The sequence below is a fragment of the Mobula birostris genome, chromosome 3 (assembly GCF_030028105.1).
Source record: "Mobula birostris isolate sMobBir1 chromosome 3, sMobBir1.hap1, whole genome shotgun sequence".
NCBI classification, from domain to species: domain Eukaryota; kingdom Metazoa; phylum Chordata; class Chondrichthyes; order Myliobatiformes; family Myliobatidae; genus Mobula; species Mobula birostris.
This window is the reverse complement of record NC_092372.1, coordinates 41,790,989-42,079,346: the sequence shown is the minus strand read 5'-3', so window position 1 is coordinate 42,079,346 and position 288,358 is coordinate 41,790,989. Positions and strand designations below refer to the sequence as shown.

Here is a 288,358-nt window from a genome sequence, read left to right as displayed (position 1 = left end):
TTCTCATTTCAGTTTCATAGCTTTGTGCAGGACAAGTCATGTCTTATTAACTTGACTGAGTTTTCCAATGGGGTGACAAAGGTGTAGATGATGGTAGAGCTGTGGATGTTGTCTACATGGATTTTAGTAAGACATTTGACATGGGAGGCTCATCCAAAAGATGAAGATGCATGGGACCCACAGTGAAATAGCTGTTTGGAGTCAGAATTAGCTTGCCCGTTGAAGAAAAGAAGGCAGTGGTTAATAGGAGCTATTCTGCCTAGTGGTCTGCCACTAGTGATATTTTGCACGGATCCATACTGGGAGATCTGATGTTTGCCATATACATAAATGATATTGATGAAAATGTACATGGGTGGGTTAGTAAGTTTATAGACAATCCAAAGTTTGGTGGTGGTGTGGATAGCATAGAAGACTGGCAAAGGATACCGTGGTGTATAGATCTGTTGCAGATGCGGGCAGGGAAATGGCAGATGAATTTTAATCCAGTTTAAGTGAAATGTCGCACTTTGGGAGATCAAATAGAGTACACGGTAAATTACAGGATACTTAACAGTGTAGATGTGCGGAGGGATCCAAGTTCCCTGATGGTGGTAAGTCAGGTTGATAGGGTGGTAAGGAAGACACAAGGCATGCTTGCCTTTATTTATCAAGGAGTTGCGTTCAAGAGTCAGTAAGTTTTATTGCAGCTTTATAAAACTCTAGGCCATGTTGGAGTATTGCATTCAGCTCTGGTGCCCCGTTATAGGAAAGATGTGGAGGCTTTGTAGAGGATGCTGAAGAGGCTTACAAGGATATAGCCTGGATTAGAGGGTGTGCGTTATATGGAAAGTTTGGTCAAACTTGGTTTGCTTTCTCAGAAGCTGCAATGACTGAGGGAAGATCTGATAGAAGTTTATAAGATTACGAGAGGCATAGATACAGTAGGCAGCTGGTATCATTTTTCCCCAAAGTTGAAATGTCTGATACCAAAGGGCATGCATTTAAGGTGAGAGGGGCCAAGTTCAAAGGAGATGTGCAGGACAGGATCCCCCCACCCCCCACCCTCCCCCACAGAGGATGCTGGCTGCCTGGAGCATGCTGCCAGGGCAGAGGTGAATACAATAGGGATGTTAAAAAGGCTCTTAGACAGGAACATCAATGTGCAGGAAGTGGAACTAAATGGACATTCTGTAGGCAAAAATTATTAGTTTAGTTGAGCATCTGATTACTAATTTAATTAGTTTAGCACAACATCATGCGCCAAAGGGCCAGCTCCTGTGCTGTTCTATGTGCTATTTTGTTTCTACCTCTTAATTACACCTTCCATCCTCAATTTTGTTAATTCTATGACACAGCATTAAACTCACAGTTTATACTATAAATGGACATCTTTAACAGGCACTGGTCAATAAACTGTTTAGTCAGAAGAATTTTGATCTAATTTTATTTGTGACATTGGTAAAGCTAAATTTAACATACTTCCTGAAAACAGGGAAGTTAATGAAGTCACAGAGTGATAAAGCAACATTGTGTGCTTTTGAACTGATTTCTGTGGCCATCATTCTTTCTACTTTGTTTCATCCTGTTCAATCACCATGAGATAAACCAACAGCAAGTACTGTAAATACTCAGCAAGTCAGGCAGCATCTGAGGTGACAGGGTTAACATTTCAGGCTGATAACCTTTCATCATGGGTATTTCTACATGTGCTTTTTTTTTTGCTTTATTTTACTTATGCAGTTAAAATATATGTGCCAGCATAGCCCTCCAAGTTATTAAAAACTATTTAAAATGTCAACGGAAGTTGTAATTAACCTCAACATTCTCTTTGTTTATTTCCAGTACTGTTGTGTGTATGGGGCATCAGGGAGGGGTAGCACCTCTGGTGGGGTAACATGTCGCGTCCTTTTCAGAGCGGGTTGTCCACCTTTGGTCCCCACCCGGCACTCAGCTCTCACCTGTGGCTCCCCGTAGCTGTTTGCATGCGACAGCGGCCACACTCCAGGCAACGGCTTCGACAAGCCGGCTAAACCAGGTGAGGGTAGCCGACGGGTCTCAAACCTTCGGTGAAATAGGGAGTTGTCTATCCCAGCATGTGAAGACAGACTCCGGCGGATTGAGCGGACGAGACCAATGGAAGGTCCAACGGTCAAGAAGGCGGTCTCTGCAAGCGTCGTGGAACGTGTAGAGCAGGGCAAGACACAGAAGACGTCCTGGTCATCCACTGCGCCTAGTCCCATCTCCAGCAGTCTCGACTCTGTCTTGCCACTGGATCCAGATGGCAATTGGGAAGAGAGAGTGAGGCTGACGCTGCGCAACTCTCCCTCACTTAAATCCAAGTCACGCGCTAGTCTCGACACCATCAATAATGGGGTCGAGGTCCTCATCGACGTACGATGGACGAACAACAACTGTTATAAGATATTTCAGAGCCAATACGAATGTAATTATTGGGTAAAGCTGTCACAGCAAAAGCCTTTTTAAAATGGCTTTGTTTATAAGCTTACATGTAAGCAGGCAGTTTTGACTGAGATGGTTCTAGTCATTTACATTGGCAAATCTGTTTTTTTTAATGACTGAAGCAACATTTTAAGAGGCTCCAGTTTTAGTAATATCAGAGATCAGCTGCAGGATGCCAATCTCCTGGAATCCAAATTAAAACAAACCCAAATTAGGAGCAACCAGTGTGATACTTCAAGGGAAAGCGAATGAACAAAGACAGCTAATATGACATCATGTCAATGACTGCATCTCCTGCTTTTAGTAGATTATTCCCGTGAGGTTCAGTGCCTAGATAGGAAAGTCATATTCTTATTTTCGAAGAAATTGTGAGTTTTCTTAGTCACATTAACATTTCCTTTACTATGTCCATGAATCTATGAATTTATATAATCCTATTGCTCTTGTACATAGTATTTGTGATACTATGATGTCTTTGATGTCTTTATTTAGCTACAATGCAAGATTTAAGTTTTCCCTTGCCCTCCGTGTTTTCAATAGTGCAGTGATATGATTAGCACCACTGTAGAAAGTCCTAATTAGGTTTTTTATTCAAATTAGTAAATAAAAAACAAGCCAGAATTCCTTAATCTGCAGCTTCTATTTGAAAATGAAAGATTGTAGTAATCTTAACATATCAGCTACAATGAAGGTATCCCTTTTCTTTCTCTCTTTACCTCCCCTTGTTATGTTAAATCCTGCAATATTAAATCCTATAGATCAAGGGTTTCTAGCCTTCTTTATACCATGGACCCCAGGTTGGGAACCCCTGCTGTAGATACACCTGACGTTCAGATTGGGTGGACAGGGGTTGCCAAACCAAAAATGATTCAATGGGACAAGGTTCCTCGTGAGTGGCCACTTTATATCCCTAACTACAGTCTCAATAGGCCACCTGCCAATATCTGCTGATGAATAACCAGTTCATCCCTTTCTGACTTGGGAACACTGCCCTGACTGTGACTGCAATAACTCTGTAGCAGAGAGGTCCCACTTTAAGGTAATTTCCCAATGTTACAGCCTTATGAGCAGAATTTCCTTTGAACAGACACCATTTTCATAGTCCCAGTCCTAATGGGGTAAACAAACAACACCTTATAATCATTTTAAATGATATTTAATAATCATGATTTTAAGTGAGGGAATAATAGCTTTTTAAGCTTCGCAGCATCTGATTTTGCTATTGAACCAAGCAATATAGATGCCAAGTGTAAATGAACAATTCTGACATCTTATTAATTCTAAAAGCTTCTTAGGACAAAATTCAGATGTGTGAAACCTCATCTTCACCACAATGTAATGAGTGCAGACACTCTGGATGAACAAGTACCCTAGGTGCTGTTGCCTCCTTACTATCACACAGCTATTCTGTTTCTCACAGACTGCAGCCTGTATCCTGAACGTTTGGTTCTCTCAAGCCAAATGAGAAGCTAACACACACATGAACATTGAAAGCTCCTGATGAAGGGTCTCAGCCTGAAATGTCGACTGTTTATTCCCCTCTAACTGACTTATAGTCATAGTCATAGTCATACTTTATTGATCCCGGGGGAAATTGGTTTTCATTACAGTCGCACCATACATAATTAAATAGTAATAAAACCATAAATAGTTAAATGATAATATGTAAATTATGCCAGGAAATAAGTTCAGGACCAGCCTATTGGCTCAGGGTGTCTGACCCTCCAAGGGAGGAGTTGTAAAGTTTGATGGCCACAGGCAGGAATGACTTCCTATGACGCTCTGTGTTGCATCTCGGTGGAATGAGTCTCTGGCTGAATGTACTCCTGAGTCTAACCAGTACATTATATAGTGGATGGGAGACATTGTCCAAGATGGCATGCAACTTGGACAGCATCCTCTTTGCAGACACCACCGTCAGAGAGTCCAGTTCCATCCCCACAACATCACTGGCCTTACGAATGAGTTTGTTGATACTGTTGGTATCTGCTACCCTCAGCCTGCTGCCCCAGCACACAACAGCAAACATGATCACACTGGCCACCACAGACTCGTAGAACATCCTCAGCATCGTCTGGCAGATGTTAAAGGACCTCAGTCTCTTCAGGAAATAGAGATGGCTCTGACCCTTCTTGTAGACAGCCTCAGTGTTCTTTGACCAGTCCAGTTTATTGTCAATTCGTATCCCCAGGTATTTGTAATCCTCCACCATGTCCACACTGACCCCCTGGATGGAAACAGGGGTCGCCGGTACCTTAGCTCTCCTCAGGTCTACCACCAGCTCCTTAACCTAGGACTTGCAGAATTCCTCTAACATTTTGTGTGAGTTTTGCTCTAGATTTCCAGCATCTGCAGGATTTCTTGTGCTTACAATGGGGAGCTGCACTTTTTGGTCATTTTCTGGATTGGGGTTGTAAAGTGCCTGTATAGGCTTTCAGCTCAGTTAATGTAATGTTAAGCAACCACTCCTCCTGCAGGTGGTACAACATGTATCAAGCACTCTCAAAACTTTCAGAGTTAACTTCATCTTAAATAAAGTGGAAGAGAAATTACAAGGTTTTCATCCTTTAGTGCATTTGCAATTAAATTCCTTACCCGTCTTTTATTGCTGGAGTGCAGATGCATTTGTTCCAGCAGTTCCTTGCCGTCTCACCCCTTCACTCCGGGGGTATTTCACCTGAACCTTGCATCATACTGTGCACACACACGCACACATGCACACACGCACACACACCCTGTAGAAGAATCATAACGGAAATTAATATTTCACAGATTAAAACAAAAAGCCTTTAAATGTTTTCTTATTAGAAGACACTGATGGATCAGAAAACCTTTTTTTCAGTATTGCAAGATTACCTCCTTAGCATTAGAAGTAAACCTGGTAATACCTTCTTGTAAAATGATATTGGAGCAGTAAAACGCATTGAAAATATTTTTGTTCACAGCTTGTAAGACCAACATGCTCAGTAATAAAAAAAGCTGAAGTATAAAGAACAGTTTTCTTGCTGTGAGACCCATTTTCACACCCACAAACTCAGGTAGCAGTTTATCCCCTAAGTAAATGCATTAACTGGTTTCTGAGTGTTAAAACTGCAGGATGATGAGAGGTTACTTTTACAGCATTTTCATCCTTTAGTGCATTTGCAATTAAATTCCTTGCCCATCTTCTACTGCTGGGGTGCAGATGCATTTGTTCCATCAGCTCTTTGCCATTTCACCCTTTCACTCGAGGGCATTCCAGCTCAGCCCTACATCATCTAATCAGAGACAGAGACAATCAATATTTTCACAGAATAAAACAAAAATCTTTCCAGTATTTTCTTATTAGAAGACGCTGATAGACCATGAATGAAAAAGACAACAAAGAGAAACAGAATGCACCTCAGTGCCCTGAGAGCTCAGCACTTCATTTCTGCTGGAAATCAATGAAGCATCATACTTTTGCAAACTCCAGCCTTTGTGGTGTTGTGGGAATTCAGTTTTAAGGTATATTACTTATTTAAGGGAAATTATGCAATCATGTATCCACATAATTTAATACATAAGAAACATGATTATGCATAATTATATAATACATTGTTGTTATGCCTTCGTATGTGTCCTTGCCCTGACTGACAGCCTGTAACTCTGTCAACTAGGTACCCTTGCATGCCCACTTGGAGCAAGATCCCCTGTATCAGGCCCACCAGTCATCCACCAACCCCCAGCCACAGCATCTTCCCCATGAAATGGTAAATCTGACGTTCAGCACGTACTTCCAAACAATGGCAGATCTTCTCCTCATTCCCACTTACCACTTCCCATGTCACGCTCTGTGCTTGCCCCTTCCCCCACCAATCTTCCATCTTAAGTCTGGTAATCTCCTCCTGCCAACCATGTTTATGCATGTCAACCCATGCCCTTCTCCTCACCCCCATCAGTTTCAGATCTTTCCCACTATCCACAATGGTGAAGGTAGCCTTCACTCACATGAAGTGTTCAGGTGAATTCCAGGATCTTTGGTTTGCTCCCTGACTGCTGTCTTAGCTTAAACAAAAAATACAGCACCAGTGATGAGCATGTAGAGTCTCAGAACAAGGTGAAGACCTATTTGGGATGGGAGGGTGGGTGTTGTCGGTGGATAAAGAAGGGAGAGGAAAGAGGGATGAGGACAATTGAGGATGGTGGGGGTAAGAGAATGAGGGAGAGGAAATAAGGATGGAACATGAAGGAGGAGGAGCGAGAGGGAGACAGACAAACATGATAAATAAAAGCTGATTCCATTCAATAAAATCATGACTGACCTTTCATCTTATTGTCATTTTCTTATATTAACCCCATTTCCTTCCTTTGCCTGGATATTTGTATTGATTTGTTATTGCAACATGTAAAGTGAAAAGCTTTTCTTGCATACTGCTTATATAGATCAAATAATTACACAGTGCATTGAACTAGAATGAGGTAAAACAATAATGATGCAGAATGAAGTGTAAAAGTTACCGAAAAAGTGCAGTGCAGATAAATGATCCAGCGCAAGTTCATAATGAGGTAGATTGTGAATTCACCCTTTCATACAAGAGCTCTATTCAATAATCTGATAACAGTGGGATAGGCACTGTTCTTGAGCCTTTTAGTAAGTGCTATCAGGCTTTTAGAAGTTCTGCCCAATGGGAAGGGGGAGCAGAGAGAATATCATGGCTGGGTTGGGTCTTTGATTATGCCGGCTATCTACTGAGGCAGCGAAACGTATTGACAGAGTCCATAGAGGGTAAGTTAGTTTCTGTGATGTACTATGCAGTGTCTATAACTCTCTGCAGTTTCTTGCGGTCAAGTGCAAAGCAGTTGCCAAACCAAACCATTATACATCCAGACAGTAGGCTTTCTATGGTGCATTGATAAAAATTGCTAAGAGTTGATGAGAAAATGCTGAATTTCCCATCGGCCTATTATTTTCTCATGTATGTTTAGAGCCTTTCTTAAACAGTGGAACAACATTGGTTATCCCCCAATCCTTTGATACCTCTTCTGTTGCTAAGGATGATTTAAATACCTCTGCTAAGGCCCTGGCAATTTTTGCACATGCCTCCCTTAGAGTCTGAGGGAATATCTTGTTAGGCCCCGGGAATTTATCCATCCCAATTTGCCTCATGATAGCAAACATCTCCTCCTCTGTGATCTGTACAGGGTCCATGAAGTTGATGCTGTTTTGCCTCACTTCTATAGACTGTGGTCCTTCTGAGTAAACACAGAGGCAAATATTTATTTAAGATCTCCCCCATCTGTTTTGGCTCCACACATAGACTATCAATTTTGTCCCTTGCAATCCTTTTCGCTCTTAAGATATCTGTAGAATCCCTTAGAATTCTTCTTCATCTTGTCTGCTAGAGCAACTTCATGCCTTTTTTTAATGCACTCCTGATTTCTTTCTTGCATTTCTTGTACTCCATGAGCACCTCATTTGTTCCTACCTGCCTAAACCTGCTATGCACCTCCTTTCTTCTCTTAACCAGGGCCGCAATATTTCTTAAAAACCAAGGTTCCCTACAATTGTTATCTTTACCTTTTATTCTGACAGGCATATACAAGCTTTGTACTCTCAAAATTTCACTTTTGAAGGACTCCCACTTTGCAACTACACCTTTACCAGAAAACAGCCTGTCCTAATCTACACTTGCTAGATCATTTCTGCTACCATCAAAATTGGCCTTTCTCCCATTTAGCATCTCAACCCATGGACCAGACATATCCTTTTGCATATTTACTTTGAAACTAATGGCATTGTGGTCACTGGATGTAAGGTGTTGCCCTACTCATATTTCTGTTACCTGCCCTGACTGCTGTGAGTTTGCTCTGCTAGGTCATTCCCCCCAAGAGTATCCAAGGTGATATACCTGTTGTTGAGGGGGATGGCCACAGGAGTTCTATGCACTGGCTCTTTAACCCATTTCCCCTTCCTGACTGTCGCCCAGTTTCCTGTGTCATGCACCTTGGGTGTAAGTACCTCAATATACGTCCTGTCTATCACCCCTTCAACCTCCTGAATGACCTGGAGTTCATCCAGTTCCTGTTCCACCCCTTTACAAGGATTGTTAGAAGTTGCAGCTGGATGCATTTGTAGTCGTCAGAGACTCTGAAGGTCTCCCTGCCTTCACACATCCCACAAGGGGAGAATTCCGCTATCAATATTAATATAGTAGAGACGTAGGGAATTAGGGAAAGAGTGGGGCCCATTAGGGACCTAACGGGGATATCTGTGCATTGAGGTAAATTACATTGGCAAGGTCTTGAATGAATACTTTTCACCTGTATTCATGATGGAGAAGGGCATAGTAGTTAGGAAATTAGGAAGGGGCCATTGGAATTCTAGAACAAATTGTTTTCACAATGGTGCTATTAAATGGCTTCAAATGTGAAGAAGTCCCCAGGGTAAAGAGGTGAATTGCACGTTGTAATAGAAGGAGACTGCTAGGGCTCTTGATATAGATTTTCAAATCTTCACTGACCACAGAAGAAACGGAGAACAGAGAATATGATGTCTTTATTCAAGAAAGGCAGCATGGATTATCTACGTAATTTGGAGGCCAGCGTATAACATCAACGATGGGATAATTATTGGGGAAAAATCGGAGGGACAGTGTTGATTTGTACTTAGAGAGGCGGGGATTGATCAGGATAGTCAGAGTGCTGGATGGTGTGTTCACGGATTTCTTCAACCTCTCGCTCCAGCAGTGTTTGGTACTCTCCTGCTTCAAGCAGGCTTCAATTATACTCATAACCAAGAACAGCGTGGTGATCTGTCTCAAAGACTATCACCCAGTTGCCCTTACACACATAGTGATGAAGTGTTTTGAGAAGGTGGTGATGAAACATATCAGCTCCTGCTTGAGAGGTGACTTGGATCTGCTCCAATTTGCTGACTGGAACAACAGATCCACAGCAGATGCCATCTCATTGGCGCCTCATTCAACACTGTAACATCTGGACAGCAAACATGCATACGTCAGGATGCTCTTTATCAACTACAGCTTAGCATTTAATACCATCACCCCATCAAAATGAAACAATAAGCTCCAAGATCTTGGACTCAATACTTCCTAGTACAATTGGATCCTGGATTTCCTCACTTGTAGAACCCAGTCAGTTCAGATTGGCAACAACATCTCCTCCACAATCTCCATCAGCACAGATGCACCACAGGGCTGTGTACGTACCCCCTGCTCTTCTCACTTTACACCTATGACTGTGTGGCTAAGCATCGCTCCAATGCCATTTAAAAGTTTGCTGATGACACCACTGTTGTAGGCCACATCGAAGGTGGTGATGAATCAGCATACAGGAGGGAGATTGAAAATCTGGCTGAGTGGAGTCATAACAACAACCTCTCATGACAACAAGACTAAAGAACTAATTGTAGACTTCCGGAGAGGAAAACCAGAGGTCCATGAGCCAGGCCTCATTGGAGGATCAGAGGGGGGTGAGTGACTTTACATTCCTGGGTGTTACTGTTTCAGAGGATCTGTCCTGGACGTGGCACTTAAGTGAAAATGCGAAGAAGGCACGGCAGCACCTTTACTTCCTTAAGTCTGCAGAGATTCGGCATGACATCTAAAACATTGACCAACTTCCATGGTTGTGTAGTGGAGAATGTATTGACTGGCTGTATCATGGCCTGGTACGAAAACAACAATGCCTTCGAAGGAAAAAGGTAGTGGATTCGGCCCTGTACATCACAGGTAAAACCCTCCCAACCATTGAGCACATCTACATGAAACACAGTCGGAGGCAAGCAGCATCCACCATCAGAGATCGTCACCACCCAGGCCATGCTATATAAGGTACAAGAGCCTCAGGACTCGCATCACCAGGTTCAAGAACAGTTACTACCCCCCAACCATCAGGCTTTTGAACGAAAGGGGTTAACGGCACTCACTTGCCCATCCATTGAAATGTTCCCACAACTAATGGTCTCACTTTAAGGACTGTTCATGAATATTATCTAATTTCTCATTATTTATTGCTATTTATATTTGCATTTGCAATTTGTTGTCTTCTCAACTATGGTTGATCTTTTATTGATCCTGTTACAGTTAATATTCTATAGATTTGTTGTGTATGCCCACGAGAAAATGAATCTCAGGGTTGTATATGGTGGCATATATGTACTTTGATTTAAAAAATTTACATTGAACTTTGAACTATAACTTTAGAATACTCACCTCATCTTGGTTAAGCAGAGCTTCTATCTGATTAATTTGATTGAAAGTTTCTGAAGAGCGAGTCAATGAGTATGGCATGGTTGATCTATTCTAGATGGTCTTCAGTAAGACAAGCTCCCACTACCTATTAAGTACTCCCAATAGCAGCGCTTCAAATAGCCTCTGACAACCAAGTCTAGCTCCTGGCCTTCATGTCTGGCTTAGCTACTAAGCCTGGCAGAACAGTTTCTACTGACCACAGAAGGGACAAAGGTGGGTTACTGGCACCTTAAAACCAGTCGTTTTGGGCAGATGGGGCTCATTAGCTGTGGTTGGCAGCTCATCTAGGAGAAAGAAAACTTTGATCTCAAACCTTTGCTGCCTTGTGGCTATACCCACTCATGGGGAAGGCTTTGGGATTAAACCCCAAGGGAAAAATCTGGAGCTGTCCCTAAGGCAGTCCTACATTGAATTCAATGTGGAGTGACAACTACTGCAACGCTTCTGGTACCAAACTGTATTGGTCTGTGCCGTTCCTTTGGGTCACCAGATGTGCGGAGAGGGGGAGCTCACTCTCCATATCATACTGCCCAGGCTTGCACATCTAGACAACTAGGGACGCAACATTCATGGTTAACCCTGACAAACGGAGGCCCTCACTCTTCGCTAATACTTTTGATAGGGCTCCAAGTCTAAGAGCCCATTAGATCGATGATGATTTGGTAAAGAGGATCCAAAATTGATTGTGAATAGAAGGCAGAGGAAGATGGTTGAAGGTTACATAAGTGATTAAAAGTGTGTGGCCAATCTTTGAGAGTTCCCAGGGCAGCCCAACGTAGCAAAATCTTTAGCAGCACTTGATTTCAAAAGTTGTTTATGAACATATGGAGGTGGTGCATATTTTACCAAGGCCGAGTAAGTCAGAATTACATTCAGGAAATCTGGGAATGACTGCCTTTGTTGTTGTGAGGTATCATATATGATATGAACTATTGTACGTGAGGGGCAACACGTGGGGTTCAATTCCCGCTGTAAGGAGTTTGTTCTCCTTATGACTGCATGGGTTTCCTCCAGGTGATCCAGTTTCCTCCCACGTTCTGAAGACGTAGGGTTAGGGTTTCTGAGTTGAAGGCACGCAGTGTTGGCAACAGAAGTATGGCAAAGCTTGTGGATGCCCATTACAATCCTTGCAGATTTGATTTGACACAAACAATGCACTTTCCTGTATGTTTTGATGTTTCAATGTACGTGTAACAAATAAATCTGACTTCTGATCTCTCTCTTTAACAAAATATCTCAATTAACTGCAATTAAAATCACAGAGAAAGATATAGAACATAGAACCAGGCCCTTCAGCTCACCGAGTCCTGTGGACAATTATCATCCTTTCACATTAATCCTGGAAAATTCCCATTTTTATAACTTCTCTACATTCTCGTCAACTCATCCCTATGTCCAACCCTGCACTGCACAATTGAGACATTTCACAGTGGCCCGTTAACATAACAGTGTGTATATGTTTGGGATGTGTGAAGAAACTGGAACACCAGAGGAAACTCATGTGGGGAGAGGGAGAGTGACACGGCCGAAAGTCAGGCTTAAACCCATGTCTACTGTACTGTGAGGCAGTTTCTATATTATAACAAGCAATGACCAAACCAAACTTAGATATTATAAAATCATTACTGGAAAACTCTCCAAAGTAAGAGATTAATCTAAATTTATTTGACCATAACAGTATTTTTTTTCAACCAAGTACATTTATTATCAAATAACGCATAAATTATACAACCTTGGGATGTGTTTGCTCACAGGTAGCCACAAAGCAAGAAACCCAAAAGAACACAATAAGGAAAAATAAGAATAAAAATTTTAAATATCGAAGACCAAAACCCAACATGCAAGAGAAAGAAAAAAAAAACACAAATCATGCAAACAATTGAAGCGAACAACAACATTCCAAACCAAAACTGAGTCCTCGGAAATGAACCCCAGAGCAGCCCAGAGTAGGCCCAACGCCTCACTTATCAGTTCATCATGTTAGCGGGCACAGAGCGCAACAGCTCGGGCAGTCTTCATAGACTGAGCACCAAAGCGAGAGGAGTCACTATTGGCTCTCACCCCAGATCCCAACACCCTGACTTTTCAGTCTATCTGGGCCGGCATTTAAATTGAGCAAACTGTGGTACAGCGAGAGACTCTGGTGCCATGGAGAGAGGAGTGAAGGGTGTCGGAGCCTCTTGCAGTATTCAGATGATATTGCCAAAAAAGGCAAATATTTAGCAACAAGTCAAAACAATAACTAATTCCAAAGATAGGAAGTGACATCTTTTCATTACTTTTCCAAGTGTCTTTAAAATAGAAATTTGCAGAAGAGATCAACAGTGAGACACTTCTGACAAAAGAAGGGAGGTTATGAAGACAAGGGTGTTCCGAGGCCGTGAAAGTAACACCCCAATTGGTACAATGTTCGCTAACTTCCTTCTGCCTCCACACTGGGTGAGTCTGTGAGCCAAAGTTTGCACATGATGAAAAGAACAAGAAATACAACTTGAGTTCACAAGGGAGTGGATAGCTATGCCGGTGTTGTATAGATAATCCTAACTAATCGATCTTCTTTTCTCAGTATTGGTACATCATGCCTTCATGCTCAGGACAAACTGCTGAAATCTCTCCATTCTACCTGACTTGTCCTTCATCACATTCAGTTTTCAGACACTGCAGTCATGCAGAACCCTAGGTCAAGATATCTCCAAGTCTCAATAGATCAATCTATTGCTGATGAAAATATACAAAAATAACTGCAGATACTGGAAATCAGAAATAAAATGAGAAAACGCTGGAAACACTCAGCGGTCCAGGATACATCTGCAGAGTGAGAATCAGAACTAACATTTCAAACTGAAGGAGTCTAGATGCCATCAGAAGACCAGCATTTATTGCTGATGCCCAGAAGGGGTAGTCCTCACCAGATTACTAAAGCAGTGGCCAGGAAGTGAGATGTTGCTCACTGTCTCATCTGCGTTCTGCTCTCCTTTAGAGAGTTTCCAAAGAAATGTGCAGCGCCGTGGCAAATCTAATGTAAATCAAAGGGTCTTCTTGCTTATACTTTTGATTCTAGCTTGTAATTTTGGTTAAAGCCTTGAATCTGGTCCATGCAAACTGTTATGCTCATGGATTTGAAGACATCTGGCGAATTCAGAATTGCAAAAGTGTGTCCTGGATAACTAAACAGAAACTTTTGAGACTAGAAATGTATTATAGAGTTGCTTCTAATTGATGGTATGACTGTTTCATTTCTTGCAAATTCAGTGGCAATGCAAGCCTAAAGTGGTAAAGCAAAGTGTAGGATGGTGGAGAGGAGGATTGGGCTGATTGGAGAGTCGAAGGTCAGGGCAAGGATTGGATACTGCTGAGTTGCAAGAATCCAACTACTTGGCAGTATCCAAACAAATGCAAGCAGCAGTCCAGGATGGGGAAAGGACCTGCAACTGGTGGTCAGGGTTTGGTGGTCAACAGGTTGGGATGGGTCCTGCTCAGGGAAATTCCTTCAGGTTGTGCAACTGCAGTATAAGAGAAACCATTAATCCAATTGGCTTGTTAGTGCCCAATAATAGGTGACTTTGGAACACTGCAACCTGTTGTTTTCCTGATAGTGCTCTAAACTAGCATTATATGAGATTTGTGTTTTATGGTCTCCCTCTAGGACATTGCTGATTAGTGAGGAAGATGCCTGGGTAAAATTCTGGAATGGCCTAAGTTGACCAGGATGTAATATAACCATATTGCACCGTAGTAATTGTCAGATTCCATGCATGTGACACTAACTAAGGCAATCCTATGTAGTTAAATTTCTAGATTTTATTTTTACCTCATTACCTCTGGTGTGCTATAAAAAGCCGATGACACATCCAAGCTTCAGAATCAGGTTTAATATCACCAGCACAAATGAAGACACGAATACCAATAAAGATCTGTGGAAGTGTAAAACCTAATAAATTTGGTTTATTTTGCTGAGTTCCTTTAGCTCATTAAAAAGGGAAATTAGTTTAAAGTAATACTTTACAGTATATAACATGAGTTAAAAATACAGAAGTTGTGAAACTCTTGGACGACTGGTGCATTGATTCAGACAGAATTCTCATTGAAATTCATCACATGTTTCAAGGAACATCATCTGTCACTAGATCCTTTGCTGCCCCCTAGTGCTGACATTTATCACACAATCAGACCTTGTCCATAAGTACAGGACAGCTGATGCTGGCAGTGCAAGCTAGACACAGTGGATCTACAGGGATAGTGAAAGTGTATGGATTCTGCAACAAGCTCTGGGTCATGGGAACCACCTGAATTTTGTCTGATTTTCCATTCTTCCTCCTTTCTCTCTACTATTTTCCTGGAAACACCTCTGCTCTTATAAATTTTAATTATACCTTTTAATTTTAATAAGCTGATTGTGGACTTCAGAAAGGGTAAGACGAGGGAATAGACACCAGTCCTCATAGAAGAATCAGAAGTGGAGAGAGTGAGCAATTTCAAGTTCCTGGGTGTTAATATTTCTGAGGACCTAACCTGGTGCAAACATATCAATGCAGTTATAAAGAAGCACGACCGCAGCTATATTTCATTAGGAGCTTGAGACTTAGTATGTCACCTAAAACACTCGCAAATTTCTACAGATCTAACTGGCTGCTTCACAGTCTAGTTTGGAGAGGCTACTGCACAAGATCAAAGTAAGCCGCAGACAATTGTAAAATTAGTCAGCCCCATCATGGGCACTAGCCTTCATACTATCCAGGACATCTTCAGGGAGCAGTGCCTCAAAAAGTGGCTCCAACATTAACGATCCACACCACCCAGGGCATTGTTGTCATCAGGAGGGAGGTACAGAAGCCTGATGGCACACATTCAATGATTCAGGAGCAGCTTCTTCCCCTCTGCCATCTGATTCTCCGAATAGACATTAAACCCATGAACAGTACTTAACTACTTTTTTATTTTTGTTTTTGCACCACTTATTTAACTAATTTATATATATAATAGAGGCTGACACTGGGAACTGTCTGGGCTCTGCGGCATGGGGGCCCACGGTTCAGGTCCCGGTGGTGGCATCCCGGTAGGGATCTTGGGCTGGACCCATTATGCTTACACAACAACTGCCCACAAAAACCTCCGGAAGAGGGTGACAAGAACAAGAAGAGTCATGCCGGCTTGGATGTCTCCCGGATTAACAATATCCATGGCAATGGTTGGGGAACCATAAGACCATAAGATAGAGGAGCAGAAGTAGGCCATTCAGCCCATCGAATCTGCTCTGCCATTTAATCATGGGCTGATCCAATTCTTCCAGTCATCCCCAATCCCCTGCTTTCACCCCATACCTTTTGATGCCCTGGCTAATCAAGAATCTATCTATCTCTGCCTTAAATACACCCAGTGACTTGGCCTCCACAGCCACTCATGGCAACAAATTCCACAGATTTACCATCCTCTGACTAAAGTAATTTCTCTGCATCTCAGTTCTAAAAGGACGTCCTTCAATCCTGAGGTCGTGCCCACCTGTTCTAGAATCCCCTACCATGGGAAATAACTTTGCCATATCTAATCTGTTCAGGCCTTTTAACATTCGGAATATTTCTATGAGATCCCCCTCTCATTCTCCTGAACTCCAGGGAATACAGCTCAAGAGCTGCCAGACATTCTTCATATGGTAACCCTGTCATTCTTGGAATCATTCTCGTGAGTCTTCTCTGAATCCTCTCCAATGTCAGTATATCCTTTCTAAAATAAGGAGCCCAAATCTGCACACAATACTCCAAGTGTGGTCTCACAAGTGCCTTATAAAACCTCAACATCACATCCCTGCTCTTATATTCTATACCCCGAGAAATGAATGCCAACATTGCATTCTCCTTCTTCTCAATCAACTCAACCTGGAGGTTAACTTTTAGGGTATCTTGCACAAGGACTCCTAAATCCTTTTGCATCTCTGCATTTTGAATTCTTTCCTCATCTAAATAACAGTCTGCCTGTTTATTTCTTCCACCGAAGTGCATGACCATACACTTTCCAACATTGTATTTCATTTGCCACTTCCTTGCCCATTCCCCTAAACTATCTGGGTCTCTCTGCAGGCTCTCTGTTTCCTCAACACTACCCGCTCCTCCACCTATCTTTGTATCATCGGCAAATTTAGCCACAAATACATTAACATCATAGTCCAAATCATTGACATACATCGTAAAAAGCAGTGGTCCCAACACCGACCCCTGTGGAACTTCACCGGTAACCAGCAGCCAGCCAGAATAGGATTCATTTATTCCCACTTCCTGTTTTCTGCCGACCAGTCAATGCTCCACCCACGCTAGTAACTTCCTTGTAATTCCATGGGCTCTTATCAAAGGCCTTCTGAAAATCCAAGTACATCATGTCTACTGCATCTCCTTTGTCTACCCTGCTTGTAATTTCCTCAAAAAATTGCAGTAGGTTAGTCAGGCAGGATTTTCTTTTCAGGAAACCATGCTGGCTTTGGTCTATCCTCTCATGTGCCTCCAGGTATTCTGTAATCTCATCCCCAACAATCAATTCCAACAACTTCCCAACCACTGATGTCAAGCTAACAGGTCTATAGTTTCCTTTCTCTTGCCTCCCACCCTTCTTAAATAGTGGAGTAACATTTGCAATTTTCCAGTCATCTGGTACAATGCCAGAATCTATCGATTCTTGAAAGATCATCGTTAACGCCTCCACAATCTCTCCCGCTACTTCCTTCAGAACCCAAGGGTGCATTCCATCAGGTCCAGGAGATTTATCCACCCTCAGACCATTAAGCTTCCTGAGCACCTTCTCAGTCGTAATTTTCACTGCACAAACTTCACTTCCCTGACACTCTTGGATGTCCGGTATACTGCAGACATCTTCCACTGTGAAGACTGATGCAAATTACGCATTCAGTTCCTCTGCCATCCCTGCATCTCTCATTACAATATCTCCAGCATCATTTTGTATTGGTCCTATATCTACCCTCGACTCTCTTTTACCCTTTATATACTTAAAAAAGCTTTTAGTATCTTCTTTGATATTATTCGCCAGCTTCCTTTCATAATTCACCTTTTCCTTCCGAATGACCTTCTTAGTTTCCTTCTGCAAGTTTTTAAAAGCTTCCCAATCCTCTATCTTCCCACTAGCTCTGGCTTCCTTGTATGCCCTCTCTTTTGTTTTTACTTGCAGAACCATCTCATGATAAATTCATTACCTGAACAAACCATAAATGGATGAGACTGGACAATGTGGATGCTACTTTAACAGGAGCCCACGTGAAAGAGGATACAACAAGCACATGTTTGGACTCTGGTAACAATGAAAGTCTTCATTCGCATTCACGGAAAAACAGCTGGTAACCTAGCGATCAACCATTGTCAACAGAGGATCTTGAATTGGAAGACATACGAACATGTAATAGATGTGGCAATCTCGAATGACAGTAACATCAGGAAGAACGAATATGAGAATCTGGAGAAGTACCAGGGTTTGAAAGAGCAGATAAAAACGATGTGGAAGGTTAAAGCCAGAGTAATTTTGGTGGTGATAGGAGCACTTGGAGCTGTGATATCTGGCCTGGGAGAGTAGCTCAACAAATCCAGTGAACAACATCTGAGATCTCGGTCTAGAAGAGCGCCCTACCAGGAACAGGAAGGATACTGCACCAAACCCTCAAGCTCCCAGACCTCCGGTAGAGGACCTGTGATTGAAGGAAAAATACACATACAGACCACCCATAATGGGCGATAAAAAAATTCTTATTGTAATTCACAGTTCCTTTTTGATGTTATCATGTATTGCATTGAACTGCTCAAGCAAAATTAACAATTTTCACGACATATGCCAGTGATATTAAACCTGATTCTGATTTGCAACAGCACTATTTCTATTACTTCTATTACTTAAGTTCCTCCAGCACTTTACATGTGTTGTGCTTATGATTTCTATTACTTAACTTTTTCCTGGAAAGTGGAAGTACAATAGAGGTATTGGGGAAATGAAGAGACACAATAAAAGCCCTTTTCCTTCTCATGCTAACATTTACAATTGAGGATGGATTACCTCTATTCTGGGTTTGGGGGTTCTGAAGTGGTTAATGAAGCCAGCATTATACTTCCATGGATAGGCTAGCTGGTGGATGACAGGGCAAGGGGGATAATTAGTTGCTGCTTTTCACCACGTAAGCAGAACTTCTGTATATTCCCAGTGCATTGCTCTGAGGTTCTCAATTTCATCCAAAATCCTCTTTCTCTTCTCTCAGTGATCATGGGCTAGAGGATCCTCGGAGTCAGAGGGTCTGCTGCATTTCTTCAAGGCACTCTGAGCACATTTTTGAGTATTTTTCCATGATAGAGCTTGGAATAGAGCATCTGTTTTGGATGTCCGGTGTCAACCATGTCAATGATGTGAGCTGTCCAACGTTTCTAACTAGCTACAGTTAAAGCCTCAGTATTGATATTGGCCTGGAAGAGGACACTGAAGGATGATGGGTGATGCCAACAGGCTCAATAAACTGATTAGAAAGGCTGGCTCTGATATAGGAGTCAAACTGGACACACGGGAGGCTGTGGTAGAACAAAGGACCCTACGGAAAATTTCTGGTAATGCTGGACAATGTTTCTCACCCTCTGCATGCCTCCTTGGCTGAACAGAGGAGCACTTTTAGTAATAGACTAAGACAACTGTGCCTAAACAGTTGTCATTTCAGGCCAAGACCCTTCATCCTGTTGAGTTCCTCCAGCACTTGTTGTGTGTATTACTTTGATTTCCTGCAACTGCAGATTTTCTCTTGGCTGTTAATTACTAATTTGGCAGTGAAGGTAGAAGGTAAAAGTAAGTGGATCCACATCAATCACTGCAAGCAAGCCAAAAGTGGTAACCGACAAGAACCACAAGCACTAAGACAGTGCTTGTGACAGTAACATCTGACTCAGTGCCTAGGTTGCTGGGCTACAGTGAACAATCACTAACCATCCAGAGGTCTTCAGAGTTGACAGCTACTGGACATTACGGAGTTTATTCTAATGTCATTTATTGTTATATTTTTGCCAATTTTCCCTACTCAAATTGTGCCAATTGAAATGACTCATAATATATACTTGCAATTATTGGATGAATTTACTAAAGGCTGTTAACACTTTTAGCTGTTGGGTATGCCAATATATACCATACACTTCAAAATATTTACCAATGCTAGGCGTTCCTGCAGATCCAGAATGAACATGCATCCTCTTTCTTAAGCAAAGATTATTATCACAATCCAGCAGTGATGAAATTGGCATTATGCCTATGATTCATTCTCAAGGGAGACAATATACAATGATAATGCCCCTCATATCCCATCTTGAACTAGATTATTTATGTAAATATAATCAGCATGATTTGGGGAATCATATGATATTTGACCCTACTCACGTCTTATCCTGGGATACCTCTATATCTGCATCTAATGTTCATGACAAAAATATTCAATCTTTTCATGTGTTCACTATAAAAGCTACCTTCTGCTTGAGTTCAGAAGGTACCATTCCAGTCAGGCATGTTTTATGCAATTATGGCTCTGGGATTTTACTTGACGATATCCATCAGAAAAATATTGCAGTTCCACAGGGTTCTTGTCAAGTAGTAAGGAATGATCTAAGTTTATGAAACAATATTTACTTGACATGCAAAAATGGGGCTTACACCTCTATTCCGCATAATTGGTTACGATCATAAATAAGAGAAATTTTGCTGATGCAGGAGATCCAAGCAACATACACAAAATGCTGGAGGATCTCAGCAGGCTAGGAAGCATCTGTGGAAAAGAGTAAACAGTTGATATTTTGGGCTGAGACCATCAGGTCCTGATGAAGGGTCTTGGCCTGAAACATTGACTGTTTACACACTTCCATAGATGCTGCCTGGCTGCTGAGTTCTTCCTGCATTTTGTGTGTGTTAATTGGTTATTATCTTGCTATTTGGGTTATGTCTTTCCTGCTGTGAAACATACACAGACTTAACCTCCCAAATCTAGGAGTAATCAAGATCTTTTCTGAAGGAGCTCATTTTGCATCAATTTTATGGTGTTGCAAGGAGTGTAAGGGAGGTTAAAATGTTGCTGCAGCTTTAGAAAAGGTAAGCAATGACACTGCTGATGCCTTGGGAAAAGCAACAACAGAAATAGTCACCACACGTAAGATGGTTCTTCAAAATCATATGGCAATAGATCATCTCAGCAGTTAAGGAGGAAGATGTACAGTTACAGGCAAGGGGTATTGTACTTACATACCTAACGAGGCTGAAGACATAACTAATTTGGCTGATCATATTCCATAAGAAGCAGCTAAAATACATCAATCTGATAGATGGAATTTCTTCATTATTTAATATGTCTAGGAAGCTGGGGTACTCAATATTTATTCATAATATTTATTAATATGGTTTATCATAATTTACATCTTCTTACTTGCATAGCAGTGATCATTAATAGAGTAGTTCAAACTCATGTAGGTGTGCCTACTAATCTACCTAACAATAACATAATCCTATGAATACCTTTTGATATTTCCATAAATCAGGAAGTTTTTGATTATTTTATACTTACCGTAGATACAAGTTTTTCTACCTCAAAATTTTCAGATGTAATGATTCTAAACGTGTGATTTAGAATCAAAGGAGGGAATGTTGGATTAGACTGTGTAATTGTTCTTTTCTTTGCTGTTTAACAATTTCTACCTTCTTGTATTTTATATATCTACCATATACATGTAATTGCCCAGTTTGTTTCCTATTGGTCACAGTATGTATATGCAATTGTTCACTATATCCCTAATAGTTACTGTTCTTTTTCTTTCTGGAAGCTTCCATGCTATCACATTATTTGGATAGGTGTCATCTTATTGATTAACTCTTATCTACAAATTTGAATGAACTGTCTCTTATCTATGGTATCGGAAGGGCAGAGCACTTTGGCCTGCCAACTTCTCTTCTTCTTTTCCTTCCCCTACCAGCCTCATGCTACTCTCCGCTTCCAATTCTCTGTACTATTAGTGCTTAATAAGATGATCGTGCAGCAACAAATTTTATGTCCCTTTCTAGACTTTTGAAAAAAGACTGGGGATCAAAAACATCAGAATCCAACAGTTGTCAAGGTTGGAGCTGTAAGGAAGGGTTGGATAGATTGTGATTGTTTTCTTTGGAAGAGTGGAGGCCTTGGGGAATTATCTGGATGTGTAATTGAAGTACCATTATCTACAACGTTTAAGACCAAGAGCTGGAAAATGGGATTAGACTGAATAGCTCTTTCAGTGTCTTGACTCTGGATGACCTTCTTGTGTGTTGATTCTGTGGTAACATCCATCCTATTTTAATCTCCATGAATACCGTACAATTTTAAGAACCTTGTCAAAGTTCTGTAAACAGGATTAGTCATTCAAGGCTCTTTAGATTCAGCCAGCAATAAATTATACTCAATTTAAATTTAAATTGATATTAATGTAAATGTATATATTAATTATATATTAATAGAAATTGTAATTAATATAAATGTATTTTATAGCTCTAATTTCAGCTAGGCTCATTTTCATGTGTACAAAAATCATCCATCAGGCAGTAGAATCCAACAGAATTGCCAACAGTTTATTTTAAAAGCACTCTTTCATATCTATCTGAGAACAATAACATGGATTTATAAAAATAGATTTAAAATATTATCATAACAAGAAGCATCTTTACTAAGAATATCTTGGCCCCGACCTTTAATGAAAATTAGATTACATGATTATGCAGAACCGCCTTCAGACTTTGTTGGTATACAGGCATTTAGGAAAAAAAAGTATTTCAAAGTTTTCAAAAACAACTTAATTTTAAGAACCTTATATCCTGTTCTATAAACAGGATTAGTCACTGGTGGCTCTTCAAGGTGTTCAATTTAATCTGGGCATATGGCCAGTTGTGTGGATGCTTTTAACTTCCTTCCAAAGTTTTTACAACTAGCACAGAAGATCAGCACAAATCTAATTTGTATGGACATAATTAGAGCTTCAATTTCTGCAAACTCTGTTGCTGACTTGACTGTTCAGAAATAGAGAAGGTGAGAAAAGTTCAGTGACACGGTTGCCATGCAATTGGGTTACATGCTCAAGAATGGCAGCTTTCTTGAGTAATTCTACCACTGTATCTTACCAGGCAAGTGGTGAGCATTCCAGCCTGGCCATGAGCTTTGTTAATGTCATCTCAAATCAGCTTTTTATTAGAGAAGATTCAACAGCTTTCCTGCATCAGGGTCACGATGTCGATATGGTGCTGTCATGCTCACAGAAGAAAGTACCTCAATTGCAGAAAATCTGTGACAATTTTCCTGGAATTAGATACAGTAAATGTAAGTGCATTCAAAGGTAAATATTTGCTTAGCCCTCAACACTTGAATATGACTACCTACTACCTGATTGACCCAATTTAGAAGGATAGGATACTTTATCAGCATAATTGAATCAGAATCAGGTTTATTATCACCGGCATGTGACGTTAAATTTGTTAATTTAGCAGCAGCAGTTCATTGCGATACATAACAAAGAAGAGAAAAAAATAATAAATCAATGACAGTATACATATATTGAATAGATTTTATAAGGTACAAAAAACAGAAATACTGTATATTAAAAAGAAGTGTGGTAGTGTCCAAGGGTTCAATGTCCCTTTAGGAATTGGATGGCAGAGGGGAAGAAGCTGTTCCTGAATCACTGTGTGTGTGTCTTCAGGCTTCTGTACCTTCTACCTGATGGTAATTAAATGAGGGAATTAAATGCAGCATCTCCAAGTTTGCGGATGACACGAAGCTGGGTGGCAGTGTTAGCTGTGAGGAGGATGCTAAGAGGATGCAGGGTGACTTGGATAGGTTGGGTGAGTGGGCAAATTCATGGCAGGTGCAATTTAATGTGGATAAATGTGAAGTTATCCACTTTGGTGGCAAAAATAGGAAAACAGCTTATTATCTGAATGGTGGCCGATTAGGAAAAGGGGAGGTGCAACGAGACCTGGGTGTCATTATACACCAGTCACTGAAAGTGGGCATGCAGGTACAGCAGGCGGTGAAAAAGGCGAATGGTATGCTGGCATTTATAGCGAGAGGATTCGAGTACAGGAGCAGGGAGGTACTATTGCAGTTGTACAAGGCCTTGGTGAGACCACACCTGGAGTATTGTGTGCAGTTTTGGTCCCCTAATCTGAGGAAAGACATCCTTGCCATAGAGGGAGTACAAAGAAGGTTCACCAGATTGATTCCTGGGATGGCAGGACTTTCATATGATGAAAGACTGGATGAACTGGGCTTGTACTCATTGGAATTTAGAAGATTGAGGGGGGATCTGATTGAAACGTATAAGATCCTAAAGGGATTGGACAGGCTAGATGCAGGAAGATTGTTTCCGTTGTTGGGGAAGTCCAGAACGAGGGGCCACAGTTTGAGGATAGAGGGGAAGCCTTTTAGGACCGAGATTAGGAAAAACTACTTCACACAGAGAGTGGTGAATCTGTGGAATTCTCTGCCACAGGAAACAGTTGATGCCAGTTCATTGGCTATATTTAAGAGGGAGTTAGATATGGCCCTTGTGGCTATGGGGGTCAGGGGGTATGGAGGGAAGGCTGGGGCGGGGTTCTGAGTTGGATGATCAGCCATGATCATAATAAATGGCGGTGCAGGCCCGAAGGGCCGAATGGCCTACTCCTGCACCTATTTTCTATGTTTCTATGTTTCTATGTAACAGTGAGAAAAGGGCATGCCCTGGGTGCTGGAGGTCCTTAATAATGGACCTGCCTTTCTCAGACACCACTCCCTGAACGCAGTAGGCTAGTACCCAAGGTGGAGCTGACTAGGTTTACAACCCTCTGCAGCTTCTTTCGGTCCTGTGCAGTAGCCCAGACAGTGATACAGCGTCGGAATGCTCTACACGGTATATCTATAGAAGTTTTTAAGTGTAATTGTTGACATGCCAAATCTCTTCAAATTCCTAATGAAGTATAGCCACTGTCTTGCCTTCTTTATAACTACATCAATGTGTTGGGACTAGGTTAGATACTCAGAGATCTTGACACCCAGGAACTTGAAACTGCTCACTCTCTCCACTTCTGATTCCTCTATGAGGATTGGTATGTGTTCCATCATCTTTATCCTTCCTGAAATCCACAATCAGCTTTTTCGTCTTACTGACGTTGAGTGCCAGGTTGTTGCTGTGGCACCATTTCACTAGTTGGCATATCTCACTCCTATATGCTCTCTTGTCACCACCTGAGATTCTACCAACAATGGTTGTATCGTCAGCAAGTTTATAGATGGTATTTGAGCTATGCCTAGCCACACAGTCATAAGAAATAGGGAGTAGAGCAGCGGGCTATGCACACACCCCTGAGGTGCACCAGTGTTGATCGTCAGCAAGGAGGAGATGTTATCAACAACCCACACAGATTGTGGTCTTCCAGTTAGAAAGTGGAGGATCCAATTGTAGAAGGAGGTACAGAGGCCCAGGTTCTGCAACTTCTCAATCAGGATTGTGGGAATGATGGTATTAAATGCTGAGTTATAGTCGATGAACAGCATCCTGACGTAGGTGTTTGTGTTGTTCAGATGGTCTGAAGCCATGTGGAGAGCCATTGAGATTGTGTCTGCCGTTGACCTATTGTGGCGATAGGCAAATTGCAGTGAGTCCAGGTCCTTGCTAAGGCAGGAGTTCAGTCTAGTCATGACCAACGTCTCAAAGCATTTCATCACTGATGATGTGAGTGCTACTGGGCAATAGTCATTAAGGCAGATCACATTATTCTTCTTAGGCACTGGTATAATTGTTGCCTTTTTGAAGCAAGTGGGAACTTCCGCCCATAGCAGTGAGAGGTTGAAAATGTCCTTGAATACTCCCGCTAGTTGGTTGGCACAGATTTTCAGAGCCTTACCAGGTACTCCATCGAGACCTTTTGCCTTGCGAGGGTTCACTCTCTTTAAAAACAGCCTAACATCAGCCTCTGAGACAGAGGTCACACCTGATAACAGCAGGGATCTTCACAGCTGTAGTTGTATTGTCCCTTTCAAATCAGGCATAGAAGGCGTTGAGTTAATCTGGTAGTGAAGCATCACTGCCATTCATGCTATTGGTTTTGCTTTGTAAGAAGTAATGTCTTGCAAACCCTGCCAGAGTTGCCATGCATCCGATGTCGCCTCCAAACTTGTTCGACATTGTCTCTTCACCCTTGAAATAGCCCTCCGCAAATCATACCTGGTTTTCTGGTACAGGTCTGGATCGCCAGACTTGCATGCCGCAGATCTATCTTTCAACAGACAACGTAACTCCTGGTTCATCCATGGCTTCAGTAACACTTTGTAGGCACAAACTCATTCAAGCAGGTGAATAGCTGTTCATTTGTTCTTTTGTCCTGAACTGTATTTAGTTCAATCCTCAGTACAGCCAAAATTGCTTTGGTGAGCAAAAAGGTATATATCAGCTAAATCATGGACCAAATTTCAGAAAGCTCATGCACTTGAGCACCTGTTACGCCATTCATGTCTAATTTTGGTGTATTATTAAGACCCAGTGTTCACTGGATTCTGTAATAGATTGTGTTAGTTTAGCATCCCTTTGATTTTTTTATGTTAGGTTTCATGCTTTGTGCATTGATACTAATGCTGGAAATATCACCCCATCTTTCTGCTTAACTATAAAGAGCTCAAAAAATCAGTTTAGAATTTAAACAACTAAATGTCAAAATATTAGGTCAAGATTTTGATTTCATTTCCCAGTTCCCTATAATAAGACCATAAGACATAGGAGAACAATTAACCCATATGGCCTATTGAGTCTCCTTTGCCATTCAATCGTGGCTGATTTACTATCCCTCGCAAAGTTTAAAATAAATTTATTATCAAAGTACATACATGTCAGGTTCCTTAATATTATTATAGTGCAGTCGTGCAGATAAGCTCCCGTGCCCTTTTTAAATGCCCCAATAGTGTGCATCTCAAATAGCCTCTGACAACCAAGTCCAGCTCCTGGCCTTCATGTGTGGCTTAACAGCAGAACTGTTTCCACTGACAGGAAAACAGGTAAATATGGGTACTGGCACCTTAAAATAGTCACTTCAGACAGAGTGGGGTTTTTCAGCCGTAGTTTTCAGCTCATCTAGAAGAAGGAAAACTATCATCTCAAACCTCCATTACTTTGCAGCTATACCCACTCACGGAAAAGGCTTCTAGACTAAACACCAAGGAAAAATCCACAGCTAAACAGTCTCGAAGACAATCCTACATTGAGTTCAATGCCGACTGGCAACTTCTGCAATGCCGCTGGTGCCAAACTTGAATCCAAAGCCACAGACTCTGCAAACAACAGGAATTCTGTAGATGCTGGAAATTCAAGCAACACACATAAAAGTTGCTGGTGAACGCAGCAGGCCAGGCAGCATCTCTAGGAAGAGGTGCAGTCACTCTGCCGTTGCTTTGAATTCATCAGTTACGTGGAGAGGAGGAGTCTGATACATGGACAATAGCCTGCTCTCCGTACTGTACTGCTCTGGCTTGTGTATCGTGTAGACAGCTGGGATACAACATCCATGGCTGACCACAACCGAGGGCCTCACATATACATGTCACCATATACGATCTTGAGATTCATCTTCTTGTGGGCATTCACAATGAATACAAGGAAGCACGATAGAATCAATGAAAAGCTGTACACAACAAAGATGGGCAAACAACCAATGTGCAAAAGACACCAGACTGTGCATATACGAAAAGGGGAAAATAATAATATAAAAGCAATTAATATTGAGAACATGAGCTGTAGATTCCTTGAAAGTGACCCCATTCCTTATCATAATAGAAAGAAATAGGAAGATTATATAGAAGATCAGTTTTTTCTTTCTACTTAGAAAGAAAAATCTTTTTAATAGAAGGAAACATCTGGTCATTGAAAGGCAGAAGCAAAGATACCAATATAAACCAAATGGTATGAAACCCTGCACCTGCAGAATTTCTCTTGTTTGTGGTATGATTTCCCTAACATCTGAACATGTACAGAAGCCAAACTATATTGAAATAATGTATAGTGGTGTTTTAACAACAAATGGTGATGCTAATGGTAAAGCGGTGGAAATCAGACAGTGGTGTAATTTTCCTTCAGAGGGCAAGTGAAGGCTCTATCATCCTTGATAAGAATAAGGAGGAGTTGCTTACAAAAGCCAGTTGAAGAGTGGACAGAAAGAGGGGATCACCTGAATATGTGGACCAGGCCATGTTGTTTATTTGCACAAGGGATTATTATTGAGGCCAGTCCCAAAAAAATCTAGCAAGTTTGCACTGGGTTTGCCAGGATGCTAAAGCCTGTACAATCAGCTTAAAGCTCTAATATCAGAGTTCAGAATAAAATCAGGTTCATTGCTGCTTTCAGGTGAAAACTTCTCTGCAGCATTTCCAAAGTCCATATATTAATGTAACCCAAAAGCAGCGTGGATGTCAAAAAATGTACAACTATAACTTTAGGCCTCTTTTAATGAGACCTGCAAGAACAAGTGGGCAATATTTAATGCTGTCATTATTATCTTTAAAACAGCAAGATGTTTACCTCACCTCCATCAAAAAAATGTAGTGAGGTTCCCAAGGTGTTCCACAAGAGAATTAACAAACTAAATTTGCATAAAGGGTCCAACAAATACATGTTAGAGAGCATACTAAAACCAGTAAGGGAGAAATATTGTTTATCGAAGGAGATGAAGAAGATGCTGGAGCTGCGCCTTGGAATGAAATCCCGATTCTCTGCAAATAAACAGCATCTCTCTCCTAATCAAAAGATCAGCTTCCTGACTCCCTGTTCTTCCTTGAATGCCGTTCTCATGTAATGTGGCAGTTCCTTGAAGTGTTGATTTACGGAACAAATATTTAAAATGCCTTTTCCAACGGTGCACTCGAGTTATTAGTAATATTGCCGCACACGTGTCATAAAATTCTCCAAAAGTGAGAATCTTAATCTGCGCCAGAGAGAAAGCAGCTGCCCAGCTGTACTACACAATTCCCGAGAATGTACAATTTACTTGCTGTTGTTCTTCGCGACCTTGAACAGTTGACAAGTACGTGAGCCAGGCAGTCTTAAAGTCTCTACAAAACAACTAAACATAACATCTTACGTCAATACATCTGTTCAATTCCTGGATGGCAACCTCGTGCGACATGCTTAATTCCATCGACTTCCAGCCCGGATTTAGAAACCTACAACACAAGCTGGCCAGAAGACAACAACACCGGATTTAGGAAACTGACCCGGTGAAAAACATGTGGGCACATTACTGATAAAAGGCCTCCTGTCGCTCCGCAGTTCAGGGTCAGACAGGGTCCAGGTGTAGGGTGGGAACACTGCAAACATGTCTAGTGCTAGCGCTCGCTTGCTGCTTGTGGTTTTGGTTGGCACTGTGGAAGGATTCACGCTGAAATATGCGGTTGACTGCTCTTACTCTTGTGAGCGGACCACCGCCTGCCCGGTGACGGCGGGCTGCAAAAGGACTGTGCTGGATGACTGCGGCTGCTGCAAGGTTTGTGCAGCCGGCAGAGGAGAGGTGTGTTACCGCACCGTAGCCGGGATGGACGGGGTTAAATGCGGGCCTGGACTACGGTGCAACTTCAACAGCGACGAGGACGACTTTGGAGATGAATATGGCATTTGCAGAGGTAGGTACACTGAGAGAAACAATCGTTAAATTAAAATGAGCTACAAACAAGTTGCATGTTGCTCCAGATTCCAGTATCTGCATTCCCTTTTGAGTCCGTTAGGTTAAATGATGCAGTCGCACGATTGGTCCTGATCTTGGGTATTTTTGTTAGTAATTCAGACTGTGTGCTCACTATAATACAGCACAGATGGTATCTAAATTCCCAGTGACTTGGTGTTTTTGTGAAAAAGGTTCAGGCTGGTGCACTTCATACTTTCCATCTATCCAACATCACCGGTGCGTTGGACGATTGCTTGCCCGGCTGCACGGCGCTCCCCTAATCGCAGTGGGAAGGCTGTACACACTAAAAGAGACGCTGTCAATCTACACGAGACCTCTCTCTCTGTCTCTCTCTCTCTCACACACACACACACATCAAAGATGCGGATGAAATCTAAAAACAAAAAAAAAGTTCCCTGCATAGCGCTAGAGACAGATACATTTTGTATTAGTGGGTTGCTGACCGAAAGATAATGCAAAGCAGAATTCCACATTTCCCGTAATTTAGAACATTTTATTGTAGCATCGATGCAGTCTTTAAAAAAATAAGAACACGACATTTTACAATCTACTGTAGCATCTGAACTCCTATTTACAGTGTATTGCGATCTCAGATATACTGATCGCCAGGCACACACATGGTCATTTGGTGCACTGTACACACTGGAGGCAGAGACCATCCTGGTGGAATTGTCATCTTTGCAAACGGCAAGATTATCACTCTCACAGACCGCACGTACATCTCACAGCTTTACCTCAGGTGGTTATTGGTTACGATGCCAGTGCACTGAAAACGACGCGGATCTGTCACCTTCACAATAACCTTGATCGCAAGAAAATGCTGTGGAATACATCGGTGAACTATCAAGAATAGGCCAGTTGGTCAGTGTAGTGGTTCTGGCTTTATCTAGCATTTTGTTCTTCCAGATGTGATTTGCCTGCGCGCTCAGTTACATCTCAGAATTAAAGTTTAAATACCTGTGCAAATTCTAAACCAGCGCCAAATACCGAAAACCGGATCGGCTCAGCAGTCTTATTAACATAAGGGACACAATTAGCGAAGTTTATGCATCATTAAAACAGGCTCTATATACATATGTATAAGCAGATTGAGTTTAGAAAAGGGATATTATAACTCGAGACGATGCTGGAATTTATACATACCGTCATCCTTAATATTTCTTATCGCTTCCACTAATGTTACTGCTGATTAATCATATTTCTGTTATTCGGGTGTTATTCTTTCAGATTGCCCCTTTGGAACCTACGGATTAGAATGCAGGAAGGTTTGTAAATGTCAGTTCGGGATCTGTAACAGAGTGACCGGGCAGTGCATAAAGTTTCCGTTTTTCCAAATTCATGAAACGAAAACTGGAAACCACAGGAAAACTGCGCCTCCGTCAGGTAATGCGCGGCACAAAACATTTTGCTTTACTTTTAGTCATTCCGATTTTTCTAGCATCTATTGAATGTTAAAAAAATTTTAAATTTAGTTAAACATAACTAGTGTCATTGAAAACAATAACAAACCACAAAGCACTTTGCTCATCACTACAGAAACATTCGTACTGGTGTTTGGAATTTTAAAATAATGCTTAATGCAAAATGAGGTGAAGCAATACTGAATTCGATGAAGGTTTTAAGTGCATTTAAAAACTCTGAGTAAATATACTACTCCTTTTAAACAGGAAATGAGCAAGGATCGGGCTATAGCACTGAAGACTTGAAGACGAATATGCTCAGAGATAAAATGAACAGTTCATTTGGAGAAAAGCAACAACCTCCTCGCTGACCTTCGTTAGGATTTCTGGTCGGAAAGAATGAAACTTACCATTCAAACCCATGGTGGCAACTTCTTTCATAAACCAACCAATCTGTATTGTATTTAATTATATCTTTGTGGACATTGAAAGTGTTGTTTGTATAGAAGTATTATTTTTTGTATAAATGACATTCTTGATTTATTACATTTTGTAAAAAAAAGAGTGCCTTATCAAATATTTTGAAATCTTCATTTTCTGTGGTAGGTTTTGGAAAGGCCCATGTAAACACTGTAACCTCACAACAGGGGAGATTTGATAATGAATTAGCTAATACCATGCTATACCCCAATGACCTGTATTTGCCCCTCTGCCCTGTACGTCAAAAATTGCTTCCTGTTCCTTTTGTAGTGCCAAATACAACAAACCTTAAATAATCCATGAAATCCAGGTTTGCAAGAAGACATCTCCAACAATCTTCCCAATTCCTGAATAGAGGGAAAACTAAGCACTTACTAGATATTCTTGTACCTCATCACTTGAACTTCTCCTTTCACCTCTTAGTACTTACTATTTCATGCATATTATAATGCTCAAATCTCCTTCAAACTTTCCTTTCTTAAAAAAAAAACATAACAAATAGGAATTGGTTTATTCAGCTTTCTCCAGTATTCATTAAGCTGATCTGATTTTGGCTTCAATACTTCCCTGCTTTTTCTAACTTCTGGTTTGGGTGTTGTTTAGGTTTTAAATATGATTTACCACAGCCATGTCTCTCTTCTTAATATCTCAACTAAATCAAATAAAAGTATATTTTTAAAAATTCCAGTCCTTCACCTAACGTTTTTTTAGGTCCTGACAGAACATGTTCCACAGCCTCCTTATTCCCCCTCCAATTCTGTTTTACATAACAGAAGGGAATGCAAGAAATTGTCATATATGTTCGCTCAAAGTTGGTCCAGTAGGATCCTGAAATATAAGTTTACTTCCTACCCAGCAGTAGTTTTTCATGACTTTTTGAAGTTTTGAAGTTGCAAGCCTGTGAAAATAACTTACCAACATTAATCCTTGTCATAATTTTGTATGTTTTAGTGAGATACTTTCACATTTTTTTCAGAACTCCAGAAGGCATAGGCTGACTCTTTTTAAATCTTTCTTTGGTTCTTCCATCTTGATAATCAGTTACAGTTTCTACACTGCATTGACTCCAGGGCAAGTACTTTCTCAATGGCTGTGAAAGCCAAAACTGCACACAGCATTCCAAATCTGTTCTTAACAATGATATACACATTTTAGTAACTTAAGCTCAACATAATTTTTATCTCATTAAGCACTTACTATAATTGGATATTAACATCCTACATCTCAATAAAACTCACCAAATCAACATTTATCAGTTGCTCATCATTTTCTTCATTTCAAAGTGTAACTTTATTATACTCTGTTACCTTCCTACCTCTTTGCACTCATTCTTATCATTATACAAATTCTTTGTATTCTTCTCATATCTCTGAAGTCTCATCATTGGAAATTTTTCACTCTCTAGGCCACAGCATTGGCCTATTAGTTTAAAAAATAGTACATTGCATGCAAATTGGTAAGGGTAGTGATCAGCATAATACTGCTTGGCCTCAATAAAATGGTCAACAAAATTGTATGTTAAGTTGATGACAGCATTGAACTTTATATTATATTGCCATTTTTTTGATCATATGTCAAATTTAGCTGTTGTTGGTCAGGTATTATGTGCAGATTTAAAACAGTTTATCTTGTTAACAAATACTATAGGAGAATTTTACATATGTTAAAACATTGCAAAACAAATCTGTCCTTAACGTTCATCATCTTAGTACAGAAATGCTTATATTTCTCCTACAGTAGGTATTTTCCATGCAGACAACAGAGAAAATTGCTTAGTTTTCAATGAGCTTCACTATATGTATAATATATAGTGAAAAGGAAAAATGTGATTATGTTTATGAAAAAAATGGATGAAGATGAAATCAAACAGCCTTTCAGTTGGTATATGAAAAAGCAAGATTGAAGGATGATTCAGATGGGAATCCAGAGCAAAATGTTAACTGATTGAATATCCAAAGAAAAAGTGATGTCTTTGCAACTTCATTTGATTTTTCTTTGCAAAGTTATTTTTAAAAATGGATGCATCTATCAAATGAAACTGGTCTGATGTTGCATGAACTTTGGAAACAAAGCATAAGAATAAATTCAAATCTATACTGAGAAGCTATGGAATTTAGAAATAAACTTTAAACTACTTTAAGACAGCAATTACTTTTGCCTCATGATTTTGCAATCCCTTGTCTTCTCTGGAGCGGCAGAGGCTGATGGGAGATCTGATAGTGGTTTTAAGATTATGAGGCGAGGCACAGAGTGAACAGACAGTATCTTTATCCCAGGGTTGAAATGTCTAATACCAGAGGGTATGTACTTATGATGGTTGGGGGTAATTTCAAAGGAGATGTAGGGCAAGTATTTTACACAGAGAATGTTGAATGCCTGAGATGTGCTGCTCGGGGTGGTGGTAAAGGCACATGCATTAGGGACTTTTAAGATACATTTATATTAGCACATGAATGTGAGGAAAATGGAGGGTTATGGACATTGTGTAGGCGGAAGAGATTAATTTAGTTGGCCAATCATTGTTAACTTAATTGGTCTGGCACAGCATTGTGAGCTGAAGGACCTGCTCTTGTGAAGTACTGTTCTATGTTCTATGTTCTATGTTCCTTTTTGGTTTGATACTCCGTCTAGGAGAAGGTGAAGGTGAAAATTTGAAGTCTGTGCCAGACTAATTCAACTATAGATACAAGACTTTCTGCAGATGCTAGAAATCTTGTGCAATGGACTAAGATGCTGGAACTAACAGTGGAGGGAAATAAACAGATTGACTGTTTATTTCAGATAGATGTTACTTGATCTGCTGAGTTCCTCCAGCACTTTGTGTGTGTAAATCAACTATATTTCACAATCATCTTGATTTCCTAACGTTTTTCAAGTAATAACTTAAACAAGGTTACCAGCAACCAATGCCAGTAACTAGGAAGCCATCCTTTATTTTCTGATTTAGAAGATTAGGGTTGTAGGATATGGGTGGGTTACTGAATTAGTTACTTACTGAATATAGAAGTCACATGTAAGTTCAAACCTATTACTAAAATTCAACCCTCTCCTATAATTATTTGACTTAATGTTCTATGGTTATGTCAGAGTTGTACAGCATAGAAACAGGCCCTTCAGCCATTGCCTCTATGCCAAAAATCATGCCTATCTATGCTGATCCCATTTGACTGTATTTATTCCTTATCCCTCTGTGTCTTGCTCACTCTTGCATCTAACCTGAAGCCTCAAGTGTTGTTACTGTTCAGAATCAGGTTTAATATCATTGGCATAGGTTGCGAAATTTGCCATCTTTGCAGTAGCAGTACAATGCAATACATAATGACAGAAAAGACTGTGAAATACAGCAAGTGTGTGTATGTATATACACACACACACATTAAATAGTTAAATGAGTAGTGCAAAAAGAAACAAAAATGCGCTGCGGTGGTGTTCATGGGTTCAATGTTCAATCAGAAATCAGCAGAGAGGAAGAAACTATTCTTGCACCATTGAGTGTGTGCCTTAAGGCTTCTGTGCCACCAGCCTGATGGTAGCAATGAGAGACAAGTGTGAGCTGGATGATGGCAGGCCTTAATGATGGACTCCGTTTTTTTGAGGCATCGCTCCTTGAAGATGTCCTGGCTAGTGCCCATGACAGAGCATGTGATACATGTGATAAATTAATCTGAATCTCAATTACATTAAGTTAATGTAAAATTCAATGGTGTACTAAGCCATATTTACTGCTGGCAAGCTATTTTTTTCTAAACTACTAATAAGAGACATCTAAATACTTTCGAAAAGGCTTTGCTTGCTCAGATTCTACTCTAAGTATGCATGTATTCCACACCAGAGGTAATTTTTTAAAAAGCTAAGCAACATGTTTTTTAGCTTTCTACCTGAGCAATTTTTTAATGTGCCTATTTGCTCAGCCAACTTGACAATGTCGCAAGTGCTTGATGTTTCAGCCCAAGACCTGATAAATGGTCTTGTCCCAAAATATTGACTGTTAATTTCTCTTCATAGATGCTGAGTTCCTCCTGCATTTTGTGCGTGTTGCTCAGGAATTTCTGCATCTACAGAATCTCTCATGTTCACAATAGTTGATCGTTTTATTTCAGATCTTTATTGCAGGGGTTTTTGTTTGCTGTTGTCAACACCAGGGCTGACTTCCTCTTCTCAAGGATATAAATAGAAACCAGATGCTATCTACAAATGATAGGATAAAATACCAATAGGAGAGTGTCTATAACTACATAAATCACACTGGGAACCAATGCAAGGACTTAGAAGCTGCCAATCAACCACAGCATGGTCCTGGTCCACTTATACGGATAGGTGCTGAAAGGATTACCGGTGGTGAGGGTTGTCTATGATTGCAATTGCTGGAGAATCAACCGAGACAGTAAATCTATGGAATTATACTAATTTCTATGGAAATCCTGCTAAATTGAGGGGAGGCTAATCTGAAAAATAGATCATTGGGCACTCATAATCATTTGCCCGTCTATAGGCAAAAAAAAGTGTTGTCAGCAGTATCAATGAATCCAGTATTATTCTGGAAGATCTTGAGTTAAGATCTGCCTTGGGCCAGAACAGTAGAGACAGATTGAACCACTTGTCATTAATTCTTTAACAATTCATCAATATTGATTCCTAACATATTCATTCAATTTTCAAAGTGTTGCTGAGTTGCAGAACCAAATGTGACAAAAGCCTTACTTTCAAATCAAAACCTGTACATGCAGATCAATACAGTGGGGAATGATGAGATCTATTTGTCGGTTATTTGTCGCTCCAAAGAAAGCGTGGTGTGATGCATCTGCAATCATTTATTTAAATACCTCTCGAACTGTCTCTCAAACATAGTAATCGTATCTGATTCCACCACCTTGTCAGTTAGCACATTCCAGTTACTAACCACTCACTTAACCACTTCCAACAAGTGAACAGCTGCAGGACTGGACGGCATCCCAGGGCAGGTACTCAGAGTGTGTGTAGCACAACTGACTGGTGTGTTTGCAGACATTTTTAATCTCGCCCTTTCCCAGTGTAGAGTGCCCTCCTGCTTCAAAACATCCACCATTGTTCCGGTACCTAAAAAGACCAAGGTAACATGTCTGAACGACTGGCATCCTGTCGCACTCACCTCAAAAATAAGCAAATGCTTTGAGAGGCTGATCAAGGACTACATCTGCAGCAAGTTATCACCCACAGTGGACCCCCTACAATTCACCTACTGACACAACCGATCAACAGGTAACGCAATAGCCACAGCTCTACACACCATCCTTACACACCTGGAGAGGAGGGATGCTTATGTGAGAATGCTGTTCCTGGACTACAGTTCAGATTCAACACTGTAATTCCCTCCAGGCCTGGCAAGAAGCTCAGAGACCTCAGCCTTCACCCTGCCTTGTGCATCTGGATCCTGGACTTCCTGTCAGGTCACCAGCAGGTGGTAAGAGTGGGCTCCCTCACCTCTGCCCCTCTGACCCTCAACACAGGTGCCTCTCCAGGACTGTGTCCCAAGCCCCCTCCTTTACCCCTTGTACACCCATGACTGTGCTGCCACCCACAGCTCCAATCTGCTAATTAAATTTTCAGATGATACTACATTGATTGGCCTAATCTCAAACAATAATGAGGCAGCCTACAGAGAAGAAGTCATCACCCTGACACAGTGGTGTGAAGAAAACAACCTCTCCCTCAACATCACAAAAGCAAAGGAACTGGTTGTGAACTACAGGAGGAATGGAGACAGGCTAACCCCTATTGATATCAATGGATCTGGGGTTGAGAGGGTGAACAGCTTTAAGTCCCTTGGCATAAGCATCACCGAGGAACTCACTTGGTCTGTACATACTGGCTGTGCGGTGAAAAAAGCACAACAGTGCCTCTTTCACTTCAGATGGTTGAAGAAGTTTAGCATGAGTCCCCAAATGCTAAGGACTTTCTACAGGGGTACAATTGAGAGCACCCTGACTGGCTGCATCACTGCCTGGTACAGGAACTGTACTTTCCTCAATTGCAGGAGTCTGCAGAGAGTGGTGTGGACAGCCCAGCCCATCTGTGGATGTGAACTTCCCACTATTCAAGACGTTTACAGTGACAGGTGTGTAAAAAGGGCCTGAATGATCATTGGGGACCAGAGTAACCCCAATCACAAATTGTTCCAGCTGCTGCCATCCGGGAAATGGTGCCGCAGCATTAAAGCCAGAACCATCAGGCTCGGGGACAGTTTCTTCCACCAGATCATCAGACTGATTAATTCACGCTGACACAGTTGTATTTCTAAACTATATTGACTGTTCTGTTGTATATCTTACTGTACATAATATTTATTACAAATTACTACAATTAGCACATTGCACATTTAGACAGAGACATAACGTAAAGATTTTTACTCCTCATGTATGTGAAGAATGTAAGAAATAAAGTCAATTCAACACACACAAGATGTTGGAGGAACTCAGCAGGTCAGGCTGCTTCTTCCGGTAAGATGGTGGTGTGTGCAAACACAGCCGCTGCTCGAGGGCCAACCAAAAGTGATGTCTTCATTGTAAAGTTTGTTTTTTTATGATCCAAAGACAATTCTGCTCCAAGAACATTGGGTACTGCAGGGCTACTCCATCGGTGAACTGCTCGTTGATTGGAGCAGCCGAGCCAGCCGAGGTGTTGAACAGGATGGCCGAGGCATCAAAGGAGCTGGTCAGGATATTGGAGGATCCTGCCGATGTGTCAGAGGAGCGGGTTTGGGTTCAGAGGAGTTGATCTGGCTGCAGACTGCGTCGCTGCCTGCTACTCCGAAGCATCGGAATTGGTGCAGTTTAACTGAGGGAAATTATCTCGAACATTTTACTTGCGATTGCAAGACTCTGTTGGATAGTGATAATGTAAGTTGCCACAGGCCTGCTACCCTTGTGCGACAGACGACATGTGAGCCGTGTAGCCTCAGTTGCAGTGAGAACTAGGCCTCAAGCCTCGGGCTTGCCTGCTACTGCAGACCAGGTGAGAGCCGCGGAAGCGCTACATCATGGTTGAGCTTGGTTGGGCCTGGCCCTGCCCGTCAGTGTTGCCCTCCCGTGTTTGAGCGGTGGAATGACAGGAGAGCGTACCATCAATTGCTGGATATCGTCGCTCAAGTTCTTGGACTATATATGTTGTTTTTGAGTGAATATGCTTTGTTGCTTGATATTTTGAAGTATATTACTCACTCTTTTTGAATGCTTGCTTGCTACTTTGAATGTTTTACACTATGGCCTCTGAGGAATGCTGTCTCATTCAGCTGTATCTATATATGGTTTGAATGATAATTAAACTTGATTTGATTTGTGCATCTATGGAAAAGAGTAAACAGTCAATGAAGGGTCTCGGCCCAAAACATGAACTGTTTACTCTTTTCCATAGATACTGTCTGGCCTGCTGAGTTCCTCCAGCATTCTGTGTCTGTTGCATTTCTCATTGTATGTTTCAATGTTTTGACATATATGTGACAAATAAAGCTAATCTTTCACTTTTGCTTTTTTTCTTACAACCACTCCAATAAGAGCATAGATGACCTTGTGCTCTATTTTCCTGTGCCAATACTGCATCCATTGATTGCCTGGATATCTGAAAAGTTATAGACCTCTGCCTTGAGTACACCCAACAACAGAACCTCTATAGCCATCTTCGGTAATGAATCCCAAAGATTTATCACCCACTGGCTGAAGAACTTCGTATTTACTTGCTTACATGTTGATTAATTCTGCAGTATTAATATTGAAAAAGTCATACAATTAATTGCTCTCAAACTACAATATTGGTGATACTTATAATGAATAACAGATGGTTAGTTGACAATATTGTATTCTAAATACAAGTAGATCCTTGCAGATACAGAGATCCCTATCAATTTTGCAATAGGAAGGAAGAGAACCAAGCAGCAAGGCAAAATTAGTACTCAGGCAACACACATCAATGTTGCTGGTGAACGCAGCAGGCCAGGCAGCATCTCTAGGAAGAGGTACAGTCGAAGTTTCAGGCCGAGACCCTTCATTAGTACTCGTAGAGTTTGCAGGTGCATGTACACTGGGATTGTGAAACGGGCCCAGCAGAGATTGCACTTTCTGAGGAAGCTTAAACAAGCACCACTCCCCACTAACATCTTAACTACATTCTACAGAGACGTGGTTGAGAGCGTGCTGACCTTTTGCATCACAACCTGGTACACCAGCTGCAGTGCTGTCGACAAAAAAGCCTTGCAGAGGGCGGTTAGGGGAGCAGAGAAGGTTATTGGGGTCTCCCTACCTTCTGTCCAAGACCTCTTTCAGATTTGATGCCTCCAGAAGACACAGTACATCATTAAAGACCCCTCACACCCTCTCCATGAACTGTTCATTCTTCTGCCATCAGGAAAACGTTACAGGAGCATCAAAACTAAAACCACAAGGCTACTAAACAGCTTCCTCCCACAGGCAGTCAGACTGCTAAATAGCTGCTCCACCTGACTCTGCTTTGGACACTTTTAACTTGCATTGGACACTTATAACTGATTTTAACTGACATGTGGCTGTTGTGTTTTACTATTTATTGTATGTTTATTATTTAGTGTTGCGTTTGTTATGTTATGATCGCACTGCCCCTGAGAAACGCTGTCTCATTCTGCCCTGCAGAGCTGATGTATGGTTAGAATGACAATAAAGTTTTTTGAATCTTGATTCTCTGAATCTTTGTTTTAATATTTAATCCTGATATTACTAATTTAAATCCACAGATTCTCATTTAAATGTTGTCCACTGCTGTTATTCAAACAATACATGCTATTGATGACTACTCTTCAAAGTTCAGTGGCAGCACAGTTCCAACTTTGTTTCTCATTGTCGATCCATCCTACCAATTATTACATTCTTGCCTGAAAAAGAGTGGGAAGAGACAGAGCAAGTGTAAGACAAGAGGTACCTGCTGCATCATGAGAGAATGAAGGGTAAAACTTGGGGTCCAAGCTCTTTTTGTTTGGAACTATATCCTGGATGTTTTCTATGTCAGGTTCAATGACAGCAGTAAAGATATGCTGCATGGTATTTCTTTGAGAAAATGAATCTGTAGGTGACTTCAGTATTCAGTTTCAAAGTAGAACCTTACTGCACATGAATGTCCACAATTACTCAGGATATTTCCATATAATTAAGAGACAGAACTCCCAAGTGACTTATTGATAGCCAGACTGTTGTAGGTTGACTGACAGTGGTTCTGAATTAAAGTAGTATGTCATGTGATCAAGAGCAAATGAAGAAGAGTCAAGTGCTGGTGCACCCACTGAACACTCACTCTGTGTTTCCTTTAGCTGCTGTGGGTTCTGGACTCACTTCACATTCGGCCTGCAGCTTTATGCTGGCTTACAATCAGTTATTCCATTCTTTTCAAAGGTGTCACTAACCCTCTGAAAATCTATTTAAGCAGTTTATGTGTGTGCCTACTACCTTCTTGAGATGCTCTGAAGATAGCCTCATCCTCAGCCTGTTTTTTCCCCTTAACTATGCATCAATCATATCCTTTACTCACATGAAAATGTGAGCCGTATAAGATTGTATTAAACTCTGATGGCGGGATTCTAATTTACACGTTAAGGAATTCATTGTGAATGTATATAACTTCACACCAGCATCAAGCTTTTACCAAATTCTGTAATTCTGGAAAGACTGGCTAGGTCAAACTTTCAATAAACTTGACAATGTGACAATCTGTTCTCAGATCTGTGATTGTGTTGGTGTTTTGTTTGGTCCCACTGGATCAATTCTAGAAAAGGTATTACAGGAAGAATGGAAGTAAACACTAACTATTGATGCCAAGTCACCAGACTTGTTTATACATAAATCTAAGGAATGAATACTTCACAGCTCTTAAGATTTAAAAATACCTTGGAAATGTTTCAAAGCAAATAATGAGGTAATGGCCTGTGTTAAGCAAAATATTTTCCTGATTTGTTAACATTCCTTAGTTAAGTTTCTCAAATAAAGTCAGGTGTAAGTGTAAAAAAAAAACTGAATATAACTTCAAGGTATGTGCCTGAAGATTTGAATGTATGTTGGACAACTTCACCAATTTTCATCCTCCTGTGTTTCTCTACTTAGTCTTTAAAACATTTCTAGCCTAGAACAAAATAAAATGAAATTTGGAATATGGAAAAGTAATTTATAACATCTTATTATAATATATTTAAAAAGCACAGTGAAGTCTACAAGTAGTTTACAAACCCTGCTTTTGTCTAGAGCAATACAGCTCAAAAAGAATTTATAACGATCAGCCATCATAAAGAATGGCAGGGCAGGCTTCCGGGTCCAGGTAAACTAATCTTGCTTCTATTTTTTTGAATGAATTTGAAAATCAATATATTCTTTGTTCTCACCACTCTGCTACTGATTGTAACTTCAAACATGTTCATTCATATAAACATCTGAGCTTGGAACTGGGATAGGTCACTTGACCTCCTCCACCCCCCACCCCCCGGCCCTGTTCAACTATTCAATAAGATGAAGGCTGATAGGATTGTACCTCAGCTCCATATTTGAGCTTACCCCCCACCCCACCCCACCCCAATAATATTTCACCCCCTTGTTTATCAGGAATCTATCTATTTTCAGCTTCTTCTGTTTCCTTTCATGTTGGTGGGTGGCAAAAGAGTCAAGGAGAGTTGATGATGAAATAAATGGGGGAAGGGCGTTGATGGAAATACACTAATAGACAACATAGAGTCAATAGGTGGAAAAGCTGCATTTTCTGTCGCAGGCAAAGGATGAAAATATTTCCATCTTAAAGGTAATTAACATCTTCATTACATCAGCTACAGTTTTAAAAAGTTCTAGAATGCTCAATTTCTAACTTTTCTTAGATCTGACTAAAATTTATTAAGCTGACATATTTCCTTTTGTTTCTCTTTCTATAGATGCTGGCTCACTTGCTATTTTTTGATCATTTTCAGTATTTATTCCCAGGTGAATTATTTATACATAAATTAAAAATTCAGTACAATTTGCTAAACTCAACGTCAGACAGAATTTCATGAAGATCTTCAAATGCAGGATAAAATCATCAACAGCATAGCCCTAAAGAAGCTCTCATGGTACACGTCAAGAAATCCATAACTTTCAATGTAATCACAAGAACACGTCAAACAGTTTATAGGATCTATGTATACGTATTTGAAAAGGTTGCTTTTGGTTGAAAACCACAAGAAAGAAAAGACAAAAAACAAAATTGATATTGTCCAAATGATTTATCTGACATAAGATGTTACATTTCTTAAAGCTTTGAATGGTAAAATAGCAAAGGACCTTGTTGCAAAAATTGAAAGGAAAACCAATTTCTGTTAGCCTTGTGTTCAAACATATGAAATAGTCTTTTATTTTGAGATGAGAAATGATGCAGTGGGATCAACCAATCCAAACCCATTTTTTTTTCTTATTAGCTCTAACAAAAGAACAGGACAAAACTTAACTGCTCCATCTGTGCCCGACTTTCTTTCCTGTTTCATATTTTTAACTTCCTATTCTGGGCTTCCTATTTTGGAATTTGCCAGGCTTCCTTTTTTGTTTCCATGTCAGCTTTTCACCTCCTTGTAGAATATTTATTATCTCCAAAGTGATATATGTCTGTCAGAAGAAGTAAAATGCTGGATTCCACTCAGTAAACTCACGCAAGCAATCAACTCCTGTAAAATAGTTTTACAATCTGAATTGTAAATATCCTCTTCAGAGTTAAATAATCAAAAGTACAATTGATGCTTTTAAGTAAAAATCTCAACACATCTACAATAAGATCCATTAGTCTCCCTTTGGATTCCTTTTATTTCAATTATAATAGAAAACAAAAAATACCAAAAATACCAAATAGAGTATTTGGGTTGGATTGGAAAATATTTACCTACATGTAATGAAAGCGGTTCTTTATCTAATGAAAACAGACAACTAACACAGGATGAGCACTGAGTAAATTCAAAATCCCCAAGAACAGCTTCATGCTCGTTTTACTCAGCCACTGACACTCTAACAGGTAAGATTTTGAGTGGAATTTGTTTGAAGTTTTAGACACTGTTTTATCATTGGACTTACTTCAGCAGGATGAAATTAGTTGTATAAATGCAATCAGAAGCTGGGTTACTGAAAGAGTTAAAGGAACACAATTGATGGTTTATAAATGTGTCTCTGCAATCAGAACAAATTGTGGATAATTTTCCTTTGCTAGTTTTTGTAGCTCTATTGTCCAAATCGGCCTTTAATTAATGAAATATTTATCTCAGCGAAGGCTCTGAAGGTGCAAATATAATCATGTTGCAACAGTCGGGAGCAGGGATGAAGGCAAAAGATTCTTGGCCTGTCATTCTGGAAGTAAGATGTGTTAGCCCTGGAGAGGGTCCAGAGGAGGTTCACAAGCACAATCAAAGGAATGAAGCACTGAACCTATCAGGAGAGTTCAATGTCTCTGGGCCTCCTCTGGACTTAATGGAATTCAGAGGAAGTGGGGAGATGTTATTGAAATCTACCAGATACTGAAACAGCTGGATAGAGTGGGCATAGGGAGCATATTTCCATTAGTTAGAGAGGCTCAGCTCCATAAGCACAGTGTTAGCAACATACACCTTTCTCCACCTTTGTCCATCTCCCTCCCCCTTTCTCCATCTCCGCATTTCTCCAGTATTCCTTCCCCCTACTACAGGAACTTAGCAGGTCAGGCAGCATCCATGGAAATGGACAAACAGTCAACATTTTGGACCGAGACCATTCTTCAGGACTAGCCTTAGCTTAATGATGTGATGCATATAATTACAGAGAAGAACTATGAGGTCTTTGGACCATTCCACCTATGTCAGTGTCAAGAATCTACACTAGGGTTAGACCTTTAGCATGCTGCCTTTTCAAGATTATCCCTCTTCTTTCAATTACCTATTACATTTATTGTTAAATGTTAATATGGACTCTGCAGCACCTTCCACAGACATATTATAGTTTCTCCTTCTCACTGTTGTATATTTTTGCAGTATATCTGTTACCTACTGAACTACTGAACACATTTTACATAATGCCTCTATAGTTCTTTCAATTCAGTTCATGAAACAGCTGTTATAAATTTAAGCAAAAACTTTTCAACTTTTTTGTATTTATACCTGCTCTACCAAGCAGCAACCTGCATTGTGTTAGGACCATACTGTTATAATTAGTACCCCAAATTACGTGCTGCATTACAGTTGCAGACTTTTCACTAAAGTATTACATCAGTTTACTATTTACTTTAGGGTGGCAGGGTAGAGATACGTCTCTACCAAAGGAGGTGTAAGGTGCTCCTTCCCTCTGCTAGCCTGCAGGTCACTCTTGGGCAAGGTGTAGCACCTGCTTAGCCACCGGTCAAGGTCACCTGAAGCCATGGGGGCAGGTGGTGGATGGTCTTATGAGCAGCTGGTGCATATCACAAGTCCTGGTTATGCGACCACAGACACCAGGCAGACAATCTCTGAATAGTACTGATAATGGCTGGGGTCATCTGTCTTGTAAAGACAGTGCCCAGAAGAAGGCAATGGCAAACCACTTCTGTCAAAAGATTTCCCAGGAATGATCATGGCCATTGAAAGACCATGACTGCCCACATCATATGACATAGCGCAAAACAAACAGACTACTTACTTTATTTACACTTTCCATACTAACAAATATTTTTAATGATCTCCCTACTTAAAATGCTACTTTTAATGTGTCTGAAACATGAATGCATAAATATTAACTTCAAATATCAGGATAAAAAGGCAGAGATGGTTGCTATCAGGGAATATCTGACCATCATGATCCATTTTTGGTAGTTTTGAAAAAACAGCATATTTAAAAAGTCTTCTGTGAACTGTTGCAGTTGTTGAAGTGCAAGAATTATTTTTTCTCTTATATCAAAGTTAGTTTATTGAAGTGGGCAAATGTGTGAAAGCTTTTCCCCTTACTCATTTAGTACCTGTTTCAGATTTAAAGAGCAACTCAATGATCATCAATTTACTCCAGCAAGTGTCTGACAATATTTGCTGAAATAGAGAAAGAAATTTAAACATTTTAACATGGGATCTTATATTACAGAAAGAAGCTATTTTCCCCTCATTATATAAAACGGGAAAAAAAAGTTTAATTAGCATAGTTTTGTACCCCAAATCTTCTAAAATGCAGTCTTTCATATTCATTAAGGCTAACACTACCAATGTCAATGTGGTTAGGATTTGAGGAATGGTTCTTAAGTAAATTATGGAAGTGTATTCTCGTTCAGAAGTTTACGTTGTAGGCTTAATTGCTAGATTATGAGAAAGATACCCCACATGTGTGGGCTATATTACTTTGTTGTTGACATTTCTCTGGAGAACCTAGATGTCAGGAGTTTTTTTATCTAAACAATAGCAAATCAAAAACAGGAAGCTGTTGGTGAGAAATACCCTTTATCTTCCTGCAAACCCGCGTCACCATCGTCCTCGGAGACTAAGATGTGGGAACACCAGGGTAGATAATCAGGATTTCATAGGAGAACATGCAGTAATGTTTACAGCAACACAAGAAAAAGGAATTGTTAACTTCACACATCCACATAACAGGAAATTAGGTTATGTCTGGCTCTTTCGCAGAAAACAAATGTTTAGCTCTAAACAAAGTCACACTTGTAAGCAACTATTTACAGTTCACAAAAGGATATTGAAAAAAAAGCAGTTGTTTTTCTAACTTCTGAAGAATAAGCCTTTTTACATACAAAATAAAAATCTAAAAATAATGAAATGTAATTGATCCACATACACATCAGATCAAATCTATGACACCTTAATGCGGAACCAACAACTATGTTGGTCATTGTCATCCTAACAAAAATATGAATATTATGCCATTTGAACACTGCATAACCATTTAAAAAAATATATTCTGATTTATATGTGTTCTTTCATTGTAATCCCATGGTGCCTGCACTGCGCTCTTCTTCCAAATCTTTGATAGTGATTCTGACAAAGATGTAAATTGCAGCAGTTCTAGCCCCAATCTTCTAATACAACCAAGGAAGAACACTGATACTTGTACTAGATAACAATATTTCAGGCCTGTTGTTCTATTGTTGACAGGGATTGTCACAGTAAACAGTGCATGAGTTCCAATTTTCCAGGGCAGTCACTAGGTTTTTATTTTGCTAAATTCACCTTTCTACACAGCAGTTGTGAGCTTCTAGAATAAAAGTGTTGTTTATGAGTAAGTTAAACTTCCAACCAATATTCTTTGTTCAGCTTCTTGTCATAAAGGGGAGCTAGTCTTCAGTTCCTAATGCAAGCAGCAAGCAGTAATTAGTCTGAAGTTTGCACACAAACAGCACTGTCTATATAACACAGGATACTGGCCCTTGGCATGAGATTAACTACTCCAGAGATGCAGTGTAAGAAAATGGGGCTATGCTAATCAGCTTGTGTCAAACAAGACAGCACAATTATTTAGTTCAAGGAAACTTGCAGGTCAGAATGATACTATTGATTAGCACATCAAATAGCTGATCTATTAATAATTTGTAGATTTGTGTTCAAAGGTTCAAAGGTCCATTTATTATCAAAGTATGCAGGCAGTACAGAACTCTGAGATCCTTCCCCAGATAGCCGTGAAACCAAGAAAAATAAAGAACAGCAACACCATCACCAACCCCCAACACCCCCAGCACAAAATGCAACAAGAACATCACCATCCAAATACCCCTCTCCCCACACAAAAGAAGAACAAAACCACAGCAAGATAATTGACCCCCAAACCTCCTCCTCCCACCGCATGAAATGCAAAAAAAAATTGGCCTCCAAATCCCTGTCTCCCCATACAAAGAAACCAACAAAAAAACAGGAGCAACTACACCCAGAATCCCCTCCCCCCACACAAAACACCACAAGAGCATCAATCCCCAAATCCCCATCTGTGCTTTGGGAGTCAGCATTTATAGCATTAATTTTGTGTATCTAGGAACTCTGACATAGAAGCTTTTAGACCACCTGTGTGAAAAGGTTTCTGAAAAAATATAATATGTGTGTGGTTTCTATTGGTCCGTGTGCAGGTCAGTGGGACTAGGCAGAAAATGGTTCGGCACAGCCAAGAAGGGCCAAAGGGCCTATTTCTGTGCTGTAGTTTTTTATGGTTTCTAAGTTACACAAGTGGCAAAAACAAACAGTATAAATATAAGCGGAGTAGTCAGGTTTTTTAGAAATGATTAAGGAACATAAACAGGAATGACACAAAGACAGGGTGAATGAGAATTTACTCCTCAGCCTTTGATTTATGTCACAGACAATCCATTCATCTACACCTCATTGGGATGTACTGTATTTTTAGCTTATACCTGTGTTTTGGAATTCCTTTGTGTTTTAGAAATTGTTTGCAATTTGGAAATTTTTTATAAGACAGAAATCCTCTGTGAGTTTTAAATGTGTTTTAGGAAATATGTATCACTAAAAATAAATGTGTTTGAACTACTCTGTTAGCTGGAAGAATCTCCTACTTGGTAGGGTTTGGGGGGGTGTGGCACCGCTCATATGGTGGGTATTGGCAGCTACCCTCACCATGAAGGATAAATAGGGAAGTAAAGTAGTCTTTGAAGAGTAGTTGGCTACAGTATAACATCCCATAGCTACCTCTATCGGATAGTCATAAGATCTTTGTTTGAGTTTAGAACCAAGCAATCAGCACACCAATAGCATCACAGAATGGGACTGTGTGAGTAGATGGTCTGTTGGTATGCTGAATGATTAATGTGTGGAGTGGAGTAAAAATGCAGAATGACCTGCTGAATATTTTCAGCTTTCCTTCTTTTCATTTCAGATCTCTAGCATCATGTTTCACTTTTCAATTTCCAATATTATTTTACCCTTATTTTTTTCTTTCTTCTCTCTTGGTTTTCTCAGTCATCTCTGTCTTTTACATTAAAACACTTGAACTTAATAAATCCTCCTTCAACAGTTCCATCACCATTTGTGTCATTCAGTTCCTATTGATCGCCACACTGTCACAGATTTTCTTTTTATTGTTTCTACTGTCCCAACTTCTCTGCAACCTTAAACATTTGATTTGTAAGTTTTTTAATGCCCTGGTTCACATGGTTCATATTTTTTCCCTGTTATGGCCATCAGTCTGAAACATTAATTCTGTTCCTCTTTCCTTGTCAGCTGCCTGATATGCCGAGAATTCCTAGCACTTCCTGATTTATTATGCAGTGTCAAGTCTATGGGTTCCATTTCAAGACTTATTTGTAACAAAGTTTTGCCATCCATTTTGCCTTGCAATTCTTTTCATGTGAACAATCTATGTGTACAAAGACACCAAGTTGCCCTCTGAATAATAACGTTTCCCAAGTCTAGCAAAAATATTCTATTTTTCCCCATCGGCTGAAAACAATCACATTTCTCTACATGATATTCCATCTTTCACATTTTGTTCATTCATTTAATTAAATCCTTTTACAGCAGGGGTTTCCAACCGGGGGTCCATGTAACCCTTGCTTCATGGTATTGGTCCATGGCATAAAACGGTTAGGACCTCCTGTTTTACAGATGCTTCACAAGCTGCCCTTAGTTTACTTTCCTACTTAGTCTTGTAGCATCATGATGCTCAGTTATCTTCCTAATCACTGACACAAACAGTAAATAGAGAGGTATTGCATGGAAACATGCCCTTTATCTCACTGAGACTACGCTGATCATCATTTACATTAACCCAACATTAATCCTATTTTCATTTTCCCACACATTCGTCAGCTCTCCCCAGACTCTACCACATACTTTGCACAATTTACGGGAGGCAAGTAACTGCCAACACACATCTTTGGTACATGGGATGAAACTGGAGCATCCAGACGAAGTCCATGCAGACACGGAGAATATGTAAACTCTATTCAGACAGCACCCAAGGTTGAGATTGGCAGTGTGAAGCAGCAGCTCTACATAGCTGCGCCAGGCCGCTGTCCAAATATCTGAAGTGCCGGAACAGATGTTCATGGGATCCTATTAATCATAGTTAGCAACCTGAAAATGGCCCATTTCTGTCCAGAATGAATTCTCATTATACATTAGTATATTAATTTTTCAAAATATTGCAAAATATTTTCTTTAGTGGCGTTATGTGGAGAATACTTTTTGTACCATTGTAAGGTGTGCAGTGCGAGTTATTTCACTTGGGCATTTTTATTCTGATCGTAAGACCCTGTTGGACATTGGTAATGTAGAATATTGCAAGTTTGATTCACTGGTTCACTGGCGAGAACGACAGTGGGAGAATGCATTACCTCGGTTGTGGAAAGGAGTAGGCTGAGGCCACAGGGTCACCGGTTGCAGCCGGCCAGGGGAAGAGCCCCTGCTGAGCTCACCGGTACCCATACTTGGGTAGGGCTGGCTCCTCCCGTCACTGCTGCCCTCCGGTGTTCACTTGATGGTAGAACAAGCTGAGCCAGGACAACTTATCATCAGTTCTACAGTCCTGCCACTCAGAGACTTGGGCTAATTTTTTTTTCTTTGTGACAGCATGTTATTTTCTGAAATTCATAACCATATTTGTTATTTGCATTATGTGCTGTGTGCTGTTGGTAATGTGTTTTGCACCTTGGCCCTGAAGGAACACTGTTTCATTTGGTTATATTCATGTATGATAGTTAATCTTGAACATGAACTTGAAAACCCAGATATACTATAATCACTGGTTCCTTTAACTACCTTGCTGGTTATAAAAATCAAAAAATACTCCTTCGGGAACAAAAACACACAATTTCTCTTTCAGAACTCTATGTTGGCTCTGTCCATTCTACTCCATTGATTTTTAATAAGAACTTGCTTTATCTCTGAAATTATTTCAGTGAACCATTCTAAATTTTCTCTTACTATATTTACAGTATAATAATAGATACTTGCATTTTCTCTATCACAGCTGTTATTAATTGCCCTATGGCTTCCTGCATTATGTCTATTGCCTTCTTTCAACAGCAGTTTAGTGCGAATAGTTTTTATCCAAGATGTATCGATGTTCAGGACTTCTTTTATAAAAAATAAATCATTTATTTTCTTGCCGTGAATCAATAATTGCTTTACTGAAAAAACACTTATAGGCTGCCACAACAATTGAACAAATTGCACAGACCCTTTTACATTAATACCTGCCCTGAAAATATTTAATGACTCCATACAATCCATGTACACAATTGAAAATGGAGAAAGACAATTCTTCTGAGAGAATGTTTGAGTTGATAACAACATATTCTGTTTCCCTCTGCTGGTGAGAACTCAATGCTATGCTGTCACTTCAGAACATACTACAACATCTTATAAAGAGGAAAGAACGTACAAAGCTACAATCAATTCCGGATAAGCTTTGTGGAAATATAGACAAATCAAAAGTTTTCAACTGCAGAAATGTTGCATAGCTATTGCATTAAAATATGATTTAGCAATGAAGAATTTTACAGTGATGAGTAAGATATTATTTTAAGATTAAAATCAAACACTTAATAAAATACGTAAAATATTATAAACGTACAAAGAGACAATGTTCTGACGTTACTGAAAAAGACAATATCATTTTTTTGTAATTTCAAAAAATATCATTAAAACAATAAAGTGATATTTATGCACCTTGTTTCAAAGCTTCCTTTCTTCTTTGCAAAAACAAGAAAGTAATACTGACTGAAATAACCTTCCAACAGAGCAGGACATCACCAATATTGATGACAATTAAACTGAAGTAAAAGAAGTAACAATTTCACATGCTGTATATGTGAACTTAACTTCATTATTTTAAATGTTTCATATTGTGGAATAGAGAATGTTCTGTCTGTAGGCTCCTATGTTACTGCTTGCTAATACAAATAACACATGAAGATATACTTACGGAACACATTTTTATAAATGCAGTGTCTGATCCAACATCAAATCAAGCATCAAAAATAGGAGACCAAGGAGACAATATGATGGTAGGCCGACAAGGAGGAATGCCATACTCGAACTAGTATAAGGTAACGAACCGGGTCAGGTCACAGATCTCTCAGTGGGTGCGCATCTGGGGGACAGTGACCACCGCTCCCTGGCCTTTAGCATTATCATGGAAAAGGATAGAATCAGAGAGGACAGGAAAATTTTTAATAGAGGAAGGGCAAATTATGAGGCTATAAGGTGTGAATTGGGATGATGTTTTTGCAGGGATATGTACTATGGCCATGTGGTCAATGTTTAGGGATCTCTTGCTGGATGTTAGGGATAAATTTATTCCGGTGAGGAAGATAAAGAATGGTAGGGTGAAGGAACCATGGGTGACAAGTGAGGTGGAAAATCTAGTCAGGTGGAAGAAGGCAGCATACATGAGGTTTACGAAGCAAGGATCAGATGGGTCTATTGAGGAATATAGGGTAGCAAGAAAGGAGCTTAAGAAGGGGCTGAGGAGAGCAATAAGGGGGCATGAGAAGGCCTTGGTGAGTAGGGTAAAGGAAAACCCCAAGATGTGCCTGGAGGCTGTAGAAGTGAGCAAGGTCCTCAATGAATACTTCCCTTCGGTATTCACCAATAAGCGGGAATTTGATGATGGTGAGGATAATATGAGTGAGGTTGATGTTCTGGAGCATGTTGATATTAAGGGAGAGGAAGTGTTGGAGTTGTTAAAGTACATCAGGACGGATAAGTCCCCGGGGCCTGACGGAATATTCCCCAGGCTGCTCCAGGAAGCGAGGGAAGGGATTGCTGAGCCTCTGGCTAGGATCTTCATGTCCTCGTTGTTCACGGGAATGGTACCAGAGGATTGGAGGGAGGTGAATGTTGTCCCCTTGTTCAAAAAAAGTAGTAGGGATAGTCCGGGTAATTATAGACCAGTGAGCCTTACGTCTGTGGTGGGAAAGCGGTGGGAAAGCTGTGGGAAAAGATTCTTAGAGACAGGATATACGGGCATTTAGAGAATCATGGTTTGATCAGGGACAGTCAGCATGGCTTTGTGAAGAGCAGATCATGTCTAACAAGCCTGATAGAGTTCTTTGAGGAGGTGACCAGGCATATAGATGAGGGTAGTGTAGTGGATGTGATCTACATAGATTTTAGTAAGGCCTTTGACAAAGTTCCACATGGTAGGCTTATTCAGAAAGTCAGAAGCATGAAATCCAGGGAAGTTTGGTCAGGTGGATTCAGAATTGGCTTGCCTGCAGAAGGCAGAGGGTCGTGGTGGAGGGAGTACATTCGGACTGGAGGGTTGTGACTAGTGGTGTCCCACAAAAATCAGTTCTGGGACCTCTGCTTTTCATGATTTTTATTAACAACCTGGATATCGGGGTAGAAGGGTGGGTTGGCAATTTTGCAGATGACACAAAGGTTGGTGGTGTTGTGAATAGTGTAGAGGATTGTTGAAGATTGCAGAGAGACATTGATAGGATGCAGAGGTGGACTGAGAAGTGGCAGATGGAGCTCAATCCGGAGAAGTGTGAGGGACACTTTGGAAGGACAAACTCCAAGGCAGAGTACAAAGTAAATGGCAGGATACTTGGTAGTGTGGAGAAGCAGAGGGATCTGGATCCACAGATCCCTGAAAGTTGCCTCACAGCTAGATAGGGTAGTTAAGTCAAGGGACAGAGTTTAAGAGTTGTGAGGTAATGATGCAACTCTATAAAACTCTGGTTAGGCCACACTTGGAGTACTGTGTCTAGTTCTGGTCACCTCACTATAGGAAGGATGTGGAAGCATTGGAAAAGGTGCAGAGGAGATTTACCAGGATGCTGCCTGGTTTAGAGAGTATGCATTATGATCAGAGATTAAGGGAGCTAGGGATTTACTTTTTGGAGAGAAGGAGGATGAGAGGAGACATGATAGAGGTATACAAGATATTAAGAGGAATAGATAGAGTGGACAGCCAGTGCCTCTTCCCCAGGGCACTACTGCTCAGTACAAGAGGATATGGCTTTAAGGTAAGGGGTGGGAAGTTCAAGGGGGATATTAGAGGAAAGTTTTTCTACTCAGAGAGTGGTTGGTGTATGGAATGCACTGCCTGAGTCAGTGGTGGAGGCAGATACACTAGTGAAATTTGAGAGATTGCTAGAGAGATATCTGGAGGAATTTAAGGTGGGGGGTTATATGGAAGGTAGGGTTTAAGGGTCGGCATAACATTGTGGGCCGAAGGGCCTGTACTGTACTGTACTGTTCTATGTCCTACGTTCTAAGGGGTGACCTTAGAGAGGTGTATACAGTTAGGAGGAAACACAGAAACATAGAAAACCTACAGCACAATACAGGCCCTTCGGCCCACAAAGCTGTGCTGAACATGTCCTTACCTTAGAACTACCTAGGCTTACCCATAGCCCTCTGTTTTTCTAAGCTCCATGTATCCATCCAGGAGTCTCTTAAAAGACCCTATCGTTTCTGCCTCCACCACTGTCGCCAGCAGCCCATTCCACACACTCACCACTCTCTGCGTAAAATCCTTACCCCTGACATCTCCTTTGTACCTACTTCCAAGCACCTTAAAACTATGCCCTCTCGTGCTAGCCATTTCAGCCCTGGGAAAAAATCTCTGACTATCCACACGATCAATGCCTCTCATTATCTTGTACACCTCTATCAGGTCACCTCTCATCTTCCGTTGCTCCAAGGAGAAAAAGCCGAATTCACTCAACCTATTCTCATAAGGCATGCTCCCCGATCCAGGCAACATCCTTGGCGGGAGGAGAAGATAGCAGCGCGACGCGCGCATGCGCAGCTCTCCGGTGAAAATGATATCGTATCCGTTAAATAGGGGCCATGGATAATTCTGATTTAATGGAGAATGGACGTGAAAGCAAAGAGGAACATCTGGAGAAATTTCTGAAATGCAGGTTTGCTGCTGTTGTACTGCGCAATCGAGAATCTTCCGAAGGGAAGGCCCAAAATCCCCAGCTTTGCTTGCTGCTGGCAACTGAGACTGAGGCCGAATCGTTCGGATAGAGGTGGTGCTCGGTACTCGGTGTCGGAGGGCTGATCAAAGGCTCGAAGTTTTCAGACGACTCAGAGTTGGACTGTGGTCGGGCATGGCAGGGAGAGTTTTCTTCCTTCTCCCGTCTGCGTGAGATGTGGGACATTCGAGAGACTTTGAACTTTTTTACTGTGCTTTGGCCTGTTCTTCATCAAGTTATGGTATTGTTGCACTGTTGTAACTATATGTTATAATTATGTGGTTTTGTTAAGTTTTTTCAGTCTTGGTCTGTCCTGTGTTTTGTGATATCACACCGGAGGAATATTGTATTATTTCTTAATGCATGCATTACTAAATGACAATAAAAGAGGAGTACGTGTCCTCATAATCTAATCTAATCTCATCTCCTCTGCACCCTTTCTATGGTTTCCACATCCTTCCTGTAGTGAAGCGACCAGAGTTGAGCACAGTGCTCCAAATGGGGTCTGACCAGGGTCCTATGTAACTGCAACATTACCTCTCAGCTCTTAAACTCCATCCCACGATTGATGAAAGCCAATACACCGTATGCCTTCTTAACTACAGAGTCAACCTGCATAGTAGCATTGAGCATTCTAGGGACTCGGACTCCAAGATCCCTCTGATCCTCCACACTGCCAAGAGTCTTGCCATTATGGATGAGCATAGATTAGAGGAATGCACACAATATTTTTAGGTTTAAGGTGAGAGACAATTTCTGCAGACAGAGGATGGTGCACATTTGGAACGAGTTGGAAGAAGAAGTGGCGGAGGCAGGTTCGATAACAATATTTAAAAGACAGTTGGACAGGAATGTTACTGATCAATGGTCTTGGCCCAGAACAGTGACTGGTTATTCCTCTCCATAGTTGCTGCCTGAGCTGCTCAGTCCCTCCAGCACTTCGTGTGTTTTCCTGTTAATAGGAAAGGTTTGGAGGGATATGGGCCAAACACAGTCAAAATGGTCCAGCTTGGATGGCCATCTTGATCAGCGTGGATGAGTTGAGCCAATGGGTATTTCTGTGTTCTATGTCTCTCACTCACACCAATCAGTTCCTAAATATACATTTGCTTTATTGCAGATAAATATAACATTATACAATCAGTTAACTATTTACGTACAACATGTTGTTAAGTTTGTTGGTTACTATATCGGTAACTATCAGTGTAGGTTAATGGCAAAAGATTTAAAAGAAAGTTAATGGGCATATGAGAATGGTTATGTTACAGGCAGTAGAGGGAATGGGACTAATAGGATTGCTGTTGTGTAAGTGTGTGGGTGGGAGTATTAGCTCACAGGGTGTGTGTGAAGCATCTAGTGCAGTAGTGTAGTAGTGCTTGTAGTTAGTACATGCTACATGCTGTATGCCACATAGTGCTCTCTGCTTTCTGCTCTCTGCTTACAGCTATTGCCGCTGGCTAGCCTTCTTAATAGAGGGTGAAAAGAGGAGCCCAGTGTGTAAGCCTCCTCCTGCCAGTACAGAGCCTCTCCACTGCCAAGACTCTTGCAGTGCCTCTTCGGGGCCACACACGGAAACTGGGTATCTTACGGTCCCAGGCTAAACTACAGGGGATCTTGGAGCAGCAGTGGGCCCCAGAGACGTGGCGTGCAGGCCCACCACTGCATGGACATGCCCTGGCGCCCGTCAACCACTGTCCCAGCTATGGGCAAATAGCCCCACTGCCTTGTGGTAACTCTGTTGAGATAAGGCTAAGAGAGCAGACCCTGACAGAAAAGCAATGTGCTGGTGACGCACAATAGGCAGGCCTTAACAGACAAAGGACCCAGCAGCCTCCTGCAACCAAGATGTGGGACCGGTTGTCCTGGGATCACCCTTGCCACCGGGATTTACCTCATCATGGTGAAGATAATGCTACTGGGGATGGCGCACCCCCTGTGGCACTTTAAAATCTTCCTTGCGCAGGTTTCCACCGCTGACCATGGTGAACAATACCTGGACCTTACGTATGGTTGAAGTCTGACAGTGATGGGGCATCTGGCAACGGAAGCAGATACGAATGGACTGGGAGCTCCTAGTCAGAACCCTGCACAGCAGCGGCACAGGGTATTTGGACGCTAGCAGCTGGGACTGAGTGGCAGCTGTTTTCGGTAGACCCCTGTGTGACGGAGCAGCCCTATTTAGGGACCGCACTGCTCACCCCAATTGGGGAAGGGCCAAAAAAAGGTGGCCTAAAAATTGCCCATTCAGTCGCTCACTTGGATAGGTTACCACACTTATTGGATTATTCCACTACTGCGGCCGAAATAAGAAACAATACAACCTAAAATTGGCAACCTGGAATGTAAGGATTCTCCTGGACTTGTATGGCATCTCTAACAGACCTCACCGGAGAACAGCCTTAACCGCTGCTGAGCTGAGGCACTACAACATCGATATTGCTGCCCTGAGTGAGACCAGGCTCCTGGATGAAGGCTCTTTAACAGACGAAGGGATGGGTTACACCTTCTTCTGGAAAGTTTTCCCCCCAAGTGGACAACACCTCCACGGTGTAGGCATTGCCATCAAGAACACTTTTCTACCAAGTCTAACAGAAACACCTGTTGGCATTAGTGAAAGACTAATGACCGCCCCCCCACCCGTATCCCCCTGACAAAGAAATGTTAGATTAGATTAGATTAGATTATGAGGACACGCAGTCCTCTTTTATTGTCATTTAGTAATGCATGCATTAAGAAATGATACAATATTTTTCCATAATGATATCACAGAAACACATGACAAACCGACTTAAAAACTGACAAAAACCACATAATTATAACATATAGTTACAACAGTGCAAAGTAATACCGTAATTTGATAAGAACAGACCATGGGCACGGTAAAAGTCTCAAAGTCTCTCGAAAGTCCCATCATCTCATGCAGACGGTGAACCTCCAGCGCCGCCAACTTGCCGATGCAGCATCCTGGAAGCATTCGACCACAGTCCGACTCCGAGTCCATCTGAAAACTCCGAGCCTTCGACCAGCTCCCCGACACCGAGCACCATCTCTGCTGAGCGCTTCGACCCCGGCCCCAGCAACAGGCAATGGGCAAAGCCGAGGATTTGGGGCCTTCCCCTCCGGAGATTCTCCATTGCACAGTAGCAGCGGCAGCAAAGCGGGCATTTCAGAAGTTTCTCCAGATGTTCCTCTGTGCTTCCACGGCTGTCTCCGTCAAATCAGGATTATGCACGGCCCCTTAGTTAACACATAATCGATATAATTTGGAACGGCCGCGCGCGCAGCGTTGTGCCGCCATATTCTCCTCCCCCAACGCTTCTCAGTGCCTATGCATCAACTTTGCCATCTGAGAATGAGGCCAAGGAAGGCTTTTATCAGACATTGGATGAAGTTTTTTGCCGGATCCCTAAGGATGATAAGATCCTTTTGCTTGGGGACTTCAACGCTAGAATGGGACAGAACAACAGGATATGGAGTGGAGCGCTAGGTAGGCATGGTATTGGTAAGATGAATGCAAATGGTATGAGGCTACTTACTCTTTGATCTGAGCATAACCTTACCATAACCAACACCATCTTCCAGCAGAAGGCAAAACATAAGACCTCATGGAAGAACCCTCGCTCTAAACATTGGCACATGATTGACTTCATCATTGTGAGACGTAGTGACATCAAGGATGTTCTTATCACCCGTGCCATGAGAAGTTCTGAGTGCTGGACTGACCACTGGATGATTGTGGCTAAGCTCCATATGAAAGTGTGTCCCCCCCTTGTGGCTGCAAAAACCCAATAAAAAGCAGCTAAATTGCAACCGCCTGAGAAACACAGAAGCAAGAAGTGAGCTTTGATGCATCCTAGCTGAGAAAATAAGGGAGTTGGAACCTTGTCTGAGCTCAGAAAATACTATGGAACAACAGTGGACCTGCTCTATGAGGCAACAGTCCAATCCATTGGCCATAACAGCAGGAACCACCAAGACTGGTTTGACACTATCTCAGACACCATCCACAACTTGCTTAAGGACATGCATAAGGCACACCGGGCAACTTTAGACAACCCATCATCCACCAACATCAGGTAGCGTTGGCAGACAGCTCGGAGGAAATTGCAAAAGGCAATACAGGCCATACAAAATGAGTGGTGGACTGAAAAGGCACATGAAATCCAGTCCTTTGCCGATAATAATGGCATGCATAATTTTTACAATGCTGTCAAAACCATCTACGGCCCAATAACTCGATGCGTTACTCCCCTGAAAACAGCAGATGGTCTAACACTTCTGAAGAACCAGAACACCATTCTGCTGAGGTGGGCTGAGCATTTTAACACCCTGCTTAATCAGGACTCTGACGCAGACCTCACCATCCTGGACAAACTGCCTGAACTTCCTTTTATCCACAACCTCAGTCTACCACCAACCTTCCAGGAGGTTCTATCAGCTGTCCATTCCCTTAAGAACAACAAGTCCCCTGGCACTGACAATATCCCTGCTGAGTTGCTGAAGAACGGAGGGTACATGTGTATGCGCACCCTTTACCAGTACATCACCAAGGCCTGGACCGATGAGAACATCCCACAGCAATGGAGAAATGCAAACATCGTTGTCAGTTATAAGAACAAGGGTGACAAGGCCATCTGCGGCAATAGTAGGGGCATATCACTCCTTTCTGTTGCTGGAAGGGTCCTGGCTAAGGTGATGCTTCAGAGACTCATCAGCAACATCACCGAGTCAATGCTGCCTGAAATGCAGTGTGGATTTAGGAAGAATAGGAGCATGATCGACATGATCTTTACAGCCCGGCAGCTTCAGGAAAAGTGCTGGGAGCAACATCAGGAGCTGTTTATGGCCTTTGTCGACCTCTCCAAAGCATTTGACACTGTGCAAAGAGAGCTCTTATGGAATGTCCTCCTCAGGTTTGGCTGTCCCAATAGATTTGTTAACATCCTCCACCAGTTCCACGATGGGATGACTGCTCGGGTGACCATAGGAGGACAAGAGTCTGAGCCCTTCCTTGTACTCACAGGAGTGAGGCAGGGGTGTGTACTAGCGCCAGTGCTCTTTAACATCTTCCTCTTGTGTGTTACCAAGCTTCTCCACAACAAGATTGAAAACAGCAGCGGTGTGGCAGTGGATGTCAGATTAGATGGCAACCTCCACGCAACCACCAAACTCCGTAGACAGCAGGTCCTGGAGCTGCAGTATGCAGATGACTGTGCTCTTGTGACCCATACTCCAGAAGATCTTCAGACTGTCCTTGCTGTGGCGGTGAGAGCGTACAGCAGGATGGGGCTGACCGTCAATACCACCAAGACAGAAGTGGTTTGCCAATGGAGTACCAGTGTCCCACCCAATCTACCTGCCTTCACTGTTGGTGATGAAAAGCTGTCAGTAGTGCCATCTTTCAAATATCTGGGGAGCATTCTGTCTGAGGATAACGGCATTGACAATGACATCCAGAGCCACATTAAACAGGCATCAGCCGCCTTTGGGAGACTTCAGCGTAGAGTCTTTCAGAACAGGAGCCTTCGTCCCTCCACAAAGGTCGCTGTATACCAAGCAGTCTGTGTCACCACCCTCCTTTATAGCTGTGAAGCTTGGGTAACCTACAGCCGTCACATCAAGTCCTTGGAGTGCTTCCATATAAGCTGCCTCCGGCGCATCCTGGGAATTACCTGACATGAGTGGGTGCCTCACACTGAAATATTTGTAAAGACCAACTGCAGGAGTATTGAGGCCATGATCACCCAGCATCAGCTGTAGTGGCTGGGGCACGTGATAAGGATGTCCCCATGTCGGCTACCCTGCAGAGTGTTATATGGCCAGCTACATCATGGTCGACGCTCAGCTGGAGGGCCAAAGAAGCGCTGTAAGGATCAGATGAAGAATGTTTTAAGGAAGTGCAAGATCAGACATGAGGACCTGGAGGATGTTGCTGCTGACCATACCACTTGGCAACAGCTGTGTAGGGACGGGGTTCATATTCTGGAGATGGAAAGAACAACCAGAAGACAGCAGAAGAGAATCAGGAGAAATGCAGCCATGGTTGCCACCACTACCACATATACATGTCCCACCTGCAACAGAGCTTGTGGGTCCAGGATAGGACTGTATAGTCATCAAAGATCTTATTGTTAAAGGAGTGGACGTCGTCATCGGATTTTGATGGACAACCGAAGAAGAAGAAGAAGCGTGCATGACATGGTAAGGAGAGGGAATGGAACTAGTGGGATTGCTCTCATGTAAGCATGCATGGAGACAATGGGCTGAATGATCTTTGACTGTATTACTGTAAATATGAGACATAAAAATAAAAAAATTATACATGTATCTAATTATTTACAGATACCAAGAAGGCAGTGTCCATCGTTAAAGCCCCTCGCCACCCAGGACATGCCTTCTTTTCATCACCATCAGAGAGGAGAGACAGGAGCCTGAGAATATCCTTTAACATTTTAGGGTCAGCTTCTTTCCCTTCGCCATCAGATTTATGAATGGGCCAAGAACCATGAAAAATACCTTACTTTTTTGCTCTCTTTTTGCACTATTTTTGATATAGTAACATTGTAAATTTTATGTATTCACTGTACTGCTACAACAACACATTTCATGTTATGCAGTACTGTACAAAAGTCATAGGCACATATACAGTATATATATATATAGCTAGAATGCCCAAGGATTTTGTACAGTACTCTATTTGTCAATGTGGAACTTAGAATGAGTTTGTAAATCTGGTGGGAGCAAAGGATGTTGGGAATGGTGAGGGTAGAGCACCATGGGAGGGGTGTGGGACAGGTGGCAGAGACGGAGTGCCAGAGAGGCATAGTTGCCCTGAGATACCAGGCAAGGTAGATGATCATTATAGAATGTCTCTCTGGTGCTTCCCGCTCCCTCCCCTCTCCCTTCCACTTTTCCCAACCATGATTCCCCCCCTCCCTTCCCCTTCCCACTCTCAGTCCAGAATTGAGACCCATATCAGAATCATTTACCATCAAATGTCATGAAATTTGCTTTTTGAAGCGTCAGTACAGTACTGTGCAAAAGTCTTATGCACCCTAGCTATATATATGTTCCTACGACTTTACTGTAAGTTGTACTTAATATTTTTGAAGACTCTGTGCTTCTACAATAGATACAGTATTTTTTATGGTTCAGTAAGGTTTTCCTCAAATTGGTTGCGACTGAATAATTTTTGCCTTTTCATAGAAAGCTTATCTGAAACTTATTACATGTCATTGCATTGAACTATCACCAGCAGAGGGAAGCATAATATTCTAATCCAACACTGCTCAGAAATGCTTCACACATATGTAGTCTCGCCATTCAGTCTCTCATCCTTTTCTGTGATTGTTGCTTTCAACTTGAGGTTCCGTATGACTGTGCATACATTGCATTGCATATTCTTAAACACCAAATAGTTTCCATCAAAATTAACATTGAGACAAATAATCCTGTCCAACAGCAATAATGAACTCGGTGCTCTACAGAATAGCATGAACTCAGTCATAACACCTCACATTTTGTTTGCTTCCTAAGGTTTTGTGTCTTCGCTTTCACATACATCTTGTATCCTGACTTAATTCTACATCACTTATACAATGGCCTTTTTGAAGTCACAAAGTCCTTGTCGCCCTGGACTTTCCTTTCTGATTTCTCCAAGGTTTGAAAATCTGCCAAAAATGATTTCAGTCTGTCTTGCTGCAAACAGACCAAATTGTACAGATCTGACATTATTAAGTCCATACCCGGTTCTGTTTTCTGTTTAATTTTTATTTTGTTTGTTTACTTTTCAGGATCAAGGTATTGCTTGCAAAGCCAATAGCTATTGGTCCTGGGAAGGAGGTGGTGAGGCACTTTCTTGAACAACTGTAAAAAACATAGACATAGACTAGTACAGCACAGTACAGGGCCTTTGACCCACAATGTTGTGCCGACCCTCAAACCCTGCTTCCCATATAAGCCCCCACCTCAAGTTCCTCCATACACCTGTCTAGTAGTCTCTTAAACTTCACTAGTGTATCTGCCTCCACCACTGACTCAGGCAGTGAATTCCACGCACCAACCACTCGCTGAGTAAAAAACCTTCCTCTAATATCCCCCTTGAACTTCCCACTCCTTACCTTAGAGCCATGTCCTCTTGTATTGAACAGTGGTGCCCTGGGGAAGAGGCGCTGGCTATCCACTCTATCTATTCCTCTTATTATCTAAACCAGGCAGCATCCTAGTAAATCTCCTCTGTACCCTTTCCAATGCTTCCACATCCTTCCTATAGTGAGGCGACCAGAACTGGACACAGTAAATTGTCTAGTTAAGCCTCTCCCATGCTTCTGTTAGGGAGCAAGTTCCAGGATTTATACCCAGTGATAATGAAAGTGTATCTATACATCTCCAGATCAGAATAGTGTCACCTAGAACCGAACCTGTAGTCAGTGGTATTCCCATTCACCAATTAACCTTCTCTTTCTTGATGGTAGAAATCGTGGGTTTGTGAGGCACTGTATTAGTAGTCTAGAATTTAGGATACAGTACATTCTGCAGTCACTGTGCACCAATAGTAGAGGAAACTAATGTTCTTACAAAGTGCTAGACATGTGGGTTACTTCATCCTTAATGGTTCTGAGCTCCTTCAAGTTATTGGAGCTGTATTCATCCAGACAAATGAAAGCAATTCTGTCATATTCCTGACTGATACCATATAGATGGTGGAAAATTTTTGGAGTGTCAGAAGGTGAATCACGCCACCACAGGATTCCTAACTTGTGACCTGCACCCTTGTAGACACACTGTTCATGTGGTTGGTCCAGAGAATGGTGCAGGTGGAATTTTACTGTTGAATTTCAAGGGTAGCTTCTTTAGACTCCCTTATTAACGATGGTCATTGCTTTCCGGTTTTGTGACATAAATGTTGCCTGCCATTCATCAGCCCATATCTGCATGTTAACATAAAACATATAACAGAAACGTATCCTTCAGTCCACAATGTCAGTGCCAACCATGATACCAAATTAAACTAAACCTATCTGCATCCACGGTAAACATACCCCTTCATTTGCTGCATGTTCCTGTGCCTGTTTACATGCGTCTTATACCCATTATCCCACCTGCTTCCACCACCACCGTTGGCAGCATTCCCCAGGCACCTACACTCTCTGTGTAAGAACCTACCACCCTTCTTTAAATTTTCCCCCTTTCATCTTAGTATTTGACATTTCTACCCTGAGAAAAAGACTCTGATTACTGTGTCTACCATATCTATGCCACTCATAGATATGAACTTCTATCAGGTCTCTCCTCAAAGATAAAACATTCCAAGTTTGACTAACTCTCTTGACAGCCAGTACTTCTTAATCCAGGCAGTATCCCGGTGAACTTCTTCTGCACCCAGTCTAAAGCCTCCATACATGCTTCCTGTTATGGATGACAAGAAACTCTAAAAGTATCCTAACCAAAGCTTTATACAGCTGTAACATGACTTCCTGACACTTATCCCCAGTTCTCATGTCAATGAAGGCAAGCATGACATTTACCTTTTTTACCTAGCGTTGCCATTTCCACAGTGCTGTGAACTTGGATGCCAAGATCTCTCTGTACATCAATGCTCTTAAGGGTATTGCCTGTAAAAGAATACTGTATATTTTTCCCTTACATTTGACCTCCTAAAGTCTGACATTTCACACTTACCCAAATTAACATTCTCCACCCATTTCTGCAACTGACATATATGTTTGTATATTTTCAAAATATCCTTCACTATCTGTAGCCCCACCAAGTATTGCTGCAAGCAGGCACAGGTTGTTTCATAGGATGAAGAGCTGAGAATAGAATTGAACATTGTGCAGCCATCACTGTACAGCCCGACTGACCTTATGAATGTTGTTGTAGTTCATTGTGCCACTTCATTAGCCACCTGAGACATTTGATTTCTCTAAACCAGGGGACCTTGAGAGCTGACTTGGATGCTTTGAGAGATTCAGGGTTGCAAGCAATCTCACTCACTGAAGAGCATCTTGATACACTGAAATACACTGCATGGGTGACAAGCAGATGAGATCATGGGTGGATTATGCTGAGAAAAAGGAGTACCAAACAGTGCAAGACAAATTCGAAGACTATTTCACAAGAAAGCAAAATGTGATATACAGTATTAGAGGGCAAAGTTCAACTCCCAAAAACAGGAGCCAGATGTAAGTGTAAATGACTTCATCACAGCATTGTATGCCCAGTCAGACAACTGTGCATAAGGAAATCTGTGAGATGAGTTCATTAGAGACAGGAGATCAAAGAAGACAATGACTCAGATAAAGAGAGAGCCTTTCTTGGGACTGTAGATTCAAAGACAACACTGGTGTTCAGTTGTAAAATAGGGCAGTGATGTTCAAAATGGACACTGGGGCAGATGTCACAGCCAATCCCGAATGTCTCTTCACAAAACTGGTGAAGAAAACAGGCATTACGCAAAACCCAACAAAGGAAGTGCTCAGGGGGCCAGGGAAACATAAGCTCAGAGTGAAAGGAATGTTTACTACTTCCATCCACAGAAGTGAGAAACGGTTAAAAGAGAATGTCTCTGTTGTTCACAATCTCTTTTCGCCACTACTGGGATGACATGTCATTGAAAAGTTAAACCTCATTGTAAGGTTGGATTCACTAAACAATGATCAGTGGTAGAAGTACATGGAGTTGTTCACAGGCCTAAGGTTACTGAAAGAAGAGTACCTTATCCAACTGAGGCCAGGAATGACACCCTGCTCTCTGGCTACAGTGAGGCATATCATCATCATCAGGTGCCATGCTCAGTTTGAGCTTTGACTGCCATGGCCCACACACTCCTGTTTCAGGTCAAGTGGATCAATTCATTGGCATTCATTTCCAGTTCTCTGGCTGCCATCTCCATCATCATTTGTCTTTGCCTTCCTCTTGCTTTCTTCCCTTCAATCTTTCCCATAATTACCATGCATTCTAACTCCTCTTTCCTAATCACATGTCCAATGAAGTCACGTTCCCTTTTCATGATCTCATACATTATTTCTCTTTTTGTGCTTGCTCTGTTCATGACATCCTTGTTAGATATTCGTTTCGTCCACGATATTCTTTGCATCCTCCTCAAAAACCACATCTCAGCTGCTTCAATTCGTTTCCTCATGTTACTAGTTATTGTCCAACATTCTGAGCCATATAACATAACTGGATAAACGTAACATTTCAGTGCTCTGAGGCGGGTTGTCATGCCTAGTTTAGTGTTGGTAAGTATACTCTTCATTCTCATAAAGGTGTCTTTTGCCATCCCTATTCTTCCTTTGATGTCCATGTCGCATCTGCCATCTGATGTCACCAAGCTTCCTAGCAAAAGTTCTGTACTTGTTTTATGTCTTCCCCATTTTCAGTCTGCAGATAGGATTCTCCTTCTTTTTGGATACACCATACATTGTCATTTTGCAATTGATAGATAGACCCATTTTTGCACTTCCTTCAACAACTATATCAATTAAGTTTTGTAGTTCTTCCTCTGTACTTGCAATTAACACAGTGCCATCTGCATATCTAAAATTATTGATGTTTTCACTGCCAACTTTGTTACCCAAGATGCCTCTTATTTTTTGTAATATTGTTTCACTGTACACATTAAACAAATCAGGGGAGAAATCACACGCTTGTCTAACGCCTCTCTTGATTTTCGTAAACTGACTCACTTTTCCATCTATTCTTACAGCGGCAGTTTGTTCCCAGTACAGATTTCTGATCAGGCGGAGGTCTTTCGAATGTAGATCTAGAGTTTCCTGTAATATTTCAAATAACTTATTGTGTTTCACTTTATCAAATGCTTTTGTGTAGTTGATAAAACAAACAAACAAACAAACCTTTTTGCACTTGAATAGCTCATTCTGATAGTATCCTTAACATCAATATCGTGTATAGTGAGGCATATACCAGTCCCATTGATGAACAAAGTCAAAGCTGATCCTGAGAGAATGGAGGCACTTGATATCATAGCTAGACTGAATGGACTTATTGCGGCCATTGCTCCTATTCCCAAGCCAGAGAGCAGAGTGAGGATCTGTATAGATCTAACAAAACTGAATAATGCAGTGATGAGAGAGAGGTTTATTTTGCCCTCTGTTGAACACATCTTGGGAAAGCTCACTTGAAAAAGAAACAAGTCTGCCACAAGGTCATGCAATACTGTGAGCATAGATGGCCAGTTGTCCAAAAGGAGCTCACGAATTCAGACCTTACTGAAACTGACACTCACCACTCTTGATGGTTTGCTGCTAAAGGGCTCCAGACCCATCATCCTTGCTTCTATGCATGCCAAAATCATCAGTCAAATCCATCAAGGACGCAAGACAATCCCTGTGGTCTGAGCACATAATTGGGAGATTATGTAAAGCAATATGAAGAATGCAGAAAACAGGACAAAAATCATGCTGAACCTCTCTGTCCCACAGAATTTCCAGGCTATCCATGGCAAATTGTAGGCACAGACATTTTCGAGCTGAAACGAGACAAATTTATTCTCACCATGGATTATTACTTAGGGAATGTTGAGTGTCCAAGCTGTCCTCTACATCCTCAGCAGCAATTATACAGCACCTGAAAGTTGGATTTGCTCACCATGGAATACCAGAGACACCTGTGTCAGACAACGGTCCACAATTCAGCTGCTCAGAATTCAAAGCCTTTGCTACAGACTATGAGTTCAAACACCAAACGAGCAATCCACATTGCCTACAGGGAAATGGAAAAGCAGAACGAGCAGTGCAAACCATTAAGAGTCTCCTATTGAAGGCAAAAGACCCTACCAAGCACGCTGGCTTATCGCTCCACACCTCTTGTGAATAGCTACAGTCCATCAGAGGTGTCAATGGAACAAATCTGCCCATTCTAAATTCTCTTCTCCAACCTCGCTCACCGGACTTCGACAAAGTGAGAAATTTTGAAACAACAGTGTGAGAAAACGAAGAGCATGCATGATCTCAGACACAGAGCAAAATCTTTGTCATCACTCAGGAGTGGTGAAGCTGGTTGGGGTTCAGACCAATTCACCAAAGGAACAAAAGTCTGGCAGCATGCACCACGATCATTTATGTTCAGAACATCACAAGGTGAAATCAGACAGAAGAGGCGTGCGCTCATGCACCTTCAAAGTCCACAAAAGTTAGAGAAAGATATAGAGTGTCCTGATCCTTATGATGAGGACCACTTACTTGGGGTAGACACACCTGTTCAAGAATCTCAATCTGCTCCAGCATTTCCAGGAACCCATAGCAGATCCGGTTGTTTATCTGTCCCACCACAGAGGTATACTCCACAGCCTAATAGCTTAGGGCAAGTGACAAAAGAGGTAGAATAATCCTCTCACTTAGCTGCAGTGTTCAGGTAGTTTACCCTGACTTCCATTAAATTTAGTATTTTGTGAAAAAGAAGTTCTAATGTTGAAAACATTTCACAAAATAAATAGACGGTTAAAAACAAAGAGAAATACAATTCTAATGTTAGCAATTTTTAATGCTTATGTAAGGAGCGTAAGTAAAATGAACTGAATCACTCAATTTCAGTTCAATGGTTCAACTTAATACAAGAGAATATACACAGTATACAACCTGAAATCCTTTCGCTTCACAGACATCCATGAAACAGAGGAAAAAAAACAAAGAATGAATGACAGAAAATCATTAGAAAGCCAAAGCCTCCTCCCCCTCCCATGCACAAGCAGCAGCAAATGAATGAACCCTCCCTCTCCCCCTCACCCCACTTCCTCCAGCAAAAGCATCAGCCCCCTCCACCACCCACCATGCAAGCAATAGCAAGCCCCCAGAGACCACGACCTAGAGTTCATCAAAAACTACAGTTCATCCCTACACTTGGACATCTCACTAGGCTCTCTTTCTCTCTTGCTACAGAGAGACAGGAAACATAGAAACATATAGAAACATAGAAAACATACAGCACAATACAGGCCCTTCGGCCCACAAAGCTGTGCCAAACATGTCCCTATCTTAGAACTACCTAGGCTTTACCCGTAGCGCTCTATTTTTCTAAGCTCCATGTACCCATCCAGGAGTCTCTTAAAAGACCCTATCATTTCCGCCTTCACCACTGTCGCCAGCAGCCCATTCCACGCACTCACCACTCTCTGCATAAAACACTTACCCCTGATATCTCCTCTGTACCTAATTGCAAGCATCTTAAAACTATGCCCTCTCGTGCTAGCCATTTCAGTTCTGGGAAAAAGCCTCTGACTATCCACATGATCAATGCCTCTCATTATCTTGTACACCTCTATCAGGTCACATCTCATCCTCTGTCGCTCCAAGGAGAAAAGGCCAAGTTCACTCAACGTATTTTCATAAGGCAAGCTCCCCAATCCAGGCAACATCCTTGTAAATCTCCTCTGCACCCTTTCTATGGTTTCCATGTCCTTCCTATAGAGAGGCGACCAGAATTGAGCACAGTACTCCAAGTGGGGTCTGACCAGGGTCCTGCATAGCTGCAACATTACCTCTCGGCTCTTAAAACACAATCCCACGATTGATGAAGGCCAAAGCACCGTATGCCTTCTTAACCACAGAGTCAACCTGTGTAGCAGTTTTGAGTGTCCTATGGACTCAGACCCCAAGATCCCTCTGATCCTCCACACTGCCAAGAGTCTTACCATTAATGCTATATTCTGCCATCATATTTGACCTACCAAAATGAACCACCTCACACTTACCTGGGTTGAACTCCATTTGCCTCTTCTCAGCCCAGTTTTGCATCCTATCAATGTCCCACTGTAACCTCAGACACCGCTCCACACTATCCACAACACCCCCAACCTTTGTGTCATCATCAAATTTACTAACCCATCCTTCCACTTCCTCATCCAGGTTATTTATAAAAATCACAAAGAGTAGGGGTTACAGAACAGATCCCTGAAGCACTCCACTGGTCACCGACCTCCATGCAGAATATGACCCATCTACAACCACTCTTTGCCTTCTGCTGTGAGCAAGCCAGTTCTGGATCCAAAAAGCAATGTCCCCTTGGATCCCATGCCTCCTTACTTTCTCAATAAGCCTTGTATGGGGTACCTTATCAAATGCCTTGCTAAAATCCATGTACACTACATCTACAGCTCTACCTTCATCAATGTGCTTAGTCACATCCTCAAAAAATTCAATCAGGACTGTAAGGCACGACCTGCCTTTGACAAAGCCGCACTGACTATTCCTAATCATATTATACCTCTCCAAATGTTCATAAATCCTGCCTTTCAGGATCTTGTCTATCAACTTACCAACCACTGAAGTAAGACTCACTGGTCTATAATTTCCTGGGCTATCCCTACTCCTTTTCTTGAATAAGGGAACAACATTCGCAACTCTCCAATCCTCTGGAACCTCTCCCGTCCTCATTGGTGATGCAAACATCATTGCCAGAGGTTCAGCAATCTCCTCCCTCGCCTCTCACAGTAGCCTGGGGTACATCTCATCCGGTCCCAGTGACTTATCCAACTTGATGCTTTCCAAAAGCTCCAGCACATCCTCTTTCTTAATATCTACATTCTCAAGCTTTTTAGTCCACTGTCCACAGGAGGCCAACAGCTCACTGTTTCGATGATACAATCTGCAGTGTCACATATTTGAGCTCCCCCAGCTCGAGGATAAGCAGTGACTATAATATCAGTGCAGTTCTACAGACAAGAAGTACATAAGAACATAAGAAATAGGAGCAGGGGTAGGCCATCTGGCCGGTCAAGCCTGTTCCACCATTCAATAAGGTCATGGCTGAGCTGGCCACTTATCTCCACCTACCTGCCTTGTCCCCAGAATGCTTAATTCCCCTACAAAGCAATAATCTCTCCAACTTTGACTTAAATATATTTACTGAGGTAGCCTCCGCTGCTTCATTGGTCAAAGAATTGCGCAGATTCACCACTCTCTGGGAAAAGCAGTTCCTCCTCATTTCCATCCTAAATTTACTCCCCCAAATCTTGAGGCTATGTCCCTTAGTTCTAGTACATATCTAGCTTTTCTTTTTTTTCCAAGAGGGGGAGATATTGTGATAGTTAATAGTGGTATTCTTATGCCACTCAGTTAGCCGCTCCCACATGGGAGGAGTTCACATCGTACAAGTCTTCTGTCTCTTTCACCAATCAACTTCCTAGCTCTTTGCTTCATTCTTCCCCCTCCAAGTTTCACCTTATCATCTGGCGTTTCTCTCTCCCCTCCCCCCACCTTTCAAATCTACTCCTCGGCTTTTCTCTCCAGTCCTGCTGAAGGGTTTCGGCCCGAAATGTCAACAGTACTTTTTTCCATAGAGCTTGAAACTTTAACTTTGTTTATCTGTTTATCTGTTCACCTCTGTTGCTGAGTAGTTTTACCATTTTGGCTTTCATTTCAGATTTCCATTATCCATAGTATTTAGGGCCGTGGTGTTTTGGTATTTCTTCATGACTACATCTTAATCCTTTCAACAACATTAACAAGGTGTATTTTGTTCTCACACAATTGAGAGTTCAATCTTTTTACTAGTTTATATATACTTCATCTGAGAATAGTTCTTGTATTTGCTTCTGTTATGAGAAAGGGACTATAATCAATACCTTGAATACTGTATATACATATGATAATAGTGATCCATAAATACAAATAGTTAATTGTCTGCTCTCTTATTAAAAGCCATTTTCTCAATAATTTCATGCTATTTCACTTGGATAATGCATTTTTTAAAGAATAGCCACAGTTGTCACTAGACTATTATTATTAAGAACTGCTTGAACATTTATGCACACAGAAAATTAAGAATGGTGCAATTTCTTGAGAAATCTTTTCATTTCTTACATCATTTTCTGTTGTGTCGAATGAAGTGGGCGATCATGATCTTATGACCATGATTGTCCTTGGCAAATTTTTCTACAGAAGTCATTTGTCATTGTCACCTTCTGGGCAGTGTCTTTACAAGACAGGTGACCGTAGCCAATATCAATACTCTTCAAAGGTTTCTGTCTGGAGTCAGGGGTCAGTGGTCACATAACCAGGACTTGTGATATTCAGAAACTGCTCAAGTGACCATCCAACACCTGCTCCCATGGCTTCACGTGACACTGATTGGGGGCGGGGCAGTGCTAAGCAGGTGCTACACCTGCTCAAAGATGATCTGCAGGCTAGCAGAGGGAAAAAGTGCCTTGCACCTCGTTTGGTAGAGAATTATCTCCACCCTGCCGCCTATTATCTTATAGTATTTCTTTGAATTAAAGGATTAACATCAACATATGCATTGCATACTTTATTGGATCAAAGTACTTTTGGCATATGGACAGCTGGAGTTCTTAATCTAGGATAGGTACCAAAAATAAAGCAGCTGGATGCAGCAAAGAAATCTGATTTAATACTTTAAAGGGCAAAAGGAATAATAATATGTTTCTCTTTAGACAATTGATGTGGAGCAAAAGAATCCCTCATACAGGCCTGTTCTCAGTTCAAGTTAAGGCACGTTTATTCACCAGTCACAAACAAGAGAAAATCTTCAGATGCTGGAATTCAAAGCAATACATGCAAAATGCTGGAGGAACTCAGCAGGCGAGGCAGAATCGATGGAAAAGAGTAAACAGTCAAGTTCCCGATAAAGGGTCTTGGCCTGAAGCATCGACTGTCTACTCTTTTACATAGATGTTGCCTGGCCTGCTGAGTTCCTTCAGCATTTTGTGTGTCTTGCTTATTGACCAGTCTCTCCTTTTTTAGGAAGAATTGAGTCCAAATCAAATTGTGGGTTGACTTGTAAAATTGTGCAAAGCATGACATATGGGAGATGAAGTACAACATTCGACCATCATACACAAGTTTCATTATCATTTGTTGACAAACCAAAAGCAAGAAAATGCATGATCAGCTGCTTCTGACATTGTTTTCCAGTCCAATCATCTTACAACAATTCTACAAAATAGCGCTGGTGAACCATGGTGATGTTCGGTGGGTTGCAGACAATACTTTTAAATATACCCCTTTCAAATCATTCTCAGTGTAACATGCAGAATGCAATTTCTCGCTAACCAATGCACTTCTAGATCAACTTAATGACCTGCAGATTTCATGATCATCTCAAGGTCTCGACGGACCTTTAAGCGGACGAAGCTTCATCGCCGTGGCTGGAAGTGAGGCAGGAGGGGGAGACTCCAAGCCAGGCTGAAACCCATAGAGATGAGGCTCCCTCTACCCAGCGTCATAGTAATGGCACAGTCGCTGGAGAATAAAATTGAGGACCTGACGACAAGATTGCTGTATCGGAGGGAAACGAGGGACTGTGAGCGAGATTTGGCTGTCTCTCAACATGCCAGATACAGTGGTAAAATCAGAAGGCTTCTCGATTTTTCTGTATGGACCAAATTGCTGACGTGGAAAAGGCGAAAGGTGAAGGTGTGTGTTTCATAATAAACTCTCAGTGGTGAGACTCTCTGTCTCCCACACAGAGTACAAAACACTGCCCCTGGGGCCATTCTCAATAATCTACTGTGCCCTAGATGAGGAATGAACAAATAAGTGGAGGGGGGGGGGAAGAGAACGAGAGAGTGAGAGAGAGAGAGAGAGACACAGAGAGAGAGAGAAACTTATAATTTACCTCACCCAAACCTGATGAGCCAAAGCTACTCTAAACACTGACACACTCAAAATGAATGGCCACTCTGTTTGTATTTGAATTATTTTCATTGGCCCTTTCTAATGAATCCTCTTGCTGATTGGTCGCTCCTCTTCTCAGAGAAAATGCCACGAAATTCTGCCTTTAAAATCTCGGTCACCATCCTGATTAAAAAGTAGCTCTTTTTATGCACCCCTGATGCGGATTGTCCAACTCAGAGAAAACTAGCTTGAAGCTCTGCTTTTTAAAATCTTGAATATGGGCCTGACTGAAAGGTAGCTCTTTTTACACACTGCCTCTTGTTCATTGGTTGCTCCTCAACTCAGAGAAACAGCCACAAAAATCTGCCTTTAAAATCTCAATTGCTGTCCCGATTAAAAAGTAGTTCTTTTTATGCCAAAGTAATGCAGGAACATTTAGATTCAAAACCATTGTTGAGTGCAGAATATATGCATTGCATACTTTATTGGATCAAAGTACTTTTGGCATATGGACAGCTGGAGTTCATAATCTAGGTTTCATAAGTGGAATAAAAAGGAAGGGGAATCCATTTCAGCGTACGTGGCTGAATTGAAGCGATTGTCTAAGCATTGTCAGTTCAGTGATGGGCATAATGATGCACTGAGGGATTGTTTAGCTTGCGGAATCTTACAAGAAAGCATTCAAAAATGGCTCCTAACTGGAGCACACCTTACATTTTTGAAGGGAGGTTGGAATCACTGTATCAGTGGAAAGCTGTATCAGTATCAGCAGACAGAGACACAATTGCATTGCAGTCAGGAATGAAAGTGAGCATGAACAAAATGGCAACATCTAAACAGAAGCCAGCCCGGTGTGGCAGGAGCTCACATACACTAAGCCAATGCAGATTTAAAGGCAAAACCTGTAGAAAATGCAACAAAGTAGAACATATACAAAGAACACTTTGGGCAGACAAAATTAAATGGTCTGCAAGAGAAAAGGCTGGAGTCAAGTTGCAGTTTCAAAAAGAGTACTAAACTGCATGTTGTTGATAAAAAATATGATAATGATGAGAGTGACATAAAACTGTGTCATCATCATCATTGCGAGCGATCATGGTGTTCCACCTCTCTCTAATCTGATAAGTTCTACTAAGTTCTTCAATACGTTTGCCCGTCCATCCCTTGATGTTACACATGAATGTCATGAGCTGTCGACAGAGACTTTTTCTTCTATCAGTTTTTCTCGTCATTTCAGAGTGTTTGTTCTTCTCTTTCCTCAGTACGATCTTCTCTTTCCTCAGAATTCTAGCTAACGTTTCCTTATTGATAATATCATCTCTCTTCTTATTCCAGTTTTTTACACTTTCTCATTTGCTTCTCTGTCCTTCCATGATACTTTCATCATTCCTCTCAAAAACCACATTTCTCCAGCTTCAAGTCTTCCCTCATTTTGCTTTGATACTGTCCAACATTCGCTTCCATGTGTTAGTGGAAAATGAATGTAGCACATCAACACTCTATGAGTTTTGCACCCATAGAAATTATGTTATCTAGTACCTTCCTTAAGTGCTTGAACGTACATTTAGCAATCCCAAACCTTCTTCTAATTTCAACATCAGCCCTATCATCAGATGTTATTGTGCTCCCTAAGTAATTGAACTTCCACGTTTGTTTAATTATTTTGTAAGAAGACCGAATGTATGGTTGCCACAAAGAAGAAAGAAATACAGAAATGCAAACTGAATGTGGGCAACAAAACAATTAAACAAACGTGGAAGTTCATTCACTATGTGGCCTTGAGATTCACAATGTGAAAACTAGCAATTGACAAGCAATATGGCTTACACTAGAAGTGAACTGCAAAATAATTAAAATGGAATTAGACATGGTTTGGCTGTTTCAGTCATCCCACAACATGAACTTGAGAGGCATTTCGAAGATACAGAACTGAAGCTTGCAGCTATCCAAACTAAGAATTTATATGGAGAAAAGATAACTCTGTGGGAATGACATTTGTATCAGTGAAGTACAACAACTAACAAGCCACATTGGGCTCAACAGGAGGGCCAGCATTTTGGGGATGTGAGTGGCTCAGACAACTACAATTTGATTGGAAATCCATCCACCAGTTCCATGACACAACCCCTGCAATGAAGCCAACTGAAAGCAAATTAAGGAAGGTACTGGATGATGCCACAACTGTCTCCATGCTGTACACCATGAGTCGTTGCTCAACAGAGGACAAACAGGTATTGGTACCAACCTCTGTGCCTCCAGTTAGAAAGCATATCCAACCAAGGAAGCTGCTGCTCAGAGGAATCGAGAAAGTGACAAAAGCAGTGGTCCAACTACAACAGTTTTTGTAGGTAATATATCTGAGAAAGCTTCTGATATGTTAATCAGGCAGTTACTTGTGAAATGTGACTTGGTTTTCAGCTGGAACAGAATTCAAGGAACTTCAGGAAAGTTGCAAGCATTCAGCTTTTGCGAGTATAAAGAACCAAAAACTACTCCGCGTGCATTAACGTTACTGCATGATCTTCAGGTGGGAGACAGAAAGCTGTCTGCAATAGTAGGTGAAAAGACCAAAGCCCATCTGGATCAATGGTAGGCCAAAAAGAAAGGAGTCTGTGCAAAAATGCCATTCCCTATTCCCAGTTCCTCCGTCTCCACCGCATCTGCACCGAAGATGAGGTTTTCTGTTCCAGGACAAATGTCCTCTTTCTTTAAGGATCGTGGTTTCCCTTCTGCTGTCATCAATGATGCCCTCACCCGCATCTCCTCCATTTCCTACACTTCGGCTTTCACCCCATCCTCCCGCCACCACAACAGGGACAGAGTTCCCCTTGTCCTCACCTACCACCCCACCAGCCTCTGGATCCAGCACATTATCCTCCGCAACTTACGCCACCTTCAACAGGACCCCACCACTAAGCACATCTTTCCCTCTCCACCCCTCTCCGCTTTCCACAGGGATCGGTCCCTCCCCACGGATCTTCCACCTGGCACTTATCCCTGTAAGCGCAAGTGCTACACCTGTCCCTACACCTCCTCTCTTGCCACCATTCAGGGCCCCAAACAGTCCTTCCAAGTGAGGCAACACTTCACTTGTGAGTCTGTTGGGGTCATCTATTGCACCCAGTGCTCCCAGTGCGGCCTCATATACATCGGTGAAACCTGATGCAGATTGGGGGACCGCTTCGTCGAGCACCTCCGCTCCGTCCGCCAAAATAGACAGGATCTCCCAGTAGCCACCCACTTCAACTCTGCTTCCCACTCCCATTCAGATATGTCCATACATGGCCTCCTTTACTGACATGATGAGGCTAAACTCAGGTTGGAGGAGCAACACCTCACATACCGTCTAGGTAGTCTCCAGCCCCTTGGTATGAACATAGAATTCTCCAACTTCTGGTAATTCCCTCCCCCTCCCTTCCCCTATCCCTATGTCACTCTGCCCCCTCCCCCAGCTGCCCATCACCTCCCTCATGGTTCCGCCTCCTTCTACTACCCATTGTGTTTTCCCCTATTCTTCCTTCACCTTTCCTGCCTATCACCTCCCTGCTTCCCCTCCCACCCCTTTATTTTTCCCCTTACTGGTTTTTCACCTGGAACCTACCAGTCTTCTCCTTCCCACCCTCCCCCCACCTTCTTTATAGGGCCTCTGCCCCTTCCCTCTACAGTCCTGATGAAGGGTTCCGGCCCGAAACGTCGACCGATCTTTTCCACGGATGCTGCCCGACCTGCTGAGTTCCTCCAGTGTGTTGTGAGTGTTGCTTTGACCCCAGCATCTGCAGATTATTTTGTGTTTACTCATCATCATATGGGAGCCCAAGCACGGGAGGATGAACCTTGGGCACCCTCCTAAGACTATGGTCAACACGCTCCTAGAAGACAGTGGCGTGACTAATGTAGATTAACTGAACACACTGATGAGGGAGAGGGAGAAGTGGAGAGTCCGTCATCGTGCCCAACGCCGTCCCCTAGGCCTGAGTCGATGTAGTAGTAGTAGTAGTAGTTTAACCAATGCCCTCTTGTTTTCAACACTTCTGCCATGGGAAAAATATTCTGACTACCTTCCCTATCTTTGCTGCTCATAATTATTTTATACCTCTATAAGGTCATCCCTAAGCCTTCACCACTCCAGGGAAAACAAGACTCGCTTGTCCAATGACTTTCCATAACTGAGTACTCCACTCCAGGCAACATCCTGGTGAACCTGCTCTGCATTCTCTCCAGTGCAATCACATTCTATTTAAAGTGGATGTGATTAGACAGCACACAATACTCTAAGTGCACAGAATACTTTAATTATTGAAGTATTATAATTAGTGTTATATAAAGGTTCATCATAGCATTCTCGCTCTTGTACATGTCTCTTTTTATAAAGACCAAGATCTCATTTGCATTTTAATCACTTTGACAAACTATATTCAAACTTTTAGTGTACAATGGATATATTTCCCTAGACCCATGTACCCTTTAGTTCATGTTACTGCTTCTCAATCTCAAAGATTCAAAGGCTCATTTATTATCAAAGTATACAACTTTGAAAATCTTCTTCTCCAGATAGTCATGAAACCAAGAAAGAAAATAATGGCAGCACAATCATCAACCCCCAAATCCCCCCTCCCACATCAGAAAACGAACAAAAATGGAACAGGCACATTGACCCCCAAATCTCCCTCCCTTGCATACAAAAATAAATGAGAAACAGCAGGTGAAAAACACAGAATATAAATAACTATAAGAATGGAAAAAACTGCATAGTCCAAGTCCAGCAGAGCAATCCCATTTGCGATCAAAAGGCAATCTCCCTCTCTGAAGCAAAATGATCGCACTAGTGATCAAAAGGCAGTATCCTCTCTCCTGTAGCAGAGCAATCCCACCAGTGACCTAAAGGCATCCTCTCCTCTCTGGCAGCAGAGTGATCCCACCAGCAATCAAAAGGCAAGTAGCCGGCGCTCACCTTCCGCATTTGCCATGACGTTTCAATCACCCTTGTCACTTTAATCAGCAGACATGGAAACTTTAATCGGCGAAATGGAGTCGAACATCAGCTCGTGCCCTGTCCTGCAGCCTTCCCCCCATTAAGGTTCGTGCACACTGCTCTGCTTCCCAAAATCTTCTCAGAGAATGCAAAGTGTTGAAAAACCCAAACGATTTCCAAACTGGGAGTCATAGGCTCCAACAGTTCCAGAATCACATTCAAGACGAAAAACAAACACAAAAGACATAAAGGAAGTGAAATATATGGTTTCATGGTCTACCCAGAAGATGTTGGCTGAGGGAGTGTTGTATGCAGGCACCATCTTGACCGGAAGTCTTCTTAAGGAAGTGCAACAGAACATTTCTCAGAATTAATTTTGTCTACTCTCCATCAGTACATTGTACTAGTCGCTCTATATCTCCTTTAATATTATCCTCACAGTGAACTCTACCTCAAAACTTAAGTCTTCAGCAGATTTGCGAAGTGTGTCCAAATCAAAATCAGTAATTACATAATAAGGAAAGTAGGGTTCCAAGTACAGACCTTTGAGGAGCTCTGTCCCTGTCCAGAAAAACAACCATTCACTATTGTTGTTTCTCACTACTTAACAAATTTAGCCACTTAAACAATACTTTCTCACCAATCACTGAATCATCAATGTCTAGTTAGGTTTTGCCTGGACCGTTCAGAACAAGCCCTCTGCACATGGGACAAAGAGCTGAATTCTAGAAGTGAAGAATAATTGCCTTTGATATCAAAGCAGCATTTGACCAAGTCTGGCATTAAGAAGCCCAGAAAAAAATCTGAAGTCAATAGGTATCAAGAAGAAACCCTCCAGTTTTGGAGACAAACCTTGCATAAAAAGTAAGCAGTGGCTGCCAGAAATCAATCTCCCAGCCCCAAGGCATCACTTCTAAGTTCATCTGCTTGATCAATGAATCTCCTTCCACTATAAGGTCGGAAGTGGGATGTTTGCTGATGATTGCACAATTCTCAATTCCATTTTCAAATGACAGAATCCATGACTGTGTGGAGCATGACCTAGACAATTCAAACATGGGCTGGTAAGAGACAAATAATATCTGCACCACAGAAGTGCTAGGTAATGATCACTTCTGACAAGAGAATGAATTGAAGAGTCTATCCTTGAGATTCCTTTGTATCACCTCCAATGACTTCCCAATGACCAACAACCTGGGAATCACCATTGACCCAGAAACTTCACTGGACCAGCCATTTAAATATTATGGTTACCAGAGCAGATCAGAAGCTTGATATCTTGTGCCAGTTGATTCATCTCCTGATATCCCATTTGATACTACAAGGCACACATTAGGAGTGTGATAGAATACTAACCATGTGCACTGGAACAATGTCTGGACACCAGTCAGCACAAATCTTGCTATTTAATTGTCACTCCACTGAGCGCCATGAATATTCATTTCCTTAACCTCCACTGGACTGTGGTTGTAGAGAGTATGGACAAAATACACTGTAATTCTCACATTCACTACTCTGGCAATAACTCCCAAATCTATGACATCCGCCACCATGAAGGAAAAGAGTAGCAACAACATATGAATGCCACCACCACCAGATTCTCCTCCAATCTGCACACCATCCTGATTTAGAAATATATCACTGGTAGTCATCACTAGGTTTAAATCTTGGAACTTATTATTCAACAGTACTGTTGGAGTAAATTCTCCAGAAGGACTGTGCAGTTCAAGAAGGTAGCTCACAATCACCTTCTCAAGGAGCAATAAACTCTGCCAATGAACAAGATTTTTTTAAAATTCAAAAACACTGAATGTTCATTCTGGGGAAGGATATTGACTGCTGATAGTTCACCATGAACTTCTATATTTGTCAACCTTAGAGGAAAGAATCCACACCTTACAGATTTAAAAGGAATAGATCACACAGAAGAGCACACCCTCTTAATTATAGTTATTGAGGTATTACTGTCAAAAGGCTGTTGAATTGCTGTAGTCTGAACTACAATAGCTTAAAAAGGTCTATGACAGAAGAGAGACTGTCTATATTGTAGCCTGTGTTTAGAATAAAATTTGTTAGTTTTAGTTTTTAAATAGCAAGGGAGTGTTGGAAATATAGATTCACAATTTATCAAATTTTACTTTTTTATAATGTATTTTAAATATAAGTGCAGTGGATTCATTAATTGGGACACATCGGGACCAGTCCAATTAAGCAACTGCCCCAAACAGCTGAAGATCATGGAAATAGTTAAAGGGGTATAGAAGAAACAAACCACTGTTTAACTGAGTAGCAAATTATGTTTCTAAATGAAGTACAGAACAAATTAGAACACTACCAATATTACTACAGTATTAAAAACTATGTAATTAAAAACAGTGTATTAGTTCCTAATAGTTATCAATGGAGGAATTCATCCAGAGTACACTGTAGTGTTCTTTTGATTCATTGTAAATGACCAAAAATCAGTATTACGTAATTAGATTTAATTTGGTCCAGCAGGGTATATTTTTTGGCTAGTGTCAAATCTTTTCATGGCATCTTGGCAAAGGTCTGAAAATTTGCTAAGTCAAAATAAGAAAACAAAATGATCAAAAATCATGGCTTTTTGAATCAGAGTCTGTTGGGCCAAATAGGTAACATAACACAAGCACCCGCACCTGACACTATTTCAAAACTGTATGCTCCAAGCACAGTGTAGTGTCAATTGGCCACACAAGTGCACACAACTGACACTAGTTTGAAACTGTTCGGTGACAGTCCCCTGTCCCAATTAAGTGGCATAGTGTCCCAAGTAAGTGAAGGGAATCCCAACTATTTTCTTGTCTAGTTTTTGTTCATTAAGAGTTTCCCTAAATAAGTGGCTTCACTGCCTAACTGATGGCCCCAAAATAAAGTAGCAGCAGGATACATGGAAGTGAAACTGCACCTTGTTTCAGGAAAATTCATTTCATCTCTCTTTTGTACTGCATCATTTCATAGTTGCAATATTACAGTGTATTTGATGGTTTACCAAGGCTCTTTGTTACAACGCTGTTTTGCATTATTATACATATTATATAACATGACATATATTAGAGAATTAGCAAAAAGTTTGCACAAGTTTATAGAGCATCTTAATGTCTATTTACTGAATACCATTGAAATTAAAAAACCAGGATGACATAAAAAAATCAAGAACATTTTGGCATGTTTTAATGTCATCTAATTCTCACTTTGACTCAAGCAAAATTATGTTTGGAAAGGAGGTGGGACATACGTTTATGTAGCAACCTTCAAAAAACCAATTATTCTGAAGCACCATCAGCCCAATGATGAATCCTGTAGTATCTCTGAAAAATAGAAATAAGAGGTCACAGATGGCCTTAGCATTTGATTTTGTTGGGTTTGCTGAGGATAAGTATTGGGATGATCAGTGAATTTGGGGATGATACAAAATAAGGAGGTTTGTTGACAATGAATAAGGTTGTTGATCTTGATCAATTGGGGAATGGCAAATGCACTTCAATACAGATAACTATAAGGTGATGCATTTTACTAAGTCAAATCAATGTATAACATTTACTACTTTTTATGTTTTATTACATTACATGGTATCTATTGGACAGTAAGCAGAATAGCAAAAACAAATTCCATGAACGGTAGGAGCGTAATGGAACAGATGGACGTAGGAGTGCAAGTGCATTGTTGATTGAAAGCAGTGCCATAGATAGATAGAGTGCTGAAAAACGCATTTAGCATGTGGTTGCAACAGGTACAATAATATCATTTAAGAGGCACTTGGATAGGTGCATGGAAAGGTGGGGGTTGAAGGGATATGCGTCAAACACAGGATATTTGAACTAGCTGGTTGGGTACTATGGTTGGCATGGCCTCGTTGGGCAGAACAGCCTGTATGTATCCTGTGTTGCTCTATGACTCTAAGGCACATTAGAGGTGGCAGTAAGGACCTCAAGTCCATTCATCAGCAGCACACAGCTGCCCAGTAAAATGGGAAAAGGAGCCCAACTCTACCCAAAGCTATCCACCTAATCCAGGGCCGGACTTTAGGCAGGGCTAGGCTGGGCTACAGCCCAGGGGCCAGAGCTAGGTAGCTACCATCATGGCGGACAAAAAAAAATACGACAGTGAAGCACAGAAAAGAAAAAGAAACAAGAAAAAGAGGACCGTGAGAAAGAAGCATTAAAAAAGACATTGAAATTGACAGAATTTTTTAAACCTGTTCTCGATGATGCTGCAGTACCATCGCTGTTGTCACAGTCTGAGACCGGTGGACAGATGGAGACCTGTTCAACAGCTAGCGCTAGCACCAGCGTTAGCACAGGACCACCATCCTTGACACAGTCAGCAGCTAACGTTGAAGAGGCAAAGAGCATGACTTTGGGATTCCCAACCACAGAGGCCTCCGAACAACCAAGTCGGGCCGCTATTAATGTTAATGTTACCGCTACTGAGGATCCTCACAGCACTGATCCCGCTCACTGGGGAAGGGAAACGTTAGAAGATTCAGTCCAAGCGTACTGGGCTAAGAAAGGGCCGGAGTCCTGCCAGAATAAGGATGTGAATATCAAAGCTGCGGAACGAGTATACAAACAGCAGAGATGTTTTTTCTCCAAATTTCCCTTCAAACGCAAGCTGGTAAATGGGCAATAGCTCTTACATTCCCCTTCCACTGGCTGTGTGTTTTGTTTTGCATGCCACATCCTCAGTGATGGTAACTGTCAGTCCATCTTCGAAACTGGCTTTAGCGACTGGAAACATGCCGCTGAGCGCATAGGAGAACATGAAAATAGCAAACACCACAGGAAAACGATACTGACCTACGTTACACTACCATCTGACAGTGGAAGAATAGATACAGAACTGCAAAAACAGTTTGAGTGACAGTGTGTCTACTGGACCAATGTACTGAGAAGAGTGGTGGCAGTTGTGAAGTTTTTGGTCGAGAGGGGACTGGCTATCCAAGGCTCCAGTGACATATTTGGCAGGCCTGATAACAGCCACTACATGGGCATTCTAGAGGTAATAAGTGACTTTGACCCACTTTTGAAGGCGCACATACAAAAATTTCGAAATGCAGGATCAGGCACTCCTTCATATCTTTCGCCTAAAACATGTCAGGAGTTTATTGAGCTCATGAGTGATCGAGTTCTGTCAGTGAAGTCAAAATGGGCAAATACCTTTCTATTAGCATCAATTCAAGCACAGAAGTTGCACATGTAGATCAGCTCACATTCATTTTACGTTATGTGTCAACTGGTGAAAACGTTCAGGAGCGATTCTTACAATTTCTACCCATTGAGAGACACACAGGGAAGGCTTTATGTGAGTCTGTGCTCAAAGTTTTAGGAGAGATAAATACTGACATAAGCAACAACAGGGGATAGTGCTATGACAATGCTGCAAATACGTCTGGTGCATACAAAGGCTTACAATCCCGCATCAAGGAAATCAGTCCACTTGCTGAGTGGGTTCCATGTGCAGCACACACATTGAATCTTGTTGGAATCAACAGTGTCAACTGTTGTGTTGAAACAGTTGATTTTTTCAGTTTCGTGCAGAATGTGTTCAATTTCTGCTTCAAGTCAACTTCTAGGTGGAAGGTGACCACAGGACTTCAGCCTAATGCGAACAACCGCATTGAAACTCTGAAGTCTCTCTCTGACACTAGATGGGCTGCACAATCCTGAGGCCACACAGGCATTATGCGGAAATTATGCCGATATTTAAGATTTGTTAAAGAGCTTTGCAGATGACATCAATCAGAATGTGGCAACCAGAAATATGGCAAGGTCACTATACAAAAAAATTGACAAGCTTGAGATAGCTTTTCTGAGCAAATTGTGGCATTGCATTCTTCAGCACTTTGAAAGTGCAAGTGTTGCATTAAAAGCTGTAAATCTAGACCTGCGTAATACTGTGGATTTGGTGAGATCACTACGGGGATACATCGCAAGCCTGCGTGATCAATTTGATATTTTTGAGACCCAAGCTAAAACTATGTCTCCAACAGTCTCACAAGTGTACAAAGAAGACACCCAACGACAAAGAAAACATAAAGCCTTTCTGGGTGAATCCACAACAGCTGGTGTTGGCTTGTCAGCCAGAGAAAAATTCTCAGCTATTGTTTTTTTGGTCGTGATGGATAGATTACATGCAGAAATTGATTGCAGATTTGAATCATATAATGACCTTAATGACACATTTGGCATCCTAAACAATATCCCTTCTCTCTCTGTACAAGATCTGTGCAAGACAGCATCTGATCTCTAAAGCAGATATTCAGCTGACCTGGAGTTAGACTTTGTGGAGGAGATTGTCCATTTCAGAGAATTTGTAAGTGGCAAAGATATTTCATCCACAACAGAACTTTTATGCTTCCTCAGAGAAAAAAACTTGCAGGTCATCTTCCCAAATGTAAGCATTGCTTTGAGGCTTTACCTGACTCTCCCTGTCACAAATGCAAGTGGTGAGCGATCTTTCTCCAAGCTCAAGCTAGTGAAGAATAGGCTCAGATCCACAATCCACAATGGGCCAGGACAGGCTGAATCATCTTACTCTGATGTCACCTGAAAGTGATCTTGTTTGGAAACTAGATTTTAGTGATCTGATCAAGGACTTTGCTGCAAAGAAATCCAGAAAAACTAGGCTTTAATTTTGTAACTACCTAGGCTTGTGTGTCAGTGCTGTTCCTGTTTTTGTGGCAATAGGCTAATAGTTGACTGTTTAAAATCCTAGTGAGTAATAAGTGGTCTTTACTCTGCAAGCCACACAGCACAGCAATAGGTTAGTATGTGCTAGATCTCATTTTTCAAAAAGATTGTTGTAGAGTATTGTCAAGTTTACTAGTTTGCATAGTGCCATCTCTCTTGGCCTTTTTGTCTCTCATTTCCATTTTACTTTCTCAGAACACACAGTTGAGAAAAATACCTAGATAAAAATGCTTTGGCATTGTTTGAGAAATAAGGCCTATGGTATGTGCAGCAATAGCTAAATAAAGATTTAAGATTGGGTACATCATACTTCGTCTCCCTCATAGCTTTACTAAGCCAACCAAGCCTAGGTCAATTTTTGAGTGCTTTAGATGCTGTCCTTCAAACTAAGAATCTGCATTACTTTCTGTCCTCCCTCTTAACGCCTGTAAAAATATAGCCTACGTATTGTACTAAACCAATGTCTTGGTTCATAACTTTGATATTTAGACCAGTACGACCTTTACTCTTGTTCTTGCCTTTTTTTTTGCTTGGTACAGCAGCATTTTACAGTGTCGGCAGGGGCCCCGGGCTCACTCAATCCGGCCCTGACCTAATCTATCAAACACCTCTTTCCCCACCAATGGCAAGTCCACATCTCTGATGTCCTCGTCAGCCACAGTTAGTAAGTCCCTCAAGGGACACCGAAGAAGAAATATTTTAAAGTATTCCTCTGGACTTTCTTCAGTACAACTGTTTTGTTTTATGGATTTTCAGCTATGACTTTCAAGCCGTTTCTATGGTATATTAGCATCAATTTGCAAAGTATGCCTCGAAAATGAGACCAACCCACTCATTTGTCATCTTGATTACACAGTGCTTGTTAAAACGTCATATGCTCTCTCCTCCCCTGTGTCATTACTAGATTACAGAAACCTCGAATGTTTAAAAGACGGCTTTTACCGACTGTACACAGCATGACACCCCCTGCTCCCTCAGATTGAGTTGAACGCTGAGCCCGTAGCACAGACTGACGGGCGCAGCTGAGAAGGCGGGACTGCTGTAGCAGATACGTGAGACGTGCCTCAGCGCCGTGCGTCCGTGGCGACTCGGCAGGTACGGCGCGGCGAGCTCAGAGCCAGGGCTTTGATTGACACTTACCGGGATCAAAAATGTAACAAAGCGAGTGTGAAGGGAGTTTGCTATCAAGTATGGACTTTTCAGGGAAGCCGGGGAGATCCCTTTTATTGTTCGGGACGTTTCTGTCTGCGGTCGGGATTGCTCGTGGGGGTAAGTGTTTGCAGCTCTGAAGTCATATTCGAACTACTTTTCCCTGAGGAGCAATGCAGGCTCTTTTCCATCAATCTTTGATTTCCTCCTCTCAGCGACTTGTCATCAGTGGGTACATTTTTTTTCTCACAGAATATATTTTAGGACTTGTGTTGTTGTAGTTTGTGCTTTTTGCAAGTCCCCTTGCCCTGAGAGTTAAAAAGTTAGCTTGGCATTTATTATTTTAGTTATCTATAGCTTCAAAAGGGGCTAGATTATATGAGGTTAAAATATTGTAGCATTTAAATGTTTTAAAAACGGCAGAAAACCTTGAAAATATATTTATTTATTCTCATTCTCTTGCATTTTTTAAAAGTACAGTAGGAACCAAGTTCATGAAAAAAGAGAAAATTATGCTTCTTTGTAATTGTTGTAGTTTTACAAATATGCATTTAAACGTTAAGTCACTGAAAACATAAGTGCCACTTCAATATATAAGCCATTCAAAGCCTCTTCAAGATCTTGACAGCACCTCCTGGCAGTTAACGTCATTATCTTTCAGTATGGTGTAGGCTTTTGTTTTTTGATGGTTGCTGTTTCTGGATTGTATTTAAAATTTTGTGGAGTAATGAAGGAACACTTTTAAAAAATTATTTACTTCTTAAAGCTACATTTATTTGCTGGTCTTGCCCTGTGCATATACAAGTACAACCAAGATTCTTGATGTGGAGTTTGACATTTGGAGCAATTTACTTGTCATTTCATTTTATCCACAGCTGACTGGAGGTTAACTAAGCACGTTTTATTATGGGGCATGTCGTCCACACATAGCAGATGATGAGTAAGATCAGAATTCTTGACAAGTGAAGATTAGCATTTGGAGTAATTTGCTGTCATTCCTGTGTTTCACAGCTGACTGTAGGATTGGATTCTCACTGACCTTGTCAACCTTTCAGTTGTTATCAGTAGTCAAATCTGTTTCAAGTTGCTGATATTTTAAAAATTATTTTAGTTAGCCCATTGAAATAGACAGATTTTGAAGTATTATAAAACAATTTTGCAAATGTCATGTTCCTTTTCATTTACATATTCTAGCCATAGATTTGTGCTTTACTGAGGAATTGACAGTCATTCATTACCTTTCTGCCACCTTTCAAAACACTAAAGCTATTCTGAAAACAGAAAATGCTGGAAATACTCAGCAGGTTAGGCGGCATCTGTGGAAAGAGAGAGGTAACCTTTCACATTGGACACTCATTGTCAAAACCAAGAGAGAAGAAAAAGGTAACTTTAATTTTCAGAAAGGTCAGAGGGGATATCTCGGATGAGGTGAGACCGGGCCAAATGGCTTAATGTGGCAGTTTGACAGTCATTATGCTTTTATTTGTTACATGTTCTTAATAGCAGCGGGTATTGATTAGGCTATGCTAAGGGGGAGAGAGAGAGAGAGAGGGTCTGAATCAAATTCATAGATAATAAACAAAAGAGATTTTACAGATGCTGGCAATCCAAAGTAACAGCGGTGAAGGGTCTCAGCCCGTAACTGCCTGACCTGCTGAGTTCCTCCAGCATTTTGTGTGTTACTCAAAATCAGAGATATATGACTTGTAGCAGAAATGGCCAGATCTGATACAGACAGAGAAAAGACAGTTATCTAAATTTAGAAAAATGAACATTGAGTTCCATGGACTGCAGTTTGCCAGAAGGAAGGTTAATTGATTATCTTGCACCTCATTGCAGCAGTTCAGGAGGGCATAGAGAGGACACTCTGTTAAAGATGGAGAATTAAAGTGCCAGACAGCACGAAGGACATAGGCTGGGAGAATAGGCCAAGTGGCAGATGGAATATAGTGTCGAAAAGTGTTTGGTCAATCATTTTGGTAGGAGGAATAAAAGCATAGAAAATTCAAAAGTCAGCAAACTCATTGAACTGAATGGCCTAATTCTGCTTCTGCATTATGGTATCTAAAGCAGGACATTCAACCTCGCTAGAAGGCAGGAGAATGGTATTGAGAAGGAAAATAAATCGGGCATGATCGGATATGACTACATATTGGTACCAATGACATAAGTATGAAAAGGGAGAAGATCCTGAAGAGCAAATATAAGGAGTTGGGTTGAAAGATGGAAAGCAGGACCAGAGTGGTAATCTCTAGTTCGCTGCCTGTGCCACATGCTATTGAGGGTAAGAATAGGGTGAATACATGGCTGAGGAATTGGTGCAGCCGGCGGGATTTCAGATTGCTTGATCATTGGGATCTTTTTGGGGAAGGTATGTCCAGTACAAAAAGGACGGGTTACACCTGAACCTGAGGGGGGCCAAAATCCTTGCAGGCAGGTTTGCTGGGGCTTTTGAGGAGTGCTTCAACTAATTTGGCAGAAAAATGGGAACCGGAGTGATAGGGCTGAGGATGGGGCAGTTGGTATACAAGTAAATGCAGTGTTTAAGTGAGACTGTGAGGAAGGACTGAGTGCAAAAGCGTAGTCAGTGAGTTGAGTTCAAGTGTAACATGGGGGCAAAATTGAAAAGAGTGAATACAAGACTGAAGGAATTATATCTGAATACACACAGTATATGGAATATGGTAGATAATCTTGCAGCACAGTTAGAATGGCAGGTCTGACACTGAGTTGTAGCTGGAAGGAAAACATAGTTGGGAGCTTTACAACCAAGGATACGGACTGTATTGAAAGGACAGACAGGTAAGCAGTGAGGGTGGGGTGTCTTTGGCAAAAATTGTAACTAAACCTTTAGTAAGAGGTGACATAGGATTGGAAGATGTTGAATGCTTATGGGTGGAGTTGAGAAACTACAAAGGTAGAAATACCTGATGGTAGTTATATACAGGCCTCTGAACAGTAGCCAGGATGGGGGATACAAATTATAATGGGAGATCAAAAAGGCATGTAAAAAGGGCAATGCTCCGATAGCCATGGTAGACTTCAATATACAGGTAGATTATGAAAATCAGGTTGTTGCTGGATCCCAAGAGATGGACTTTGTAAAATACTGCTAAAATATTGTTTGTAAAAAAGCATAAAAGGAAAAGAGAAGGCATATAATGTAGCAAAAATCTGTGGGAAGTTAGAGGATTGGGAAGCTTTTAAAAACTAACAGAAGGCAACTAAATAGCTGTAAGGAGGAAAAAAAGGTGAACTATGTAGGTAAGATGGCCAATAATATGAAAGAGAATACCTGATTTTTTTTCAGATATACAAAGAGGTGAGAATGGATATCGGACTGCTGGAAAATAATGTTGGAGAGGTAGTAATAGGGGTCAGAGAAATGATGGATGAACCTAAAAAGTAGTTTGTCAGTCTTCACGGTGGAAGATATTAGCAGTATGCTGGAAATTAGAGCATGTCAGGGTGTAGGAATGAGTGTAGTACTGAGGAGGAGGTGCTTGGGAAGCTGAAAGGTCTGAAGGTAGTTAAGTCATCTGGTCCAGATGGACTAGACCTCAGTGTTTCTCAGAGAGGATCCCATGCCTCCTTACTTTCTCAATAAGCCTTGCATGGGGTACCTGATTAAATGCCTTGCTGAAATCCATATACACTACATCTACTGCTCCTCCTTCATTAATGTGTTTAGTCACGTCCTCAAAAAATTCAATCAGGTTCATAAGGCATGACCTGCCCTTGTCAAAGCCATGCTGACTATTCCTAATCATATTATACCTCTCCAAGTGTGCATAAATCCTGCCTCTCAGGATCTTCTCCATCAACTTACCAACCACTGAAGTAAGACTCACTGGTCTATAATTTCTTGGGCTATCTCTACTCCCTTTCTTGAATAAAGGAACAACATCCACAACCCTCCAGTCCTCTGGAACCTCTCCCATCCCCATTGGTGATTCAAAGATCATTGCCAGAGGCGAGATGTACCCCAGGCTCCTCCCACAGTAGCCTGGGGTACATCCCGTCCGGTCCCGGTGATTTATCCAACTTGATGCTTTCCAAAAGCTCCAGCACATCCTCTTTCTTAATATCTACATGCTCAAGTGTTTCAGTCTGCTGCAAGTCAGCACTATAATCACCAAGATCCTTTTTCATAGTGAATACTGAAGTAAAGTATTCATTAAGTACCTCTGCTATTTCCTCCGGTTCCATACACACTTTCCCACTGTCACACTTGATAGGTCCTATTCTTTCACATCTTATCCTCTTGCTGTTCACCTACTTGTAGAATGCTTTGGGGTTTTCCTTAATCCTGCCCGCCAAGGCCTTCTCATGGCCCCTTCTGGCTCTCCTAATTTCCGTTTTAAACTCCTTCCTGTTAGCCTTATAATCTTCGAGATCTCTAACATTACCTAGCTCTCTGATTTCGAAGACTGAATTGATGGCTTTGTGGCCAGGTTTGTGAATAATACAAAGATAGGTGGAAGGGCAGTTAGTGTTGATGAAATGGATGCTGCTGTTCTTGGATTGGGAAAATGGGCAAAGAAGAGGCGAATGGGGAATGTGGTGTATATTTATGCATTTTGAGAGAAGGAATAAATGTGTAGACTATTTTCTGAATAAGGAGGAAAATCAAAAATCAGGGGTGCAAAGAGACTTGAGAGTCATTGTGCAGGATTCCCTAAAGCTTAAACTGCAGGTTGAGTTGGTGGTAAGGGAGGAAAATGCAGTGTTAGCATTTATTTTGAGAGGACTAGAATATAAGCAAGGATGTAATCCTGAGGATTTATAAGGCTTTGGTCAGACCACACGGAGTATTGTGAGTAGCTTTGGGCCCTTATCTAATGAAGGATGTGCTGGCATTGGAGAGGGTCCACAGGAGGTTCACGTGACTGATTCTGGGAATGAAAGGGTTAACACATGAGCGTTTGATGGCTCTGGGCCTGTACTCTCTGGAGTTTAGAAGAGTGAGGGAAGATCTCATTGAAACCTATCGAATATCGAAAGGTCTTGATAGAGTGGATGTTTTCTGTACTGGGTGAGTCTAGGACCAGAAGACAGCCTCAAAATACAGGGACGTCCATTTAGAACAGAGAAGAGGAATTTATTTAGCCAGAGGGTAGTGCATCTGTGGAATTCATTGCCACAAGTGGCTATAGAGGTCAAGTTATTGAGTGTATTTATAGTGGTGGTTAATAGGTTCTTATTAGAAAGTGTGTCAAAGATTATAGGGAGAAGGTAGCAGAATGGGTTTGAGAGGGATGGTAAATCAGCTACGATGAAATGGCAGATCAGACTCGATGGGCCAAATGGCCTATATCAACCTGTGCTTTAAATATTCCCATTGACTTGGCCCCAACAGCTGTGTGTGGCAGTGAATTCCACAGATTCACCATACTCCGGCTAAAAAAACATTCCTCGTCATCTCTGTTCTTTTCTGAGGCTGTGCACTCTGGCCCTACACACTTGCACTATTGGAAATAACTGCTTCACATCCATTCTATGCAGGCCTTTCAGTATTCGCTACATTCTGATATTCGTATATTTTCACAAATTATTTCGACGATAAACAGTTAAAACACAACAAAATTTATTGATGTAACAAAAAGCAATGGGGAGAAAAATGCTTAAAACACCATTGAGTGTGGCTTTGAAATTGATTGCATAGAGGCTAATCAATAAGTAGCCTTTCCAGCTAATTAATATGTTGGAAGGTCCCTGGTTCTCAGCAATTAGCAGGGGTCATTCAGTAGAAGCAGCTTTTCAGAAGGTTTAAGAAAAAAACGTGGGTTCAAAACTGAAAACTCTGAAAATAAGACAGAGCAACCTTGGACCCTGTGGCGTTACACTCAACTGAAGGGTTTTTGCATAACTATTTGGCTGGCTTCATCAGTATCATCTCGCCAGTGTGTCTCATGGTATCTTGCCAATTGTTTTCTCAATGTCTATGAAATAACTGGATTTACACAAAGTGTGCTAAATATACCAAACATTCAAATTTTATCATTATTATCTCCCTCCTTTTACGTTGTTTTGTAATTAGATGAATACAGAGTCAGTAATACAGCTATAACTGAGTGACTGACTATGGTCAGATCAAAGTCTGCAACAGTGAACAGTGATCAGTCAGGAAACCAAATACTGCTTTTCAATGCCTATTTTAACCTAAGATGTCATATTCTTTTGTGCCCTATTTTTGACCTAAGAAAAGATTCATTGTTCTATTTAAATATTAAATTTTAAATAGTTAATTTTTCACATTTCTATTAGTGCTCTGATATCTTGCAAGTAGATCTTTAGGGAAGACTGAAATTCAGAATAATAGGGAAGAAAGTTGTAATTAAAAGGTTATGATGAAAACAGAATGATTCTTTTTAAATAGCATGAATTATTAAATCTAACAATAAGTAGATTCTGAAGGAATGAAAATCGACAGACATATATAAAAGATGATTTTATGTCAGAGAGGTTGCTTGGCAGTAAAATTTATCACATTGCATTTGGGCGCAAATGAATTATTAACAATTGCCAAACCTTGTCATTTGCTGTGTGATAACTTTATGCCGTTTATGTATTTGCTTGTTTAATAAATTGAAATGATTCTCAGACCCCAGCAAAACTTGTAAACTCTTGAAAATGTCCCCCACCAGCTTGGGTTCTGGTGGAGCAGGGGGGGCTTGAACAGCAATTTTTTGTTGTCCTGCCTCTGTTTTTCCTACAGAATATATGGGCCATAACATTGCTGTTACTTTGAAATGCACAATCTCTGTTTTAATGAAATAGTTGGTGTGCATTTGTAAATCTCATTTCCAGGCTTTAATGACAAGGAAATCTGGATTTATCTTAATGGAGCGTTGTTTTGCTACGAGAGCATTTCATGCTTTGTGGTTTATTCTTGGTGGCGGGAAGAGGGGTTGTGGTTAGGGTGAGAGATGTGGAGGTAGCGGAGGGGGAGGAGGTGGGGTGAACCTGTTTTTATTTCAAAGAGATTTGGGATGCAAATAGCTCTACTGGTTTGTTACCTTGCAGTGATGCGTTAAATGAAAAGCCTTTATCTTTGAAAGTACTCAAATATTGATAACATGCTTTCTGTGGAGCCAGAATGATATGAGTTCAGACTTCAAACATGAGTAGAACAAAAGTATCTAAGTATGTGAACGAACACTTCAGCACCAATAGACTGCTGCAATTTTGTCGTGCTATTTCTTGGGTGAGATATTATATTGAGATCTCATACTTCGACAGCTAATTATTTAAAAAACACAAGCAGACTCTGTCTGGCACAATCTTCTTTGCTCTAAAAATCTCACTAATAAACAGATTAGTTATTCATCATTATTGTTATTCATTCATCATGGTCATTGACACTGGGTTCTTGTGTCTGAATTGTCTGTTATGTTTGCTGATATAAAGGCTGTACTTTATGAGTTATGTGATTAATGTATCTGTTCAAATAAGATTTTGGAACATTTCATTTTGAATTCAGACAATAAGGCTTGCAGCTGGGGTACCTTCTATGATGGGCAACAGGGTCTGCTTTCTGTCATTCTATAGTTTCCACAAATGCATTTTACTTCCAAAAAGACTTTTGCAGTATGATGGAAAAAGGGTGTAAGATTATTTCAAGTTTAAATGCTTATTAATGAAATATAATTACTTCCATTTATATATTAAAGGACTTGCATAAGTACTTCATTTCAAATTTTCTGATGAGTGTAAGATTTCCAAGCTTATCAGTAGGTTATGTGGTCATTCTGAAACAAACACCTCAATGTTGCTGCCATAATGTATATGTGAGGAAGAGTGCTTTTTGTTGCTGTCAACCTTGCCATCAAGATTAACATCTATAGTAATATGGCAGTATTTCAATAAACGTTGCCCTCATCCACATGTCCTCCATTTCTTACACAATGTGGCCTCGCCCATCCTCCACTCCCCTGACTTAACAGGGGTGGAGCTCCCCTTGTCATCTACTACCACTGCACAAGCCATCCATTCTCCATAACTTCCACATTTCCAATGGGATCCCACCACCAGAGAGCTATATGTTGTAAACAAATTAGGTTTCCAGGAAAAGAGGCAGTTTCCTAGGACTTCTCCAGTTTGGTCTAACACATTCCATGCTTGCGATGTGTTCTCCTTTACGTTGCAGAAATCAAATACAGGTTGGGAGAGAACTTTGAAAAATACTTCCATTCAGTTTGTACAGCTGGTCCTGTGCTTCCAGTTGTTGGACACTTTAATTCTTCGATTCACTTCCACTCAGACCTCTGCCTTTGATCCCTGGCACTGTTTGAAAGTAGCTCACATAAGCTTAAGGCACAGTATTTCATTGTGTACTTATGCCAGCACAGTGGGACAGCAGGTAGTGCTGCTGCATTCTGGCTCTCTCAGCACTGCCTCCTTGTGGCCATGCAGGTTTCCTCCCTGGACTTGAATTTAGCCTCACATTCCAAAGGTTTATTGTTTGGCAGGCAGGCACTGTGACTACTGCAGATTACCCCTAGTGCAGATGGTAATGTTAGAATTGGTTGTGATGGGCACATGACAGAGAAGTAACTAGGGAGATTAATGGGACTACACTGGGAGGCAGAACAGACTGTGAGCAGAATAATCTCCTCTGATTTTAAAAAGAAATGTGTTAAGATATAAAATATGAGATTACAGTATTGGAATTCAACTGTAAATGCACTAATTTCAGATAATTAGCTTTGTCTATATAAGGACTGGCTAGGTCTTTTGATGGAAGTTTACCTGAAACATTAGCTTTTTTTCCCTCAATCTGCAAATGCTGATTTACAGCATTTTTCTGTTCTTATTTAAGATGTTGATATACACTCTTGTCCCTCTTTTTGTGCTCAAGATGTGTTCCCAGGAACGAGAGTGGTAATGGATCAGTGCTAAATGGGGTCTGAATCAGAATCGAAATCGGGTTTACTATCACTGACGTATGCTTTGAAATGTGTTGCTTTGTGGTAGCAGCACAGTGCAAAATATAAAAAGTTACTATAAGTTACCGAACAAATAATGCAAAATGAATAACAAGATAGTGTTGATGGATGGTTCAGAAATCTGGTGGCAGAGGGGAAGAAGCTGTTGTTAAAGCATCGAGTGTGGGTCTTCAGACTCCTGTACGTCCTCCCAGATGGTAGTAATGTGAGGGAGCACATCCCTCTTGATAGTCGTTATATACTTCCATCATAAAGATGTGTGGCTGCAAGCATTGGCATTCTAGGAACTTGATGCTGAATCCCTGCACTTCGCTAGTGCTGTTATATTTATGAAGTGTCCACAGCGCATGGTTTGGTGTGGTATGACTTTGTGATGGTTGGTATTTAACAGCTGGAACATGAGATGCATCCACTTGGCCCATTGAGCTGTGGCAATTGGGGTTGCTCTGTGGCTGGAACGGTGAATGCAGGCCACTGTTCATTACTAGCAGTGGCACTTGACAGTGTTGACTATCTGGATATAACAGTCTCTTATCGCCTTTGGTACGTTGAGCTTGTACCATAGCAAAACTCTTGGGGTGGGAGAGCTGTGCAATCAAAGAGGATCAAACAGCAGCTTCTATCATCTCTGACAGGCTGCAGTACTTCTGGGCTTCCAAACGCCAGCACTGGCAGGCACCACACTAGGCTGTTGTTGATTTGTTGTCATAAGAACAACTGAGGGCAGGGATCTGTGCCATCTTGCCAGTACATTAGATAACAGAGGTTAGCATTTTTTGCTTTAAAGTGCGGCTGGATTTGGGGAACAAACAAGTGGGTATCCAGCCTGAACTAACAGGATGACGGACAGTGGGGTCTTGGGGTGCGAGTCCATAGCTCTCTGAAAGTGGCAACACGTGTAGATAGCTTAGTGAAGAAGGCATATCATATACTTGCCTTTATCGGTTGGTGCACGGGATATAAAAGTTGGGAAGTTATTGTAGCAGCATTAAAATTTTTGGCTAGGCTACATTTGAAGCATCATGTGCATTTCTGTTTGCTGTAGTAGAGGAAGGATATGGAGAGTGTGCAAAATTGGTTCACTAGGACGAGTCTGGATTAGAGATGGTTAGCTATAAGAAGAGTTTGGACAGGCTTGTATTTTCTCCAGACTGTTAGAGGCTTGATAGATTTCTATAAACTTGACAGGTTTATAAAGAGATGCAAGTCTATACAGAGGCATGATGGGGTAGATGGTCCGAGTCTGTTTACCAGAGTATAAGTGTCAAATACTAGAGGCCATAGGCTTAAGTTAAGAGGGGAATGTTTAAAGGAAATTTGCTAGATGAGTACCTTTTAAATGCTACTAAGAAAGGTGGTGAAAGCAATTATGATAACAATGTTTAAGAGGCATCTATAGTGGATCATGAGCAGGCATGGAATAGAAGGATAGATCAACGATTTAATTTAATGAGTTCAGTTTAAATTATCGGAGGAGGAGGAGAAGATGGCAGCATGCGCGGCCACTTCGGTGGTGATGTCTGTTATCTGTTAGGTAGGGGACCGTGCACAATTCTGATTTGATGGAGACAGACGTGAGAGCACGGAGGAACATCTGGAAAACTTCTGAAATACCCGCTTCGCTGCCACTGCTACTGTGTGGTAACCGGAATCTCCGGAGCTGAAGGCCCCGAAATCTTTGGCTTTGCGTGTTTCAGCTGCCGGGGCGCGATTGAAGGTGCTCAGCAGAGGATGGCGCTCAGGAGGCTGTATCAGAGAGGCTGGTCGGAAGCTCGAAGTTTTCGGACGGATGGATTCAGTGTTGGCTGTGGTCGGCTGCTTCCAAGGCATCGGCAACTTGACAGTAACACACATCAAAGTTGCTGATGAACGCAGCAGGCCAGGCAGCATCTCTAGGAAGAGGTGCAGTCGACGTTTCAGGCCGAGGGTCTCAGCCTGAAACGTCGACTGCACCTCTTCCTAGAGATGCTGCCTGGCCTGCTGCGTTCACCAGCAACTTTGATGTGTGTTGCTTGAATTTCCAGCAACTGCAGAATTCCTGTTGTTGGCAACTTGACAATGCCTGGAGGTTTATGGCAGGGAGTTTCTCCCTTTTGCCGCCTGCTATTGGGGACTCGGGAGTCGATCGACTCAGGTTTTTTTTAACCATGCCCATGGTCTGTTCTTCATCAAATTATGGTATTGCTTTGCACTGCTGTAACTATATGTTATAATTATGTGGTCCTGTCAGTGTTAGTCTTTGGTTTGTCCTGTTTTCTGTGATACCACTACAGAGAAACATTGTATCATTTCTTAATGCATGTATGCATTTCTGAGGACTGAGTGTTCTCATAATCTAATCTAATGAGTTTAGTTTAATTTGTCATCATGGACAACACAAGCCAAAGAATGTTTCTGTTCTGTTTTGTTCTACAATCAGCTTTCTACAGGATAGCGCTAAGAAAAGGTTATTGGGATTATTAAATTACTGTAACTTGCTCTTGATTCGTGGCTGCAGAATAGAAATAGTGAAGCCAAATTTGTCTCAAAAACTGCTGTTGATAAAAAGTAATATTTGATAAATTCAACAGAAATGTTCATCATGTTGTATTGAATTATGCATTTTATTATGTTTTGACAATATTAAATTGTACAGAACATCTGCATTAACAGCAGTATGCCCATCTAAAGGGCTGCTGCAAGTTAATCATAAGTCTGAAATACAAACAGCACTTTACGACTCCTTACTTCATAACTAGCAAGCATTCTTTTTGCCTGAACATGTTATAGATTGTTTACATTCCAAGAAGGAAGATGTATTTTTTTTTGGTCATGGGTAGTTTTCTTCTTTGCTTTTCAGTCAAGTTTATTTCAATGTAATCTAAAATATTGTGTCTAGGCCTCACCTTGAATTCTGTACCATGACGAATCTGGAGGCTCAGCACTTAATATTTCAAGACAGTGGTGATGAGATGTTTAGATTTAACAAGAATCAAAGGATGGAAAATAGTAAGAGATCAGCCTCAATCTTGTGGAATGCTGAACAGGTATGGAGGATAGGGGCCTACTCGGTGTTTGTTTCTAATGTTCTTCTTTGAGATTATTATCTGTAACCAAATGGTTGGTAAGTAGGTGGGGGTTGCTGTTTCCGAAGTGAAAAGAAGCAAACAACTTTAGAAAGGAGTAAGGAGCCTCAGTGGCTGGAATCATGTCTCTGCTCATTGATATGATTATGAGGAATCAACTGCATGAGGTCAATGACATTTTAAAGCCCCTTGGGATGTATAGACGAAAAGGGAACAAACTACGGCAGGAGCTGTACAATTCTGCAAAGAATGATTGCAGTTTAAGTACAAATTAATAGACTTGAGCTTCTCTCTTCAGTCTCCCTCCTTCCCTTTCCCCACCCTCTCTTTTTCCTTGCCTAGATATTGTTCTTTGGGAAAGACAGTCTGACGGGTTATGAGTGGTAGGCCAATGCTTGCTTTATGCAAAATCTATTAGCAGGCACATAGATCCCTGGCAGTGGACAGAGTCTTCTGTGGGTTGGCAGATGCAATTAAAGCTCAGTCTGAAATTGGTGGGGAACTCCGGAGAGTCAGGTGGGACATTTGGGATTCTGTACATACATGATTAGTAGCTGGAGCCAGATAAGTGAAGAGGTGTTTGGGTCACAAGTAAGTAGAAAGTTTGAGGTCTTGATTGGATTTTGGGTGGGATAATCCATAGTTAATCAGGATCATAGTCTGTGAATTAGACCTTCAATAAGAGGTAAAATCAAAAATATATAACACCAACCTGTAGTTGTTTCCAATCCTTAGATGATACTTGCTGAAGCAAGAGTCACTTTCCTGGAAAATCTTCTGCATGAATGACCTGGGATGTCCTCTAATCTTATGTGACAGAGTCCATATGTGCATTGTATACCATTCAATATTAATGAATGTATTGGGATCCCTCCCTGGACAGTAAGCATTCTGTCTGGATGCATAATGGCTTGGTATGGTAACTGCTCTGCATGTAATCTCAGGAAACTGCAGCTCAGCACATCACAGGAACCAGTCTCCCCTCTTTGGACTCCAACTACACTTCTTGCTGCCTCAGTAAAGCAATCAGCATAAAGACCCCACCCACCCCAAACATCCTGACTTCTCCCCTCTCCCATCAGCAGGAGATGCAAAAGCCTGTAAACACATATCACCAGGCTCAAAGACAGCCTGTATCCCACTGTTATCAGACTCTTGAATGGCCCTCTTGTACGATAAGATGGAGCCTTGGCCACACATTCTACCTCGTTGTGATCTTGCACTTCATCATTTACCTGTACGGTACTGCACATTTTTGGTAACCTGTAGAATTCTGTATTTTATTGTCCTACTTTTATTCCAACTCAATGCACTGTGCTATGATTTGATCTGTATGAACAGTATTCAAGACAAACTTTTTATTGTATTGTTTTAATTGTTCATGGCAATAATAAATTAACACTAATCTTAAGAACTAACCTAAATGAAATGCACAGTACTATACAATTATGATTTTCTGCTATCTGACTGTTCAGAAATCCCAGTTGTTCAGCATTTGATTCATGAGCCCTGGTTCCCCTGCTCCCTTTAAGCCTCTGAAGCTCCAGTTTCTATGCTCCTTTTAAACTTGATGGGCTTACAAGAAAACTTATTATGCTTCTTTGCAACATGTTTTCTTAAAAATAATGTAAAGCTATATGGAATTATGTCTGGAAGATCTGCTAGTTGGGTACCAGCAAGGACCCCCAGCATGCTGCAGTAACAGTTTTACTGTAATAACAGCAGGAAGGGATATTCCAATCAAATTCTATAACATATAATGTTGAACAGAAGATTTGCCACTGCAAGCATTCAGTGAGAGATAGCCATGATAAATGATGGAGTTATTGGAAGTAATAGTTGTGATGGAATTGGTGAAAATTGTGATTCATTTTCATCTGGAATTGTTTGAAAGTACAGTGCCAGTGGAAAGACTGAGAGAATTAATGGCAAATGTGGCCTAACCATTGTTTGGTAAAGTTGTAATGTAACTTTCCAACTTCATTTTCTATGAAGTGAACATGCCCTTTACCTTCATCACCCTATTTTTCCTTGTTTCTGCTCTTAGGGAACTATGGACTTGAACCCCAAGTCCTTCAGTTCATCAACTTTGCTTGGGACTCAGTCATTTACTGTATATGTCATAGCCTTATTTGTCTTCACAAAATGTATTAGCTCTTATTTATCAGGATTAAATTCTATCTGCCAATGCTTCACTCCAACTTTCCTTCTGATCCATATGCTGCCATGCCCTCAGACAACCTTCCTTACTATCGACAACACCACCAGTTTTCCACTCTCTCCGTGGCTATATTGACTCCCTGCTGCATGCCATTTCAGGTTCCCTTCCCTTCGCCACTGTCAAGGTGAGGCCAAATGCAAACTAGAGGAATGGTACCTCAAATTCTGCCTGGGCAGTCCAAAACCCAATGATATGAACATTGAACCTTCCAATTTTAAGTAGCTTCACCACCCCCCACCCCCACCACCACCTTGTTTTCCTCTGTCAGCCAGTTTCATTCCCCTCCAATGCCTGATTCCATCTTCCCATCATCCCTCCCTTATCTGGGTTCCACTTATCACCTTCCAACTTCTTTCTACCCTCACCTTCCCCTCCCTGCCCTTGTTCCACCTGCCTATCTTCATCCTCTTCATCTAGTTCCATTTGTCACCTTTCAGACTCTTCCTCATCCCACCCTCCCACCTTTTCATACTGGCTGTCATCCCTCTCAGTTCTCATCCTGATGCAGGTTTTAAATCTGAAGCACCAACAATCCTCGTATCTCCACAAGTGCTGCCTGACCTGATGGGTTTCTCCAACAGTTTGTTGTTTTTTCTTGCTTTAGATTACAGCAACTTCAGTCTCTTGTCTCTCTGACTAATCTATTGTTCCTCCTACATTAACGTTCATGTTGTTAATATATATCACAAAAAATGTCCCAGCACCGATCCCCTGAACTAAATCGGTGCTTAACTACCGCTTGCCATCTTTAAAACTGATCATTGTGGCATACAATTATTTTATGTTTGTTTGATGATTTAAACGCTCTCAGTATTTTCCAGAAGACTTCAATTATCCCCCTGTAATCCTGTGTTATTAAAAGTCATTTCGTGAGTGGATTGTCAGTGGAAACAGGAATTAGAAATGTTTGCTGGTTTTATATTGAGATTGCAGAAGCTTGAGACTTGTGTGAGACACCATACATTTGTAGGTAATATTAACTTAACTGATATAGCACATCACGATGATGATAATGATTGGATGAGGCCTTATAATTAGATGGGATTACACAAAATTTTCAAAATGTTTATTCCAAAATGTATCAGTTAATATCATTTTCATGAGGGAACTTTAAGTTGTTTTTTACTGAAATTGGGCTTCTGCAGATAAATTTTCATATGTGTCAGATCTGTGGTTTTCATAGCTTTAGGTTTGGGCAAGGAAGAATTTGTTAACAGATGTGTGGATGTTGAAGATATGTGAGAAGTCATATAAGAGGTCTGTTACGGCACAGGAAAAATAAAAGATCGTAAAATACTTGGTGAAAATGCATGTTAACAGGGTTCCTAAATAAAAAAAGTTGTTCTGGAGGAATGTAAATAAGACCACTGTAGAATTATTCTACCTTTAAAATAATTATTTCAATGAATGGAAGAAGGCAACTGAATGCTGGAAATATGAAATACAAAAACTGGGAGTAGACCATAAGATGTGGGACCAGAATTGTGCCATTTGGCCAATTGAGTCTGCTCTGTCATTCAGTCATGGCTGATCTTTTAAAAAAAAAAAAAATCCCATTCACCTGATTTCTCCGTAGAACCCTTGCCCCTTTACCAATCCCTGTCCTAAATATACCCAATGACCTACCTGCACATCCCTCTGTAGCAAAGAATTCTATGGATTCATCACCCTCTTGCTGAATAAATTCCTCCTCATCTTGGCTTTAAAAGGATATTTCTTTGTTCTGAATCTGGGCCCTTGTATCCTAGTCTGTGCTAGTAATGGAATTATCCTCTTCACATCCACACTATCCAGGCCTTTCAGTATCATAATGATAATCATGTGTAACTGTTGAGCTCAGTTTTATGATTTTAAAGCTGATATGTTGCCAGTCAGCCTCATGCTGTTTTACCAAGTTATTTTGAGTGTTGTTGAAGTTGTATAGGTCAGTGGTCCCCAACCACTGGGCTTTGGACCAGTACTGGGCCGCAAAGCATGTGCTACTGGGCCACAAGGAAACGATATGATTTGGCGATATGAAACGATATGAGTCAGCTGCACCTTTCCTCATTCCCTGTCATGCCCACTGTTAAACTTTAACGCACGCAAGGTCATCAGTGACCCAAGATGCTAATGGCCTAAGACGTGCAAAGGAATGGGTCTGTGACCCATTTGTGAATGTCCCCGGTGAATCATCCATGTCAGCATGGGAAAAAGATTCAACTCCTCGAGCTTGCAAATGACGGTGAGCTGAAAAGTATGTTTGACATAACATCTCTGCCAGCATTCTGGATCAAAGTCAAAGTCAATATCCTGAGAAAGCCACGAAAGCACTGAAAACGTTGCTTCCATTTCCAACATCACACCTCTGTGAAGCAGAGTTTTCCGCAATGAATGCAACGAAAATCGCGGAATAGACTGGACATAAGGAACCCCCTTCGAGTATCGCTGTCTCCCATCACCCCTCGATGGGACCATCTTGTTGCAGGAAAACAAGCCCAGGGCTCCCAGTGATTCAGCGATATTGGTGCGTTGCAATGATTTTATGTTCATACGGGGGAAATATGCGCTGTGTGTTTAATGTTAAATTCGTTAGATAAATCCCTTTAGAAACGAAATTGAGTTTATTAGCCACTTTTAAGTGACTTATAGTTGACTTATCACCTTATATTCCAGTCATGATTAACACCCCACCGCCCCCCACCGACCCGCCTCGGTCGGCCGGTCCGCAAGAATATTGTCAATATTAAACCGGTCCACGGTGCAGGAAAGGTTGGGAACCCCTGGTATAGGGCACTGGAGACGAGCTTCTGGAAGCTTGTTTTTATTTTTAGACTAAATGGAAGTGTTCTTCAAGGCTCTCACCCAAACTGATTCGATAAGGAGAATAGATTGTGTGCAGCGTTAAATCTGGAAGTAGTAGAAGTAAGTGATTGCTTCGCCTAAGGTGTATGTTTAAGGCTCAGGCTTATGCTCCGTACATCCAGTGGTTTCATAGTAAGGTGATGTGAAGGGTGGGGTGGGGGGAATGGGTGTGGTAGATATTGATGGAGTGAGATAGAGGCATTTGGTATATGTTTTGTCTCAAGATAGCTCCCACATGTATCATTAAAACATACTGTAGGAGTAACTTACCTTTTTGATCTATAGTTTCTCAATATTCTTGCTGTTGCAACAAAAATGAAATCCTGTTGTGACAGTCTCCAGTCGATTATCAGAGCTTTTAATTTGCTGTCTGTTTCTTATATCAAACAAAATTTATTTTAATTTCCTTATTCTTTCATCAAGTAAGAATACTGTAATTATAACTCACCATGCAGTATTTTTAGTTGAAAAACTGTACTTAGGGGAAGATATTTTTCAAACTTTGGCTAGTAAATAATAAGCACATCGATGCAGTTATGAAGAAGGCATGGCAATGACTTTACTTCACTAGGGTTGTGAGGAACTTTTCCACTGCTAATCCCTTGATGAGGATGGGTGTGTATTACCCCAACTTCCCCTTCCTGAAGTCCACAATCAATTCCTTGGTCCTACTGATACTGAGTGCAAGGTTGTTGCTGGCACACCACTCAACTAGCAGATCAATGTCGCTCCTGTACACCTCCTCATCACCATCTTCTGAAATTCTGCCAATAGTATTTGTGTCATTGGCAAATTTATAGATGGCGTTTGGAGCTGTGCCTGGCCACACAATCATGAGTGTAGAGCAGTGGACTAAGCAGGCATCCTTCAGGTGTGCCAGTGTAGATTGTCTGCGAGGAGGAGGCGTTAATTTCAATTGAGACAGACCTTGGTTTCCTGGTGAGGAAGTTAAAGATACAGTTTCAGAGGGACATACAGAGGCCTAGGTTTTGGAGCTTCTTGATCAGAACTGCAGCCTGATGTAGGTGTTACTATTGTCTAAGTTATCCATGTATGAGTAGAGAGTCAGTTGGATTGCTTCTGCTGTAGACCTATTATAGTGATAGGCAAATTGCAGTGGGTCCAGGTCCTTACGTAGGCACGAGTTGATTCTGGCCACGACCGACCTCTCAAAGCACTTCATCATAGTAGATGTGGATTTCTCGTGTTTGGGATGTGAGTACCACTGGACAATAGTTGTTGAGACAACTCATCCTGCTGCTCTTAGGCACTGGTATGATTGCTTCCCTTTTAAAGCAAGTGGGAACATCCATCTGCAGTAGTGAGAGATTGAAGATGTCCTTGAACACTCCTACCAGTTGGTTGGCGCAGGTTTTCTGTGCCCTACCAGGTATACTATCAGGGCCTGACAGCTTGTGAAGGTTCACCTCCTTGAAAGACACTGAGGCTGTCTACAAGAAGGGTCAGAGCTGTCTCTATTTCCTGAGGAGGCTGAGGTCCTTTAACATCTGCCGGACAATGCTGCGGATGTTCTACAAGTCTGTGGTGGGCAGTGCTATCATGTTTGCTGTTGTTGGCTGGGGCAGCAGGCTGAGGGTAGCAGACACCAACAGAATCAACAAACTTATTCGTAAGGCCAGTGATATTGTGGGGATGGAACTGGACTCTCTGACGGCAGTGTCTGAAGAGAGAATGCTGTCTAAGTTGCATGCCATCTTGGTCAATGTTTCCCATCCACTACATAATGTACTGGGTGGGCACAGGAGTACATTCAGCCAGAGACTCATTCCACCGAGATGCAACACAGAGCGTCATAGGAAGTCATTCCTGCCTGTGGCCATCAAACCGTACAACTCCTCCCTTGGAGGGTCAGACACCCTGAGCCGATAGGCTGGTCCTGGACTTATTTCATAATTTACTGGCAAAATTTACATATTACCATTTAACTATTTATGGTTCTGTTACTATTTATTATTTATGGTGCAGCTGTAATGAAAACCAATTTCCCCTGGGATCAATAAAGTATGACTATGAAAGCTGTTCTGATGGCAGCCTCTGAGACAGAGATCATAGAGTCACCAGGTGTGTAGGGATTTGCACTAGTGTAGTTTTATTCTCCATTTCAAAGTGTACATAAAAGGCACTGAAATCACCTGGGAGTGAAGCATCGCAGCCATTCATAACCTTAGGTTTCGCTTTGTGGGAAGTAATGTCCTGCAAGCCCTGCCAGAGTTGACGTGTGTCCAATTCCATCTCTAATCTTAATTGGAATTTTTTTTTTTTTTGCTTTTAAAATAGTCTTCCTTAGGTCATACCTGGACGACTAGTATAGTTCCACTTCACTTGTCTTAAATGCCACAGATCTAGTCCTCAACAGACTACAAATCTTGTAGATCATCCACAGCTCTTGGTTTGGATATGTCTAGTCTTGAAGGCATACATTCATCCACCCGGGTCTTGATGAAGTGGGTGACAATTGTGGCGTATTGATTCAGACTGGAAGATTAATCTCTGAATATTGTCCAGTCCACTGACTCAAAGCAGTCTTGTAAACACTCCTCTGCCCCTCTTGACCATAGCTTCTTGGCCCTCACCATTGGTGCTGCGGTCTTTAGTCGCTGCTGATACCCTGGGAGAGGACGTACAGCTAAGTGATCGGACTTCCCAAAGTGTGGGTTTGGGATGGCACGATAAGTGTTCTTGATATTGGTATAACAGTGGTCAAGTGTGTTGGCTCCTTTGGTTCCACTGGTGATATGTTGGTGGGTTGTTGTTCAGAGACTTCAAGATGGGCTGGTTGAAATCTCCTGCAATGATAGGGAAGGCATTAGTGAGCGCACTTTCATACCTGTTAATTACAAAGCTCAGCCCCTCCAGTGCCTGCCGGCCTGATGTTGGTCTGAAGTGGAATGTACACTGCTACCAGGATGATGGCAGAAAACTCCCTTAGCAGACAAAATGGACAGCATTTGACCAACACCTCCAATATGAAAGCCTTAACCACCGTTCCTGACCAATCAGTGACACTAACGTTGAATCTCCCAGCATCAATGTTTTTAGAGTCGCTATTGAGGAGAAACCCAATTGAGCCTGCACATAAAAGGAGCAGGTCATGGTAGGACCCTCTGCAGTGTTTCATGGCTCCCAAAGCCTCTCCCCAGCTACTTGCCTAGATGTAAAGCTGCAGCAAAGCACAGTGAAGTTTCCTGAACACCAGGTGAAACAATCCACTTGAACAGCATCCAGTGCCTCCAGAGCTTGTACTGTGGATAGAATCTGTATCACTTCTGCATTTCCCATGGTCTATTATGCAGAAAGACAAGATCTTGAGACTATGGGGGAAAAATGCAATCCCGATGTACAGTTATTTCCATATAGCATTCCCTTCATTGCTGGGCCAAGACCTTAAAGCTTCTTCCTTATTAGATGGTGTATTTTGCTATGAGTATCAATTTTAAAAATATAATACAACGTCTTGAAAAAGTATTCAACCCCGACAACCATTTTCACATTTTAGTCTCATTGTCTAAATTTGAAATACATTGAAGTAGAATTTTTTTTGAGTTGATCTACGAAACATTGTGCATCATGTCAAATCCAACGAAAAATTCTAAAACCTGTCAACAATTTACTGGAAATTAGAAACCAAACAAGTGAGGCTGAAAAAGTATTCATCTCCTTTGTAATTACTATGTTAACTTTCCTCAGGTGCAATATCTTACCAACTCACCCAATTTGTTGATGTAAAAATTGGAGGATCACCTGTTTTCAATGAATTCATAAGAATAAGTACTCCCTCTTTCTGTAAGGTCCAATAATATAGTAGATTTTCAACAGACCAAACCAAAACAAAGACAAAAGAACATTCAAAACATGTCTGGGAAATGATAATAGAGAAACACAAATCTATGGAAGGCTACAAGAGCATCTTAAAGACACTGCAGATACCGAAGAGCTCAGTACAGTCCATCATGAAAAAATGGGAAAAAAATGAAACAACAGCCACACTGCCTAGGTCAGACTGCCCCTCTAAACTTAGTCACGTCACCAGAGAAGAATGACACTTGTAAAAGAGGCTACTGTGACACTAACAATCACTCTGGGTAAGCTGCAGATGTCAGTGGCTGCAGTTGGAAAAGAAATTCATGGTTCCACAATCTCCAAGGCCTTGCACAAAAAGGGTATTTATGGATGGCACAGAAGAAGCCCTGGGGGAAAAAAGCATATCTTTCCCCATCAAGACTTAGCAAAGCTTCACTTAGAAGGTCATTGCGAAGATGTGGAAGAAGGCCTTGTGATTGGATGAGACTAAAGTGGAATTTTTTTGCCTTCAACACTAAGTAGTATGTGTTGTGTAATTCTAATACTGCGCATCAGCCATCCCTACTGTAAAGTATGGTGGAGATAGCATCATGCTATCAGGATGCTTTTCAGCAACAGGTACTGGAAATCTGCTCAGGATTAGTGGGAAGATGAATGCTGCTAAACACAGAATCAGGTTTAATATCACCGGCGCCTGTCTGTCTAGGTACCATATCCGATGTAGACGTTGATGACCATGGTTTTCCATATAGACCTATCCCTCGTACTTTGGATGACTTCCATTTCCTCTGTGTAGCCACCCGGCTAGGCTTTTGATGTACATAAGCCAAGGTCTTCCTCTAGGTTTGCTCCCCTCGATCTTTCCAGGGATTGAGTTTTTCTAGTTCATCTTTCCACATGATGTGTCCTAGGAATCTGAGTTGTCTTTCTCTTATTGTTGGTATGAATGATCTAACTGCTTGGGCTCTTCTGAGAACTTCTTCATTTGATATATGTGTGTGTGTGTGTGTGTGTGTGTGTGTGTGTGTGCGCGTGTGTGTGCGCGTGTGTATGTATGTCGTGAAACTTGTTAACTTCACGGCAGCAGTACAATGAAATACATGATAATTTTTTTTTAAAAGACTGAATTACTGTCTGTGTGTGTGATGTGGATATAGATATATAAATTTAAAATTAGGTAATTCAAAAACAGAAATAACAGAAAAATTAGTGAGGTAGTGTTCATGGGTTCAGTGTCCATTCAGAAATCAGATGGCAGAGGGGAAGAAGCTGTTCCTGAATCATTGAGTGTGTGTGCCTTCAGGCTCCTGTACCTCCTACCTGATGATAGAAATGAGAATAGGGCATGTCCTGGGTGGTGGGGGTCTTTACTATTGGACGTCACCTTTTTGAGGCATTGCTTCTTGAAGAGGAGGTTAGTGCCCATGATGGACCTGACTAATTTTATACTCTCTGCAACTTACTTTGATCCTGTACAGTAGTCTTTGCTAGTGTTTTAGATGACATACCAAATCTCCTCAAACTCCTTATGAAATATAGCTACTGTCTTGCCTTTCTTGTATCTGCACCAATATGTTGGGACCAGGTTAAGTCCTCTGAAATAGTAACAGCCAGGAACTTGAAATTGCTCACTCTCTCCACTTCTGATCCCTCTGAAGACTGGTGTTTGTTCCCTCATTTTGCCCTTTCTGAAGTCCACAATCCATTCTTTGGTCTTACTGAAGTTGAGTGCAATGTTGTTGCTGCTACACCATTTGACTAGCTGGTATATCTTGCTCCTGTATGCCCTCTCAAAGCCATCTGAGATTCTGCCAACAATGGTTGTATCATCAGCAAATTTATAGATGGCATATGAGTTGTGTCTAGCCACATAGTCATTGGTGTAGAGAGAGTAGAGCAGTGGGCTAAGCACATGTCTCTCAGCTAGGTGGATATGTTATTTCCTGTCTGCATAGATTATGGTCTTCTGGTTAGGCAGTTGAGGATCCAGTTGCAGAGGGAGGTACAGAGGCCCAGGTTCTGTAGCTTTTCGATCATGACTGTAGGATTGGGTATTAAATGCTGAGCTCTAGTTAATAAACAGCAACTTGACATATGTATATGATACAAGGCCGCGTGGAGAGTCAATGAGATCGCATCTACCGTAGATCTATTGTGGTGATAGGCAAGTTGCAGTGGGTGCAGGTACTTGTTGAGGCAGGAGTTGATTCTAGCCCTGACCAATCTCTCAAAGCACTTAATCACCGTAGATGTGAGTGCTAATGGACATTAGTAATTAAGGCAGCTCGTACTCTTCTTCTTGGGCACTGGTATAATTGTTGCCCTTTTGAAGCAGGTGGGAACCTCTGACTGTAGTAATGAGAGATTGAAAATGTCTTTGAACACCCCTGCCAGTTGGTTGGCACAGGTTTTCAGAGCCTTACCAGGTACTCCATTGGGGCTTGCCACCTTGCAAAGGTTCACCCTCCTGAAAGGCAGCCTGATGTTGGCTTCCAAGACAGAGATCACAGGGTGACCGGGTGCTGCAGGGATCCTCATAGCTGTAGTATTATTCTCCCTTTCAAGGTGAGCATAAGAGGCAATGAGCTCATCTGGGAGTGAAGCTTCCCTGCCATTTGTGCTATTGCGTTTTGCTTTGTAGGAAGTAATGTCTTGCCAACCCTGCTGGAGTTGATGTGCATAAAGTGTCGCCTCCAACCTTTGTTCAGAGTTGTTCCGTAACTCTTGAACTAGCCCTGTGTGGCGTGTGGCCAAGTGGTTAAGGCGTTGGTCTAGTGATCTGAAGGTTGCTAGTTCGAGCCTCAGCTGAGGCAGCGTGTTGTGTCCTTGAGCAAGGCACTTAACCCCACATTGCTCTGCAACGACACTGGTGCCAAGCTGTATGGGTCCTAATGCCCTTCCCTTGGATAACATCAGTGGCGTGGAGAGGAGAGACTTGCAGCATGGGCAACTGCCGGTCTTCCATACAACCTTGCCCAGGCCTGCGCCCTGGAAACTTTCCAAGGCGCAAATCCATGGTCTCGTGAGACTAACGGATGCCTATAATGTGTTATAATGTGTGTAGCCCTCTGCATGTCATACCTGGTTCTCTTGTAAGGACCTGGGTTGCCAATGCCACAAATCTAGCCCTCAGCAGACTACAGATCTCCTGGTTCATCTACGGCTTTTGATTCGGGATTTGTGTAGGCACGCACTCATTTGCACAGGTTTTAATGAATTCTGTGTCAACTGTGGTGTACTCATTCAAATTTGAAGAAGAATCCCGGAATACTGTCCAGTCCACTGATTCAAAGCAACTCTGTAAGTACTCCTGCACTTCCCTTGTCCATAATTTCTTGGTCCTCACTACTGATGCTGCAGTCTTCAGTCTCTGCCTATACTCAGGGAGTAGAAGTACAGCCAGGTGATCAGACTTTCCAAAGTGTGGGTGTAGGACAGTATAGTGAGCACTCTGGGTGGTTTAACAGTGGTCCAGTGTGTTGGTTCCTTTGGTACTACAAATGATTTGTTTGTAATGATTAATAGAGACTCTTGAAGCTGGCCTGGTTAAAATGATGAAAAGTTAAATTTCTGTGTAGTTTTTCTTAAATGTCTGGCAAATATTTGTTAACATTTTTTAAAATTGCTGTAAGTATTTATTTAGTATGTGCACACTTGATCATTGCTTAACTGGTAAAATGGATCAAATCTATCTCATTGGATCTCAGCCCTGTAACTGGAATGTGGAAAGGGTTAAACAAAAATATGAGAATATGTATTTCTCTAATGTATCGAGTGGGAAAGTTAATTACTTCTTTAGAATTAATTGGCCACAATTAATGTAGATTTTATTCATGTGATGACTGCAGATTTCTTCTGAATGTCATTTTGGAGCAATTGCTTATGACTTGCCAGTTTCAGCAGTGCTTGAAAGGTCAGCGTTTATTCCCCTTGAGGGAGGTTTGGTGAGAAGCTGGCTGTTGTTAGATGGGAAGCTATCAACTTTGAGATAATAACAGTTACTGTCTTAAGTCCATAGAGCATTTCCTTGCACCTCAAATATGCCCTCTAGTTAAGAAGTGGCAAAGCCCATTAATGACCTGAATAGGTGATGCTGAGCATTGCAGTAGTAGGGAGTGACAGCCTGCCAAGCACTGCCACCAAAGTTGGGGCCTCTCCTATGCAAATTGCAACATTTTTTTTAGTAAAACCGATTTTTATTATGGTGAGTTGTACTGCTGGTGCTCAAAATTTTACCTCAAATAAACCCTTTCACACTTAATGATTCACAGGATGTTTTTCTTTCATTTTAGCATCTTTTTTTGGAGAGAGCTATGTGCATCTCAAAATAGCAGAGGCTTCTAGCAAGTCATCATTAAGTTTACGATTTCAAACCTCAAGATCAAGTGGACTACTTGTCCTGGTGGCAGGAGAAACAGATTACTGGTTGGTGGAACTCCAAGCTGGTTGTGTACAGGTAAGCTGGTGGGGGAGAAAATGGGGTCGTGTTTGCTATAATACTGTTTCTGCTGTGATTAGCAGAATTTGGAGCTTGGTTCTGGTGAAAAGGTTCTCTTCCCTCTTTTGCTCTAATACTGTTTTTGCTGTTCTTAGGTGAAATTGGAGCTTGGTTCTGGTGAAAATATTCTTTACTCTGAAAGAGGAGTGGAGCTGAATGATTTGGCACTGCACACGTTGGAGCTACACCACAAAGCAGATGAAGTGACCCTGACAGTTGACAACCACTACAGAACCAGTGTAACTGTGCCAGGTCAACTTCGTGAACTTAACATTCAACATGGCATTTTTGTAGGAGGTACCGGTGAATTTGACAAACCTTACATGAAAGGAGTTGCAAATAACTTCCGGGGATGTATTGATGAGGTGATCTTCAACCAACAGGATATCTTGTCTTCTTTGAGAACGTATTCTGGATTTAAGACTGTTCATGAAGTTTCAGCAGGCTGCAGTGATGAATTCTTTGCTGAAGATAGTGATCCTATCAGTTTATTTAGTTCAAAATCTTTTCTTGTATTTACTACATGGGATACACAAGAAGAAACAGTGTTTGAATGCACTATAGGCACTACTGAGCCGTTAGGTTTGCTGCTATATCATGCTGGTCAACAAGGTGATTTTATTGCAATGGAAATTGCAGAAGGATTGATTCAAGTGGTTGTTGGGAAATCTGGAAAGACGACACATCTCACTTCCCTAAGTCAAGTTAATGACAATATTTGGCATTATATTAAGCTGCAAGTTACATCTAAGCGTCTTCATCTCACTGTGGATGATGAAACTGTAAAGGCTACTCTGAGTTCTCGTAGCAAAAATATTAAGTTGAGGGGTCCAATGTTTATTGGTGGCACAGATGAAAGTAACCGTGCTGAGGTCTTGAAGATTGGTCTTCATTCCCTTGCAGGAAGAAAAGCAAGAGGAGGATCCTTCAGGGGTTGTCTAAAAGATGTCAAAACTAACTCAGAAATAAAAAGCTTAAAAAATGTGCTTGCCACAAAAGATATTTCAGCTGGGTGTGCAACAGCTCAAATTGCAGCTCCCCCAACAGCTTCCACTCTGCAGAAGACACTTAAATCCACAGCTAAGGCACGAGCTAAAAAATTCCTGATTCTCAATAATCTAGTAGTTTCAGAAGGAGGGCAGAAAGCACTAGAGCCTAAGCACATAGAGTTGAACCTTGAGCTTAAGGAACTGGGGCTAAAGCAGTCACAAGTAGTATTTAAGATAGCAAAGCAGCCAAAACATGGAAATCTGAAATTGGACTCTGATTCAGAGCCTGAACAGAATTCTTTCACGTTGTCCAACCTCTGGAATGAAAAAGTATTTTATGTTCATGATGGATCTGAACATTCCCATGATCAGTTCTCATTTTCTATTCTTGCAAACAGTAAGGAGGCCCCACAATACTTGAAAGGAGATGAGCAGTATCTTTTTAACATTACTATTACTCCAACTAATGATGCTCCTGAGATTGTTCTTCCAGAAGGTAATTTATTCACTTTGCTAGAGAATTCCAAGAAATGTCTTACCGAGAATGTGATTAAGGCCATTGATGTTGACACAAATTCAACAGAACTTCAGTTCTTTGTTTTAGGTAATCTTAATGAAAATGCTGGATTTTTGGAAAATGCCCTGAATCGCGGTACTCCAGTAAGCACATTCTCCAACACTGATCTGGAAGAAGGAAACATTTATTACGTTCACCGAGGTGTTCGCACCTCAAGGATTGTGTTGCGTGTCAGTGATGGTGATAGAGTGAGCAATACTGTTGTTTTACGTATAATGGCAGTGCCTGCGGTTTATAAAGTAGCCAATAATACAGGTCTGATAGTGGATCAGAGTGATGCTGCTTTAATCACCAACTACAATTTGTCAGTTGAAACCAATGCTGTTAATCAGGAAGTAGAAATACGTTATAACATTGCTAAATCTCCAACGTACGGGGAAATTCAACGGCAGCATTCTAGTGGAGCATGGAAACAAATCAGTTCTTTTTCTCAGCGATCGGTGGACCGGGGCCGGATACGATACTTTGGCACTTTCCATAAACTTCAGACCAGCAATGTTACTGACATGTTCAAATTTAAAGTTAATGTCGGGAGCAAAACTAATGAAGAGCTGGTTTTTCCTATTATGGTGAACTGGGTCCATTTCAAGCTCCTAAAAAATATTCCATTAGAGATCAATAAAGGAAAGAAACAAGCTCTCACCTCTGAGAACCTCTATGCTGTTGTAAAAGGACCAAGAATCCCTGAAAGTGAGTTATACTACAAGTTAGTGACTGTACCTGTAAGAGGACAACTTCTGATGAATAACAAAATCTTAACACAGAATTCTTCTTTCAGTCAGAAAGATATTAATGCTCAGATGGTAGAATATGAACCAGTTGGAAAGCTGCATGAAGACAAAGAAGACTTCTTCAGCTTTCAGCTTTATTCCAAGCAAGTAGTATCTGAGAAGCATAATTTCCAGTTAGTTATTAAGGCTGATGTTAATTCCATTAATTTAATAAATAATGGGCTCACATTAGTGGAGGGAGAAGGAGAGCTAATAACAAAGGCAGAATTATTTGCAGAAACTTTGGACACCAAAAAGTTCTTGTATGTTGTTGTACAGAGTCCCAGATATGGCAAATTGAAGCGTATCAATCGCTCTGATTCAACTGATAGTAATGACAACATAACAACATTTACTAATGAAGATATTATTGGGCATCGGCTCATGTATGTGCATGACAATTCTGAGACTACACGTGATGAGTTTGTATTTGTAGCCAGTGCTGGAGAGGTTGCAGACATTTCAGAATCTGACCCAAATTCTGTGTCCGTTGTAGGGACGTTCACCATAACCATTCAGCTAAAAAATGATGAAAAGCCCATTCGTCTTGTAGACAGAGTGTTTCATGTGGTTAGGAATGGTCAACGGCTGATAACCTCTGAAGACCTTCGCTACCATGATCCTGATTCGGACTTCAATGATGCACAGCTATTGTACACCCGGCGTGGTATTCCAAATGGTGACATAGTTTCAGTGAATGACTCCTCCAAAAAACTTTTCCAGTTTTCCCAAGAAGACCTTGATAAGAAACGTGTTCTGTTTGTGCATCGAGGTACTGACAGTAGCAGATTTGTCTTGTTTGTTACTGATGGAAAACACTACACATCTTCATTACTGGAAGTCAGAGCCTCTGATCCTTACATTCAAATAGCCAACAATACGGGACTTATGGTGCAGAAGGGGCAAGGAGTGTCTGTAACAACAGCTAATTTCAGTGTTAGAACAAATCTTTACATCACAGATGAAAGTGAAATTAATTATAGTGTGTTTCTGTCACCAAAGCATGGAACACTGTATTTGAATGGTGTACGTACAGAATCTTTCACACAGAGTGATTTGAAGATGGGTCATGTGGTATATCAACATGACAACAGCAACAACCTTGTAGATGGGTTCAATTTCACAATAAAAGCCAAAAATGTACTGCTCGATGGAGGTATTAATGTTCGAATATATCTGGAGAGCCATCAGCATGCTCCAAAAATTGTGCACAACAACAGTTTGTTGGTTGAGGAGGGGAAACCTGTGAAGATTAGCAAAACAAATCTTCAGGTAAGATGGAGGAGGGATGTTTTTGTTTTTATCTTCGTTGTTAATATTTATCATCTCTCCTGCATTTCATTTTTCAAAGTATCTCTGAAAAAGGACTACTGTAGGCAACTGAACTGTTGGAGTCTGATATTTTGATCCAAGGGTCTTTCAGGTGTCAACAAAGAGACATAAAACTTGTTGCTTCGCGTTTGTTTAACTAAGTGCTAAGAGAATTGGAAACATAGAGTAGCAAAAGTCTAGATCAAAGAACAGAAAAAGAATAAAGATGACAGGTCAACGTGTTCATACCCTTCTTACCATAGCTAAGAACCAATCTTTTTCTAATTTGTTTATAAGAGTTAACCAGTCAGATGGCCCCTATTCAAATAATGGGATACCAAAAGCTTCCAGAAATATACAAAGAACTGTAATCACTTGGGACACACTGAACAATTGCATATTTATACTGTGACCACCAGCAAACACACTGAACAGTTATATGTACAGTATATAGGTAGTTATATCAAATACCAGCAGACATAAATTATTAAACTGCAAAGAAAATAATTATGCAGTCTAATCCAACTGAGCCAAACTCAATCTTATTTAATGGATATCATTTTGTTTGCGCACTGAAATAGCCATTGAATAATTACCTCTGAGTTTTCACAGTCATGCAAGTCCTGGGCGGACACTCAGGAATACCGTCACATTCAGATGGAGAAGGGTTCATCATTGCTGTTTCCGTAACAACCAGTCAGGGTTATAAGCCCTGAGCTGAACCCCCGAACCTGAAGGACTGGTGGACCATTCTTAGTCTGCCCTCTTACATTTGATCTGTATGGAATGAGTGATCCTACAAGAGCCAAAGCATAAAGCCTTGACTCCAGCCAACGTATCTCTCTGGGCCATTGAAGCATGCAAGCCTCCAAACCATGACAAGGTTGTGGTCCGCTTGGAGAATTGAGTAAACAGGATGCTATTTTCCAACCCCCAATGCAATGGTTCATTCTGGTTTGACATGCAGTGATGCTATGTTGTAGAAAACTTGCTCCTTGCTAAACCAGTTAAGATTCACCAGGATGCTGTCTGGATTAGAGAGGATGTCTTAAGAGGGTAGGTTGAGCGAGCTAGGGCTTTTCTCTTTGGAGCAAAGGAGGTTGAGAGGTGACTTGATAGAGCTGTACAAGATAATAAGAGTCCTTGATCAAGTGGATAGCCAGAGACTTATCCCCCAGGCAGATATGCATAATTTTCAAGTGATTGGAGAAAAGTGTTGGGGGTGGGGGTGGGAATGTTAGAGATAATTTTATTTTGCGCAGAGAGTAGCGAGTGCATAGAACACCTTGCCAGGGCTGGTGCTAGAGGAAGATACATTAGGGGCATTTAAGAAACACTTAGACGGGCAAATGGATGTTAGAGAAATGGAGGGCTATGTAGGGGGGAAGGCTTAGATTGATCTTAACGTAGGTTAAAAGGCTGGCACAACAATGTGGGTGAAGTGCTTGTGCTGCAATGTAGGGTTCTATGTTCTGTAGATATTCCCTGGTCCTTCATGTTATATGGAATACAAGTTGAAATCCTTCAATATTGGTCTGACATTTATTTCCATGTGGTAGTCATTATTAAATGATGCTGTAAGTTGTGCAGCACAACTATGTAGAAGCACAGGAATTCAACCTAATTCAAAACTAAAGTGTAGGTGTGTATATTAAAAATGTATGTGCAGTAATCAACATTAAAGTTGTAATTTTAATATCCATTTTAATACACCAATTTTTTTTTACCAATTAATATGTCAGTCATAGGAATCCATGTGGCTTCTGTGAGCAGAGTAAAGAATAACCATTTGCTTCCTAACAGCAATCTGAGGACTGAGCAAGTTTCTTGTCAAGCTCTGTTGCAGATGAGTCCAATTTTTCAATTGTTCTCTTTGAATGAACATTAAGAAATTTGTTATTTTTTTCTGCAGGGTCTAGTATAATTTTGTCCACTAGGTGTCACTGAACCTTTATATGAATGTAACACACATAAAAGTTGCTGGTGAACGCAGCAGGCCAGGCAGCATCTCATAACGAAGGAGTTAGTCCTGATGAAGGGTCTCGGCCTGAAACGTCGACTGCACCTCTTCCTAGAGATGCTGCCTGGCCTGCTGCGTTCACCAGCAACTTTTATGTGTGTTGCTTGAATTTCCAGCATCTGCAGAATTCCTGTTGTTTGCCTTTATATGAGTATGTTTCGTTTTAAGTTGGTGACTCTAGTTGTTTTGATATATTTACATTATGGTATATTGTGGGTTCTAATAGAATTTTAAATTTTAAAAAATTATCTTAAGCTTATGACATGCATCTTAAATTTATGTATTTTAGGTTTATATGGCTGTTAGTGTAGCTTTAATGGAGTAGCTAATAAATTATTCTCCACCATAATCCATATTGAAGCCAACTACTCCTCCGTATGGTATGTTCTGAGCCACCAAAGTTACTGGTTTAGAAATCCTTTGCTAATTATTCAACAGTGAAAATGCTGAATAAATTGAAAAAATGGCCATTAATTTCCATTTTCTGGTGTCTTGGTGTATTTTTTAGCAGGAGGTCGACAGATTATCTGTGAAAATAGCAGCTCACTTATTTCAAGATATTTAAGAATTTTGTAGAATTTTTTTTAGCACAAAGCAGATAACGGTGGATCTGACAAATTTATAGTGGTGTCTGACAATATGCCATCAAACTGAGATTCATAGAGTAGAAATAATTGGGTGTTTTTGAGGGTGGGAGAAAGATGACTGTAGGAATTAGTGGGACCCTTAGCTTTTCATAGAATCCTTATTTTGTCAGCTACACTCTGATGTTCATCATTCCTGGTGACATCTGCAGGAAGGGTTTTCCGAGTCAGTAGCATTGTAAGAATAGCCTTTGATTGTGGTGATTTTATTCCCCCCCTCCTTTTCTTGCAATATTTTTCCTCCTGTATAGCCATGTGTTTGGTTATCATTGGCCAGTGAATAAAGCAGATTTTGATCATTTTGCCTTTCACTTTAAATGGGGGTTTGTATAGAACAAAGGCCAACACATATCTGGTGGTACAAGGGCAATGTCAGCAATGTGCTGGACCTCCAAGGCTCCAAATGCCTGGTTTGTATATAGTCAATACATGTGAATATGCAGTTGGGAGTCCACTTGGAAGGATTTACAACCTGCTGTAAGGCTGCAAGCATCTTCTGCCACCCAGGAGCTTGGTTGGTGCCCATATTTCCGACTGGCGAGCTAGAAATAGGGCTTGGTAGAATGGAGCTCTGCCATACCTGGGGAGAACCTGTAAATAGCAGACCAACCCTGCAGTTTCACGAGCACAATGCTCTTATGGTCTTGTTGCAGCAGCTGTTTTGTGAATGTAAAATTTCACAGCTTACTGAATTGTAGCAAAATTGTAAGCTAAGATATAAACCATTAATATCCAAATAGCATGTGCTTGGTGTTAAAACTAATCGGTATTATTACTACTGGCATAATTCATGAAATTGTTTTAAAGCAGCAGTACAGTGCAAGACACAAAATAAATTGCTATAAGTTTCATTCAAAGATGAATAGTGCAAAATAGGGAGATAGTGTTCATAGCCTTGGAACCATAGAAATTTACACCACATGAGAGCACCACAAGCTGTTTCATTGTATTCATAGAAGAATCCCACACCCATGACCTAAAGGGAATTGGGAATCCTAGTGCAAGATCCCGAAAAGGTTGACCTGCAGGTTGAATTAGTAGTAAGAAAGATGCATACAATTAAGGCATTCATTTTTGACTAGAATATAAAGGCAAGGATGTAATGCTGAGCCTTTTGTAAGGCATTGGTTAGACGTTTGAGTATTGTGAACACCTTTGGGCCCTGTATTAAAGAAAGCATGCGCTGGCATTGGAGAGGGCCCAGAGGAGGTTCATGAGAATGATCCCGGGAATGAAAGGATTAATGCAAGAGGAGTGTTTGATGGTTCTGGGACTCTGCTTGCTGGGGTTTAGAAGAATGAGGGGGATCTTACTGAAACCTACCAATTATCGCAGGGCCTAGATAGAGTGGACATGATGTTTCCAATCGTGGGAGAGCATAGGATCAGAGGGCACAGCCTCAGAATAGAAGGACGCCCTTTAGAACAGATAAGGAGGAATTTCTTTAGCCAGAGTGTGGTATAAAATTCATTGCCACAGATGGCTGTGGAGGCCAAATTATTGAGTATATTTCAAGTAGAAGTTCATCAGTTCTTGAATGTTTTTTAAGGACATCAAAAGTTACAAGGGGAAGGCAGGAGAATGTGGTTGAAAAGGAAAATAAATCTGCTATGATGGAATGGTGAGAAGATTCAATGGGCCGAATGGCCTAATTCTGCTCCCATGTCTTATGGTCTCAACAGTAATTTATATTGATGTGGCATCTTCGCTCTAGTGAGCATTCAGGGAGAGGTGCAGGAAGAGCAGATATTACAGGCTGAAATGGAATAAAAATCTCTGATGGAATAAGATAAGAATGGAACAGGTTGACCTCTGTCACCTGGATGACACTTCAGATGCCCCAGAGATTTGTATCCTATTCTGCTTTGAACACTTAACCTCAATTTTCCCATAAACCAGCAATGCAGCCCCCCCTCCCCCCCAGCCACATTAGCGTAGTGGTTAACATGACAGTCTCATAGCTGGGGTCAGATTTTGGGGGAACTTCATGAATGAGATGTATAACTAAATAAAGATGTAAGTAAGCTGTTGATTGAATAATCTCACGTCTATTAACCTTTCAGGTAGTTCATGAAGATAATCTGCCATCTGAAATAGCTTACAAAGTGAAAATTGCACCGGCTCATGGCTACATTCGAAGCTTTACAGAAACAGAAGGGTATTATGTTGGGACTGAACATAAGCCTATCCAGTATTTTACACAACAAGATGTAAATGATGGCAGTATCCAATATGTACAAGTGAAAGAAAATCAGACAAAGGACAGTTTCACCGTTGATATTTCGAATGGAATAGTGGAATTGGCAGGACTTCCAGTCCTGATTGATATTATTCCGAGGCTGATTCCTGTGGAAGTGCATAACTTCACAATCAAGGAAGGTGCATCTAAGGCACTGACTGAAGATTTTATAAAAATTGCAAGCCCTCATTTTGCTGAGCTTAATTTTGAATATATAATAATAAAAGTGCCAAACCATGGTCATATAGAAAATTCTCATTTTCCTGGACATCCTCTCTTGTCGTTTACGAGACATCAGGTAATGTGATAAGACGGAAATATTTTTGTACTAATAATTGTCAATGAAAAGTTTTCTATGTTAATGATATAAGGATAATAAAACTTTAAGATATTTTATGTTAACCAAATGTAAACACAATGGCCACATTATTAGGTACACCAGTACACCCTGTTATGCAAATATCTAATCAGCCAAATGTAGCAGCAATTCAATGCACCAGCTGGGAATCCATAGGGATACAAATATGCAAACTGAATGGAGGCGGATTGGCCACACCTTGAGGAAGCCAACCAACAACATCAGCAGGCAGGCATTAAAATGGAATCCCCCAAGGAAAGAGGAAAATGGGACTTCCAAAGAACAATAGAGGAGGGGTGCTGAGGCCGAAATTAGATGATGGGGATCTGCCCCTTCCCCCTACTGTCCTGATGAAGGGTTCCGGCCCGAAACGTCGACCGATCTTTTCCACGGATGCTGCCCGACCTGCTGAGTTCCTCCAGCGTGTTGTGAGTATTGCTTTGACCCCAGCATCTGCAGATTATTTTGTGTGTAGATGATGGGGATACTCTTGGTTCATCCTCGAGAAACTGGCTCTGAAGAGAGGACAATGGAGGCAGGAGGTTATCGATGGCCTATGCTCCACTGGGAGCTAAGGGCCCAAGAAGAAGAATTCAATGTATAAAAACAGGTAGACATGGTCAAGAGGTTCAGTTGTGGGTGAAAATACCTTGTTAATGAGAGAGGTCAGATGAGAATGGCCAGACTGGTTCAAACTGACAAGAAAGGGACAGTAGTTCAAATAACCACATGTTACAACAGTGATGTGCAGAAGAACATCTCCTGAATGCACAGCATGCTGAACCTTGATGTGGATGGGCTACAACAGCAGAAGATCATACTGGGTTCCACTCCTGTACCTAATAATTGGCCGTTGAATGTATAAGAAGACTCTGGGTTCATATCCAGCTAGAGCAATTAAGTTTTTATTGATTATTCAAACTCATATTATATGTAATATACTTAAAACAAATTGATAGTAAAACTGATTTCTATACCTTCTAGATTGAGGAAGAATTTATTTACTATGTTCATGATGACAGCGAGAGTCTTCAGGATAACTTCTCCATAATGGTTAATGATACTCAACTGAGAAAACAGAGTTTGCTTTGGACAGTTTTTATTAATATTACATCTGTGAATGATGAGCCCCCCATCATCCTTACTAAAAAAGAATTGAAAGTAAGTTAACTGCTGTTTGATATGTTAACCAAATGTGAACATGGACGAAACACTAATGAAGATCTTCCTTGACCAAGGAGGCCATATTTGTCTGATTTGGACCACAGTGACTGCAGTGATAATCAGCGATGACTCGGGCACTTCATTGGTTCAAAAAGCACGGTGGTATTAAATCATATGGGGGTGATTGTGGAAGTAATCTTGTTGAGCACAGTTTGCAAAAAAGACGATATAGACAAATAGTTTTCCCTTGAGGCTGAGAGGGGTCCTAATAGAAGTTTATAATATTATGAGAAGCATAGATAGTGTTCAACTGGTATCTTTTTCCTGGGGTCTAAATATCTACAAGTAGAGTGCATACACTTAATGTGAGTTGGGGAAAGTTCAAGGGAGATGTGTGGGGCAAGTTTTTCACTCAGACAATTCAGGTGCCTGAAATGCACAGCCGGGGTAGTGGTGAAGACAGATTCAATACAGATGTTTAAAATGCTCTTAGATAGGCTCATGAATATACAGAGAATGGAGGCATATGGGTCATATTCAACCAGAAGGGGTTTGGAGTCACTAGCTTAATTAGTTTGCCACAGATTCGTGGGCTGAAGGGCCTGTTTCTATGCTGTACTGTTATATATCCTAAAAATGGAAACAGAGACAGGTCTGTCAGTTGCTGAAAAAAGAGCTTGGAGTGATAGAACATAAGAAAAGCTGTTGATAATTTTATTGGAAGTAAGCACAGAAAATACTGAAAATTATAGGTTACTCTTTTTTTTCCCTTTTCTTTCTTTCTCCCTTTTCCTGACTTTGGAAAGATATGGAACATGTTTATTTCCTAACTTTCAGTCTGATAGAAATTCATTGGCCCAGAAATTCAGTTGTATTGCACTGCTTATATATCCCTATCCAATTGAAAATGTTCCTTTCCCAGAGTGAAATTAGATGATCATTATTTTCCAAAGGTTTAGTATTATTACCAAAATTCAGTTGGATATTTCACAGCATGTTTGCTTGCATGCTGACACACTCATTAGGACTCCACTGAAGTAAATACTTTACTTGTTTCCATGATTTGAAATATTTCATCAATCTCAACACTATCACTCTCACCCCCTGACCATTTCCTACCCTGGTCACTGTCCCATTCCAACCTCTGATCCACTCACTTGGCCTAAGCCATGATGCTGTTGATTTCCCAGATCATGGCCACACCACCAGTGGCCCTCTCTTCCTCCCCCTTCTAATATGTACACCCAAGAGGATGATAATCTGATGACAGATCTCTCATTTTTTAGGGCATGATTAGGCCTTTAATTTTGAAAAAGTAGAATAGAAGTAAATTATTTTTGAAAGGATAATGGAACTTAGAAAAAGTATTATCTATAAGTGTGAGCACTGGTAACCTTGCATTTATTTTAATTTCATATTCTGGGCATATTACAAGCTGCAGACTGCTCTTATGATAGTACTGCTCTACTTGGGCAGTGCAGTGCAACTGCAGTTGTAAATTGATGCAGTGAACTTGGGGTGGAATCTATGGGTTTCTCACACTGAAGAAGGATGCTATCATGAAGTCAAGGCAATAAGTTATTTTACTCTTTGTTCTTGACTAATTAATTAGTGTGGGGTGGGGTTAAACTAGATTGGCAGGGGTCTGGGATGAGAGAGTGAAGTTAGTGAGAGGACAAGGGTACATACAGCAGCTAAAGAGTGTAGGCCTAGCAATCAGGATAGCTTTGTTTATAGTAAAAGGGCAGATAGTACCACTGCTTTGAACCACATCTATTTCGATGTATGTAGCTTAACGGGATGAACTGAGGGCATGGATTGCCTCTAGGGACTGGGATATTGTGGCCATAACAGAAATGCTGTTGAGAGAGGGGCAGGCCTGGCAGCTCAATGTTACAATATCAATGCTTTAGGCATGACAAGAGCAGGTAAGAATGGATGCCTTTTTGATAAAGGAGGACATAATAGTAGTTCTTGGAGGGGAAATCCTTGTGGAGTCATCTAATGAGGCTATTTAGGTAGAACTTAGAAATAAGAAGATGGTGGTTACCCTAGCAGGGCCATATTATAGACCCCCAGTAGTCAGCAGGAACTTGAAAGAGCAGATGTGTTGAGAATAGCAGTTAGTGCCAGCAGGAGATTTCAGTTTCCCAGGTTTCAACTGGGTCACGCAGAGTGCAAAGTGACTGGATGAGATAGAATTCGTGCAACGTGGTCAAGACTGTTTCTTCACACAATGTATAGAGGAACTTAATTGGGAAGGATCAGTACTGGACCTTCTCTTCAGGAATAAAATAGGCCAAGAAACTGAAGGGGCACTGGCAGATAACTTTGGGTCCAGAGACCACAATTCTATTAGTTTTCAATAGTTATGGAAAAAGATAGAATAGGTCCAGAAGTTGAAGTACTGAACTGGAATAGGGCCAACTTTGAGGGCATTAGGCAGCATCTAGCTGGGGGTGAATGAATTGCTCAATTTAAAGGCAAGGGAACATTTGGCAAGTGGGAGACTTTTAAAGAGGTCATTTCAGGAGTCCGGGCGAAACGTGTTCATGTTAGGGTGAAAGGTAGATATACCAAGCTGAACAACCGTGGCTTATAAGAGATATCAAAGCTCTGGTAAGGAGAAAGAAGGAAGTGTACATAGTAACACACATCAATGTTGCTGGTGAACGCAGCAGGCCAGGCAGCATCTGTAGGAAGAGGTACAGTCGACGTTTCAGGCCGAGACCCTTCGTCAGGACTAACTGAAGAAAGAGTGAGTAAGGGATTTGAAAGTTGGAGGGGGAAGGGGAGATCCAAAATGATAGGAGAAGACAGGAGGGGGAGGGATAGAGCCAAGAGCTGGACAGGTGATAGGCAAAAGGGGATACGAGAGGATCATGGGACAGGAGGTCCGGGAAGAAAGACAAGTGGGGGGGGGGGACCCAGAGGATGGGCAAGAGGTATATTCAGAGGGACAGAGGGAGAAAAAGGAGAGTGAGAGAAAGAATGTGTGCATAAAAATAAGTAACAGATGGGGTATGAGGGGGAGGTGGGGCCTAGCGGAAGTTAGGTGAGGACCAGGGGAACCCTATTCCTTGGGGGGCTTCCCTTCCTCCACTATCAACTCTGCTCTTAAACGCATCTCCCCCATTTCACGTATATCTGCTCTCACTCCATCCTCCCGCCACCCCACTAGGAATAGGGTTCCCCTGGTCCTCACCTACCACCCCACCAGCCTCCGGGTCCAACATATTATTCTCCGTAACTTCCGCCACCTCCAACGGGATCCCACCACTAAGCACGTTTTTCCCTCCCCTCCCTCTGCATTCCGCAGGGATCGCTCCCTATGCAACTCCCTTGTCCATTCGTCCCCCCCATCCCTCCCCACTGATCTCCCTCCTGGCACTTATCCGTGTAAGCGGAACAAGTGCTACACATGCCCTTACACTTCCTCCCTTACCACCATTCAGGGCCCCAAACAGTCCTTCCAGGTGAGGCAACACTTCACCTGTGAGTCGACTGGGGTGATATACTGCGTCCGGTGCTCCCGATGTGGCCTTTTATATATTGGCGAGACCCGACGCAGACTGGGAGACCGCTTTGCTGAACATCTACGCTCTGTCCGCCAGAGAAAGCAGGATCTCCCAGTGGCCACACATTTTAATTCCACATTCCATTCCCATTCTGACATGTCTATCCACGGCCTCCTCTACTGTAAAGACGAAGCCACGCTCAGGTTGGAGGAACAACACCTTATATTCCATCTGGGTAGCCTCCAACCTGATGGCACGAACATCAACTTCTCTAACTTCCGCTAGGCCCCACCTCCCCCTCGTACCCCATCTGTTACTTATTTTTATGCACACATTCTTTCTCTCACTCTCCTTTTTCTCCCTCTGTCCCTCTGAATATACCTCTTGCTCATCCTCTGGGTTCCCCCCCCTTGTCTTTCTTCCCGGACCTCCTGTCCCATGATCCTCTCGTATCCCCTTTTGCCAATCACCTGTCCAGCTCTTGGCTCCATCCCTCCCCCTCCTGTCTTCTCCTATCGTTTTGGATCTCCCCCTCCCCCTCCAACTTTCAAATCCCTTACTCACTCTTCCTTCAGTTAGTCCTGACGAAGGGTCTCGGCCTGAAACGTCGACTGCACCTCTTCCTAGAGATGCTGCCTGGCCTGCTGCGTTCACCAGCAACTTTGATGTGTGTTGCTTGAATTTCCAGCATCTGCAGATTTCCTGTTGTTTAAGTGTACATAGTATTTTGTGTAGTTGGGTACAAATGAAAATCTTGATGAATATAAGAAGTTTAATACCAGGCTTAAGATGGAAATCAGGAGGATAAAAAGAGCCTATGAGGTGGATTTGGCAGGCAGAGTTAAAAATAATTTCAGTTGATTTTTCAGTTATATTATTTCTGTTTATTATTTTTTGCACTTTTTAATTAAACTGTTTAATATACATATATACTTTAATTGATTTACTTTTTTAAGTATTATAACGTATTGCATTGTACTACTGCCCTATGCCAGTGATATTGCATTGTGCTACTACCACATATGCTAGTGATATTAAATCTGATTCTGATTATATTGATTGTTAATGAGTGACTAGGGAGAAAATAGGTCATCTTGATGGCTGACATTTTTAATGTCTATTTCTCCTCTGTTTTGTCTAAGGAGAATAGCAAGAAATGAGGGTAATAAGTAATGAGGTATTGGACTACATGCACATTATGAGGAAGAAGGTATTTGTAGCTTTGCACATTATGGTGGATAAATCTCTAGGACCTGACCAAGTGTGCCCCTGGACTTTGAGTGGGCAGGGAAGAAATCACAGAGGCCTGTGTAGAGATATTTTCTTCATTGTTAACCACTGATGAAGTTCCAGAAGACTGGAAGATGACTAATGTTGTTCCATCATTCAAGAAGAGTAGCGAGGATAGGCCAGGGAACAACAGGCCAGTGGGCCTGTTGGGAGTTCTGAGGGACAACATCTACCACCACTTGGGCAGTTAAAACCTGATCAGGAATAGTCCACATGATTTTGTGCGTGGGAAGTCATGTTTGATGGATCTTTTTGGAGTTTTTCTTGAAGAAGTAACTAGATGGATAGATAAAGGTAGAGCACTGGATGTTGCCTATTTGGACTTCAGTAAGGCCTTTGCAGGTTGGCTCTCAAGGGATTCACAGGGAAGCTAATGAGGTATATTCAGAATTGGTTCAATGTTAGGAAGCAGAGGGTGATGGTTGAAGGGCAATTCACCAACTAGAAGCTTGTGATTTGTGAGGTGTTCCAACGATCAGTGTTGGCACCATGTTATTCATTATTTATGTAAAAGATTTGGATATGAAGGTACATGGCATGATTAGCAAGTTTGCCAAAGATACTAATTACCAAATCTTGTTGATAGTGAAGAAGGTTACAGTGACTTGAAAAGAGATCTTGATCATTTAGGAAATGGGCTGAGGAATGGCAAATGGATTTCAAATTAGCTAAGTGTGAGGTGATACATTTTATCAAACTAGTGTAGGATCAATACAGTGAATGAAGGTTACTGATGAGTGCTCTGAAGAAGAGGGACCTGGGAGTACAAGGGCACTGAAAGTAGCTGGGCAAAGTAGACAGGATGGTGAAGGAAGTGTTTAGCATACTGACCTTTATCAGTCAGGGCACCGAGTTTAGGAGTAGGGATACTGTTGAAGTTATATAGATCACTCTCTTTAGTTTTTGCCTTAATAGTATTTTATAACCATATATGGTTTTGTAAATAAACCAATAAAAGTCCAGAAGAAATTTAGCAAAATAAAAAAGCATTTGTGTGTAGTTCACAAGAAGCAGAAATAAGTTTTAATGGATTCTGCAACAAGGACTCTGGACTGTAGTTTTGGTGGACTTGGAATCAAGAACTCCTTGGGGCTCTACTGTTGCTTGCAGGGTGGGAAGAGGAGTGTCGGTGCTTCTGCTAGCATGGGGGGGGGGTCGATAGTTTTGCTGCTGCTTGTGTGAAGGGAGAGAGGAGGGGGGCTTTGGGCCTTTGATGTTTCTATCATTCATTCTATGGGGTTTCTTGTCTTGTGGATGTCTGTGAAGAGTATGAATTTCAGATTGTATGGGGGGTGAAGTGTAGAAGGAATCAATTTTAGAAAACCTAGCACATTTATTTTTCAACATAGTCTCTTCCTACATTTACACACTTAGTCCAGCGATCATGGAGCATACGGATCCCTTCTTTGTAGAAGTCGCCGTCTTGGACCTCCAGAAAGTGGTCCACAGCAGGGGTGATTGATAAATTTGTGGCCTAAGGTAGAAGGCGATCAGTTACACAGCTCTCGTTACATGCATGTGCAGTTCAACTCTTTGAGTGATTATGCAGAAAGTTTGAAGTTAATAACTCATACTATTGCTTTGTTTTTATTCAGGTATGGGTTGGCTCAGTTACAGAGATAACAAAAACTGATCTGAGTGCAGAAGATAAAGACTCATCCCCAGAAGAATTAGTTTATTCTGTAACACCCCCTAGCAATGGCTATCTTGCTCTAAAGATGTCACCAAATAAGCACATCCTCAACTTTACTCAGTTTCATATAAATAATGGCCAACTTGTCTTTGTTCATAATGGTAAGCTTTGTGATTTTTTTTAAACTTGCAAATTTAGACAGTAGACAATAGGTGCAGAAGTAGACCATTCGGCCTTTCGAGACTGCACCGCCATTCTGAGATCATGGCTGATCATCTACTATCAATACCCGGTTCCTGCCTTGTCCCCATAACCCTTGATTCCCCTATCCATAACATACCTATCTAGCGCCTTTGTTTGGGAAATATTAAAGCAATATAAAACACAACATTGTTCTAGAGCTAGATAAGGAAGTTGGGTACTATTTTAGCAGTTCTATTAATACAGAATTAAATGCTGATCCACAGGACAGAGTGGTAATAATTTTGATAAACTAATGTATAAAAGTGGAACATAGGGATCTATTGGACTTTTATAGGAATGGAATACAATCAAGTTTCATCTGAACATTGCAAAAGCCATAAAGACTGCATCGCTGATTTAGATATTGTGGCTCATGAAATTGATGCCTGGAGCAGAACAATCGTGATCATGTTGAATGAAGGAGCATTCATGATGGATTGAGTGGTTAAATCTTTCTATTTTCTTTGTGATTTTGTTCAGCAAGCATTTGATAAGTTAAGGAATATTGGATTAGTAACCAGTGGGATTCAAAGGTACGACTAGGGTAACAGACAATAATTGTCTATACTTATCACTGAATTACTCTTTGGGTTACTGTATTACATAATCTTTCAGAATTTGCTAACAAAAATTAAGTTTTCCAGCCAGGTGTCAGTAAATGAAATACTTCAACTACGAATGTATTAAGAGCGACATATTTATAACACAGTATGATTAGTGCAAGTAGAGAGAAACAAAGTATTTTATGAGTGAAGGAAAAAATAGAATACATGGAATGTTCTCATTTTTACTGAAATTCTAGAAACATCAGCAAAGAAGGTTGTTAACTGGCCTCGTGTAGTGACAATCTTGAAAAATATGCTATAACTTCAGGGTTATAATATGTGAAATACAGTAAGATCCACAGTGGATTAAATTTTACATCAGTGCACGGGAGCACTAATATAACATTTAGGATAGACCAGATTGTGTTTTACATTATTTTGCATTTTATGTTCCTGGCGTTAGTTTATGAACTTGTGCAACAGCAGAAATATGAACCAGGAAAGAGTGAATATTGAAGTTGAGAGTTTCTGTGTAATTGGTAATCCTGGGGAAAATGCAGTATCTTCTGAGTTTTTTGTCAGTTTTCCAATTAAATCTTAATATATATCTTATATGGATTTGCACAGTGGGGCTGCATATTTGAACAAATTCTTCCATAGAATGTTTATTTTCCTTCAAAATAAAATTGCTTGTAATGATATTCTGGTACACGAATAGAAATGAAAATCGGTCCAAGATAATAAAAAGGCTAAAATATTTCTCTAACTGTATTTTAAATAATTGAAAATGACTTTTTAAAAACAAATTTAGATAAAACTACTTACCAGTTTCATTAATCTACCCAAGCCAGGTTCTCGTAATACTATGTCAATTGGAGCTAAAAAAAATCTTGACGAGCTTGCATGAAATGGATGCAATTAGCAAAAACTCCCCATTAATTTGAAATAGAATCCAGTTTTATCATCAGGGTTTGGACTCCAGATTGTCTTGTAGTTTACCTAGGCAGTTAAACATGTGACCTATTTTGTAGCATACTAATGACCGTAGGAGTTGCAGGTCTACTCAGTTAACTTCGGTTACTGGAAGATACATTAGATCAGTACCAAGAAGAGGGCTGGTGGTCAGAAGGCTAGCGTGAGTCTGTGAGCATGGGGAGGATTGGATCACTGTATGGGTTGGCGCCTGCATCCACTGATGCTAGAGGAAGTGAATGGTAATGGTGCTGGTAATAAAACTTGAGTTCAATTATGCTTGCTAAAAGCCCAGAAGCAAACATTGAATAATTTTGAGTATTCCCTAATTTTGTAGCTGACACTGCTACAATTGAGATTCACAGAGTTCCCAGGTTTCAAAGTACATTTATTATCAAAGTATGTGTGCTATATACAACCTTGAGATAAGTCTCCTTAGAGGCAGCCACAAAACAAGGAAACCCAACAGAACCCAATGTGCAGAAAAAAAATCACGCAAACAATAAAAGAAGGCAAATAATGTTCAGAACTGTAGTTCATGAAATTGAGCCCACAGCCACAAAACCAGTCACTTAATGCAGACAAGTGTGAGGTGTTGCACTTCGGTAGGGCCAACCTGGATAGGTCTTAGACAGTGAATGGTAAGGCACTGAGGAGTGCCTTAGAACAAAGGGATTTGGGAATACAGATCCTGAATTCATTGAAAATGCCATCACAGGTTGGTAACATCATAAAGCTTTTAGCACATTGGCCTTCATAAATCAAAGTATTGAGTAGAATGATAGATAGGTACGTTATTGATCCCATGGAAAATTACAGTGTCACAGTAGCATTACACGTGCGCAGATATACAAATATTAGAAGAAAAGTAAGAAAGAATACAAATAAATTGCCTTAAAAATAAGATGTAGAAGATTTACAAGTCAAAAATTACAAGATCACTTCCCAAGCTATAGGTTGACTCATTATTAAGCCTGATGGTTGAGGGTGAGAATGACCTCACATAGCACTCTTCGGAGCAGTGCAGTTGTTTTAGTCTATTACTGAAAGTGCTCCTCTATTCAGCCAAGGTGGTATGCAGGGGGTGAGAGACATTGTCCAGAACTCCTAAGATTTTCTGGAAGGTCCTTTGTTCTACCACAATCTGCATTATGCCCACTTTGACTTCTGTAACAAATCCAGCCTTTCTAATCAGTTTATTGTACTGGTGACAACAGACTGGTAGATCATGTGAAGGAGAGGCCTGCATACTCCAAAGGGACCTCAGTCTCCTCAGGACATAGAGGTGACTCTGGCCCTTCTTGTGTACAGCCTCTGTGTTGGTGCTCTACTCAAGTCTGTCACCCAGGTGCACCGCCCGGTACTTGTAGGTCCTCACCACCAATAGTAATGGAACAGTGCAGGCTTCGTCTTCCTAAAGCCCATCACCATCTCTTTTGTCTTACTAATGTTGAGCTGCAGGTGCATCCTCCCATCCTCCCATTATACAACCAACTATTGCTGAGTCATCAGAGAATTTCTGCAGATGACATGACTCAGTGTTGTGTCTAACGTTCGAGGTATACAGGGTAAACAGAAAGGGAACCAATACAGTCCCCTGTGGGCCCCAAATGCTGCTTATAACCATGTCTGACACACAGCTCTGAAGTTGCACAAACTGTAGTCTGCCAGTCAGGTAGTCCATTGTCCAAGATAACAATGGAAGTGCCAATCTGCACTGAATGGAGCAATGAGGGCTGTATGGTATTGAAGGCACTAGAAAAATCAAAAACATGATTCTCACAGTACTGCCCTGCTTATCCAAATGGGAGTTGGCTCTCTTCAGCAGGTAAATGACAGCATTGTCGACTCCAATGCGCTCCTGGAAGGCAAACTGAAGGGGATTGAGGGCTAATCTGACCAGGGTTGGAGGTGATCCAGGATCAGCTAGCTCTGTAGGGTCTTCATGATGTGTGAGTACAGAAGATGGGATGCTATGTTGAGGTTGTGTCGGACATTGGTAAGGCCTAATTTGGAGAAATGTATGCAGTTTTGGTCACCTACGTAGAGGAAGGATGTCAATAAGGTCAAAAGAGTGCAGATAAAATTTACAAGGATGTTGCTGGGTCTGGAGGACCTGGGTTATAAAGAAAGATTGAATAGGTTAGGACTTTATTCTTTAGAACGTAGAAGATTGAGAAGAGATATGATAGAGGTATACAGAATTACAAGGGGTATAGACATGGTAAATGCAAGCAGGCTTTTTCCACTATGTTTGGATGGGACCACAACTAGAGGTCATGGGTTAAGGGTGAAAGGTGAAAAGTTTAAGGGAAGCATGATGAGAAACGTCTTCACTCAAAGGGTTGTGAGAGTGTGGAATGAGCTGCCAGTGCAAGTAGTGCATGCGAGCTTGATTTCAATGCTTAAGAGAAGTTTGAATAGGTATATGGATGGTAGGGGTATGGAGGGCTATGATCTCGGTGCAGGTAAATGGGAGTAGACAGTTTAGATGGCTTGGTACTGACTAGATGGGCTGAAGGGCCAATTTCTGCTGTACTTTTCTATGACTCTGTGACTGTGTGATTCATCACCACTGCCAATTCATGAACCCATTTGTTGCCGGCCACAGCCTCAGTTCAGCACAGAGATGAGTAAACCTTGCAGAACTGGGACCTGAACCGGCCAATCAATCCACCTCTGGCCCTGACACCCTGACCATTGCAATCAGGCCTGACACTAAAATTGTCTAAATCTCGCTCTGGGCCCCGGGCCCTGCTTCTTCTGTACACTCTGGATCCCGGGCCCTGCTTCTTCTGTACACTCTGGGTCCTGGGCCCTGCTTCTTCTGTACACCCTGGGTCCCGGGTCCTGCTTGTTCTGTATGCTCTGGGCCCCAGGCCCTGCTTCTGTATGCTCTGGGTCCCGGATCCTGCTTCTTCTGTATGCCCTGGGCCCCGGGTCCTGCTTCTGTACGCTCTGGGTCCCGGGCCCTGCTTCTGTACACTCTGGGTCCCGGGCCCTGCTTCTTCTGTACACTCTGGGTCCCAGGCCCTGCTTCTGTACGCTCTGGGTCCCAGGCCCTGCTTCTGTACGCTCTGGGTCCCAGGCCCTGCTTCTGTATGCTCTGAGTCCCTGGCCTTGCTTCTTCTGTACGCTCTGGGTCCTGGGCCTTGCTTCTTCTGTACACTCTGGGTCCTGGGCCTTGCTTCTTCTGTACGCTCTGGGCCCCGGGCCCTGCTTCTGTACGCTCTGGGTCCTGGGCCTTATCGCCTCCACTTGCCTTGTCTCGGTTCTGCTACATTGAATCGCCTCCCAGTCCACTCCAGCAATGGCCAAACATTGACTCATTCCCCGCTCTCGTGCCTGGGCCAAGCCCCCTCGATTCGGTCTGTACACATTACGCCACAGTGTTCCTGCACCTCGTGACTTCAATCCAGACTGCAAACCTCCAGGTCATACAGGCGGTTCAACAGCTCAACTCCGAAAGGGAAGTTGCAGGCTATTGATTGCAGTGATCATATCTGAGGAAAAAGTGTGAGTAATACAGTAATTTATAGTTTTGTTTGTTACCTGCGAGGCATCGCTGTGCCATCTGAAACCAGATTCACTTTAATTATTGGTTCTCATCAGTGTGTAAGTGCATCCAGATTGGCATCTGGTTTTCTGGAAAACATCCTCAGTGGTTGGGGCAGTCCTAAGATCGAAGCCTAGGCCCATATATTGTGGGCATCACAAAAAAAAAATTCTGAAGATTGAATCAGAGCAATACACACAAAATGCTGGAGGAACTTAGCAGGCCAGCAGCATCTATGGAAAAGTGTACGGTCGACAGCTAGGTTTAGACATCAGAGTTTATGGGAATTGTGGGAGAGCATAGGTCTTTGATGTAGAGAATGAAGTTGGCATGTAAAAGTAAAGAGAATCTACCATGGTCATGTTTCCCAGCACTCAGCAGGGATATGATCCAAGAAGCCACCTCTGCACAACACTATAATTGTGGTCCCAGTGAACAATACTGGGATGTGTGATTTGTCCATTGTGATGCAGAAATAGGCCATTCAGCTCATTGGATCTAATCAGGCAGCCAGCAGAACAGTCCAGTCTCCATCCTTTGTGTCACCTTGTGACTGATATTTTCATTGCACATCTCTTAGCTCCCCACTGTTTATTTTGCTGCTCGCTTATGCCAGTAGGTAATTTCAGTAACGTGCCCTTGGGACGCAAGAGGAACCAGTGAACATGTTCTTTGGGAGGACTTGCAAACTCTACACTAGCTGTACCCAAGGCCATGATAAAACCCAAGTCCCTGGAGTCATGAGACATCAGCATTAGATGCTGCACCATGGTGCTGACTAAAAATTTCCAGAACAGTATAACTGGGCATAGAAATGTTTGCAATATAACTCCACTCCAGTTGTAGTTTTCTAGTGGAGTGAAAAATCAATCAAATCAATATGTGCAAGATAGAACTTCCATACGAAATTCCTCAGTTTTTTATGGTTGGAAACACTTGGACAAAATTGTGCTGCAATTGACCACCATCAAGTTTATTTCATCCTTATTATTTCAAGTTTATTTAGACCACACAGATAGATTTCTCCTCTGCCAAACTTATAATATGGGAACTCATTTAAAATAAAGCATTACCTTAATTCTACTGTAAAAATAATTTAGTGAACTAATAGAGCATGTTTGATATTGGCTCATTCTTAATATGAATTAAGAGGCTTTAAACTAATTTGCAAGGGGGATGGGACCCGGCACGATAGAGCAGTGAAAGAAGTGCATGGAGTCAAGCCAGATCTAACATATAGAGAGGCTTTGAGGAAAGAGAAACAGAATAAAGGGTGTAAATGTAGTAAGGTAGAAGGGCTAAAGTGCATGTTCTTCAATGCAAGAAGCATCAGGAACAAAGTTGATTAACTGAGAGCTTGGATACATACATGGAATTATGATGTATTGGCCATTACAGAGACTTGGCTGGCACCAGGGCAGGACTGGATTCTCAATATTCCTGGATTTCAGTGCTTTAAAAGGGATAGAAGGGGGGGAGGAGGGGGTAACATTACTGGTCAGGGATACTATTACAGCTACAGAAAGGGTGGGTAATGTAGCAGGATCCTCTTTTGAGTCAGTATGGGTGGAAGTCAGGAACAGAAAGGGAGCAGTTACTCTATTGGGAGTATTCTACAGGCCCCCTGGGAGCAGCAGAGATACAGAGGAGCAGATTGGGAGGCAGATTTTGGAAAGGTGCAAAATAACAAGGTTGTTTTCATGGGTGACTTTAACTTCCCTAATATTGATTGGCACCTGATTAGTTCCAAGGGTTTAGATGGGGCAGAGTTTGTTAAGTGTGTCCAGGACGGATTCCTGTCACAGTATGTTGACAGGACGACTAGGGGGAATGCCATACTAGATCTAGTATTAGGTAACGAACTGGGACAGGTCACAGATCTCTCAGTGGGTGAGCATCTGGGGGACAGTGACCACTACTCCCTGGCCTTTAGCATTATCATGGAAAAGGATAGAATCAGAGAGGATAGGAAAATTTTTAATTGGGGAAGGGCAAATTATGAGGCTATAAGGCTAGAACTTGCAGGTGTGAATTGGGATGATGTTTTTGCGGGGAAATGTACTATGGACATGTGGTCGATGTTTAGAGATCTCTTGCAGGATGTTAGGGATAAATTTGTCCCGGTGAGGAAGATAAAGAATGGTAGGGTGAAGGAACCATGGGTGACAAGTGAGGTGGAAAATCTAGTCAGGTGGAAGAAGGCAGCATACATGAGATTTAGGAAGCAAGGATCAGATGGGTCTATTGAGGAATATAGGGTGGCAAGAAAGGAGCTTAAGAAGGGGCTGAGAAGAGCAAGAAGGGGGCATGAGAAGGCCTTGGTGAGTAGGGTAAAGGAAAACCCCAAGGCATTCTTCAGTTATGTGAAGAACAAAGGATGAAGTGAGCGAGGTCCTCAATGAATACTTCTCTTCGATATTCACCAATGAGAGGGAATTTGATGATGATGAGGACAATATGAGTGAGGTTGATGTTCTGGAGCATGTTGATATTACGGGAGAGGAGGTGTTGGAGATATTAAAATACATTAGGACAGGTAAGTCCCCGGGGCCTGACAGAATATTTCCCAGGCTGCTCCACGAGGGGAAGGAAGAGATTACTAAGCCTCTGGCTAGGATCTTTATGTCCTTGTTGTCTACTGGAAAGGTACCGGAGGATTGGAAGGAGGCGAATATTGTTCTCTTGTTCAAAAAAGGTAGTAGGGATAGTCCGGGTAACTATAGACCAGTGAGCCTTACGTCTGTGGTGGGAAAGCTGTTGGAAAAGATTCTTAGAGATAGGATCTCTGGGCATTTAGAGAATCATGGTCTGATCAAGGACAGTCAGCATGGCTTTGTGAAGGGCAGATCGTGTTTAACAAGTCTGATAGAGTTCTTTGAGGAGGTGACGAGGCATATAGATGAGGGTAGTGTAGTGGATGTGAACTACATGGATTTTAGTAAGGCATTTGACAAGGTTCCACACAGTAGGCTTATTCAGAAAGTCAGAAGGCATGGGATCCAGGGAAGTTTGGCCAGGTGGATTCAGAATTGGCTTGCCTGCAGAAGGCACAGGGTGGTGGTGGAGGGAGTACATTCGGATTGGAGGATTGTGACTAGTGGTGTCCCGCAAGGATCTGTTCTGGGACCTCTACTTTTCGTGATTTTTATTAATGACCTGGATATGGGGGGTGGAAGGGTGGGTTGGCAAGTTTGCAGACGACACAAAGGTTGGTGGTGTTGTAGATAGTGTAGAGGATTGTAGAAGATTGCAGAGAGACATTGATAGGTTGCAGAAGTGGGCTGAGAGGTGGCAGATGGTGTTCAACCCAGAGAAGTGTGAGGTGGTACGCTTTGGAAGGATAAACTCCAAGGCAGAGTACAAAGTAAATGGCAAGATACTTGGTATTGTGGAGGATCAGGGGGATCTGGGTGTACATGTCCACAGATCCCTGAAAGTTGCCTCACAGATAGATAGGGTAGTTAAGAAAGCTTATGGGGTGTTAGCTTTCAGAAGTCGAGGGATAGAGTTTAAGAGTGGCGATGTAATGATGCAGCTCTATAAAACTCTGGTTAGGCCACACTTGGAGTATTGTGTCCAGTTCTGGTCGCCTCACTACGGGAAGGATGTGGAAGCATTGGAAAGGGTACAGAGGAGATTTACCAGGATGCTGCTTGGTTTAGAGAGTATGCAGTATGATCAGAGATTAAGGGAGCTAGGACTTTACTCTTTGGAGAGAAGCAGGATGAGAGGAGACATGATAGAGATATACAAGATATTAAAAACAATAGATAAAGTGGATAGCCAGCATCTCTTCCCCAGGGCACCACTGCTCAATACAAGAGGACATGGCTTTAAGGTAAGGGGTGGGAAGTTCAAGGGGGATATTAGAGGAAGGTTTTTTTACTCAGAGAGTGGTTGGTGCGTGGAATACACTGCCTGAGTCAGTGGTGGAGGCAGATACACCAGTGAAATTTAAGAGACTGCTGGACAAGTATATGGAACAATTTAATGTGGGGAGTTATATGGGAGGCAGGGTTTGAGGGTCGGCACAACAATATGGGCCGAAGGGCCTGTACTGTACTGTTCTATGTGTTCTATGAAATCTCAGTGATAAAACGCAACAGAATTTGGCATGAGAGACAATTACATCCTTTGGCAACTCCGATATACTTGATGAAAACAAGCCGCTATGCTACTGAGCACTACGGTATGGTAGTGGTTAGCGCGATGCCATTACAGCTCGAGGCGTTCCGGAGTTCCATACCGGTGCCGTTCTGTAAGGAGTCTTTGTATGTCCACCCCATAGAATGTGTGTGTGTTTCCCCATATGCTTTGGTTTCTTCCCACAGTCCAAAGAAGTACCAGCTGGATTAATCGGTCATTGTAAATTGCCCTGTGATTATGTTAGGGTTAATTAGGGTTGTGGGGTTGCTGGGACATTATTTCTTTGAAGGGCTGGAAGGGTTACTCCATGCTGCAAATAAGTAAGTAAAACAGTGATTTTGTCAGTAAATTATTTAATCTGGAGTTGCACACAATCTGCTGGAGGAAGTCCAGTGGGTCGGGCAGCACCAATGTTGAATGGTTGACGTCCTGCACTAGGACTGTACTTACTTGCTTGTACCACCAGATGGAAGTATTTTTGCACTGAATGACCGATTGGTATAGTTGAAGTGAAGGCAAGGAAAGTGATAATGGATCTGGATGTAAATAGTACAGCAAATTAGGAAAAGGCTATCCTTGTTCCACGCTTGTTCCTATGCCCGTAATGGTGCCGAAAAAAGTAAAACATTGTTCGGTAGAGAATTTTTATTTGGCATTGGGTAGTATCCCATTAATCAGATCTTCTGCTCATCTGGGTGGGTGTTGATGAAAAGAGAATGGTTTTATCACTTGTTTCACACTATTACATACCTGTTGATGGCTATGAAGTTTAGAGTCTTAATTTCATTTAAAAGGACACACACTATAAATAACTCGGTTGTCAGGATGTTTTGCTCCCTCTAATTGTCCTCAGTGATGGAAATCAGCTGTAGATGTTTGTGACTTTACTTGTGTTGTTGTAAGATATTGCATAAGCTAATTAATCAATTAACAGTCCCAAGGAGCAGATCAACAAACACTAAGGCCTCCCATGATACAAAGCCTGCAAATTCACCAGTCCTGCTTTTAGAGAGGATATTATGTATATAATGACCAGTAATTTGCTAAAAAGAAAAGTAGGATGTTTATTATTAATGAAGGATTCATTAACCAATTCAAAGACCTAAAATACAGTAAAGGGTGCAAATTGATAAGAGGGTTACCTCGAAAATATGTGATTGCAAATAAAGAGGGCAGAATGTCAAAACCAGCGGAGATGTTTGCAAAGTGACATTATGTGTCATTTCAACAAAGGTCATATTTTGGACTTGTGTGGGTGTAACAGGGTTGAGGGGTTGGAATGGTCAGATGGAGGTTTGGATGAGCACCAAACATGTTGGCTGCTGATTTTGACAATAACTGGCTGCCCATAATAAATGGCAAAAAAACAAATCGGGTTTGAAGAGGAGGAGGTCTCATGGAGCTTGTAAGAAGCTGGAGAGAATTTGTGACTCAGAGAACACAAAGACTGCTGCCTCCCTTTAGCAAGGCCCTTTGATCGGGCATGCCTAGAAAAATTAGATTTTAATAATGCTTCACCAGGCTGAGAGCCTATTTAACTCAATCCTTTGCTGACCTTCTATCCAGAATCCAACCACTTCTACCCATTGAGCTCATCCTTTTGCTCTTCCCCACCTCGAGGAACATGGTGGTGTGAACTGCAAGTAGTAGAGGCGGATGTAGATACAATATTTAAAGGCCTTCAGCAATTACTCCAGTGGGGAAGACCTAAAGGGGTATGAGCCTAATAAAGGCAAATGGGATTAGCACAGATCAGCACCACGCTCGGCATAGTCAAGATGGCCTCGTGGAGCCTGTTTCTATATAGTACATTGGCTAATCCATTCTTATCCCTAATTCCACACCTTAATCTCTGAACACCAGCATCAAAGTATCAATGATGGCATCTGCTTCCCGGCCATGGGTCGCCAATTTAAGGCCCAGCAAAAGCTCCCACTTCCATGTCCTGATCAAGCCCTTGTTACAAAACCAAATTCCCTCCTCAGCATTGATTGAGCTCTGAATGACTCAACTCCCTGTCCTTCAAACCAGGACAGGCCCCACCTGACCTAAGCAACAGTCCTCTCTTTCTCCACCCTGACGTGGATGTGCTTTGGGTTGTGGGATCCATATTTTCATTGTACACCAAATGTAGTGCTCCAACCTTTGGACTAAGATGGTAGCCCCCCCCCCCTCATTTGCTGCAGAGAATTGGACTTTTGAAATTTAGAGTTTCTTTGACTCAAGATGTTTATCTAACTTGACTCTGGATTGTTGCAAATATACTTAGTTTGTCAACTCTATTTTCAGGTGCCATGTCAGGTGGATTTAATTTTCAGGTTACGGATGGAGTGAACTTTGCTCCTCGACAAATCTTTACCATTATGGCAGCGGCATTGGTGATGAACATGGAGACAAATAATCGTTTACAAGTCTTTCCAGGTAAGCTGTTAGTTCCTGGATTCTGTGTTTTTTTTATTACTTTATACATTTTAAGGTACTTCAAGAAATGAAATTGCCTGTCATCAACAAAGACGGTTTGTTTTCAAGTGTTTTTAAATGAAAAGCTAGACTATTATTTATGAATTGCATCTCCATACCGTTGTTAGCCCAGGTACATTCATCTGTACTTTTGTGGCACTTTTCTTCAAAGAACAAATAAAAACAATAACTTATAACTATTGTACTTCAAATAAAAAAATGCATGATAGCCATACAGCAAGCAAAATCTGTCTCTCTGGAAAGGAAAGAATTATTATTTACACTGCTTTCTTGAGGACAGCAGATGGGAGAATGATAGAGGTGGGTGGGATGGGCAGATGTTCGCATGAAAATAAAAGTAAAACTTAAGGTAGGTCAACATTTCGCACTCAGGCAGCATCCCAATTAAGACAGGCTGTCTAACTTTTATTGTTTGTCTCAGGTGCTTTCACCTGTATTTCAAGGCCTGTGCCTTTTGTGAACTCAACGTGTGCAATTAAAATGCCTGTATCTGATATCAGTTATCTCTGTACGCCAAATGGCATTGCTTCACATGTCCATTCGTCTCCCTATGTCTGGGATCAGGCTTTGTTTTTTATTTAAAAAAACTCCTGTGTAGTGCCTTAAGCATTTAAAGATGATCCCTAATGCTATATCTCAAACTTAGTATCAAATTCGCTGGATCTGGTCTCTGCCCAGTCAAGAGTAGTATAATAAATTCAGCATTTTTCAGTATTTCAGAATCAAAGTCCTGGCTTACTCCTGATATGTTAGTTCACTTCGAAACCCCTGACAAGTTAACATTGGAACTAGAAAGAAGATCTATTCTAACGACTGATGTTGTGGGTGGTGGGTAAAAGTCTAAGGGCAACTTTTACAGATAAATTTTCCACCTGGAAGGATTGTCTTTATCATCAGTGAATGCAAAGACTCAATTAATCTTATAATGTCTATCTAGTTCATGTTTTTTTGATATTACACAATCTTTTGCTTATTCTGTCACACTTTGCTACCTTAACCCTCTGTATTTCAGATGATACCAATAGTATTAGATTCTTAAATATAAAACTGAGGAAGTACAATAAGGAACTCACCATGTGCCTGCCTCACAATGTAATCAATTCATAGCTGATCTTTTACCTCATTTCCTCTTTCTTGCACCATCCGCATATCCCTTACTTAATATTTAAAATTCGATCTCTAGTTTGAATATACGCCCAGAGTTGATTGAAAGCTTCCAGCTCCAACATGCAAGTATCATCAGCAAATTTGACTGGTTTCACCACTTGGATGCAATGGCCAAGAAAACACACCAATGCCTGGACTTCCTCAGAAGGCGAAGGAAATTTGGAATGTGTCTGATGATTCTTACCTCTATAGAAAGTACCCAAATTGAATGCATCACAGTGTGGCAGCTGCTGTGCCCAAGACGGCAAAAAATTGCCATTCTCCCTTCTGTTGCACTGTCTAACGGAAGCAACGAACATAACAAAGGGTTCTGTCCACCCTAGGCATTTGCTTTTCTCCCCTTTCCCATTGGATAGATATCAAAGCTCAAGCAAGTACTACCAGACCCTGTTATTAGACACTTGAACAGACCGTTTGTATGTTAAAAGATGAAGTCTTGAACTCTCGGTCTTCCAATTTACCTCGTTATAGTGTCACTCTCTTTGTCTACCCTTCTTCTGTAACTGTAACACTATATGTTCTGCATTCTGTTTTCATTTTACTGCCTTGATGCACTTGTAGCATGATCTGTCCAGATGTCTCACAAAATAAAAACATTTCACTGTAGCTTGGTATATGTGACAATGATAAATCGGAACAGCCAGTACTGTACTTACTGAATGAACCTTCCCAGACCTCTTTGGTATAGAATTCCATTGATTTATGACCCTCTTGCTTCCTGTCTCTATCCTGAATAGCCATCCTTCACTCTGAAACTGTGAATCCCTAGCTCAAGATAGTCCATCCTGAGAAATGTATTATAAACCCACTGACTCTCACAGCTACCTGGTCTATACCTCCTCCCACCCTGTCACTTGTAAAAATGCCATCCCCTTCTCTCAATTCCTCCATCTCCGCCACATCTGCTCTCAGGATGAGACTTTTCATTCCAGAATGAAGGAGATATCCTCCTTCTTCAAGGAAAGGGGCATTGCTTCCTCCACCATCAATGCTGCCCTCAACCGCATCTCTTCCATTTCACACATATCTGCTCTCAGCCCATTCTCCCGCCACCCCACCAGGGATAGGGTTCCTCTTGTCCTCTCCTCACCTACCACACTACCGGCCGCCGGCTCCAACATATAATTCTCTGTAACTTCCACCACCTCCAACGGGATCCCACCACCAAGCACTTCTTTCCCTCCCCCTCCCCCCACTTTCTGCTTTCTGCAGGAATTGTGCCCTATGCGATTCATTCCTCCCCACTGATCTCCTGTCACTTACCCTTGCAAGTGGAACAAGTGCTACACCTTCCCCTACACCTCCTCCCTCACTACCATTCAGAGCCCCAAAAATTCCTTCCAGGTGAGGCGACACTCCACCTGTGAGTTTGTTGGGGTCACATACTGTGTCCAGTGCTCTTGGTGTGGCCTCTTATATATCAGTGAGACCCAGCGTAGATTAGGACACTACTTCGCCAAGCACCTAGAATCCATCCACCAGAAAAAGTGAGAACTCCCAGTGGCCATCCATTTTAATTCCACTTCCCGTTCCCATTCCATCATGTCAGTCTGTGGCTTCCTCTACTGTCGTCATGAGGCCTCACTCAGGTTGTAGGAGCAGCACCTTATATTTCATCTGGGTAGCCTCCAATCTGATGGCATGAACATCGATTTCTTGAACTTCCAGTTATGCCCACTCCCCTCCTTCACCATTCCTCATTTGCTTTTCCCTCTCTCACCTTATCTCCTTGCCTGCCCATCACCTCCCTCTGGTGCTCCTCCCCCCCCCTTTCTTTTTTCCATGGTCTTCTGTCCTCTCCTGTCAGATTTCCCCCTTCTCATAATACGTTGGACCCTATTATTCTCCGTAACTTCCACCACCTCCAACGGGATCCCACCACTAAGCACATTTTTCCCTCCCCCCCCCCCCCACTTTCCACAGGGATCGCTCCCTACGTGACTCGCTTGTCCTTTCGTCCCCCCTATCCCTCCCCACTGATCTCCCTCCTGGCACTTATCCTTGTAAGCGGAACAAGTACTATAAATGCCCTTACACTTCCTCCCTTACCACCATTCAGGGCCCCAGACAGTCCTTCCAGGTGAGGCGACACTTCACCTGTGAGTCGGCTGGGGTGATATACTGCGTCCGGTGCTCCCGATGTGGCCTTCTATATATTGGCGAGACCCGACGCAGACTGGGAGACTATTTTGCTGAACACCTACGCTCTGTCCACCAGAGAAAGCAGGATCTCCCAGTGGCCATACATTTTAATTCCACATCTTATTCCCATTCTGATATGTCTATCCACGGCCTCCTCTACTGTAAAGATGAAGCCACACTCAGGTTGGAGGAACAACACCTTATATTCCGTCTGGGTAGCCTCCAACCTGATGGTATGAACATCGACTTCTCTAACTTCCGCTAATGCCCCACCTCCCCCTCGTACCCCATCCGTTATTTATTTATATACACACATTCTTTCTCTCTCCTTTTTTTCCCTCTGTCCCTCTGACTATACCCCTTGCCCATCCTCTGAGTTTCCCCCCCTCCCCTCCTTCTCCCTGGGCCTCCTGTCCCATGATTCTATCATATCCCTTTCGCCAATCACCTATCCAGCTCTTAGCTCCATCCCTCCCCCTCCTGTCTTCTCCTGTCATTTTGGATCTCCCTCTCCCCCTCCCACTTTCAAATCCCTTACTAGCTCTTCCTTCACTTAGTCCTGACGAAGGGTCTCGGCCTGAAGCGTCGACTGCATCTCTTCCTAGAGATGCTGCCTGGCCTGCTGCGTTCACCAGCAACTTTGAAAGAAGTAGAGGTGCTGCCATGTTTTCTTTATAATTGCACTTGCGTGCTGGGCCAGGACAGATCCTCTGAAATGATAACACTGAGGAATTTTAAGTTGCCAACTCTCTCCATCTCTGATCTTCCGATGAGGATTGGCTCACGTACCTCTGGTTTCCTCCTCCTGATGTCAATAATCAGCTCCTTGGTCTTGATGACATTCAGTAAGAGGCTGTCGTTATGGCACCAGTCAGGCCAGATTTTCAATCTCCCTCCTAGATGCTGATTCAAGGCCACCTTTGATTTGGCCAATGACAGTGGTGTCATCTGCAAATTTAAATGTGGCGTTGAAGCTGTGCTTAGTCTCACAGTCATAAGTAAAGGGAGTAGAGTAGGAAGCTAAGCACATAGCCATGTGGTACACCTGTGCTGATGGAGATTGTGGAGGAGATGTTGTTGCCAATCCAAATTTACTGGGGTCTGCAAGTGAGGAAATCAAGGATCCAATTTCTCAAGGAGGTGTTGACAACAAGCTTATTAATTAGTTAGTTTTGAGGGGATGATAATGTTGAATGTTGTGCTGTAGTCGATAAGGAGCATCCTGCGGTATGCATCTTGCTAACTAGATATTCCAGGGTTGAGTGAAGACCCAATGAAATAACATGTGCTGTGAACCTGGTAAGCAAATTGGAGTGATTCCAAGTTGCTTCTCAGGCAGGAGTTGATATGTTTCATCACCAACTTCTCAAAGTACTTCATCACAGTGAATTTAAGAGCTACTAGATGATACTCATTGCTGGGCGCCTGTGTTTCATGATTGCTGATGGTAATTGGGTAGAGATGTCTTCAAACAAGCCTGATTGAAGCCCCCAACCATGATTTGAAATGAATTGGTGTGGGTTGCTTCTTCTTTGCTTATGGAAGTATTCAATATCTCGAGTGCCTGGTTACCATTGGCTTTTAGTGGTATGTAAGCTGCATTCTTGGTAAGTAGAATTATCGGCACTTTATCATTAGATGTTCCTGGTCAGAAGAACAAGAATGAGAAAAATCAGACGCATTTGCGTACCACAGAGAACCTGTCTTTTGCCTTCTCTGAATCAGCAATTTGGTCCATCCTGTGTGTTAGAGAAGCCTCTGGGTTTGATCACTGAATCCAGCATGTTCAGAGTGAGCCATGTCTCTGTGAAACAGGGAACACATCAATTCGTCATTTCCCTCTAGTACAGCAATGTTGCCTTTGGGTCCTCAGTCATGTTTTCCAGTGACTGTACATTTGCTAACATCATGCTGGGTAGAGGGGTCTCATTCCTCTGTGTTTCATCCTGGCTTGAAGACCTCCCCACTTCCCTCTCTTCCAGCTATCACAATGTATCCTTATCCACTTAAAGGTGCCATACCTGCATGCTTGAGGGTTAAATCTGCTGAGTTCTTTTGAAGATCTTGAAATCACTAGTTCATTAAGACAGTTGAAAGTACGCTGCTTAAAGGGAAATTACACGCTGCAGATTGCAGTGAGAGTAATTAAAGAAGTATATTTAGAAGTTTTATAAGCAGCCTGAAGCACATCGCCGTAGTTCACCAGTGCTATCTCTGATTATGCTGGCTGCCTTAATGAAGCAGCGGGTAGTCCAGACAGAATTCACAGAGGGCAGGCTGGTTTCTGTGATATGCTAAGCTGTGTCCCTGACTCTCTGTAGGTTGTCACTCAGATTTAAAGTACTTACTAACTGATAATTGGATTGTAGACTCAGTGGCCACTTTATTATGTACCTCCTGCACCTAATAAAGTAGCCATTGAGTGTCCTTTATTGCTGTAACCCATCCACTTCAAAGTGCGACATGTTGCTCAGAGATGTTGTTCTGTATACCACTGTTATAATGCATGGTTATTTGAGTTACTCTTGCCTTCTTGTCATCTTGAAACTGTCCGGCCATTCTTCTCTGACCTCTTTCATTAGCAAGGTGTTTTCACCCACGGAGCTGCTGATCACTGGATGTCTTTGTTTTTCACACCATTCTCTGGAAATGCTAGTGACTGTTGTGTGAAAATTCCAGGAGGTCAGCCATTTCTGAGATACTCAAACCACCCCATCTGACACCAACAATCATTCCACGACCGAAGTCATTTAGATCACATTTGTGCCCGTTTTGGTGTTTGAACTGAACAGCAGCTGAACCTCTTGACCATGTCTGCATGCTTTTACGCATTGAGTTACTACCACATGATTGACTGATTAGATACTTGCATTAGGTATACAGCTGTACCTAATAAAAACCATAAGATCATAAGACAAAGGAGCAGAAGTAGGCCATTTGGCCCATCGAGTCTGCTCCGCCATTTTATCATGAGCTGATCCATTTTCTACTATTTAGTCCCACTCCCCCCCCCCCCTCTCACCATAACCTTTGATGCCCTGGCTACTCAGATACCTATCAATCTCTGCCTTAAATACACCCAATGACTTGGCCTCCACTGCTGCCCGTGGCAACAAATTCCATAGATTCACCACCCTCTGACTAAAAAAATTCCTTCGCATTTCTGTTCTGAATGGGCGCCCTTCAATCCTTAAGTCATACCCTCTCGTACTAGACTCCCCCAACATGGGAAACAACTTTGCCACATCCACTCTGTCCATGCCTTTTAACATTCGAAATGTTTCTATGAGGTCTCCCCTCATTCTTTTAAACTCCAAGGAATACAGTCCAAGAGCGGACAAACGTTCCTCATATGTTAACCCTCTCATTCCCGGAATCATTCTAGTGAATCTTCTCTGTACCCTCTCCAATGTCAGCACATCCTTTCTTAAATAAGGAGATCAAAACTGCCCACAGTACTCCAAGTGAGGTCTCACCAGCGCCTTATAGAGCCTCAACATCACATCCCTGCTCCTATACTCTATTCCTCTTGAAATGAATGCCAACATTGCATTTGCCTTCTTCACTACTGACTCAACTTGGAGGTTAACTTTAAGGGTATCCTGTACAAGGACTCCCAAGTCCCGTTGCATCTCAGAACTTTGAATTCTTTCCCCATTTAAATAATAGTCTGCCCGTTTATTTTTCTGCCAAAGTGCATAACCATACACTTTCCAACATTGTACTTCATTTGCCACTTCTCTGCCCATTCTTCCAATCTATCCAAGTCTCTCTGCAGACTCTCCGTTTCCTCAGCACTACCGGCCCCTCCATCTATCTTCGTATCGTCAGCAAACTTAGCCACAAAGCCATCTATTCCATAATCCAAATCGTTGATGTACAATGTAAAAAGAAGCGGCCCCAACGTTGATCCCCGTGGAACACCACTGGTAACCGGCAGCCAACCAGAATAGGATCCCTTTATTCCCATTCTCTGTTTCCTGCCAATCAGCCAATGCTCTATCCACGTATGTAACTTTCCTGTAATTCCATGGGCTCTTATCTTGTTAAGTAGCCTCATGCGTGGCACCTTGTCAAAGGTCTTCTGAAAATCCAAATATACAACATCCACTGCATCTCCCTTGTCTTGCCTACTGGTAATTTCCTCAAAAAATTGTAATAGGTTTGTCAGGCAAGATTTTCCTTTAAGGAATCCATGCTGAGTTCTGCCTATCTTGTCATATGCCTCCAGGTACTCTGTAACCTCATCCTTGACAATCGACTCCAACAACTTCCCAACCACCGATGTCAAGCTAACAGGTCTATAATTTTCCTTTTGATTCCTTGCCCCCTTCTTAAATAGCAGAGTGACATTTGCAATCTTCCAGTCTTCCGGAACCATGCCAGAATCTATCAACTTTTGAAAGATCATCGCTAATGCCTCCGCAATCTCCACAGCTACTTCCTTCAGAACACGAGGGTGCATTCCATCTGGTCCAGGAGATTTATCTACCTTTAGCCTATTCAGCTTCCTGAGTACTTTCTCTGTCGTAATTGTGACTGCGCACACTTTTCTTCTCTGCCACCCTTGAGTGTCCTGTATACTGCTGATGTCTTCCTCAGTGAAGACTGATGCAAAATACTCGTTCAGTTCCTCTGCCATCTCCTTATCTCCCGTTACAATTTCTCCAGCATCATTTTCTATCAGTCCTATATCTACTCTCACCTGTCGTTTACTCTTTATATACTTGAAAAAGCTTTTAGTATCCTCTTTGATATTACTTGCTAGCTTCCTTTCATAGTTAATCTTTTCTCTCTTAATGACCTTCTTGGTTTCCTTTTGTAAGGTTTTAAAAACTTCCCAATCCTCTGTCTTCCCACTAATTTTTGCTTCCTTGTATGCCCTCTCCTTTGCTTTAACTTTGGCTTTGGCTTTGACTTCTCTTGTCAACCACGGTTGCATCCTTTTTCCACTCGAAAATTTCTTCTTTTTTGGAATATACCTGTCTTGCACCTTCCTCACTTCTCGCATAAACTCCAGCCACTGCTTGCTCTGCTGTCTTTCCCGCCAGTGTCCCTTTCCAGTCAACTTTGGCCAGTTCCTCTCTCATGCCACTGTAATTTCCTTTACTCCACTGAAATACCGACACATCAGATTTCGGCTTCTCTTTTTCTAATTTCACAGTGAACTCAATCATGTTATGATCACTGTCTCCTAAGGGTTCCTTCACCTCAATCTCTCTAATCACCTCTGGTTCATTACACAATACCCAATCCAGTACAGCCGATCCCCTAGTAGGCTCAACAACAAGCTGTTCTAAAAAGCCATCTCGCAGACATTCTACAAATTCTCTCTCTTGAGATCCAGTGCTGACCTGATTTTCCCAATCCACTCGCATGTTAAAATCCCCCACAATTACCATAACACTGCCCTTCTGACAAGCCTTTTCTATTTCCAGTTGTAATTTGTAGTCCACATCCCTGCAGCTGTTTGGAGGCCTATAAATAACTGCCATCAGGGTCATTTTTCCCCTGCTATTTCTTAGCTCAGCTCATAAAGGTTCTGCACCTTCCGATCCTATATCACCTCTTTCTAATGATTTAATATCATTTCTTACCAATAAAACCGCACCTCCCCCTCTGCCTACCTTCCTATCCTTCCGATACACCGTGTATCCTTGGACGTTCAGCTCCCAGAGACATGCATCCTTTAGCCAGGTCTCAGTGATGGCCACAATATCATACCTGCCAATCTGTAGCTGTACAACAAGATCATCCACCTTATTCCTTATGCTGCGTGCATTTAAGTATAACACCTTAAGACCAGTATTTGATTCTTTTTGCTTTGATTTCACTGCAACTTTATTGCACTGCAACTCATCCCAATGGCTACAAATTTGCCCCATCACCTGCCTGTCTTTCCTGACATCTTTACTGCTCACTATCTTAGATTTATTTCTATTTTCCCCTTCCTCCGCTCTATCATTCCGGTTCCCATCCCCCTGCCAAATTAGTTTAAACCCTCCCTAACAGCTCTATTAAACTTTCCCGCCAGGATATTGGTCCCCTTTGGGTTCAAGTGTAACCTGTCCTTTTTGAACAGGTCATACTTCCCCCAGAAGAGATCCCAATTATCCAAGAATCTGAAGCCCTTCCCCCTACACCAGTCTCTCAGCCACGCATTCATCTGCCTGATCCTACTATTCTTGCCCTCGCTAGCACGTGGCACAGGTAGCAATCCCGAGATTACTACCCTGGAGGTCCTGCTTCTCAGCTTGCTTCCTAACTCCTGGAAATCTCTCTTCAGGACCTCCTCCTTTGTCCTATCTATGTCATTGGTACCAACATGTACCAGGACAACTGGCTGCTCACCCTCCCCCTTTAGGATATTCAGGACCCGATCCGAGACATCCCGTACCCTGGCACATGGGAGGCACACACCATGCGGGTATCTCTGTCAGGCTCACAGAATCTCCTGTCTGTTCCTCTGACTATGGAATCCCCTACGACTACCGCATTTCTCTTCCCCCTCCTTCTCTCCTGCACAACAGCGCCAGGCTCAGTGCCAGAGACCCGGTCACCGTGGGTGCCCCCTGTCAGATCATCCCCCTCAACAGCATCCAGAACAAGATATTTATTGCTGAGGCGGACAGCCACAGGGGTGCTCTCCACTATCCGGCATTTCCCTTCCCTCTCTTGACAGTGACCCAGTTTTCTGACCCCTGTAGCCTAGGGATGACTACCTCCCTGTAGCTCCTGTCTATCACCTCTTCACTTTCCCTGATAAGCAGTAGGTCATCAAGCTGCAGTTCCAGATCCCTAACACGGTCTCTGAGGAGCTGCAACTCGGTGCACCTGGCGCAGATATGGCCATCAGGGAGGCTGGAGGTCTCCCAGGATTCCCACATCTGACACCCCGAACAAAGCACTAACCCTGCAGGCATGCTACCTAATTCTACAGGAATGAAACAGGAAAAATAAGTCTACTCACCCACTTACCTCGCCAAACAGACGAACTTTTTAAACCGTTAGCTCGTACCGTTAGCTGTGAGAGCCCTGCTGTTCCTGTCTGTCCGGGCTGATTCGCGAAGGGCGGGGAGAGAAAAAAGAGTTGGTGCTTCGCTCTCGCCTCTTCCCGTTTACCGCCGAAGCCTGTTGAAGCCAAAGCCCTACACTCTGTTCCCACTCACTCCGCTGCCCACTATATAGGGTGGTCTCCTTTTTAAACTCTCCATGCGGTCCTGTTGACGTCACGCGCCTGCGCAGTCTCGCCCTTCTTGCACTCGTAGAAGTTTTTTAAAAAAAAAAAAAAAAACTGCCTTCCTTCAGAATTCAGCTCCCACGACGCTCTGTAGTCCCGATCCAAAGGAGAGCCGTTGGTGGCCACTGTGTGTATTTTAACATGGTATCAAAGGCTCACCTGTGCTTTTTCATAATTACCAGCCCTACAAGTCATCAAACTGTTGACCCAAGTTAGGGAAATTGAAGTTGGGCACTATTTTGAATGAAAGTAGCATCGTTATAATTAACTTTTAATGGTGGCTGTGAAGGTTCTACCAAAGTCATGTAAATATCCTTGGAAAATGTGCATGGTGCAAATTGTTTACATTGTAATGTTCTGTAGTTTAATACTGAATGAAATAGTAGTGTTTTGGCACAAGCTTCAGTAAGTTCTGGGACAATATATGTCTTCTGATTCCCAATTTCATAAACTGCATCCTGTGTATGTTGCTACCTCCCGGATCCCAAGCAATAAACGGATTACATGCTGGCAATAATATACATTTGTTATGCTGTAGGTTCAGAAATACCGGAAGCCTTTTTTATAAACCCAGTAACTCAGTCATGTAGGAAAAGCAAATTGCTTATTTAAACATCATCCAGTCAGTGCTGGAATTGTTCCTGATATGAATAGTTCTGGAAAACGACATGTCTGATTGTAATGAAGATGTTCGCTGTTGTCATTGCTCCAGCAATATACACCAAAGGCTGTAAATACAATGCCAAGAGTATAATAGCACATTCACAGTTGTTAACGAATCGGAATAAGATGTGCAGTAAAGTTGTATGCTATAAAGATTGAGGGTAGGAAATTCAAATGCACAATAGTTCTTCAGCATTATACAATAGATTTATTTTCCCAGAGGTGCATTGTGATAATGACCATTTTCTAATCATTTTGCATCACTCTACAAATTAGACTGAGCAGCTCCAGTGATGCTTGGCACTTGCACTGGAGTTGAGGCATCAAATGGGCGCCTAATGTCATTGTACATCATTGTTTTCCAACTGCTGTGTCTATCTTTGTCAATTGCAAACTAAACCAGGTTTCTATAACACGGTTTGCTGTGAAGCTCCACAGTTTGAAGAAGCACTCGCGCTCTAGCTTGCAACTTCAGCAGACTGGACACTGACTGTTCATTATAAAACAGGTTCCCAATAAAGAATAACACACAAAATGCTGGAAGAACTCGGCATGTTAGGAAACATCTATGAAGGGAAATGAACAGTCCTTCAGCAGGCCTGAAACGTTAACTGTTCATTCTCCTCCATAAGAAGAGTCATAAAGTCAGAGAGCACGACAGCACAGAAACAGGCCCTTTAGCTTATATAGTCTGTGTCTGGCATACTGACCTCTACCTTGCCGAGGCACAGCGACAACTCGCGGATACCTCCTCTTATATACCCCTCGATCGTGACCCCACTAAGGAGCACCAGGCCATTGTCTCCCACACCATCACCGACTTTATCCGCTCAGGGGATCTCCCATCCACTGCTACCAACCTTATAGTTCCCACACCTCGCACTTCCCATTTCTACCTCCTACCCAAGATCCACAAACCTGCCTGTCCTGGCCGACCTATTGTCTCAGCTTGCTCCTGCCCCACCGAACTCGTTTCTGCATACCTCGACACGGTTTTATCACCCCTTGTTCAATCCCTTCCAACTTATGTTCGTGACACTTCTCACGCTCTTAAACTTTTCGATGATTTTAAGTTCCCTGGCCCCCACCGCTTTATTTTCACCATCGATGTCCAGTCCTTATATACTTCCATCCCCCATCAGGATGGTCTCAAAGCTCTACGCTTCTTCTTGGATTCCAGACCTAATCAGTTCCCCTCTACCACCACTCTGCTCCATCTAGCGGAGTTAGTCCTTACTCTTAATAATTTCTCCTTTGGCTCCTCCCACTTCCTCCAAACTAAAGGTCTACGTAGCTATGGGCACTCGTATGGGTCCTAGCTATGCCTGCCTTTTTGTTGGGTTTGTGGAACGATCTATGTTCCGTGCCTATTCTGGTATCTGTCCCCCACTTATCCTTTGCTACATCGACGACTGCATTGGCGCTGCTTCCTGCACGCATGCAGAACTCGTTGACTTTATTAACTTTGCCTCCAACTTTCACCCTGCCCTCAAGTTTACCTGGTCCATTTCCGACACCTCCCTCCCCTTTGTAGATCTTTCTGTCCCTGTCTCTGGAGACAGCTTATCCACTGATGTCTACTATAAGCCTACTGACTCTCACAGCTATCTGGACTATTCCTCTTCTCACCCTGTCTCTTGCAAAAACGCCATCCCCTTCTCGCAATTCCTCCGTCTCTGCCGCATCTGCTCTCAGGATGAGGCTTTTCACTCTAGGATGAGGGAGATGTCTTCCTTTTTTAAAGAAAGGGGCTTCCCTTCCTCCACTATCAACTCTGCTCTTAAACGCATCTCCCCCATTTCACGTACATCTGCTCTCACTCCATCCTCCCGCCACCCCACTAGGAATAGGGTTCCCCTGGTCCTCACCTACCACCCCACCGGCTTCCGGGTCCAACATATTATTCTCCGTAACTTCCGCCACCTCCAACGGGATCCCACCACTAAGCATATCTTTCCCTCCCCCCCCCCCCCGCATTCCGCAGGGATTGCTCCCTACGCAACTCCCTTGTCCATTCGTCCCCCCCATCCCTCCCCACTGATCTCCCTCCTGGCACTTATCCGTGTAACCGGAACAAGTGCTACACATGCCCTTACACTTCCTCCCTTACCACCATTCAGGGCCCCAAACAGTCCTTCCAGGTGAGGCAACACTTCACCTGTGAATCGACTGGGGTGATATACTGCGTCCGGTGCTCCCGATGTGGCCTTTTATATATTGGCGAGACCCGACGCAGACTGGGGGACCGCTTTGCTGAACATCTGCGCTCTGTCCGCCAGAGAAAGCAGGATCTCCCAGTGGCCACACATTTTAATTCCACATCCCATTCCCATTCTGACAGGTCCATCCACGGCCTCCTCTACTGTAAAGATGAAGCCACACTCAGGTTGGAGGAACAACACCTTATATTCCGTCTGGGTAGCCTCCAACCTGATGGCATGAACATCGACTTCTCTAACTTCCGCTAAGGCCCCACCTCCCCCTCGTACCCCATCTGTTACTTATTTTTATGCACACATTCTTTCTCTCACTCTCCTTTTTCTCCCTCTGTCCCTCTGAATATACCTCTTGCCCATCCTCTGGGTCCCCCCCCCCCTTGTCTTTCTTCCCGGACCTCCTGTCCCATGATCCTCTCGTATCCCCTTTTGCCTATCACCTGTCCAGCTCTTGGCTCTATCCCTCCCCCTCCTGTCTTCTCCTATCATTTTGGATCTCCCCTTCCTCCTCCAACTTTCAAATCCCTTACTCACTCTTCCTTCAGTTAGTCCTGACGAAGGGTCTCGGCCTGAAATGTCGACTGCACCTCTTCCTACAGATGCTGCCTGGCCTGCTGCGTTCACCAGCAACTTTGATGTGTGTTGATAGTCTGTGTTTATCTGCCTCGCCTATCTACCTGCACCTGACCACCCCCTTCATACTTGGATGGAATGAGTACTTATTCAAGCTTGTCTTCAGTGGTCCAACTGCATCCACCACTTCTGCCGGCAGTTCGTTCCACACTCGTGCCACCCTCTGAGTGACAAAGTTCTCCCTGCAGTTCCCTTTAAATATTTCACTTCAAAATGGCTGCTTGATCTGCTGAGTTTCCTCAGCAGTTTGTATATGTTGCTTAAGATTTTTAGCCTCTGCAGAATTTCTTGTGTCTCCGATTGAGGCCCAGTGTGGTCAAGGATGGCCGGAAAGAAGGAAGGAAATGTATCTTTTGAGGCATTCCCACAGAAGGACATGCTTCCACTCTAGTTCTGAGGTGGCTAACAACAGCAATGTATGTTTTTCCTCACAGATGGAAGATTGAGTGGGCGATTAGCCAATTTGTGAGGTACTACTTTTGTTGCTCATGCTCAGCTTCTAGGTGCCAAACCTTTGTAGAACTCAGTAAGTTATGTTGATATAACATTGCTTCAGAGAGTATTACAAAGCAACAGGCAGCATTCTTGATTTTGGGTAGTAATGGCTCTATTGGTATAAACATCTGACACAGCTTCCTTTGGCCTCAGCAGCTCAGACTAGTTGAAAGAAAACCTAAATCACTGATTACTCAGAGAAATATGGTATTTGAAGTTCTGATACAAATCTGATTCCCTGCCAGGCAGCAGAGATCTCTGCCCTCTTGTGTTCTACCAAAACAGGAATTTTCTATGGAAGGTACCTCAAGGCACTGGCAAACAACATCATTAGTGGCAAATATGTAGCTTTTCAACACAGAAAAATATCCCAAAGCTCTTCATAGTAGCTTTAATCTAACAAAGTTTGACAACTATATTTTGACTTCAGTTTGTCCATTCTCTGTACAAGGTTCTCAATCTAATAGAGTTAAATCATTGTAGATTTTGGGAGTTCACAGTTAAAATGGCACATTAGATTAGTAGGCCCCAAACAAATATGCTCTACAAACATAGCAAGTATGTTGCCTTTTTAGAGGTCTCTTCATCCTTGTCCTCGGTAAGATCAGTTAGAAAACACATAAAATTAAAGAAATTGATTAAAAAAATACGCTATTGCTCCTAGCAAGGAGCTTTATAAACAGAGAGTTGAACTTCAAATGGAACATAGTTTATTATTAACATCTTCAATCGAAAATCAATTAGTGAGAACTGAAGGTGAGTTTTATATTCATAGTGATAAATCGGATAAATTATTAGCTAATCAATTGAAATTTACTTCGGTTAAACGTCAAATTACTAAGATTCGTAAATACGATGATACTTTGACAGTTGATCATGATGAGATAAACAAAACCTTTCAAGAATTTTATACCTCTTTATACCATTCTGACTTTCCTCATGATTTTAACATCATGCATGATTTTTTAAGAAAATTGAATTTTCCGAAATTATCACCAGAAGGCTGCTTATCATTAGAAACTCCTATTACAGAGGAAGAAGTAACAGCTGTAATCTCATCAATGAATTCTGGTAAAGCACCTGGTCTGGATGGTTTTACAGTGGAATTTTTTAAAGTCTTTTTCCTCTATTCTCTCTCCTTGGTTGTCTAGAATATTCAAAGAAGCAATCAGTTTAGGTGAGTTACCACAATTGTTTTATGAAGCTCCTATTTCCTTAATTCTTAAAAAGAATAAAGATCCTACTGATTGTGATATAGACCGATATCTCTTTTGAATGTAGATTCAAAAGTTTTTTCAAAAATTTTAGCAACTAGGTTAGAGAAAGTATTACCTCAAATCATATCTGTGGACCAAACAGGATTTATTAAAAACCCTTATTCATCTTTTAATATTAGGAGGCTAATGAATATTGTTTATACCCCCTCATTTAACACTCCGGGATGTATTATTTCATTAGATGCTGAGAAAGCCTTTGATAGAGTTGAATAACCTTATTTATTCAGTGTGTTCGAGAAATTTAATTTTAGTCCGATATTTATATCCTGGATTAAATTGTTATATCATACCCCTGTAGCTTCGGTTTGTACTAATAATCAAAGATCTCCCTTTTTTTGTTTATCTTGCGGTACTAGGCAAGGATGCTCTCTTAGTCCTTTATTATTTAACATTGCCCTTGAACCTTTAGCAATTGCTATCCGTGACATGCGCAACATTTTTGGTATTACCCGCGGAAATGAAATATATAAATTATCACTATATGCAGATGATTTGTTATTATATATCTCTAATCCAGAGAAATCAATTCCTGTTATTTTAGCTTTGTTGGCTCAATTTAGTAATTTTTCTGGTTACAAATTAAACCTTAATAAGAGTGAATTATTTCCCCTAAATAAGCAGGTTCCTATTTATGGATGTTTACCATTTAAATTGGTTACTGACTCTTTTATATATCTAGGGATTATAATCACGAAAAAGTATTAAGATTTATTTAAAGCTAATTTTTTACCTTTAATTGATCAGATTAAACTTTTGTTTACTAAATGGTCACCAATGTCTTTGTCTCTGATCGATCGGATCAATGCTATTAAGGTGATTATTTTGCCTAAATTTCTATATGTATTTCAATTGGTTCCAATTTTTATTCCAAAATCTTTTTTGATAACGTTGACTCTAAAATTTTTTCATATATATGGCAGAACAAAAACCCTAGGCTAGGTAAAAGGCATTTACAGAAATCTAAAAAAGAGAGGGTGTTAGCGCTCCCGAATTTTAGATTTTATTATTCGGCAATTAATATTCGATACTTAAAATTTTGGTTACGAGACTTGGATGCAATTTCAACGTCCACATTGGGTAAATCTTGAATGTAATTCATTACAAGGGTTTTCTTTGGGTTCGGTTTTAGGGACTTTGCTTCCTTTCATTCTTTCTAAATGAATAATCCAATAGTTAAGCACACTTTACGTATATGGTTTCAATTTCGAAAATTTTTTGTGTTGAACCAATTTATTTTAGCAAGTCCTATTATATCTAATCTCTTTTTTTCCACCTTCCACTATGGATCAAGCTTATTTAGATTGGAGAATCAAAGGTATAGTAGGATTTCGTGATTTATTTTTGGATAATTGTTTTATGTCCTTCGATCAACTATCTAATAAATATAATTTACCTAGATCTCACTTCTTTAGATATCTACAGGTTAGAAACTTTTTAATTACTGTTTCTCCTAATTTTCCACGCATAAATCCAAGGGATATTTTGGAAAAAATTTAGATTTAAATCTTTCTCAGAAAGGTGTTGTAGCAATTATTTATGATGTACTTATGAAGTTATGTCCTGATGTATCGAATAAAATTAAAACTGATTGGGAAAAGGAACTTAAGGTTACTGTACCGATTGGAAAAATGGGAAAAGATTCTTCAATTAGTTAATTCATCCTCTATATGTGCTAAACATGCGTTGATACAGTTTAAAGTAGTGCACAGGGCTCATATGTCCAAAGATAAATTATCTTGTTATTATTCTTATATAAATCCTATATGTGATAGATGTCACTCCGAGATAGCTTCTTTAACTCACATGTTTTGGTCATGTCCTTCGTTGGAAAAATATTGGAAAGGTATTTTTGATGTTATTTCAACGGTTTTGTATATAGGCTTACAACCTCACCCAATTACTGCTATTTTTGGGTTACCAATGATAGAATCAAATCATTTAACCTCTTCAGCTCGTCGGATGATTACATTTCTTACTTTAATGGCTAGAAGGTCCATTTTGCTGAATTGGAAAGAGATTAATCCTCCTACCATATTTCATTGGTTTTCACAAACTATGTTGTGTTTAAATTTGGAAAAAATTAGAAGTGTTGTTTATGACCCATTAAATTCGAAAAGTCTTGGAGGCCATTTATTCAGCATTTTCACATGATGTAATTTGACCATTTCCAAACTTATTTTACTTCTCTGTAGTGTTGGTTGAGAGGAACGGAGTCGTCGACACTAAGGTTTTCTTTTCTCTCATTTTTTATGATGTTAAAACAGCCTAGGTCTTTTTTTTTAGTTTAGTTGATTAATTCTGTTTAGATTAGTTTCTTTGGGGGGGGGGGTGTTATTAGTTTTTTTTTTCCTTTTTCATGATTTTTGTTTAGATATTTTTCCTTGTTTTATATTATTCATTGGTATCCTATATGATTGGGAGTTTTATCATTTAAGTATTATTTCGCCTTATAATCACTCATGTTAATTATAACAATGTATTCCCAATAACTTTGTACTATTACCATGTCATGTTTATATCTTTATGAAACTAATAAAAAGATTGAAAAAGAAAGAAAACGCATAATGCATGTTCTGATATCTTCTGTCCAGAAGTAGCAATTGGTGTTCTTTAAACAGTATCCATTGCCTGAACCAGCAAGGTATTTCAGACATATACCAAGAGGATATTTGTAGAGGCAAGACTGTCACCATTTTGAACCAGTTAATGTATGCAATCCCAATATTGGGAAGTTAAATTCTCTCCCCACATACACTGCCCTTCCCCCTTCAAAAGCTGTCAGTAAGTTCGAATAGTTAAGAATAAGATTATTTCATCATTTAAATATGACATATGGTATTAAGAAACTGTAGAGGTTTAAGTTCATAGTAGACTTCATTGTCACTGTGGGAATTTTATTGTCCATGCAAACAGCACTGTATTGTGATAGTGTATTCCTGATCAGTAAGATTCCAAACTTTGTTTTGCCATTTTTGTTCATATTTAATTATTTTGGAAACCACCCAGAGATGCTGAAGAGTATAGCTGCTCCAATCTTCTCCCCTTCTATCCTAAAAGGTACTAACCTGGCAGTTCAGCAGACTACCAACAAGTTACTACGGTTCACCGTGTGCAAGCCCAGAAAATGAATGACATTAAGCTATTCTACTATGGGAGAGTACATCATGAGAGTCCGATCCTCCTCCTACCCACTACTGTGTACTTTCCATTAGGATGACTGGATAGCAAACAGTTTTGTAGAGAAGCACTGATTTCTGTCAAGTCTGGGCTGCTGAGGTCAAAGGAAAGAAGCTGTGTCAGACTTTTAGACCAATAGAGACACTGCTACCTAAAATCAATGAATGCTGACTGTTGCTATGTGATTTTTTTTTTAAGAAGCAATGTTGTGTCCATACCAAATGACTGAATTCCCAGCAGCTTATGGAAAGTTTATTGATGCTCCCATGCAGGCATCACTTAAAATTCTCTAAGTGCCTGTGGTTTGTTTCATTTTGGTAAATTGAGGGATTTTTGGCATTCTAATGTTTTTATTATAATAGATCAGAAAAAATAGGAATTTGACAAACAATAAAGATTGAGGTCTGAAATTTGTCCAATAATACTAATAATGACTCAGTAGCCAGTTTTACATCTCTCCCAATAGTTGCTTCAATGGACTTTTAAATGTTAAAAACTAAAATTTGCCATTATCTGATTTGTACAATCACAAAGTTATAACTACCTTGCTATATTGAACATTGTATGCGAACCCATTACAAAGCTGTTTTTTGTTTTCTGTTCCTGATGGAATTTTCAAATTTTTCAAATCTGTCAGTGAATGTTGCTGTACCATTTCCAATCAAACTCCTTTCCAAAAGCTTTGAATGTGCTGCTATCTTCTAAAGCCAAAGCCTGACTCTCCCAGAATTTCTGGTTTGATTCTCTCCAGTTTGGTTTTTAAGTCTAAACTCAATGGGGCTGCCATCCTTCTCAACCCATGATATAGTTGTCCATCCCACACTCCTCCTGTGTGTTACCTCTGCCATCTGGTTACGTGAGACTGCACTGGCTTGGTTTTATTCTTTTATATCCAGTTGTAGCCAGAGAATTAGGTACAGAGGTTTTGTGTTCCACCCCCGCATGCTAGCCTTCATTGTCTTCCCAGCTAACATAATGCAAAACACAACATTCATTTCCATGTGGAAGCATCCAGTTCTACTACAGCAGCACAATCATCAACCCTTCCACCACTGCTAAACAGGTATATTCATTGCTGGGCATCTATTGCTGGATGAACAAAAGTCCAACTAATTGCTAGGAAGCCATTGCTTTACTTCTCTGCTGAAAGTTCGCTTCCCAAATAAATTCCATCTTTTTCTCTGCAAATTACGAAAATCAACCAAGTAATTCAGGGAGGGTTGAAGGGTCTTGGCCCGAAACGCCAACTTTACTCTTTTCCACAGATGCTGCCTGGCCTGCTGAGTTCCTCTAGCATTTTGTGTGTGTTGCTTGGATTTCCAGCATCTGCAAATTTTCTCTTGCAAGTAATTCAGAATGTGTTTGATCCCAAAAATGAGCTTCTTTCCATATCTGTGCTGTGACCAAGGCTGAACTACTTTCATCTCTATACTGTGCCCTTGCCACAGCTGCATGTTTTGTTACCTCTAGACATTTGTTATCTCCTGGCCTAGTCCAAAGCACTTTGACATGGCTCTTCTTCCTCACCTTCCACTAAACATCAGCTGATCCAAGCTGGTCCTTTATGTTGTGCATTAGTTTGCAGCCTGTCCCATTCATCCATCATGCTTTTATTTATGACCTGCTTACTCCTGGTCTGCCAATACTTCAATTTTAACATGGTCATGCTTACTTCCTCACCCCTCCCAATGGCAACTTTCTGCACCCCTGAACACTCTATAAAGTCTCTTCTGATAGCCCTTGTTTGCTTGTGAATACCCATGTTTATTATTTGCCCCATGAATGGCCGCTGACGATCACTCTGTAAACTACCTTGCCTCTCCGCTCTGTAATCTTCAAAACTAAAACTTTAAAACCTTTATTTTTTTATCCATGTTTTTGTTAATCTGCTCTTATGTGTGGCTCAGTGTCAAGTTCTGTTTGATAACACTCCTTTTGAAGCAAATTTTGTTATGTTTAAGTTGTATTGGGATGTGGGAACTGTGCAACTTTGCTAGGGTTGTTAATTTCTAATGTATTTTTAAGGTTTATTATATTTTCTTAAACCCTCTTTAAAATACAAGGAGCTGTATTTATCTTTTTCAGTGAAATTGAATTTTAATGTACTTCTGTTTTCAAATCTCCATGCATAGATCAGGAGATTTCAAATACTAAGATTGCTGGGACATAATTGTTTAAATCGTCTCTGAGTTAATACATGATGTTATAGACTAATAAAGGTGTAGAGGTAGGCGAGTGGCTCGGATCATCTACAGCAAACATTCCTGGCTGCATATTCATTCTGTAGTTTTGATATTCCTCTCATCTTCTTGCTTAAGTAGCTCCAGAGTTAAGCGGACTGAAATTGTGATGCTGCAGATTCATTGAGGACAATGGTAATTATTTAAAATGTCAGAAACTGAATCTGCTGGTACTCATTTCTTGTATACAAGTCTCCCAGCTCTGGGGACCTGGGCTTGATCCAGAGCTCGGGTACTCCCTGCATGGAGTTTGCACATCCATTGCATGACTGCAGGGATTTCCATTTTTCAGTTCCTTCCCACATCCCAAAGGCATGCTGGTAGGTTAATTGGCAATTGTAAAATATGTCTTACTGTAGGTAATTGCAAGAAAAAAGCATAGAAGATTGACCTGTGGCACTATTTGCAGGACTGCTGGGTTACAGAAGGGGAATGGGACTCTGCGCCAACATGAAGCACCCATTTATACTAATTCACAAATTTTCTTGTTCTCCCAATATTCCTACCAGCTCCCCCCTCATTACCACTCAACCACATACTAAGGACAGTTTACAAATTCTTACTCCCCTGTATGTTGTGGGGATGTAGAAGAAAAAAACAGACCACCGGGGGAAACTGATACGGTCACAGGAGAATATGCAACCCCCCCCAGGACCAGATTGGAGGTCAGGATCAAACCCAGATCACAGGAGCTGAAAGGCAGAAGTTCCACTAGCTGCTCCACTGTGCTACCCCATTCTGATAATGGTGCCAGGTTTAAAAGAATATTTAAAATATGATGGCAAGTTGCTACATGCATTTTGCGTTTAACACACCATGAGAAAGAGAATTCCAGTTTCTCAGCATACATGCAGGAAACTGATCAGGATGACTAATATTACTGGAATGGCAACAAAACAATGAATGTGTCTAATAAGCCAATAAGGAACATCTGATGCAAAAGCAGTAAAAAAAATCAGTAAAACATTTTGCTATCTTATGCAAAGATATACAATTGATAACACATTTTGTGTAACATGCAATCCAATTATAGAGAACAGGAAAACAATCAAAGACATCTTTCAGTCTTGTGTACATAAAATTGTGTTCATTAGTGAGCCCTTGCTGGTTCTGCTTTCTGAACTAGACTCCCACATCACTGACTATGATCATTCCAATGTTGTTGGGTGTGCCTGTTCTATTTAGGCTTTAAGATCTTGGCTGTTCAGGCCTCTCTACTTTGCTTTTAAACAAAAATGCTTTAAAACTTAACCATTTAGCTAAGTCTTTTAAACATCTTTTATGGTTCGAAGTTTTTTTTGATAAAGCTTGTAGGAAGCGCTCTTGTTTCATTTTACTAAACAGTAAACTGCAGTACATTAAATGCAAGGGTACATTTTATTGCCTCTTGAATACCCACTCTTCACACAGTTTGCACTCTTTCCATCAACAAAGCAATCTCTTCAAAATGTACAAGCAAAATACAGTAGAGCGATCTTGTATTTAGTGTCATCAGGTCTGTTTACAGCGTGTTTTATGTTACTACAATGCTTTTCTTTCACCTCCACCATAGGTGTTAGTTCAATGGAAGTTTTGCTAAACATATCCCAAAATTTTTCAACCTTTGCCTTAGCCCCCACTGACTTATATTCCTGATCTCTTAGTATCCTGAATTTAAAACTCGTGTCATATTGAAACCCCTGTGAGGTCTTGCCCCTCCTTATTTGTATTACCATCCCAGCTCTACAATCCCCAACCCAAATTCTCTACTACAATTCTGTGTATTACAGAGGCTAACAACGTATTATACATTCAGGCCATCTCTGAATTGCTCTTCATAGAGTCACAGAGGAATATAGCGTGGAAACAGGCCTTTTGTCCCAACTGGTCCACACTTTACAAAGCATCCTCACTGCCAGTCCCAGTTGGCCACGTTTGGCCCATAACCTTCCAAGATCTTCCCCTCCATATACCTATCCAAAAGCCTTTTTAAGTGTTGCAGTTATACCCACCTCGACTTTTTCCTCTAGCAGCTTATTCTAGGTACTCATTACCCTCTGTGTAAAGAAGATCTCTTGGGTCTCTTTTAAATCTCTCCCCTCTTGTATCTGTGCCCTCTAGTGTTGGACTTCCCAAATTTGGGGAAAAGGCTATGATTGTACACATTATTCATCCCCCTCATGGTGCTTTTCATGATTTCAGATACCTCAAAGCACTTCACAGCCAAGAATTTCATTTGAATTGTGCAGCAGGAATTTTCACAGGACAGTCGGTGTGAGTAATGTGACTGCAGGGTTAGATGTTAGCTGGGAATTAGATTCATTATTTTTCTGTGTGGCAGGTTTGAAACTGTGATTGTCTGAACTGATGCGTGAGTGCTATCACTGGACCAAGGGGGATCAGTATGCATTAAATACAGTGCAGGAAAGTCCAAAGTAAATCTTAACTGTTGAACTTAACTACAGAAAGAAAGATATGCAGACTTGCATTTTTGTAGTATCTTTTGCATTCTTTTCAGGACATCCATACTAATGTGCAGCTAATGAAATGTAGTCACTGCAATGACTGGAAATTATAAAATAAAAGTTAGAGTGTGTATAGTGAGGGTGCTTCCTATTGTAGGGGAATCTAGGACCAGAAGAAGTAGGAGTAGGCCATCTGGCCCGTTGAGCCTGCTCCGCCATTCAATAAGATCATGGCTGATCTGGCCATAGACTCATCTCTACCTTACCTGCCATTTCCCCATAACCCTTAATTCCCCTACGATGCAAAAATCTATCCAACCTTGTCTTAAGTATATTTACTGAGGTAGCCTTCACTGCTTCATTGGGCAGAGAATTCCACAGATTCACCGCTGTCTGGGAAAAACAATTCCTTCTCATCTCCACCCTAAATCTACTCCCCCGAATCTTGAGGCTATGTCCTCTAATTCTAGTCTCAAATGCTAGTGGAAACAGCTTTTCTGCCTCAATCTTATCTGTCCCTTTCATAATTTTATATGTTTCTATAAGATTTCCTCTCATTCTTCTTGAACTCGAGTGAGTATAGTCCCAGGTGACTCAATCTCTCCTCATAGTCTAAACCTCTCATCTCTGGAATCAACCTGGTGAACCTCCTCTGCACTGCCTCCAAAGCCAGTATATCCTTCCTCAAGTAAGGAGACTAGTACTGCAGGCAGTACTCCAGGTGCTGCCTCACCGGTACCCTGTACTACCCAGTTGCAGCATAACCTCTCTTGCTCTTAAATTCAATCCCTGTAGCAATAAAGGCCAACATTCTATTAGCCTTCTTGATAGCCTGCTGCACCTGCAAACCAACCTTTTGTGATTCATGCACAAGTACTCCCAAGTCCCTCTGCATAGCACCATGCTGACATTTTTTTAACCATCTAAATAATAATCTGATTTTTCCATTTTTCATTCCAAAGTGAATGACCTCACATTTACCAACATCATACTCCATCTGCCAGACCATTGCCACTCACTTAACTTATCTATATCTCTCTGCAGACTCTCCGTATCTCCTGCACAATTTGCTTTTCCACGCAATCTAGTGTCATCAGCAAACTTAGATACCCTACATTCGGTCTCCTCTTCCAGATTGTTAATGTGAACATGAACAGTTACGGGCCCAGCACCATCCCCCACGGCACACCACTCACCACTGTTTGCCAACCAGAGTAACACCCATGTATCTCAACTCTCTGCTTTCTATTAGTTAACCAATCCTCTATCCATGCTAAAATATCACCCCAACTCTATGCATTCTTATATTATGGGTAAGTCTTTTATGCGGCACCTTATCAAATGCTTCCTGGAAATCCAAGTAAATAACATCCATCTGTTCCCCCCCTATCCATTGTGTTCATTAGATCCTCAAAGAACTCCAGTAAGTTTGTCAAATGGGACCTGCCTTTGCCCGAATCCATGCTGTGGCTGCCTGATGGATCCATTTCTTTCCAGATGCCTCGCTTTTTCTTCTTTAATGATAGCTTCCCAACTACAGATGTTAAACTAACTGCCTTTTACCTACATCGGTTTTGGAACAGTGTTGTGACATTCGCCATCTTTCAATCTACCGGGACCTACCCAGAGTCCAGAGAATTTTGGTAAACTATCACCAAAGCCTCTACTATAACTTCTGCCATTTCTTTCAGTACCCTGGGATGAATTCCATCAGGACCAGGGGCCTTGTCTATCTTCAGACCCACAAGTTAGCTCAGCACTGCCTCTTTAGTGATAGCTATTGCATCGAGGTCCTGACTTACCATCGCATCCATTAACATCTCTCTTTGGCATGTTAGATGTGTCCTCCATCGTGAAGACTGACCAAAATATTTCAAAGCCTTGGCCATTTCCTCATTACCCAATATCAATTCCCCTTTCTTGTCCTCCAAGGGACCTACATTCACTTTAGCCACCCTTTTCTGCTTTGTAAAAGTTTTTATAATCTGTTTTTATATTTTATGCTAGTTTATTTTCGTAATCTATCTTTATTATCATAGTCTACCTTTCTTTATTGATGGCTTCATGGTTCACTGTTGCTTTTTAAAATTTTCCCAATCTTCCAGTTTCCCACTACTCTAGGCAACTTTGTACGCACAAGCTTTTAGTTTGATGCCTTCTTTTATTTCCTTAGTTATCCAAGGCTGGCTCTCCCCACCCTTACTGTCCTTGCTTTTAACTGGAATATACTTTTGTGAGCACCATGAAAAATCTTCCACTGTTCCTCAACTGTCCTACCATATAGCCTATGTTCCCTGTCTACACCAGCCAAATCCTCCCTCATCCCATTGTAGTCTCCATTGTTTAGGCATAATACACTGGCTTAGGCACTGCCTCTGAATACAAGGATGTTCCTTTAGAATGGAGATGAGGGGGTATTTCTTTAGCCAGGGAGTGGTGAATCTGTGGAATTCAGTGCCATAGATTGCTATGAAGGCAAAGTCATTGGATATATTTAAGGCGGAGGTTAGTTGGTTCTTTGTTAGTAAGGACTTCAAAGATTATAGAGAGAGGGCAGGAGGATGGGGTTAAGAGGGATAATAAATCAGCCATGATGGAATGTTAAAGCATGCTCAGTGGGCCAAATGACTGAATTCTGCTCCAATGTCTTATAATTTTGTGCGTAAATCTTATTCTAGTTCACCTTTGGCACAATGCTACTTGATCCTCACAATTATTCCACACGCAAAAAAAAAATCTTTTATTTACTTTGCTAGTGGTGAGTGTAATAAGACATAGGAGCAGAATTAGGCCATTTGGCCTTTTGAGTCTGCTGCACCTCTCAACCCCATTCTTCTGCCTTCTCCCCATATCCTTATACACCCTGACTAATCAAGAATCTATCAACCTCTGCTGTAAATGCATCCTGTGACTTGGCCTCCACAGCTTCCTGTGGCAATGAATTTCACAGCTTCACCATATTCTGGGTGAAGAAATTCCTCTTCGTATCTGTTCTAAAACGACATCCCTCTAATTTGAGGCTATACCCTCTGGTCCTAGACTTTCCACCAAAGGAAATATCCTCTTCACATGCACTCTATTTAGGCCTTTCAACATTTGATATGTTTCAATGAGATCTCCCCTCATTCTTCTACAAACTAAATTCCAGTGATACAGGCCTAGAGCCTTCAACCACTGCTCATATGATAACCCTTTCATTCCCAGAATGATTTTTGTGAATCTCCTCTGAACCCTCTCCAGTTTCAGCACAAAATGAGGGGCCCAAAACTGCTGACAATACTCCAAGTGAGGTCTCACCTGTGCCTTATACAGCCTCAGTATTACACCTTGCTTTTATATTTGTAGTCCTCTTGAAATAAATGCTAACATTGTATTTGCATTTGTATTTCCTAGGATTCACCACCAGTTCAACCTGCAAATTAACCTTGAGGGAATCCTGCACGAGGACTCCCAAGTCCCTTGGCATCTCAGATTTTTGGATTTTCTCCCCATTTAGAAAACAGTCTATGTTTTTATTCCTTCTACCAAAGTGCAACACAGTATTCCATCTGCCCCCTCTTTCCCCGTTCTCCTAATCTGTCCAAGCCCTTCTGCAGCCTCTCTGCTTCCTCAACACTACCTGCCTCTCCATCTATCTTCGTATCATCTGCAAACTTGGTCGCAAAGCCATCAATTTCATCATCCAAATTATTGACATACAACATAAAAGGAAGCGGCCCCAACACGGATTCCTGTGGAAGACCACTAATCACTGGCAGCCAATCCAAATATGATCCCTTTATTCCCTCTCTTTGCCTCCTGCTAATCAGGCAATGCGCTATTCATGCTAGTATCTTTCCTGTACTACCTTGAGCTCTTATAATCTTAGCTTATTCCTCATCTTGCTCATATAAAGTGTACAATCAGAGTTACATGTAATATGTTCTATTTCCTAGGATCCCACAAAGTTTCACAATAAATATAACTCCTTTCATATACAAATTTAACAGTTAACAAAGTGGCTGGATGATATTCATGCTTTTCATTGTGAAACCTTCTGAGCTCAAGTTCGAGAATGCCAATGCATGAATGCTTAGCAGTTTCACATAACTACTTGCAAATGCATAACTCAGTGATTTTTACTTTAGTTTCAGAAGGATTTGAACATAGTGGGGAGGAGTGAGTATCTCTGGTGTAGAGAGGGAAGTGGTGGGAGCTACATACTTTGTATAAAGTGTTTTGCTTGACTGGTAGAAATCCAAGTTTGTCAGAGACACAAAGGCTAGTTTTGTTATAAGCAGCATATGTGATAGTGTTAAATTATAAAGGACATAGAACAGTACAGTATGACCTTATAATTTCCTTTTAAGATCAATCTAACTCTTCCCTCCCCCATAACCCTCCATATTTCTTTCATCCATGTGTCTATCTAAGCGTTTGTTAAATGTCCCTAATCTATCTGCCTCTATCTCCACCGAGCAGCACATTCCCAGCAGCTACCATTGTTTCTGTTTTTAAAACAAACAAACAAACAAACAAACAAGCCTATCCCTGGCATCCTTCCCCTATACTTTCCACTAATCACCCTAAATTATGTCCTCTCATTAGTCATTTCTGCCATAAGAAAGAATCTCTGGCTACCCATTCTATTTATGTCTCTTTTCATCTTGTACATCTCCATCAAGCACCTCTCATCCTCCCTCACTTCAAAGAGAATAGCCTGAGCTCACTCAGCCTATCCACTCAAGTTCTCTGATCCAGATGGCATCCTGGTAAACCTACTCTGCACTCTGTCTAAATCTTACAAAGAGATGTTAACAATATAGTTAAACTACGTGATAATGTAGGTGCCAAATATCTGTTTCCATCATTTTATTTTCTCCAAGCAGCAGGTCAGGCAGCTTCTATGGAGAGCTTAACAGAGTTTCTCATGACCTGATATGTTAACTTCTTTCCCCTTTCCACCCATGCTACCTGAATAATTCTACAGTTCTCTGTTCTTCTTTCAGATTTCTAATATTTTGCTTCAGTAGGTGTGTGGAATTAGGTTACCGATTGGGCATGGTCTTAATTGTATAGCAGATAAGACCAGGCAAGCAATATTCTACATCTGTCCTATGTCTTTACCTATTTGCCACTCTTTGATCATCTATCTTGACTAACTGCAGTTAGGAGAATATCCCTGGAAGATGTATAGAGGATAGGATATGCCAAGGATGTATGGTTTGGTAGTCATTAGGCCACTGTACATTGCCCTGCTGATTAAGCAAGAGGTGGAATCTGGGGAGAATAAAAATGGGGATTAATGTAGAATAGGTGGTTGATGCTTCGTGTGGACACGGTGGATTCAAGGGTCTGTTTCCACATTGTATCACTCCTTCTAAATGACTTCAATGCATTGTGCAGTTTCTATTTAAGGTGTCTTCACCTTCTATATTTCTGACGAGGGTATCTTCCCATAGTGAAATATCAAATTGGTATATAGATGTCTGTGATTTCCACAGGATCTGAGGTATTTGGACAGACCGTGGCAGAAGTTGCTGAATTGTTAAAGAAAGAATTCTGAATAATTTGGTGTTAAGTGAAAATGGTAACTATTATATCTAGCACCTTGCTTCTGTGGACAGTGTGCAGTGTTGCACTTGTAAACACAAAATAATCTGCAGATGCTGTAAAAGATCAAAGCAACGCTTTCAGTACGCTGGATGAACTCAGCAGGTCGGGCAGCATCAGTCAGAAATGATGAGTGGACGTTTCGGGCCGGAACCCTTCGTCAGGACTGAAGAATGAAAGATGGGGAAGGATTTGAAGAATGCTTGTAGCGTCAGTTGAAAGACCAGTAATTTGAAAGACAAAGGGGTGGGGGAGGGGAAGCATTGACGTCATAGCCCTGAAAACAATGGGTGGTAGAAGAAGGAGGTGGAACCATGAGGGAGCTGGGGGAGGGAGTAGAGTTAAATAGGGATAGAGGAAGGGAGGGGGTGGGAATTACCAGAAGTTGGAGAATTCTATGTTCATACCAAGGGGTTGGAGACTACCTAGACGGTATATGAAGTGTTGCTCCTCCAACCTGAGTTTAGCCTCATCATGGCAGTAAAGGAGGCCATGTATGGACATATCTGAATGGGAATGGGAAGCAGAGTTGAAGTGTCTTGCAACTGGGAGATCCTGTCTGTTGTGGCAGACAGAGTGGAGATGCTCGACGAAGCGCTCCCTCAATCTGCGTCGGGTCTCACCGCTGTAGAGGAGGCCGCACCGGGAGCACCGGACGCAGTAGATGACCCCAACAGACTCACAAGTGAAGTGTTGTCTCACCTGGAAGGACTGTTTGGGGCCCTAAATGGTTGCAAGAGATCTTATCCACACGTCCATCCCCACTGATCTCCCACCTGGCACTTATCTCTGTAAGCGTAAGTGCTACACCTGTCCCTCTACCTCATCTCTTGCAATAGTGCAGATAAGTGGAACTTGTGTTTTTTTTTTAAAGTTTTATTGAGCCAGTGCAAGAAACTAAATGAGATTCTTCAATTTCTTCAAGATAAAACTACAAAGTAGTTTTATTATCAAAGTAAATATGTCATCATATACAACCCTGAGATTCATTTTCTTGCGGGCATATCCAATAACCATAATAGAATTAATGACAGTCCACACCCATTAGGGTGGACAACCAATGTGCAAAAGGCAACAAACTGTGCAAATACAAAAAAAAAAGTTTATATAAAAAAATAAGCAATAAATACCAAGAACATGAGATGAAGAGTTCTTGAGAGTGAGTCCATAGGTTGTGGGAACAGTTCAGTGATGGGGCAAGTGAAGTTATCCTCTCTGGTTCAAGGGCCTGATAGTTGAGGGGTAATAACTGTTCCTAAACCTGATTTTGTGGGTCCCGAGGCTCCCATACTACCTTCTGATGGTAGCAGTAAGACAAAAGCATGTCCTGTCCCTGCTTTCCTGTAGCACTGCTCCACGTAGATGTGCTCAATAGTGGGATAGACTTTATCCATGATGGACTGAGCTGTATCCACTATTTTTTGTAGGCTTTTCAGCCAGATAATATGCTCTTCATCACACACCTATAAAAGTTTGTCAAAGTTTTAGGTGTCATGATGATCTTTGCAAGTTCTCAGGAAGAAGAGGGGCTGCTGTGCTTTCTTCATAATGTATGTGCTGGGCCCAGGAAAGGTCCTCTGAAATGATAACACTGAGGAATTTAAAGTTGCTGACACTCTCCTCCTCTGATCTTCCAATGAGGACTAGCTCATGGACCTCTGGTTTCCTCCTCCTGTAGTCAATAACCAGCTCCTTGGTCTTGCTGGCACTGAGTAAAAGGTTGTTGTTGTGGCATTAGTCAGTCTCTGTTCTGTATGCTGATTCACCACTATGTTTGATTCTGCCTACAACAGTGGTGTTATCAGCAAACTAAAATGTGGCACTGGAGCTGTGCAAAGCCTCACAGTCATACAGCAAGTTCACCAGGAGGCTAAGCACACGGCCTGTGGTGCATGGGTGCTGATGGAGATTGTGGGGGAGATGTTGCCAATCCAAACTGTCTGAGGTCTGTAAGTGAGGAAATCGAGGATCCAACTAAATAAGGAGATATTGAAGCTTGTAGATTAGTTTTGAGGGTATGATAGTATTGAATGCCAAGCTGCTGTCGACAAAGAGCATCCTGATATATCCATCTTTGCTGTCTTGATGTTCCAGGGTTGGGTGAAAAGCCAATGAAATGGCCTCTGCTGTGGTTCCCTGTTGTGCCAGTAGGCAAATTGGAGCGGATCCAAGTCACTTCTCAGGCAGGAGTTGATATGCTTCATCACCAGCCTCTCAAAACACTTCATCACAGTGAATGTAATTACTACTAGACAATAGTCATTGAGGCAGGTTATTATGTTCTTATTACCGGTATTATTGAAGTCTGCTGTGGGCCAGATGTTTTCAGTGGGTTCAACCTCCTGAAGGATGCTCTCACATTGGCCTCAGAGACTGAAATCACAGGGTCATTAGGAGCTGTAGGAGTTCATGATGACGTCTCTGTCGTGATAGTCAGCACGAACATTGAGGGCATTGAGCTGTGCTTTGAGACCGACTTACGAGCAGCCTTCAGGGATGAACCCACAAAAAGCATCCTTCCTAAATAGGGTACCTGACCGAGTACTGAAGACCTGCACTGATCAACTAGCTGAAGTGTTCACTGAGATCTTTAATCTCACACTTCGACAGTCCGAGGTACCCACCTGCTTCAAGCAGACATCACTCATACCAGTGCATAACAAGAACGAAGTAACTTGCCTCATTGACTATCATTGAGTAGCACTGACATCCACAGTGATAAAGTGTTTTGAGGGAAACAGATTAACACCTGCCTGAGAAGCGACTTGGATCCGTTTCCGTTTACCTACCATCACAACAGATCCACAGCAGATACCATCTCATTGGCCCTTCACTCAACCCTGGAACATCTGCCAGCAGGTCTGTTACCCCTTGTCTGGGTCAGGGACAGTTGTAAGGTTGCCAACTTTCTCACTCCCAAATAAGGGACAAAAGTAGCAGTCAAATACGGGGCTCTTGTGTTTACCCCGAGAAAGACTACCATGACCATGAAGCCTTGCGCGGGCCGATTATTTTTTCTACAAATCGGTTTTGGCTTAATCTTCCTGATTCTGTTTTTACTATATGTTAGTGTTATTTTAGGTTTTATGTGTTATTTGGTATGATTTGATAGGTTATTTTTTGGATATCGAAATGCTCAAAAACTTTTCCCATATAAATTAATGGTAATTGGTTCTTCGCTTTGTGCCATTTTGGCTTACGAACGGTTTCATAGGAATGCTTTACCTTAGCGGTGGAAATACAGGACAAGGGCGGTCCCGTATGGGACAAACCAATTTAGCCCAATATACGGGATGTCCCGGCTAATACAGGACAGTTGGCAACCCTAGACAGTTGGCATGGGAGCTGTGTAGCCTCAGTTGTAGCGAGGACTAGGCCTCAAGCCTTGGGCTTCCCTGTCGCTGCAGATCAGGTGAGAGACAAGGAAGCGCTACAGTGTGGTTCTTGGTTGAGCTCTGCTGGGCCTGGCCTCGCCCATCAGTGCTGCCCTCCCGTGTTTGAGCAGTGGAATGGCAGGCTGGATTGCATGCGTCTGTACGCTGCCAGGAGACAGTACCATCAATTGCTGGACATTGTCACTCAGAGTCTTGGACAATATATGTTTATTTTTTGAGTAAGTATGCTTCTTTGCTCAATATTTTGAATTATGGCACTTACTATTTTTGAATGTTTGCTTGCTACTTTGAATGTTTTACACGTTGGCCCCAGAGGAACGCTGTCTCCTTCAGCTGTATATATGTATGGTTTGAATGATAATTAAACTTGATTTAATTTAATTTGATTTGGACAGCAAAGATCCATACATCAGGATTGTCTTTATCGACTACAGCTTGGCATTCAATACCATCATCCCCTCAAGACTAATCAATAAGCTTAATGACCTTGGTCTCAATTCATCCTTGTGCAGTTGGATCTTCTATTTCCTCAATTTCAGACCCCAGTCAGTTCGGATTGGCAATAACATCTCCTCCACAATCAAAGCTGCGTGCTCAGCTCCCTGCTCAACTCGATTTGCACTTATGACAACGTGCTCCAATGCCATATTCAAGTTTGCAGATGACACTACTGTCATTGGCCAAACCAAAGGTAGTGACAAATTAGCATATAAGAGGGAGTTTGGCAATCTGGCTGACTAGTGCCATAACGACAACCTCTTACTCGATGTCAGCAAGACCAAGGAGCTGATTATTGACTTCAGGAGGAGGAAACCAGAGGTCCGTGAGCCAGTCCTCATCAGAGGATCAGGGTGGAGAGGGTCAGCAACATTATATTCCTTGGTGTTAACATTTCAGAGACCTGTCCTGGGTCCAGCATGAAAGTGCAATTACAAAGAACGAATGGCAGCACCTCTACTTCCTTAGGAGTTTGTGACGATTTGGCATGATATCTAAAACTCTGATACATAGTGGAGAATATATTGACTGGCTGTATCACAGCCAGGTATGGAAACATCAATGCCCTTGAATGAAAAATACTACAAAAAGTAGTGGATATGGCCCAGTCCATCACAGGTAAAGTCCTCCCCACTATTGAGCATATCTCCATGAAGCATTGTCACAGGAAAGCAGCATCCATTACCAAGGACCCCGACTACCTAGACCAGGGGTAGGCAACCTTAAGCACAAATGATTTTTTAGCATGCGTTATTCATTAATTTGAGGCAAAACATAACTGTATGTATTTAAATAGATATTTCCCATATTTCAAGTTTCTTACGGCATTTATCTGGCCCACCGTCCGCTCATTAATAGACGACCCAGCCTACAGAGGCAAAAAGGTTGCCGACCCCGACCTAGACCATGCTCTCTTCCTGTGCTGCCATTGGGAACGTACAGGAGTCAGGACTCACACCACCAGGCTCAGGAAAGTTATTTCCCCTCAACTATCAGGCTCTTGAACCAAAGGGGATAACTTCACTCAACTTCACTTGCCCCATCGTTGAAATGTTCCCACAAACTATGGACTCATGTTCTTGATATTTATTGCTTATTAATTATTATTATTGTTATTGATTTCTTGTTGCACTTGCACAGTTTGTTGTCTTTTGCACACTGGTTGTTTGTCCGTCCTGTTGAGTGTAGTCTTTCACTGATTCCATTGTGTTGTTGTATTTGATGTGAATGCACGCAAGAAAAATGGATCTCAGGGCTGGTTACGGTGACATATACGTACTTTGATAATAAATTTACCTTGTACTTTGAAGAAAAGCAAGTGAAATTATTGATATTTGTGGATCATTCTTTGCACCGTTAACCTCATGCCTGGCTCAAATGTATTCTGGCATGTCCTGATATTGTGAAAGCCACTGTACAAATTCTGCTTTGCTCCTTTCACCCAGTGTGTCTAGGAATATGAAGAATCAAGCCTAGGATTTGTTTCCTACTGAGCCTATTCAATTTTGGCATAAAAACATGCTTTTTTTAAAGCATTTATAATGGATGATGTCAATACTACACATGACCTAGCTGCAATGTTCAACTTGACTTAAATTATTATAAATGAAAAGTACGTATTCATTAATGAACGGCCTTGCAAAAATTATGACTCTAACGAAGTCCACATGGGCCCGTTTAATGATGAACCATTTTAGGAGAAATGTTCTCTTTTTTTTTTGTGATCCAATATATTGTAAGTTAAATATATGAATGATTTGTAGTATTCTGGACTTCAACCTATAAGTAGTTTATAATTCTGTCCATGCTGCTCTGCCTCTTAGATCTTCCTTCCATTCGCTGAGAGCAATGAATGCTCTCAGATCTAGATTTAGTTTTGGCTTGGATTGTGCTGCTCCCAAGCCAGCAGCTCCATGGAGAACCTCTGGCTACCTGCAATGTGCAACACAGTTCCCGTCTGACTTCCCCACACTCACATTGAAACGGAGCTCAGGAAGTGTTGGAGTTCAGAAAGGAAAAGATAAACAGACAAATAGGAGCAAGAGGAGACTGCAGTCTTTTCATACAATCATGACCAGTCTTTGATCTCAATACCCGTGTTGCCACGCCCTGCTCCACCCCTTGATGCCAGTATTCCTTCTGGACTCAAGCCGAGTTTCGATGGAGTGAGCCGAGAGCCCAGGTGCAATTCACAACCGACTTTCCAGCTGTACCTAATGAGTGAGGTCAACGACCTGTTTTAGTTCATCTTTGACAGTTTAAATTTCTATTATGTAAATATATTTTGAGGTAACTATTATTTTCTGATGTTTTAATTTTTTTTAATTATTTAAATCAATCTAATTTTTTAAAATGTCTTTTAATATCAGAGACAGCTAACAACAGTTTTAAAAAAATACCTTTTGACAGTGTCAGGTCAACAAATAGGCATTCATCCAGGCAAGCCAAGGCAGGGTTTCAAGATTCATCACTGAGGCCTAGTTGCCTCTTGCAAAACACTCCACTTCATGTAACAGCCATAACAGTGAGGCCTGGAGAATGTTTTCCTTCATGAAGCCTTAGAGTAGTTCAGATGGTGAGTTCAGCACATGGACTATATAAAGTATGACACGTTTCTGATTTTAGTACAAATGAAATGAAGGAAGTCTGTCCAGACAGGTGGCTTTTCTCAGTAATAGTGAAGGAGCTACAGATTAGCCCTTGGTTTCACTGTGTGGTCTAAATTCATCTAATTACAGAGACCATAAAATATAGGAGCTGAATTAGGATGTTCAACCCATTGAGTCTGATTTACATTCATTTATGACTGATTTTTATTTTCAAAATCATTGTCTCACCTGGTCCCTGTGAACATTAAACCCTTTACAATCTTTACTTTTACTCGCTCAATTTTGCTCTTCTAGGGACGCTTACATATATCAACTCTGAACATTTAAAAGCTGTAACTAATGATGAAAACATTGAAAATCATGCCATAATATACACGCTGGTTGACTTTCCAAAGCTTGGTAGAGTGGTAAAAGTTGAGCTCGACAACATAACACAAGTGCCTAACTTCACCCAAAGCATGGTAAGTGTAATGTTCATTGAACTTTTTGGTCTGTTTCTTAAGTTCAATAATAAAATCAGTTTATTTTAAAAAATGTTAAAATGTATAAGTTTACAATTTCCGAATTATTTAAGATTGAATCATTCGAAAGATCATGGTGGGGCGAAGGCCCTGTTTCTGTGCTGTACAACTCCGACTCTGAATCTATGGAATTCGCATTTACTTTGTATCTGTTATTATGACCTAATGTAATACAGCTAGCAGTTTTGCTTTGGAAGTTTAGTTCAAGCCACAGAGGAACATCCCTATTCAGTTTCAAATAGTGCAACAAGATCTTTTATATCAACCTACAAAAGAAATTAACTTCATTTAATCTGAAAGGCAATACTTAATGAAACTCAGCAACTTCTAAGGAGTGCATTGAAGTCCTCTTAGATTACGGGAAGAGTGTTACATTCGGAACCACTGGACCCATTGCCTGACAGTTGATACATAAATCCCAGAACACAATAGTGTTTTGGTTCAGAACTTGGGGAAAGCAGTTTGCATAGTTCCTCATTTCACTATGCAGGATCATTAAAGGGGGTGGGGGGATCCCTGAGCTGGCCCCTGCCTTGTGCTGGAAACCTTTCCTCAGGTAGCTCTCCTTTACTAGGTGATCAAATAAACCCCTTCAGTCCCCAATGCCTACAAGTCATAGCTCCTACTGAGCCTACCCTACCCATCTATCTTTCACACCAATGCCAAGCCCTGATCATTCAATCTCCCCAAACTCCAGGCGAAGAAATCACTCGATGACGCATTCACCACCTCTCCACATCTATACATTGACCTGCTGCATCCCCAGACCTTGTTCTTTTTTTGCATTACCTGCTGCATGCTTTTCAGAGGCACATGTGCAAACTAAAGTTCTTGAGGGCCTTCCGTAGCTCTCTAAGTCTTGGGCCTTAGGGAGTATTGAATTTTTAATCAGTTGGCCTAAGACCAGAATGGACAATTATACAATGTAATAACCAGAAATGTCATCTATTTGCATTGTCCCATCAGGATGTTTGATAATCCACGTCTGTGCTGATTTAACTGTTGATCCATGATACAGTATTCAGTCAAGTAAATAGACAAAAATATGTTCATGTAGGAATTGTTTTATTTATCTAAACAAAGGATATATTATTAGTGGAATAAAACAAGATTAGATAGAATAATCAGAAAAAGAAAAATTGTGTTTGAGTTAAGTATTGTAAAAGCATCTTTAATAATTCATATAGACAGTATCAAGAGCTGCATGAATTATTCAGTCATTAGTTCTAGGCTTAGTGTCTATATATCCAGAAGCATAGTGAGGGATCAGATGCAAAACTGGGTAGTTTACTTGCACAACCTGGTCATATGCACTTTTGTTTGTTTGGTTCTTGGTAATGCATTAAAATTTAGAGCACTTGCTTGCTGGAAAGAGCTGAAGTTGGAGTGAATGTATAGTTATTATTCACGTTCCTGTGTCCAAGATGCGCGTTTGATTTGGGGTCTGGAGTTTTTGAAAGTGCGATGCAGATTTTCAACAGTCTTCCGACCGCTAAGAATAGTCAAGCAGAGGAATTATCTGGGATCAGGTTACGTGTAACTGTTGCTCCACTCTTTACAAAGTGCTAAAGCTCACATTTTTTTGAATTACCTCTTTTGTAATGCTGGACATTGGAATTCTGAATACCTTCCAGCAGAGGCTTGATGTGACCTGTTGTTAGAAGACATGCTTTAGAGAATTTCTTTGATCATCAACACCTTAAAAAAAGTTTGTTTTTCAGATATTTTTATTTCAACGTATAAGGAAGTGACAGTCAAATTTATGCTGCTGCAGGAAGCATGGATAACTTTGTATGTTGTTAATTTCAGAATCGGGTTTAATATCACTGGCATATGTCATGAGATTTGTTAACTTTGTGGTAGTTGTACAATGCAATACATGATAAATATAGAAAAAAAGAAGTTACAGTAATTATATGTGTGTGTATGTGTATATATAAGTAGTGCAAAAAGCAGAAATAAATTTTTAAAAAACTAGTGAAGTAGTGTTAATGGGTTCAGTGTCCATGTAGAAATCGGATGGCAGGGGAAGTAGTTGTTCCTAAATTACTGAGTGCGTCCCTTCAGGCTCCTGTACCTCCTTTGATGGTAACAATGGGAAGAGAGTTATGTCCTGGGTGGTGGGGTCCTCAGTGATCAATGTCACCTTCCTGAGGCACTGCTCCTTGAAGATGTCTTGAATACTGTGGAGGCTAGTACCCATGATGGAGCTGACTAATTTTACAACTTTATACTTCATTGCTTGGGGAATAAATAGAATCCCTATCATATTAGATAGATAATGATAAGCTCTTATGGATTAATATATTATAAAAATTGTGCAGATGATAATGAACCAGTAGAAATTTTCAAGTGCCATTACCAGATTTAAGATACGTGATATTGATCATGGATATTCTCTTGGGAGTTATTTTTGTCCCAACCCAGCATCAACATTTTCAAAAGCTGCTTGGTACTTGTAGATGATTGTAAAGTGCTGAAATAACCAGGATATCTGGAAGCAGTAGTACAATGTTTACATAAGAATAGCTTGCCCACTCTGCACGATGCCTCCCCAACTCTAACACAATGCGAGATCTGCCCCCTAAGCTCGTACAGATGCTGAGCCTCAGGTGTTCATTGATGTAAGAAACACTGTGCAACTACCTCCTGCGCAGTTATTTCAAAAGCTCCGCCAGAAATTGATAGCAGCTCTATTAAAAAGTGTAAAATGGAATTGGGTGTATACTGTCCATTTTACCCACTGTTTAGAAGCTTTTCAGAACAACCGATAATGGGAAAATTATCTGCCTATAATGTGGCAAACTTTTATATAATGTCCCTGTATCTTGCGCTGTGATGCATCTAACCAGACCATAAACTTACTTTAAGGACTTCTTTTAAGTTAAGTAAATAAAATAAATTTTTTATGAAGATTTTTCTTAAGTTTTTCTAATTTGTTTGAAATACTATATTGTCAGTTTCTTCTCTTCAACCCACGGTACAGAGATTAAATAAACGCAAAACTACTTACACAACAGAAAAGACCGGAGAGTTTGGATTAAATACAAACACTTTTTCATTTAAAAGGAGGTACATTTAGATATCCTTAAATCAAATTTGCAGAGTTACTTAAATAGGCAAAAATTCATCCTTGGCTGCAAATGTGAAATGGACAATATGTTCCATCTCTGATACTCTGATCAGAGCCAATGGAACCAAATTTCAGAAGTGGAGTTCAATACTATGTGCACATTTAACACAAGGGTTAGTGGATGAATCTACACTGCTATTTAATTTAACTAGAAAAATATGGGACACAGAAAACTAGCTCGAGGGGAAAAACTGTACAATAAAAATTATTTTAAGTAAAGCCACTTGTTAGCCCAAAAAAGGTACATGGCAGAACACATTACAATTTTGCATATATTACATTTACAGGTAAACAACTAGTTTTTTTTTTTGGCTGCACACCATGACAATGTTTTATACAGCCAGAGTGGAGAGGTTGAGTTGATTTCACATGTCAGTAAGTGTTGGTGGTTACACCACTGTAAGTGATTGTGATTGATTGAATATAGAGTACATACATCACATATAAAAAATCCTCCTGTTTGTGAAGATTTCTGAAAAAAAATAGCTTCTCTATTACAGAGAAGTTGCTGCAGTTTCTGTTTACTCTGCACTGTAATCACACTCAGGTTTCTGAGTAACTTGACCTTGTCTGCTGGATGGTGAACTTAGTGCAACATTGCAAAAGTGAAACATCCCACCATACCTCCTGCTGATTAGCTGAGGTAGAGTTGTTAAGTTGATTTCAAGTTTGAGGGTCTTCCCAAAGGTAAGTCTTGCAGGGCAAGATCAAACTTGAGACGACAGGTAAATAAGGTGGCAGACTGCTGCTGGAGGGTGGGAGGGCAGGTCCAGGACACCAGATGACTTAAATCGTAGAGGCGAGGATTCCATTAGAGAGGTCTGACTGCTGCTAACGGGCCTGTGTTTCACTAAATATGTTCCAATAATAACCGGCTGAGCAGATGGATGATGGCTAGAAAAAGTATGTTTATTGAGTCTTGTAAGGTCCTGCAGGAAATGCAGCTGATCCTCCTTGTCCCACAAGCAGTGCTGTAAAGGTTTTAGCCCTTGTTTTGTGTTTTTGGCAATGATGTACTGAGTTCTGGGAAACTTGTCTGGCTATTGTACAAAGATAAGCTCTCCATTAAAAACAAGGATGAACAAACAGTACAATATTTTAATGACAGTCCACTTCCCTCAAGCAGATTGTCTGCCAGCACCTTGTCACACTTCCACTAAAATGCAAGTCTAAGGTGAGACATTTCCTGTAACAAATTTATTTTCAATTTTAATTTCTGACATGATTCGATTCTAGCTGGTTTCCGGTCAGGATGGCACCAGCGAACAACGATTTCTCAGGTGACATTTTCTAGATAGCAAATCTCTTCATTTATATCACTTTTTCTATGCTTTCTGCTTGTTCTTTTTGTTGCTGTTGTGTTACAAAAACTGTTGGAGCCTGTGATGTACAGTTGGAATTCAGTTGAATGATCTAGCACTCCGCTGTGTCTGGAGAACTGCCTCATGGACAAGACTTAGACCAGAGACCGGGTCCCGAAGAGGACCAAGAACATAGAACATAGAAATCTACAGCACATTACAGACCCTTCGGCCCACAATGTTGTTCTGACCATGTAACTACTCTAGAGACTGCCTAGAATTTCCTTAGCACATAGCCCTCTATTTTTCTAAGCTCCATGTACCTATCTAACAGGCTCTTAAAGACCCTATTGTATCTGTATTCCACACACCCACCACTCTCTGTGTGGAAAAAACTTGCCCTTGACTTCCCCTCGGTACCTATTTCCAAGTACCTTAAAACTATGCCCCCTCATGTTAGCCATTTCAGCCCTGGGAAAAAGCCTCTGGCTATCAAACACAATCAATGCCTCTCATCATCTTATACTCCTCTATCAGGTCACCTCTCATCCTCCGTCGCTCCAAGGAGAAAGGCCAAGTTCACTCAACCTATTCTCATAAGGTATGCCCTCCAATCCAGGCAACATCCTTGTAAATCTCCTCTGCACTCTCTCTATAGTATCCACATCCTTCCTGTAGTGAGGTGACCAGAATTGAACACAGTACTCCAAGTATGGTCTGACCAAGGTCTTATGTAGAACATGAGCTGATTCGTGGAAAAGACCAAAGACAGGGCATGGGGTCATGAAATATTCGGGAAAGATTGAAGCATTGAGGCAAATGTGGAGGGCGTCAGTGATTGCTCCCGACAGAGGCCACCGGGGTGACGACAGTCAGCAGCTAGGTTGCCAGTGTTAGGAGCTGGCGTGGCGGTCTTTCTTGATGGAAGGACTGAGTTCATACAGCTGCTCTCCTGGAATGCTGACAGGAAGATGTTTTCAATATTCTGAGATCTATGTGATTATTGGACTGTATATTGGCATCCTTCAGATTTTCAGTGCTTTCTTTCTTGTGGCTACTTGGTGGGCGGGTGATCTGTTTTGTGTGTGTGTGGGGGGTTTGAGTTTTGATACCATTATCGCTGTCCTTTTCTGCGAGTGAGGGGGTCAAGGATTTGATGTTATTGTCACTGTTTTTTCTGTGAGGAAGGGGGTGGGGGGTTTTGGGGTTTGCGAGCTTTGTTTTTTCTTTTTCAAGCCGGGGGTGGGGGAGGGGAAGTTGATATATTTTCTTTCAACAGCCCCCATGGTATTTCTGTATTTCATGATAAGTTTACAATATGATGTTCAAAATCAGTTATGCCTTTATATGGTGCTATGCTAGGAACTTTTTGAATCAAAGGTTCATCCACAGACATGTGAACTCATCACACCATACTGCATTTTACCTGCATTGTACTCCATTTCCAGAATTTGAAATAAAAGTTACTGACTTAATTATGCAGCTAATTCAGTTTTATGTGTTTATTACATGCAACCCAGGACAAGTTTCTAATCATAATAATAATGTAAGAATTTTCTTCACATACTCTCACTCACTCAGTAAGCTAGTTACTTCCTCCAAAATCCTAGTTAAGCTTACTGAAGTATTAATAAGGTTTACATTATCCTGAAAAGAACAACATACTCAAATATGCCTATTATGCAACAGACTAATCTACGTGAAGCTTTAATCTGAAGTACTGAACAGATAAAAACGAGTGGTTAAAGGTGCCCCTAGTTACGTGTAAATGTTTTCAGATTTTAGTATTTTACTCTTTTCAGTGTTGAACTTGTGCTTTTGATGAAGTATATTGCTTCTGACAGGTGGACGAGAGCACGATTGCCTATGAGCACACACACTCCAAGGATGTAGCCTGGAGTACCGAAGACTCATTTCAATTTGTAGTGCATTCCTCACCAGCCTCATTGGAACCTCAGCACTTTCACATCACCATCACGTATGATGTTGCTGGACGATCCAGTTGTCTTCTTGCAAATACAGGTGAGGCATTCATAGTACAACTTCAAAGTAAGACTTGTCTTAGTTAGATTACACCACATGTGAAAACTGGCAACAGTGAAAGCAATGGATGCAGGAACAGGTCTTAACCTGTAAGCCGAGGCCTGATTTCTTGTTATTAAAAGGGATGATTATCTCACCGACAACCATTCCCCCAACATTTATCCATTTCAGCCTTGCCCATCTCCTGATCAAGCCTTCCCTCTGAATGTTTCCCTTGTCAACTAGTACCTTCAATCAACTCTCTGAATCCCTCCAATTTTCCCCTTAACCTCTGTTCTGTACATTTATTTACCCCACCTCAGAGTGATTTTCAATCTCCACTGAATCATCTCTCACATTGATGGGAAGAGATGGCCTTGTGGCACAGAAAGTTTCCAAACTTTAATTGCTTCGGGTTGTGGAAGGGCCTTTGTAAATATAAGATAATCTTAACTTTGCAAGACACACAAAATGCTGAAGGAACTCCACGGGTCAGGCAGCACGAATAAACAGTTAATGTTTTGGGCCGAGACCATTCTTCAGAACTGATGAAGGACCTGGGCCCGAAACGTCAACTGTTTATTCATGTCCATAGATATTGCCTGACCTGCTGATTTCCTCCAGCAATTTAAGACCATAAGGTACAGGAGCAGAAGTAGGCCATTCGGCCCATCGAGTTTGCTCCACCATTCAATCATGGCTGATCCAATTCGTCCAGTCATCCTCACTCCCCTGCCTTCACCCCATACTCTTTGATGCTCTGGCTAATCAAGACCCTATCTATCTCTGCCTTAAATACACCCAATGACTTGTCCTCCAGAGCCTCTCGTGGCAACAGATTCCACAGATTTACCACCCTCCGACTGAAGTAATTTCTCCACTTCTCTGTTCTAAATGGACGTCCTTTAATCCTGAAGTCATGCCCTCTTGTCCTAGACTCTCCTACCATGGGAAATAACTTTGCCGTATCCCTATCTTGTGTGTGTTGCTCTGGATTTCTAGCATCTGCAGAATCTCTTGTGTTTTTAACTTTGCAAGTTAGTTTTACTTAGGGCAGCTCTATCTTTTTCTCCAGGTGCTGTTGTAACAGAAGGTGAAAAAGTATTAATTGACAAATTCAAGCTGGATGCTTCAAACCTGATGGTCAAACTTCCCGAGTCTAAGCATTCACTGTATGAAGTATGGTATCAAGTGATAACTCTGCCTGCCCATGGTGTGATTATTGTTGGTGAGCGTAACATTACCCAGCAGAAACCCTATTTTTCTCAGTTTATTGTGAATAAATATGGAATAACCTATCTACATGATGATTCAGAAAGCCTTAAGGACAATTTTGTCTTTGCTGCATGGTTGAATTTAAAGAGCAAAGTTGCATCAAGGCCCTTGAATGAGAGTGAAGTGGTGGAAGAGATGTTCAATATTACCATTACTCCGATTAATGATCAACAACCAGAGCTGAAAACCAAAGTCCCTGGGCTAAAGGTCATGCAGGGTTACAATGCTGCAATTAATTCAAACCATATAAATGTTGTAGATCTGGATAATAGTCCAGAAGAAATCAAATACACCATTATCAGTGGACCCAGTAATGGCTATGTGGCAACAGGAAAGGATTTGAATATGTCAATCACACACTTCACTCAGGCTGATATCAACGATGGTAACATTTGGTTTGTTCAAGATGGCAGCTCGTCATCAGGAGTTTTTTACTTCAGTGTCACTGATGGTAAACATCGACCTTTATACAAATTATTTAATCTTGAGATTATACCTATCATCATCACGCTTATAAATAACACTCAATTAGAAATTCAGCAGGGGCAATTTATTTCTACCATCACCAATGAACATTTGGCTGCAAAGACTAATGGGAAAGTTACGGTGATACTTTATGAAATTACTAGACCTCCACAGTTTGGACATATTTTGCTTCGAAACAGAAGTGTGACCTTATTTGAACAGGATGATCTTGTAAAACGGCATTTGGTTTATCATATGACCAATCTCTCTGCATCACAAGATAATTTTGAGTTTACAGTAATGACTTCTGAAGGGAATGCGACTGAGCAACTAGTTAACATTATAGTACGGCCTTTACTGAAAATGGCAGAAGACCTTAAGATACCATCTGGAACTACTTGTCAAGTTGGAACAAATGTGCTTGATGCACGCAGATTGGGCAACCAGACTGGAAGTGTTCCTAGGTTTGAAATAAAACATTTACCTACCTATGGTAGGCTTGTAAGACCAAGCCATATGGTAAGAGGTCACAGAGAAGTTGCAAATATATTTACTCAGAATGACATCGAACTAGGTCTTGTTCTACTTGAGGTCGAAGCAAATATGACAGGAATTGACTGTTTGAATGATTCATTTGCATTTGTTTTGACAGCAAAAAATGTCCAACCAGCTGAGGGAGTCTTTCTGTACAGCATTATTCCTTTTAATGGCTCTTTAATGCTAAACAACACATTAAATGAAAACCCATTCGTTCTCCGTTTGTTTGCACAAGATGCAGCAACTTCAGGAAGTTTATCACTTTCAACTCATACAGATGTGCCCACTCCAAAACCTACTACAGCTGTGCTGTGGTGGCAAAAGAAATCACAATGGGGGAATCGCAAAAGTAATACCTCTGCCTCTGTCCTGGATGTGACAATGGGAGGCTTTGTCCAACAGGCCACAATAGAACCAGTTGCTGGAAAACCGGTTGCTCGACTCATTCAATACATCAGCTCTCTGCATATAATTCTGCCCCTCACTTCCCTAGTCCTTTTGATCATAAGTATATTTGTCATAATTTTGATAAAAAAGAAAAAAACAAAGCGCAAACCTTTAATAATTAACTGTCCCAATAATGGTGGAACAAATACTAAAGATTTACATGCGGTTGAGAGGAGCCTAACAGTTCCAGTTGTTACTGTCACCCACCTTAATACAGGTAATCCTTTGCTAGCAGAAAGACAGAACCAAGCTTTTTCAGGCGCCACCAAGTCAAACAAAGCCTCAACTCTGCTTTATAACTGTAAACAAATTGATCCAGAAATGATACAACATTGTCGTACAACCAATCCAACTTTAAGGCACAATCAGTACTGGGTTTGATAAAGCAATCAATTTAAACTTTTTTTGTTGGAACCTAAATTCAGTATTCATTTTTGCAAAAATGTGCTCAGAACCTAAAAGGGACAACACGGCATCTTCGCAATGTACAATATGTAGTAAAGTGAGGTTCGAAAAATATCTTTTAAAACCAGCTGGATGTGATTGCCCAGAAAGTTGGGTCAATTTATGCAAATCATGCCAAAATGCATTATGTGTTCTGAAATGTTTGTGCCTCTTTCTTGTTGAATTTTGTCCATCCAGAAATTGAACAAAGCTTGTTCTGGTGCTGTTCACCCTAATACAAGTATTGCTTCACTATCATATTTTGCATAAATAAGGTCATCAATGCCCATTCAGTAGAGATCAGATTAAAAGGTTTTGACCAATCACTTTGGTTATTAGCTCTGGATAAAAATAGAATGCTGAAAATCATACATGGTCTAAAGTACAAGTCTATCTTCAGGTTACATTTATCATGACCTGTGGTGGCAAACTGCTGCTATCGGCTTGGGTGCAGTTAGTGTACTGCACATGTTGCCGGGGGTGGGGCGGGGATTCACTTGGAGACTTTTGAGACTTAGCACAATCCTCCATCTCCATAACAGCCTTTGGCAACTGGGTTGAATTCATATATTTGGCCAATGCTTCTCAAAGTCAATATTTTTACCAGCTTTTAAGGAAATACAAAAATCATATAACTTACTGTCTGTGTAGTAACTGTGTTTTCAAGCAAAAGACATTGACATATTTTCAATATGAATACAAATAGAACATTTCTGAATGTTTTATCAGTCCATCAGTGTTGAGTACTACAGTATTGAGTTATCAGATCAGTCAGATGCACAGCAAAATGGATTAATTTTTCCAGCAGTATGAAATTTCACTTTCAAATTAAGTGCACAAGAAGCACATTGTAAATATATTTTTACACTGTTAAAATGTGTTGAACATTTTAGAAGTAAGTTAAGTTTTGTTTTAAGACTAAAATTACTCTTTCAACCATAGATATGAACTTTCTGTTCTCAGAAATTTTATTGGACAAGCATGGTGTCTAAACTATTGTATTCACATTTTTTTGCTATAATTAGTAAAAACAGAAGTTTTTCCTCAGCATTTTTTTGAGCAATAGATTTTCTTCTTCTAACAAAAGCACATCTGGATGTATTTTTGAAAAGCAGAATATATATATAATTATTAACTTTATTAATCATGACCCTACAGCTAACTTCACATGATTCACATAACTTACCATGATTTTTTTTATTTAGACTGGTTGAGAGTAGCCTTATTAGAGAAGAAAAAAATGTTAAAGCTAAATCCAAACTTGTACATCAGTTTTACTCCCCAGAAACGCAGAATAGGATTTCAAACACTAACTAAAAGCTGAACTAAAACTCAGGTTTTGCGCTGCAAAAAGAGATGTCCCAGAATCTGGTAACAATTAATCAACATTTGCCATCCAATATAATTATGACTCATTGGAAAAAATAGTCAAACATACTCATCTATCACTTAAAATACGAGTGACCTTCAGGATATTTGGAGAAATAGTGAGCATTTTGTAATCTGGTCACAGAGAGGGATGGCCCCTGCCAATGTTTGAGACCACTCTGACCATGCACCGGATAAAAGCACACAAATTAAACAGTGAACTAACTAATATTGAATACCTCTACTTCATATTGTCAAAGAAAATTGATCTTCATTTGTTTTCCAATTTAATTGGTGGAGTAATTTATTGTACTAGAGGGAGGGGTTTATGTAATTTGTTCTTTGGATATGCACAAGAAAGACAGAACTACTATTTAACTGTCCATTCCTTTTGAACTGCCACAGTACTTTTAACAAGGATGCATCGTCAGTATTTTTAGATATGAGCTTACAGGATCTTGGTCCCAGGGCAGAGGATTAATGGGATCCGCTTGGGATCAGATATGATGAGAGAGGAGCTTGGAAGTGATGTTGTTTTTCTGGTGCTAATGTTCATTTCACTCTGGGTGGTAGAAGGCAAGAGGTTAGGAGAGCTGATAGCTGCCTGTAAGTCCATGGTTAGCACAGTATCATGGAAAACTAGGTAATGCAGCACCAAAACAGGTCTTTCAGCTAAATTCATGCATGCCAAATAAGATGCTCATCTGTGCTAGTCCTACTCCTGTAATTTGCCCGTATCCCGCTAAACCAGGGTTCCCCAATTAGTTTTCCACAAGGGCCAAATCATGTCAAGCATGCCAAGCCAAGGGCCAAAACATCCAGGGTTTTTTATTTCATTGCACCAGTGAGTTGTTTTATGGGCAGATGTTGTTGTTGCTGCTACTACCATTATTATTATTATCATTATTATTATTATTATTATTAGTAGTAGTAGTAGTACTAATAATTTAGGCCTGGGATTCTCAAAGCCTGTGTTGTGGGTCACACAATAAAAAAAAAATGCACTCTTGAAACAAAAGTCCAAAACCAACCATTTAATTATGACTGTAGCTATCACAACTGTCAGCTGTCATATTGAAAACTCATCTGGGACTTAAAATACGTGCGCGTGTGTGTGCGCGCACACACACACGACAAATGGACAAAAATTAATTGATTCACTCACCATTGTCGCCGACAATGGCGCCGTCTTTAATAGCTTCACAACCGTTTTCTTGGTTTTCTCTTCATGACTTAAAATTTCGCCAACCATATCAATTGCACACGTTTTAATGAACTCGGCATCAGCGAATGGCTTCTTAGCGTTGGCAAGATTCCATGATACAGGCAGTGATGCAGCTGTTGTGCTCTCTTGTGCAGATGTTGACCTACAGATAGTAGAAACGGAGTGTTTGTATGATGTTATCATATTTGCAATTTTTTGTTTGCATTGATCTGATTTTGCAGGGTGGCTAGCATTAAAACTGGCAGCATGCACAGTGTTGAAGTGCCACTTTAGATTTTCTGATTTGCAAACAGCTACGGACTGCATGCATATTAAGCATGTTGGTTTAGCATTGGCATGGTCCGGTAAAATAAAACAAAACTGATCAGACCAGTCAGATTTGAACTGACAGTTTTCCTGGTCGACTTTGCGCTTTTTTGCGCAGGCCATGTTGCTCTTGGTTTGGGGTCCGTGACTTACTGCTAGTAACAATTCGTTTAGATGACAGATTCACTTTTAGATGACAGATTCGCTTCAGAGGGAAGAGGGACGAAAAGTGTGTTGGCTGGGTGGGTGGTGTCCTTGATTATCCTGGCAGCACTGCTCCGACAGCGTGCAGTGTAAAGTGAGTCCACAGATGGAAGATTGGTTTGTGTAATGTGCTGCGCCGTGTTCACGATCTTCTGCAGCTTCTTTCGGTCTTGGACAGGACAACTTCCATACCAGGTTGTGATGCACCCTAGAAGAATGCTTTCTACGGTGCATCTATAAAAATTAGTGAGGGTTTTAGGGGACAGGCCAAATTTCTTCAGTTTTCTCAGGAAGTAAAGGCACTGGTGGGCTTTCTTGGCAGTGGACTCTGCTTGGTTGGACCAAGCCAGGTCATTTGTGATATTGACCCCGAGGAACTTAAAGTTTTTGACCTGTTCCACTTGTGCACCACCGATGTAAGTTGGGTCGTGCGGTCCGCTACTCCTTCTGAAGTCAACAAATAAGTTCAGATTTTTTTTGAGAATTCTCAATATTCTGCCGTTCTAGGGTATACTTAATTTTTCCCTGTGCTCACTCCACTTAACGAAAATTGGTTAAGGTGCATATTTAGCAATTTTGTGTTTTAATATGCAAATGTATAGTGAAAAGTAGATAGCCTACGGGGTAGAGAATCTGTTGCTATCATTGGAGTGTGAGTGAGTGAGGCCTCTGTCAGTCAGGGTCAACCATGGATGTTGTGTCCTAGCTGTCTAGATACGCAGGCCTGGGCAGCACGAAATGGAGAGCAAGCTGTTGCCCGTGTAGCAAGCTCCACCTCTCCACGCATCTTATGAAACCAAAGGAACTGCAGAGACCAATACGATTTGGTACCAGCAGCATCGCAGGAGTTGCCAGTCAATGTAGAACTGCTGTACGGAATCCAGCTGTGGATTTTTCCCTCAAGGTTTACTCCTGAAGCTTCCCTACGAGTGTGTGTAGCCACAAGGCAGTGGACATTTGAGATCAGAGTTTTCCTTCTAGATGAGCTGCCAACCACGGTTGACGAACCCCATCTGCCCAAGGCGACTGGTTTTAAGGCACCAGTAACCTGCCTTTTCCCCTTCCCCTGTCCACCGGGCACTGTTGCTAAGCCATATGTGAAGGTCAGGAGCTGGACTAGGTTGGCAGAGGCTGTTTGAGGTGCATGCCATTGGGAGCATTTAATAGATAGTGGAAGTTATAATGACCTTAATGAACAACCGAGGAGTGTAATCGTTATTTATAGTTAGGGAAATGCGCATATCCCTGTAGCACTTTACAGTGCTAGCAACCCGTTTCATTTCCCTCCACTGCCTGTAAGGAGTTTGTACGTTCTTCCCGAGACTCCATTTCCTGTGGGTGCTCTGATTTCCTCCCACAGTTTAAAGACGTACTGGTTGATAGGTTAACAGGTCATTGTAAATTGTCCTATGATTAGGCTGGGATTAAATTGGGGGTTGCTGGGTGGTGTGGCTCGAAGGACCGGGGGCCTCCTCTGTGCTGCATCTCAATAAAAAAAATAATAAAATCTCAGGGTTACTGCAGCTAACAGCTTTGTAACTTGATACAGTTAAATTTTGTGCCATGTATCTTAATCCAATCTTTCATTCTCTGACGACGTGAGACCACTGATGACTGCAATCATCTTTCTTTGTGCAAGGTACAGCTCCAGTGACTGGAGTGGTTTCCCTTTTGATATCTTTTGAATTCAGTTTTACCTCTATACCAGAGTCACTCATGTGTTGCCTTGGTGCCACAGGAAATGTGTTGTAACTCAGCAGGAATGCTATTACTAAATGAAATACGCAACTGTGTGAAAGAATGTCTAATGAAATTGACCAGCCACATACTGTATACTGAACTTAGGGATAATAGCTTTAGATCTTGCTTTAATCATCCACTAAATACTGCTTCAGGTATGAGAACACCTGCAGGTAAAGTGACGAATATGGTCAGCAGAGATATTAAAACTGCCTCCAAGACTTTCCATCACACAGTGAAGTTGACCCATGGAGATAGCCCTTTATAGTCTCAACAGGTTCACCCTCCACCTGTACTTGAACAGATAATTATTAGGAATTTGAGTGAGGAGTTGCCATCTGACTTGTACATCCTTTCTTTCAGTTCTGCTCACATTATCACTTCCCCTTTACCCATGGCAAAGGCTTTATGCAGTTTGAATTATCTTGCAAGGCTTTGTTAAATTAATTCTGCTTCATTTCATTCTTGAAAAAGGTATCTAAGTTTCACTTATTTGCAGTCTTATTCCTACCACTAATGTACTTAATATCTGGGCCAAGAATAGGAAGCAGTAAAATAAAGCACACTTCACTAAAGTGATCTTTTCTAATCTTCCAAGAGTAAACAGTACTTGAATTGTACTGGAAAATCTAGTTTTGTGCCAGAAGGTCTATGAAAAAACACCCATGTACTATTTTTGACTGGTCTGAATTTACATAGAAATGTAGAAAACCTACAGCACAATACAGGCCCTTCGGCCCACAAAGCTGTGCTGAATGTGTACTTACTTTAGAAATTACCTAGGCTTACCCATAGCCCTCTATTTTTCGAAGCCCCGTGTACCTATCCAGGAGCCTTTTAAAAGACCCTATTGTATCCGCCTCCACCACTGTCACTGGCAGCCCATTCCACGCACTCACCACTCTCTGCATATAAAAAAAACTTACCCCTGACGTCCCTTCTGTACCGACTTCCAAGCACCTTAAAACTGTGCCCTCACGTGTTAGCCGTTTCAGCCCTTGGGAAAAGCCTCTGACTATCCACACGATCAATGCCTCTCATCATCTTATACACCTCTATCAGGTCACCTCTCATCCTCCGTCACTCCAAGGAGAAAAGGCCAAGTTCACTCAACCTCTTCTTGTAAGGCATGCTCCCCAATCCAGACAACATCCTTGTAAATCTCCACTGCACCCTTTCAATAGTTTCCATATCCTTGGTGACCAGAACTGAGTACAGTACTCGAAATGGGGACTGGCCAGGGTTCTATACAACTGTAACATTACCTCCCGGCTCTTGAACTCAATCCCACAGTTGATGAAGGCCAATACACAGTATTCCTTCTTAACCGCACAGTCAACCTGCACAGCAGCTTTGAGTGTCCTAAGGACACGAAACCCAAGTTCCCTCTGATCCTCCACACTGCCAAGAGTCTTACCATTAGTACTATATTCTGCTATCATATTTGACCTACCAAAATGAACCACCTCACACTTATCTGGGTTGAACTCCATCTGCCACTTCTCTGCCCAGTTTTAAGACCATAAGATATAGGAACAGAAGTAGGCCATTTGGCCTATTGGGTCTGCTCCACCACTTGATCATGAGCTGATCCAATTCTTCCAGTCATCCCCACTCCCCTGCCTTCACCCCACACCCTTTGATGCCCTGTCTAATCAGGAACATATCTATCTCTGCCTGAAGTACACCCAATGACTTGGCCTCTACAGCCGCTCGTGGCAACAAGTTCCACAGATTTACCACCCTCTGACTAAATTCAGCTGGTGGCACAGTGAGATCAGCGCCAGGCTTGAGAACGGAGGTTGCAGAGTTCGATCCAGTGACAGACCGCCCCCGTGCACGCTCTCCATCCGCGCCAGGTTGATGTTGAGCTCACAACTCGGCCTCGTAAAATAATACTGCGAAATGTCTGTGCGAGGAGTGGCGCCCCACACAGCCTTTCGAATTGCCCTTGTAAGGCATGGAAATGCCCGACACTGGCCTCTCAGGTCTGAGTCGACGTCGTCATCATCATCATAGATAGATAGATAGATATACTTTATTGATCCCAAGGGAAACTGGGTTTCATTACAGCCGCACGAACCAAGAATAGAGCATAACTATAGCAATACAAAAACCACAAACAATCAAACAACAAAATGCAAACTATGCCAGATGGAAATAAGTCCAGGACCAGCCTATTGGCTCAGGGTGTCTGACCCCCCCACGGGAGGAGCTGCAAAGTTCGATGGCTACAGGCAGGAACAACCTCCCATGATGCCCAGCGTTGTATCTCGGTGGAATATGGCCGGAGTCCAACAGCAAAAAAGTTCAATATCTGGTCTACAAACACGTTCCTCGATCGTAATATGACCCGCATTGCACCATCCGTTGTTAACCAGAACAGTAAGCACCCTACTCCTTTACGCTTACTGCTGTCAGTGCACTTCTGGTCAGCCCGAACAGTCTGGAAGCCGTCCAGGGAAAAGATTTGATTGGGTATGTCCTCGTACAGCTCCTTTCCAGTAAAACACATAACACTGCACTCCCGAAACGTGCTCTGATGCCTGCATCATCATGACTAAAGTAATTTTTCCACACCTCAGTTCTAAAAGGACGTCCTTCAATCCTGAAGTCATGCCCTCTTGTTCTAGAATCCCCTACCATGGGAAATAACTTTGCCATATCTAATCTGTTCAGGCCTTTTAACATTTGGGATGTTTCTATGAGATCCCCCCTCATTCTCCTGAACTCCAGGGAATACAGCCCAAGAGCTGCCAGACATTCCTCATACAGTAACCCTTTCATTCCTGGAATCATTCTCGCGGCTCTTCTCTGAACCCTCTCCAATATCAGTATTGCTTTCTAAAATAAGGAGCCCAAAACTGCACACAGAACCCCAAGTGTGGTCTCACAGGTACCTTATAAGGCCTCAGCATCACATCCCTGCTCTTATATTCTATACCTCTAGAAATGAATGCCAACATTGCATTCGCCTTCTTCACAACTGACTCAACCTGGATGTTAACCTTTAGGGTATCTTGCGCAAGGACTCCCAAGTCCCTTTGCATCTCTGCATTTTGAATTCTCTCCCCATCTAAATAATAGTCTGCCCGTTTATTTTTTCCACCAAGGTGCGTGACCATACACTTTCCAACATCGTATTTCATTTGCCACTTTTTTGCCCATTCCCTGAACTATCTAAGGCTCTCTGTTTCCTCCACACTACCCACTCCTCCACCTATCTTTGTATCACCAGCAAATTTAGCCAGAAGTTCATTAATACTGTAGTCTAAATCATTGACATACATTGTAAAAAGCAGTGGTCCTAACACCAACCCCTGTGGAACTCCACTGGTAACCAGCAGCCAGCCAGAATAGCATCCCACTCTCTGTTTTCTGCCGACCAGCCAATGCTCCACCCATGCTAGTAACTTCTCTGTAATTCCATGGGCTCTTATCTTGCTAAGCAGCCTCATGTGCAGCACCTTGTCAAAGGCCTTCTGAAAATCCAAGTACACCATGTCTACTGCATCTCCTTTGTCTACCGTACTTGTAATTTCCTCAAAGAATTGCAGTAGGTTTATCAGGCAGGATTTTCCTTTCAGGAGTCCATGCTGGCTTTGACCTATCTTGTCATGTGCCTCCAGGTACTCTGTAATCTCATCCCCAACGATCAATTCCAACAACTTCCCAACCACATCTATCAACGTCCCAGTTTCCTCTGACAGCCCTCCACACTATCCACAACACCCCAACCTTTGTTTCATCAGCAAATTTACTAACCCATCCAGGTCATTTATAAAAATCACGAACAGAAGAGGTCCCAAAACAGATCCCTGAGGCACCAACCTCCATGCAGAATATGACCCGTCTACAACCTCTCTGCCTTCTGTGGGCAAGCCAATTTTGAATCCACAAAGCAAGATCCCCTTGGATCCCATGCCTCCTTACTTTCTCAATAAGTCTTGCATGGGGTACCTTATCAAATGCCTTGTTGAAATCCATATACACTACATCTACTGCTCTACCTTCATCAATGTCTCTAGTCACATCCTCAAAAAATTCGATCAGGTTCGTAAGGCACAACCTGCCTTTGACAAAGCCATGCTGACTATTCCTTATCATATTATGCCTCTCCAAATGTTCATAAATCCTGCCTCTCAGGATCTTCTCCATCAACTTACCAACTACTGAAGTAAGACTCACTGGTCTATATTTTTTTTGGGCTATCTCTACTCCCTTTCTTGAATAAGGGAACAACATCTGCAACCCCCCGCAATCTTCCAGAACCTCTCCTGTCCCCATTCATGATGCAAAGATCATTGCCAGAGGCTCAGCAACCTGTTCCCTTGCCTTCCACAGTAGCCTGGGGTATATCTCGCCCAGTCCCACTGACCTGTCCAACTTGATGCTTTCCAAAGGCTCCAGCACATCCTCTTTCTTAATGTCTATATGCTCAAGCTTTTCAGTCCACTGCAAGTCATTCCTATAATCACTGATGTCCTTTTCTGAAGTGAATACTGAAGCAAAGTATTCATTAAGTACCTCTGTTATCCCCCCTGGTTCCATACACACTTCCCATGATCACACTTGATTGGTCCTATTTTCTCACGTCCTATCCTCTTGCTCTTCACATACTGGTAGAATGCCTTGGGGTTTTTCTTAATCCTGCCCGCCAAGGCTTTCTCATGGCTCCTTCTGGCTCTCTTAATTTCATTCTTAAACTCCTTCCTGTTAGCCTTATAATCTTCTAGATCTCATTCATTACCTAGTTTTTTTAACCTTTCATAAGCTTTGCTTTTCTTTGTGACTAGATTTTCAACAGTCTTTGTACACCATGGTTTCTGTACCCTACCATCCTTTCCCTGTCTCAGTGGAACATACCTATGCAGAACACCATGCAAATATCCCCTGAACATTTGCCACATTTCTGCTGTACATTTCCCTGAGAACATCTGTTTCCAATTTATGCTTCCAAGTTCCTGCCTGATAGCCTCATATTTCCCCTTACTCCAATTAATGGTAATAAAATATTGAATTACAAATTATTACATAAAAACTCTCATTAATAATTCACTAACAAACTCACGGCAGTAAAACTACTTTAAAACGTGCCATGAATACTATAAGACCATAAGGTATAAGAGCAGAATTAGGCCATTTGGCTCATCAAATCTGGTCTGCCATTAATTATGGTTGATTTATTATCCCTTTCGACCCCATTCTCCTGCCTTCTCCCTGTAACCTTTGACAGACTGTCTAATCAAGAAACTATCAACTGCTACTTTAAGTATATTCAGTGTCTTGGCCTTCACAGCCATCCGTGGCGATGAATTCCACAGATTCACTGTTCTCTGGCTAAAAAATTCCTCCTCATCTCTGTTCTAAATGGACTTCCTCGTATTCTGAGTCTGTGCCCTCTGACACCTGACCAGGTTAATTTCCCAATACCAGATAGAAACATAGAAAACCTACAGCATAATACAGGCCCTTCGGCCCACAAAGCTGTGCCACACATGTCCTTACCTTAGAACTATCTAGGCTTACTCATAGCCCTCTGTTTTTCTAAGCTCCATGTATCCATCCAGGAGTCTGTTAAAAGACCCTATCGTTTCCGCCTCCACCACTGCCACCAGCAGCCCATTCCACACACTCATCACTCTCTGCGTTTTTTAAAAAAAACTTACCCCTGACATCTCCTCTGTACCTACTTCCAAGCACCTTAAAATTATGCCCTCTTGTGCTAGCCATTTCAGCCCTGGGGAAAAGCCTCTGGCTATCCACACGATCAATGCCTCTCATCATCTTATACACCCTCTCAAGTACAGCCTCTCCTCTTGTAGGCTTATCTACATATTGTGTCAGGAAATCTTCTTGAACACGCCTAACAAACTCCACCCCATCTAAACCCCTCGCTCTAGGGACATGCCAATTGATATTTGGGAAATTAAAATCTCCCACCACAACAACCCTGTTATTATTGCATCTTTCCAGAATTTGTCTCCTCGATGTCCCTGTTATTATTGGGTGGTCTATAAAAAACACCCAGTAGAGTTATTGACCCCTTCCTGTTGCTAACTTCCATCCACAGAGACTCAGTAGACAATCCTTCCATGACTTCCTCCTTTCTGCAGCCGTAACACTATCTCTGATCAGCAGTGCCACGCCCCCACCCCTTTTGCCTCCCTCCCTGTCCTTTCTGACACATCTAAAGCCTGGCACTCTAAGTAGCCATTCCTGCCCCTGAGCCATCCAAGTCTCTGTAATGATCACATCATAGCTCCAAGTATTGATCCACGCTCTAAGTTCATCCCCTCTGTTCATGATACTTCTTGCATTAAAATTGACACATCTCAAACCATCAGTCTGAGCACATCCCTTCTCTGTCACCTGCCTATCCTCCCTCTCACACTGTCTACAAGTTTTCTGGATTTGTGAGCCAACCACCCCTTCCTCTGTTTCTTCAGTTTGGTTCCCAACCCCCAGCAATTCTAGTTTAAACTCTTCCCCAATAGCCTTAACAAACCTCCCTGCCAGGGTATTGGTCCCTCTCGGATTCATGTGCAACCCGTCCTTTTTGTCCGGGTCACTCCTGCCCCAATAGAGGTCCCAGTGATCCAGAAATCTGAATCCCTGCCCCCTGCTCCAATCCTTCAGCCATGCATTTATCCTCCACCTCACTCTATTCCTATACTCACTGTCATGTGGCACAGGGAGTAATCCCGAGATTACTACCTTTGAGGTCTTGCTTCTTTTCTACCTATGTTGTTGGTACCAATATGTACCACGACCTCTGGCTGTTCCATCTTAATGTACCACGGCTTTTGGTTGTTTAGTCCATAATATTAAGAGAACTTTTTATTTATTGGGCAGAGGGAGAGAATTTTGGTTCTGCTGCATGCCAGCACACAAGTGGATCACTTTCATGTCCTGAGTTATTCATCTATTCATAGATTAAGAAGCTGCAAATTGTGGGACTGTAAATGTCAAAAGTGTAAATTGCAGAGGACTGGGATCAGGTTTGATTAACAGTAGGATGCAGCCTTTGATCAGTAAAGGGTTAAAGATAGTTTTGTTTATCTTCCAATGTAAGTAGCATATTGAATCTATTGTATTTCCCATCTCTGTAAATATCACAAAGTATAGTATATATTTTTAAATAATTTAAAAAATATATTTATCACTGAAATTCCTATAGTTTATATTAATGAATAACACTACTTTACTCAACTCATGCTTTCAACAATGTTGCTCAAGGAAACTAATTAAAAAGACACCTGAATATTTTTGATTTTGGGCATTTAAGGCAATATATTCTTATTGCTTGATAATTAATTGTAAGAAGTAGATCATTTGAGAAATCACTGCATAATACCCTTCTTTCTTTCATTTTAAGCATCAAACCAGGCCTTGGATAAAGATCACAATTCTTTATCTTTTTATTGCTGTGTCTAGTAGATAAAATGATTTCTGTTTACTTTCCACATTAAAAAAGTAATTTGCTGTTTAAAATGTGTTCTTCTATTCAACTTAAAATGGAAACGTGTTCTTGTCATTTCTTTCTAAAAATGCAAACGTACTGTATTTTTGTTTTTAAATAAATGAATTGCATTAATCATTTCAGTGACTTAATATTAAAATAATTTGACATCACACATATAAATGATTTATTTTTCCAGTGCCAGCTGTAAGAGCGATCTTTGTTTCATTCTCACTACTGCTTCTTTAGGTTTGCTGCTTGAATTGGCACAGACTAGAAGGCAGTTTGCTGTCAGAGCAGATCCCTGTCAGCTGTGCAGGAAATGATGTCTGTGCTGTGAACCAGTTCTTGCAGTTTCTTTGTTCATTTCGAGCTTGGACTGTGTGCTGAACCACAAGCTCAGCTCAGCCAAGGTATATCTGAGCAAAACTGAGACGCAGTAGAACCTTACAAGCAACGAATAGGAATACTAGAATGATAAGATTCCAGTCATATTGTTTATTTAGCTTTCCTATCCCTAGTCACAAAAAGATAATCCATTCTAGTCATACAAAAAAAAAGCACCAAAATACTGCAGTCATCTACTCTCCTGACCTTGTAATAAATTCCAGATTTCTCTTTTCCCCTCTGACTAAAACTGAAGCTGGTTTGACATTCCTGAACAAAGAGAACCAAGGGCCAATAGGTTTATGCATTGTTTATGACTTCAAAGCAAAGTGGAATAAAAATCAAACCTGGAATGTGACAGTAGGTGATCGCTCTATAATGGAAGAAAATAAAAACAAAATTCTAGAACGAACTAGCAGTCCAGCAGCATCTACAGAGAGCTTGTTTCAGATGTCTAGCGTCTGCCAATTTTTTTTTTGCTTTTCAATAACGGGGAGGGATACTGGTGTTAGAAGCCATTTTGCAGACAAGTTCGTTATTGAATTAATCCAGATTAAATAGTCCAATCACAACCAAGGGAAAATCTGCAGATGCTGGAAATCCTAGCAACACACACAAAATGCTGGAGGAACTCAGCAGGCCAGGCAGCATCTAGGGAAAAGCGTATCGTCGACATTTCGGGCCAAGACCCTTCATCAGGACAAGAGGTGAAAAAAGATGGCAGGGGAGGGGAGGAAGAAACACAAGGTGAGAGGTAAATAGTAATTTGATAATCAATCATTATCCCATCTCTAGCATACAAACTCCTGAACAAATACTCTGATCCCTAGTATTAACATTACTGGGGTAAATGTCCCTTGCTTTTCTTTGTATAATTCCTTGCATCGTTGCTATTGAATTATAAATTTATAATACTACAGATCTTCCTCATCATTCTTTCTCAAAACACTGAAATAGAAAACAACTATTCCTCTTCATATGGTCAAATCCGTCACGAGAACCACAACCTTGTAATGGCTTGCATGCCTCCGTGATATGGAGAGCCATGTTGGATGGAGTCAGGATCTTGTGCTTTGGCTCTTGGTAGGGTAACCCATGCCAAACAGGTCAAAGGGTAGAGGTGAGACTAAGAGTGATTCACCAGTCCTCCAGGTTTGGGGGTTTAACTCAGAGCTAACAACTGACTGGTAACACAAAATTTTTTACAGCAATAAAGAATCTTTCTACATCTGAATGTAACAGTATTCCTGGGTCTCCACCTGGGACTTGCCTGAATGTGAAAACTGAGAGAAAGCTACTGCCATGATGAAGGAAGCCCTGAACGGCCCCGGAGATGGAGGACCTTCATTACTGCCCTAAACGCCAGCAGTATAACAGGCAGTCAGTAAGCAATAAGGTCACGTTCCTTAGAAAGCCTTTCAAACTATGATATCTTTTGGTAGGAGTTGATAGACGTTGCAACTATTACAGAACAAAAGCTGGCAGATATCTGAGCATTTCAGCATTGCAACAACATACACTGACACTGTCCATGCTTTTCGAACACAGAACAGTTCAGCACGGGAATGGGCACTTCAGAGTGCTGTGCCAAACTAATTACATTAGTAAGTAAATACCGAACTAAACGAATCCTTTCTGTCTGCACAATATCCAAGTTGCTCCATCCTCTGTGCATTCAGGTGCATTAAATGCTTCAATTGTATTTGCCTCCAGTGTCATCCCTGGTAGTGCATTTCAGGCACCCACAACCCTGTGTAAAAATATTTCCCCAGACTTGTGCCCTCTCATCTGAAATTTCAACGCTGATAAAATAGATACCAGCTGTCTATATATGCCTCTCAATCTCTTATACTTAGAGAGTCATAGAAAAGTACAGCACAGAAATAATCCTTTCAGCCCATCTAGTCCATGCTGAAACCATTTAAACTGCCTACTCCCATCAATCTGCACCAGGACCAAAGCACTCCATGACCCCTACCATCCAAACTTTTCTTAAACATTGAAATAGACCTCACTGACGGCAGCTCATTCCTCACACTCACGACCCTCTGAGTGAAGAAATTTCTCCTCATGTTCCCCTTAAACTATTCACCTTTCACCCTTAATCCATGGCTTCTGGTTGTATTCCCACCCAGCCTCAGTGGAAAAAGCCTACTTGCATTTACCCTATCTATACCCTCATAATTTTGTATACATCTATCAAATCTCCTACCAATCTTCTACATTCTAAGGAATAAAGTCCTAACCTATTCAATCTTTCTTTGTAACGTGGGTCCTCCAGAACCAGCAACATCCTTGTAAATTTTGTCTGTGCTCTTTCAACCTTATTGACATTTTTCCAGTAGGTAGGTGACCAAAACTGCACACAGTGCTCCAAATTAGGCCTCACCAATGTCTTGTACAACTTCAACATAACAACTCATCTCCTGTAATCAATACGTTGATTTACAAAGGCCAATGTGCTAAAAGCTTTCTTTATGACCCTATCTACCTGTGACACCACTTTCAATGAATTATGGACCTGTATTCCCAGATCTTTTTGTTCTACCACACTCCTCACTGCCCTACTGTTCACTGCGTAAGACCTACCCTGGTTGGTCTTACCAAAGTGCAATACCTCACACTTGACCGCATTAGATTCTATCTGCCATTCTTCAGCCCATTTTTCCAGCTGATGCAGATCCCTCTACAAGCCATGATAGTCTTTCTCATTGTCCAATACACCCTCAATCTTGGTGTCATCTGCAAATTTGCTGATCCAGTTAACCACATTATCCAGATCGTTGAGATACAAGAGATGACAAACAACGTATCCAGCACCGATTCCTGCAGCACTCCACTAGTCACAGGCCCCCAGTCAGAGGGGCAAACACCTAATACCACTCTCCCACAAGAAGCCAATGTCCAATCCAATTTACTACCTCATCTTGAATGCCGAGCAACTGAACCTTCTTGATGAACCTCACACGCACGAAATTGTCAAATGCTTGCTAAAGTCCATGTAAATAACACCCAATGCCTGGCCTTCATCAACTGTCCTGGTAACTTCCTCAAAAAACTCTAAGATTGGTTAGACACAACCTACCATGAATGAAGCCATGCTGACTTTCCCCAATCAGTCCAGGTCTATCCAGATAACACCCTGTCCCTCAGAGTGCTTCACAACATCTTTCCTATTACAGTTGTCAGGTTTACTAGCCTAAAATTTTCTGGTTTATGTTTAGAACCTTTCTTTAAAAAGTGGAACAACTATCCTCCAATCCTCTGGTACCTCACCGGTCACTAAGGATGATTTAAATATCTCTGCTAGGGTCCCTGAAATTTCTGCACTTGCCTCCCACAGGGTCTGAGAGAACACATTGTCAGGCCCTGGGGATTTATCCACCCTAATTTACCTCAAGACATCAAACACCTCCTCCTTTGCCATCTGTATAGAGCCCATGACCTTGCCGCTTCTTTGATTCACATCAATAGACTCTGTGTCCCTCTCCTGAGTAAATATAGATGCAAAAAAAAATCCGTTAAAGATCTCTCTCATCTCCTTTGGCTCCATGCATGGATTACCATTCTGATCTTCCAGAGGATCAATTTTGTCCCTTGCATTCCTGTTGCTCTCATCATCCCTTGGGATTCTCCTTCACCTTGTCTGCTAGAACAACCCCTTGCCTTCTCTTAACCCTCCTGATCTCTTTCCTATGTGTTGTTTTGTATTTCTTATACTCCATAAGCACCTCCTACCTGCTATGCATCTCCATTTTTTACTTAACTAGGGCCTCAGTATCTCTTGTAAACCAAGGTTCCCTAAACCTGTTTCCTTTACCTTTTATTCTGACAGGCACATACTAGCTTTGTACTCTCAAAATTTCACTTTCGAAGGCCTCCCACTTACCAAGTGCACCTTTGCCATAAAACAGCCTGTCCCAATCCACACCTGCCAGATCCTTTCTGATACCATCAAAATTGGCCTTTCTCCAGTTTAGAATCTCAACCTGCAGACCAGACCAATCATTCTGCATATTTACTTTATGATCAGTTTGAAACGTATGGCATTATGATCACCAGATGCAAAGTGTTCCCTTACACAAACTTTTGTCACCTGCCCTGTCTCATTCCCTAATAGTAGTTTTAGTATCGTACACTCCCTAGTTGGAAATTCTATGTACTGATTAAGGAAACCTTCCTGAACACAGTGACAAACTCTATCCCATCTAGTCCATTTACAGTATGGGAGTCCTAATCAATATGTGGAAAGTTAAAATCACCTACTGTAACAGCCTTATGTTGCCTGCAGCAGTTGGCGATCTTCTACAAATTTGCTTCCCTACATCCCGTGGCCTGTAATATAGCCCCATTGACCATTAACGTGGTCATGCCTTTCTTATTACTCAGTTCCACCCAAAAGCCTTACTAGACGAGTTCCCTGGTCTGTCCTGACTGAACACTGCCCTGACATTTTCTCAGACTATTAACGCCACCTCTCCTCTGTTAATCCCTCTCGCACTGTTGCGTCTAAAACAACGGAACCCCAGAATATTGAGCTGCCAGTTTTGCCCCTCCTGCAACCAAGTTTCACTAATGTCTACAATATCATAATTCCATGTGTTGATCTATATTCTGAACTCAATTGCCTTTCCTACGATACTTGCATTGAAATATACGTAGCTGAGGACATTAGTCGCACCACGCTCAACCTTTTGAATTGACCTTATTACTTACATCCTTCATATATACATGAGGAGTAAAAATCTTTACATCACACCTCTGTCTAAATGTGCAATGTGCAATTATAGTAATTTATAATAAATATTATGTACAACAGGATAGTCAATATAACATAGAAATACAGTTGTGTCAGCACGAATTAAGCAGTCTGATGGCCTGGTGGAAGAAGCTGTCCCAGAGCCCGTTGTTCCTGGCTTTTATGCTGCGGTACCATTTCCCAGATGGTAGCAGCTAGAATAGATTGTGGTTGGGGTGACTATCTCAGTCCCCAATGATCCTATGGGCCCTTTTTACACACCTGTCCTTGTAAATGTCCCGAATCATGGGAAGTTCACAATTACAGATACACTGGGCTGTCTACACCACTCTCTGCAGAGTCCTGCGATTAAGAGAGGTATAATTTCCATATCAGGCAGTGATACAGCCAGTCAGGATGCTCTCAATTGTTCCCCTGTAGAAAGTTCTTAGTATTTGGGGGCCCATATCAAACTTCCTTAACCGTCTGAGGTGAAAGAGGCACTGTTGTACCTTTTTCACTACACAGCTGGTGTGTACAGACGACATGAGGTCTTCGGTGATGTTTATGCCAAGGAATTTAAAGCTGTTTACCCTCTCAACCCCAGATCCATTGATGCCAACAGGGGTTAGCCTGTCTCCATTCCTCCTGTAGTCCACAACCAGCTCCTTTGTTTTTGCGACGTTGAGGGAGAGGTTGTTTTCTGGACACCACTGTGTCAGGGTGATGACTTCTTCTCTGTAGACTGCCTCATTATTGTTTGAGATTAGGCCAATCAGTGTAGTATTGTCAGCAAATTTAATTAGATTGGCGCTGTGGGTGGCGACACAGTCATGGGTATACAGAGAGTAAAGGAAGGGGCTTAGTACACATCCCTGAGGGGCTCCTGTGTTGAGGGGCAGAGGTGAGGGAGCCCACTCTTACCACCTGCCGGTGATCTGACGGGAAGTCCAAGATCTAGCTACACAAGGCAGGGTGAAGGTCGAGATTTCTGAGCTTCCTGTCAAGCCTAGAGGGAATTATGGTGTTGAATGCTGAACTGTAGTCCAAGAACAGCATTCTTACAGAAGCATCCCTCTTCTCCAGATGTGTAAGGATGGTGTGTAGAGCTGTGGACATTGCGTTATCTGTCGATCGGTTGTGTCAGTAGGTGAATTGTAGGGGTCCACTGTGGGTGGCAGCATGCTGCAGATGTAGTCCTTGACCAGCCTCTCAAAGCATGTTACCTTGGTCTTTTTAGGTACAGGATCAATGGTGGATGTTTTGAAGCAGGAGAGCACTCTACACTGGGAAAGGGAGAGATTAAAAATGTCTGTAAGCACAGCAGCCAGTTGTGCTGTGCGCATCCTGAGTACTCCCCCTGGGATGCCGTTTCCTGACTTTTGATTCCTGACTTTATCTGAAGTCTTAACAGCGTCTCTCTCCACTATCTGTTCTGGCACTCGGGTTCCCATCCTCCTGTTACTCTAGTTTAAATCCCTTCCCTTGCAACATTATCAAATCTTCCTACTAAAATATTAGCCCCCCTCCATTTAAGGTGCAAACTGTCTCTTCTGTACAGGTAATGGGAAGAGGAAGTAATGGAAGCAATAGGAGGTAAGTTTACAGATGACACTAAAGTTACTGCGATAGTGAACAAAGAAGGTTATTTGAGTGTGTAGAAGAAGGGCAAGTGGAGTTTAACTGTATCATAGGAAAGTTAGGTGTCACCTCCTTTAAATGGCATCAATTCTCTTAGGTACACTGTCATGCAGTTTTATAAGAAAATTGGCTGATAGGTTGTTCCAATCATCTTGGAGACCTTGCCACAGTTGTTCTGATGATTTTTTTTGTCTCTGTCTCTCTAAGTAATCCCAGATAGCCTCAATGATGTTGAGATCAGGTCTCTGTGGAGGCCATACCATCTGAAACCATATAACAATTGTAGGTAGCTAAACCTTTTGCACTGTATTCGGGTCATCATCCTCGAGGTCGAGGATGATGGTCTTCGTTCTGTTGATCTACTTATGGGCTCGCAAGTGGCTTATGAGTCCAATCTTGGCTTTGAAAGTTCTTCCACATTCAGGACAGGTAGTTCCAGATGGCAGATCGAGCTTTGGTTGTTTCTGCCTCTCTTTCCATTTTCTTCTCTTTTCTTCTAATTCTGCACATCTGTTGGCTTTGAAAGTTGCTGTTCCTTCTCGGATGATGGATTGCCAGAGTTTCCTGTCCTTGGCATTGGTTTCCCAATTGTTGATGTCGATTTCTTCATGTTGGCTTTTAAGAGGTCTTCTGTTGTCTGCCTCTTTTACATTTGCCTTCTTTAGGCTGGGAGTAGAAGATTTGTTTCGGCAGACATTTGTCTTTCATCCGAACAACATGACCGCTCCATCTTAGTTGGTTCTTGATGGCGTAGGCTTCAATGCTTGTTTAAGTATATTGTCAAGACTGGAGTTGTGAGGAGAGACTGGATAGGCTGGGACTGCTTTCCCTGAAGCAAAGGATGCCAAGCGGTGACCTTATAGAAGTTTATAAAAATCATGAGAAACATAGATAATCTGGATGGTCACGGTCTTTTTCCTGGGATAGGAGAGCTTGAAGTTAGAGAGCACAAGTTTAAGGCAAGAGGGGAACGTTTTCACAGATAGAGTGGTGAGTATATGGAACGGGTTGCCAGAGGTAGTAATAGTGACAGGTACAATTATAATGTTTTAAAAGACATTTGGACATGTACATGGATAGGAAAGGTTTAGAGGGATTTGCAATACATGAAACAAGATTTGGCATGAATGAGTTAGGCCGAAGAGCCTGTTTCCCTGCTGTGTAACTCTGACTCTTTCAGTCAGTTGAAGGGATGGGAACATCAACTGGGCAATTATGAATTTCCAGGCTAATTTTCTACTTACTGGTTGAAACAATAGAATTATGATGGAGTGAGAAACAAACATTTTTGGAATTTTCTTCCAGAAGTCATTGAGAAATATCAGCTTCCTTCACTGTTATTGAAAGCAACAATATAAGATTCCTTCGCTGTACAAAGGAGATAAAGGGGAATTTTTACTGAGGTCGTTAATTGAATAAATGGAAAACGATATATGCTAAACATGACACATCTTATCATTGTGAGACATGGATTACGTGAGTTCCTGCTGATAAACTGATTCCCCAAAATGGGCAGATGTGGAAGTGCAGTCCAGGTGGTAGTTCACAGACAGAGCTCAAGTTCAGCTCACTAACATAGGAGGTGAGGTGTGGGGAGGGAAAAAAAAAAGGCCTGGTCAATCTATGACTAAACTTCCCTCATTGGATCCATCCTCCTGATGCATAAAGGTATCTTTTCTGTTGGAAATTTGACATGAATTCTTCACTGAAGGCCAAACTAAAGTTGCATCATCTATTAATGCCATTAGATCTCAGCCTGCATGTTTAAAAAAACTGCCCACTAGCCTCAGCCAGGTGTTTGTTGCTTGATCCAAAATTAATGTAGGAGATTGAGGGGGAAGGGAGAAGTTGGTGGGTGAATCAGTTTATAAATCATGAAGGGAATTTTATTCCAGAAGCTGATTAAAATCTCAAGTTAAACTTAGCATGGCTAGCAGAGCAGCCATTTCTTTTAGTTAGGAACAGATTTCCTTCTCAACAGTGAACCAGTTGGGTTTGTGTACTTATCCAATAATCTCATGTTCACTTTTACTAAAGCTGGCTTTTTATTGTTATGTCTTAGAAGCTGAACTCTTAATCTACTGTTTTATTAATCCAGGCAGCAAGATTACCGACCAGGGATATAATCACTGCCCTGCCATACCCAATACCCCTATTAAAATTGCATGTTGCCTATTAATTATACATCCACCTTTAGTAAGTGGGAACATTTTAGAATTAAAGCACACAACCTGAAAACAGTCCAGGAAACAGGCAACTCCTATTTGATTGCATTTTAAACCTATTTTAGCCTTGTATTTATACTCCTGGTTATTAAAATTTCATTCATATCTCACCATTTCATCTTCCAAGTTGTGATTACATATTTTCCAGAATATCTTCAGACATAAAATGATTTTTTTAATTATATCGGTTTCATGATATTTTTGTTATAGTTTAGTCAAACAAGTCAAAATTTCAGCAGTGACAGATGAGGGTTAAGTTTCCTGGGATCTGTAGCCACTGCTCATTTGCTCTCGGGGTTCAGGTTCCATTCTGAGTGTTTATTTCTTTTCCTTCCTCCTGGAAAGCCTATTTGGAGCACTTTCTAGGGGCCGGATTCGTTATGATTGCTTCAGCAAGACGCCAGTTTCAACAAACCTTTGGTACTGCATATGAATCATTAATATGAATCATCTGTGGGATTAACTCTTAGCTGCTCTCTGAAATCATCCTGTAAATCACCCCACAAATGGGACAATTAGGAATAGACAATAGATGCTGACTTTGACAGCAATAGACACATCCCACAAAGGAATTACAATGAAAGGTTAACCAGACTGGCAGGCATTAATCCAAAAGATGTATTAATAGAAGTGCTGACGGTGGTGTCAGGGAGAAAAAGAACAAAGATGTATAGTGTGAACACTCTCAAAATGACAAAGTCTCCGTCAGGGCAGACAGAGATCCAGTCAACTTTGTAGATAAATGTGCACTCAACAATCCATTACCTTGGAAACATGCAGAGGATGTTTTTTTCCCAAAGAAATGTGGACCACATTAAATTCCATAAGGGCCCACAGTCAATTACCTCATACTTTTCTACAACAGTTCTGTCTATCAGTGAGAGTATCTTTCTATATTTGGATGCAAGTGCTAATTCTATGGCATTAATTTAAAAAAGTATTTTTCAAGAGATTTTGGAAGTGCCAGTCATGTCCCTGTGAAAGGTTTTACAGTTCAAAGAAAACTGGCTAATCAAAAAATACACCCAGTGATCTGTTACATTTGAAGCATAAATGTCAGATAATGGGAAATATTATGAAGTTGTAAACTCTGTGGACACTTTATTAGGTACCTCCTGACCCAATAAAGTGGCCGCTGGGTGTGTGCTTGTGGTCTTCTGTTGCTGTAACCCATCAGTTTCAAGGTTGGATTGTGTAGTACATTCAGAGATGCTCTTCGCATACCGCGGTTGTAATGTGTGGTTATTTGAGTGACTGTTGCCTTCCTGTTAGCTTGAACCAGCCTGGCCATTCTCCTCTGACTGCTCATTAACAAGGTGATTTCTCCCACTGAACTGCCACTGCCTGGATGTTTTTTTGTTTTTCACTCCATTCCCTGTAAACTCTAGAGTCTGCTGTGTATGAAAATCACACGATTGACTGATTAGATATTTACATTAACAAGCAGGTGTACAAGTGTGCCCAATAAAGTGGCCATTGAATCTGTACCCAGCAGTTATGTTGAGGATGATTCTTCACTGAGCACCCGTCAGTTGAAGTACCTTTAACAAGAATGAAAATCCCTATTTTGTATTACTGGGCCTATCCACTGTTTTCCATTGTAAAGTTACACGTTAGGTAACCATTCATCACAGTTATCTTCTTTTGGAATAATCATCTTCAGCTAATGTAATTAGAGATAAAATAACCATTATAAGTAGACAATTACGGGGATTATAAGCAGAAAAACTATAGAGAATAAAATTTATTGATTTGATCAGAAAACAATGCCATTTACTTGTTCTAAAATAGTCACATAATTGTGGGAATGATTTGCATTTTTGATTAAAAGCAATTCTTGTGCTCTTCTCTTGTTCTCTTGTGCTGTTAGTTCAATAGTAATAAACATCACAGTGATAATATATTCACCATGTGTTGAACTTGATTTTACACGAGTCTTCCAAGCCTAGCATGGGAAATTGATAACTTTATGTAGGAACCAAGAACATTTCAATTATTTGATACGATTGCTGGTCTAGACATGCGTGTATGAGAATCTCAGTGAATTTACAATATAAGACAATATAAACTGACGTTTACAAAGGTGGGAATCAAATTAAGGAGGCTAGGCGTGAGGAGGTTAGTTCACAACAGGGGGATGGGAACCAGTGCAGAGAGACAGAGGGGTGTAAAGTGAGGGTAGAAGCAACAAGTACTAAGGAGAAAAGTAAAAGTGGCAGGCCGACAAATCCAGGGCAAGCATTAAAAAGGGCCACTTTTCAGCATAATTGTATAAGGGCTAAGAGAGTTGTAAAAGAGCGCCTGAAGGCTTTGTGTGTCAATGCAAGGAGCATTCGTAATAAGGTGGATGAATTGAAAGGGCAGATTGTTATTAATGATTATGATATAGTTGGGATCACAGAGACATGGCTCCAGGGTGACCAGGGATGGGAGCTCAACGTTCAGGGATATTCAATATTCAGGAAGGAAGGGGAGGTGGGGTGGCGTTGCTGGTTAAAGAAGAGATTAACGCAATAGAAAGGAAGGACATAAGCCGGGAAGATGTGGAATCGATATGGGTAGAGCTGCGTAACACTAAGGGGCAGAAGATGCTGGTGGGAGTTGTGTACAGGCCACCTAACAGTAGTAGTGAGGTCGGAGATGGTATTAAACAGGAAATTAGAAATGTGTGCAATAAAGGAACAGCAGTTATAATGGGTGACTTCAATCTACATGTAGATTGGGTGAACCAAATTGGTAAAGGTGCTGAGGAAGAGGATTTCTTGGAATGTATGCGGGATGGTTTTTTGAACCAACATGTCGAGGAACCAACTAGAGAGCAGGCTATTCTGGACTGGGTTTTGAGCAATGAGGAAGGGTTAATTAGCAATCTTGTCGTGAGAGGCCCCTTGGGTAAGAGTGACCATAATATGGTGGAATTCTTCATTAAGATGGAGAGTGACATAGTTAATTCAGAAACAAAGGTTCTGAATTAAAGAGGGGTAACTTTGAAGGTATGAGACGTGAATTAGCTAAGATAGACTGGCAAATGACACTTAAAGGATTGAGGGTGGATATGCAATGGCAAGCATTTAAAGGTTGCATGGATGAACTACAACAATTGTTCATCCCAGTTTGGCAAAAGAATAAATCAAGGAAGGTAGTGCACCCGTGGCTGACAAGAGAAATTAGGGATAGTATCAATTCCAAAGAAGAAGCATACAAATTAGCCAGAGAAAGTGGCTCACCTGAGGACTGGGAGAAATTCAGAGTTCAGCAGAGGAGGACAAAGGGCTTAATTAGGAAGGGGAAAAAAGATTATGAGAGAAAACTGTCAGGGAACATAAAAACGGACTGTAAAAGCTTTTATAGATATGTGAAAAGGAAAAGACTGGTAAAGACAAATGTAGGTCCCCTGCAGACAGAAACAGGTGAATTGATTATGGGGAGCAAGGACATGGCAGACCAAATGAATAATTACTTTGGTTCTGTCTTCACTAAGGAGGACATAAATAATCTTCCAGAAATAGTAGGGGACAGAGGGTCCAGTGAGATGGAGGAGCTGAGCGAAATACATGTTAGTAGGGAAGTGGTGTTAGGTAAATTGAAGGGATTGAAGGCAGATAAATCCCCAGGGCCAGATGGTCTGCATCCTAGAGTGCTTAAGGAAGTAGCCCAAGAAATAGTGGATGCATTAGTGATAATTTTTCAAAACTCGATAGATTCTGGACTAGTTCCTGAGGATTGGAGGGTGGCTAATGTAACTCCACTTTTTAAAAAAGGAGGGAGAGAGAAACCGGGGAATTATAGACAGGTTAGCCTAACGTCGGTGGTGGGGAAACTGCTGGAGTCAGTTATCAAGGATGTGATAACAGCACATTTGGAAAGCGGTGAAATGATCGGACAAAGTCAGCATGGATTTGTGAAAGGAAAATCATGTCTGACGAATCTCATAGAATTTTTTGAGGATGTAACTAGTAGAGTGGATAGGGGAGAACCAGTGGATGTGGTATATTTGGATTTTCAAAAGGCTTTTGACAAGGTCCCACACAGGAGATTAGTGTGCAAACTTAAAGCACACGGTATTGGGGGTAAGGTATTGGTGTGGGTGGAGAGTTGGTTAGCAGACAGGAAGCAAAGAGTGGGAATAAACGGGACCTTTTCAGAATGGCAGGCGGTGACTAGTGGGGTACCGCAAGGCTCAGTGCTGGGACCCCAGTTGTTTACAATATATATTAATGACTTGGATGAGGGAATTAAATGCAGCATCTCCAAGTTTGCGGATGACACGAAGCTGCGGGGCAGTGTTAGCTGTGAGGAGGATGCTAAGAGGATGCAGGGTGACTTGGATAGGTTGGGTGAGTGGGCAAATTCATGGCAGATACAATTTAATGTGGATAAATGTGAAGTTGTCCACTTTGGTGACAAAAATAGGAAAACAGATTATTATCTGAATGGTGGCCGATTAGGAAAAGGGGAGGTGCAACGAGACCTGGGTGCCATTATACACTGGTCATTGAAAGTGGGCATGCAGGTACAGCAGGCGGTGAAAAAGGCGAATGGTATGCTGGCATTTATAGCGAGAGGATTCGAGTACAGGAGCAGGGAGGTACTACTGCAGTTGTACAAGGCCTTGGTGAGACCACACCTGGAGTATTGTGTGTAGTTTTGGTCCCCTAATCTGAGGAAAGACACCCTTGCCATAGAGGGAGTACAAAGAAGGTTCACCAGATTGATTCCTGGGATGGCAGGACTTTCATATGAAGAAAGACTGGACGAACTGGGCTTGTACTCGTTGGAATTTAGAAGATTGAGGGGGGATCTGATTGAAATGTATAAGATCCTAAAGGGATTGGACAGGCTAGATGCAGGAAGATTGTTCCCAATGTTGGAGAAGTCCAGAACGAGGGGTCACAGTTTGAGGATAGAGGGGAAGCCTTTTAGGACCGAGATTAGGAAAAACTTCTTCACACAGAGAGTGGTGAATCTGTGGAATTCTCTGCCACAGGAAACAGTTGAGGCCAGTTCATTGGCTATATTTAAGAGGGAGTTAGATATGGCCCTTGTGGCTATGGGGGTCGGGGGTATGGAGGGAAGGCTGGGGCGGGGTTCTGAGTTGGATGATCAGCCATGATCATAATAAATGGCAGTGCAGGCTCGAAGGGCCGAATGGCCTACTCCTGCACCTATTTTCTATGTTTCTATGTTAACACAATGAACAGTTGTTTAACCCACTATGGTGGTAGTAATGTTATCCTTTGGACTACAAATATTGTATCACAATCAAGAGAAGATCTGCTGATGTTGGAAATCCAAGCAACACACCCTGCACCAGGGTCTCTGCCCGAAACATCAACTGTACTCTTTTCTGTAGATGCTGCCTGGCCTGCTGAGTTCCTCCAGCATTCTGTGTGTGTTACAACTATCGTACAACTGCATACTACGTGTAATGGGCTGGGTTGATCAGACCCAAAAGACCCAACCAATTTGAGTGTCCAGGTGATGTAGTAATAAGCGTACAAGCACAACAAAGGAACTTAAGCCATTTATTACAATAAAATAGAAAGCACAAATCAACTACACAAAATACTACGTAGTGAGTTACAAAGATTTCCACAAAGAATTCAGGGCTCACGATTTGTAGTCTCCACTTCATTGTTGCTGTTGTCGGAGGAACTCTGAATTCCAACTCGTGAAATCACCCCGGGTCCGTCCCAGACACCGATCACGATCCCTCGGTCTAGGCCAAATGCCAAGAACTGAGTGAAAGGTGCCACAATAAATAGGGCTTCAATCCCTAAGCAGAGCAAGACACACAGAGGCAGACAAACTTTTTGAATTTTTTTTCTCATGCCACTAACTCACCATGGTTTCTGTCATTCAAACAACTCATGTTCATCAACAGACACCCTGATGCCACTGTGCCTGAGGCCTTGTGCACAGTGCGTTGTAATCTCTTACCATAAATATATATATAATTTTCTTTTCCTGCCAAAGCGGATTATTTCACATTTTTATATTATATTCCACAGATCTTTGCCCCCTCATATAACATATCCCTTTGTAACTCTTCAGCATCATCAGCAACTTTAGCAGACATTCCATTGCTACATTCATCCAATTCAATCACCAATCCCTTATTATACCAAGCTAGCCAAAAACAGAACCATTTATGCTTCACGTCTGTTTCCTGTAATGCTGCCAATTTTCTAAATATACGAATGTATCTTTTTCTGCAGAGTGAGTTTCAATTTAAGAACGTAAGAAATAGGAGCAGGAGTAGACCAACTGGCCCATTGAGCCTGCTCTGCCATTCAGTACATTCATGGCTGATCTGGCCACAGACTCATCTCTACCTACCTGCCTTTTCCCCATAACCCTTAATTCCCCTGCTATACAAAAGTCTATCCAACCTTGACAAGTAGTTCTGAAAATCTAAGTTCTTTACAATTACACTCAGTAGTCACTTTATTAGGTACACCTATACACCTGACTATTAATAGAAATACCCATTCACCCTATCCTGTGGCAGCAACACAATGCATAAAAGCATGCAGACATGGTCAAGAGGTTCAGTTGTTGTTCAGACCAATCATCAGAATGGGGAAGAAATGTGATCTAAGTGACCTTGTCAGTGGAATCATTGTTGGTGCCACATGGGGTAATTTGAATATCTCAGAGACTGATGATTTCCTAGGATTTTCACACACAACAGCCTCTAGAGTTTACAGAGAATGGTGTAAAAAGAACTTAAAAAAGAGTGAGCAGCAGTTCTGTGGGTGAAAATACCTAGTTAATGAGAGAGGTCAAAGGGGAATAGTTAGGCTGTTTCAAGCTGACAGGAAAATGACAGTAATTCCAGTAACCATGTGTTACAACAGTGTTGTGTAGAAGAGCATCTCTAAACACACAACATGTAAAACCTTGAAGTGGTTGGGTTACCGCAGCAGAAAAGCACAAACATACACTCAGTGGCCACTAGCTCGGTACACTAATAATAGCTCCGACATTTAGCATTGAATTAAGTTAACTGCCTTGTAGCTTTCTGCCTTACTTCTTGATTGAATAAAATAATTACTGGAATAAAGGATTCAAGACTCTTGCCTAAATCTATCAGGACCTGTCTTGGGCCCAACGTGTAAGTGCAATTGTGCAGAAAGTACATCAGTGCCTGGACCCTCTCCTGGAGGGTCCTGAGGATGATTCCAGGTATGAAGGGGTTAACATATGAGGAGCATTTGGCAGCTTTGGGCCTGTACTCACTGGAATTTAGAAAAATGTGGGGGAATCTAACTGAAACCTAACGAATATTGAAAGGTCTAGATAGGGTGGATGTGGAGAAGATGATTCCTCTGGTGGGGGTATCCAGAACTGGAGGGTACATCCCTAAAATTGAGAGGTGACCCTCTAGAACAGAGGTAAGTAGGATTTTTTTTCAGCCAGAGAGTAGTGAATGTGGTATGCTCTGCCACAGACTGATGGAGGCCAAGCCCATGGGTATATTTAAAGGGAAGTTGATTGTTTCCTGATGGATCAGGGCATCAAAGGATATAGAGAGAAGGCAGGTGTATGGGGTTGAGTGGGATCCAGGATCAGCCATGATGGAATGGCAGAGCAGATTCGATGGGCTGAATGGCCTATTTCTGCTCCTATGTCTTAGGGTTTATGGTCTACGTCCTTAGAAGTTTGCAAAGGTTTAGCATGACATCTAATACTTAAACAAACTCCTATTCATGTGTGGTGCAGAGTATATTGTCTAGTTGCATCACAGTCTCATGGGAAACACTAAAGTTTTTGAATGAAAAATCCTGCAAAAAATAGTGGATACAGCACAGACCATTGCAGGTAAAGCCCTCCCCATCATTGAGCACATCTACATGTAGTGCTGTTGCAGGAAAGCAACATCCATCATCAGGGACTGCCATCACCTAAGTTGTACTCTCTTCTCACTGCTGCCATCAGGAAGAAGGTACAGAAGCCTCAGAATTCACACTACCAGGTTCAGGAACAGTTATTACCCCTCAACCATCAGGCTCCTGCATCAGTGGGGATAACTTCATTCAACTTCACTTGCCCCATCTTTTAACTGTTCCCACGACCTACGGACTCACTTTCAATGACTCGTCATCTTGTGTTCACAATATTTACTGCTTATTTATGTTTTATTATTATTATAAACATTTTAAAATATTTTTTCTCAGCTCGAGCTGGTAAGACCTGAGGTACGGGCACAGTCAAGCTCACTTACTTCTCAATTGCTAGGAACTTTCAGACTATTCTAGTGGTGTTTAGTGTTGTGGCTTTCTGATGATTTATATAGATATTGCTGTGTAGCCCTAATTGTTTAACACTATTCTGTAGTGTCTTTGGGATGGTACCAGTTGTAGATATTACTATTGGGACAATGTATACCTGTTCATGTTCTGAAGTCTTTCATTTTCCTCTTTTAATTCAGAATATTTTTGGTGTTTTTCACTTATTGATTTCTGTAAGTTATGTGTGTTTGGAATGGATGTATCTATTAGGTAAGTTGTTCTTGCTCGTTTATCCTGTAATAATATATTTAGACGGTTATTATGGATTGTCCTGTCTATAATAACAGATCAGTTATGATATTATTTGTGGTCTTCTGACTCTAAAATTGGTTTAGTCTTTTCTTTATAGTAAGGTATGATTTATTTTATGAATTTGTACTTTAAGCAAGATTTGATGAATGATGTTTGCCACTTGATTGTGCCTGTAAGTAATCAGATTGAATTAAACTGCTAAAGGATCATGTAATGTGTTGGTTTATATCTGTTTTTTCTTGGCATTTTCTATATCTATCATCTTGAATTTGTTGGTCTTTTATTATGTAATTTTAGTAATTTTTGTGTTAACCACTTGATCCTGTATTGCCACAGGGAACCCTTCTGTTTCTGGGAAGACGTCTCCAACTGTGAGCCAGGCATTCTACGCTTCCTTGTTGACATCTTGTCTGTTCAAATCATGGGGATGTCTTACATGGAGGGTCACATCCTTCCATTGGTTAACTTTTTCTTCAATAGTGATAATTTCTCGAATTTTTTCATTTAAGTTCAGTGGTGTATACTTCTTTATCAGAATTGCATATGCTTGCATGGAGTACTGAATCCTGTTTTCATTGATGAAAATATATCCTTAGAAGCTTTTTATCTGACTGTTGTGTAGATTTTTACTGTTTATTATTCCTCTTCCTGCTTTTGTCCGAGCTGGTGTTAATCTAAGCACATTTGAGTATACATAAATTTTTCTGAACTTTGTCATTTCAGTTCTTATTTTCTTTGTAAATTTTCCAGATCAGTTTCAGACCAAGATATTATTTCAAAAGAATACATTAATATAGGTCTCGCAAAAGTTTTTATTGCCTTTGTTATATTTTTATTGTTCAGCTCTGCTTGGCAGATTTTCTTAAGCCTTGAAGTAAATTCTGCCGTAAGTTTTTCATTTCTCGCATTATGATCTGTTTTCTTTGGTTGTTGATATTCCAGATACTTACATGTTTCATATTCGTCCATCTGTTGTATTGTATCCCGCTGCTCTGTTTTGTATTCCATCAGCTCTATTGCACCTTTCTTTATGTTTAATGTTCTGCATGTATTTAGATTAGATTAGATTAGATTCAATTTTATTGTCATTGTGCCGAGTACAGTATACAAAGCCAATGAAATGCAATTAGCATCTAACCAGAAGTGCAAAAGAATAGTATTATTTACAAATTCCTTGGTGACCCCATTTCCAAGGATCTCACCTTGTCCCTGAACTCCTCCACCCTGATCAAAAAGTCACAACAGCGCCTTTATTTCCTGCCGAGCGTCAAGAAAGCTCACCTCTGTCCCAGGATACTGACGGGACTATTACCACTGTACCATTGAGAGCATACTCACCAACTGCATCTCAGTGTGGTATGGCAATTGTCCCATATTGGACTGCAAAGCACTCCAGCGTGTGGTGAAAACTGCCCAGCGGATTATCGGCACCCAATTGCCCACCATTGAGAACATCTACCATAAACGCTGCCTGGGCAGGGTGAAAAGCATTATCAAAGATGCATCTCACCCTAACCATGGACTTTTTACTCTCCTCCCATCCGGTAGGCGCTACAGGAGCCTCCGCTCCCGCACCAGCAGGCACAGGAAGAGCTTCTTCCCCGAGGCTGTGACCCTGCTGAACCTCACACCACACTAAGCAGTATTGTACCTATATTGTACTGTCTCAGTACTTTTATATTTGTATGCTGCAGCACTTACTTTTTACTCGCAGTAATTTTGTAAATAACGTTATTCTTTGCATTTCTGGTTAGATGCTAACTGCATTTCATTGGCTTTGTATCTGTACTCGGCACAATGAAAATAAAGTTGAATCTAATCTAATCTAATCATGTATTTGCATTTCATATTATTATTATTATTGTTGTTTTTGTTATTGTTTTCTCTTTTGTAGTTGCACAGTTTGATGTCTTTTGTACACTGATTGTTTGTCTGCCCTGCTGGGCGCAATCTTTCATTGATTCTATTGTGGCTCTTGAATTTACTGAGTATGCCCGCAAGAAAACAAACCTCATGGATGTACAGTATATGGTGACAATTACAGCATGTTGTTTGATAATAAATTTACTTCGAACTTTGAATCTAGGGAAGTTTGGAAATGTAAAATCAAAGCACCACCTTTCTCACCGGCTTCTTTATTCTTAATTCCTCAGACTCACGTTAACAAATTATTCATTTTTTTAATTCTTTTTCAGATAAATGTAGAAAATTACACAATCCAACTTTACATTTCTGGCTAGTTTTATCTCGTACACTAACTTCTCACCATATAAAGCCCTCAGCCATTCTATACTGCTCTTTATACTCTGCCCAATCTTCTGGCCTGTCATCATCTTATTCTTCCATTGATATTTCAATGTCTAAATCCCTTTTCCAACATTTTTCCAAATATTTCATTATTTCAAAAGCTTTCTTGAGATTTCTGTTTTATCTTCACTGTCTGAAAAAAAATCATAAAATCTTTGAAGTAATATGTGCAAAATAACAAGCTTCTCAGTAGAGTGGAAGAAGTGAGAAATGCAGGTTTTTTTTTTCATTTATAGCGTAGGCATTTATTTTTGGTCACTAATTTCCTGAGAAATGAGGAGGCAGTTGAGAGTTAACCCTATTATGGGTCTCATCCTACACATAGCCAGGATCAGATGGGCATGGCACATTTTCTACTCTGATGATATGAGAGAACTAAATGGTTAGCTGCATGGTTATCATTATTAAGGCTAGCATTTTTTAAAAATAAATTCAGCTTTATTTAATTGCTTGAATTTAATTTCCCCAGCTGCCAAGGTGTAATCCAAAGTCCATTCTCTGGATCAATGATTAAGAACTTTGTGCTGTATATTAATCACCATGTTACTGATGCCTCGAATAATACATTGCAAAATTTTATAAGTGGAGTCACAAATCGTTAAGTATCATGAGAAAAGAAAATGGGCTTCAGTGATTTCATATAGTGCAAGAGAGTAGTGTTCAATTTGTTTAAGGTTGTCATTTCCAGGCACCCAAATGCAAAAAAATGAATCAAAACTACAGAAAATATATAGTGAACATTTGCCAGATGGATGTAACAAATGAAGATATAGCATCAAAGATATTTTAATACTTTATGAATTCATATTTCTCTGTATAATTGCCTAAAAAGTACATTACCATTCCCAGATTCTGATTATACCCTACCATCACCCGTAGACTTCTTTATATCTTAATTTATCTCATAACTTATGTCTTAAGCTAAGTTTAGCATTGTGCTTACTACACTAATTCCAAAATCAATTTTATAAACAAAGCTATGGACAATAGGCAGGGAAGAAAAGACAGTGGGCGGGTGAGATAAGGCCTACTTTCTTGAACCATTTACTGATTTAAATATTAAAGAGCCACATATAAATGTAAGGATCTGTCACAAGTGTAAAACGATAAACAAAGTGTCTATTTAAGAATTCAGTTGAACATTAGCTTACATACACATATAAACCTTCTCCAGTCATCAAGAGATAAAAATTGTCCATCAGCCAACTATTCAACAGAAAGCAATATAAGTGCCTTCCACGTGACAAGCTGGTATTTATAATTCAGAAGCTAAAATGTTTTTGAGACTACTAGGATGTGTTCAGAAATTCATAAGGTAGAGGTATTTGATGAGGTTTGTAAACCGTTTGGTAAATACTAAATACAATGACTAAAGTTAAAGTTTGTTGAGAGCAAAATGATTGGCCACTTTATTAGGTACACTTGCTGGTGTATATCTAATCAGCCAATCAGCTGGCAGCAATTCAGTGCATTAAAACAGGCAGATAAGATCAAGAGGATCTGTTGTTGTTCAGACCAAACATCAAAATGGGGAAGGAATGTGATTTAGGTAACTTTGACCATGGAATGATTGTTGGTGACAGATGAGATGGTTTGAGTATCTCATAAATTGCTGATCTCTTGGGTTCTTCATGCACAACAGTCTCTTACAGAGAACGGCACGAACAACAGAATCACCCAGTGAGTGGCAGTTCTGTGAGCCAAAGAGCCTTATTAATAAGAGAAGTCAGAGGGTCAAGGTGACATGAAGGCGACAGTAATTCAAATAAGCACGCGTTACAGCAGTGCATGCAGAAGGACATCTTTGAACGTACAATATGTCAAACCTTGAAGTGAATGGGCTGCAGCAGCCAAGGCCTCATCGACCTAGTATTGTACCTAATAAAGTGGCCACTGAGCGTGTAACTGAAACATAAGTGTTGAAAAATACAGTGCAGTCAATCTCATCACATGAATCATCAGTGGAAAAATTATATGTCGTTTATGGTTAGGTGATGAATAACATGCCTTTGAAGATGTATTTTATTTGCAGTGGTATTTCTTACCACAATTGAACATGGATGGAAAGTTCCAGCAAGAGTGGTTGCTTTACATTCAAGTTGAAAGGAGGGTAGTTGCTTCAGTCACTGTTGTTGTTACAGGTGGTCAAATATAATTTTGTAAAGAGTAGGTTTGTTCAGTTCATCAGTTTCATGTGTGATATCTAATATGAATACAGAACAGAAACTGAAGAATCCCAATATAAAATTATATCAAGAACCAAATTTTATATTATTTCATTCTGCCACGGGTCTTTGCATTTATTGTTACACCTCTACAAACGCTACTTTACAAGACAGTGGTCACACGCACAAACACAAAATTTTTGGAACAACTCAGAAAATGCACCAGCCCACCAGCCTCCGGATCCAGCACATTATCCTCCACAACTTCTGCCACCTTCAACAGGACCCCACCACTAAGCACATCTTTCCCTCTCTACCTCTCTCTGCTTTCCGCAGGGATCGTTCCCTCCACGACTCCCTGGTCCACACGTCCCTCCCCACAGATCTCCCACCTAGCATTTATCCCTGCAGGCGTAAGTGCTACACCTGTCCCTACACCTCCTCTCTTGCCACCATTCAGGGCCCCAAACAGTCCTTCCAGGTGAGGCAACACTTCACTTGTGAGTCTGTTGGGGTCATCTATTGCATCCGGTGTTCCCGGTGTGACCTCCTCTATGTCGGTGAAACCTGACACAGATTGGGGGACCGCTTTGTTGAGCACCTCCTCTCTGTCCTCCACAACAGACAGGATCTCCCGGTAGCCACCCACTTCAACTCTGCTTCACAGTCCCATTCAGATATGTCCATACATGGCCTCCTCTACTGCCATGATGAGGCTAAATTCAGGTTGGAGGAGCAACACCTCATACACCATCTGGGTAGTCTCCAGTCCCTTGGCATGAACACTGAATTTTCCAACTTCCGGTAATTCCCTCCCCCTCCCTTCCCCCATCCCAGTTTCACTCTGCCCCCTCCCCCAGCTGCCTACCACCTCCCTCATGGTCCCACCTCCTTCTACTACCCATTGTGCTTTCCCCTATTCCTTCTTCACCTTTCCTGCCTATCACCTCCCTGCCTCACCTCCCCCACCCCTTTATCTTTCCCCTTACTGGTTTTTCACCTGGCACCTACCAGCCTTCTCCTTCCCACCTTCCCCCCCACCCCGCCTTCTTTATAGGGCCCCTGCCCCTTCCCTCTTCAGTCCTGCCGAAGGGTCTCGGCCCGAAACATTGACTGATTGTTTCCACAGATGCTGCCCGACCTGCTAAGTTTCTCCAGTGTGTTGTGTGTGTTGCTTTGACCCCAGCATCTGCAGAGTATTTTGTGTTTACAACTCAGAAAGTGTATAGCTCAGGTGGTTGATGGTTGATTTGAGTTGTTCCCCGAACTTGGTAAACCATTTGCAAACATTTCTGTCATAGTCCGGTCCGTGAGGTCAATGTTCCGGTTCACAGTCCGATCCATGGTTCCTTGTTCCGGGGTTTCTGGTTTTCCCAAGTTTCTGTTGTGGGCACATGTTTCTTGTTATGGGGCTAAGACATAAATACCTCTGCAAACCAGGGATTCTCTGCTGGACTGTCCTGTTACCCTTCCTGTCTTTTCCCCTCTTGCCTAACTCTCTGCCTGCTTGCCTAGCCTGGATACCTCGCCTGACTCTCCAGCTGCTCGCCTAGCCTGGATACCCTGCCTGTATACCCCGCCTGTATCGCTGAAGTCTTACTGCCGGAGCAAGACCGGAGCCTTGTTAGGTCAAGATAAGGAACTGTCTTTCGTTGTGTGGAATTGTTTCTCTGTGTCCACGCCTTCACTAGGAGGGTTCGGCCATTTGCCGCCACCTGGTATTGAGATCTGTCTCTGTGTCCTTGCCTGTGCTAGATGGGTCCGGCTGTTTGCCGCCTCCTTGTGTTGGGATCTGTCTCTTCGTGTTCAGTGTTCTGTGTATGAGTCCCAGCCCTACGTCCTGTTCCCAAGGAGGGGTCCTGGCTCTGTGTTATGTGTGTGAGTCCCAGCCCTACGTCCTGTTCCCATGGAGGGGTCCCGGCTCTGTGTTCCGTGTTTCTGTCTCTTCTAGTCCAAGGCTCCATGCTCCTGAAAGCCCTCGTCCAGTCCTTGCCTAGTCCAGTCCTATCTGAGTCCTGGCCATGTGTCCATGCTGTCCAAGTTGCATGCCATCTTGGACAATGTCTCCCATCCACTACATAATGTACTGGTTGGGCACAGGAGTACATTCAGTCAGAGACTCATTCCACCGAGATGCAACACAGAGCATCATTGGAAATCATTCCTGCCTGTGGCCATCAAACTTTACAACTCCTCCCTTGGAGGGTCAAACACCCTGAGCCAATAGGCTGGTCCTGGACTTATTTCCTGGCATAATTTACATATTACTATTTAACTATTTATGGTTTTATTACTATTTAATTATTTATGGTGCAACTGTAACAAAAACCAATTTCCCCCGGGATCAATAAAGTATGGCTATGACTTTGACTATTACCTGTCCTTGTGTCTCGCCCTACACAGGAGTTCCTCACCCAAGCCATGTCCAGTCCTGCAGCCTCGTCTTGTCCTCACCTAGTTCTGGAGTCTGAGCCCAAGTCAAGTCCCATGTTCTGGGTCCTTGCCCAGTCTCTGGCTCGGAGTCCATACCTAAGCCCCTGCATTTCAAGACCAAGACCCCAGCCTGTCTCCAAGCTCAAGCTTCAAGACCAAGACCCCAGCCTGTCTCCAAGCTCAAGCTTCAAGACCAAGACCCCAGCCTGTCTCCAAGCTCAAGCCTCAAGGCCAAGACCCCAGCCTGTCTCCAAGCTCAAGCCTCGACCAAGACCCCAGCCTGTCTCCAAGCTCAAGCTTCAAGACCAAGACCCCAGCCTGTCTCCAAGCTCAAGCTTCAAGACCAAGACCCCAGCCTGTCTCCAAGCTCAAGCCTCAAGACCAAGACCTCAGCCTGTCTCCAAGCTCAAGCTTCAAGACCAAGACCCCAGCTTGTCTCCAAGCTCAAGCTTCAAGACCAAGACCCCAGCCTGTCTCCAAGCTCAAGCTTCAAGACCAAGACACCAGCCTGTCTCCAATCTCAAGCCTCAAGACCAAGACCCCAGCCTGTCTCCAAGCTCAAGCCTCAAGACCAAGACCTCAGCCTGTCTCCAAGCTCAAGCTTCAAGACCAAGACCCCAGCCTGTCTCCAAGCTCAAGCCTCAAGACCAAGACCTCAGCCTGTCTCCAAGCTCAAGCCTTGAGACCAAGACCCCAGGCTCCAGTCCTGTAGTCATGTCATGTCCATGCCTGGTTCTGGGGCCTGAGCCCGAGGCAAGACCCAGGTTCTGGGTCCTTGTCCGGTCTCTGGCTCTGGGTCCAAGCCCTAGTCTGCGTTCTTGTCCCTGCTCCTTGTCTGTATCCTGTCACGTCCCTACTCTAGTCAAGTCCTGTTCCTTGTACTTCAGTGCCTGTGTCTTGCATTTGAGTCCGTTCCCATCGCCCCCCCTCCCATTGTGACAGTTTCATCACAATATGAGGAGACAATCGTGCTGTTCATTTGTGGTGTGTCCTCCAAATGCTTGCCTTTATATACTGATCAATCAGCTGACAGGTCATCATTACGGAAACTCAATTGTCACCTAGGGAGGAGTCTCTGTCTGACTGGTTGCAAGACATGGTGCAAGCAAGCACGCGGCATGCAAGGAATTCTTAGAAACATGGTTTTCTGCAAACAACTCTAAATAGACATGCAGAACCTCCATCATATGTTTAAGCCATGTGGGCAAAATTCCAAATCACATCGCACAGAGTTCTCCATACAACCAATCAGCGATAAGACCACTTCCCTACATAACAACTAAGTTTCTATAATGTTGACCAGTCTGCTGACTGCTAAGTATATAAAGGCCAGGCATTCGGAGGATACTTCACAAATGAACAGCACACTGATGGTGTCTTCTCATATGGTGACAAAATGTTTGCAAATAGATTGCCAAGATTGGAGAACAACTCAACTAAGCAACAGACACAAAACGTTGGAGGAACTCAGCAGGCCAGGCAGCATCTATCGAGAAAAGTAGTGTAGCCATTTTGGGCTGAGATCCTTCGGAAGGGTAAACCATTTTAGGAACGTTTTAGGAATAACTTCTTCCCTTCTCCCATCAGATTTCTGAATGGTCCGTGAAGCAACGAACACCACATCATTATTCTTCTGTTGCACCATTTATTTATTTGTAACTTGTAGTCCGGTGCTCTAGTGGCATCAGCACTGGACTTTGAAGCGGATGGTCCTGAGTTCAAATCCAGCCAGGTCCCAACTTGTGAGATGACGTTGGAAGTTGACGGCTCATAAGTTGATTCAATGGCGCTCAACAACAACTTGCAGTAATTTTCATGTCTTGCACTTAATGCTGCTATGTAACAATCAAATACACAACATACACTATATCAGTGATGATAAACCTGCTCCTGATTCTGTAAAAGAAGTGAAATTTTAGCAGGGATGCCAAACTCTCTCATCACAAGTATATAGAAAGATTATCTGCATTCTGTATGATCTGTGTACCTCAAACATAGTATTCATTCTTAAAAATCCACATGCCTGGACACTGGATTATGTATTGTGAGGTGCTCATGGTCTAGCTGAATCAGTTTCAAAGGAAAATTATGAATGCCCTAAAAGTTTCATAACTCCTTGTTTTAACAGTGGAGGCCAGAGGTACGCAATACACACCTGGATTTCTGGGATTTTCATCCTCACTTTGTTGTCTGCAGATGCCCAAGACCATGCGTGTAGGCCTTTATTTCTTTACTAAAGACTGCTTCATTCTAACTGGAAGGGTTCTGTATGAGCAGGTCCCCGTCCAAGAACTCACACACTGAGAGGCCCACTTTCCTGCCTTTCCGTAAAATCCCTCATCTTGCCCCAGCCTGTGTCCCTCACCTATGTTCCTCACCCTGACTGACGTGACTTTTTTTTTATCCCTTTCACTGATCTGCTGAGCTGACCCTTCAATGGAGCCAGTCAGCAGTGTGCAACTTGCCTGTTCTGCAAATCCCCTGCACCTGACCCTCATGTGATTCCCTAGTAGCTGGCCAGTCCTACCTTTCTAGCAAACTGTCAATCCAAACCTCCAATTTACAAATCCCTTTGTCCAACGATACCACTTTCCCTTTCACTCCTGTGAAAGGCTTATCTTTCAATCCTGCCCTCATTATATTGTTATGACTGAACTGAGTCAACAGATATAAAAGGCTTTATCCAACACAGCCAATCTTCTGGAGGCAATCTACTTCTCCTTTCCTGACACAGTATTTTATACTTATTAAACACAGAGACAAAAATAAGCAATTAACTACAGTTTCGGTGGCTATAATTACCTACTTTAACATTTTGAATACGGACAGGTAACTTTGCTGAATTATATATTTACAATACTAACACATCCCAACTAACAGAATACTCAATTGACTTTTCAATTTGAATTTTTCATTCGAATTTATTTGTTCTTTCCAAATTGACTTTTCAATTCAATTGACTGAATACTCAACAACAGTTCTCTGTTTCACACCCAAACCTACTTAAGGTGATATAAACCCCCTGATATATTGTAGGTGCTGCTCTCTTTGAATACTCAATGCTGGGCCAGGTCCAAAAGCTCCTGAGCACAAACTCCTTATACCTAAAATGTACCCCTGTTGTTAGTATTGAGGGAATACTCCCTGAAGATACAACTAGCCAGAATATTAATTGATAAAACAGAGCTGTTCTGAACTGTCCATTAAGAGACAGGAATATACCAGGCATACAGGAGTGAGATGTGCCAACTAGTGGAGTGGTGCCGCAGCAACAACCTGGCACTCAACATTAGTAAGACGAAAGAGCTGATTGTGGATTTCAGGAAGGGTAGGACGAAGGAACACATACCAATCCTCATAGAGGGATCAGAAGTGGAGAGAGTGAGCAGTTTCAAGTTCCTGGGTGTCAAGATATGTGAGGAATTAACCTGGTCCCAACATATTGATGCAGTTTTAGAGAAGGCAAGACAGCGACTATATTTCATTAGGAGTTTGAAGAGTTTTGGTATGTCAACAGATACACTCAAAAACTTCTATAGATGTACTGCGGAGAGCATTCTGACAGGCTGCATTACTGTCTTGTATGGGGCAGGGGGGGTACCTACTGCACAGAACCAAAAGAAGTTGCAGAGGGTTGTAAATTTAGTTGGCTCCATCTTGGGTACTAACCTACAAAGTACCCAGGACATCTTCAAGGAGCGGTGTCTCAGAAAGGCAGCGTCCATTACTAAGAACCCCCAGCACCCATGCATGCCCTTTTCTCACTGTGACCATCAGGTAGGAGGTACAAAAGCCTGAAGGCACACATTCAGCAATTCAGGAACAGCTTCTTCCCCTCTGTCATCCAATTCCTAAATTGATCTTGAACCCATGAACACTACCTTACTTTTTTAATATATATTATTTCTGTTTTTTGCACGACTTTTAATCAATTCAATATACGTATACTGTAATTTATTTTTTTTTCTTCTTCTATATTATGTATTGCATTGAACTGCTGCTGCTAGGTTAACAAATTTCTCGACACATGCTGGTGATAATAAACCTGATTCTGATTCCATTCCTGCCTGTGGCCATCAAACTTTTGAACTCCTCCCTTGGAGGGTCAGACACCCTGAGCCAAGAGGCTGGTCCTAGACTTATTTCATAATTTAATGGCATAATTTACATATTACTATTTAACTATTTATGGTTCTATTACTATTTATTATTTATGGTGCAACTGTAATGAAAACCAATTTCCCCCGGAATCAATAAAGTATGACTACTGATCTTACGTCAGAATGCTGTTCATTGACTTTAGTTCGGCATTCAATACTGTGATCCCCTCCAAGCTGATCACCAAACTTCGCCAGCTTGGTATCAGCTCATCCCTCTGCATTTGGACCTTGGACTTTCTGACGAACAGATCCCAATCAGTTAAATTAGACAACCTCTTCTCCTCCACTCTCACCCTGAACACTGGCATGCCTCAAGGCTGTGTGCTGAGTCCTCTTCTGTACTCCCTTTTCACCAATGACTGCGTTCCTGTACATGGTTCTAACTCCATAATCAAGTTTGCAGACAACACCATGGTGGTTGGCCTGATCAGAGGCCTGATCCGACAACAACCTGGCCCTTAACACCTAGAAGACCAAGGAGATCATTGTGGACTTCAGGCATGCTAGGAGTCACACTCACATCCCCATTTACATCAACGGACCTGTAGTGGAGCTTGTACCAAGCTTCAAATTATTCGGTGTCCACATTTCCCAGGATCTCACCTGGTCCCTGAATTCCTCCATCCTGATCAAAAAGGTGCAACTGTGCCTTTATTTCCTGTGGAGCATCAAGAAAGCTCACCTCTGTCCCAGGATGCTGACGGACTTTTACCACAGTACCATTGAGAGCATACTCACCAACTGCATCTCAGTGTGGTATGGCAATTGTCCCGTATCGGACTGCAAAGCACTCCAGCGTGTGGTGAGAACTGCCCAGCAGATTATCGGCACCCAATTGCCCACCATTGAGAACACCTACCATAAACGCTGCCTGGGCGGGGTGAAAAGCATTATCAAGGATGCATCTCACCCTAACCATGGACTTTTTACTCTCCTCCCATCCAGTAGGCGCTACAGGAGCCTCCGCTCCCGCACCAGCAGGCACAGGAAGAGCTTCTTCCCTGAGGCTGTGACCCTGCTGAACCTCACACCACACTAAGCAGTATTGCACCCATATTTTACTGTCTCAGTACTTTTATATTTGTGTGCTGTAGCATTTACTTTTTATTCGCAGTTACTTTGTAAATAAAACTATTCTTTGCATTTCTGGTCAGATGCTAACTGCATTTCATTGACTTTGTATCTGTACTCGGCACAATGACAATAAAATTGAATCTAACCTAATCTAATCTAATCTAATCTAATCTAATCTCATCTAATGAATACTGAAGCAACACACACAAAATGCCGGAGGAACTCAGCAGGCCAGGCAGAATCTGGAAGAGAGTAAATGGTCAACTTTTTGGGCTAAGACCCTTCATCAGGGCATGCTGCCTGGCTTGCTGAGTTCCTCCAGTATTTTATATGTGTTACTTTGGATTTTCAGCATCTGCAGATTTCCTTGTCTTTGTGTAAATACTGAATGTGTTCATCTCATTCTGGAGTTTTCAATGACCACCAATTATCATAATCATTAATCAATTGTCTTCCCTTAAATGATACAGAATCAGAATGTCCCACACCCATTGACCGGGTTCAATAGCCTTGAAGTATCAAGGCTAAATGTGAATCAATTTTATTTCCTGAAGACTGGTCTCATTTTAGTTAATGCCTGCTGGCCATAATTTCATAACTCTAGGATAATCCCTAAGAATCCCTCTTCCAATTCCTGAGCTCCTGTCTGCAGCAGTTCCCTGTTCCCCACCCAAACCTACCTTGGGTCATATAAACCCAGGATATACTGTAGATGCGGCTCTCCCTTTGACATACAGCACCTAATTTGGAACATATGCAGGATACCTTCCAAACAACATTCCAAAACTACAGAAACATAGAAAACCCACAGCACAATACAGGCCCTTCGGCCCACAAAGTTGTGCCGAACATGTCCCTAAATTAGAAATTACTGGGCTTACCTACAGCACTCTATCTTTCTAAGCTCCATGTACCTGTCCAAAAGTCTCTTAAAAGACCCTACCGTATCCGCCTCCACCACATTTGCCAGCAGCCCATTCCACACACTCACCACTCTCTGTGTAAAAAACTTACCCCTGACATCTCCTCTGCACCTACTCCCCAGTACCTTGAACCTGTGTCCTTGTGTGGCAGCCATTTGAGCCCTGGGAAAAAGCCTCTGACTATCGACATGATCAATGCCTCTCATCACCTTAAACACCTCTATCAGGTCACCTCTCATTCTCCACCACTCCAAGGAGAAAAGGCCGAGTTCACTCAAACTGTTTTCAAGAGGCATGCTCCCAATCCAGGCAACATCCTTGTAAATCTCCTCTGCACCCTTTCTATGGTTTCCACATCCTTCTTGTAGTGAGGCGACCAGAACTGAGCAAGTGGGGTCTGACTAGGGTCCTATATAGCTGCAACATTACCTTTCAGCTCTTAAACTCAATCCCACGATTGATGAAGGCCAATGCACCGTATGCCTTCTTAACCACAGAGTCAATCTGCGCAGCTGCTTTGAGCTTCCTATGGACTCGGACCCCAAGATCCCCCTGATCCTCCACACTGCCAAGAGTCTTACTATTAATACTATATTCTGCCATCATATTTGACCTACCAAATGAACCATCTCACATTTATCTGGATTGAACTCCATCTGCCACTTCTCAGCCCAGTTTTGCATCTTATCAATGTCCTGCTGTAACCTCTGACAGTCCTCCACACTATCCACAACACCTCCAACCTTTGTGTCATCAGCAAACTTACTAACCCATCCCTCCACTTCCTCATCCAGGTCTTTTATAAAAATCACGAAGAGTAAAGGTCCCAGAAAAGATCCCTGAGGCACACCACTGGTCACTGACCTCCATGCAGAATATGACCCATCTACAGCCACTCTTTGCCTTCTGTGGGCAAGCCAGTTCTGGATCCACAAAGCAAGATCCCCTTGGATCCCATGCCACCTTACTTTCTCAATAAGCCTTGCATGGGGTACCTTGTCAAATGTGTAGCAATTTAGAATTTCGCAGCTTTCACTCCTTGCAATGAGACTTTTTTTTTAAAGTAAAAACTGCTGGTGAAGACACCCAATATTTGGGTTAAGAAGAAGAAAAACCCCAGCAACAGATTATTACCTAAATTCAGGTAAGACTTGATAGACCAGATGTGGGAGGACAAGAGGTCTGAGCCTCAGGATAAGGAGAAAGTATCGAAAATGAGGAGGAACCTCTTCACTCAGAGGGTGGTGAATATATGAAATTCTCTACTACTGAAGGCAGAGGAAGCTATCACTGAATATGCTTAACTAGGAGATATTAGGTTTATGAAGTTATCAAAGTGTATGAGGATATACAATAAAATAGAGGATAAATTGTGATTGAATTGAAAGGTGGAGGAGACAAGAACCAAAATGAATGACGTACCCTTGCTCCTGTTTTCTATGTTTCCATGTTAACAATATACAAAGAAATGATGGTGGTGGAGAGGCAAAGTGATTAGGGAGTGAATCCAAAATGTAGCAAATAGTCACTAAAGAATATTTAACACGGGAATCACTTGTAGTTATACAGAGAGAGAAGAAAAGGAAAAACTTAAGTGTACTGAATAAGAAATGAAGTCTGAGGCACTAGTTGATAGGAACTGTGCAGGTAAGGAAAAGGAGCAGTGGGGAGAAGCTATTGAAGGAAATGCTTTGGCCACAATCACAGAGAAAAGTGTAGTTACCCCAAGAAAACGTCACTGAAAAAGACATCGGGAAGGAGCATGTCAACTGCAGCAGAGAAGTTGGGAGATACAATTTTTCCAGTCATTAGGTGCAGAGACTGGTGCTTCTGATATTAGTTACACAAGAGATTCTGCAGATGCTAGAAATCTGGAGCAATACACACAAAATGCTGGAGGAATGGTGATTAAACAGGATCTATGGAGGGAAATAAACAGTTAACACTTCAGGTTGAGACTTTACATCAGGACCTCTCATTAGGACTGAGTCCTGATGAATGCTCATGGCCTGAAATCCAGGTATTGACTATTTCCCTCCATAGATGCTGCCTGACCTGCTGAGTTCCTCAGGCATTTTGAGTATTTTGCTTTGATATTAGTTAGATCATTATGGACCATGGCAGGACAAACATATGACTGGTCCAATTCCAATGCAACTGCTAATCACTTGGGGATTAATTTAGGAAGTAACCAAACAATCAAGGTGCTTAAATAAGTAAAGGAGGACAGAGTCAAGTCCTTCACTTTGTTAGGATGGAGATCTTGAGAATGAGTTTTTGGTGAAGAGGCAATAATGATATTTTTGGAAGAGGAGTGAATAGTCATTGAAGAGATACAATCATTTATAATGTCAGCAATCATGAGAGGTCAAGAGTTTGGTGGTATCTGCATCAAGGGAGCATTTCATAAAGAAGTTGACTTCAGGCAGGTTATGGAGTCAGTAGAATGGCGAAGAAACTTGGGATACAGTAGATGCAATAAATGGAAGTGACAGGGTCTTGAGTATGTGGACAACAAGGGACGGAGTCTATGCAAAATGAGAGATCATTGCATACATTCAGTTTGAAGGATTTTGAAGGAGAGACGGCAAGAGAGGATGAGATAAAAATTGATATCACTGAAAGCACAAAGTTGTTCAATGTAGAGAGATGAATTTTAAAAAATGATATTTTGGTCAGGGTCGTGAGAGAGGCAAGTAACAAGAAGTCTAAATGAGAATCATGTGGGGTAGAACCATTTGAGGCATTTATTGGAGGAGAATTTACCAGAAGAAAATATTAAAAATCTTTCTTAAGAATGCTTCGATGTGATGATTGATAGACAGTTGCTGGAGTATATGTTTCCACTTGGATCTGGGGTTGGAGTAAGAAGTGGAACGATATGCTAGTTCACCTCCTTTAACCATCTGGCAAGCACTAAAACTTAAAACAATATTTTATGTTAATAGTTATGCTTCTGAATTTTGGTTTATGTATAATCTAAATTCTGATTAGGTCTGCCAACACCATCTGTTTCCACTGTCTTGCAGGTCAATATGTTCCAAACACCACCCTTTGTATGAAGCAGATGAAACAGGACCATCTGTTCACCTTCCCCTTTTGAGCTTTATAGGCAAAATAAAAGGAGGTATCTGCTTTTATGGATGATGGATAATTGCTATCAAATCTATTCTTTTGAAAAATAACAAACATTTCAGTATATCTTGTCTGTGAAATGATTTTATTGCTGAATCCATTTTCTCTGTGTTGCCTGACAGTTATACGTCATCACTTGAGAATTCTGACCCATCTGTTGGAATTTACTAGCTGTATTCTTCCACAGCAAGCATAGACAATAAACCATTAATTTCCCCGTTGTCCAGTTCTTAAACTGGGGTCTTGAAATGCCAGTGTGTGAGACTTATTTTCTGAATATAGCACCATAAAACTATACAGAATAGCAATGGTACTGAGGCCATTTGTCCCTTCAGACCTGCTCTGTCATTTAATATGACCAAAGTTAGCCATTCGTTCATAAAACCATTCCTCATCATGTCCCTTGATCCCTTTAGCACAAACATTATCTAACTTCTTTAATTTATTTAATAGTTTGGTTTCATTATGTTCTGCAGCAGACAATTTCACAGGTTCTCTACTCATAGAGTCGTAGAGCACCACAACACAGAAACAGGCCCTTCAGTCCATCTACTCCACTCTGAATTATTACTCTGAATGGTAAAATGGCCCACACCTGGAATATCGCCCTCCATATCCCCCCCATTCATGTACTTATCCAAACTTCTCTTAAATGTTGAAATCAAACCTGCCTCCACCATTTCCACTGAGGCTCATTTCACACTCTCAATACACACTGAGAGAAGTTCCCCCTCATGTCCCCTTAAATATTTCACCTTCATCCTTAACCTGTGCACTCTAGTTCTAGTCTCACCCAGCATCAGTGAGAAAAGCCAACTTCCATTTACCTTATCTGTACCCCTCATCCTTTTGTATACCCCCATCAAATCCAACTCCTGTACTCTATAATTTACAAAACCAAATTGCCAAAAGCTCTCTTTGTGATGCTATCTTCTTGTGACACCTCTTTCAAGGAATTATGGATCTGTACTCCCAAACCCCTCTGCTCTACTGCACTACCCGGTGGCCTACCTGACTTGTTCTCCCAAAGTATAACACCTAGGTCTTACTCCTTGAGTAAAATTAAATTTCACCTCTTCTCAGTCTTAAATACCCATCCTCTTTGGACTATGACCATTGGCCTTGGACTCTCCTGCTGTTGGGAACATCAGTCATCATCTGGGCTGTCCACATGTTAAGATTCTGTCTGTCCCAATGTTTACGAGGCACTGAGACAGGCACATGAACAAGCAGGGGAGACCATTTGTAAACGCCTGGTATTAATTTGCATTGGCATCAGGGCCAGCACAGACACCATGGGACAAAGATCATTTTCCTGTGCTGTACTGTTCTACTTTCTGTGCTATCCCCTCTCTTTCTTCTGAAGTTCAATTAAAACATTCCAGTTCACTTGAAGACTTCTGTGAGACTTTGGTTCTCTATTTAACCATGCTGTTCTATTTGATAGTGACTCCAAACATCTCTGGGGTTACCAGCAAATGCCTTCAGAACTGTTCTCATTACAATGCAAATGCAGCAGAAGCTTAGTAATTCTTGTAAATAGGAACCCAGTTCTCTTCCAGTTAATTTACAATGGTGGAGCAAAGGCTGTTGTAAAAATGTCCTGAACTATCCTAGCAAGTTTTGACTTATGTTATTAATAAGCTGCAAGATCGGTACATAGGTTTAACAAATGTGAATATTGTTCTGAAACTTGAAATATATTTTCCTTTCACTTCTTCTAGGGTGTACTGTACCCTTCTGAGATGGCAGAGCGGAACAGAACATTTTTGGGCAGAAATAAATAATTTACTCCTCAAAGTCTACCCAAGTGATTTTCTTTCCCAAATGGATTAAATGAAAATCATCTTACTCTCCTGCTCACTGTCCATAAATTCAGAAATAGTCAGAGACACAAATAGTCAGAATATGGGCTGTGTTGTTCCTCCCAAGCCGTCTAAGCAGTGGGCTGCATTTTTAGCTGTCCACAGAGGAACTACTGAACACCATACTAACAGCTGGAGGGTGGACCAAACACAGACAGCTGCCATAGATGATCTGGTGGCTGCTCTGGGGGACAATTTTGGCCAAATTCTTGCAGCTGTCCTGTCATCTCTTCCTGTAGCACTGAAACTTTGTGCCAGGAGATTGTCCCCAGCTACGTGACAAAGACAAATGCTGTGGTCCTCATAGAATCCAACGCCCACTCCATCATACTGTATAGCCAACTGAACCAGAATGCAGTGCACTGAAGTGGGATGCTCAAAGCACAGAACAACTTGAGCTTGTCCTCTTGTTGCAACCCTCCTAGAGATTCTCAGAAGTCTTTACTTCAGAGCTCCAAATCCTGTGGAAACATTTCATAGAAGCACCAGACTGGCAAAAGAAAAAAATTAAAATGCCGGAAATTTGAAATGAAAGTAAAAATTTTGGAAACACTCAGCAGGTCAGGAGGAACCCTTGGAAAGAGAAACAAAGTTAGCATTTCAGATCACACATTCTTTGTCAGACCTGGAAGACGAGAAAACCAATTAATTTTACTCAGGCTTTCATTAACAGTATATTGCCAAGGCCATACTGGCCTCACACTTTCAGTTCTACTCTTCTAATACCCACCATGCCTGCAAATTAGTATTAAGTTGTTTTCTGAATTTTCCAATTTTGAGGAAGGGTCTTCAAACTGAAAAGTTAACCATGTTTTTTTCCCCCTAGATTGGAAAGACTTGGCTCATCATTTCAGTTCATTTATCAGGCAAAAGTAGAACTGAAATGATTGCCAAATAGGCTTTTTAATACCGGGAAATTCAGGCCAAGCTTTGCAGCAAGATGCTTGCTACTTCCTCTGCTCAGATTTGTCCCCTTCCTCAAAACCTTTACCTGCATTGTGCTCCACCACAAGTAATGGACTATGTGGTAGACCACTATGCAGCTGCATACATCCTCAGATGTACTCGACCAGGTAGCAGAAGTATTGCCTGACTGTGCTAACTATTTCCTCTGGCTTCCTATTCCTTGTATCACAGCTACTTCTGTAGGCATACTGTATATCTAACAGTAGTCATGAGCTACTCCTACCATACGTGGCATGTTGTCAAATAGCCAGCTTGTAGTTTGTCTTTCTACCCTGTCCATTGTCCAAAAATCAGAGATCTTCCATGGTTGAATTTCAAAGTCAGGCTCGTCAATAGTTTACCTTTACAATGACAGAAATGCTCCCTTTGCTTTTCCTCTCTTTTACCATCTGGAGTTCCAATGATAAAACTCTGATTGTCATTCTGAACACTACTTTGCAGGTTTTTGGATTCTAAGACTTTTTCCCCCTTCCTAAAGCACAGCTTTGAAGCCAAATGCAGGCTTTCTACTATTTCCTTGGATGAGACCACCTAATGAAAATAGAACAGATATTTAACCTGTGACCTTTATAACTGTAGTTTAGCAGGAGGGAGCATTTTCTCAACCATCTTTACAGTTACCTTTGTAGCAAAGACACAGGCTATTCATTGAAACCAGCCCATCTATGATTAGCCTAAACCTACTAGGAACAAAGGAAGAGGAATAGATCACATCTCCCAAGAATGCTCTGCAGTTAACTGAAATTATGGTTGAAACGTCTCCTATTCGTATATCACATTCCATCACATCCATTAACATCTTTGATGATCAAGTTTTTCATTCAGATTTATAATTCACTATTGGTACTACTTTTTTATTTCTATTTTAGCACAAATTATTTAATTTAACTGTTTAATTATATATACTTACTCTAATTCACTTTTTTCTATTATTATATATTGTGTTGTACTGCTCTGCAAAGTCAACAAATTTCATAGCATATGCCAGTAATATTAAACCTGATTCTGATTCTGAAATTGTGAAAGACATTCCAAAACATTCTCCATCTGTAGAAAGACTTTTACCAACTTCATTCTTGAAAGATAAGACACTAATGTTTAGACTACACCACTCCTCCCCCACTTCGGGACTTCACAATAAATGGAAAGAGTTACTACCACTCTCATGCATTGAATTCCCCTAAGTACCTTGAGATTTCCATCAGATTTTACCCTAATCTTCTAAATGTCAAAGGAATGTCACCCCAGGTTATGCACTAATTGTTTCAGTCCTAACCGCCAGGGGAAACCTCTCTGTGCCTGTCCTTCAAAAAAAATTCTAATGTTAAATATCTCACTTCATAACCTCATGCAAATCCCTTTGAGGCCTTCACTTTGGTTCGTGTTACGTGTTTATAAGTCGGATCAGCTAGAGTTAGAAGGTAGGGCTGAGCTCAGCTGAAATGGCTGCAACCGATGTGTTCTCAAAGAAACCAGAATCCCAAAGTGGCATTATACTTTATCCCAACTCTGGAATTTAGAATGGGGCCTCTGAACTTATGCAAGGCCAGTCTGGGTGTTATACAACCAGAACTACAGCAATTTCTTGTGCTGTCCTTTTGTAACAGAAAGAAGGACTCTGAAAAAGCAGCTGGTAATCTCTGAAACAAGGATATTGCGTTGTATAACTTGGGGAGTCATCAAAGGGACAACAGAAGAAGGTAAGAGATCATTTTGTCAGAACCAACAGCTTATATCCAGGCAGGCTCTGTGAAGGGAAAGGAAATCAAAAGAGTGAAGGGAAAAAGGAGCAAGTCAGTTTAAGGGAAAAATGTCTTCACAAATTCTTTGTTTCCATTTCAAACCTAGTATTACAGCATTGGTAACACATTTATGTAAAGCTCTTGAATGACTTATTACTGAATGATGGGACAAATAATACCTGCAGCCTATCTGAAAGATACAAATATATGACTTATGGATAATCCTAAATACAAATGAGCTCCGATAAGTATTGTTAAATTCAAAACTCCAACACATGTATAAAAGTTCTTTCCTACAAACAGAACAGGAGCTGGTTTCCCCTCACTCTCCATTTTTATTATTTTTTATAAGTTTTATGTACTTATGATGCCTTTCATTTCAAAAATGTGGGGGCGTGGTTACCATACTGAGTGATTTTGTGTATTTTCTGACATGTGGACAAAATCAACTCATGGACATATGTAAGGTGCTTGTAATTCAGGGATGATAGGGACTAGATCGTTCACATGAATCAGTACAGCATATAGTTATATTCACATAATTAATAGTACTTGAATACATGAGATTTCTTACCATTAACTATTACCCTGCACTGTCAGTCAGAATCATTCCAGCATGGTAATATACAAGCATAATCTTCTGATTAGACTAATGAGCCAAACCTTGACAGCTAATGTTCCTGATCCTAGTAGCAGCCTCTGAAGAAGATTAACCTTTCCAGATGTTGGTGAGAAGTTCGCCCCAATTATACTCAGCACAATCTACAGGCATTTGTTACAAAGCCAAAGTTCAGTGGTGAGCAGAAAAAAAATCATTGGAACATAAGCAACAAGCTTGAAAAAAAGCGTCCGGTGTTCTTATCAACTATGTTGCAGTATGAAACTAATCATCAGTTAGAGAAGCCTTCTGCATCTCAAGCTTTAAATATTAAAATTCATAACTTAAAGTATTTTGTCTGTTATGTAATAAAATAGAAATGCTGCTCGCAGTAAAAAGAAAAGCAAAGTTCTGATGAAGAGCATTCAGTCTGAAGCAGTAACTGTTTTAATTTCATCAGATGCTGCCACATTATCAGCATTGCAGTTTATTAGATTTCTGGCAGCTGAGATATATTCATTATTAATGGAAGCTGCAGATATTGAGCAAGTGTATAATCACTTAACCATATGTTTCTTGTTTCTGTTCCATTCTAGGAGAGATTGCTTTAAATTACTATATATAGAAGTTTCTTTAATGGATGCTTTGAATTATTTTTAGCATGAGAACATTTTAAAATTTATTTTATAAGTTTAATATTACAATATAATATTCTATTAATGACTCATTCTGTCCATCATGAAAAAAGCAGATGCTTTATGTATGAAATAAAAATAAGTTTAATATTACAATACAATATTTTGTAAATCACTGATTCCCTCTATTATGAATAAAAAACAGATGCTTTATGTATGAAATAAAAAACAGAAATTGCCGTAAGTACTCAGTATGTCAAGCGTATCAGTAAAGAGGGAATCGGAGTTAATGTTTCAGATTGATTAAGTTTCAAAACTTGGATATGTTGAAATTCAAATGTGTTCAACATTGCAGAGGAGAAGAGTGGGAAGAAGAAAAGGAATGAATGTGATATAATGAAGACTCAGAGGCTGAATGGAGCTAAGGCAATGGGGCCACCTGAGAGAGAACAGTGATGGCTTATTAATTTCTACTGATCTGCCTGGAGGAAGTGTAAATAAAAATGAATGAGAACTGTGGAGAGTTGTATTTAAACTCCCCAGCTACTCTGATGGGATTTGATCTCATATCTCTAGACTGAAGTTCCTTTAACTACTAGTTAAGTAAGGTAACTTCCACAGTACCATTTCCAGTGAAATTTCAATTACATCAGTTTGGGACCATGGGACACATGGAGATAATTTCATCTATCTTGTCTGTACTGGTCTGCTGTCAGAACAGATCAAAATAAATCTATTCCCTTGTCATCTTCCTGTGCACTTGTTACTATCTCAAGCACCTTCTGTTCTAAAAGGGAGTTTCCATACTCCAATAATCTACTATGTAACAGAATTTCATCTGGTTTCTGATTTAATGCTTGGTGATAGTTTAAAAGATATGATCTTCTATATAACCAATAGATTTTATGCTTGGGTTTTGGAGTATTGAAAGACCTAGATAGAGTAGAAGTGGAGACGATGTTTCCTGTAGTGGAGGAGTCTAGGACCAGAAGGCACAGCCTTAGAGTAGAGGGACGTCCATTTAGGATGGAGATGAGGATGATTTCTTTTTTAGCCAGAGGGTGGTGAATCTGGAGAACTTGTTGCCACAGGAGGCTGGGGAAAGCAGGTCATTGGGTGTATTTAAGGTGGAGATTGATAGGTTCTTGATTCGTGAAAAGTTGCAGGAAGAAGAACAGGAGATTGGGTTGAGAGGGAAAATGGATCAGTCATGATGGAAATGGTGGAGCAGATTTGATGGGCCAAATGGCCTAATGCTGCTCCTATCTCTTATGGTCTTATGGTAATCTGCCAACAGCCAACACTACTCCAGTCATTTTCCAGACAACAATCATTCCAAATATCTTTTCAACCTTCTCCATCTGGTTAAGATCCTTCATTTCATAGAAACATAGAAAATAGGTGCAGGAGTAGGCCATTCGGCCCTTCGAGCCTGCACCGCCATTTATTATGATCATGGCTGATCATCCAACTCAGAACCCTGCACCAGCCTTCCCTCCATACCCCCTGATCCCCGTAGCCACAAGGGCCATATCTAACTCCCTCTTAAATATAGCCAATGTACTGGCCTCAACTGCTTCCTGTGGCAGAGAATTCCACAGATTCACCACTCTCTGAGTGAAGAAGTTTTTCCTAATCTCGGTCCTAAAAGGCTTCCCCTTTATCCTCAAACTGTGACCCCTCGTTCTGGACTTCCCCAACATCGGGAACAATCTTCCTGCATCTAGCCTGTCCAATCCCTTTAGGATTTTATACGTTTCAATCAGATCCCCCCTCAATCTTCTAAATTCCAATGAGTACAAGCCCAGTTCATCCAGTCTTTCTTCATATGAAAGTCCTGCCATCCCAGAAATCAATCTGGTGAACCTTCTTTGTACTCCCTCTATGGCAAGGATGTCTTTCCTCAGATTAGGGGACCAAAACTGCACACAATACTCCAGGTGTGGTCTCACCAAGGCCTTGTACAACTGCAGTAGTACCTCCCTGCTCCTGTACTCAAATCCTCTCGCTATAAATGCCAGCATACCATTCGCCTTTTTCACCGCCTGCTGTACCTGCATGCCCACTTTCAATGACTGGTGTATAATGACACCCAGGTCTCATTGCACCTCCCCTTTTCCTAATCGGCCACCATTCAGATAATAATCTGTTTTCCTATTTTTGCTACCAAAGTGGATAACTTCACATTTATCCACATTAAATTGCATCTGCATGAATTTGCCCACTCACCCAACCTATCCAAGTCACTCTGCATCCTCTTAGCATCCTCCTCACAGCTAACACTGCCACCCAGCTTCGTGTCATCCGCAAACTTGGAGATGCTGCATTTAATTCCCTCATCCAAGTCATTAATATATATTTTAAACAACTGGGGTCCCAGCACTGAGCCTTGCGGTACCCCACTAGTCACCGCCTGCCATTCTGAACAGTTCCCATTTATTCCCACTCTTTGCTTCCTGTCTGCTAACCAATTCTCTATCCACATCAATACCTTACCCCCAATACCGTGTGCTTTAAGTTTGCACACTTATCTCCTGTGTGGGACCTTGTCAAAAGCCTTTTGAAAATCCAAATATACCACATCCACAGGTTCTCCCCTATCCACTCTACTAGTTACATCCTCAAAAAATTCAATGAGATTCGTCAGACATTATTTTCCCTTCACAAATCCATGCTGACTTTGTCCGATGATCTCACCGCTTTCCAAATGTGCTGTTATCACATCTTTGATAACTGACTCCAGCAGTTTCCCCACCACCGACATTAGGCTAACCTGTCTATAATTCCCCGGTTTCTCTCTCCCTCCTTTTTTAAAAAGTGGGGTTACATTAGCCACCCTCCAATCCTCAGGAACTAGTCCAGAATCTAACGAGTTTTGAAAAATTATCACTAATGCATCCACTATTTCTTGGGCTACTTCCTTAAGCACTCTAGGATGCAGACCATCTGGCCCTGGGGATTTATCTGCCTTCAATCCCTTCAATTTACCTAACACCACTTCCCTACTAACAAGTATTTCGCTCAGTTCCTCCATCTCACTGGACCCTCTGTCCCCTACTATTTCTGGAAGATTATTTATGTCCTCCTTAGTGAAGACAGAACCAAAGTAATTATTCAATTGGTCTACCATGTCCTTGCTCCCCATAATCAATTCACCTGTTTCTGTCTGTAGGGGACCTACATTTGTCTTTACCAGTCTTTTCCTTTTTACATACCTATAAAAGCTTTTATAGTCAGTTTTTATGTTCCCTGCCAGTTTTCTCTCATAATCTTTTTTCCCCTTCCTAATTAAGCCCTTTGTCCTCCTCTGCTGAACTCTGAATTTCTCCCAGTCCTCAGGTGAGCCACTTTCTCTGGCTAATTTGTATGCTGCTTCTCTCCATACCCTGGAGCATCCTGATTCGTAGTTAAGTTTCTATCTTTCTTCGCACTCCCTATTTAAGGTCTTCCACTGGGTTTCTGAGCAATCCGAAGAACCAATACAACTGACAATTTCTGTGCCTCTGAGCACTGCATGTGCCCAAGTTCGTAAGACCATAAGATGTAGGAGCAAAATTAAGCCATTTGGCCCATCGAGTCTACTTTGCCATTTCATCATGGCTGATCCATTTTCTCTCTCCTGCCTTTTCCCTTCATGCCCTGACTAATTAAGAATCTATCAACCTCTGCCTTAAATATATCCAATGACTTGACCTCTACAGCCACCTGTGGCAAAGAACTCCACAGATTCACTACTCTCTGGCTAAAGGAATTCCTCCTCATCTCCATTCTAAAAGGATGCCCCTCTATTCTGAGACTGTGTCCCCTGGTCTTAGAGTCACCCAACATAGGAAACATCCTCTTCACATCCACTCCTTTGAGGCCTTTCAACATTTGATTGGTTTCAATCAGGTTACCCCTGATTTTTCTGAATTACGGTGAGTAGAGGCCCAGAGCCATCAAACACTCCTCATATGACAAGTCCTCTAATCCCAGAATCATTTTTGTGAACCTCTTCTGAGTGTCCTCCAATATCAGCACGTCTTTTCTCAGATAAGGAGTCCAAAACTGTTCACAATACTCCAACTGAGGCCTCACCAGTGCTTTATAAAGTCTCAACATTTCATCTTTGCTTTTATATTTTCATCCTCTTGAAATGAATGCTAACATCACATTTGGCTTCCTCACCACCTACTCAACCTGCAAATTAACCTTTTAGGAATCCTGCACAACGACTCCCAAGTCCCTTTACGCCTCAGATTTTTGAATTTTCTCTCTATTTTGAAAATAGTCTATCCTTTTACTTCTTCGACCAAAGTGCATGACCACATACTTCCCAACACTGTATTCCATCTGCCACATCTTTGCCCATTCTTCCAATCTGTCTAAGTCCTTTTGTAGCTTCTCTACTTCCTCACAACTACCTGCCCCTCCATCTGTCTTTGTACCATCTGCAAACTTGATGACAAAGCCATCAATTCTGTCATCAAGGTTATTGACCTATAATGTAGAAGGAAGCCGTCCCAACACAGAATCCTATGGAACACCACTAGTCACCGGCAGCCAACCAGAAAGGGCTCCCTTTGTTCCCACTCTTTGCCTCCTGCCAATTAGACAATCTCTATCCATGTTAATATCTTTCCTGTAATACCATGGGCTCTTGTTAAGAAATCTCATGTGTGGTGCCTTCTGAAAATCCAAGTACACAACATCCACCAATTCTCCTTTATCTATCCTGCTTGTTATTTCTGCAAAAGTTTCCAACAGATTTGTCAGGCAAGATGTCTCTTTAGGGAACCAAGCTGACTACAGCCTATTTTATCAGCTGCCTCCAAGAACCCCAAAACCGCATCCTTAAGAATTGACTTCAACATTTTCCCAACCACTCAGGTCAGACTAACTGGTCTATAATTTCCTTTCTTCTGCCTCTCTCAGTTTTTGTACAGTGGAGAGGCATTTGTAATTTTCCATTCCCCCAGAACAATGCCAGAATTAATTGATCTTGAAAGATCATTATTAATGTCTCCTCAGTCTCTTCAGCCACCTCTTTCAGAACAATGGTGTGTATACCTTCTGGAGTCAGGTGACTTGTCTACCTTCAGACCTTTCAATTTCCCAAGAACCTTCTCCCGATTAATGTCAAATGCACACACTTCTGTTCCCTAACATTCTCAAACTTCTGGCATACTGCTAGTGTCTTCCAGAATGAAGAGTGATGCAAAACATTTACTCAATTTGTCCACCATTTCCTTCTCCCCATTACTACCTCTCCAGCATCATTTTCCAGCAGTCCAATATCTACTCTTACCTCTCCTTTACACTTTATGTACAGTATCTGAAGAAACTTTCGTAATCCTTGTTAATAATGTTGGCTAACTTACCTTTGTGTTCTATCTTTTCCTTCTTTATGACTTCCTTAGTTGTCTTCTGTTGGTTTTTAAAAGCTTCCCAATCTTCTAACTTCCCACGAATTTTTGCTCTATATGCCCCCCTTTGCTTTTATGTTGGCTTTGGCTTCTCCTGTTAGCCACGGTTGTGTCATCCTGCCTTTGGAACATTTCTTCTTCTTTGTGATGTATGTACCCTGTGTTTCTGAATTGCTACCAGAAATTCCAGCTATTGCTGCTCTGCTACATTCTTGCCATTGTTATTTTCCAATCAATTTTGACCGGCTCCTCTCTCTTCCCTTTATTCCACTGTAAAACTGATACATCTGTGTTTAGCTTCTCCTTCTCAAAGGGTGAATTCTATCATACTGTGATCACTGATCCATAGGGTTCTTTTACCTTTAGCTCTTTAATGAAGTGTGGTTCATCGCACATCACCCAGTCTAAAATAGCTGATACCCTAATAGGCTCAACCACGAGCTTCTCTAAAAAGCCATCTTGTAGGCATTCTAGAAATTCCCCTCACTGGGCTCCAGCACCAACCTAATTTTCCCAATCTACCTGCATATTGAAGTCCCCCATGACTATCGTAACATTATCCTTTTTGCATGCATTTTCTATCTCCTGTTGTAAGTTGTAGACTGCATCTGTATTACTATTTGGGGGTCTGTATATAACTCCCATCAGGGGTTTTTTTTGTTACCCTTGCAGTTTTTTAGCTCTACTCACAGCGATTCAACACTTTCTGGCCCTATGACACTTCTTTCTAATAATTTGATTTCATCTTTTACCAACAGAATCATGCCACCCTCTCTGCCTACCTGCCTTTTGATACGAAGTGTATCCTTGGACATTAAGCCTCAAGCTATAATCTTATTTCAGCCATGATTCAGTATTGCCCACAATGTCATACTTGCCATTCTGTAACTGTGTTGCAAGTTTATCTTCCTCATTCCATATGCTATGGGCATCAAATATAACATCTTCAGGTCTATATTCACCCTTTTCTGCTTTCTCCACCTTTTATATTGCAACTCATCCAGTTGACTGCAATCTTGCCTATCGACAGCCCCACTACAGTCTTGCTAGCTGTCTCACTACACACTACCCCAGTTTGTAAACCAACTACCTCATCCTCAGCACTATCACTCCGATTCCCATCCCCCTGCTAAATTTGTTTAAACATTCCTGAACAACTCTAGCAAACCAGCCTACAAGGATATTTATTGGTCCCCTTTGGGTTCAGGTGTAAACCATTCCTTTTGTACAGGTCATACCTTCCCCAGAAGTGATCCCAATGATCCATAAATCTGAACTTTTGCCCCCTGCATCCTTGCCCAGTCATACATTCACCTGCCAAATCATCCTATTCTTACTCTCACTGGCGTGTGGCATAGGCAGCAATCCAGAGATTACTACCCTGGAGGTTCCTGTTTTCAGCTCTCTAACTGGCTCCCTAAAATCTCTCTTCAGGACCTCCTTATCTTTCCTACCTATGTCACCGGTGCTAAAATGTACCAAGATCTCTGGCTGCTCACCTTCTCCCGTTAGAATGCTGTGGACATGATCTAGGTCATCCTTGACCCTGGCACCTGAGAGGTAATGCACCGTCTGGGTGTCTCTATCACATGCGCAGAATCTCAGTCTCTGTTCCTCTGACTATGGAAACTCCTGTTACCACTGCCGTTCTCTTTACCTCTCTTCATTTCTGAGCCACAGTACCGATCTCATGTACCAGAAGCCCAGTCACTGTGGCTCCCACCCCCCAACCCCCAGGCTAGGTCATACCCCTCAGCAGTATCCAAAGTGGTATACCTATTACTCAGGGGATCAGCCACCAGGGTAATCTGCACTGGCTGTTCATTTCCCTTCCTGTGCCTGACAATCACCCAGTTACCAGCCTCCTGCAACCTAGGGGCAACTACCTCCCTGAAGCTCCTGTCTATCACCTCCTGATTCTCCCATGTGAGCTAAAGGTCATCGAGCTGCAGCTCCAGTTTCTTAATACCTCCTCCCTTAGTTTCCTTTAACACTCCATTGCTACGATATAATAATCATTCAATTGTTGGAAAATTGAAATAGGGGCCACCTGTACACTTGCCGATCAGATAGGTTACTGCTAATATGTACTTAGTGGCCTCTTTATTAGGTACCTCCCGTACTTAATGAAATGGCCACTGTGTGTACGTTCGTGGTCTTCTACTGCTGTAGCCCATCCACTTCAAGGTTTGATGTGTTGCGCGTCCAGAAACACTCCTCTGCACACCACTGTTGCAAGGTGTGTTTATTTGAATTACTGTTGCCTTCCTGTCAGTTTGAACCAATGTGGCCATTCTCCTTTGACCTCATTAATAGGACATTTTCCCTACAGACCTACTGTTCACTGGATCCTCTTTTTCCCTTCAGCACCATTATCTGTAAACTCTAAAGACCGTTGTGTGTGAAAATTCATTTCTGAGATACTCAATCCAATCTGTCTGGCACCATGATCAAAGTCTCTTAGATCACACTTCCTCCCCTTTCTGATGTTTGGTCTGAAGAACAAGTGAACCTGCGTGCTTTTATGTATTGAGTTGTTGCTATATGATTGGCTGATTAGATACTCACATTAATGAGCAGGTGTGCAGATGTATCTAATAATCTGGCCACTGAGTATATCAACTCATTTTATCCACCATTGCTTCAGATCAGTACACACCATCATCCAACAAAAAGTTATCACCTTTAATCTGGCAATTTTTATCAACATAGCCTCCACAATTCTTTATAGGTGTGGCTTTCAAATTTCCAGTCCCTTCGTGGGAGTTGCAATGATATGATTTCATTCCTGAATGACTCAGCTCTAATATTAAGTTTAAGCCTCTTTGCTCTGGTTTAGCCCACCAAAGGAGAAGATTTCTCTTAGTCCACTCTTGAATCATTTCAAACACTTCACTTATATTGTCCTTCTATCTTGTAACTAATTGAAAGTCTGAGTTGCCCGAGGAACTATAAATATATATGAGGCATCCCAAACACAAATGATTCTGCAGATGTTGGGAATCCAGAGCAACACATACAAAATGCTGGAGGAACTCAGCAGGTCAGACAGCATCTATGGAGAGGAACAAGCACTCGACATTTTGGGCTGAGATCCTTCATCAAGACTGGAAAGCAAGGGAGAAGAAGCCAGAATAAGAAGGGGAGGGAGAGGAAGGAATACAAGCTCGTATGTGATAGGTGAGACCAGATGAGCAGGAAGGTAGGTGGGATGAGAAGCTGGGAGGGGATAGGTGGAAGAAGAAAAGTGCTGATAATGAAGGAACTAATAGGAGAGAACAGTGAGCCATGGGAGAGAGAGAAAGTAGGGGAAGCAGAGGGAGGTGATATAAAGTTGAGAGGAGAATGGGTAAGAGACAGAATGGGACATGGGAAAAAGAGGGGGGTGGGAATTACAGGAAGTTTGAAAAAGCGATAGTGATGCCCTCAGGTTGGAGTCTACCCAGACTCAATATGAGGTGTTATTCCTCCAACATGAAAGTAGCCTCATAATGAGAGCAAAGGATGACATGGACAAAAATGTCAAAATGGGAATGGGAAGTCGAAATGAAATGGGTGGCCACTGGGAAATCTAGTCTTTTGTGGCAGATAGAGTGAACGTGCTCATGAAGCGACCTTCCAATCTTTGTCAGGGTTCACCATTGTAGCAAAGGCTGCACCAGCAGTGTGCTGACGACACCACTGTCATCGACCAAATCAAAGGTGGTGATGAATCAGTATATAGGAGGAAGATTGAAAACCTGGCTGAGTGGTGCCATAACCACAACCTCTCACTCAATGTCAGCAAGACTGAGGAGCTGATTGTTGACATCAGGAGAAGGAAACCCAGTGGTCCATGAGCCAGTCCTCATCAGAGGAGAAAAAGTGGCGAGGGTCAGCAACTTTAAATTCCTTCATCTCAGAAGTCCAGTCCTGGGCCCAGCACATAAGTGCAATTATGAAGAAAGCCTCTACTCCCTTAGGAGGTTACAGAGATTCAGCATGACATCTGGAACTTTGACAAACTTCGATGGACGTGTAGCGGAGAGTATATTGACCAACTGCATGACAGAATGATATGGAACCACCAACTCCGCTGAATGAAAATTGCAAAACCAAGTGGATATGGCCCAGTTCATCACGTGTAAAATCCTCCCCACCATTCAGCATATCTACATGAAACGCTATCACAGAGAAACAGCATCCATCATCAGATACCCCACCTCCCAGGACATGCTCTCGCTTCACTACTGCCACTCCTGGAAGGTCTGCCTGGGGCCCTGAATGGTAGGGAGGGAGGAAGCGTCACCTCACCGGTGAGGCGGCACTTCGCCTGTGAGTCTGTTGGGGTCATATACTGTGTCTGGTGCTGGCATTGTGACCTCCTGTGTATTGGCAAGGCCCGACATAGATTGGGAGACCGTTTTGCTGAGCACCTACACTGCAGCCACCAGAAGAAGCAGGATCTCCAAGTGGCAACCCATTTTAATTCCATTCCCATTTCCATTCCAAAATATCAATCCATGGCCTCCTCTGCTGTCGCGATGAGGCCATACTCAGGTTGGAGGAACAACACCTTATATCCTGTCTAGGTAGCTTCTAGCCTGATGGCATGATCGATTTCTCAAACTTCTGGTAATGCCACCTCCCCTTCGCCATTCCCCATCCCCCTTTCCCTCTCTCACCCTACCTCCTTGCCTGCACATCGCCTCCCTCTGGTGCACCTCCCCCTTTTCTTTCTTCCATGGACTTCTGTTCTCTCCTATTGGACTCCCCGTTCTCCAGCCCTGTATCTCTTTCACCAATCAACTTCTCAGCTCTTTACTTCATCCCTCCCCATCCCGGTATCACCTATTACGTTGTGTTTCTCTTTTTTCTCCCCAGCCCCACCTATTAAATCTACTCTCCATCCTTTTTTCTCCAGTCCTGCCAAAGGGTCTGGGCCTGAAACGTCAACTGTACTTTTTTTCCATAGAAGCTGCCTGGCCTACTGAGTTCCTCCAGCATTTTGGGTGTGTTGTTTGGATTTCCATCATCTACAGATTTTCTCTTGTTTCCTCTTACTCAAACTCAGCAAGACTGAGGAACTGATTACAGATTTCACCCGTCATTCGAAGGTAGAGCGTTCCTATGAAACGGTTCGCAAGCCGGAATGCCGCAAAGCGAAGAAGCAATTACCATTTATTTACATGCGAAAATTTTGTGAGCGTTTGCAGACCCAAAAATAACCTACCAAATCATGCCAAATAACACATAAAACCTAAAATAACAGTAACATATAGTAAAAGCAGGAATGATATGATAAATACACAGCTTATATAAAGTAGAAATACTTTTCCACAATCATTGCCTGATCTGTTCTCCGTAGCAAAAATCTCACACAAGCGCCGTCAGCAAAAACACAGCGCAAGCACTCTCCAGTAACCTTTAAGCTATGAAGGTGCCAAATCATACCAAATAACACGTAAAAATACACAGCCGATATAAAGTAGAAATAATGTATGTACAGCGTAGTATCACTTACCGGAATTGGGACAGCGCCGAGCACACTGATGGTGGTGTGTTAGACTGAGTTGTCGGAGTTTGGGTGGTGCAGTGGCCCCCACCCTTCCGGCAGCAAACCGATACTGATCCGCGAAGCATGCAGTGGTAGCCGGGAAGCACACAGCTCATCATTAAGAAAAAAGTTGAAATAAATATTCTAATTAATTAGGTGCCGCCCAGCACGTAATTGTCGGCCCAGATCAGTGCGATTGCCGATTGTATCGCCTCTGATCTGAGCCAACAATTACGTGTCGGGCGGCACTTAATTAATTAGCATGTTTATTTCAGCTTTTTTCTTAAAGATGTGCTGTGTGTCTCCCGGCTACTGCTGCATTCTCCACGAATCGGTATCTGTCCGCGGCCTGGGTGTTGGGGTGATGGGACACTAGGGTGTCATCTTGTCGTCTGTTTCCATTAGAGCAGGCAGCTCATCTTCTCCTGTGACTGTCCGCCTCAATGTCGAAGATTGAGGTTCGTCATCTGTTGTGACTGATGTGGAAGGCTTGCTTGACTGCTGAGCCTCGCGCATTTTTCTGTCATACAGTTCTTTGTAAGCACTCAAACCATCCTGCAAATATCCCCTAAACCGACGTACCCTTTCAAAATTAAAGTCATACTTTATCACTACTCATTCGGTTTTGATTCTTATCCTTTGCTCTTCCAATTGCATCATCTCTCCATCTATGGGATGCCAAAACCTCTTCAACATCATCTTTGTCAGCTTCCACAAGCCAAACTCACTTAGTCCTTACTTCGTTCATCATGATCGAAATGCTTAATTATGTCTAATTAATTATGCTCTTTTAGGCTTTTCCAATACCATAGAACTCATCTTGCAAACGGATGCTCACAGGCATGTGTTTAAGCGATGTCAGCTAGAATGCAGTTCCGAATCCGGGGGAGGGCGACTGCCTTTTATCGCGCGCTGCTTTTCTCGTGCACTGCTTTTTTCGTAACAGTGAAAACACCTTCTGTTAGCGAAAACAGGTTACTAATGTAGGTCTTTCGTAACAGTGAGGTTTTGTAAAGCGAACATTCGAAAAGTGGGGGACACCTGTATGGACATCAAGAGAAGGAAACCAAAAGTCCATGAGCTAGTCCTCAATGGAGGATCAGCGGTGGAGAAGGATGTCATCTTTAAGTTCCTTGGTGTTATCATTTTAGAGAACTAGTCCCTGGCCCAGCACATGTGCAATTACAAAGTAAGCACAGCAGTGCCTCTACTTCCTGGGGACTTTGCAGAGATTTAGAATGACATCTAAAATTTTGACCAACTTCTAAAGATATGCAATGGAGAGTATATTGACTGGCTGCATTGCAGCCTGCTATGGAAACATTGAACGGAAAATTACATAAAATAGTGGATACAGTCTATCACGGGTAAAGTGCCCCCACCATTGATCACGTCTAATACATGAAACGTTATCATAGGAAAGCATATCTGTCATCAGGTACCCTTACCTCCCAGAATATGCTGTCATCTCACTGCTGCTATCAGGAAGAAGGTACAGGAGCCTCAGAAATTACACCAAAGGGTTCAGGAACAGTTATTACCCTTCAACAATCTGGCTCTTGAATCAACGGGAATAACTTCACTCAACTTCATTTGCCCCATCATTGAAATGTTTCCATAACCTATGGACTCACTTTCGAGAACTCTTCATTTCATGTTCTCAATATTTATTGCTTATTTATTATTATTATTAATAATTTTCTTTTTATATTTGCAGTTTGTTGTCTTTTCTGTACTGGTCGAATGCCCAAATTGGTGTGGTTTTTCATTGATCCTATTGGTTATTATTCTATGGATTTAATGCATATGTCCACAAGACAATAAATCTCAGGGTTGTAATGGTGACCTATATTTACTTTGATCTTTGAATGCTGAAATTGGTTTTGTTGTGATCTTGTGTTTGATACAGCAAACTCCTATTTCATGTAATGCCCAATGTTGTTTACCTTTTAAGTTCTTTCATTTTGCCACTGTATTCATTTGTGTCTGTCAGTCTTGCTGTTATCTACCAGCTTGAGTCAGCAGTTTCAGGAGAAAACTGAAGTGTTTTTTTTAAAAATAGGAAGTGAAATGCATTCCTTCCATTTCCCTTCTCCCCATGCTCCATTATATTAAACAAAAGCTATCCAACTTCAGTGTCAGATCAAACAGTCTGAAACACACATTAAATCTGATGGATCTGGAAGCTCTCAACAAGTCTGGCTATATCTACAAGCAAGAAGCATGGTATTAATATTTTAGGATGACAAAATAGCGTCAGGTTATAAAATACAGTTCCCCAGCACTCTTGATTTTGAATGAAAATTTTTAGAAAATCATACATGCTGGGAATCTGAGATCAAAGCAAAAATAAAATGCAGGAAATGCATAGCGGGTCAGGCTCTGCCTGTGGGGTGAGAGACAGAGCTCATGTTTTTGGCTTAAGAACTTTCATCAAAAATGGGAAGGACATTAAAAAGCTTTGTTAAGCTGCAGACAGGGTAGGAGAGGGACAATATTCCTGATATGGCAAAACAAGAGTCAGCATAGAGTTAAGCTGTAAACAGTCTGGTCAAACATAGCCAAACAACATAGGGGTTGCAAAATGCAGAGCAGAAAAACATGCCCAGAATTATTACTATTTTAATTCTCTATCTATCCCTCTCTAACCAACTGGTATGTGGCTTCCTGTATTGTTACAATGAGGCCAATTTCTAGCTTCAGGAACAGCACCTCATCTTCTTTCTTAACACATAGCAGTTCTCCCAACTTAATGTTGAATTCTACAACTTCAGGTAACTTGATTTCTCTATCTGTCTTCTTGACCCATATTTTGCACCTCCAACCTTCTTTTGTCTGTGTTCTGACTCTCTAACCGTTCCCATTCACTCTGGTTTTACCCTATCAGTGACATCCCCCTTCCTGCAGCTTGGAATTGGGATACAAGAGACAGCAAATGCAGGAACCTGGAGCAACAAGCTAAATGCTGGAGGAACACTGTGGATCAACCTAAAATGTCAAACGTCCATTTCCCTCCACAAATGCTCCCTGACCCAGCGTTTTGTCTGTTCTGAGTTCTGAATCCTTTCATGTGCCCCTTGACAATAGGTAATCCTGTTTGAGTACTGTTGGGGGGGACAGCTTACCTGGGGAAAGCAACAGTGGCCGTGCCTCTGGCACAGAGTCCGGCCCTGTAGCTCAGAAGGGTAGGGAAAGGAAGAGGAGGGCTGAAGTAATAAGGGACTCGATAGTTAGGGGGTCAGATAGGTGATTCTGTGGACGCAGTCAGGAGACCCAGATGGTAGTTTGCCTCCTTGGTGCCAGGGTCCGGGATGTTTCGGATCGTGTCCAAGATATCCTGAAGTGGGAGGGTGAGGAGCCAGAGGTCGTGGTACATATAGGTACCAATGACATAGGTAAGAAAAGGGAAGAGATCCTGAAAGGAGAATATAGGGAGTTAGGAAGGAAGTTGAGAAGAAGGACCGCAAAGGTAGCAATCTCAGGATTACTGCCTGTGCCACGCGACAGTGAGAGTAGGAATGGCATGAGGTGGAGGATAAATGCGTGGCTGAGGGAATGGAGCAGGGGGCAGGGATTCAAGTTTCTGGATCATTGGGACCCCTTTTGGCACAGGTGTAACCTATACAAAAAGGATGGGTTCCACTTGAATCCCAGGGGGACCAATATCCTGGCGGGGAGATTTGCGAAGACTACTGGGGAGACTTTAAACTAGAATGGTTGGGGGGTGGGAATCAAATTAAAGAGACTAGGAGAGAGGAGGTTAGTTCACAAATAAAGAAAGCTAGTAGACAGTGTGTGAGGGAAGATGGGCAGGGGACAGAGAACGGGAGCACTCAGACCGAAGATGTAGGGGAGAAGGAAGAAAAAGATAACAAAGTTGTTTGCACCACTAGGGATAAAGAGAGAGTAGGAGGTGGAGAGTTTCTTAAATGCGTCTATTTTAATGCTAGGAGCATTGAAAGAAAGGTGGATGAGTTTAGAGCATGGATTGATACCTGGGAATATGATGTTGTAGCACGTTGTAGCATTAGTGAAACATAGTTGCAGGAGGGGTGTGATTGGCAAATAAATATTCCTGGATTTCGTTGCTTCAGGTGTGATAGAATCGGAGGGGCAAGAGGGGGAGGTGTTGCATTGCTTGTCAGAGAAAATATTACAGCGCTGCTTTGTAATAGATTAGAGGATAGATTAGAGGACTCGTCTAGGGAGGCTATTTGGGTGGAATTGAGGAATAGGAAAGGTGTAGTAACACCTATAGGGGTGTATTATAGACAACCTAATGGGGAGCGAGAATTGGAGGAGCAAATTTGTAAGGAGATAACAGATATTTGTAGTAAGCACAAGGTTGTGATTGTGGGAGATTTTAATTTTCCACACATAGACTGGGAAACCCAATCTATAAAAGGGCTAACAACAGAAATTCTGCAGATGCTGGAAATTCAAGCAACACACATCAAAGTTGCTGGTGAACGCAGCAGGCCAGGCAGTATCTCTAGGAAGAGGTACAGTCGACGTTTCAGGCCGAGACCCTCTGTCATGACTACTGTATCTCTTCCTAGAGATGCTGCCTGGCCTGCTGCATTCACCAGCAACTTTGATGTGTGTTGCTGAAAAAGGGCTGGATGGTTTGGAGTTTGTAAAATGCGTGCAAGATAGTTTTTTGCAGCAAAACATAGAGGTACCAACTAGAGAAGGGGCAGTGTTGGAACTCCTGTTAGGGAATGAGATAGGTCAGGTGACGGAGGTATGTGTTGGGGAGCACTTCATGTCCAGTGATCACAATGCCATTAGTTTCAATATAATTATGGAGAAGGATAGGACTGGACCCAGGGTTGAGATTTTTGATTGGAGAAAGGCTAACTTTGAGGAGATGCGAAAGGATTTAGAAGGAGTGGATTGGGACAATTTGCTTTATGGGAAGGATGTAATAGAGAAATGGAGGTCATTTAAAGGTGAAATTTTGAGGGTACAGAATGTTTATGTTCCTGTTAGGTTGAAAGGAAAGGTTAAAAGTTTGAGAGAGCCATAGTTTTCAAGGGATATTGGAAACTTGGTTCAGAAAAAGAAAGAGATCTACAATAAATATAAGCAACTTGGAGTAAATGAGGTGCTCAAGGAATATAAAGAATGTAAAAAGAATCTTAAGGAAGAAATTAGAAAAACTAAAAGAAGATATGAGGTTGCTTTGGCAAGTAAGGTGAAAATAAATCCAAAGGGTTTCTACAGTTATATTAATAGCAAAAGGATAGTGAGGGATAAAATTTGTCCCTTAGAGAATCAGAATGGACGGCTATGTGCAGAGCCAAAAGAGATGGGGGAGATTTTGAACAATTTCTTTTCTTCGGTATTCACTAAGGAGAAGGAAATTGAATTGTGTAAGATAAGGGAAAAAAGTAAGGTAGTTATGGAAACTATGATGATTAAAGAAGAGGAAGTACTGGCGCTTTTAAGGAATATAAAAGTGGATAAGCCTCCGGGTCCTGACAGGATGTTCCCTAGGACCTTGAGGGAAGTTAGTGTGGAAATGGCAGGGGCTCTGACAGAAATATTTCAAATGTCATTAGAAACGGGGATGGTGCTGGAGAATTGGCGTACTGCTCATGTTGTTCCATTGTTTAAAAAGGGTTCTAAGAGTAAACCTAGCAATTATCGGCCTGTGAGTTTGATGTCAGTGGTGGGTAAATCGATGGAAAGTATTCTTAGAGATGGTATATATAATTATCTGGATAGGCAGGGTCTGATTAGGAACAGTCAACATGGATTTGTGCGTGGAAAGTCATGTTTGAATTTTTTATTGAATTTTTTGAAGAGGTTATTAGGAAAGTTGACAAGGGTAAAGCAGTGGATGTTGTCTATATGGACTTCAGTAAGGCCTTTGACAAGGTTCCACACGGAAGGTTAGTTAGGAAGGTTCAATCATTAGGTATTAATATTGAAGTAGTAAAATGGATTCAACAGTGGCTGGATGGGAGATGCCAGAGAGTAGTGGTGGATAACTGTTTGTCAGATTGGAGGATGGTGACTAGTGGTGTGCCTCAGGGATCTGTACTGGGTTCAATGTTGTTTGTCATATATATTAATGATCTGGATGATGGGGTGGTAAATTGGATTAGTAAATATGCAGATGATACTAAGATTAGATTAGATTATGAGAACACGCAGTCCTCTTTTATTGTCATTTAGTAATGCATGCATTAAGAAATGATACAATGTTTTTCCAGAATGATATCACAGAAACACATGACAAACCAACTTAAAAACTAATAAAAACCACATAATTATAACATATAGTTATAACAGTGCAAAGCAATACCGTAATTTGATAAGAACAGACCATGGCACGGTAAAAGTCTCAAAGTCTCTCAGAAGTCCCATCATCTCATGCAGACGGTGAACCTCCAGCGCCGCCAACTTGCTGATGCAGCATACTGGAAGCATCTGACCACACTCCAACTCCGAGTCCATCCGAAAACTCCCAGCCTCCGGCCAGCTCACCAACACCGAGCACCGAGCACTATCTCTGCCGAGCGCTTCGACCCCGGCCCCGGCAACAGGCAATAGGCAAACCCAAGGATTTGGGGCCTTCCACTCTGGAGATTCTCGATCACACAGTAGCAGTGGCAGCGAAGAGGGCATTTCAGAAATTATTCCAGGTGTTCTTCCATGCTTTTCACAGCTGTCTCCATCAAATCCGGATTGTGCATGGCCCCCTAGTTAACACATACGATATTCATAAGATAGGTGGAGTTGTGGATAATGAAGTAGGTTTTCAAAGCTTGCAGAGAGATTTAGGCCAGTTAGAAGAGTGAGCTGAAAGATGGCAGATGGAGTTTAATGCTGATAAATGTGAGGTGCTACATTTTGGCAGGACTTATCAAAATAGGACATACATGGTAAATGGTAGGGCATTGAAGAATGCAGTAGAACAGAGGGATCTAGGAATAATGGTGCATAGTTCTCTGAAGGTGGAATCTCATGTGGATAGGGTGGTGAAGAAAGCTTTTGATATGCTGGCCTTTATAAATCAGAGCATTGAGTATAGGAGTTGGGATGTAATGTTGAAATTGTACAAGGCATTGGTAAGTCCAAATTTGGAGTATTGTGTACAGTTCTGGTCACTGAATTATAGGAAAGATGTCAACAAAATAGAGAGAGTACAGAGAAGATTTACTAGAATGTTACCTGGGTTTCATCTCTTAAGTTACAGAGAAAGGTTGAACAAGTTGGGTCTTTATTCTTTGGAGCGTAGAAGGTGGAGGGGGGACTTGATAGAGGTATTTAAAATTATGAGGGGGATAGATAGAGTTGACATGGATAGGCTTTTTCCATTGAGAGTCGGGGAGATTCAAACAAGAGGACATGAGTTGAGAGTTAAAGGGCAAAAGTTTAGGGGTAACATGAGGGGGAACTTCTTTATTCAGAGAGTGGTAGCTGTGTGGAATGAGCTTCTAGCAAAAGTGTTGAGGCAGGTTCGATGTTGTCATTTAAAGTTAAATTGGATAGGTATATGGACAGGAAAGGAATGGAGGGTTATGGGCTGAGTGCAGGTCCGTGGGACTAGGTGAGAGTAAGAGTTCGGCACGGACTAGAAGGGCCGAGATGGCCTGTTTCCGTGCTGCGATTGTTATATGGGTATATCATTTAACCTTGTGAAACATTCATCTGGTCGCTGTGGTGCTCCAAGATATAAAACAGAATAATAGAGGAACTTTAGCTGAAAATTTTCTATTAACTTGCATGCTTGAATTAAATAATTTAGGCATACTGCTGCAAATTGTTATTCTATGGCTAAATTAATTCAGTATATTTTATAACTTATTGTATTTTATAACTTAGGTGGAGACAGATTCCCTTCCAAATGTTCATTATTTCTCTTGAATTCTGGTCATTTGTTATGCTTATATTGCATTTCCTTACAATTTGAGTTTAAATAATCAATCATGTCATCTGATATTAATAATTTAGATTAAAAGGAGTTTTATGCTGTTACCTTTGCAACCGAGTTGATTTACTGCTTTAATCCTCACCACTGAAATATATTTGCCTCTGGTATTATACCACATTGACACGAAGCTCAGAATAAATTTTTGGTGGAAAAGAGAGGCATAAATAAAATTTGCTGCTGAAGTGTATTTGGCAAATATGCTATTGCAGAAGTATTACTAACATATATCTTAAGTAATTTGGCGCAATAAGCACTTTTAATCTTCTCTTCTTCCTGGGCAGTCTTTCCGAATCAACGTTGCCTTTCTTCAATGCCAGTCCTGTGAGTTCTGAGCAGGTTGATAGGTCCCAGGCAGGGGAACGAGTATTTCACCAGGCAGTTGGGCAAGTTGTTTAGGTAATTAGGTTCTCCCTCAATTGACTTTGATGTTCATGTTGAGGAGTCTAAGGTACCCAGTGCTTTGCAAGATACTCTCGCTGCTTTATAAATGGCTATGAGCCATGGATTCCGAATTGTAGAGAAGGATTTACATTTTCTCAAGGAATGTTTTAAAAATAGCATTAACACAAGATATTCTGCAGATGCAGGAAATCCAGTGCAAAACACACAAAAAAAAACAGTAGGTCAGACAGCATCTATGGAGAGGATTAAACAGTTGACATTTTGGACCAAGATCCTTCATCAGGACTGGAAAAGAAAGGGGAAGAAGCCAAAACAAACAGGTAGGGTTGGGAAAGGGGTACACGCTGGCAGGTGACAGGTGAATCCAGATGAGGGGGAAGATGGCTGGGTGGGAGAGGGAGGTGGATGAAGTGAGAAGCTGGGAGATGATAAGTGGAAGAGGTAAAGGGCTGAAGAAGAAGTAATCTAACAGGAAAGGACAGTGGACCACAGGAGAAGGGTGAGGATGTGGGGTACCAGAAGGAGGTAATGGGCAGATGAGGAGAACAGAAAGGGTAAGAGGGAATGGAAACATCATTGAAGGTCTCTGACCTCCTGGGATTCCTTTGTTGTAAAAGTCCTCAGAGCAGAATATCTATTTCAAGGTCTGGAAGTAGTGTTTATACTGAACTACTAAAAGGCCATTTCTGTTTATAATAAATATATTTTCTTAGAGTTTTACTCCTTCTTCTCTTGGTGATATTGCCTTAAGGTGAGATTTAGCAAACTTTCACATCCAAGTCTCTTTCACCTAATTAAACAACCAAAGTGAGTCACAAGTCGGTAACACAAATTATGGACGTCAATATGTTGTGGTAATCTGAATGATCTATTGTCAGGATTTGAAAAGAAGATTGGCAGAATCCCAGAAGAAACAGCTTCGACATAGTCTTGGATTGTTCATTTGGATTTCGACAGACTGGTTCAATAAAGCCCTTGCTTAGGGCTCAGGTTGCATTCCTAGGTACAACAGCACTAATGGGATCAGCAGGAGGCCAGTAGAAAGAAGGACCAGCAGAAGGAAAATGAATAAAACATTCAACACATTCCTCTGTTTGGAAACACGGTTAGTTTCATAAAATACAGGTCATCAAGATGAGAAATGATTATTTAGTAATAATTATTTTATTTTGCCTAACCTGTTTTACACCAGCAAGGATTGTAAAACAGGAAGGTAGGGAGGTCGGCACCATGCCATCCTCTCCATACATGTCCCTCCTGGCAGAATGGCACTTTGCTAATGGCACAAGCCAGGAGGACGTGTAGGGCTGAGAAGGACTGCCCGCATTTGTACCATTCTGAGATCTATAGTGAGATCCATGTGTTCCATTTGTGCTGGCCTCTTGCTGACCATGGGCTAACCGTCAGTCTTTGTTGGTTTATGCATAGTTTCTCATAAAACTCATTTGCTTTTTTCCTGTAAATGCCTGTGAGTAAAATAAGTCTGAAGATAGTATATGGTAACATATATGTATGTACTTTGATAATAATTTTACTTTGAAAGTTAAATATTTGCAGCTGGCTTCAGTTGCTCCTCTGTAGTTGAAAGTGGTAGCCCAACATTCTTAATTTCAAGTGTGTTTGCAATGGTGATGTGTAAGAATGCAAAGTCTTTCCTTCAAGAACAGATAAAAAGACACTGAACACAATAGCCATGGTTTACTAATCTGCAGGCCATGTGCAAAGAGTTTTCTACATACCCTCAGTGGCCAGTTTGTTAGGTACATCTGCACACCTGCTTGTTAATGCAAATATCTAATCAGTCAATCATGTGGCAGCAACTCAATGCATGGTCAAACGGTTCAGTTGTTTCTCAGACCAGACATCCAAATGCGAAGAAAAATGATGATTGAAAAAAATGAAGAAGAATGACTATGACCTTGAAATGATTGTTGGTGCCAGACGGGTGGGTTGAGTATCTCAGAAACTGCTGATCCCCTGGGATTTTCATGCATAAGAGCCTTTAGGTTACAGAGAATGGTGCAAAGAGCTAAAAAGATAGTGAGTGGCAGTTCTGTGGGTGAAAATGCCTTTTTAATCAAAGATGTTAGAGGAGATTGGCCATACTGGTTCAAGTTGACGTAAAGATAACAGTAACTCAAATAACGGGAGGTACCTAATAAAGTGGCCACTGAGTGTAAATAAGAGTAAACAATATCCTTAAAAAACAACTATACAAAATTATCTGGGGCATAGATACGGTTAATACCAGCAGGTTTTTTCCACTGGGGTTGAGTGAAACTAGAACCAGATTAAGGATGCAATGTGAAATACATAAGGGGAATCTGAGGGGGAATTTTTTCCACACAGGGTTTTACAAGTGTGGAACAAGCTGTCAGTGAAGTGGTGGATGCAGGTTTGATTTCAACATTTAAAAGAAGTTTGGATAAATATTTGGATGGGAGGGGAATGGAGGGCTGTGGTCCAGATACAGGTCGATTGGAGTAGGCAGAATTACAGTATGGCACAGACTAGATGGGCCAAAGGGCCTATTTCTGTGCTATTGTACTTTATAACTCTGTTTATGTCATTTCCTATACTTTGGTTGTTGTCTTTCCCACCTCCCGAGCTCTGAAATCATATGGTCTCTCTTGATCTCCCTGATAATCTTGACAATCGCTGACAGCTCTTTACTGCTTAGTCACCTTCGTCAGTTTGCCACCAACAGACACACGGCTCTCTCCCCTAACAGTGTTTTGAAGAGACTGTTCTTTCTATGGCATCCAGTTGTCTCCTAATCCATTCCTTACGCACCCTCAACACACCCTCCCTCCTCAAGTTCCCATTCCACTTTGCAAATGTAGAAGAGGCAATACGAGTTATTTTTCTTGGGAGTTGTTGAGTCATAGAGTCACCTAGCAAAGAAACAGGCCCTTTGGCCTAACTCATCCATGCTAACCAAGATTCCCAGTAGTTATGACATGCACCCGTCCACGCCAGCCCCCGGCGTTTAGACACTCCAACTCTCTGGAATATGGATAACTGGCATGGGTCCTTTAAAAATTCAGGCCCACCCTGCTAATCGGCAGCTGATTTGGTGTCAGGATTTTAATATTTAAAGAGCACCCGACCTGAGGTTCTGTGCTCAATCATCAGCTCAACCTTAGATTCTCATCTAGCGTCTAGTTTAGAACCTTGTCTTCTTTTCAGTCTTATATCATGTTTCAATTCTAGTCTCCGATACTCCAGCATTTAGGTTCTAACTATCCTCACCTAGGTCTCTCCTCGCACCAGCCTAAGCAAGTCTTATTTGCCTGTGCTTGGCCCACATTTTCTATCTATTTTTAAAATTATTTTCCCCTCTTCAGCACTCTGTGCCTTGCCAACCATAAAGCAACCACTTACATTGATCCTGATCTAATCTGTCTGCCTCTTCTCATTGCCCTGACACCTGTTCCAGATGAAGTATTGATGTAATTCTAGCAATTTGGTACTATGTATTTTCTGCTCAGAGTGAAATCCTCTGGCTCCAGTGAGAGCCATATTGGTATGGCACTATGTTTAAGTTACCAGAGTAGTAAACCAGAGATTACAAACAAGAGATGTGGCACCTGTGGAATTTGAAGTCAGTTAATAATGTGAAATATATGAAAAAAAAAACCCTATAGAACTCTTAGATCAACCTCCAAACTACTGGATCATTGAAAGGAACTCATCAGCTAGGTGTTGCATAGCTCGTAGAGCCACTACCTCACGGCTCTGGCAACCCGGGTTCAGCCATGACGTCCAGTGCTGTCTGTGCAGAGTTTGCATGTTCTCCCTACAGCTGTACATATTTCCTGAGGGCATTCTGATTTCCTCCCACAAGACATTTGGATTGGTAGATTAACTGGCCGGTACAAATTGCCTCTAGTGTGTAGATGGTTGGTGGAATCCTGGGGGAGTTGATAGCAATGTTGACAGAATTGCTGGAGAATGGGATTGCTCTGTAAACCAGCATGGACTTGGGCTCCTTCAGTGTCACAGAAAAGGTAGAAATGTCAGGCACTGACCATTTGTAAACAAGAGACAGTCCAACCTTCTACAATTAATAGCTAACATCTTAACATTGTCAAGTCCCCTCACCATCAACATCCTGGGATTCACCAATGACTGGAAACCTGATTGAATTTGGGCCAGCAGAGCAGATCAGGATTAATGTAAATGGATAATCAGCACAGACTTAGTGGGATAAAGAGCCTCTTTTTGTGCTATAAATCATTATGACTTTTATTTTCATCAGGCCGACCTCATTGGATGGCAATGAGATTTTCAGCTCCTCCAAGGAGTCTGTTGTGTGGTCCTTTCTCACAGAGCCTTGGCATTGGCTGCACTGCATCCTATCAGCAGTACTCCACCCATCAGCGGTACTCCGACCCATCAGCGGTACTCCGTCCCATCAGCAGTACTCCATCCCATCAGCAGTACTCCATTCCATCAGTAGTACTCCGTCCCATCGGCGGTACTCCGACCCATCAGCGGTACTCCGACCCATCAGCAGTACTCCATGCCATCAGTAGTACTCTGTCCCATCAGCGGTACTCCGACCCATCAGCAGTACTCCATGCCATCAGTAGTACTCTGTCCCATCAGCGGTACTCCGACCCATCAGCAGTACTCCATCCCATCAGTAGTACTCTGTCCCATCAGCAGTACTCCATACCATCAGCAGTACTCCATACCATCAGTAGTACTCCATCCCATCAGCAGTACTCCGTCCCATCAGCAGTACTCCGTCCCATCAGCGATACTCCATACCATCAGCGGTCTCCATCCCATCAGCGGTACTCCGTCCCATCAGTGGTTCTCCATCCCATCAGCGGTACTCCAACCCATCAGCAGTACTCTGTCCCATCAGCAGTACTCCGTCCCATCAGCGGTACTCCATCCTATCTGCGGTACTCCTAGAGCCGGGACCATGCCCATCTACAGAATTCCCTTACAAATATCTTGCTGCACAAACATTTTGGGCAGAGCAAACAGCAGTGATGACATTCCAGCAGAACTTGATGTCTGTCTCAGTGCATGTTACTGGCAAAAGCCATTAGTTCAGAGGGTCTTCTATTGTGCGACTGCAAGGGATGAACTGGGACACAGACCCTGCATCCATCTCCATAACCTCTTAATAAATCAGCAGTCTGCAGAGGGGTTCAAAGTTCAAAGTAAATTTATTAACAAAGTACAGCTATGTCACAGTATACAACCCTGAGATTCATTTTCTTGTGGGCATTTACAGTAAATACAATGATGATGATGACGTCAATTCAGGTCTGCGAGGCCAGCGTCAGGTATTTTCATGCCTTACAAGGACTCTTTATATCATGTTATTGCTAATTTATTTATTATTAATAAATTATTTCATTTGATTTTTTTTCTCTCTTTATATTTGTAGTTTGTTGCCTTTTGCACATTGTTAGTTTGTCCAGATTTTGGTGAAGGTAAGGCAAATACAAAGAAACACAATACAATAGAATCGGTGAAAAACTGCACACAAGATGGACAAACCAACAATGTGCAAAAGGCAACAAACTGCAAATATAAAAAGAAAAAAAATTTAAAATAATTTATTAATAATAATTTATTAATTTATTAATAATAAGAAAATTAGCAATAAATATCCAAAACATGATATAAAGAGTCCTAAGGTTTTCTTCTTTCCCATTTTCAAGTTGTTAGTATTGTCCAAGTCTTTTAGTTTAGTTGACTAATTCTGTTTAGTTTAGTTTTTCTTTGGGATGGAGTTCGTTTTTTTTTCTTTTTTTTTCTTTTTCATGATTTTTCTTCAGTTTTTTTTTGCTTTGTATTATTCACTATTATTCTACACGATTGGGAGCTTCGTTAATTTTTACTATTTGGTTTTACAATTACTCATTTTAAATATAACAATGTATCTCCTACTACTTGTATTTTTGCTTTATGTTTTCATTCTATGAAATTAATAAAAAGATTGAAAAAGAAAGAAAAGAAGAGTCCTTGATAGTGAGTCCATAGGTTGTGGCAATAGGTCAGTGTCAGGGCGAGAGAAGTTGAGTGAAGTTATCCCCTCTGGTTCAAGACCATGCTGGTTGAGTGGTAATGACTGTTCCTGAACCTGGTGGTGTGGGTCCTGAGGCTCCTGGGCCTCCTTTCTAATGTTAGCAGAGACAGAGAGCAAGGCCTGGATGGTGGGTGTCCTTGATGATGATGACTTTCTCTTCCCACATATGTTGGGTCCGCGCTCTGACTAATACAGACACACACAAAGGCTGTCATCAGGATGAGGATAACATTAGGTAGACTTTCTCCCCCACTCTCAGTGGAATAGTGCATTCAAGATTTGAATAGCTCAGACTCAGCAGAAAGCAGCTGATTGGGCAGTTGAGGTCAGGTGACCAAGCATTTTGAAAAGCTCATCAGGTAAATAGAGGGATAGCTCAAGCGAAGCGGCCAGTGAAGGTGTGGAGCTTAGATGCTTTGACTCGAGAGGCTTCAACGAGAAGAGGCGGAGGACAAGCTTGCTCGCAGTTAGTCTTTACAATGTCTCCTGAGATGGTGATGTGCCTCTCATGTGAGATGTGGCAGTCTTGGGGGAACGCCCCTCTCCCGCAGAGTCACATCTGCCAGAAGTGCATACGGCTGGGTGATCTGGAAGACCGTGTAAGGAACCTGGAGCAGCAGCTAGATGACTTTCGACTCATAAGGGAGAATGAGGCAGTCATAGATGAGAGCTACAGGGAGGTAGTCACACCTAGGCTGTCGGAAGCAGGTCGTTGGGTGACAGTCAGAGGGGGGAAAGCGAAGGTGAGCAGACAGGTATTGCAGAGCACCCCTGTAGCCATTGCCCTGAGTAATAAGTTTACCATCCTGGATACTGTTGGCGGGGACGACCGACCAGGTGTGAGCCACGGTAGCAGGGCCTCCGGCACTGAGTCCGACTGCGTGGTGCAGAAGCGTGGGATGGAGAAGAGGAAAGCTGTTGTCATTGGAGACTCTATAGTCAGAGGAGCAAACAGGAGATTTTGTGGACGTGAGATGGACACCCACATGGTTTGTTGCCTCCCGGGTGCCAGGGTCCGGGATGTCTCTGACCAGGTGCACGACATCCTGGCACAAGAAGGAAAGCAACCAGAAATCGTGATACATGTTGGGACCAACAACATAGGCAGGAGGAGGGATGAGGTCCTGAAGTGTAAGTTTCGGGAACTAGGCAGAAGGCTGAAGAACAGGACCTCAAGGGTGGTGTTCTCAGGATTGCTGCCAGTGCTATGTGACAGTGATGGTAAGAATTGGAGGAGATGGCAGTTGAATGCATGGCTGAGGAGTTGGTGCAGGGAGCAGGGTTTTAGATTTTTGGATCGTTGGGATCTCTTCTGGGGAAGGTGGGACCTGTACAGATTGGATGGGTTGCACCTGAATTCAAGGGGGAGCAATATCCTTGCAGGTAGGTTTGCTAGCATGGGTCGGGAGAGGTTAAACTAATTTGCAAGGGGGATGGGACCCAGAGCGATAGAGCAGTGAAAGAAATGCATGGAGTAAAGCCAGATCTAACATATAGAGAGGCTTTGAGGAAAGACAAGCAGAATAAACGGTGTAAAGACAGTAAGGTAGAAGGGCTGAAGTGTGTGTACCTCAATGCAAGAAGCATCAGGAACAAAGGTGATGAACTGAGATATTGGATACATACATGGAATTATTATGTAGTGGCCATTACAGAGACTTGGCTGGCACCAGGGCAGGAACGGATTCTCAATATTCCTGGATTTCAGTGCTTTAAAATGTCATGCAAATCTAGTACTAGGTAATGAACCAGGTCAGGTCACAGATCTCTCAGTGGGTGAGCATCTGGGGGACAGTGACCACCACTCCCTGGCCTTTAGCGTTATCATGGAAGAGGATAGAATCAGAGAGGACAGGAAAATTTTTAATTGGGGAAGGGCAAATTATGAAGCTACAAGGCTAGAACTTGCGGGTGTGAATTGGGATGATGTTTTTGCAGGGAAATGTACTATGGACATGTGGTCGATGTTTAGAGATCTCTTGCGGGATGTTAGGGATAAATTTGTCCCGGTGAGGAAGATAAAGAATGGTAGTGTGAAGGAACCATGGGTGACAAGTGAGGTGGAAAATCTAGTCAGGTGGAAGAAGGCAGCATACATGAGGCTTAGGAAGCAAGGATCAGATGGGTCTATTGAGGAATATAGGGAAGCAAGAAAGGAGCTTAAGAAGGGGCTGAGAAGAGCAAGAAGGGGGCATGAGAAGGCCTTGGCGAGTAGAGTAAAGGAAAAACCCAAGGCATTCTTCAATTATGTGAAGAAAAAAAGGATGACAGGAGTGAAGGTAGGACTGATTAGAGATAAAGGTGGGAAGATGTGCCTGGAGGCTGTGGAAGTGAGCGAGGTCCTCAATGAATACTTCTCTTTGGTATTCACCAATGAGAGGGAACTTGATGACGGTGAGGTCAATATGAGTGAGGTCAATATGATGTTCTGGAGCATGTTGATATTAAGAGAGAGGAGGTGTTGGAGTTGTCAAAATACATTAGGATGGATAAGTCCCCGGGGCCTAACGGAATATTCCCCAGGCTGCTCCACGAGGCAAGGGAAGAGATTGCTGAGCCTCTGGCCAGGGTCTTTATGTCCTCGTTGTCCACGGGAATGGTACCAGAGGATCAGAGGGAGGCGAATGTTGTTCCCTTGTTCAAAAAAGGTAATAGGGATAGTCCGGGTAATTATAGACCAGTGAGCCTTACATCTGTGGTGGGAAAGCTGTTGGAAAAGATTCTTGGAGATAGGATCTATGGGCATTTAGAGAATCATGGTCTGATCAGGGACAGTCAGCATGACTTTGTGAAGGGCAGATCATGTTTAACAAGCCTGATAGAGTTCTCTGAGGAGGTGACCAGGCATATAGTTGAGGGTAGTGCAGTGGATGTGATCTATATGGATTTTAGTAAGGCATTTGACAAGGTTCCACACGGTAGGCTTATTCAGAAATTCAGAAGGCATGGGATCCAGGGAAGTTTGGCCAGGTGGATTCAGAATTGGCTTGCCTGCAGAAGGCAGAGGGTCGTGATGGAGGGACTACATTCAGATTGGAGGATTGTGACTAGTGGTGTCCCACAAGGATCTGTTCTGGGACCTCTACTTTTCATGATTTTTATTAATGACCTGGATGTAGGGGGATAGAAGGGTGGGTTGGCAAGTTTGCAGACAACACAAAGGTTGGTGGTGTTGTAGATAGTGTAGAGGATTGTCTAAGTTTGCAGAGAGACATTGATAGGATGCAGAAGTGGGCTGAGAAGTGGCAGATAGAGTTCAACCCGGAGAAGTGTGAGGTGGTACACTTTGGAAGGACAAACTCCAAGGTAGAGTACAAAGTAAATGGCAGGATACTTGGTAGTGTGGAGAAGCAGAGAGATCTGGAGTTACATGTCCACAGATCCCTGAAAGTTGCCTCACATGTGGATAGGGTAGTTAAGAAAGCTTATGGGGTGTTAGCTTTCATAAGACGAGGGATAGAGTTTAAGAGTCGCGATGTAATGATGCAGCTCTATAAAACTCTGGTTAGGCCACACTTGGAGTAATGTGTCCAGTTCTGGTCGCCCCACTAAGGAAGGATGTGGAAGCATTGGAAAGGGTACAGAGGAGATTTACCAGGATGCTGCCTGGTTTAGAGAGTATACATTATGATCAGAGATTAAGGGAGCTAGGGCTTTACTCTTTGGAGAGAAGGAGGATGAGGGGAGACATGATAGAGGTGTACAAGATAATAAGAGGAATAGATAGAGTGGATAGCCAGCGCCTCGTCCCCAGGGCACCACTGCTCAATTCAAGGGGACATGGCTTTAAGGTAAGGGGTGAGAAGTTCAAGGGGGATATTAGAGGAAAGTTTTTTACTCAGAAGAGTGGTAGGTGCGTGGAATGTACTGCCTGAGTCAGTGGTGGAGGCAGATACACTAGTGAAGTTTAAGAGACTACTAGACAGGTATATGGAGGAATTTAAGGTGGGGACTTATATGGGAGGCAGGGTTTGAGGGTCGGTACAACATTGTGGGCCAAAGGGCCTGTACTGTGCTGTACTATTCTATGTTCTATGTTGTATGTGTCCCAATGGACTTCTTCCATCTTGGACACCTCCCCTCTGATAAACTGAGGTTATTCCCAGGTTACTACTAAGGCATTGAAGCAAGTAACAGGCCGTACCTGCAGCAGCTGTGAGAGCACAGCACACTTAATGACCACATTCTTCCCTGTTATTTATAGGGAACTTTATTTCCACTTTCCCAGTTTTCATTTGACCTTCCCAATCCACTCCAAACAATTCTTGTCAGAAACCTCACCCCATCTTGAACCATATCACTAGTATCCTCAGGTATTTGGGGCTGACAGCGAAGGGGGTTGTTGGAACATTTGGGCCCATTACTGAAGAGCATGCCTCGCTGTTCCTATGGTTGACTCTGGTCCTCAATGCCAGAATTGGTCACAGATGCCAATCAATCTGTGAACTGACCAGGGGTCTGAGTAGAAGATGTGACATTGTCCATGTACAGGGAACAAGTCTGAGTGCAGAGCTCATAGCTGCACTTGTAAGGGCCATTGCACAGGTGACTGCCCCTCTAAGGTCCCTCGCGAGGTGAAGCAGATGATTTTTGCTGACCAGCAGGCCCCATCTCCAACTGCTTTAACAGTCTTCACAGCTTACTGCTGCCAAAGTTATTTTCAAAATATGTAAATGTTTTCACACACCTCACTAAGTTCTGTGAGGCAAAGTATGTGATTTTTTTTTCAAGCAACTCCAGATGAGCAGGAACATTGTTCGAATGCCAGTCATGGTTGGTGGGATACTGTTGGCAGGGGCTGGTACAGATGCAGAGTGTGGGCACTGCCCCCAGTTCAGAACATCTAGAGTTACAGTGGCACCCAAATTCCAACGTATTTCATACTGCCACAGCTCAGCATATATTGAACACTGGAGGGTTGTCAGGTGCTAGATCCCAGTGAAACCTCAATCCAAGCAGAGCTCATTCTAGCTTATTTTGCTAAACTGAACTTTGAAGGACCTCAAATGCACTTTTCATAATGAAGTGAAACATTTTGGAAGGTGTTAGAGAGTTATCAAATCCAGTTTAGTGCCCAGAATCTGAAGTTCTCAGAAAGAGAAAAAATGCTGATTCAATACTTTCAAGCATTTTATTTCCATTGTAACATGATCACATGATTTAGCAGAGAGCACTGAACCTTTATTATGCCTTCCAGACATCTGCTTCTTCTTAAACCACACAGGAAGCAGCTGATTAATAAAAATCATGTCTATTTCAGTGCTGCCCATTCTCTTTCTCCCAAGAAATTAACATTATTGCTGATATTCCCTTTGCTCAGTAATACCAACCATATTGTAAAGAAATGTGCCTTAACTGAAGCTAGTTCAGACAATATAAGAATGTAAGAACTCAGATCAGGAGTAGGTCATTTGGCTCTGTCATTCAATATGATCATGGCTTTATATATATATATATGTATGTATGTATATATGTATATGTGTATATATATATGTGTGTGTGTGTGTATATACATACACTTCATACTTATGATTGCGTACAGATCCAACACTGTACTTAAGTCTGCTGACAACACCCCTGTTGTTTGCCAAATCAGATATGGTGACAGATCAACATATAGGAAGGAGGTTGAAAATCTGATTGAGCTCAACAACAACCTCTCACACAGCATCAGCAAAACCAAAGAGCTGATTATCGACTACAGGAGAAAGAAGTGAGAGGTCCATGAGCCAATTCTCATTAGGGTAATGGAAGTGGAAAGGCTTTAAATTCTTTGGCGTAAACATATCAGAAAATCTGCCCTGGGACCAACATAAAAAAACTACAGCATAATACGGGCCCTTCAGCCCACAATGCTGTGCCGAACATGTACTTACTTTAGAAATTACCTAGGGTTACCCATAGCCCTCTATTTTCCTAAGCTCCATGTACCAATCCAGGGGTCTCTTAAAAGACCCTATCGTATCTGCCTCCACCACCATTGCTGGCAGCCCATTCCACGGACTCACCACTCAATAACTTGTGTCAATAACTTACCTCGATATCTCTGTACCTACTTCCAAGCACCTTAAAACTGTGCCCTCTCATATTATCCATTTCAGCCCTGGGGAAAAGCCTCTGACTATCCAAATGATCAATGCCTCTCATCATCTTATACAGTTCTATCAGATCATCTCTCATCCTCCGACGCTCATGAAAATGTCATCTCAAAAAAGGACCTCTACTTTCTGAGAAGCTTGCATAGATTCTGCGTGTCACCAAAAACTTTGACAAAGTTCTATAGATGCACAGTGGAGAGAATCCTAAATGGTTGTATCACAGCCTGGTATGGAAACACCACTGCCCAGGAATGGAAAAGACTACAGAAGGTGGTAGAAGCAGCCCAGTCCATTGCATGTAAAGCCCTCCCATCACTTGAACACATTACATGGAGTGTTGTCACTAGAAAGAAGCAATCATCAATAAAGACCACCCCCCCATCCCGCCCCCAGTCCTGGCCTTACCTCCTTCCCACTGCTGCCACTGAGCAGGAGTTATAGAAGCTTTTGGTCTTTCACCACCCAGCTCAGGAAGTTATTACCCTACAACCAACATGTTTCTGAACCAGCGTGGATAATTTTATTCACCATACTCTGAATTTTATTTGCAGTTTGTCTCTTACTGCACATTGGTTGTTTGTCAGTTTTGTATAGTTTTTTTTCCTGTAAATGCCTGCAAGAAAACGAATCTCACAGTATTACATGGTAGCATATACGTACTTTGATAATAAATGTACTTGGAACTTTCAACTTTTAACTTTGTATCAGTGAGATTATCTGCCATTCTTCTAAACTCCTGTGAGTTCAAAGCTAGTCTGTTTAATTCCACCTCACAGTACAAACCCCCATCACAGGGAGACCTGGTCCATATACAACATTTCAGGCATAGCCTTTGAAATGTCCCAAGTAATTGCAATAGTTCATTTTCACTCTTGTGCTCAACTTTAATAAATTTCGCAACACATGCCGATGATAATAAACCTGATTCTGATTCTGATTCTGGTTCCACTTCAATAAAGGACAATCCACCATTTGCTTCTTAATTGTTTGCTGTACCTGTGTGTCAAGTGATTCAAGTTCAAAAACACCAACATAACAACTTTCAACTTCTCACCATTTTGAAAGTTCTCTGTTTTTCAATTTTCATTCACCAAAATGGATAACTCTACCTTATTCTTAGTTTCCTTATCCTTACGCATTCAGTTAGCCAGTGCATATCATTATGAAACCTCTCAGCCTCCTTCTCACAAATAGTACTTCCACTCAGCTTTGGATGATCTGCTCTTGATGTCCATAAGACCATAAGACAAAGGAGCAGAAGTCGGCCATTCAGCCCATCAACTCTGCTCCGTCGTTTTATCATGAGCTGATCCATTCTCCTTTTTAGTCTCACTCCCCCGCCTTCTCATCATAATCTTTGATGCCCTGGCTACTCAGATACCTATCAATCTCTGCCTTAAATACACCCAATGACTTGGCCTCCACTGCTGCCCGTGCCAACAAATTCCATAGATTCACCACCCTCTGGCTAAAAAAAATTTCTTTGTATTTCTGTTCTGAATGGGCGCCCTTCAATCCTTAAGTCATGCCGTCTCGTACTAAACTCCCCCATCATGGGAAACAACTTTTCCGCATCCACTCGGTCCATGCCTTTCAACATTCAAAATGCTTCTGTGAGGTCTCCCCTCATTCTTCTAAACCTCAAGGAATACAGGCCAAGAGCAGACAAACGTTCCTCATATGTTAACCCTCTCATTCCCGGAATCATTCTAGTGAATCTTCTCTGTACCCTCTCCAACGTCAGCACATCCTTTCTTAAATAAGGAGACCAAAACTGCCCACAGTACTCCAAGTGAGGTCTCACCAGCGTCTTATAGAGCCTCAACATCACATCCCTGCTCCTATACTCTATTCCTCTAGAAATGAATGCCAACATTGCATTCACCTTCTTCACCACCGACTCAACCTGGAAGTTAACCTTAAGGGTATCCTGCACGAGGACTCACAAGTTCCATTGCATCTCAGAACTTTGAATTCTCTCCCCATTTAAATAATAGTCTGCCCGTTTATTATTTCTGCCAAAGTGCATAACCATACACTTTCCAACATTGTACTTCATTTGCCACTTCTTTGCCCATTCTTCCAATCTATCCAAGTCTCTCTGCAGACTCTCCGTTTCCTCAGCACTACCGGCCCCTCCACCTATCTTCATATCATCAGCAAACTTAGCCACAAAGCCATCTATTCCATAATCTAAATCGTTGATGTACAATGTAAAAAGAAGCGGCCCCAACACGGACCCCTGTGGAACACCACTGGTAACCGGCAGCCAACCAGAATAGGATCCCTTTATTCCCACTCTTTGTTTCCTGCCAATCAGTCAACGCTCTATCCACGTATGTAACTTACCCATAATTCCATGGGCTCTTATCTTGTTAAGTAGCCTCGTGTGGCACCTTGTCAAAGGCCTTCTGAAAATCCAAATATACAACATCCACTGCATCTCCCTTGTCTAGCCTACTTGTAATTTCCTCAAAAAATTGTAATAGGTTTGTCAGGCAGGATTTTCCTTTAAGGAAACTGTGCTGAGTTCTACCTATCTTGTCATATGCCTCCAGGCACTCCGTAACCTCATCCTTGACAATTGACTCCAACAACTTCCCAACCACCGATGTCAAGCTAACAGGTCTATAATTTCCTTTTTGCTTCTTTGCCCCCTTCTTAAATAGCAGTGTGACATTTGCAATCTTCCAGTCCTCCGGAAACATGCCAGAATCTATCGACTTTAGAAAGATCATCGCTAATGCCTCCGCAATCTCCACAGCTACTTCCTTCAGAACACGAGGGTGCATTCCATCTGGTCCGGGAGATTTATCTACCTTTAGACTATTCAGCTTCCTGAGTACTTTCTCTGTCGTAATTGTGACTGCGCACACTTCTCTTCCCTGCCACCCTTGAGTATCTGGTATACTGCTGATGTCTTCCTCAGTGAAGACTGATGCAAAATTCTCGTTCAGTTACTCCGCCATCTCCTATCTCCCATTACAATTTCTCCAGCATCATTTTCTACCAGTCCTATATCTACTCTCACCTGTCTTTTACTCTTTATATACTTGAAAAAGCTTTTAGCATCCTCTTTGATATTATTTGCTAGCTTCCTTTCATAGTTCATCTTTTCCCTCTTAATGATCTCCAGAGTTTCCTTTTGTAAGCTTTTAAAAACTTCCCAATCCTCTGTCTTCCCACTAATTTTTTCTTCCTTTTATGCCCTCTCCTTTGCTTTAACTTTGGCTTTGGCTTCTCTTCTCAGCCACAGTTGCATCCTTTTTCCATTCGAAAATTTCTTCTTTTTTGGAATATACCTGTCTTGCACCTTCCTCACTTCTCGCATAAACTCCAGCCACTGCTGCTCTGCCATCCTTCCCGCCAGTGTCCCTTTCCAGTCAACTTTGGCCAGTTCCTCTCTCATGCCACTGTAATTTCCTTTACTCCACTGAAATACCGACACATCAGATTTCGGCTTCTCTTTTTCTAATTTCACAGTGAACTCAATCATGTTATGATCACTGTCTCCTAAGGGTTCCTTCACCTCAATCTCTCTAATCACCTCCTGTTCATTACATAATACCTAATCCAGTGCAGCCGATCCCCTAGTGGGCTCAACAACAAGCTGTTCTAAAAAGCCATCTCGCAGGCATTCTACAAATTCTCTCTCTTGAGATCCAGTGCCGACCTGATTTTCCCAATCCACTCGCATGTTAAAATTCCCCACAATTATCATAATACTGCCCTTCTGACAAGCCTTTTCTATTTCCAGTTGTAATTTGTAGTCCACATCACTGCAGCTGTTTGGAGGCCTATAAATAACTGCCATCAGGGTCCTTTTACCCCTGCTATTCCTTAGATCAACCCATAAAGATTCTGCCCTTCCGATCCTATATCACCTCTTTCTAATGATTTAATATCATTTCTTACCAATAAAGCCATGCCTCCCCCTCTGCCTACCTTCCTATCCTTCCGATACACCGTGTATCCTTGGACGTTCAGCTCCCAGAGACATGCATCCTTTGGCCATGTCTCAGTGATGGCCACAATATCATCCCTGCCAATCTGTAGCTGTATGACAAGATCATCCACTTTATTCCCTATGCTGCGTGCATTTAAGTATAACACCTTAAGACCAGTTTTTGGTACTTTTTCTTTGATTGCACTGCAACTTTATTGTCCTCATCCAAACTATGGACATGGACCATAACCTGTACTGACACCAGTAGTGCCCATAAGTTGCAGCCTCCAATTTAACCTCTCCTCTGTTACTGTCCATGAACCTATCCTTGATCAGTGCCAGGATATTGCTCCCAATCCCACGTGCACTACTTTTGTTTGATAACGTCTTGTGTGGCACCTTCTGAGAGGCCGATAATACTATGACTACTGGTTCAACTTCAATTATTCTGCCATTCTCAACCACTAAAAACTAACAACTTGTCAGGTAGGATTTATTATTTAATAAATCCATGTTAACTCTGCTAAGTCCCATTGTTATTTTTCTAAATGCCATGTGACCACTTTCTTAATAATGGATCCTGACACCTCCACACCTGTCAGGCTCGATGGTTTGTGGCTTTCTGTTTTCTGTCTTCCTCCTTTTCTAAATACAGGAGTTACATTTAGAATTTACAAAGCAAATGTCTGCCTTTGAATTACATTATTTATGAAGTGCTGCCTTACCTCACTGGAAAAGCCCTTGTCCTGATGCAAGGTTTTAACACTAAATATCAATGATCCCTTATCTACAGTAATGCTGCCTGATTTGCTGAATTCCTCCAGTGGGTTGTTTTGTTTCTGCCTCCAAATCCCAGTATCTGCAGTCTCTCGTATCTCCCTTGTCTGACAGATGCAGAACAATAGATCATGAGAATATTTTGATAAAAACAACATTTAGCTCGAATATGCTCCTTATTTATCCAACCCCACCTCTCTAAACCACTTCCTGAGTGAAATATGTGTAACTGAATCTTCGAACTCCGATTTCATTCATATCTTATTCCATACACTTAAAAATGTTTAGCTGGCAGAACTCTGCCTGAATCCACTTTAGCTGTTCATTCGAAACTTATGTTGTTTGGTATGCAAACAATTTACAAGGATCAATTATGCCAGCTCCTGCTTCACACTAGTATCTTCTATTTTCCTAAAGAAGGCGCCAGATTCCGAACACTTGTGAAAATCATAGAAAATGAGCTAAACTAGTAAAAGTCTTTTTCGTTTTATGAGCTGTGAAATTATGGAAACAGCTATAGAAATCCTTTGATGTAATGTATTAAAGTGGTGAAAAGGAAATGGCTCGAGTTATCGGAAAAGACTGAATAGGCCGGGACTGTTTTCTCTGGAGCAAAGGAAGGGTGAGGGGTAACTTTATGCAGGTGTATAGAACCATGAGATGCATAGATAAGGTGGATGGTTTTGTTCCCCGGATCGGGGAGCCAAAGCAAAATAAACACTGAGGGCATTGGCAAGAGGGGAAAGATTTAAATGAGACTGAGAAGCAACTTTTTTTACACAGAAAGTGGTGGTTTTATAGAAAAAGCTGCCAGAGGAAGCGATTGAGGTGGGTACAATTACAATGCCCAAATGACATTTGAATCGTTTCATAGATAGGATGGATGTAGACCAATATGAGCAATGCAGGCAGATGTTATTAGCTCAGGAAGGCCCTTCGGTAAGCATGGATGAGTCAGGCTGAATCATAATGTACACAATTATAAAATAGATAATTACAGGGAGAGTTGGGGCATTGAGGCAGAAAGAGATGAGGAACACATGAGATTTATAGGTTTGATCTGCTACCAAAGTTGGATGGCCAGATGGCCAACTGCTGTTCTTAATCCCCTTCTCGCAATTCCTCCGTCTCCGCCACATCTGCTCTCAGGATGAGGCTTTTCATTCTAGGACGAGGGAGATGTCTTCCTTTTTTAAAGAAAGGGGCTTCCCTTCCTCCACTATCAACTCTGCTCTTAAACGCATCTCCCCCATTTCACGTACATCTGCTCTCACTCCATCCTCCCGCCACCCCACTAGGAATAGGGTTCCCCTGGTCCTCACCTACCACCCCACCAGCCTCAAGGTCCAACATATTATTCTCCGTAACTTCCGCCACCTCCAACGGGATCCCACCACTAAGCACGTCTTTCCCTCCCCCCCCCTGCATTCCGCAGGGATCGCTCCCTACGCAACTCCCTTGTCCATTCGTCCCCCCCAATCCCTCCCCACTGATCTCCCTCCTGGCACTTATCCGTGTAAGCGGAACAAGTGCTACACATGCCCTTACACTTCCTCCCTTACCACCATTCAGGCCCCAAACAGTCCTTCCAGGTGAGGCAACACTTCACCTGTGAGTCGACTGGGGTGATATACTGCGTCCGGTGCTCCTGATGTGGCCTTTTATATATTGGCGAGACCCGACGCAGACTGGGAGACCGCTTTGCTGAACATCTACGCTCTGTCTGCCAGAGAAAGCAGGATCTCCCAGTGGCCACACATTTTAATTCCACATCCCATTCCCATTCTGACATGTCTATCCACGGCCTCCTCTACTGTAAAGATGAAGCCACACTCAGGTTGGAGGAACAACACCTTATATTCCGTCTGGGTAGCCTCCAACCTGATGGCATGAACATCGACTTCTCTAACTTCCGCTAAGGCCCCACCTCCCCCTCGTACCCCATCTGTTACTTATTTTTATGCACACATTCTTTCTCTCACTCTCCTTTTTCTCTGTCCCTCTGAATATACCTCTTGCCCATCCTCTGGGTCCCCCCCCCCCTTGTCTTTCTTCCCGGACCTCCTGTCCCATGATCCTCTCGTATCCCCTTTTGCCTATCACCTGTCCAGCTCTTGGCTCTATCCCTCCCCCTCCTGTCTTCTCCTATTATTTTGGATCTCCCCCTCCCCCTCCAACTTTCAAATCCCTTACTCACTCTTCCTTCAGTTAGTCCTGACGAAGGGTCTCGGCCTGAAACGTCGACTGCACCTCTTCCCACGGATGCTGCCTGGTCTGCTGCGTTCACCAGCAACTTTGAAGTGTGTTGCTGTTCTTATTTCTATTCTTTATTTTCATAATGTCATTAATTTTCTCTGGTAACTCTTTGTCCTTTCAAAAGCAATAACAGCTTTCATATGATGAGGCAACAGAATCGTTACCCATGCTCCAGGAGCACCAAATCCCTCTGTAATTAAAGTGTTAGACCACAAGACAAAAGAGCAGAATTAGCCCATCAAGTCTGCTCCACCATTCGATCATGGCTGATTTATTTTCCCTCTGAACCTATTCTCCTGCTACTCCCCATAACCTTTGATGACCTTACCCATCAAGAGCATATCAACCTCCGCTTTAAATACACCTAATGACTTGGCCTCCACAGATTCACCATCCTTTGGCTGAAGGAATTCAACTTTATCTCTATTTCGAGGCTGTGCAATTCCAGTGGAGCCAGGCACCTTGTGATACAGATTATAAATAGATTTTATTTATTTTTATCCATACATGAAGTGTGGTCATCATTGGACAAAGTCAGCACTGATTGTTCACATCTAATTACTTTTGATAAGGAACCTAGGTAATGTGTTCCAGAATGTTGACCCAGCAATAATGAAAAAGAAACAGTGACCTAAGTCCAGGTCAGATGGATGTTTGTCTTAGAAAGGAACTTCGTGCTGGTGACATTCCCATGAGCATGTTCTCCCTTCTATGTGGTACAAGTAATGAGGTATGAGAGGCACTGATGAAGAAGCAGAGGATTTATGACTGGCTTTCCCTGGAAGCATTGGTAGAATGCTTACTGTGAATAATGGGATGTCAAGCAATGTGCTTCTTTGAGCAAGCGTCTGAATTGTTGTTAGGGCTGTTCTCATCTAGGAAGGATCAAACAATTGCTGTATACCCCTAACTTACCTCCTGTGAATTGCAATAAACCTTTAAAGAGTCAGGAGATGATTTCGCCAGCATGGAATATCTAGCATCTGTACAGCTCCTGTGGTGTACTTAATGCAGGTTTTTTTTGTTTAGGGAGAAGCCCAGAATTCTGACAGGACTGAACTGTGGTGATCATTGCACAAAAGAGATTCTGTAGATGTAGGAATTCTTACGCAACACACACAAAATGCTGGAGGAACTCTGCAGGTCAGGCAGCATCTATGGTGGCAAATAAACAGTCAAGACTTCAGACCAAGCTCCTTTATTAGGATTGAAAAGGAAAAGGGACAGAAGCCAGAATAGGAAGGTGGGGGGGGGGGGGTGTGACTGGAATACGTTGAGAGGTGATGTGTGAGATTAAGTGTGTGGGAAGGTGAGGATGTGACAGGTAGAAGAAGTTTGGGCCCAGAATACTGACAAGGCTTCATCACAAACCCAATAATTCTCCTTTGTGCAAGGTCTGACTCCCACTATAGAAGAACACCCCCATCAATCCCCAGTGACAACAATGTCCTAGGGTTCCTTGGTTGAACAGTGCCTCAGTAACAAGGGCAGTCAACCTCCACTGGAATCCAGCTCTCTTCTTCATGTTTGGAAGATAGGCGTGATGAAGTTTGCAGTCAAATGGGCCTTATTGGATCATTGTTCATTGGTTATTCCTACTTTAATCATTTTGTACCATAACTTGCTTGAATTGTGAATTGAGAAAGAACTAAGGGAATGTCTGAGAAGAAAGGTGTACCAGAGTCGACATTTGTGTCAAATGAGTAAAGAAAGAAAAATAATTGGGAAGAAAGATTGGAGATCTAAATTGTACGACAGTCAACAAAGTATTTTTGAAGGGTAATTGCTGTTGTCAAAAAGTACAGCTGGTAGTAATTTACATGAAGCAAACTGCCTAGGTCAGAAGTTAGATTACGATCAGAAATCTGACTTTGTGATCAAAAAGTGAAAAGCAGTGACGTTGGAAACTTGAAAAACAATTTTTGAAAAAAAGAAGCAGGTCAGCCAGCATCTGTGGAGAGAGAAACAGTTGATGTTTCATGCCAATGACCTTTCAGATTCTTGTAAAAACTCATTGGTTCTGTTTCTCTTTTCATTGAGGTTGTCTGACTTGCCGCACATTTTCAGCATTTTTTTTGTTTTTAAATCTGACTTAGTGACATTGGATAAATATTAAGCAAGATGCTTGACAGAACCCTTGCTCTTTGGATGATCTTTTAATTTTATCTGTAAGATGTAGTTTAGTTTTGCAGATAGGTCTCAGTATTTTCATATTGCTTCTGCTATTGAATGGTGTACCTGCCTCAACTACTTCCTCTCGCAACTAATGCCACATACTGACCACACTGTGGGTGAAGAAGTTGCCTCTGAGCTTTCTTTTAAACATCTTCCCTATCACCATCAACCCATGTCCCCTATTCCTAGGTGTTCATCACTCTGTGTATTCCCCTCATAAATTTTATGCACCTCTGTAATATCATCCACCCTCTCCTTTGCTCCAATGAATTAAGTCATAACCTGCTCAAACTATCTCTATAACTCAGTCCCTCAAGTCCCAGCAACATCCTTATGAATTTCCTCTGCAGTCTTTGCAGCTTAGTAGCATCTTCTCTGTAGAAGGGTGGCCAAAGCTGAACACAATATTCCAAATGTGGTTTTACCATGGAGAAATGTAATGGAGAAAGATGCAGTCTCAGATTCACAACTGTCAATGAATGCTTAACATTTGCTCTTCCGCTCCTAGAATGAAAAACCTTCTGATTTTGCAGAAATCACCCTTTTCACACATTTTGTGCCACAGCCCTGCTCTTCCAGACCCTGGCTCCTTCAGACCCTTACCCTTCACCATATTTCACTCTAGATTGCAGCCATCTTGATGATCACCTCTTTATTACAAGCAGCAGCAGGAAACAGCAAAGTGTCATTTTACTTCTGGTGAACTGATCAAAGTTCGAAGTAAATTTATTATCAAAGTACATATATGTCACTGTATACAACCCTAAGATTAATTTTCTTGTGGACAGTCAATAAATCCATAATAGAATAATAACCATAATAGAATTGATGAAAGGCTGCACCAACTTGGGCATTCAATCAATGTGAAAAAGATAACAGACTGTGCAAATACAAAAAGAAAGAAAGAATAATAATAAATAAATAAGCAAAAAGCATCAAGAACATGAGATGAAGAGTCCTTGAAAGTGAGTCCATAGGTTGTGAGAATATTTCAGCGATGGGTCAAGAACCTGATGGTTGAGAGGCAATCCTGTTTGGCTCAAGAGCCTGATGGTGACGGGTAATAATTATTCCTAGACCTGGTGGTCTAAAGGCTCCTATCATAAGGCTCCTGTACCTTATTCCTGATGGCAGCAGCGAGAAGAGAGCATGACCTGGATGGTAGGGGTCCCTGATGATGGATGCTGCTTTCCTGCAACAACACTCCATGTAGATATGATTAGTGGTGGGGAGGTCTCTAGAGGTAATGGACTGGGCCATATCCATTCCTTTTTGCAGGCTTTCCTTTCAAGGGCATTGGTGTTTCCATACCAGGCTGCAAAGCAGCCAGTCAATATACTCTCCACCACACATCTATATAAGTTTGTCAAAGTTCTAGAACTCATGCCGAACCTTCACAAACTCTTAAGGAAGGAAAGGTGCTGCTGTGCTTTCTTTGTAATTGCACTTACGTGCTGGGTGCAGGACAGATCCTCCAAAACGATAACATTTAGGAACTTAATGTTGCTGGACTGATATCATCCGTTTCGTAGCAACAGCACTTCCCACATTGAATAGTTAACCTGAAACCTGGAAGTGGTGCTGCCTTAAGCTCTTGACAAACGTAGTCCGATGGATGTCTTTAAAAATTGTGATGGGGTTAGGAAGACCATGTTATTTAAGGCCAATGACCACATCACATTATATGATGGAATTGATTTGAGAGCTAAAGCATCTCCCATTGCCACCATTTAGAACATTTAACAAAGTCACTAAACAAACTTTGCTGCTCAGCAAAGGCCCAAAAATACACCCGGTGGCCACTTTATTATGTACATCTATACACTTGCTCGTTAATGCAAATATCTAATCAGCCAATATTGTGGCAGCAAATATGTGCATAAAAGCATACAGGCATGGTCCAGAGGTTCAGATGCTGCTCAGATCAAATATCAAAATGGGGAAGAAATATGATCTAATGACTTTGACTGTGGAATAATTTTTGGTGCCCGGCGGGGTGGTTTGAGTATATCAGAAACTTCTGATTTCCTAAGACTTTCACACACAACAGTCTCTAGAGTTTACATAGAATGGCACAGAAACCAAAAAAAATACATGTCCAGTGAGTAGCAGTTCTGTGGGTGAAATGAGAAAAGTCAGAGGAGAATGGCCAGACTGCAGGACCTGACAGGAACTCAAATAACCACACAATACAACAGTGGGCATGTAGAAGAGCGTTTCTGAATGATCAACATATCATACCTTCAAGTGGATGGGCTACAGCAGCAGAGGACCATGAGCATACACTTCGTGGCCGCTTTATTGGGTTCAGGGGTTACCCAATGAAGTGGCCGTTGAGTGTACATCTGCATTGTACTGTCAGCCTCAATAACCTTCCTAAAACTATTTTGAAAACTTCTAAAAGGTACGGAAAAAATTGTTAGTGCCAGTGTTATAGGGCTTCCTCATGTAATGCCCGTTTCAGAGGCCCAGGTGCTAGAGGTTCAAATCGGCCTGTCAACAGTAACTTAGCTCAGGAAGTAATCCTTAAAATGTCATATTGAATCGAAACAGCAGTCTCTCAGCTCTTGGGGGTGTTGGCAAGTGACGAATTCATGCTATAATGTTGGGAACAGCGTGGCATGTTCTTCTGGAACACAGTGCAAGGAGGCAGATATGGTAAAGACTATAGACTCTATATTATCGAGGAACAAATGCCCTCCCTGACAGCCTGCACTTCTGGGAGCCTGGCACTGCAAAAAAAAGCCCCTTTCAGGGGTGTAGATAGGAGCCACATGAGCCAAAAATGCAACGTTCCGTGCTCAGCCATTTTTTTTCTGACTAGTGCCATGATGTCATGAACAGGAAAATTGCATCTGTCAGCAGAAACAGCCTGCAAGAATTCTGAGCAAGATCAATAAAATCCATGCAAGGGTAGGCCACCAAGACATCGATTAAGATCAAAATCAAGGTTAGATCTGTCTGTGAAAGGAGAATCAAGAATGATATGGTGTTGTTTATACAGGGAAGGAGAAACAGGGCTGCATAATCAGAGAGGAAATTGTTAGATGTCTTGAAGGATCAAAAAGAAAAAGAATCCACTTGCAGAAACCCCGGGAGAGTGAGTAAAGATTTAAAACAATTGAAAAATACAGAAATAATTGCAAGGGTTTACAATTAGTTTTCTTTCCTGTTTGCCTAATTAGTAGGTCTAATATTCCGACTGAATTCAACATGGTCTCCAATCCTGTCTGGGCTGGATTAGATTCCTCAGTGTAGAGCTGGGACGTCTCAGTGGGACACTATGTATACTATGTGGAAATCAGTAGTAGACCGGGCATCATCAGTTAGTATGGTTCTGAGTTCTGTGCTTAGCTGCATATGCTTGGAAGATCATAACTTCCTCACATGTAAATGACGAGGTGCAGACTTTACTTGCTCACTCTACACAGCAAGGTTTACATGTTTGTGGAGATTTGCCCTTTTAGAAACATAGAAACATAGAAAACCTACAGCACAATACAGGCCTTTCAGCCCACAAATCTGTGCCGAACATGTCTCTACCTTAGAAATTACCTAGGGTTACCCATGGCCCTCTATTTTTCTGAGCTCCTGTCCAGCAGCCTCTTAAAAGACCCTATCGTATCCGCCTCCACCACCACTCTCAGCATAAAAATCTTACCCCTGACATCTCCACTGTACCTTCTTCCAAGCACCTTAAAACTGTGCCCTCTCATGCTAACCATTTCAGCCCTGGGAAAAAACTCCTGACTATCCACACGATCAATGCATCTCATTATCTTGTACACCTCTATCAGGTTACCTCTCGTCCTCCGTCGCTCCAAGGAGAAAAGGCTGAGTTTACTCAATCTATTCTCATAAGGCAACATCCTTGTAAATCTCCTCTGCACCCTTTTTATGGTTTCCACATCCTTCCTCTAGTGAGGCGACCAGAAATGAGCCCACTTCTGTTTGGTTTCTCTATATTCTGGCTTCAATGCCTTGCGTTTGTGAGTCCTGTTATAGTCCTGGTTTGAATAATTCCATTCTGTCATTCTGACAAGTCGAAGAAGTGTGCAGGACCACTAGACAAGCAGTGGTTCAATCTGCATCAGTGACTAGTTAGTCATGGATATAAACCTACTTCGTGCATGCATTTCCTTGTCTACCAGATGAGCAAGAATTAGTGAAGCAATTAAAGCTATCCATCAGACTGACAGTTTATGTGCTTTGCACTGGCACAAATTTAGCTGATGAGAATCACACTTTACATGGACTCTGCCCTGGATAGAATAACTTAGGATGGAGTCAGTCTGTTGTTGGATATACGAGCAATAAAGAATTTCAGACAGATATGATCCTAAAATTACAGCTGGTTATGGTAGATAGTCAGATTACAAATATGTTTACAAGCTGGGTGGGTCCTGTAACCATTTCCCTCTGTCCACTTTTTCCACCTTCCCCCACACCTCTCCATTTTCTCTTCCCCTGATCCAGCTGGCCTCTATTTCCTTCCACTCCCCACCCTCTCCATCTGCCCATCCCTCATGCACTCCTCCCTCCAGTTACCCTCCCACCTCTCTCCCTTTCCACGTTCCACTGCTCTCTCCTATCAGATTTCATCTTCTTTATCCCTTTGTCACTTCCAACAATCTCCTTCCAACTTTTAACATCATTCCCACTTTTCCTCCTCCCTCTTTGACCTATTAACTTGCTCACCTGCAAGATCTTGTTCCACACCTCTCTCCACCTTTTTATCTCAGCTCTTTCTTTCCAACCTAGGCAAAGGGACTCAGCTCAAAACTTCGACTGTCCATTTACTTCCATAGATGCCATCTGACCCACTGAGTTCCTCAGGACCTTTGTGTGTTGCTCCTGTAAAATAGAGTTAGCAGCTCCTCTAAGGATGGCTGTAAGTAATCGTTGAAAAGTGAGTGATCAAATTATGGATACTCTTTAGCAGTCCTGGTGTGAACTCCTGTGTTGAGAGCTGTAACCTTATACCGATTAAATCCAATTATCTATTTGGAGCAGTGGCCTGGAGTGGGACTGCAAACTATGTGCAATACAAGAGATCGCCAGTGACAAAAAGGCATTAGGAAAGATGAAAATTATTCTTAAATATATGTTCACTCCTTTCCCTCCTCGAAAATCCTAAAAATATTCAGGAACAGGTTTAACGTCTACATTTGAAGAAGCCCATGGAATAATCAATGTAAAACACTCGTGGTGAAAAAATATTTCTCTCATCTCTGTCCCTAATGTTCACACATATCTTGTGGTTATTAACCTTTCACCTTTCTTATAATCTGCAGGGGGGGAATTGTCAAACATGAAGTTGTCTTACATATTTAAATATTTCTGATTACTATACACTTTGCAGAAAATTGGACCATCCAACTAATCCTCATCACCGGACAGCCCTTCCACCCTAGGACTCTGGTAAATTGCAGTCCTGATGAAGAGTCTCGCCTGAAATGTCAACTGCTTATTCATTTCCATTGATGCTGTCTGACCTGCTGAATCCCTCTAGCATTTTGAATGTGTTAATCCGGTGAATACTTGTGTCATTGTTTCAAACACACCCTTTCTGTATTATGTGCTCAAAGCTGCTCAAAGTAGTGTTAGCGTGATCTCACTAAGGGCTGCATGCTTGCAGCAGCACATCCTGCAAAGTGTGTGAGGATGACGTAAGATTGTCACACACTAAACCTTGGCACTGCAAATGGTGTCTGTAGAATGTTTTCCACTTTAGAACTCACTAAGTTTGAGATTCGAAGATGGATGAAAAGCTTGTCAACAGCAGTGTGGAAATCAGAACGCTATAAAATACTGGTCCTAATGCTGAAGTAATTTTGTGCACTCTTTGCTTTGCATCTACATTCTTGTTATTTTATCCATGGACCATGAGTAAGTTTAGCAAGGAATCAACCACAACATATTGTCGCAGCCTCATGGAGCTTTGGTTTCCTATCTCTTTTTAACAGGCTTCAAAGCTCATTTTCATGTCACAGCCCAGATGTTATTATTAGTTTAAGTTTTTAACATGATAAGTTTGAATTTGAATTTGTAACATCTGAGTTGCTAGATCAATATCATACTCAGTGGGTTATTGTCTGATCTTGTGAGGAAACTTGGGGAAAATAGTGGTCCTCAGAGTAGTCTGTGGGCTGTGAATGATTGAGCGAAGGCTTTTACCCACAGACAGGATGCTGGTGACCAATAAGCCTGAGAGCAGCTCTGGGTGCTGACTGATCAAGCAGACTCTACAGGCAGTTGATGTGGTCAATAATGTCTCTGACTCTGCAGCTGAAGTCATACACTGACTGAAGTTAAAACAAGTTCAATAAGGAATGTCCAACTAATGTAACTAAAAAGAGAAAAAAAACATGCTGTTAATGAAAAGATGAGGGACTCTAAGGGGGTTATTCGGTGGCTTTTGAACAAGAATAGAACTGCCACACAATTATGACTCTGGCATGCATCAGGCGATGAGGACTATGAAAGAGGTGATGCAGGAAAGGTTAGTTAGATTTTTCTGCAACATCTTATATCATCATTAACCACAACAGCAAAAGTTCTTAGCTGCTGTTTGTGGCCCGTAAATCTTTGGGTCCTCTAAATAAGGCGGTAATAAATCTAGTCAAGAAGAAAAGAAAAGCTTACAAAAGGTTCAGAGAGCTAGGTAGTGTTAGAGATCTAGAAGATTATAAGGCTAACAGGAAGGAGCTTAAGAAGGAAATTAGGAGAGCCAGAAGGGGCCATGAGAAGGCCTTGGCAGGCAGGATTAAGGAAAACCCCAAGGCATTCTACAAGTATATGAACAGCAACAGGATAAGACATGAAAGAATAGGACCTATCAAGTATGACAGTGGGAAAGTGTGTATGGAACAAAAGGAAATAGCAGAGGTACTTACTGAACACTTTACTTCAGTATTCACTATGGAAAAGGATCTTGGTGATTGTAGTGATGACTTGCAGAGGACTGAAAAGCTTGAGCATGTAGATATTAAGAAAGAGGATATGCTGGAGCTTTTGGAAAGCATCATGATGCACTATCAATAACTCCAAAGGACTGGAAGTAGAGCAAATACTGAAAGGCTTTTATTAGCTGTAAAATGTGACCTCCACCATACTGAGTATCTGCCCCTGGACTGAGAGGAGGAGCAATGGCACAATTACTTTTATTCAGGGTGCTGTGGGAGGTGACACAGGAGCAGTCAGCAGAGGGGTGTGTCCAGACAGGTAACCCAGTTACAATATATATACATGGTTTACCACATTCACCCCTCCTTTTTTTTTTAAAAGAGTCCCGCTGGGTGAAGTGACTGACAATATTTAAAACAAGTATATGTACAGGTCAAGTCTATCAGGTGGTCAAGTCCGTCGCTGTGATCTACGTAGCACCGGTGGTGATTGCATCGGCGACGGCGGTTGTGCTGGCTCCGGCCTGATTTGAGGTGTCAGCACGTTAGGCGTCAGTAATCGCTCGTGTGTGTGCGTCGCGCCCGGTATGGGAGTGTCGTGTGGAGTCTGTGTAGGGCTTGGAGTGCGCGGTGTCTCGTGGGTACGTATATCGGTGGGTATGGGGTTAATAGTCACCACGGAGTGTTCAGGGTAGGGGCCCGGTGCTCCTGTGGGCGCCAGGTCGCGGATGGAGACCGTGTCCTCCCGCCCATCAGGTAAAACCATGTAGGTATACTGGGGGTTCGCATGAAGTAAGTGAACCCTCTCGACCATCGGGGAGTATTTATTGCTCCTCGCATGTTTCCGGAGCAACACTGGCCCCAGGGACGTCAGCCAAGTTGGTAGGGTGGTTCCAGTGGTCGACTTTCTGTGAAAAGAAAAGAGTCACTCATGAGGGGTGGCATTGGTGGCCATGCATAACAGGGAGCGGATGGAGTGGAGTGCCTCAGGAAGGACCTCCTGCCAGCGGGAGACTGGCAGTCCCTCCGACCTGAGGGCTAAGAGTGTGGCCTGTCCACACCGTGGCATTCTCCTTCTCTACCTGTCCATTCCCCCGGGGATTACAGCTTGTGGTCTTACTAGTTGCAATTCCCCTACCCAGCAGGTATTGGCACAGCTCATCACTCATAAACGAGGACCCTCTGTCACTGTGGATATCGCATGGGTATCCAAACAGAGTGAAGAGCTTGCCCAGGGCTTTTATAACTGACGTGGTAGTGGTATCGGGGCAGGGGATGGCGAAAGGGAACCGCGAGTACTCATCGGAAATGTTAAGAAAGTACACATTGCAGTCAGTGGAGGGAAGGGGGCCCTTAAAGTCAACACTCAGTCACTCAAAGGGATGGGTGGCCTTGATGAGTTGTGCCTTTTCGGGTCGGTAGAAGTGCGGTTTGCACTCTGCGCAGACTTGGCAGTCCCTGGTCATCGTCCTGATCTCTTCAGGGGAATAAGGCAGGTTCCGGGCTTTCATGAAGTGGAAAAGCCAGGTGGCAAAGATCTACATGTAGGGCGTACAGCCGGTTGATCTGCGTGCTGGCGCATGTTCCCCGGGATAGGGCATCAGAGGGCTCGTTGAGCTTCCCGGCCTGTTCATGTTGTCATAGTTGGAGGTGGAGAGTTCGATTCTCCACCTCAGAATTTTATCATTTTTGATTTTGCCCCGTTGTTGGTTACTAAACATGAATGCGACTGAGCGCTGGTCAGTCAGCAGGGTGAACTTTTTGCCGGCGAGATAGTGCCTCCAGTGCCTAATAGCTTCCACTATGGCCTGGGCCTCTTTCTCTACCGTGGAGTGCCGAATTTAAGGGCCTTGAAGGGTACGGGAGAAGAATGCCACCGGTCTTCCCGCCTGGTTGAGGGTAGCAGCCAGCACGAAGTCGGAGGCGTCACTCCCTACTTGGAAGGGAATGGCCTCGTCTACCGCATGCATTGCTGTTTTGGCAATGTCCCCTTTAATGCAGCTGAATGCCACGCAGGCCTCAGCTGAGAGGGGGAATGTGGTGGACTTGACCGGGGGCGGGCCTAGTCTGCGTAGTTAGAGACTCATTGGGCGTAATATGAAAAGAAGCCCAGGCACCTTTTGAGGGCTCTGAGGGTATTGGGAAGAGGGAGTTCCAACAGGGGGCGCATACGGTCAGGGTCAGGGCCAAAGACTCCATTCTCCACGACACACCCAAGGATAGCAAGTCGGGTGGTTCCGAACACACACTTGTCCTTGTTATAGGTGAGGTTGAAAGATTTGGCCGCTTGGAGAAATTTTTGGAGGTTGCTGTTGTGATCCTGCCGGTTGTGACCGCTGATGGTAATGTTATCCAGATATGGGAACGTGGCCTTCAGTTGGCACTGGTCCACCATCCGGTCCATTTCCCTCTGGAAGACAGATACACCACTCGTGACACCGAAGGGGACGCGCAGGAAGTGATAAAGCCTGCCGTCTGCCTGGAAGGCAGTGTAAGGGCGGTCCTCCCGGCGGATGGGGAGCTGATGGTAAGTGGATTTTAGGTCTTTGGTCGAGTACACCTTGTTCTGTGCTATCTGATTGACCATATCCGCGATGCAGGGTAGAGGGTACTCGTCGAGCTGCGAGAACCTATTGATGGTCTGGCTATAGTCCACGACCATCCCATTTTTCTCCCCGTTCCGAACAACGACCACCTGCGCCCTCCAAGGACTTGTGCTTGCCTCAGTGACTCCTTCCCTAAGCAGCCGCTGCACCTCCAACTTAATGAAGGCTCTGTCCCCCGCACTGTACCTCCTGATTTTAGTTGCCACAGGTTTACAGTCGGGGGTCAGGTTGGCAAACAGCGGTGGGGGAGGGATCCTGAGGGTGGAGAGGCCGCAAGTGGCGTCGGTAGTGCGGCAGTTGGCATGGTGTTGGGTGGGATATGCGGGTCGGTGTGTGTGTGTGTTCAGTAGCGGGGTATGTGACGTATCCCTACAAAGAAGCATACAAATTAGCCAGAAAAAGTGACTCACCTGAGGACTGGGAGAAATTCAGAGTTCAGCAGAGGAGGACAAAGGGCTTAATTAGGAAGGGGAAAAAAGATTATGAGAGAAAACTGGCAGGGAACATAAAAACTGACTGTAAAAGCTTTTATAGATATGTAAAAAGGAAAAGACAGGTAAAGACAAATGTAGTGCCCTACAGACAGAAACAGGTGAATTGATTATGGGGAGCAAGGACATGGCAGACCAATTGAATAATTACTTTGGTTCTGTCTTCACTAAGGAGGACATAAATAATCTTCCAGAAATAGTAGGGGACGGAGGGTCCAGTGAGATGGAGGAACTGAGCGAAATACATGTTAGTAGGGAAGTGGTGTTAGGTAAATTGAAAGGATTGAAGGCAGATAAATCCCCAGGGCCAGATGGTCTGCATCCCAGAGTGCTTAAGGAAGTAGCCCAAGAAATAGTGGATGCATTAGTGATAATTTTTCAAAACTCGTTAGATTCTGGACTAGTTCTTGAGGATTGGAGAGTGGCTAATGTAACCCCACTTTTTAAAAAAGGAGGGAGAGAGAAACCGGGGAGTTATAGACCAGTTAGCCTAACGTTGGTGGTGGGGAAACTGCTGGAGTCAGTTATCAAAGATGCGATAACAGCAC

At 41.9% G+C, this 288,358-nt stretch overlaps 2 protein-coding genes across 2 annotated transcripts; both read left to right on the top strand.

Moving 5' to 3' along the window:
* Positions 1-28,907: 28,907 nt before the first annotated feature.
* On the top strand, positions 28,908-31,787 carry esm1 (endothelial cell-specific molecule 1). The gene is made up of 3 exons (XM_072252512.1): positions 28,908-29,340; positions 30,630-30,785; positions 31,070-31,787. The coding sequence occupies exons 1-3, from the start codon at positions 29,037-29,039 to the stop codon at positions 31,171-31,173; spliced, it is 564 nt and encodes a 187-aa protein (XP_072108613.1). The 5' UTR covers positions 28,908-29,036; the 3' UTR covers positions 31,174-31,787.
* Positions 31,788-85,621: 53,834 nt separating this feature from the next.
* Positions 85,622-185,822, top strand: cspg4ba (chondroitin sulfate proteoglycan 4ba). Its single transcript, XM_072251789.1, has 10 exons — positions 85,622-85,701; positions 110,774-110,937; positions 111,075-114,587; positions 119,354-119,827; positions 120,872-121,048; positions 127,455-127,653; positions 139,244-139,375; positions 175,518-175,684; positions 182,023-182,200; positions 183,276-185,822. Exons 1-10 carry the CDS (start codon positions 85,623-85,625, stop codon positions 185,303-185,305), a joined length of 7,113 nt encoding a protein of 2,370 aa, XP_072107890.1. The 5' UTR covers position 85,622; the 3' UTR covers positions 185,306-185,822.
* Positions 185,823-288,358: the final 102,536 nt, after the last annotated feature.

Bases quoted from the DNA above. Each gene is read 5' to 3' on its own strand.
- esm1 (XM_072252512.1), top strand. From the start codon at position 29,037: ATGTCTAGTGCTAGCGCTCGCTTGCTGCTTGTGGTTTTGGTTGGCACT. The intron at 29,341-30,629 runs GTAGGTACACTG...TTATTCTTTCAG, and splicing joins TGAATATGGCATTTGCAGAG to ATTGCCCCTTTGGAACCTAC. The intron at 30,786-31,069 runs GTAATGCGCGGC...CCTTTTAAACAG, and splicing joins GAAAACTGCGCCTCCGTCAG to GAAATGAGCAAGGATCGGGC.
- cspg4ba (XM_072251789.1), top strand. From the start codon at position 85,623: ATGGACTTTTCAGGGAAGCCGGGGAGATCCCTTTTATTGTTCGGGACG. The intron at 119,828-120,871 runs GTAATGTGATAA...TATACCTTCTAG, and splicing joins TGTCGTTTACGAGACATCAG to ATTGAGGAAGAATTTATTTA. The intron at 127,654-139,243 runs GTAAGCTTTGTG...CTCTATTTTCAG, and splicing joins ACTTGTCTTTGTTCATAATG to GTGCCATGTCAGGTGGATTT.